Source organism: Doryrhamphus excisus, chromosome 14, assembly GCF_030265055.1.
Source record: "Doryrhamphus excisus isolate RoL2022-K1 chromosome 14, RoL_Dexc_1.0, whole genome shotgun sequence".
NCBI lineage: Eukaryota > Metazoa > Chordata > Actinopteri > Syngnathiformes > Syngnathidae > Doryrhamphus > Doryrhamphus excisus.
The window spans coordinates 17,336,377-17,624,734 of NC_080479.1; the positions used below are offsets into that span (position 1 = coordinate 17,336,377).

General features: G+C 36.1%; 12 protein-coding genes and 1 long non-coding RNA gene across 33 annotated transcripts in view; 5 read left to right on the plus strand and 8 right to left on the minus strand.

Annotated features, from left to right (window-relative positions):
• Window positions 1–586: 586 nt before the first annotated feature.
• epb41a (erythrocyte membrane protein band 4.1a) lies at window positions 587–54,163 on the minus strand. Of its 8 annotated transcripts, none has more exons than XM_058046437.1 (21): window positions 53,995–54,163; window positions 46,463–46,782; window positions 44,734–45,054; window positions 43,487–43,591; window positions 42,509–42,551; window positions 42,344–42,419; window positions 40,959–41,177; window positions 40,800–40,887; window positions 38,895–39,047; window positions 38,710–38,807; window positions 36,311–36,486; window positions 34,696–34,853; window positions 34,432–34,506; window positions 33,034–33,081; window positions 28,686–28,748; window positions 26,417–26,587; window positions 6,850–6,978; window positions 6,133–6,249; window positions 4,640–4,720; window positions 2,718–2,822; window positions 587–1,626 (listed from the first exon to the last, which is right to left on the minus strand). In XM_058046437.1, exons 1-20 carry the CDS (start codon window positions 54,011–54,013, stop codon window positions 2,724–2,726), a joined length of 2,559 nt encoding a protein of 852 aa, XP_057902420.1. In that variant the 5' UTR covers window positions 54,014–54,163; the 3' UTR covers window positions 587–1,626; window positions 2,718–2,723. The 8 variants fall into 8 exon arrangements, with proteins under 8 accessions (XP_057902420.1, XP_057902416.1, XP_057902417.1 ...); XM_058046433.1 differs by having other exon boundaries at window positions 34,696–34,925; window positions 53,995–54,162; XM_058046434.1 differs by having other exon boundaries at window positions 6,133–6,234; window positions 34,696–34,925; window positions 53,995–54,161.
• Window positions 54,164–66,872: 12,709 nt separating this feature from the next.
• ccn2b (cellular communication network factor 2b) lies at window positions 66,873–76,358 on the minus strand. 4 transcript variants are annotated; one of them, XR_009119395.1, is made up of 6 exons: window positions 75,190–76,358; window positions 73,478–73,694; window positions 71,484–71,735; window positions 70,101–70,357; window positions 69,300–70,027; window positions 66,873–68,974 (listed from the first exon to the last, which is right to left on the minus strand). XR_009119395.1 is itself a non-coding variant. In XM_058047562.1 (5 exons), exons 1-5 carry the CDS (start codon window positions 75,241–75,243, stop codon window positions 69,722–69,724), a joined length of 1,086 nt encoding a protein of 361 aa, XP_057903545.1. In that variant the 5' UTR covers window positions 75,244–76,358; the 3' UTR covers window positions 66,873–69,721. The 4 variants fall into 4 exon arrangements, 1 of the variants encoding a protein (XP_057903545.1); XR_009119394.1 differs by having other exon boundaries at window positions 69,165–70,027; XR_009119396.1 differs by having other exon boundaries at window positions 66,875–68,502; window positions 69,490–70,027.
• Window positions 76,359–83,340: 6,982 nt separating this feature from the next.
• Window positions 83,341–101,325, minus strand: stx12 (syntaxin 12). Of its 5 annotated transcripts, XM_058046797.1 has the most exons (10): window positions 101,201–101,324; window positions 100,542–100,685; window positions 100,014–100,083; window positions 98,820–98,919; window positions 97,452–97,589; window positions 97,252–97,295; window positions 95,889–95,994; window positions 95,734–95,806; window positions 95,550–95,632; window positions 83,341–93,948 (listed from the first exon to the last, which is right to left on the minus strand). In XM_058046797.1, the coding sequence occupies exons 2-10, from the start codon at window positions 100,639–100,641 to the stop codon at window positions 93,856–93,858; spliced, it is 807 nt and encodes a 268-aa protein (XP_057902780.1). In that variant the 5' UTR covers window positions 100,642–100,685; window positions 101,201–101,324; the 3' UTR covers window positions 83,341–93,855. The 5 variants fall into 5 exon arrangements, with proteins under 5 accessions (XP_057902780.1, XP_057902778.1, XP_057902779.1 ...); XM_058046795.1 differs by lacking the exon at window positions 83,341–93,948 and having other exon boundaries at window positions 95,025–95,632; window positions 100,542–100,647; window positions 101,201–101,300; XM_058046796.1 differs by lacking the exon at window positions 83,341–93,948 and having other exon boundaries at window positions 95,025–95,632; window positions 100,542–100,647; window positions 101,197–101,215.
• Window positions 101,326–102,259: 934 nt separating this feature from the next.
• LOC131101542 (transmembrane protein 106B-like) lies at window positions 102,260–112,825 on the minus strand. The gene is made up of 8 exons (XM_058046798.1): window positions 112,684–112,825; window positions 110,859–111,062; window positions 109,152–109,215; window positions 107,588–107,747; window positions 105,953–106,093; window positions 105,787–105,836; window positions 104,967–105,020; window positions 102,260–104,075 (listed from the first exon to the last, which is right to left on the minus strand). Exons 2-8 carry the CDS (start codon window positions 111,052–111,054, stop codon window positions 103,940–103,942), a joined length of 801 nt encoding a protein of 266 aa, XP_057902781.1. The 5' UTR covers window positions 111,055–111,062; window positions 112,684–112,825; the 3' UTR covers window positions 102,260–103,939.
• Window positions 112,826–114,297: 1,472 nt separating this feature from the next.
• On the minus strand, window positions 114,298–148,897 carry top2b (DNA topoisomerase II beta). 3 transcript variants are annotated; one of them, XM_058047059.1, is made up of 36 exons: window positions 148,340–148,897; window positions 145,230–145,397; window positions 142,923–143,013; window positions 142,548–142,611; window positions 141,242–141,387; window positions 141,055–141,152; window positions 139,139–139,351; window positions 137,747–137,920; window positions 136,688–136,789; window positions 136,450–136,587; window positions 136,241–136,379; window positions 135,932–136,089; window positions 134,822–134,947; window positions 133,573–133,683; window positions 132,457–132,562; window positions 132,251–132,360; window positions 131,053–131,145; window positions 130,574–130,688; window positions 129,531–129,652; window positions 128,139–128,287; window positions 127,817–128,048; window positions 126,478–126,612; window positions 125,079–125,279; window positions 124,810–125,005; window positions 124,639–124,730; window positions 123,736–123,891; window positions 122,397–122,480; window positions 122,056–122,250; window positions 121,850–121,976; window positions 120,645–120,803; window positions 119,417–119,621; window positions 119,235–119,323; window positions 118,109–118,207; window positions 117,507–117,617; window positions 117,345–117,433; window positions 114,298–114,733 (listed from the first exon to the last, which is right to left on the minus strand). In XM_058047059.1, the coding sequence occupies exons 1-36, from the start codon at window positions 148,352–148,354 to the stop codon at window positions 114,587–114,589; spliced, it is 4,755 nt and encodes a 1,584-aa protein (XP_057903042.1). In that variant the 5' UTR covers window positions 148,355–148,897; the 3' UTR covers window positions 114,298–114,586. The 3 variants fall into 3 exon arrangements, with proteins under 3 accessions (XP_057903042.1, XP_057903041.1, XP_057903040.1); XM_058047058.1 differs by having other exon boundaries at window positions 114,299–114,733; window positions 117,507–117,620; window positions 145,230–145,394; XM_058047057.1 differs by having other exon boundaries at window positions 114,299–114,733; window positions 117,507–117,620.
• Window positions 148,898–149,053: 156 nt separating this feature from the next.
• ngly1 (N-glycanase 1) lies at window positions 149,054–161,297 on the minus strand. The gene is made up of 12 exons (XM_058047060.1): window positions 161,126–161,297; window positions 159,375–159,489; window positions 158,929–159,117; window positions 157,412–157,574; window positions 156,737–156,956; window positions 156,530–156,651; window positions 155,657–155,802; window positions 154,539–154,649; window positions 154,263–154,448; window positions 152,794–152,979; window positions 150,951–151,128; window positions 149,054–149,507 (listed from the first exon to the last, which is right to left on the minus strand). Exons 1-12 carry the CDS (start codon window positions 161,227–161,229, stop codon window positions 149,332–149,334), a joined length of 1,896 nt encoding a protein of 631 aa, XP_057903043.1. The 5' UTR covers window positions 161,230–161,297; the 3' UTR covers window positions 149,054–149,331.
• A 247-nt stretch (window positions 161,298–161,544) lies between these two features.
• Window positions 161,545–167,456, plus strand: oxsm (3-oxoacyl-ACP synthase, mitochondrial). 2 transcript variants are annotated; one of them, XM_058047056.1, is made up of 3 exons: window positions 161,545–162,122; window positions 162,234–162,594; window positions 164,090–167,456. In XM_058047056.1, the coding sequence occupies exons 1-3, from the start codon at window positions 161,630–161,632 to the stop codon at window positions 164,490–164,492; spliced, it is 1,257 nt and encodes a 418-aa protein (XP_057903039.1). In that variant the 5' UTR covers window positions 161,545–161,629; the 3' UTR covers window positions 164,493–167,456. The 2 variants fall into 2 exon arrangements, with proteins under 2 accessions (XP_057903039.1, XP_057903038.1); XM_058047055.1 differs by having other exon boundaries at window positions 161,545–162,594; window positions 164,090–167,454.
• A 797-nt stretch (window positions 167,457–168,253) lies between these two features.
• On the plus strand, window positions 168,254–173,336 carry lrrc3b (leucine rich repeat containing 3B). 3 transcript variants are annotated; one of them, XM_058047091.1, is made up of 3 exons: window positions 168,254–168,383; window positions 170,182–170,349; window positions 170,426–173,336. In XM_058047091.1, exon 3 carries the CDS (start codon window positions 170,532–170,534, stop codon window positions 171,315–171,317), a length of 786 nt encoding a protein of 261 aa, XP_057903074.1. In that variant the 5' UTR covers window positions 168,254–168,383; window positions 170,182–170,349; window positions 170,426–170,531; the 3' UTR covers window positions 171,318–173,336. The 3 variants fall into 3 exon arrangements, with proteins under 3 accessions (XP_057903074.1, XP_057903075.1, XP_057903073.1); XM_058047092.1 differs by having other exon boundaries at window positions 170,448–173,336; XM_058047090.1 differs by having other exon boundaries at window positions 170,182–173,336.
• Window positions 173,337–174,517: 1,181 nt separating this feature from the next.
• Window positions 174,518–186,389, plus strand: eepd1 (endonuclease/exonuclease/phosphatase family domain containing 1). Its single transcript, XM_058047005.1, has 8 exons — window positions 174,518–174,674; window positions 176,476–177,358; window positions 182,276–182,327; window positions 183,054–183,164; window positions 184,070–184,195; window positions 185,484–185,613; window positions 185,799–185,993; window positions 186,080–186,389. Exons 2-8 carry the CDS (start codon window positions 176,490–176,492, stop codon window positions 186,265–186,267), a joined length of 1,671 nt encoding a protein of 556 aa, XP_057902988.1. The 5' UTR covers window positions 174,518–174,674; window positions 176,476–176,489; the 3' UTR covers window positions 186,268–186,389.
• Window positions 186,390–188,132: 1,743 nt separating this feature from the next.
• anln (anillin, actin binding protein) lies at window positions 188,133–208,653 on the plus strand. 2 transcript variants are annotated; one of them, XM_058046980.1, is made up of 23 exons: window positions 188,133–188,324; window positions 190,429–190,570; window positions 190,655–191,047; window positions 192,597–192,886; window positions 192,971–193,232; window positions 193,350–193,531; window positions 193,606–193,707; window positions 196,317–196,398; window positions 198,346–198,653; window positions 199,713–199,861; window positions 199,962–200,103; window positions 200,192–200,327; window positions 201,407–201,592; window positions 202,528–202,654; window positions 202,747–202,795; window positions 202,888–202,941; window positions 203,077–203,109; window positions 203,558–203,576; window positions 203,696–203,808; window positions 205,179–205,265; window positions 206,321–206,428; window positions 207,494–207,666; window positions 208,162–208,653. In XM_058046980.1, the coding sequence occupies exons 1-23, from the start codon at window positions 188,307–188,309 to the stop codon at window positions 208,292–208,294; spliced, it is 3,288 nt and encodes a 1,095-aa protein (XP_057902963.1). In that variant the 5' UTR covers window positions 188,133–188,306; the 3' UTR covers window positions 208,295–208,653. The 2 variants fall into 2 exon arrangements, with proteins under 2 accessions (XP_057902963.1, XP_057902962.1); XM_058046979.1 differs by having other exon boundaries at window positions 188,134–188,324; window positions 198,343–198,653.
• Window positions 208,654–209,483: 830 nt separating this feature from the next.
• On the plus strand, window positions 209,484–229,115 carry asns (asparagine synthetase). The gene is made up of 12 exons (XM_058047008.1): window positions 209,484–209,741; window positions 210,456–210,710; window positions 215,534–215,771; window positions 215,842–216,012; window positions 216,077–216,178; window positions 217,494–217,621; window positions 219,820–219,946; window positions 222,874–222,980; window positions 225,311–225,411; window positions 226,614–226,695; window positions 226,777–226,932; window positions 227,069–229,115. Exons 2-12 carry the CDS (start codon window positions 210,462–210,464, stop codon window positions 227,294–227,296), a joined length of 1,689 nt encoding a protein of 562 aa, XP_057902991.1. The 5' UTR covers window positions 209,484–209,741; window positions 210,456–210,461; the 3' UTR covers window positions 227,297–229,115.
• A 2,089-nt stretch (window positions 229,116–231,204) lies between these two features.
• Window positions 231,205–235,383, minus strand: tac1 (tachykinin precursor 1). Its single transcript, XM_058047149.1, has 5 exons — window positions 235,099–235,383; window positions 232,205–232,307; window positions 232,105–232,128; window positions 231,572–231,628; window positions 231,205–231,381 (listed from the first exon to the last, which is right to left on the minus strand). Exons 1-5 carry the CDS (start codon window positions 235,207–235,209, stop codon window positions 231,335–231,337), a joined length of 342 nt encoding a protein of 113 aa, XP_057903132.1. The 5' UTR covers window positions 235,210–235,383; the 3' UTR covers window positions 231,205–231,334.
• Window positions 235,384–268,628: 33,245 nt separating this feature from the next.
• The window catches only part of LOC131101787 (uncharacterized), a 21,092-nt gene continuing 1,362 nt past the window's right edge, over window positions 268,629–288,358 (minus strand). The window contains exons 1-3 of the long non-coding RNA XR_009119307.1: window positions 286,654–288,358; window positions 275,719–275,806; window positions 268,629–269,121 (exon numbers count right to left, since the gene is read on the minus strand). The exon at window positions 286,654–288,358 is cut by the window's right edge and continues 1,362 nt beyond it. This is a non-coding gene — a long non-coding RNA (uncharacterized LOC131101787). The remainder of the gene's footprint in view (window positions 269,122–275,718; window positions 275,807–286,653) is intronic.

Genomic DNA, 288,358 nt, shown 5'->3' on the forward strand with positions numbered 1-288,358 from the left:
TTAAAATGTAAACGCTATTGAGAGATTAATTTTTGTTGTTGTTGCAGTTTTTGTTTTTTTTCTTCTTAAAGTGTTAAAGTCAAAACAGAAGTCAAAATAATTGGAGGTTGCACTTTATTAATAATTGCAGTATAGTGGAACCTTGGTTAGCGTCGTCTCTAACCAAATAAATTCTTTAATATGAAATAATAACAAAAATATTTAGCATTCTAGTTTTACGCACAACTTCCTGTTTTGTTATTTCTTCAATTAAATCGTGTTTCTCATATAAGTAATCCAAAATGGAGCCATTTTTGTCAGTAAGCTAGCTCCTTTGCTAGAAGCTAAGGATGTTTTGTGATTGAAAAAATACATTAAAAACACTGTTTTTTTTAATAACACAATAAAATAGTATGCTAAAAATGCGGAAAATGTACATTCGACATGGGCTAAAAAACACGCTAACTGAGGTTCCACTGTTTTGGCAAGCTAATACGATGCTAATAATAACACGCACTATTGTACGCTAAGTGGAAAATGTATGCCAAAATTTCTACATTTTTAGCCGAATAAGATGCTAATCGGGGGGGGGGGGGGGGGGGGGGGGTATTTTTTTTAAACTTAGTGTATACACAGTATACACAAGGAACTATGCTAACGGGAAAAATGTACGCAAACCAAGGCAAAATTGTAGCATAAATTTCCGTACACTAACCAAGGTTCCACTGTATAGCCTCCAGCAGGGTAAAACCGAATTAGTAATGATGTGGCTTCAATAAATTTTATTGTGTACGTGTACTACCACCGGATACCAAAGTACTGCCACGCTGAGTAGGAATACACGTGTCCAATGCTGCTAAATGAAAATAATAATAATAATGATAATAATAATAATAATAATAATAGGTACAATACATACAATACGTATGCTCTTACAGTGCAGGTGAGAATAAATAATGTTAATATCTCGTTAGTTACAAGCACGACAACAATAAATACCAAACAATGAATTTAACAATTAATTAAATAAGGTAAGAGAAAGGAAAAAAAATTTTTCCCATATTGAAAAAAAAAAATAATTTTTCACATTGAAAGGGAAACTGAAACACGGACTGTACAAATGGGAATTGGACGTGTACCATCCCAAGAAACCCCCCCACATTCCCTGTGCGTTGATGCTGTTTGACCACATTGTTTAAAAACTCCACATTGCTGATAACCAATTGTTGGTAAGAAAAGCTGTAGAAAAATAAAGTACAGTTTATCTTCAAGATTTAAAAGACCAAATGCCCTTTTTTTTTTTTTTTTTTTTTGGAAAAATTTCTAAAAATCTCCAAATTCGGAGAAGTGTTATTTCACAACTGCTCTACTTTTTTTTTTTTTTTAATTCTTTCTTTTAAAAAAAAAGAACATTGTCCATTGGTTGATGTTTTTTTTTTGGCAGTAAGTGGAACAAGACAGGGAACTGAGAAGATTCTTGGGAATTTTCCGTCAGAACGTTAAAGTTCATAGTCCAGCGGTGCAAGTCAGTCCGTCTGATGTGGTCTTGGTGATTTCTATCAAAGGCAGTGAGTGTTGTTGGGGGGTGGCTCAGAGGTCTGAGGTAAAAAAGTGAGTGTGGTAGTGGTAGTGGGGGGGGGGGGGTAGCTGACAGGTTCAAGGTGGCAGTCGTCATAAGAAAATGGAGGAAGAAAAAGAGAGAATCAGTGAATAGAATAACAAGCATTCAATGTTTTTTTTTTTATAATCCCTAACAATTTTAAGCCATAAAAAAATTTTAAGCCATAATTTTAAGCCATAAAAGCCATAAAAACAAACTAAAAATTTGTAAGTACAGTATTTTCTGGACTATGGTATGTTATGGTATGGTTGCACTTTATTAATAATTGCAGTATAGTGGAACCTTGGTTAGCGTCGTCTCTAACCAAATCAATTTTTTAATATGAAGTAATCCAAAATATTTAGCATTCTAGTTTTACACACACCTTCCTGTTTAGTTATTTCTTCAATCGTATTTCATATTTGTATATACAAATTCGTATACATCGTATTCAATCAATGTTTACCGTTAGCGTGATTTTTGATTAATATACACTACAAATGAAAAATTGTGAATGAATTCAAATAAATTGTCCAAAATAGCAATGCTACATTTCCGTAAAAACGCATTAAAATAATGACAATAAAAGCGATTCTGATTCTGAAGACGCGCACTATAATTTACGCCAACTGAAAAAAAGTATGCAAACCAGGGCGTGCGCTAACCAAGGTGCCACTGTATTTTGTTTGACTGCAATTCAACATTTTGTTACTGCATAGGTTATTGTTTTTGATGTACATATATTTACCACTTTTTGAACAGCACCTGCCACTTTTATATTTATATTGTTATTCCTTATTTTATTTTATTTTATTTTATTTTATTTTATTTTATTTTATTTTATTTTATTTTATTTTATTTTATTTTATTTTATTTTATTTTATTTTATTTTTTACTTTCTACAAAATGCACCATTCTATGCAATACAATGACAATAAAGGAAATTCTGATTCTTAAGATGCGCACCATAATTTACGCCAACCGAAAAAAAAGTATGCTAACCAGGGCGTGCGCTAACCGAGGTTCCACTGTATTTTGTACAGATTTGTACATGTGCTGAGGTTTCTTGCACATGGATCATTTTTTATGAAGTTGGATTGACGGAACGTATATAAAAAGACGGAGTGTGGACACTCACCTCGTCTTACTCGGGAGAAATCTCCGTTTCCTGGTGGACAACCACTTTAGTGACCGACATGTCTGGGTGTTGTTCTTTTGCTTCTTTAATAGCCTGAGCCAAAGCCTGAACGACATGGAACACAACAACAATAACAGGTTTGTTCAGCAGAACAACGTGGAGATGACGGTCTACACCAGGGGTGACTCGCGGGCCGCATTGATATGACAAAATTTACGGGGGGGGGGGGGGGCAGACTATATATTTTACACGTAACAGTCCACCTGGTATTATTGTATCTGTAAAATTGTCATGCAATCTGCTATTATTATTTATTATTTTATATTTATATTTAAATATTTTAAAAATAATAAAATATTATAATAATTACAATAAAATTAAAATAATAATTATTATATTATTATTATGTAAAATATGCAAATATAACAATAATATTATATATAATTAATATAATAATTAGCATTAATATAATAATTATAATAATCATAATATTTCTAATAATAATTATAATAATCTAGTAATCTAATAATAATAATAATTATTATTATTATGTGCTTGTGTCTCTTTTTTCAGGAGCACTTTGTAAACAACAGACCATGTCAAACAACGAAATTGATACAACCATCAAAAGGTTGGCTCAGGCCATGATGCCAGGTTGTATGTTGACTTTAAATGAAATACTTTGGAAAGAACGGGCGGGCCGTATTCAAACATTTGGCGGGCCGGATGTGGCCCCCGGGCCGTAGTTTGGCCACCCCTGGTCTACACCAACCTTAACTTAGCTAACTAACGCCAGTCAGGTCAGGGTTCCTGACTTTTCTTGGTGTCACATAGTAAGACCAAACGGTTTTTAACGATAATTTGGTAAATGGATGTTGTATTATGTCCTGTCAATCTATACATCCATACATCTTCTGCTTATCCAAGGTCTGGTCGCAGGCAGATCTTGACGCATCCCCAGGCCAGCTAAGAGACTTAGTATCTGCACCGTGTCCTGGGTCTTTCCGGGCTAGTTTTCTTCACCAGTCGGACGTGCCCTGAACACCTCCATAGACAGGCGTCCGGAAGAATCCGGAATCTACTTCATCTGGCTTCTAAGTTCCTCAGAGAAACTCTTTCGACCGCAATCGGTTCCTACCCAAAGCTCAAGACCATAAATGAGGATAGGAACATAAATCGTCCAATAAATTAAGAGCTTTGGATTTCAGCCCGGCTTTTCAGTCCCCATCACTGCAATCCGCCTGTCAATCTTGCGTTCCGCTTTTCCCTTTCTCTTGTGAACCAGACCGCGAGGTACTTAAAACTCCTCCTCGTGGGACGGGATCTTATCCTTGACCCGGAGATGGCACTCCGTAATCTGAATCTATAAGTCAGCTGGAGATCGAAGACTGAGACTGAGTCCGGTCGTGGGAAAACGCGGATAGGTCAAGTTTTCTTACTCGGATTAGATCCGTGGGGTCACCTGGAAGAGTATGACGAAGTGGCTACTGAAACTGCTGACCCCGGGCCACATCCGGACCCCCCGGATAAACGGAAGAAAATGTAAATATAGAACTTAGAACTTATGCCTACAATGCCCTCGTTCTGCTGTTCTCTACTGCAAACTTTTAGCTACTTTAGCCAGGACCTCTGCCCCCTTGTCTAAATGGTGAGTACTGCGCCCCCATAAGGTGTTTTGGGCGGGTGCCCCCCCCCCACACACCTTCGCTTCCCATTCCCGTGGAGCCACAGATGTCAGGTTACATCAGTAGTAGGGAAAAGGAAAGACCACCTCCAGCTTCCATGACCTCGTCCCTAACACTTGGTCTCCCTCTGCTGGATTGGACCCTACCCAGACTGGTGTGGGCACTTCCGCTCATCAATGAATGCACAATCGGGGACTTGGATCTTAGAGGAAAACCACAGTGGGTTGTGGAATTTACCTTATCGTGGTCAATTTCGGTGTCTCCAGTAATCACGATCCTCTTCTCTATGCGAGTCTCGGAGATTCCTCCTTTAACGGTCTAGTACAGAAACATGGTATGAGAAGTACGGAACGAGGTTTATTATCGATTTATTTCATTACGCCAAGTTTTGTTATTATTAGCTAGTGACATTTTACATAATTAAGCGCCTACAATACGGCTGGAAAACTAAAAATTCTCTAACTGTTGTGGGAAAATACGTTTGTATAGTACCAATAAGTGTTTAAAATAAAAAAAAATAATGAAATAATAATTTTAAAAAAAGATAATAATAAATAATAATAATATATTAATTAATAAATAATTAATTAATTATAACAAAATTATAATTTTTTTCCCCATAATGAATTTCATTGGTGCTGCAGTGATGTCAGCCTCCCTCGCCGCTCCTGTGTCACGTGGACAAAGGCGGCATTACAGAGGCAGCCATCCATCCATTTTCAATCCAATTGTATTGTACGTTTCCTGGCTACCTTTTGAGCGTTAAGTTACTGTGTGATGAATTTAGTGTTCTTTATAAGATGACACCGTAAATCAGACTGTTGTATTGAGTAATAACCAACTGTCATTTCCAATGGGTTGACGATCTCAAGTTTGTTTTTTTTTATAGCTCATGATTGGCTCCTCACAGACTTTTTATGACACGGACATGTGTGTTCGGTGTGTCTCTAAATTTAGTGGGTGCGGCTTAAACACGGAATTTTGCTACGGAAATTACTATATATACACATTTAGAATTATTTTATGCATATAAAAATATTAAAACATGTGTGTTAACACTTTTGAGCCACATGGATGCCATTTTGTAAGCTAGCAAGCTAGCCACAAGGGCGGTTTATGATAAAAATAAATTAATAACAGTGTATTCTTATTGTATGAATAGCACAACAAGCCATTAACCGGAAACTGTACATAAACCGAGGCAAAATTTTCCCGTAAATATTGGATGTTAACTGAAAAACATGCTAACCAAGGCGGCTGCTTATATATAGCAATAGTGGAGCCTGCTCACTGCAACTTTCTGATGCAGTACTCGGTATTTCAATCAATACTATTGTATTCCTTTTTTTTTTTTTTTTTAATTTATGCTCCGTATAGAGTAGTTGTTTATCTTGGGAATTCACATTTTAGAGCACCAGCATTCCAAATGTCACATCCTAATGTCCTGTTTGGGACGTGTTGGGAAGATGGAGATCGCTTTTGTGTTTTTTTGTTTATTTTTACTTGATAAATATTACACCATCAAAATAATTTGACAGCTAAGTCGAGTCCTGCTTGTGATTTAGTATTATGGTATGTACATATGGATTTGAACGAAGATGAAATGACTTATTTATATAACATCTCTCTAACTGGGAAGGGTTGGGTTGATTGACAGCGGTGATCAATCATCAGCATTCAAGCAAATTGCAATATTGATCGGTATCGAGTTGTCGAGTCATGAGGCAGACCTTGGTGATCTGGGTGGTGGTGGTTGTGCTGATGGTCTCCGATGTGATGGTCTGGGCACTCAGCAGAACCCCCGAGTCCCGTTCCGCCAAGGTGTCCACCGGCTGTGGGAGAGAAACCTTTTCAGTGTTAGACTCCAGTTTCCGAGCATAAATGAACTAAAAAAAATATATAAATACAAGGCAGAAGAAGTATTATACAGTAAACCTCGGATATATCGGACTCGGATATATCGGAAATTCGCTCACAACGGACAAAAAAATAAGATAGAAAGAACCGATTTTTCTGTAATGCATTTCCAATAAAAATTCATTGCATATATCGGATTTTTTATAACGGATTTCGCCTATTTCGGACAAAATCTCCAGTCCCGTTCCAATGCATTTCCATTAAATTTCCCTCGCATATATCGGATGGCCGCATCGTGGTGCTCCGATTCGCCGAATCGTGACAGGCCGCTATACGACGTCATTTGCAGCGTTTACAGCGTTGCCTGCGCGTCCAGGTACATTGGAAACATAGTCAAGGAAGTGCCTTTTTATAACGGATAAAATCCGATTTACGCATATACCGGATATAAATCCGATATATGCGTAAAACGGACATTTTCCGGTATACGCATATAACGGATTTCGCTTATATCGGACAAAACCAGTGGGAACAATTGAATCCGATATATCCGAGGTTTACTGTAATTGCGAATGTAGTATTCCACTTACCTGCGCTGACTCGTATGTAATGGTCTTGGTTTCAGTGTGAACTAAAGGGACGTCCTTGTAGGCCACAGTTCCTCTCAGAGAGTTGGTGACATCTGAGATGGTGATTGTCTGGGTCTTCAAAACCGGAGACTGGAAAGACGAACAGAGTCAGAGACAAAACTCTCTAAGACTTGGAAAAACACTAAACACAACATATCCAGGCTACAAAGCCCACTATGCTAACAACAACAACAGTGTGGTCCCGATTTTGGTTAACCTTCCTTCTTGTGTTAGACTTCCGTTTTATATTTTAATACATAAAAATAATCACATAACATTTATTTATTGCATCAAGGCTTTTTGACTTTGTCAGGAAAATCTATATCAACAAAATAAAAATTAAAAAAACCCAAAAATAGATAACATTGTCAAGTGGGAGCATATATAAATTAAAAAGAATGGGGCCTAAAATTGATCCTTGGGGCACACCACATTTTATCTCTAGCACATTGTTAGCACTACTGATGACGCAGCATCTGGAGCAAATGGGGGTTCAGTATCTGGAGGATCGAACCCGCAACCTTCACCACACAACAACAAGGACACAAAAACACCACAGCCGAATGGTGAAGATGCATGGCAAACATGTGTGAGTCATTTAATCATTTCTTGTGTAGGACTGAAAGTGAAACTGAAAATGTACCGCGCCATTAGTCTGGCCCGATAAGTGTAATAATAATATTTAACTGTATCCACACAACAAGGACACAAAAACACCACAGCCGAATGGTGAAGATGCATGGCAAACATGTGTGAGTCATTTAATAATTTCTTGTGTCCGAATAAGTAGAACTGAAAGTGAAACTGAAAATGTACAGAGATATTAGTCTGGCTCTATAGGTGTAATAATAATAATAATATAACTGTATCCACACAACAAGGACACAAAAACACCACAGCCGAATGGTGAAGATGCATGGCAAACCTGTGAGTTATTTAATAATTTCTTGTGTCCGACCAAGTAGAACTGAAAGTGAAACTGAAAATGTACAGAGATATTAGTCCGGCTCTATAGGTGTAATAATAATATTTAACTGTATCCACACAACAAGGACACAAAAACACCACAGCCGAATGGTGAAGATGCATGGCAAACATGTGTGAGTCATTTAATAATTTCTTGTGTAGGACTGAAAGTGAAACTGAAAATGTACTGAGATATTAGCCTGGCTCTATAGGTACAATAATAATATTTAACTGTATCCACACAACAAGGACACAAAAACACCACAGCCGAATGGTGAAGATGCATGGCAAACGTGCGAGTCATTTAATAATTTCTTGTGTCCGACCAAGTAGGACCGACCCGACATGATACTAGAAAGCTAACACAAGAGGAAGGTTAAGGTTTCAATTCCTGTAAGGGGAAGCCGTCAGTCAGTAAAAAAAAAAAAAAAAAAAATCCATTCCATTGAGTTATCTCTTAAAATCTTTCATTTATTTTTATTTCATGAACGTGCACCACACTAAATAAAAACAAATATTCAATTCAGTCTCCAACATGCAAACGTACGTCCTTTCTCTTTTCCATTTTTATACTTTCCACAAAATAATACAAGCAGAGGACTTTTTCTTCCAGACATAATATACACTGCCTTGCCATAAAAAGGTTCAACACTCTTGATATTTACGCTCACTGGACCAGTTTTGGCTTAGTTTATGGCACGCATTTACTGTAGCACAATGGCAATTTGTTTTTCTCCAACCAATTTTATCCTTTATACCGCTCCTTTCTGTAATATTTATTTTCTTTGCTTATTTCAACCCCAAAAAACAAAATTTACCTTACCGCTGTGGTAAAAGCTATTAGAATTTTTTTTATTATTATTATTTTTTTTTTTACAGTTTAAAACCTTTTAGTGAGTGTGATCATTGACTACTTCTCCGATAGCAACACAGTACCAAGAATCAGTAAGAAAAGCTAAGGAATATAATAATAATAGCTAATAAAATAATAAAAATGTAAAATAATTTAATAAAAATTAAAAAATAAAATAATAAAAATGTAAAATAATTTAATACAATTTTAAAAATAAAATTATATATATATATATATATACATATAATTATATTTTTAAAATTTTATTAAAACATTTGTTAAATCTTATTAAAATAATAATAATAAAATAATTAAAAAAATTTAAATTTTATCCAATAGCAACACAGTACCAAGAATCAATAAGAAAAGCTAAGGAATATAATAATATTAGCTAATTATAATTTAATAAACATTTTTTAATAAAATTATATATATACACACATATATATATATATATATATATATATAATTTTATTTAAAAAAATTATTTATAAATTTATTAAATCTTATTAAAATAATAATAATAAAATCATTAAAAAAATTAAAATTTGATCCGATAGCAACACAGTACCAAGAATCAGTAAGAAAAGCTAAGGAATATAATAATATCTAATTATATAATAATAATAATAATAATATTTAACTGTATCCACACAACAAGGACACAAAAACACCACAGCCGAATGGTGAATTTGCATGGCAAACATGTGTGAGTCATTTAATCATTTCTTGTGTCCGACCAAGTAGGACTGAAAGTGAAACTAAAAAGTACTGAGCTATTAGTCTGGCCCTATAAGTGTAATAATAATAATATTTAACTGTATCCACACAACAAGGACACAAAAACACCACAGCCGAATGGCCGAATTGAACTGTATTCACAACTCAAATTGTGTACTTTATGTATTTATAAAGCAAATTTCTGTGACGTCTTTGTCTCCATGCTATCTTGTGCTCATTTGTTATTCAATAGCGGCATAATGACTATGAGTTGAAGCAAATATATTTTGACTTTTGGTGAGCTACTCAAAAACCAGCCCCCGAGCTACTGGTTGCGACCTGTCAATGATGAAACTACTAACGGCGTCATTTGTTTCCTGCTGAAAAATAATCACCCATGCAGTAATTATCCAATTAGAGGCTGGATTCAAACCTTTTTTTTTTTTTTTGGCTCAGGCAGTGTACTTTAAGACATTATAAAGGTAATGCAAACAATTTAATAACACTTCCTGAACTCCGATGTAGTTTCAGTCACTCGGAGTCTTGCAATTGTCTGTGTTATTGTCTTTTGAGAGGATGGTGGAATATTCCATATCAGTATAATTTTTTCCCAAAATATTTCCTTGCTGGTAAAAAGGAGAAATCCAACCGCAAGAAGTGCTTTTTCTTGTTTTTGGCTAAGCTTGATATTAAAACAGCACAATAAGTCTTTACCTTTAAGTCCGCATGCCAGCAGCATCTTTCACAGCAATGTTCATTGAATTATTATCATTTTATACATCTGTTATTATAAATTATAAACACAGCCTTGGAATGTTAATACTCTTTTGTAGCAACTGGCCAATTGTAGTTATTCACTGTCAGAAGCACAATAGAACACCCTAAAGTGGTCAGTAAAATCAGGGAGGCAGTGTACAATGTAGCATTAAAAAAAACATTAAAAAAAAATTGTAAGATGGCAGTTTTATCCAAAAGCAAATTATGCATACAATCTATGTACAGTAGTCCCTCGCCACTTTGCGCTTAAAATTTTCACATTTTTTTTCAAAATAAATATTCATTAATAAATCATGCTGTTTCGTGGTTGATTATTAGTCAAAATATATGCGTATTTAAGCACATTTTATATATTTTTTTTGTCCAAAGTAAGCATTCTCAAGCAGAAAAATGGCTAAAATAACTAAAATACATATGTAAGGAATTCAAAAAACATATTAAAAATGTTACCATGATATGTAGTATTCTACACTAGCCACCACAGGAAGTAAAAAGGAACAAACAGGAAGTCTCCCAATGCTAATCGGTGAGTCAATATTCTCCTAATTAGGTCTGATTTTCTCTTAGTATGTCTATTATTGGGTAATACTAACGTAGAGGTGACTATAGGGGTGCTATTTCATGTCTAGAGGGCTCTAACAATGTTAAAAAGGATGCTGTAAACTAACTACCAAAATATTCAAGGAATCCTACTTCGCGGAAATTTGTCACAATTGCGTCCGGAACCGATTAACCACGATAAACGAGGGATTACTGTAATTGTGAAGGACTTGATTTCATGTGAACTACTACTCCAATGACACTATCTAGTACTAAGTACAACAAGTAAGCAGGAATACAGCAAAGTACATTAAAAAAAACAAAAAAAACATGCATTTACAAATGGCAGAGATGATGTGCAAGCGTGTCGGTCATTACTATATATGTACGTGTGAGTTTATTTATAGTCTATTATATCTACTATATTGGGTAATATGAGTGTAAAGGTGACCATAGGGGTGTTATTTCATGTCTACAGAGCTCTAATAACGGGAAAAATGTTTTTAAAAGTTTAATTAAAATGTTTTGTATGCTCTAAATTTAGAAATATTTTATTTATTACTAATGAATACCACTCATCCCGGCCTGGTCTGATAAACAAGGAAAACCAATGAGTTATATACGGCACAGTCACAGGACATGGGTCTTATGAAAACCGAAAGTGTACAGTCATGTGACAAAGTGCAGTTTTTAAATGAATGTTTTTTATTATTAAGAGAGAAAAAAAATCCAAAGCTACATGGTCCTGTGTGAAAAAGTGATCGGCAAAACAGCCCCAGACCATCACACTACCACCACCATATTTTACTGTTGCTATGATGTTGTGGGATATTTTTGGTAGACAGCAGATTTCATGGTTCCATTTATCACAGCAAGTCCTCCAAGTCCTGAATCAGCAAAACAGCCCCAGACCATCACACTACCACCACCATATTTTACCGTTGCTTGTGGGATATTTTTGGTAGACAGCAGAATTCATGGTTCCATTTCTCACAGGAAGCTTTCCAGGTCCTGAATCAGCAAAACAGCCCCAGATCATCACACTACCACCACCATATTTTACTGTTGCTATGATGTAGTGGGATATTTTTGGTAGACAGCAGAATTCATGGTTCCATTTATTACAGCAAGTCTTCCAGGTCCTGAATCAGCAAAACAGCCCCAGACCATCAAACTACCACCGCCATATTTTACTGTTGCTTGTGGGATATTTTTGGTAGACAGCGGAATTCATGGTTCCATTTATCACAGCAAGTCTTCAGGTCCTGAATCAGCAAAACAGCCCCAGACCATCACACTACCACCACCATATTTTACTGTTGCTTGTGGGATATTTTTGGTAGACAGCAGAATTCATGGTTCCATTTCTCACAGGAAGCTTTCCAGGTCCTGAATCAGCAAAACAGCCCCAGACCATCACACTACCACCACCATATTTTACTGTTGCTATGATGTAGTGGGATATTTTTGGTAGACAGCAGAATTCATGGTTCCATTTATTACAGCAAGTCTTCCAGGTCCTGAATCAGCAAAACAGCCCCAGACCATCAAACTACCACCGCCATATTTTACTGTTGCTTGTGGGATATTATTGGTAGACAGCGGAATTCATGGTTCCATTTTTCACAGCAAGTCTTCAGGTCCTGAATCAGCAAAACAGCCCCAGACCATCACACTACCACCACCATATTTTACTGTTGCTTGTGGGATATTTTTGGTAGACAGCAGAATTCATGTTTCTATTTATCACAGCAAGTCTTCCAGGTCCTGAATCAGCAAAACAGCCCCAGACCATCACACTACCGCCACCATATTTTACTGTTGCTATGATGTTCTTTTTCTGAAATACGGTGTGACTTTTACAACAGTTGCCTTCCAAAAAGTTGAACTTTGGTGTCGTCAGACCAAAGGTCTTGTGGATTTTGTGTGTGATTTTCTCATAGTGGAGTCATGAACACTGACCTAACAGGTGAGGCCTGCAGTTCTTTGGATGTTGTGGGGTCTTTTGTGACTTCTTGGATGAGTCGTCGCTGGTCTTTTGGGGTCATTTTGGTTGGCCGGCAACTCCTGGGAAGGTTCACCACTGTTCCATGTTTTTGCCATTTGTGTATCATGGCTCTCGCTGTGGTTGGCTGGAGTCCCAAAGCTTTATAAATGGCTTTATAACCTTTTCCAGACTGATAGATCTCAATTAATCTGTGTTATATTTAATGGGTGGGAGGGCAATCACTTTTCCACACACGGCCATGTAGGTTGCTCCCTTAATAATAAACCAGTTATTAAAAACTACCTTTTGTGTTCAGGTGTGTTGTCATTGACCGATATTTGAATTAGTTTGATGATGTTACAAACAAAATAAACACTTTTTCACACCACTCAAGGTCCGGAAGCAATATACCGCTCTAAACAACGGACGGCTGAATATGGAAGACGCGGAGGTCCACTCCACTTAATCACTGAAATGGGATTGTATTGTGGAATAAAAATCATTCTTTGCAAACATTTTGTGCAAAAATGGGTTTTTTATCCGAAGAGCACAACACTACAACAGAATGACACTGAACAAATTAGTTTAGTGTCCTTTAGAACGATGACTCACACTTCTCGACTTGGCAGTCTGATGAATGAGTCTGGCTTTTTTAGTAAACGCTCAGAGAAAATGAAACTGTGTCTCCTGTAAAGTTTGGCGAGGCCGACCCATAAAATGATGGGCTTCGTTTCAGTTTAGGTAAGTGATACTTTCCAATTCATCAAGTCATGTCGTACGGTATGTATAAAGCTCGGTACCATAACGGCATGGCTAGTTTGGAGACCTTGGTGGTGTGGAATTACTGGCTCTTTTATTTTTTAATATCGGTGTTACGCCCGCAAACGTAATAACTGCCCACAAACGTAATACAAATCTGCAGTTTTTAATGTAATAATGCCGCAAATGTAATAAAATGTGCCTACTGCAAAAGTAATACTGAATGTAATAGTTATTACATTTGCAGGAAATTATTACATATGTGGGAAAGTGAAAAACTGTAAAGGTAATAACTTCCCACAAATGTAATATGAGACAAAATAATGATCTTTGTGGTTGTTGTTGTTTTTGTTTTTTGTCCTTTCTTCTTTTAACGAGGGAGAAGGTGTAGATGTCATTTTGAGGATTTTAACATAACATATTATTTATTAATTATTAATTATTAATAATAATTATTTATAATAATTTTTATTAATTTTAACATAATAAAAGGATAATTCTTTTTTTGTGGAAACAATTATTCAAAGAGTATTGTTTGACTACATTAAAGGAATCTTTAATTATTAAATTATAATGTATTTTAAATTTAAAAAATTAAAAAATTAAAATTAAAAAATTAAAATTAAAAAATTAAAATTAAAAAATTAAAATTAAAAAATTAAAATAAAAAATATTAAAATCTTTAATTATTAAATTATAATTTATTTTAAATTTTAAAAAATTAAACAAATTTAAATTAAAAAGATAACATAATTGTGATAATTGCAATTAATTAATTAAATTAATTAATTAAAATTATTATTCTTATTATTATTATTATATTTTATTATTTCTTTGGATTATTTCTTCCCCATATACACACAAAATCACACATACAATAATATACTGTAACTAAAACGCACATGTACGCCCAACAAACAAAATGTAATAATTCAGTATTACGTTTGCAGCAGGCAAATTTTTATTACGTTTGTGGAAAATTTATTACATTTGCGGGATTATTACATTCAAAGCTGCAGATTTGTATTACGTTTGTGGTTTGTTACATTTGTGGGCAGTTATTACGTTTACGGATGTAACAATCGGTGACCAATATGATGAATGGACAATGAATGGACAAATAATGCAAATGATAGCATGCCTTCATTGATATACAGTATTGTGTATTCCTGCGGTGCTGCACCATTGCCACAAACAACAAAGGCAATACATTTGTAAACTTCACCTTGAGCAAGAAGATAACGATAAGTGTCATGCAGCCAACAGTGAATGCATCACGTACAATGTCAAATACAAAAGTGTCCTTCAAAAGTGCTAAACTCATCACGCAGCAACTTCATTTCATAGATAAGTTGACATTATACAATTCTATTCCCGATAATTCCACAGTCCTGGCATCACATTTTGATAGTTACTTTCGGAGTGAATCACTCCATGTCTCTTACTGAGAGTAGTCCAAGAATTCCAATAATTATTCCCAAGGCAGAATCTGATCAACTATTTTCATTCCATACTGACTGATGATGGAACCAATGCTGGAACGATCCGTCAAGTATTGTCCTGAGAAATTTTTGGCGTGATTGTCTGCTTAAACTTGGCCCATCGTGCACGTCATTTTCAACAGTTTTGTTTCCAAACTCAATAAAAACAAAAGACAAAAATAGGTGCTGAAACCAAAAAGCTGTAGGCTGACATTGATGTGTCGGCAATTCACGTCATACCGCCAAGGAGAAAAGGAGCCGAGCTTTACAAGAACAAGTTTCCCGCTTAAAATTATCATCTTACAAAGAACGCTATACTCATCACACAGCAACTTAACATTCATATAATTAGACAAGGAAAGAAATCACAACTTTCTCTCGCAATTTTAGCACAACACAATTCACATCACGTCATACCGCCAAGGAAAAAAGGAGCCGAGCTTTACAAGAACAAGTTTTCCACTTATAATTATCATCCTACAAAGAACGCTAAACTCATCACACAGCAACTTAACGTTCAAATGATTACACACAAGGAAAAAAAACACAACTTTCTCTCGCAATTTTAGCACAACAAAATTCACATCACGTCATACCGCCAAGGAAAAAATGAGCCGAGTTAACGCTAAACTCATCACACAGCAACTTAACGTTTAAATAATTACACACAAGGAAAAAAAATCACAACTTTCTCTCGCAATTTTAGCACAACAAAATTCACATCACGTCATACCGCCAAGGAAAAAAGGAGCCGAGCTTACGAATTCCAACGAATTGGTTTGTCTTGATTCGTTCTTATCTTAACATGGGCTTTAACGACGCTAATCAAGGTTCCACCTTGTTTCCCGCCTATAATTATTATCTTACAAAGAACGCTAAACTCATCACACAGCAACTTAACGTTCAAATAATTACACACAAGGAAAATCACAACTTTCTCTCGCAATTTTTGCACAACAAAATTCACTTCACGTCATACCGCCAAGGAAAAAAAAGGAGCCGAGCTTACAAATTCCGACTAGTTTGTCTTGATTGCTTAACGGGCGCTACTCGTTCTTCAACAAGTTTCCCGCCTATAATTATCATCTTAAAAAAAAACGCTAAACTCATCACACAGCAACTTAACGTTCAAATAATTACACACACACACACAAAAATCACAACTTTCTCTCGCAATTTTAGCACAACAAAATTCCCATCACGTCATACCGCCAAGGAAAAAAGGAGCCGAGCTTATGAATTCCGACAAATTGGTTTGTCTTGATTTGTTCTCATCTTAACGACGCTACTCGTTCTTCAACAAGTTTCCCGCCTATAATTATCATCTTACAAAAAACGCTTAACTCATCACACAGCAACTTAAGGTTCAAACAATTACACACAAGGAAAAAAAATCACAACTTTCTCTCGCAATTTTAGCACAACAAAATTCACATCACGTCATACCGCCAAGGAAAAAAGGAGCCGAGCTTACGAATTCCAACGAATTGGTTTGTCTTGATTCGTTCTTATCTTAACATGGGCTTTAACGACGCTAATCAAGGTTCCACCTTGTTTCCCGCCTATAATTATTATCTTACAAAGAACGCTAAACTCATCACACAGCAACTTAACGTTCAAATAATTACACACAAGGAAAATCACAACTTTCTCTCGCAATTTTTGCACAACAAAATTCACTTCACGTCATACCGCCAAGGAAAAAAAAGGAGCCGAGCTTACAAATTCCGACTAGTTTGTCTTGATTGCTTAACGGGCGCTACTCGTTCTTCAACAAGTTTCCCGCCTATAATTATCATCTTAAAAAAAAACGCTAAACTCATCACACAGCAACTTAACGTTCAAATAATTACACACACACACACAAAAATCACAACTTTCTCTCGCAATTTTAGCACAACAAAATTCCCATCACGTCATACCGCCAAGGAAAAAAGGAGCCGAGCTTATGAATTCCGACAAATTGGTTTGTCTTGATTTGTTCTCATCTTAACGACGCTACTCGTTCTTCAACAAGTTTCCCGCCTATAATTATCATCTTACAAAAAACGCTTAACTCATCACACAGCAACTTAAGGTTCAAACAATTACACACAAGGAAAAAAAATCACAACTTTCTCTCGCAATTTTAGCACAACAAAATTCACATCACGTCATACCGCCAAGGAAAAAAGGAGCCGAGCTTACGAATTCCAACGAATTGGTTTGTCTTGATTCGTTCTTATCTTAACATGGGCTTTAACGACGCTAATCAAGGTTCCACCTTGTTTCCCGCCTATAATTATTATCTTACAAAGAACGCTAAACTCATCACACAGCAACTTAACGTTCAAATAATTACACACAAGGAAAATCACAACTTTCTCTCGCAATTTTTGCACAACAAAATTCACTTCACGTCATACCGCCAAGGAAAAAAAAGGAGCCGAGCTTACAAATTCCGACTAGTTTGTCTTGATTGCTTAATGGGCGCTACTCGTTCTTCAACAAGTTTCCCGCCTATAATTATCATCTTACAAAAAAACGCTAAACTCATCACACAGCAACTTAACGTTCAAATAATTACACACACACACAAAAATCACAACTTTCTCTCGCAATTTTAGCACAACAAAATTCACATCACGTCATACCGCCAAGGAAAAAAGGAGCCGAGCTTATGAATTCCGACAAATTGGTTTGTCTTGATTTGTTCTCATCTTAACGACGCTACTCGTTTTTCAACAAGTTTCCCGCCTATAATTATCATCTTACAAAAAACGCTTAACTCACCACACAGCAACTTAACGTTCAAATAATTACACACAAGGAAAAAAATCACAACTTTCGCAATTTTTTTTAAAACAAAATTCACATCACGTCATACCGCCAAGGAAAAAAGGAGCCGAGCTTATGAATTCCGACAAATTGGTTTGTCTTGATTTCTTCTCATCTTAACGACGCTACTCGTTCTTCAACAAGTTTCCCGCCTATAATTATCATCTTACAAAAAACTGCTAAACTCATCACACAGCAACTTAACGTTCCTATAATTAGACAAGGAAAAAAATGGCAATTTTAGCACAACAAACACTGCAACTCCCATCACTATGGAAGGGTTTAAATATGCAAATAAAGGATGTTAGATTTGTTGAAATCCTGTGCTGTTTGGGGTTAAACGTACAACGATTATATATTCAAATATTGATAACCAATTCATAAAATCACAAGCGGATGCCACGTTATTGAATAAAATAAGCAACTTTGTGAAAAAGCTGCCATGAAATCAGGCATTTTAGGCCGCTAAAATGACCCTAAAAGATGTTCAACCATGACAATGACGCCAGCTGAAATAAAACCCATGACATTGAATCTGTTAGGAACTTTGAGGTAGAGGGATGGAAACCGGTATTTGAGCGAGGACGTTTTGTCGCATTGATTTGTATTTCAAATCAGAAGCAACCACAGCATGGTCAGGGCCATCGCCAGCAGCCCTGACAGGAAGAAGGACATCCGAGAGCGCCTGTGGTGTCCGTGGAGCCTGGACGGGCTTAGCTCGCCGGGGCTGCCCAAGCTCCTCACCTCATCTGGCACTCTGAGAGTCACCTCTAACGTGTGACCCCGGGCTTGTTCCTGTTCCTGTTCCTCCTCCTCTTCCTCCTCATCATCGTCATCATCATCCTCCCCTTCATCAACCCAATGTAACTCACTGTCCTCATCGTCCAGCGGAAAGCCACGTCTGAGCGGCGGAGATCCCCCTGGTGTCGGGGACAGGCTATACGCTCTTACCTTGTGTCCGAACAGAGACGGCCTCCCTCGCTGTGCACAGCAGTGGAAGACCAGGAGAGACAAATAACAATGAACAGACAAGTGGAATATGGTCATCTCACTACAGGAGGAAGATGGTAGTGAATGGATGAGACATTTAAAGGGAAAGTACGGCGGTATTGGGTCTGCAAGGAATATGTCGGGTTTTTAAACGTTAATGTTATATCTCTATATTCATTGTTATATTCTAGATACCTTATGCAATTAGTATATTGAGTATTATGTGCACACATCTCCTTAACAACTACCTCTTCTAATTATCGGGTCGCTAAGACTCGATGGAGTAGTTATCAGCTGAAAGGCACCATTGTGAATGTCAAACATTGCATACTTTGTTTATTTTTGTAAATAATGGTAATGGTTTTTTTTTGTTTTCATTTGAACATGCATCAGATTACAATTGAATGCATCCCATAATCAGTTCACAGTTCCACATGTCCAAAAAGGAGTAGGAAGAAGCAAAGCTTATTAAATCCTACCCCTCCATCTGGTACTTTTACAATCAGTAACTGTTACATTTGTTCACTTCCTGCTTTCCTAATATCGTTTAAGTTGTTTTGTTTGTTTGTTTTTTTGTTGTTTTTTGTTTTATTTTTAAATTTTTAAATTTTTTAATTTTTAAATTTTTAAATTTTTAAATTTTTAAATTTTTAAATTTTTAAATTTTTAAATTTTTAAATTTTTAAATTTTTAAATTTTTATTTTACTACTACTTTTATATTTTATCCTACCCCTCCACCTGGTACTTACAATCAATAACTGTTACATTTGTTCACTTCCTGCTTTCCTAATATAGTTTAAGTTGTTTTTTTTTATTTTTTTATTCATTCATTCATTCATTCCTTTTCTACCGGTTTTCCTCACGGGGGTCGCGGGGGGTGCTGGAGCCTATCCCAGCTGTCTTCGGGCGAGAGGTGGGCTACACCCTGGACTGGTGGCCAGCCAATCACAGGGCACATATAGACAAACAACCATTCACACTCACATTCATACCTATGGACAATTTGGGAGTCGCTAATTAACCTAGCATGTTTTTTGGAATGTGGGAGGAAAACCGGAGTACCGGGAGAAAACCCATGCATGCACGGAGAGAACATGCAAACTCCACACAGAGATGGCCGAGGGTGGAATTGAACCCTGGTCTCCTAGCTGTTCCGCCCCCTTGCGAAATTTGTATTTTAGTGTTAGTATTTTAGTATCAGTATAAATTAGTATTAGTATTGTTTATACACCTTTTGAGTATTAAGTTGCAGTGTGATGAATCGAGTGCTGTTAGCAAAATGTTTGTTGTCAGTAAGACATTCACACTCACATTCATACCTATGGACAATTTGGAAGTCGCTAATTAACCTAGCATGTTTTTGGAATGTGGGAGGAAACCGGAGTACCCGGAGAAAACCCACGCATGCACGGAGAGAACATGCAAACTCCACACAGAGATGGCCGAGGGTGGAATTGACCCGCGGTCTCCTAGCTGTGAGGTCTGCGCGCTAACCACACTACCGGTTTTATTAACTAAATTAACCCCAATTAAATAATTAAATAACTGGTTACAATCACATAGCAAAGGGTGTACTGACCACCTCTGGGAACATTTGCAATGAAAATAATCCGATTCTCTCTTTAACTACCGTTGTTCACTCGTGGCGAAGAAAGCTAACAAGCTACAGTAAACCCTTGCCACTTCGACAATACATAAATTAATAAATCGTTGCCGTTTTGTGGTTGGATACAACGTACTTTTGGAATTTGTAAAAAACAAAACAGATTTCCAAAAGGTCCCTAATCTACTTGGTGCCGTGTCTTCATTTACACAAACATGTAAGCCGTCTCACTGGAGATTATTGTATTGCTTATCTTGTCGCCGGTTAATCTGATTGGGACATTTAGCTGAGTAACCCAATTTGCGGAAAAAAAAACACACACACCAGCCTCGATGCTGCAGAGCAACGGCTAATTCAGAGCAGCGTCGTAAGAAAATGAAAATTGGGAGCTCAGGGGAAGGCGGTGACAATAAATCAACATTGGCTTGATGAAGTCACGTCGCCACGCGCTCAGCGAAAATAATGGCCCATAAGACAGAATTTATAGGGTGTCACCATCAGAAGCACTGACCTCATCATGGAGGGGCGCATGGAGAGGTGACAGGAGGGTCACGCACTAAAACTGTAATACCAAATGTGACCACTAGATGGCGTTATAGCTTCACATTCATTCATTTTCTACCGCTTTTCCTCACAATGGTCGCAGGGGATGCTGGAGCCTATCCCAGCTGTCTTCGGGGGCGAGAGGCGGGGTACACCCTGCACTGGTGGCCAGCCAATCACAGGGCACATATAGACAAACAACCATTCACACTCACATTCATACCTATGGCGTATGAATGCCGCATAATAGTGTCTGCCTATGAAAATGGCAAAAATGCTACAATGCTAACATGCTAATGTTAACATGTTGACACCTACCATGATAGTTCTAAGTGTTCATATCAAGTGTCTACCCATGAAAACGGGTAAAAACACTATTATGATAATATTAGCATGATAAGAATGCTAACATGCTAACTTTCGCATGCTAACACCTAACATGATAATGGTGTTATAAAAATGTTTATACCGACAGTATGTTTTTTATCCCATGGAAATTGCAAAAAAAATGCTAGTATGCTAACATTAGCATGCTATTGTTAGCATGCTAACACCTACCATGAAGGCTAAATGTCCCAAACAAGTGATCTGATCCTGATCCTCATGAGGGTCGCGAGGGGTGCTGGAGCCTATCCCAGCTGTCTTCGGGCGAGAGGCGGGGTACACCCTGGACTGGTGGCCAGCCAATCACAGGGCACATATAGACAAACAACCATTCACACTCACATTCATACCTATGGACAATTTGGAGTGGCCAGTTAACCTAGCATGTTATTGGAATGTAATGCTATGTCAGATCACTTGACATTTAGCCTTCATGATAGGTGTTAGCATGCTATTGCTAGCATGCTAATGTTAGCATACTAGCATTTTTTTGCAATTTCTATGGGATAAAACATACTTTAGGTATAAACATTTTTACAACACCATTATCATGTTAGGTGTTAGCATGCTAAAGTTAGCATGTTAGCATTCTTATCATGCTAATATTATCATAATAGCATTTTTATCCGTTTTCATGGGTAGACACTTGATATGAACACTTAGCACTATCATGGTAGGTATTAACATGTTAACATTAGCATGTTAGCATTGTAGCATTTTTGCCATTTTCATAGGCAGTCACTATTATGCGGCTGCACGGCGACCTAGTGGTTAGCGCACAGACCTCACAGCTAGGAGTTTGATTCCACCCTCTGGCATCTCCAAATTGTCCATAGGTATGAATGCGAGTGTGAATGGTTGTTTGTCTATATGTGCCCTGCGATTGGCTGGCCACCAGTCCAGGGTGTACCCCGCCTCTTGCCCGAAGACGGCTGGGATAGGCTCCAGCACCCCCCGCGACCCTCATGAGGAAAAGCGGTAGAAAATGAATGAATGAATATCATCACAAATCTTCTGATGTCTTATATTTGCAAACGTTAAGACAAAATGCATACAATTTGCTTAAATGAGCATATTTTGAATAATAGTAGGCCATATTCAACCACAAAATGACATGATTGATGAGGTACTATATTTTTGGAAGTGGTAAGGGATAACTGTACAGAGTACACGGCATACTCTGCACATATTCTCATAGAGGATAGCATAAAACTGATAACATAAAACTAAAGACTGATTTAACCGGTGATGCAGCGGAGACTGTTTTTCATCTTTATCCTGTGTCATCATCGTCCCTAGTGTTCGGAAATCATTTTCAAATGACCAAGGAGTGACTCAGGTAGCACCCAAAAAAGCGTCACTGTGTTAGTTATTTTGTAACAAAGGGATATTATAGGGATATTATATTATTATTATATTATTATATTATATATATTTATATATATTATAATATATATATAATATATTATATTATATATATTTGAGATTCCACAGACAGGGATTTTTTTGGGTTACAGTAGGGGTGTTGAAATTATGGCCTGGGGGACAATTTCAGTCCGCAGCTGGTTTTTTGTAAAAATAATACAAAAAAATAATAATAATAATAAATAATAATATATAAATAATATATAAATAAATAAATAAATATATATATATATATATATGAATTAAATTATATATATATATATATATGAATTAAATTATATATATATATATAATTTAATTCATATAGTAGTTAGTTAGTATTTAGTAGGGGTGTTGAAATTATGGCCTGGGGACAATTTCAGTCCGCAGCTGTTGTTTTTTGTAAAAAATATATATATGAATAAAATAAAATAGAAAATAAATATATATTCTAAAGATAAAATTTAACAAGACGTCTGAAATAAACATGGGAAAATCAGAAAGTAAAGTCAAAATATTTAGAGAAAAAAAGACAATAATAAAAAGTTGTCATTTTACAAATATAACATTATAATATTTAAAGAAAAAATAATTTTTGTTAATTTTAGTAGCATAGAGTTGAAATAATTTTTTGTATAATTAGGGTTGTTTTTCTATCATTATCAATATCTCCTGTTTTTTTATTTATTTATTTTTTTGGTCAGGGGTATATTCCAAACATAAAATTTAACAAGACGTCTGAAATAAACATGGCAAAATCAGAAAGTAAAGACAAAATATTTAGCTAAAATCATACAATAATAAAAAATATTTTTTTTTATTATTTTGCATTATTTCATTTTTCACTAAGGTGGGCCTCACTGGAAAAAGTTTGGACACTCCTGGTTTGTATAAATGTTACTATTTATGGAGTTTTAAAGGGGTCTATACCCTGTAATACATTGAGACGTAGCATTTGAGGAATTATGATAATAGCAACGCCATATGATCTACTGTACATCGTCTGGAAGTGAAATGTATTTTGCGTTTAAGAAATGAGAACTGCCGAAACTTATTTGGGGAAAGATGATGGGACAGCAATATCTGGAGACAAACAGGAAGTGTCGGATGACAGATGTCTTATTTCCCATTGTTCTTTTGCTCTTGGAACTTCCACTGATCCAACCAGGCTCAAGGAACATGCGAAGAAACCATCGGGCGGGGGGGGGGGGGGGGGGGGGGGGGGGGGGGGGGGGGGGTTTGCGCCCAGCCATGCCACTCAGCAGCAGCCATTTTTAAGAGCAAAGCCACAGCAAAGTTATTCCAGATCTGGGATCCAGGACTGTTTGGTGATCTCATTCCTGCAAGTAAGCGCCTCTGGGAGTCTCCTTCTGGACCGGGATGGATTAAGTAAGACCTCTGCAGCCTCGGCCAGACAACCAAATGCAATGCACCTTTTTTTTCTCCCCCCCCCTCACATGCGGCACACAGCTAGTTTTTATGTAGCTGGTGTCGTAACACTGCGCACAGGCACGCCAAAAAAAAAAAAAAAAAAAGGTCTTACAGTAAGCCATATAGCCCCCCCCCCCAGCCCCGCCCCGCCCGCCTCATTGCTATTGCTCTTACTATCATGCAGAAGCATTGCAATGACAAAAGCCAACAGCGCCATCAAGTGGAACATCAGTGTAGAGTCCAACAAGAAAAAGAACAAGAAAATCATCACTGTTTAAAAACAATTCCCATATTTTGTCACGGGGCGGTAATGTAGGGTTTGATTACTAATTAATTACATTGGGTATTGCAGAAGGAAGAAAAAAAAAAAAAAACAAAGTCCTGAAGAAAACTGATGTAATATTATGTAATTAACTTATACTGTAATTGCTTGGACTTTGACCGTGGGCATTTAAAGCAAGTGGGGAAAAAAAAAACAGCAATGTCCCAACTAAACTGACATTACAATGGAACCTTGGTTAGCTGTTAGCATTGAAAATGTAAATACAAGCTACATATATATGTATCTTCATTTTTGTGTTGGTAATGTCATTCATTTATTTATTTACAAACAAAAGGTCCTTGCTAGCGGCGCATGGTGGTCGAGTGGTTAGCATGTAGGCCACACAGTCAGGAGATCGGGAAGACCTGGGTTCGATTCTACACTTGGGCATCTCTGTGTGGATTTTGCATGCCCCCCCCCCCAAAAAAAGCCCTTTAAGGTTACTTTTATTATAAGTATAATTTTAATCCGAATATAATAATAATAATAATAATAATAATAATAATAATAATAATGAGAAGAAGAAGAAGAAGAAGAAGAAGAAGAAGAAGAAGAAGAGGAAGAAGAAGAAGAAGAAGAAGAAGAGGAAGAGGAAGAGGAAGAGGAAGAGGAAGAGGAAGAGGAAGAGGAAGAGGAAGAGGAAGAGGAAGAGGAAGAGGAAGAGGAAGAGGAAGAGGAAGAGGAAGAGGAAGAGGAAGAAGAAGAAGAAGAAGAAGAAGAAGAAGAAGAAGAAGAAGAAGAAGAAGAAGAAGAAGAAGAAGAAGAAGAAGAAGAAGAAGAAGAAAATTGATAATTGGCGGCACGGCGGTCGAGTGGTTAGCATGTAGGCCACACAGTCAGGAGATCAGGAACCCCTGGGTTCGATTATCCGCTTGGGCATCTCTGTGTGGATTTTGCATGCCCCCCCAAAAAAGCCCTTTAAGCTTACTTTTATTATAAGTATAATTTTAATCCTAATATAATAATATATAATGTAATAATAATTGTAATACATTAATAATTCATAATTAATAATAATAATAATTTAAAATAAATATGTTTTTTATTAAATTTAAACACCTGATGTTAATAAAAAAAAGTGAAAATTAGCTTTTTTAATTTTAATCCTAATAATAATAATAATAATAATAATAATAATAATAATAATAATAATAATAATAATAATAATAATAATAATAATAATAATAATAATAATAATAATAATAAATTGAGAATTGGGGGCACAGTGTTCGAGTGGTTAGCATGTAGGCCACACAGTCAGGAGATCGGGAAGACCTGGGTTCGATTCTCTGCTTAGGCATCTCTTTAAGGTTACTTTTATTATAAGTATAATTTTAATCCTAATGTAATAATAATAATAATATATAATATAATAATAATGATAATAAATTAATAATTAATAATAGTAATAATTTAAAATAAATATGTTTTTTTTTATTAATTTAAACACCTGATGTTAATTTTAAAAAAAGTGAAAATTAGCTTTTACTGCAGAGAAGCAAATTCAAGCAGAACGGCGACTGACGTCCATATTTGTAGTTTTAGTGACACCTCAAACAATAAAATTAACTCAATTTATTCGCCGATTTAGACTATAAACAAGCATACGAGAACGCCACCCCCATCCTTTGTGATTGCGGCGTATCCACACGTATGTCGGTTTTTACACGGACCTTCTGGAACGGATTAATAACGCTAACCAAGGTTCCATTGCAGTCTTTATGTGGCCTATATTGTTTATTTCTACATATGATTACTACAATATAAAATGTGCTACAGTGAACATTACTGGCCAAAATCCCGCCTTTGTCTTTGATGACGGATGGCATGGCTGTGGAATTGTCTCACAATTAATATTGTATTAATGCGTCATGCATGCCAACACTTTTTTTTTCCCCACATAGAACCAAGAAGCAATCAGACTGGAGTTCCCCAGTGTGACGGACTCACCGCTGGTTGTAGCTGGCCGTTGACGTTTGCCGTGCGAAAAGGCGAGTTGGTGGAAAGGCGCTTGTCCCACTCGCTGGGTCGGGGTTCAGGTACCGACTCCATGAAACTCCTCTTCAGCTCACTGATGCTCGTGTGGTGACGCATGATCTCCGTTTGGGTTTTATCCACGTCCTTAAAAAGAGACAGGATGTTAGCGTCGGGTAGGGAAAAGTCCCATTTAAGGGAAAGATGCATTTAGTAAGATATTTGGACAATGATAGGTTTAGGGTTTTGGTAATGGTAATGGTTTGATTTCATTTGAACATGCATCAGATTACAATTGAATGCATCCCATAATCAGTTCACAGTTCCACATGTCCAAAAGGAGTAGGAAGAAGCAAAGCTTATTAAATCCTACCCCTCCATCTGGTACTTTTACAATCAGTAACTGTTACATTTGTTCACTTCCTGCTTTCCTAATATAGTTGAAGTTATTTTTTTTGTGTTTGTTTTTTGTTTTATTTTTTAACTTAATTAATTATTATTAAAAAATATTAAAAAATATTATTATAATTAATTATTTTTTAAATTAAGAAAATTTAAAATTTTATTTTTACTACTATTTTTATTTTTTTTATTTTTTTTATTTGTACTCCGGTTTCCTCCCACATTCTAAAAACATGCTATGTTAATTGGTAATGGTAATGGTTTAATTTCATTTGAACATGCATCAGATTACAATTGAATGCATCCCATAATCAGTCCATCCCATAATCATGTCCAAAAGGAGTAGGAAGAAGCAAAGCTGATTAAGTCCTACCCCTCCATCTGGTACTTTTACAATCAGTAAATGTTACATTTGTTCACTTCCTGCTTTCCCAATATAATTTAAGTTGGGGTTTTTTGTTTGTTTTTTGTTTTATTTTTTATTTCATTTTTTTTAATTAAAAACGTTTTAATTGTATTTTTACTACTATTTTTTATTTATTTATTTGTATTTTTATTTGTACTCCGGTTTCCTCCCACATTCTAAAAACATGCTATGTTAATTGGTAATGGTAATGGTTTAATTTCATTTGAACATGCATCAGATTACAATTGAATGCATCCCATAATCAGTTCACAGTTCCACATGTCCAAAAGGAGTAGGAAGAAGCAAAGCTTATTAAATCCTACCCCTCCATCTGGCACTTTTACAATCAGTAACTGTTACATTTGTTCACTTCCTGCTTTCCTAATATAGTTTAAGTTGTTTTTTGTTTAATTTTTTTAATTTTTTAAAATAAAAAAAATTTAAATTGTATTTTTACTACTATTTTTATTTTTATTTATTTTTATTAGTACTCCGGTTTCCTCCCACATTCTAAAAACATGCTATTTTAATTGGTAATGGTATAATTTCATTTCAGTTCCACATGTCCAAAAGGAGTAGGAAGAAGCAAAGCTTATTAAATCCTACCCCTCCATCTGGTACTTTTACAATCAGTAACTGTTGCATTTGTTCACTTCCTGCTTTCCTAATATATCTTTGAAAGCTTTAAGACCCAAGTTGATACTAATGATTGGACAGTTGGGACACCCCGGCTAAATTGGGCTGTGATCTGGCTGCAACATTCAATTTATTTCATCATCAAATCCCTAAAAGATCATCAAAATCCTAAAAACCACTTTGTCCAAATACTTGAAAATGATTTCAGAGTATGTGAGTACTAAATGGAACAATGTGGGGTGTACACAATGGAAAAACAAGGAGTATCAATTAAAGTGACTGGACCATGAAAACAACAGCATGCAAGGTTGTTTATGTACACATAATATATATGACAGGAAGGACAATTTGGTACTTTTAAGCAGAAGTTGATCCTGAAATGCCCATTTCCTATAAAAGATAATCATATAAGCATGGACTAATTGGATTTACAGTACGTTTCGGTTTGAGTCCAACTTCCTCAAACCGATGAATGACACTCGCCAATGTCTTATTCGTTTCAGCACTAATGCTGCAGACCCAGTTTAACCTTACAAAGGATAACTTCTCCCAGTCATATAGATTATGTAGTATAAATATAAATACATGACAGATGACAATGTGAAAGAAAAAGTGAAGCTACTACTTGCATCAGAGTCAGAGAGGAAAATGGTGCATTGCAAGCCTTTGGGGTTAAGCTGAAAACAATACAGTGAATAAAGAGAAACAGAAGAGTCAAAGTAAAAAATAAAAAAAAAATTAAAAAAAGGAATGACGCAAGCAGTGAAACAGAAGCAAACATCCAAAAAAGTCCATACAAACCTCCAACATCAAATTGCTATGTCTGATATAAATAGTTTCACCCTCAAGTTTCTTAGCTCGTTTCTGCAGAAAATTGGAAAAAAAAAGAGATATTTTGTAATCAAACCTAATAAACAAATTCTACGTTGGATTTGCAATGGAACACAATGAACAGCACCCACCTGGGTAAAAACATGAATCATGAAAATAAATAAAAAGGTTACAGGACCAGCAAAGCGGTGGGGAGCATTCCCGTTTGCAAGCAAAGGGGAACACACATGCTAAACATGCAAATCAAATCAACTTTATTTGTAGAGCACTTTTCCTGCAAAGAAATGCAACACAAAGTGCTTTACAGAATTAAAAAAAATACCACAATTAAAAAGAAAAACAATTACAAAGAAAGCCCCTCCCCTCCTCCTCAGCAGACCCGACACAGCCCCCAGTGTGGAGGACCCCCCCTTGAGGAAACACTGGAGTTAAAAGCTAAAGACTAAAAGCATAAAATAGGACTAAAAAGATAAAAACGTAAGAAAAGTTTAAAAATATTAGTTAAAAGCCTAATAAAAAAAAGGTGTGTCTTTAACCTTCCTCTTGTGTTAGCTTACCGGGTCGGTTTTGACCCATGTATTAAATCAGCTATAAAATACAATAAAAATAATAACCATCAAATTTGCTTCTCATGTCTTGGTTACCTTCTTAGGCTTCCTCATGCATGAAAATATTGGTTTTAATACTTTTGGTGTGGGCATGTAGGCCTTTTTTTGGTCACTATACCCCTCCATTTCAATTTCCAAAAATGGTAAAATGAACCTCAAAAGAATATTATATATATAAATATATATAATTTTTATATATAATTTAAATTTTATAAATATATATATAAATATAAATAAAAAAATATATAATTTTATTTATATTTATATATATATATATATATATATATATATATATATATATATATATATATATATATATATATATATATATATAAATAATATTATATGTATATAAAAAGAATATTATATATAAATATATATATCATATTAATAAATTGAAGGTTCTTTTGTTAGCTGGCTATTACTGAGGGCTATAGAACATATCTCTTAAATCAATTAGTTTTATTTATTTTCTCATTTTAGTATTAATCACTAAAGAAACATTTATGGTGTTCGGGTGAATTATGACCCATATATATATATTAATGTCAAGAAAAGGTAAGAAAAAGTAATTGTTTTCAGCAACAGAACTTTAGTATAAACTGAAATTTTAAAAAAATCAGAACAGGTCCATATCTTGGTTCACTGTACTTGTTGCCATTCTTTCCATGATCCAAATTGTAAATGTGAAATCAGCCAATCAAATGAGTGAATTCACGTCACATGTATAGTGGAAAAAAACGGTCAAAATGAGAATCCCCTGAAGCTTACATGATGAGAAGAGGAGCTGGTTGTCATTGTGTTGGCTAATTGTACACTTATGATTTCGGTTGTGGCTCAAAATATTGCTTCATAGTCATATTATTATAGCCGGGTCGAAACCAACCCTAACAAAATTTTTTTTTTGTTATTATTATTTTTATTTTGTTAAAATTATATTTTTTTGTAAATTATTTTTTTTTGTAATTTTTTTTTTGTAAAAATTAACAAATGTTATGTGATTCTTTTTATGCATTAAAATGTAAAACGGGTCGGTGCCGACCCTAACACAAGAGGAGTGTTAATTAACATGTGATACAATCTTGAAAAACAATTAAGCAAAATGAAAACAATACTTGTGTAAATTTTTGGGGATTTTTTTTTTTTGTAGTTTTTTTTGAAAAAATTATTTTTGTGGTTTTATTTTTGTCGAAATAGATTTTCCTGACAAAGTCAAAAAGCCTTGATGCAATAAACAAATGTTATGTGATTCTTTTTATGCATTAAAATGTAAAACGGGTCGGTGCCGACCCTAACACAAGAGGAGTGTTAATTAACATGTGATACAATCTTGAAAAACAATTAAGCAAAATGAAAACAATACTTGTGTAAATTTTTGGGGATTTTTTTTTTTTGTAGTTTTTTTTGAAAAAATTATTTTTGTGGTTTTATTTTTGTCGAAATAGATTTTCCTGACAAAGTCAAAAAGCCTTGATGCAATAAACAAATGTTATGTGATTCTTTTTATGCATTAAAATGTAAAACGGGTCGGTGCCGACCCTAACACAAGAGGAGTGTTAATTAACATGTGATACAATCTTGAAAAACAATTAAGCAAAATGAAAACAATACTTGTGTAAATTTTTGGGGATTTTTTTTTTTTGTAGTTTTTTTTGAAAAAATTATTTTTGTGGTTTTATTTTTGTCGAAATAGATTTTCCTGACAAAGTCAAAAAGCCTTGATGCAATAAACAAATGTTATGTGATTCTTTTTATGCATTAAAATGTAAAACGGGTCGGTGCCGACCCTAACACAAGAGGAGGGTAAATTAACATGTGATACAATCTTGAAAAACAATTAAGGAAAATGAAAACAATACTACTGTCAATTTTTTGTAATTTTTTTTTTTTGTAAAAATTATTTTTTTTGTTTTTTTTTGTTATATTTTTTATGTGATTCTTTTTATGCATTAAAATGTAAAACGGGTCGGTGCCGACCCTAACACAAGAGGAGTGTTAATTAACATGTGATACAATCTTGAAAAACAATTAAGCAAAATGAAAACAATACTTGTGTAAATTTTTGGGGATTTTTTTTTTTTGTAGTTTTTTTTTGAAAAAATTATTTTTGTGGTTTTATTTTTGTCGAAATAGATTTTCCTGACAAAGTCAAAAAGCCTTGATGCAATAAACAAATGTTATGTGATTCTTTTTATGCATTAAAATGTAAAACGGGTCGGTGCCGACCCTAACACAAGAGGAGGGTAAATTAACATGTGATACAATCTTGAAAAACAATTAAGGAAAATGAAAACAATACTACTGTCAATTTTTTGTAATTTTTTTTTTTTGTAAAAATTATTTTTTTTGTTTTTTTTTGTTATATTTTTTATGTGATTCTTTTTATGCATTAAAATGTAAAACGGGTCGGTGCCGACCCTAACACAAGAGGAGTGTTAATTAACATGTGATACAATCTTGAAAAACAATTAAGCAAAATGAAAACAATACTTGTGTAAATTTTTGGGGATTTTTTTTTTTTGTAGTTTTTTTTGAAAAAATTATTTTTGTGGTTTTATTTTTGTCGAAATAGATTTTCCTGACAAAGTCAAAAAGCCTTGATGCAATAAACAAATGTTATGTGATTCTTTTTATGCATTAAAATGTAAAACGGGTCGGTGCCGACCCTAACACAAGAGGAGGGTAAATTAACATGTGATACAATCTTGAAAAACAATTAAGGAAAATGAAAACAATACTACTGTCAATTTTTTGTAATTTTTTTTTTTTGTAAAAATTATTTTTTTTGTTTTTTTTTGTTATATTTTTTATGTGATTCTTTTTATGCATTAAAATGTAAAACGGGTCGGTGCCGACCCTAACACAAGAGGAGGGTTAATTAACATGTGATACAATCTTGAAAAACAATTAAGCAAAATGAAAACAATACTTGTGTAAATTTTTTTGGATTTTTTTTTTTTTTAGTTTTTTTTGTAAAAATTATTTTTGTGGTTTTATTTTTGTCGAAATAGATTTTCTTGACAAAGTCAAAAAGCCTTGATGCAATAAACAAATGTTATGTGATTCTTTTTATGCATTAAAATGTAAAACGGGTCGGTGTCGACCCTAACACAAGAGGAGGGTAAATTAACATGTGATACAATCTTGAAAAACAATTAAGGAAAATGAAAACAATACTACTGTCAATTTTTTGTAATTTTTTTTTTTGTAAAGAAAATTTTTTTTGTAAAAATTATTTTTTTTGTTTTTTTTTGTTATATTTTTTATGTGATTCTTTTTATGCATTAAAATGTAAAACGGGTCGGTGACGACCCTAACACAAGAGGAGAGTTAATAGTTTTTTTAAAAATATCAACAGTGATGCAACTGTTGATGCAAAAACTGCTGCAGTGCAGTGCAACTCTTTTTTTTAATACACACCATCAATGAATGGTGTCTACTGAGTTAATGAATCTGTTGCTACGTTTAACATTATTAGAGCCCTCTACACTATTTTAGCCATGTTTATATTTGAGGGGACAGTAAATTGTATCAAAGTATCAGTTCTTTAGTGTCGTCCCATGAAAAGAAATCCAAAAATAAACACAACACAGTTGGAAATGAATTAGTTGCTGAACATGTACAAAAGCGTCAGTGCGTAAAATTAAAAAAAAAAAGTGGAAAAACTAAAGCAGGCAATGACAACACCGTGTTAGCAGACGCACGCTAACCTTCCTCACTCGCATCATCTCCATCTTTGTTTTGTCCTGAGGAGAGTGCTGCACCCCCATCGAAGAAAAGAGACACAATTATGTCGGACTGTTTTGCCTCAAATTTACTCAGATTTGACAATATTTAAAAATATATATATAATGAATGATAATAATATGCATGCAGAAAGTGTGTAAAATATGTTCTCCCGTGTAAAGTCAATGCAATGTTGGAAATTAGGAGTGTGAATGTCAGCACTGAGGACGATTCGATACGCATCTCGATGCACTGTAGAGATACGATATTTTAACGATACATGGAATTTTCTGGCAATACGATGCAATACCTTAACGATACGATAATCATTTAGTTCAAATCAATTCAATCCGATATTATATGGTGCAATTTTTTGCAATATGATGTAATTCAACATGATGCAAATAAGCAAAGGGAAAAATTGAATTTAGTTTTTTCTTTTATTTTAATTGGTTTTATTTTTTTTTACTTTTATTGCTTTGTTTCTTGTTTTTAATATTTTAATATCTATTTTACTTTTTATTTATTTATTTATTTTATTTCTTATTTCTTATTTATTTCTTATCTTTTAGTTTTAGATTAAATTCAATTTGTACCTTTATTTAGTATATTTTATTTTTACTTTTTATTTTACAAGTTGTACTAATTGTGCTATATAAATAAAGTGGATACTGGATATTGTAAATAATAATAATAATAATAATAATAATAATAATAATAATTCATCACAAAAGCGTTAGAATCCAACTGAATATCACAATATCACAAGCTAATTTTAAGCTAAAATTAATTTTTTTCATAATTAGAGCATAGAAAAACCTGTTCAGGACAGTTTTTTTAACATTATTAGAGACCTCTAGACATGAAATAACACCCCTATAGTCACATTTACACTCCTATTACCCAATATCGTGCACATAACAAGAGATGATATGACATATAAGATACAAGTAAGATATGTGCACGTGCAGGACAGGACAGGAAGTGACGTCATGGGGTTCAGAGTTGAGTTTTAGCTTGTGTAGCTAGTGTTTTTATTAGCGATGCATAGAATTATGATAAGCCGATACCAATATATATATTGAATCTGATTCATTTTCTATTTTTTTATGAAATTTTGCGGAATTCTGTCATGAAATCACAGATCAAATATTCAGCACTTATCAAACAACACCGATAGGAACAAGCCCCCGGGCCCTGGGCATCATAGCGTTGCTGGCATTTCAGGTTTGAAGTTCAATGTTTTTGGTGAAACTAGCACATGGAATGTTTTTAAGTTTGTTTACAAGCGGAGATTCAAACCCAGGTCTTCCTGATTTCCCGACTGTGTAGCTAACATGCTAATCGCTCTTTTGCTCGGATCGTGCAATCTGTAAACAAACCTGGCTCTTTTTCTCTCGTTCCCCGTTGGTCTTGGTCACAGAGGGGGAATGCCTCCGTTCTCTTCTGGCCAATGTCTGGTAGTACGGACACAGCTCACACACATCATGTTCAATTCCAAGCCAAACCACCGTTAATATATTTTTCATTGCGAGTCACTGTTGGTTGACGTGACCAATGCCGGACCGATATAAGATCACATGTCGCGCTCCACAATAACAATAACAATAACAATAACAAAACAGCATGAATCCAAAAATCAATACCTTGATTTCTGGAGTGGACTCAGGTTTGGGGCTCTGATTTTTAGCGGATCCCTTGATGTCCGACTTCCTGTCGACAGAGCGGTGGAACTTGGGTGTGGAGCTGTTGCTGCGCGTGGCGAGGTGAAGGTTGTGTAGCAGCGGGGACGGCGTGTTCTCCCCTGGAGACACGGGCGACATGATGGGCGCGCTCACTGGGCGGCTTGATTTGTTGTCTGGAGTGGACGCCATGGCTTGGAGTGAACACAGAAAGGGTCAACCTAGCAAAGGCAATGCTAAGCAATGCTAATACGAAACAACTTCCGCTAAGCTAAACTGTAAACAAAAGTTATTTTTATTGTTGTCTTTTTTAGTTAGCAAGTTAGCTCCTGGTTGGAAGCTGCATCGAACCAGCACCAATCAGGTTGGAAAACAACCACTCCATTTCCTGGGATGTGTCACCATGTAGAACAGTAGAATGATTAATATGATTTCCCACCATTAGAGGGCGCCAAATTGCCATTCATTTCCAATGGCACAATTGTATATTGCAGGGGTCTCAAATTCAATTTACTTGGGGGCCACTGGAGCTCGGGCCGCATCAGGTTTTCCAAAAAAAAAAAAAACACATTTATTAAAAACAAAAAAAATAAAAAAAAACTTCGCTTTGGTTCCAATTTTCTACAATAAAAGCTCTGATAAAACATTCCACTGTTCTCAAATATCTTAATTTTTATTTTTCTACACAAAATAAGATGAAAAATAAATAAACAAACCAAGAAAATATATTTATTTTAAATTATTATTCTTAATTATTAATTTATTATAATTAATTATAATTATTTTTAAATATTAAATTATATTAGGATTAAAATTAAAATTAAAAAAAAACAACCTTAAATTATATTAGGAAAGCAGGAAGTGAACAAATGTAACAGTTACTGATTGTAAAAGTACCAGATGGAGGGGTAGGATTTAATAAGCTTTGCTTCTTCCTACTCCTTTTGGACATGTGGAACTGTGAACTTATTATGGGATGCATTCAATTGTAATCTGATGCATGTTCAAATGAAATTAAACCATTACCAATTAACATAGCATGTTTTTGGAATGTGGGAGGAAACCGGAGTACAAATTAAAATTAATAAAAATAAAAATAGTAGTAAAAAAAATAATTATTATTATAAATTAATTATAAATTAATTATAAATTAAATTAAACAAAAAAATAAAAAAATAAAATGAAAAAAATAAAAAATAAAAAAAATAAAAAACAACTTAAATTATATTAGGAAAGCAGGAAGTGAACAAATGTAACAGTTACTGATTGTAAAAGTACCATATGGAGGGGTAGGATTTAATAAGCTTTGCTTCTTCCTACTCCTTTTGGACATGTGGAACTGTGAACTGATTATGGGATGCATTCAATTGTAATCTGATGCATGTTCAAATGAAATAAAACCATTACCATTACTCCAGCTTCTGCTTGGACTACTTTCTTGTAAAAGTGATTGCAAGGTTTATAGTGTATCTGTGTGTCTAGACAAATGCAGCCTATACAGTATATTTAGTGGGTGTGGCTCAATAGTCCGGAATTGACGGTATACATAAATACCAACTATATACCAGGAATGCTCTACCTCCATCCATGCTGCGAGAATTCCTCTTGCTGGAAGATCGCTGGAAAAGTGGAGCCGGTCTGTCGATGAGAGAGCTAGCTTGTTTGGTCTGAGCCTGAGTTCGACCACTGTAGCGAAATTTGGAGCCCAACGCCAAGAACTTCCTGGGAGTGGTGACCATCTCAGTGGACGTGAGCCTGCATAGACAGGTTTTTATCAGCAGCAGTGATCTCAAACACGCAGGAATCTACAGTCATGGCTAAACATTTTGTGAATGAAGTATTGCTTTCATTTTTGCTTAATTGTTTTTCGAGATTGTTATCACATGTTAATTAACCCTCCTAATGTGTTAGGGTCGGCACCGATCCGTTTTACATTTTAATGCATATAAAAAAATCAACTGGTGCTGTTGTGGCAGGGATGAAATGCAGTGGAAATGTTAAGGTTTCAGTTTATTTCCATGACAAACAGGGACTTAGTCATTATTAGTCATTATAATATTCTGGAGTGTATGCAAATTGCCATTATAAAAACTGAGACGTCGTGTGGTTAGCGCGCAGACCTCACAGCGAGGAGACCAGGGTTCAATTCCCCCCTCGGCCTTTTCTGTGTGGAGTTTGCATGTTCGCCCAAAGACAGCTGGGATAGGCTCCAGCACCCCTCGCGACCCTCATGAGGATCAGGATCAGATCACTTGTTTGGAACATTTAGCCTTCATGGTAGGTGTTAGCATGCTATTGTTAGCATACTAGCATTTTTTTTTGCAATTTCCATGCGATAAAACATACTGTCGGTATAAACATTTTTATAACGCTATTATCATGTTAGGTGTTAGCATGCTAAAGTTCGCATGTTAGCATTTTTATCATGCTAATATTATCATAATAGCATTTTTATCCGTTTTCATGGGTAGACACTTGATATGAACACTTAGCGCTATCATGGTAGGTGTTAACATGAGCATGTTAGCATTGTAGCATTTTTGCCATATATAAATAATAGCACGCAGACCTCACAGCTAGGAGTTTGATTCCACCCTCTGGCATCTCCAAATTATCCATAGGTATGAATGTGAGTGTGAATGGTTGTTTGTCTATATGTGCCCTGTGATTGGCTGGCCACCAGTCCAGGGTGTACCCCGCCTCTCGCCCCCGAAGACAGCTGGGATAGGCTTCAGCACCACTCGCGACCCTCATGAGGATCAGGATCAGATCACTTGTTTGGAACATTTAGCCTTCATGGTAGGTGTTAGCATGCTAACAATAGCATGCTAATGTTAGCATACTAGCATTTTTTTTTGCAATTTCCATGGGATAAAACATACTGTAGGTATAAACATTTTTATAACACTATTATCATGTTAGGTGTTAGCATGCTAAAGTTAGCATATTAGCATTCTTATCATGCTAATATCATCATAATAGCATTTTTATCCGTTTTCATGGGTAGACACTTGATATGAACACTTAGCACTATCATGGTAGGTGTTAACATGTTAACATTAGCATGTTAGCATTGTAGCATTTTTGCCATTTATAAATAATAGCACGCAGACCTCACAGCTAGGAGAACTGAGTTTGATTCCACCCTCTGGCATCTCCAAATTATCCATAGGTATGAATGTGAGTGTGAATGGTTGTTTGTCTATATGTGCCCTGTGATTGGCTGGCCACCAGTCCAGGGTGTACCCCGCCTCTCGCCCCCGAAGACAGCTGGGATAGGCTCCAGCACCCCTCGCGACCCTCATGAGGATCAGGATCAGGATCAGATCACTTGTTTGGGACATTTAGCCTTCATGGTAGGTGTTATCATGCTAACAATAGCATGCTAATGTTAGCATACTAGCATTTTTTTGCAATTTCCATGGGATAAAACATACTGTAGGTATAAACATTTTTATAACACTATTATCATGTTAGGTGTTAGCATGCTAAAGTTAGCATGTTAGCATTCTTATCATGCTAATATTATCATAATAGCATTTTTATCCGTTTTCATGGGTAGACACTTGATATGAACACTTAGCACTATCACGGTAGGTGTTAACATGTTAACATTAGCATGTTAGCATTGTAGCATTTTTGCCATTTATAAATAATAGCACACAGACCTCACAGCTAGGAGAACTGAGTTTGATTCCACCCTCCGGGTTATCCATAGGTATGAATGTGAGTGTGAATGGTTGTTTGTCTATATGTGCCCTGTGATTGGCTGGCCACCAGTCCAGGGTGTACCCCGCCTCTAGGAAAAGCGGTAGAAAATGAATGAATGAAAACTAAGACAGCAGACCTTAATATTAATTAAGTCATATATAATATAATTAATTAATATATATTAATAATATAATATTAATAATATAATATTAATATTTGTATCATTCTCCGGCCATGACTGTAGGCTCAAATCTCCAAAGATGTTACCTGAAGAAGGTGTGATGTTCCACGCAGACTTTCCACAGTTTCTTTGCCGCTTTGTAATTGGGAAGTTTAAATCCGATAGCGCTCTCGTACTGTTCAACCTATTGAAACCGAGGAAAGTACGTGACGGTTAAAACACTCCCAAAGAGGAGTGTCTCAAGGGGGGTGAGTGTTTTATGACTGTGTACCTCCGATGGCCGTATTTTGATGAAGAAGCTGCTGCGCTTGTATGACACCTTCAGGACTTTGGGCCACGGAAAACGGTTGATCCTCAGTTTGTCCTTGTAAACCATGAGTCCATTGGAACAAACTCCCAGCGTGATGTCAACGCCATCGAGATCCTGACATAGGCAAGCAAAAGAATAGCAGATTCCATAAGACGCAATTATGTATTTTATTCACTGTATAATGTAATGGTAATGGTAATGGTTTAATTTCATTTGAACATGCATCAGATTACAATTGAATGCATCCCATAATCAGTTCACAGATCCACATGTCCAAAAGGAGTAGGAAGAAGCAGAGCTTATTAAATCCTACCCCTCCATCTGGTACTTTTACAATCAGTAACTGTTACATTTGTTCATTTCCTGCTTTCCTAATATAGTTTAAGTTATTATTTTTTTTATTTTGTTTTTTGGTTTTTTTTTTGGTTTTTTTTGGTTTTTGTTTTATTTTTTAAAAATGTGTAATTTAAAAATTTTAAATGTTTTAATTTCATTTTTATTTTTACTACTATTACTTTTACTACTACTATGTTCACTTCCTGCTTTCCTAATATAGTTTAAATTGTTATTTTTGTTTTTTTTGGGGGGGGGTTTCTTTTAATTTTTAAAATTTTGTAATTTTAAAATGTTTAAATGTTTTAATTTAATTTTTATTTATTTTTATTTGTACTCCGGTTTCCTCAAACATTCCAAAAACATGCTATGTTAATTGGTAATGGTAATGGTTTAATTTCATTTGAACATGCATCAGATTACAATTGAATGCATCCCATAATCAGTTCACAGTTCCACATGTCCAAAAGGAGTAGGAAGAAGCAAAGCTTATTAAATCCTACCCCTCCATCTGGTACTTTTACAATCAGTAACTGTTACATTTGTTCACTTCCTGCTTTCCTAATATAGTTTAAGTGTTTTTTTTCGTTTCTTTTTGGTTGTTTTTTTGTTTTATTTTTTTAATTTTTTTAATTTTTAAAAATATTTAATTTAATTTTGATTTTTACTACTATTTTTATTTTGATTTATTTTTATTTGTACTACGCTCACTCACTCCTCACTTCCTGCTTTCCTAATATAGTTTATTTATTATTTTTTAAATCCTAATATAGGTTGTTTTTTATTATTTTTTATTATTTAATTATTTATTATTAGGTCATATCATATTTATATTATTTTTTTATTTTATTTTATTTTTGTCACGTACCGAAGTACGAGGTGATATGAGTATCCAATGCCATAATGGGTACCATAGTAAGTGTCAATATAGTGATATATATAGCACATCATGACTGGTTCAATGTTGTATTACTGAATGTAACTGCATGTATTACAGTAATTATTACTGAACTTGAATGTTAAGATGAATCACTGTTATCTGGACTGTACCATGTATTATTTTTAGACACTTTCCAATATTTTCATATATTCTTTTTTTATTTGACCCAAACGCTCTTTATTATAAGGCTTTATTATTCATATGAAATTGTTATTTTTTCCATTTAAGTTGACTTAAAATGCTGTTCTGTTTTTGCGGCCGTGCTTTGAATTATTGTCTTGTATTGTTTCTAAAAAACCACAAGGGGGAAGCAAAGACTTCTAAAGTTTGGTGTGGCTTAAATCCCCAGCCTGATGCAAACAGATTGACCTGATTTCGCCTATAAAATCTGACAAGTCACATGCTTGCCTGTTGTTAGGCAGACTTGTTATGTAAAGTACTTACATGTTTTTTTTTCTATGTATGGAATGTTGATCTATAGTACTGAAATTGCTGGGATATATTCCTATACTATGGGGATGAAGTCATGTTGATGTATGACGAATGTATGTGCATTTTTATGACTTGTAGCTATGACAAACGGCTGCGCTAACCTTGGCCTGATGGAGGTCAACTCCATACATGGACAGCTTCTTGGCGTTCTCAAGGAACATCATGTCGGCCTGAGCTGGGCTCATTGACCTGCAAAAACGGAAGTACTGTAATTAATATGATATTTTTCATAATATCATATTTTTTATCGGTGTTCTGACTTGTAAGTGCGGTGAAGCTCCATCATCTTGTCCTCGAGCTCCTTTGTCTGCCCGTTAGCCATCTTCATCTCCTTGGTGTAGTCGCTGCCATGCACCTCGGGGTCGTACTCGCCCAGTTCTGACTGCAGGGCGTAGGAACCCAGCAGGGCCAAGGTGACGAAGGAGCAGGGCAGACGCCCTTGCAGGATGTCTTTGCGTAGCTGCAGACACAAGTAGTACCTGCAAAGGATAAACATTAGATGACGTCTTTTAATTCCCCAAAAACTAAGATATGGTGATATTCCCTGGGGAAAATAAATGTCCACCTATTTTGCAAGCTAGCAAGCTAACCAGCGAGCATTGAATATATTTCTTTTTAACTTAAAAAGCCCCCAAAAAATACCACTTCCACACAAAACGGGAGAACTTTTCTTCACTTTATGGTGAAATTATTGAAGATTTTAATTTAAATGTATTTAAATAGATACTATTTGTATCTATTTCCTGGCCCGCGCACTTAAAAGACCTCCCCTGCCTGGTGCGGGGGGGCGCCAAGTCACAAAAAAGAGGGGCCAGACACACAGGGGTTAATTTAACCCCAAAAATTTGGGGTTTAATTTAAATTTAAACGTGTTTCCCAGAAGCAGACATGCCATGGCTGACTTCATGACTTCAGGCATTGTTAAGGTCATTTAATGTAAGGTAATATCTCATTGTTTTGACTAAAAATAGACCATAGTCTACCACGAAATGGCAATCAATTATTCATTAATTAATTCCCCAAAAAGATATGGTGATATTCCATGGGGAAAAGAAATGTCCAGCTATTTCGCAAGCTAGCAAGCTAACCAGTGAGCATTGAATGTATTTCTTTTTAACTTAAAAAGCCCCCCAAAAATACCACTTCCACACAAAATGGGAGAACTTTTCTTCACTTTATCTTTAGCAGACATGCCATGGCTGACTTCATGACTTCAGGCATTGTTAAGGTAATGTAAGGTAAGGTAATATCTCATTATTTTGACTAAAAATAGACCATAGTCTACCACGAAACAACAATCATTTATTCATTAATTAATTTCCCCAAAACTAAGATATGGTGATATTCCAGCTATTTCACAAGCTGGCAAGCTAGCAAGCTATCCAGCGAGCATTGAATCTATTTCTTTTTAACTTAAGAAGCCCTCAAAAAATACCACTTCCACACAAAACGGGAGAACTTTTCTTCACTTTATCTTTTTGCGGACATGCCATGGCTGCCTTCATGACTTCAGGCATTGTTAAGGTAATATAATGTAAGGTAAACGGCATCCAGGATAACCACAGAAGTGTCACTGTGCTCTTTTCTTCATTTAGCAAATGAAAATATGGATTTAGGCCAAATCCCTGCAACGCATATTCAGTACCTTGTGATGTCTTCAGACAGTTGGGCTGGATCCGGTGGATAAAATTTCACATTGAATGTGAAATTATAGTTGGCACCTTGAGTAAATAAGTAAATATTAGTTAATATGTCATACCTTAGAAAACAGATGAGTACAGGTGTCTTTGTGGACAGCGTCGGTGCTTACCTTGCACCTGCCTGCGGATCTCCTTGGTCAGGTCCATCCAAGTCTGAAAAAAAGATAAGGCATGTGGGCTACTTTGTAGTGTATGAGGACCGGAAACCCGTGTGGGCGACGAGTTCATTACATTTGACAATGTCCCTCGCCACTTTGCGTTTTTCAAAACTATATTAATTAATGAATCATTGCTGCCTTATGGTTAAAATACAGCCCCAAAATTTGCACATTTAACCAAATTGTTTGTATTTTTCTGCCAAAATTAAAAAATATTTATGCATACAAATGGAAAAAATTAACAATGTGTCATTAGGTGTCAGTAATGTTACACTAATGAGACAACAACCACTGCAAGAAGTAAAAAAGACACAAGGAACTGTCCAAATGCTGACATGCGTGAGTGTATATTATGTCTTATTTATGTATATTAATTTATTTTCACTTATTATGTCTGCTATATTGGGAAATATGAGTGCAAAGGTGACTATAGGGGTGTTATATCATATCTAGAGGCTTCTAATAATGTTAAAAAATCACACTTAGAAGGCCGTAAACAGGTTTTCTATGCTGTAGTCAGAAATGAAAATTTACAAGAAGAATGTTGAAATAGTTGAAAAAAAAAACCCCAGCAGAAATGGAAAAAATAGCTGTTTTTGTACAATAAAATAATAAATAAAAAATAATATAAAAAAATATATAAAAAATAATAAAATCGGATTCTTACCCAAAAAAATTATGAGAATACATTTGTAATAAAAAAAAGTGTGTAATTTTAGTATCAAAGACATTTTTTTTAAAGTCAGAAAACAGTGGAACCTTGGTTAGCATCATTAAGTCATTCCAGAATATTATCTTGGGGGAAAACGTTGTAATGTTATGAGAAAAAAACAAAATATTATGGGGGGAAAAGTCCTAAGTCAGAAATGAAAATTTACAAGAAGAATGTCACTTGTGCTCGAAATGAGTGACAGTTCGCCCCCAGCTCACCTTCACGTTGGGCATCTCCCAGATAACCAGACCATAATAGTCTCTCTCCAGCAGATTGAGGTGGTCGGATACTTTCGTGAACAGCTCCTGGCCTTTAGCGTGTTTCTGCCACAAAGACAAGGAGAACAAGGAACAATTTTAGTTGGAGATTTCCTGCTAATGTAACAGGCGGTGACATGATGCAGATGGCCAAGGGTGGAGAATATGCAAATTCCATACAGAGATGGCCGAGGGTGGAATTGAACACGGGTCTCCTAGCTGTGAGGTCTGCGCGCTAACCACTAAACTAAACTACTGCATTTCATCCCAGCAAAGCATTTCATTGGTTGTGGCTGCCAGGGCGCTGCGATTATATCAGCCTCCCTCTGGGCTCTGGCTCCCTTTGGTGGAGAGAGGCACCTTTGCATGATGCACATGGCCAAGGGTGGAAAACCCGGAGAAAACCCACGCATGCACAGGTAGAATTGAACTCGGGTCTCCTAGCTGTGAGGTCTGCGCGCTAACCACTAAACTACTGCATTTCATCCCAGCAAAGCATTTCATTGATTGTGGCTGCCAGGGCGCTGCGATGATATCAGCCTCCCTCTGGGTTATGGCTCCCTTTGGTGGAAAGAGGCACCTTTGCATGATGCACATGGCCAAGGGTGGAAAACCCGGAGAAATCCCACGCATGCACGGGTGGAATTGAACTCGGGTCTCCTAGCTGTGAGGTCTGCGCACTAACCACTAAACTAAACTACTGCATTTCATCCCAGCAAAGCATTTCATTGGTTGTGGCTGCCAGGGCGCTGCAATGATATCAGCCTCCCCATGGGCTCTGGCTCCCTTTGGTGGAGAGAGGCACCTTTGCCTGATGCAGATGGCCAAGGGTGGAATTGAACCCTGGTCTCCTAGCTGTGAGGTCTATGCGCTAACCGCTATACCGCCGTGCTAATGACTTAGCAGAAAACAAAACATTTAGTTGTCGTTCACGGCTTTACTTTGGTGGTTTTTTTCATCGAATAACGCCGAGAGGAGCATAGCCTAGCGCAGCGTAGCGGCGGAATTCCATGAATTCTCGCACGGGCGAGCTATTATCTGCTCAGCCATAACACTTTAGTTGTTATGAAATATTCATAACATTTCTGCAATGACATAATGAAGGCGCGATTGCAAACAAAGTGAGGCAGCCTCATTTCTGCTCGGCAACAGCATCATTCACTTTAAAAGTGGAATATTAAAGTGTAATAATAAGAGATGTATCTTACATCCAGCTCACACTCATACAGAGTGTCGTCCAGCAGGGTGACTTTAATCTGCATGGTTTTGGGGCGACGTGGAGTTTTGGGAATTTTCGGCTCCTCCTCCTCTGTGGCCTTCTCTTCTTTGTCTTTGTTACTGCCGCCCTCAGAGCCACCCTCCTTCCCTTTCTCCGTCTCCTCCTCCTTGTTGTTGTCCTCCTCTTTCTCCAGCGTGGAGACCTCTGCTTTCTCCTTGTCGATCTCTTTGTCTTTCCCGGCCTCCTCCTTCCCCTCCTCCTCCACCACCTCCTCCTCCTTCTGAGCTTCTTTCTTCTCTACCTGGGCGGCCTGAGAAAGATTAAAAATAGGGTTAACATTATTAGAGCTCTCTAGACATGAAATAACACCCCTATAGTACACCCCGACACTCCTATTACCAAGTAAAATAGACAAAATAGACAGTAGAGTACACATAATGCCTAGATGGTTAATTTTAGAAGAAATAAATTTGAAGCTAACTGATTAGCTTGTTAGCTGGCTAGCTTGTTAGCTCGCTAGTTGCACTGTGGCATAAACGGAGTGGACTACAGGCGTGTTATTTCATGTCTATGGAACTCTTAATAATGTTAAACCCCTTATTTAAAAAAATATATATATTAATTAATTTAATTATATTTTATTTATGAACATTTAATCCTATATCGTGGAAATGCATTTATTACGGTCAGATAAATGAGATATGAGTATATATTTTATATTTGTATTCTAGCCATTTTCATGCTAAAAAATGCTTAATTTCAGGAAAATAAAAATAAAATATATACAAACTATGCCTACCTCTATATTTTACGAATATTACGAAAATGCCCATAGTGCCAATATGAGTCAAAACGCAGTTTTTGGGGGGGGGGGGTTTTGGTTGGTCGGCCACTCCTGGGAAGGTTCCTCACTGTTCCATGTTTTTGCCCTTTGTGGATAATAGCTCTCACTGTGGTTGGCTGGAGTCCACAAGCTTTAGAAATGGCTTTATATATCGTTCTCAATTCTCAATTAATCTGTTTTAAATTGTGGGGGTCACTTTTTCCATGTACACATGTTCAATATTTATATATAGTCATTAATAATTAATTAATGTAATTTTTTAGAATTATTTATTTATTTTAATAGCATAGAGTCACCATATCAAAGACAAAAAATATGTATATATTTTGTCTTTGATATGGTGACTCTATGCTATTAAAATTAATTAATTAACTAATTAATTAATTTATTCTTATTCTTTTTTTATTAATTAATTAATTAATTTTAACAATTTTTAAAGCACAATTTTATTTATATGGTGCCTCTATGCTGTTAAAATTAATTAATTAACTAATTAATTGATTTATTCTTATTCTTTTTTTATTAATTAATTAATTTTAACAGCATAGAGTCACCATATCAAAGACAATATATATATATATTTTTTGTCTTTGATAAGGTGACTCTATGCTATTAAAATTAATAAATAAATCCTTTTTTTAAATTAATTAATTAATTAATTAATTTTAACAGCATAGAGTCACCATATCAAAGACAAAATATATATATATTTTTAGTCTTTGATATGGTGACTCTATGCTATTAAAATTAATACATTAATTAATTTTAAAAAAGAATAAGAATAAGAAAAAGAAGAAGAAGAAAAATCATAATAATAATCATACTAATAATCATACTAATAATCATAATCATAATAATAATACAGCCACTCAACCTGGGCCTCGGCGCTGCTGACCGAGTGCTGGTCGTGAGCCACCTCTCCGTCTATCTTGAGCTCAGGCTCGGGGTCAGCAATGGGAGCTTTGGCTTCTTCTTTGTCCTTTTCCCCCTTGTCCCCGCCCTCGCTCTCACACTGAGAATGTCTCTTCAGGAAGGACGAGAAGAGGCGGGAGAGGCCACGGCCAGCAGAGGTGCGGACGCCAGGCCGGAGGTTCTCCTCCTCTGGAGAGGATGGCTTGGCTTCCTGGCCAGCCTCCTCCTGCTGCCTTGGCTTCTTCTGGTGACTCTCTGCTTCGTCTGTTGTCATGGTGACCACTGTGAGGAGAGGGATACAAAAGATAAAATTAAAGATCCTGGATGGTGATTCAGATAACCCAGATACAGATTAAATGTCACTACTGCATATCTGATTATTATTATTTTATTGCATAAAAAAACAAACAAGCTAACAAGCTAGCCAGCTAACAACCATACGATCTAATTTATAATGAATTACTGTACATTGATTTAATACAGGAACATTCAGGCCATTTGCATCCATTTATTGGTGTTCCTAAACTGTAACCTAACCAAACAAAAAAAGCAAAAATTAAAAAATTCATTTTGTAAAAATAAAGTCTAAATATTGAGAGGAAGAAGTCGCAAACTAATGATAAAAAGATGTATTTTTACATTTTTGTATATTATATAACTTTTATTATATAATTATAAATTATTTTATAATCATGTTGAAGTAAACAAAGAAAAAAACTAAACAAAAAGGTTACATTTTTGAGAATATTAGGTTGTAATGTTATGAGAAAAAGACAAAATATGATGGGGAAAAAGTCATAAATCAGAAATGAGAATTTACAAAAAGAATGTTTAAATGGTTGGGGGGAAAAAAACAGCAGAAATGGAAAAAAGTGCTGTAATTTTACAATAATAAAATCAGATTCTTACAAGAAAATAAATTATGAGAATAAATTTGTAATATTGTGAGGAAAAATAATGTAATTTTACATACAGTATGTCTACCCACAAAAATAGCACAACACTACCACTACCATAACACTACCATGCTAGCAATGCTCATTTTAACATGCTAACACCTCGCAGAATAGTGTCTAGCTATGAACATGGCTCAAAATCGTACTATGCTAATGTTAGTATGCTAACAATGCTAATGTGCCAATGTTAGCATACCGATACCTACAGTCGCATGATAGTGGTGTTTACATACAGTATGTCTACCCACAAAAATAGCGCAACACTACCACTACCATAACACTACCATGCTAGCAATGCTAATTTTAACATGCTAACACCAAACAGAATAGTGTCTAGCTATGAAAATGGCTCAAAATCATACTATGCTAATGTTAGCGTGCTAGCAATGCTAATGTCCCAATGTTAGCATCCCAACACGTAAACTAGCATGATAGTGGTGTTTACATACAGTATGTCTACCTACAAACATAGCACAACACTACCACTACCATAACACTACCATGCTAGCAATGCTAATTTTAACATGCTAACACCTAGCAGAATAGTGTCTAGCTATGAAAATGGCTCAAAATCGTACTATGCTAATGTTAACATGCTAACAATGCTAATGTGCCAATGTTAGCATGCCAACACGTACAGTAGCATGATAGTGGTGTTTACATACAGTATGTCTACCCACAAAAATAGCACAACACTACCACTACCATAACACTACCATGCTAGCAATGCTAATTTTAACATGCTAACACCTAGCAGAATAGTGTCGAGCTATGAAAATGGCTCAAAATCGTACTATGCTAATGTTAACATGCTAACAATGCTAATGTGCCAATGCTAGCATACCGATACCTACAGTCGCATGATAGTGGTGTTTACATACAGTATGTCTACCCACAAAAATAGCACAACACTACCACTACCATAACACTACCATGCTAGCAATGCTAATTTTAACATGCTAACACCTCGCAGAATAGTGTCGAGCTATGAAAATGGCTCAAAATCGTACTATGCTAATGTTAACATGCTAACAATGCTAATGTGCCAATGTTAGCATACCGATACCTACAGTCGCATGATAGTGGTGTTTACATACAGTATGTCTACCCACAAAAATAGCACAACACTACCACTACCATAACACTACCATGCTAGCAATGCTAATTTTAACATGCTAACACCTAGCAGAATAGTGTCGAGCTATGAAAATGGCTCAAAATCGTACTATGCTAATGTTAACATGCTAACAATGCTAATGTGCCAATGTTAGCATACCGATACCTACAGTCGCATGATAGTGGTGTTTACATACAGTATGTCTGCCCACAAAAATAGCACAACACTATCACTACCATCCAGTTCTGCTGCCAGTCTGCTGTGAGGCTGCAGAAGCTGCTCTGCCTGCAGTGCTGGAGTGTGTGTTGCCACACAAACGCTGACGGGGCACAGACAGCGAGTGTAGGCTCCAAAGCACCAGGCGTACGCAGGAGGGGGGGGGCAACTAAACACCGCTTTTCATAAAAACAAACTGTTCGTGTTCTCATGGCTGAATGTTCAGTCAGCATGTGCTGGAGCTCAGCAGCGTGAGGCTGCTGACGCTGACGCTGTCTGCCCTTTTTACTTCAGGGTTGCACCTTTTTGCCCCCCCCGTATGGTTAGAAAACATCTTGTATACGAATCGGCAGGACAGGAGTGCGGTCTGCATTTAAAATATATACATATCGGTCATATTTTCATTCATTTTACCTCATTAAAATCAATGCAATGTATTAAACGGAAAGCTTATATGTCAGCTTTGTTTGAAGTAATGACGTAAAATACAAATATAAGGCATTCAAAGACATTGCAATGATAAATGGTACTACGCTAGTCACTAATGCTACTGTAATGTCGGGTGAGATACACAAGCACCAGACCCGATTGGCTTTTATTGCAGGTTTGAATGATCTCACAACAGGCACAATAATCACTAGCAACAAAAAAACACAAGGTACTTCTGTGACCTTTATTCACGCAAAAACTGAAACTTAACTCTGAACCCCCAACATCACTTCCTGTCTCCTTCTCTTTAAGGGTCTTGTCAGAGTACAAGCCCCATTTATGTCTTATATCTTATTATGTTTACTATATTCGGAAATGGGAGTGTAAATGTGACTATAGGGGTGTTATTCCATGTCTAGAGGGCTCTAATAATGTTAAAACCATATTTAGAAGGTCGTAAACAGGTTTTATATGGTCTAACTAGATTTTATTTATAAATAAGAAATTCTACTTTGTTGGTGTGTCACAAGAGCTCGTATTAAAGGATCTTGAGAAACGCAGGAAATGGTAATGGTAATGGTTTTATTTCATTTGAACATGCATCAGATTACAATTGAATGCATCCCATAATCAGTTCACAGTTCCACATGTCCAAAAGGAGTAGGAAGAACCAAAGCTTATTAAATCCTACCCCTCCATCTGGTACTTTTACAATCAGTAACTGTTTCATTTGTTCACTTCCTGCTTTCCATAATACAGTTTAAGGTTTCTTTGTTTGTTTGTTTTTAAATAAATAAATAATTAAAAATATATATAGATATTTAATAATAATATTTAATAATTATTTAATAATACAAATGAAAAAAATATTTAATATTTTTTATAATAAAATAATTAATTATTAACAATTAAATAATAACAATTAATAAACAATGTTTTTAATAAACAATAGGACTAGGATGATAATATTATTAGAGCCCTTTAGACATAAAATAACACCCCTATAGTCAACTTTACGATCCTATTACCCAATTTGATAGACATAATATGAAAGAAGAAGACAAAAATAATACATGTAGCATCAGGAGTTCCTTGTTGTTTTTTTGTACTTCCTATTCTGACTGTCTTCTTGGTCAGGTCAGCCTTGAAAATGAGATGGTGATCTGAACGGGTTTTTATCTGGTCAAACGAAGAATTAACGACTACCTTCAGTGGTTATTGTCTCATTAATTACATGTAATGACCCTTAAGGGCATTATTATTGTGCTCATGTTATGCTGTAAATGCGTTCTGGTACTAGGAGTGCTGAGTGGGGTCGGACAGGAAGTGACCTCAGCGGTTCAGAGTTGAGTTTTAGCTTGTCATGGGTTATGGCTACAACAGTATGCCTGCTGTGAGATCATTCAGACTTGCAATAAAAGGTGATTAGGTCTGGTGCTTGTGTGTCTCACCCAACATTACGGACACCGAGTGACCAGTTTAGAATTCTACATGTCATCATAAAGTCTTTGAATGCGTCTTCTGAATGCCTTACATTTGTATTTTAGTTAATTGGGCTACTTTTGTGCTTAATTTATGCAAACTATATGTAATATTTTGTTACTTTTTTTTTTTTTACTAATAATATGCCATGAAGAAGCATGCTTGTTTTAAATCAAAGGTCAGCAATTTTTTCATATGCTTAAGACGTTATGGCTAGAAACACAAGTTTAACACTATTCAAAGCACCATTATTGCAGAACAAAATAAACAAGGCTTAACAACATTAAACATTTTCTTTTACTATATGGTATTATATTGTGTATTCTCAACCTAATACACATCAAAATACCTAATACAGAATCAAAATGAAGCAATATATTTTCTATGTTCAAGACTTCAAAATGAGTCTTGAACTCAGCACTGAAAGATTTCTGAGAAATACATTATGATTAAGTACAGTGGGAGTATTGATGCCTGCATGCTAGAAAGTGAGCTTAAGGACAGAAATCGGCTTTAAAATTAATCGGGCCCTGTGTGGGATTAAAGGACACTATGCGCCGCACCCATCCAACCTCCTGCACAAACACACACACACATGCTTGTTTAGCACAGGATCCAGAGAAAATCCAGAAACTGGCCTGACCCAGATGAAATCAGAGGCAGCGAATATTTGACCAGAAGAGACATAAGACCAAAACACACAAGTACACACACACATACATATATATAGTAAACAATACTAACACTAATATTTAACTATTCTGTATTATAGCAATGCTAACATGCTAATTTTAGCATGATAACACTTATCAACATTGTGTCAACCTATGACAATGGCTAAAAATTATACTATGCTAATGTTAACATGCTAACAATGCTAATGTGCCAATGTTAGCATAGATAGTGGTGTTTATATACAGTATGTCTACCCACAAAAATAGCACATTACCACTACCATAACACTACCATGCTAGCAATGCTAATTTTAACATGCTAACTAGCAGAATAGTGTCTAGCTATAAAATGGCCCAAAATCATACTATGCTAATGTTAGCATGCTAACAATGCTAATGTCCCAATGTTAGCATCCCAACACCTACAGTAGCATGATAGTGGGGTTTATATACAGTATGTCTACACACAAAAATAGCACACTACCATTACCATAACACTACCATGCTAGCAATGCTAATTTTAACATGCTAACACCTAGCAGAATAGTGTCTAGCAATGAAAATGGCTAAAAAAATTGTACTATGCTAATGTTAGCATGCTAGCAATGCTAATGTCCCCATGCTAGCATCCCAACACCTACAGTAGCATGATAGTGGTGTTTATATACAGTATGTCTACCCACAAAAATAGCACAACACTACCACTACCATGCTAGGAATGCTAATTTTAACATGCTAACACCTAGCAGAATAGTGTCTAGCTATGAAAATGGCTCAAAATCGTACTATGCTAATGTTAGCATGCTAGCAATGCTAATGTCCCCGTGCTAACATCCCAACACCTACAGTGTCATGATAGTGGTGTTTATATACAGTATGTCTACCCACAAAAATAGCACAACACTACCATTACCATAACACTACCATGCTAGCAATGCTAATTTTAACATGCTAACACCTAGCAGAATAGTGTCTAGCAATGAAAATGGCTAAAAAAATTGTACTATGCTAATGTTAGCATGCTAGCAATGCTAATGTCCCCATGCTAGCACCCCAACACCTACAGTAGCATGATAGTGGTGTTTATATACAGTATGTCTACCCACAAAAATAGCACAACACTACCACTACCATGCTAGGAATGCTAATTTTAACATGCTAACACCTAGCAGAATAGTGTCTAGCTATGAAAATGGCTCAAAATCGTACTATGCTAATGTTAGCATGCTAGCAATGCTAATGTCCCCGTGCTAGCATCCCAACACCTACAGTGTCATGATAGTGGTGTTTATATACAGTATGTCTACCCACAAAAATAGCACAACACTACCATTACCATAACACTACCATGCTAGCAATGCTAATTTTAACATGCTAACACCTAGCAGAATAGTGTCTAGCAATGAAAATGGCTAAAAAATTGTACTATGCTAATGTTAGCATGCTAGCAATGCTAATGTCCCCGTGCTAGCATCCCAACACCTACAGTAGCATGATAGTGGTGTTTATATACAGTATGTCTGCCCACAAATATATATATTGTGATACATCCTAAAAATATTGTGATAATAATCCTAATGGCGCCACCATCTTGTGACAAATATTCCATATTTAACCACAAAACAGCTTGATTTATGAATAAATACCGTACATATATGTTTAAAAAAAAAAACACAATGACAAGACGAAACACAACCTCCGGGACCAACATGGTACACAATTCTTCATATTTTTCATCATACACCATCTATGTACAATAACTTGTATTTATCTGCCTCCACTACAAAAGGATGCAATTCTTGGATGCTTGGTTACTATTGACAACCATGACAATATCTGCGGATGTGTCATTGTACAGTTGGTCTACTGACACATACCACCAACACCGTGATGACTAATCCATTTTCATCATCCTTCATTAAAAATAACACTTCCAGTCAACCAAACTACCCATCATGTTTACATTTGTGGTTGCAGGAATGGGCTGCATTACATTATATTAAGGATAATATTTAATATTAAGCTTACTTTATTAAATCAATGTATATTTGAAAAGTGATATGAAGTCAAATTAAAATATAATAATAATAAAACAGTATTTTATTGAATTAGTATTGGTTCGGCTTGTAACTTTGTGAACTTTTGACAGGCAATGAATATGATGTCTCACTCTGATGGGGAAAAAAAGGGCATCTTTATTTGAGGTGGTTTTTTTACGTTTCCTACAAATTTAATGATAAAATCGGTAAAATCCAGGTATTAAAACAACCATGTTGGAGTACGATTCCCCGATATGTCGATAGTGACTATACGTCTTCATTTCGAACAAAAATGTAGCGTCCGAAATCCGAACGTCGAAAGCGAACACAACGATTTCAAACGAGCCAAACCTGAGTCACATCTACACTTCTCCGCACCGTTAAATGTTCAAAAAATCATTCTTACAGTCAGATATTTTTCACCGTAAGTCGTTTTCTTCACATGGTAAATCGCTGTATTCGTTTTTTTTTTTAAAACGAGGCAACAATAAAAGGGGCGGTGGGTGTACCTGTCTGCAAATGGCGCTGAATGTGAATAAAATATGTCAGCGGCATCGTAGAGATGTTAAAAAAACACTCACCCGGGTCGGCTGTGACCATCCAGCAGCAAATATAAACGACGATGTGTGGAAAATAGGTGCTCAAAGGTAATGGATTCCCTTCAAGTAATATTATCCGAGTGGTAATTCATAAGCGTTTATCAAGCCGCTTCCAACAATGTGTTTGGGGGAAACGAGGCGTACGCCCTCTTTGTTGTCTTACAGGCACGGGAGATGTGGACGTGCATGGTTAGTTTGACGCTACTGTGGTAGTAGACATATTTTAGTTTAGATATATAATGTATAATACTAATATTAATATTAATATCTTATAATATTTCATTCTAGAGTGCAGCAGTTGGGAATATGAATCTCAGCACAAATATTTCCTCAACCTTAAAAAAACGTATTTTTCCTATATTTCAACTCTATGGTACTTCAATTTGTTTTGTCTGTTTCGCATAATAATGTGACTTTATATGATATTTTCCTCATAATTTGACATTATTCTTATAAAATTTGAAATTGTTATGACTTTTTATCCTTTTTCTTTTCATATTTTAACTTAATTCTCGTAAAAGTTTCTTCTCATAATTACAGCTTTATTCCCATAATATTTTCACTTTATTCTCATAATTTTTTTGTCTGTTTCGCATAATAATGTGACTTTATATGATATTTTCCTCATAATTTGACATTATTCTTATAAAATTTGAAATTGTTATGACTTTTTATCCTTTTTCTTTTCATATTTTAACTTAATTCTTGTAAAAGTTAATTCTCATAATTAGAACTTTATTCCCATAATATTTTCACTTTATTCTCAATTTTTTTTCTCTGTTTCTCATAATAATGTGACTTTATATTATATTTTCCTCATAATTTGACATTATTCTTAAACAATATGAATTTTTATCCTTTTTCTTTTCATATTTTAACTTAATTCTCAAAAAAGGTAATTCTCATAATTAGAACTTTATTCCCATAATATTTTCACTTTATTCTCATAAAAAATGTGTTTCTCATAATAATGTGACTTTATATGATATTTTCCTCATAATTTGACATTATTCTTATTAAAATTATGACTTTTATCCTTTTTCTTTTCATATTTTAATTTAATTCTCGTAAAAGTTAATTCTCATAATTAGAACTTTATTCCCATAATATTTTCACTTTATTCTCATAAATTTGTTTGGTCTGTTTCTCATAATAATGTGACTTTATATGATATTTTCCTCATAATTTGACATTATTCTTGTTGAGTTACTGCTGGTTTTTAAAATTTTTGTTGTTTTTTATATTAAATATTATTATATTAAATATATAATATATTAATATTATATATTAATATATTAAATATTAAATTATATTTTTAGAATGTGCCATTGACCAATAAAAAGAAGTGCTTCACGTATTGCACGCGAGGTATACACAAACCGAGGAAACGTTTCGGTGTGAATTTTTTTTTTTTTTACCTTAACTGAAAAATATGCAAACCGAGGCGTATATTAATTTCTCAAAAAATAATATAAAAAGACACACATTCAGGAAGTCATCAGACACCAGCATCCACTGTGTTTACAGCTTCCAACCTGTTGTGTAACGTGATTAATAAACCCTGTAAGACACAACCCAGGGCTAACGAATAATGATCCCACACTGGGGGAGACTGCTATGCAATGAGACAAATGTGTTTGTGGAGCCAGCCAATGAAAAGACAGCAGTGGAAAACCTGCACCAATCATAGCCTGGATGTGTTCCCGTCCATTGCAGGGCTTCACCATCACCACCAGTAACCAAGGATACTGATGATCCCACAGCCATATAAAAATCAATGCATCCATTTTCACTCAGTGATTGGGACTACGTGAAGGAAGCGAGGGGGCTCAAATCGTTTCAATGAATTCAAAAGGAACGTAAATTGGATTAGGGAGTTGATCTATGTGGTATTTAATAGACCGCGTGAGACTGAGAGGATGGTTATGGTTGTATTTGGACTGTATTTGTTGCATAATGTAATATGCTAGCGCTTCATTGCGACTCCTTATAAGATGGAAGTAATGACTACGGCAATCACAAGGGTCGCAGGGGTGCTGGAGCCTATCCCAGCTGTCTTCGGGCGAGAGAGGCGGGGTACTGGTGGCCAGCCAATCACAGGGCACATATAGACAAACAACCATTCACACTCACATTCATACCTATGGACAATTTGGAGTCGCTAATTAACCTAGCATGTTTTTGGAATGTGGGAGGAAACCGGAGTACCCGGAGAAAACCCACGCATGCACGGGGAGAACATGCTAACTCCACACAGAGATGCCCGAGGGTGGACTTGAACTCGGGTTTCCTAGCTGTGAGGCCTGCGCACTAACCACTTTCCATGCCGCATGTCCTCCAATGAACTGCTTTGCTCAAACACAATGCAGAATGGGAAACTTCAAAACTCATATTGGTACTTCTTTGTATATTTTTAGGTACACCTTTGGAGTGTTAAGTTACTGTGTGATGAGTTTAGTGTTTTTTTTTGCAAGCATAAACATGGCTAAATAAACTAATAGATATAGACATGTTTTTGGAATGTGGGAGGAAACCCATGCATGCACAGGGAGAACATGCAAACTCCACACAGAGATGGCCGAGGGTGGAATTGAACTTGGGTTTCCTAGCTGTGAGGTCTGTGTGCTAACCACTAAACCACCGTGTTGCTCAATTTGTATTTTCATTCATTCATTTTCTACTGCTTATCCTCACCAGGGTCACAGGGGGTGCTGGAGCCTATCCCAGCTGTCTTCGGGCGAGAGGCGGGGTACACCCTGGACTGGTGGCCAGCCAATCACAGGGCACATATAGACAAACAACCATTCACACTCACATTCATACCTATGGACAATTTGGAGTCGCCAGTTAACCTAGCATGTTTTTGGAATGTGGGAGGAAGGGTGGAATCGAACTCTGTGTGGCCTCCACTCTTCCATGGTTTTTCAAATATATATTCATGAATAAACCATAGCTGTTTCATGGTTGATTATGGCCTATTATTAGACACTGGTCACTTGGTGTCAGTAATGTAATGACACACAAGCACCAGACTTCACCGCCGGGACAACAGGCTTTGATGGCGGGTTTGAGTTATCTCACCGCAGGCACAATAAACCCAAAAACGGGTTAAGGTCACTTCCTGTCCCTGATCTTTTGATCATTTGATTTGCCAATAAAAAAAACCTGCATTACATTGATGTAAAATTTACTATAGGGGTGTTATATCATGTCTAGAGGTCTCTAATAATTGTATGCACTAATGCCCTAATTCCACTGTATGTGTATGTTACTGACCCTGCCAAAACTTTGAAACTTGGATACACGCTACTAGTTGAAACTAAATTACCCGGTAACTTAGCGTGCACGTTTTGGGGCTGGGGCAGGAAGTTGGAAGAAAACCGACAGGAAGCTAGGGGAGGATGTGCATGTCCCACACATGTTCTAATGAGTATTAGAACCTGGATCGCTTGACAGTGAAGCAGAGATGCTAAGAATAGCCTTCCTTTCAAATCATAACAACAACAACACGGACAGATCTTTAAAGTTTTTTTTTTTTAAAGTTTTTCTTTCATTTTGAGCTTGTCAAATAAACAAACAACTTCAGATGCTAAACTAATCCGAAAAATGACACCCTCCCTTATTAGTACTATTTTTTTCAGTTGTGCAGTATAAAAGGGTTTTCTAATAATAGCTGGAGCCTTGTTAGCATTGTCAAAAAAAAACCTATTCAAGACTTGGGGGTTGGGGGGGGCATGGAGTCCTGGATGTGGGCTACAAATTCCTGGTGTCAAGCCCCTTCTGAACAAGACACACTATTCTTGTATTCTCAGGGAATTGGATCAATTGCAAGAATGTTTGCTTATCATCAAACCAGTCCGATTAAATTAGACAGGTATAGATTGAGAACTCGGTGCAAGATTCAATCTATTTATTTTCTAAAGAAGGAGACCTGGCCTCTGCCTGCCAATGATATTATGTTTGTTAGCATTCCATTCAGATAAAATGACCATGGTCCGCCATCATGGACCCACCATCATGGACCCACCCTTTTAGGGCGGGGTGAAAGGACAGCATTTTGTCCGAGGAAGAGTACGTCCACAACAAAAGTGCCAAGTATCATCTGTATGTAAGTCAGCTCACCATAAACATACACTCCTTCCCCCATCACAACACAAAAGGGCCACCCTTTGCCCCTCGTGTACCCCTCCCCCCCCACCCCCCTTATCCACTATCATAGCGGCTTCTCTCATCCCAGTGTGAAGAGCAGGTGCTGAGCCAGACGGTCACCAAGCGAGCACCGCAACTCCCTGGGGAGGAGCCGGGAGGACGCTACTCTTCAGGATTCAAATCCCAGCACACAATCGAGACCTTGTTCACTAGGGAATGCTTCATTTTTTGTATACATTATAAATACAACATGAATATTTTAATGGAAGTTGGACTGTGGTATTGCATGTTTACTTAGAGTACAAGTTATGGTAATGGTAATGGTTTAATTTCATTTGAACATGCATCAGATTACAATTGAATGCATCCCATAATCAGTTCACAGTTCCACATGTCCAAAAGGAGTAGGAAGAAGCAAAGCTTATTAAATCCTACCCCTCCATCTGGTACTTTTACAATCAGTAACTGTTACATTTGTTCACTTCCTGCTTTCCTAATATCATTTAATTTTTTTTATTTATTTTTATCCCAATATAATTTAATTTAAATTTATTATTTAATTATTTATTATTAGGTTATATCACCTTGTACAAATATTTAAATTAAAATTAAGTGTTTTTTAATTTATTTTTTTATTTAAATTAATTTTTTTATCCAATTTTTAAATGTATTATTTAATTATTTATTATTAGGTCATATCACCTTGTACAAAATTTTTATTAAAATTAAGTGTTTATTTATTTATTTTTTTATTTTAAATTAAAATTGTATAAAAAATTTAAAATTTTAATTTTAATTTTAATTGATTTGGTTAAAATTTTGCCTTGGTTTGCATTCATTTTCTGGTTAGCATACATCCTGTTGTGTTATTAACTCGTACCGAAGACGTAGTTATAATTGTTTTAATTATACACACTTGTTTGTGCTAATTTTAATTTTAATTTTAATTTTAATTTTAATTTTAATTTTAATTTTAATTTTAATTTTAATTTTAATTTTAATTTTAATTTTAATTTTAATTTTAATTTTAATTTTAGCGGTATATGAAGGTATAGCATACCAGGGGTGTCCAAATCTGTCCAGTGGGGGCCTCAGAGTGAAAAAAGAAAGTATGCACAGGCCACTTCTGATATTTTCAGAAGTTATACTGCATATACTGAAGGACTTAAAAATTAAAAAAAAATTGTTCCCATATGTACATCACTAGCCAAACTACTGCGCTGAAAAAAACTGCATAGAAAATCACAGCAAAGTGTTACTGTAATACACTCACACAGCACAACATAATACAATCGTCATAGGAAGTACTGGATAACAATAAAAAAAACACCCAGACAGGGGTCGGAAACTAGACTATAAATAGACGTACTCTCAGGGGGGGGGTCTTAAAATGACACATATGTAAATGCTACCCTCTAGTGGTGAGCTATATCATTAACATGGCAAGTATCCCTGTTTGGGAACCAAGTCAAATCATGTGTTATATACTGGTGATGAAAATCACCATAAGCTGTTTATTAGAGCCCTCTTCATATTAAATAACACCCCTATAGTTACCCTTATCCATTATAGTGGACATAATAAGACATATAAGACAGAAAATAAGACTTGTGAATGCTAATGATCGCTAACCTTGATGTCGGTCAAGGTATTTTGTCATGATTGTAACCATGGCGATGAAAGGTACTTAACCTTAAACCGGATTAATTGACATAACCTCATTCCCAATGTTTCAATTACTGTTATGGGGTTTTATCTCCACATAGCCAAATATTAATCATTGCTTGACGCCGCTAAAATTAGATTGAATATTTGACTCGCCGAGTATGGCTGGCTGGTACACACAAAGGAAACAAAGTCATGGTACTTGAAGTATACAGTAAATACTATATGCTCAATGTACACATAGTTGTTAGTTTTGGTTGTTAAAGCAAGCCGTATTTCCACAAAGTAGGATTCCATATTTATAAATACAGTTTATGACATTATTAGAGCACTCTAGACTTGAAATAACACCCCTATAGTCACCTTTAGATTTCTATTACTGAATATTGTAGAAGTAAATTAATTTTCTATGCCACTTATAATCACTAGGGTTGTGGAAGTATCGCAGTATAGTACACATAATGAAAAAAAAATCCATATTGTTTATACTTCCTGTTCTGGACAGTACTTCCTGCGGTGGAATTGTTTCATGAATGTAACATTACTGACACCTAGTGGCCATTGGAGTGTATCATTATAACCTCTTTGAATACATTTTTAAATGCACTAAATTGCCCGGAGCACTGATTGGCCAAGCAATGTCACGTGATCATCGGCAGCCAATAATGGCCAAGCGGGGCGTGTCATCAGGAATAAAATAAAAATAAAAATAAAAATAAAAATAAAAATAAAAATAAAAATAAAAATAAAAATAAAAATAAAAATAAAAATAAAAATAAAAATAAAAATAAAAATAAAAATAAAAATAAAAATAAAAATAAAAATAAAAATAAAAATAAAAATAAAAATAAAAATAAAAATAAAAATTAAAATTAAAATTAAAATTAAAATTAAAATTAAAATTAAAATTAAAATTTATTAGGATACAAATTAAAATAAAATAAAAAAACAAACTTAAATTATATTCGGAAAGCAGGAAGTGAGCAAATGTAACAGTTACTGATTGTAAAAAGTACCAGATGGAGGGGTAGGATTTAATAAGCTTTGCTTCTTCCTACTCCTTTTGGACATGTGGAACTGTGAACTGATTATGGGATGCATTCAATTGTAATCTGATGCATGTTCAAATGAAATTAAACCATTACCAGAAGCACTAATCTATGCATAATTGACTAATAATGGTTCATAGATTAGTTCAATGATTATTAATTAGTTAATCCAATTTTACATGAAACTTCTGTGACCATTGGCTGAAGTGTGACAGAGGAGTAAAATGTTTGAATGAAATTAAGTAACACAATCAATGTCATGACGCTTTACTCACCAGATGGAGAAATTTCGGACATCATCACCGGCAGTCACGTATCCCACGGTGACGCAAATTGGAAGCAGAAACAAAGAAAAAAGAAAGTTCATCAGCAACACATTTGGTTGGTTTCTTAGCAAAACTGAAATTGTTGTAATTACAGAAACCTGAATATGGTAATGGTTTAATTTCATTTGAACATGCATCAGATTACAATTGAATGCATCCCATAATCAGTTCACAGTTCCACATGTCCAAAAGGAGTAGGAAGAAGCAAAGCTTATTAAATCCTACCCCTCCATCTGGTACTTTTACAATCAGTAACTGTTACATTTGTTCACTTCCTGCTTTCCTAATATAATTTAAGTTTGTTTTTTTTTTTATCCTAATATAATGTAAGTTTTTTTTTATTTAAACCTGCACACTGTAAACTGTGAACACGCACAGTCCAGCTCCAAATGTGAAAAATAAAGTAAATATAATTATTTAATAATTATATATATACATGTTATATATATATATATATATATTTGTAAATCAAAAATTAATTATAAAAATATTAATTATAACAAAATTAAAATTAAAATTAAAATTAAAATTAAAATTAAAATTAAAATTAAAATTAAAATTAAAATTAAAATTAAAATTAAAATTAAAATTAAAATTAAAATTGCTGTGGTACCCATTATGTAAATAATTATGTAAATAATAATGTAAATTATCTAAATAATTAATTTTAATTTTAATTTACAAAGATATATATATATATATATATATATATATATATATATATAATTATTGAATTATCAAATAAATTATTAAAAAAGGTAGAACCAAACTTTTGGTACTGACTGTACCTTGATTCTGTTGTTGACAAAGTGCTGACCAAGTCCAAGAACTGAGTCCAGTGTCAATGCTGTCTCAGCTGGGTCAAATCGTCAGCATCTTTTTTTTCCGTGTCACGTCTGGACTTTTGTCTCCATTTGGGACTCATGAATCCTGGAATTGTCGTCTTAGCATCTTAGTATCTGAGCATCTTAGCATAAGATGCTGTCAAAAAAGTTCAGATTGTTTATTTATTACATCCAAAAAATTTGGTTTGGGAAAAAAAATACTGGAAGGAAAAAATGTTGTATATTTCTAAGTTGTAAAATCATGGAAAAAATATTGGAAATATTGGAAGAAAAAATATTATATATTTTTAAGGTGGAAAATTATGGAAAATAAACAAATCAAAACATAAAATTTGGTTGGGGAAAAGTCAAAATATGGCGAGAAGAAAATTTTTCTTTAAGTAGAAATATTTGTTAATGAAAAAAATCTTGGCCTGAAAAAATATTGGAAATATTGGAAGAAAAATATTATTTATTTTTAAGTTGTAAAATAATGGAAAATAAACAAACCAAAACAAAAAAAATGGTTGGGGAATTTTTTGGGGGGAAATATTGGAAGAAAAACTATGATATATTTTTAAGTTGTAAAATTATGGAAAATAAACAAATAAAAAAATAGGTTGGGGAAAAGTCAAAACATGGCAAGAAGAAAATTTTTCTTTAAGTAGAAATATTTGTTAATGAAAAAATCTTGGGCTGAAAAAAATATTGGAAATATTGGAAGAAAAATATTATTTATTTTTAAGTTGTAAAATGATGGAAAATAAACAAATCAAAACAAAAAAATTGGTTTGGGAAAAAAATATTGTATATTTTTAAGTTGTAAAATTATGGAAAAAATATTGGAAATATTGGAAGAAAAAATATGATATATTTTTAAGTTGTAAAATTATGGAAAATAAACAAATCAAAACAAAAAAATAGTTTGGGAAAAAGTCAAAATATGGCCAGAAGAAAATTTTTAAGTTTAAGTAAAAATATTTGCTAATGAAAAAAATCTTGGGCTGAAAAAATATTGGAAGTATTGGAAGAAAAATATGATCTATTTTTAAGTTGTAAAATGATGGAAAATAAACAAATCAAAACAAAACAAATTGGTTGGGGAAAAGTCAAAATATGGTGAGAAGAAAATTTTTCTTTAAGAAGAAATATTTGTTCATGAAAAAAATCTTGGGCTGCACGACGGTCGAGTGGTTGGCGCACAGACCTCACAGCTAGGAAACCTGAGTTCAATTCCACCCTCGGCCATCTCTGTGTGGAGTTTGCATGTTCTCCCCGTGCATGCGTGGGTTTCTCCGGTTTCCTCCCACATTCCAAAAACATGCTAGGTTAATTAGCGACTCCAAATCGTCCATAGGTATGAATGTGAGTGTGAATGAACTATGTCGATGCTGCATATTGTGACACAGCATTCACAGCGATTTATATTTTACGACGTCTGCAGTTCCTTGGCTCAGGTTGTGTGCAGAGATTTGTCAGGGACACGCTGTGGGAGTGAGGACTGGTGAGTTCTGCAGGGTGAAGTGTGTGGGCCACAGACGGCACCCACTCTGCCGGCTCCGAACAGAAAATAATTTTAGAAACGTATCAGCTGATCTCATACGCTACATACCGACCTAGTCGTGCTGGATTTATAATCCGTGGGATTGAACTCGGGTCTCCTAGCTGTGTGGCCTGCACACTAACCACTTTTGTATGCCGCATGTCCTCCAATGAACTGCTTTGCTCAGACACAATGCAGAATGGGAAACTTCAAAACTCATATTGGTACTTCTTTGTATATTTTTAGGTACACCTTTGGAGTGTTAAGTTACTGTGTGATGAGTTTAGTGTTTTTTTGCAAGCATAAACATGGATAAATAAACTAATAGACATATTACGTGATTTTGGAATGTGGGAGGAAACCCGGAAAAAAAACCCACGCATGCACGGGGAGAACATGCAAACTCCACACAGAGATGGCCGAGGGTGGAATTGAACTCCGGTCTCCTAGCTGTGAGGTCTGCATTTTTCTGTGAGGACATTTTTTTTCATTAACAAATATTAAGAAAAATTCTCTTCTTGCCATATTTTGACTTTTCCCCAACCTAATTTTTTGTACATGGAAATGAGCGCCGTCGCACGCCTATGATGTCATCAGCCTGTGTAGTTCTTTGCTAAATAACACAGTTATCCCACAAAATCTCAAAAATGTTAAAACATTATATTTACATAAAATTTCCATCAATAATTTTTACATTATTTTTCCTCACAATATTACAAATTTATTCTCATAATTTTTTTACTAGGAAGAATCCAATTTTATTATTGTAAAATTACAGCTCTTTTTCCCATTTCTGCTGTTTTTTTTAAAAACTATTTCAACATTCTTCTTGTAAATTTTCATCTCTGATTTAAGACCATAATATTTTGTTTTTTTCCTCATAACATTACCACATCCCACAAATCTATATTTACATTAAATTTCCATCAATGATTTTTAAATTTTTACTTTCTCTTTGTCAATTTTTTCTTGTATTATGGTTACTTTATTATCATAATATTATTACTTTTCCCAAACTAATTCTCCAAAAATATTTTTCCTTTAATATTTCAACTTTATGGTATTTTTTTTATATCAATATTATGACTTTACACTTGGAATATTTTGTCTTTAAACTTGAAAAATCGCTGGTCTTTTTTGCCATTTAAATTTTTTAGTATTTTGTTTTTTTTGTATTTTTTTGGATAATGTATTTTTCTAATTAAATTAATTCATTTGAAATTTTATTTAAAAAATAATTTCAAATAATTAAATTAATTAATTAAATTAATTATTTTGAAATTTTATTTAAAAAAAATAATTTCAATTAAATTTCAAATTATTTTTTTGTCAAACTATAATTGCAAAACTATAATGTTTTAGCATATTTTTTTTGTATGATTTCTTATGGGAAAAAAATGGGTTCCAGTACGTTAAGCAAAAATTCCAGTCTATAAATAACTTCACACAGAATCTCAATACAATGAGAACGAATCGTGAAAATGAGGTGTCAAAACAAACTCCTGCAGCGAATCCAAATAACCAACTTTAAGGTTTACTGTACCTTTGATACCGCTCCTTTCTGCCGGTGATATTCTTTTTCCATCCGCACTGTGGCTTTAAATATCTGCCCGCATTCGAATCATCTTTTCCGCACTTCTCCAGGACTCCCGCACCGGGGAAGACTCGTAGGAGTGGCTGCCTCAAACACTGCTACGTCAAGCTAGCACTCACACCGGAAACACATACAACTTACAATATACAAACTAGAATATTATTTGTATTTCAAGTCAATATCTTATCAATGTATTATTTCCCATACAGATAATTTATGTAGGTGTATTTATCATAACATTATCAAGATATTAAACCGTAGCCGTATTAGCATTATACAGCACTGCAGCAAAGCTAGCATACAGCAGCAACATCCGCCCTAGCCTCTCTATGCAGTATGCACCAGCCCCCCCCGGATACACTTAACCGGCTCTTCGGTGATGACTGATCGGGTATGACTTAGCTTAAAAATGATTATACTTTCAATAAAATTACAATACAAACCCGGTTTGAATTTGAGAACCGTCACTTACTGTAAAACATAACCGTAAAGGGTGTATAGTGTAGCTTAGATTATAGTTTTACCTTTAAAAAAAAAACGCTGTCATGCGCAGAACAGCGCCCTCATCTGGCTGTGAAGAGACACGCGAGATAATGCACAGCAATTCAGGCGCAGTGCAGGGTCTATACTATTATCCTATGAGGTGCATCATGTAAAAATTTAATCACATATTTTTTGTGATATATTTAGGAATATATTTGAATATTTAGACGTAGACATAAAAAAATGTTTGGTTACAGTAGCTCAATTGCAGTAGAAAAATTAAAAAAACACTTAAGTAAAATTCATTGCAATTGTGTAAAATGTGACAAAATAAAAAATAATATGGATTTGCATATTTACCAAAAGGGTGTAGAAATGGATGTATTGATGTCCTGGAGCCTTCACTGTGGGAACGGAACTGGAGGAGTCTGTTGGATTTTTAGATGGAAATTAAATGGTGAGTCTAAATGGTAAAGTAGTGCTAATGGTTTTAATATAAATATAAATATAAATATAAATATAAATATAAATATAAATATAAATATAAATATAAATATAAATATAAATATAAATATAAATATAAATATAAATATAAATATAAATAATTTTAATATTCATATTTATAAATATTAAATAAAAATACAAAATAAAAATAAATATTAATATTGATATTAATATGTAATTATAAATATTATATAATATATAGATATTATTCATTAATATTATATATAACATATTAATATTAATATTTATGAATATTAAATAAAAATAAAAATATACAATTAATATAAATATTTAAAAATAAAATAACTAAAAAAATAAAATAACAAAAAAATAACTAAAAAAATAAAATAACTAAAATATAAAAATAAAATAACAAAAAAATAATAATAAAATAACTAAAAAAAAATAAAAATAACTACAAAAATAAAAATAACTACAAAAATAAAAATAAAAATAACTACAAAAATAAAAAATAAAAATAATAAAAATAAAAATAAAATGTATATGTTTATATATGTATATATTAAGTAGTTAAGTAATATAAATTAATTACAATTACAATTACTATTAATACCACAATGAATATTAATATTAATATTAATATAATGCACTTACACAACCTTCCACTCTGGCTTCTTCACCAAAACTTCACAGCACCTGTTTTTGGAGCAGGAAAATTGACGTAGTACAAGACGTTCTATTTTTAGGCACAGGAACAACTAAGACCAACATTGTGCGTACGTATAAAAATATACTTTCTTTATTGGAGAAGAGGCAAGAGTGCAATAGACAGGAAGTCAGTATCTTTGTCAGGTAGTTACAGTGAAGAACAAACAATACCATACAGAGTAAAACATAAATTACAGTACAAAATCTGTACAGTCTTCAAATATTCACATATAGTATGTTTACCCAACTGATTACCCCATTTTCTCTTTGTTTGTTTTTAAATACGCCGTAAACAATCAACTTGCATAACATTTATGGCATAACAACGTCAACAAAAAATAAGTAATGTCAGCATCTCCACACGCTTGTGGCTATTTTGTCAATTTCATAAGTATTTTTCTGCCTTTTCTTGTCTGGATGTAGCCAAAATGTGGCCATGTTGTCAAATTATTAGTCAAGGTACATCAAAATTCCAAAGTGGAAAAGACAGCATACATGCTGTATCACTCACCATTAATATTATTATTATTATTATTTTAAACAAATAAGTGCAATCATCTCTTTGACTAAACAAAAAAACGTAAACAAGAGCGTAGAGTCTGAAATGGAGCTAAATATGAGTTAATAAACATAATTATCGGACTCTATGGCAAGATGGTGTCAAGGCAATTTGGAAGGTAGCGCCACAGCTACATTTTTTTTCATTGGCTTTTATAATTTCTGTGGAAAGGCCTAGTCCAAGTCCTGACCTGAATCCTATTGAGATGCTGTGGCCAAAATTCCGCCACGTTGCTGTAAGAGACTCATTGCAAGTTATTACAAACGCTTGATTGCAGTTGTTCCATATAGCTTGTAGCCATGTAGCATAATTATCGGACTCTATGGTAAGATGTTGTCAAGGAAATTTGGAAGGTAGCGCCACAGCTACATTTTTTTCATTGGCTTTTATCCGCCAAAATTCCGCCACGTTGCTGTAAGAGACTCATTGCAAGTTATTACAAACGCTTGATTACAGTTGTTCCATGTAGCTCGTAGCCATGTAGCATAATTATCGGACTCTATGGCAAGATGGTGTCAAGGCAATTTGGAAGGTAGCTCCACAGCTACATTTTTTTTTCATTGGCTTTTATAATTTCTGTGGAAAGGCCTAGTCCAAGTCCTGACCTGAACCCTATTCAGATGCTGTGGCCAAAATTCGTCCACGTTGCTGTAAGAGACTCATTGCAAGTTATTACAAACGCTTGATTGCAGTTGTTGCTACACAGAGCCATGTAACTTTGGATTATTTTTCTTTCTTAACCCTTAGATGCACGAGTGACTGGACCCTACACTCTTCCATAAGTAGGTCAAAAATGACCCATACTGGAATCAGTGCGTTTTTATGCTAATTTTGCCATTTTGGTTAGGAATAATCACTTGTATGATATTTAGTATTATATTTAGGAGTTAATAAGTTGATAAGAATCAAAGGTTCCTATTGGATTCCACTGAAAATGCATGTGGGTCATTTTTGACCCACTTATGGAAGGTTGGGGTAGTAACACAAAAACTAAAATTTCTTAAAATGTATAAAATTTAAGTTAAAAATGTGAATGGCATGATATCAAAAACATGTTTTTTGAGGAATACCTGGAATATGAAATGATAAAAAAATTTCATTATGAAGATATTTCAAGAAAACAACCTGACCGGGTCATTTTTGACCCACTTATGGAAGGTTGGGGTAGTAACACAAAAACTAAAATTTCTTAAAATGTATAAAAGGGAAGTTAAAAATGTGAATGGCATGAAATGATAAAAAACGTTCATTACGAAGATATTTCAAGAAAACAACCTGACCGGGTCATTTTTGACCCACTTATGGAAGGTTGGGGTAGTAACACAAAAACAAAAAATTCTTAAAATGTATAAAATTTGAGTTAAAAATGTGAATGCATGATATCAAAAACATGATTTTTGAGGAATACCTGGAATATGAAATTATGAAAAATTTTAATTCCAAAGATATTCCACGAAAACAACCTGACCGGGTCATTTTTGACTCACTTATGGAAGGTTGGAGTAGTAACACAAAAACTAAAATTTCTTAAAATGTATAAAATTTAAGTTAAAAATGTGAATGGCATGATATCAAAAACATATTTTTTGAGGAATACCTGGAATATGAAATGATAAAAAATGTTCATTATGAAGATATTTCAAGAAAACAACCTGACCGGGTCATTTTTGACTCACTTATGGAAGGTTGGAGTAGTAACACAAAAACTAAAAATTCTTAAAATGTATAAAATTTAAGTTAAAAATGTGAATGGCATGATATCAAAAAAATATTTTTTTGAGGAATACCTGGAAAAAACATTTTTGACCCACTTATGGAAGGTTGGGGTAGTAACACAAAAATTAAAAATTCTTAAAATGTATAAAATTTAAGTTAAAAATGTGAATGGCATGATATCAAAAAAATATTTTTTTGAGGAATACCTGGAAAAAACATTTTTGACCCACTTATGGAAGGTTGGGGTAGTAACACAAAAACTAAAATTTCTTAAAATTTATAAAAGGTAAGTTAAAAATATGAATGGTATCATAGCAAAAACATGTTTTTTGAGGAATACCTGGAATATGAAATGCTAAAAAAATTTTCATTCCAAAGATATTTCAAGAAAACAACCTGACCGGGTCATTTTTGACCCACTTATGCATCTAAGGGTTAATAATATAATTTTAATGATCTGAGTGATAAATATGCAAAAAAAATGTTAAAATTTACAGTAACAAATCGTATCCTTGATACCACTTTAAAATTCACTTTTTTAGTGAGTAGTGGTCAAGTCGGGGGGGGCGGAAAAAAAAAAAAAAAAGTAAGAACGTCAGTGCAAAAAAAGCCTTTCAAAGGACCAATATCAAATATGGCGGTCGTAATCGCCGATCATTTTCCGCGTGTTGGACGCCAGAAAGATGTCGTTGTCTCGTGGACAGTCGTAATGACAGGAGCACGTTTTTATAAACATCATCTGTTTCCTAAAGACGTCTCCTTCCGGACAACGGAACTCTACCTCGGCGGTGATGGTGACGTGAGGCGTGCAGCATCGGTTGTCGGTGCAAACGCCGCAGAACTTCGGTTTGTACGTCCTGGTGGTGGAGCAGCCTGATAATTCGAAACGCATTCCTTGTTGGGTTTTCGGTGTCCGAACACATTTTTTTCCCCTCTGTGGAAAAAAAAAAATTATTCCCGATATTTCAACTTTTATTGTAATATTATGAGTATAAAATATTCCGAACCTTAATTTCTTTCTCCTGGTGGATGTTGCAAGGTCTGATCATGCAGATCCTGGTCTGTCTTCCCAGTTGGCATCCATGGTTGTCGTTGGTGATGCGGGATGAGACCCCCATTCCGCATGTGGCCGAGCATTCACTCCACTCGGTTGTCTGGACGATGCAGTTATCTCTGGGACTCTCCGCTTCCGATGCATGGAAGGACATTTCGGTGAATCCCGGGATGGGTTGTGAGGACGGCACAGGTTGAATCTGAGAAGGCTCTGCAATGACAGGAGGGGGGGTGGAGTGTTTGACTTACTTATATTTACTGTAGTCCTGGATTACATAATAATTATCGGTACCGAAAGATTGTGTCAAAGTGAAAGTTTTTTTTTTTTTGTTGGGAGCTGATATTTTCCTGAAACTTGCCTATGTTCTACTGCTGGTTACTAAAGAACAGAAAAAGGAAGAAACAAACTTTGATTTTCTGGTGAATAAATAAAAATAAAAATAAAAATAAAAATAAAAATAAAAATAAAAATAAAAATAAAAATAAAAATAAAAATAAAAATAAAAATAAAAATAAAAATAAAAATAAAAATAAAAATAAAAATAAAAATAAAAATAAAAATAAAAATAAAAATAAAAATAAAAATAAAAATAAAAATAAAAATAAAAATAAAAATAAAAATAAAAATAAAAATAAAAATAAAAAAACCCTTGTGAGGAAAAGTGGTAGAAAATAAATAAATAAATATAAATATAAATATAAATATAAATATAAATATAAATATAAATATAAATATAAATATAAATATAAATATAAATATAAATATAAATATAAATATAAATATAAATATAAATATAAATAACCCATATTAATATGAATATTAGAATAAATATAAATATTATATTAGTTATATTTGTATTGTATTAAATATTTATAAATATTAATATAAATATAAATATTAATATTGATGCTTATATTAATATTAGTTACAGTTACTGTTGACATTAACATTATTATATTATAATAATTTTAAATTTTATTATTATGAAAATTATTTATAATCATGTTACAATTATAAAAATTATAATATTATGCAAAAACACAAAAACAATAACTTCTCCTAAACAGAGAAGCAAAGCTTGGGGAAGGGCGGGGGAAGCAGCGCTTGAGCCACAGCCACGCCCATAAGGAAGCCTCTGTGACATCACAAAAGAACAGTGTTACCACGCCCTCTGAAACCGAGTGTTTTGAGCCATCCTAAACTCCTTTGAACCTGAAACTTTGTCATGGTTTAACACGAGAATACAGTCCCCTTTAAGAAGTTTAAATACCTCAAAAATACAAAGTATATATAAAGTATATAAGTATATGTATATAAGCGACGAGTCGGTACTGACCGCCCATCACTGACTGGTAGTGGTGGTCTAGCGGCGTCTGGTCACACACCCACTCTTCACAGCACTTTCCTGGGATTCGGATGGAGCGAGGGTACGGACAATCGGGGGAGGGCAACCGGACATTACTGGGACATGTCGGCACGCAACCGATCTCGCCGTTCATACACACGCATTGGTGTTTACAGCTGGGCTGGAAGGACTCTCCGCTGTGGTAGATGATGCCCCCCAAGTCACATGGCTGACCCTCCTGAGCTGCGGGGAAACAGACGTATGGACACCGTCACCTACTGCCATTCATCATTCATAATGTTTTACCAGTTATTATTATTATTATTATTATTATTTCTTTCTGGTTACTGGGTCCGATATTGGCTTTTTTTTTGCCGATAACCGATATCCCAGAGGCTAACGTGAGGAGCTAACCGACTTCATTACAGGAGGTGGGCTTGCTCTGTATGTAAACAAACTGTGGTGTCACCCTGGTCAATATTATTCATTATTATTATTATTATTATTATTATTATTATTATTCATCCTTATGAGTGTGGCGGGGGGGGGGGGTGCTGGAGCCTATCCCAGGTGTCTTTGGGCAAAGTGGGGTACACCCTGGACTGTTGGCCAGCCAATCACAGGGCACATATGTAACCGATGTGTTGGTTTATTCAATTTTATTTCGTTAATAATTTGATTCTTGTATGTATTTGTCGCATTATGCATTTTTTTGTGTGTGAACTTTGACACTGTGTGATGTCACTTCCTGCCTTTCTGGCGCGCTCCTCTTCAGTTGCCTTTTGGACTGCTGAGGACAAGGTATGCTAGTTTTTAAAAAAAATTAAAATTAAAATTAAAATTAAAATTAAAATTAAAATTAAAATTAAAATTAAAATTAAAATTAAAATCTAAATCTAAATCTAAATCTAAATCTAAATCTAAATCTAAATCTAAATTTAAATTTAAATTTAAATTTAAATTTAAATTTAAATTTAAATTAAAAAAACATAAATTATATTAGGATAAAAATTTAAATTAAAAAATTAAAAAAACAAAAACAAACTTAAATTATATTAGGAAAGCAGGAAGTGAACAAATTAAAATTAAAATTAAAATTAAAATTAAAATTAAAATTAAAATTAAAATTAAAATTAAAATTAAAATTAAAATTAAAATTAAAATTAAAATTAAAATTAAAATTAAAATTAAAATTAAAAAAACGTCAGTTATATTATGATAAAAATTAAAATTAAAAAATGTAAAAAACAAAAACAAACTTAAATTATATTAGGAAAGCAGGAAGTGAACAAATTAAAATTAAAATTAAAATTAAAATTAAAATTAAAATTAAAATTAAAATTAAAATTAAAATTAAAATTAAAATTTAAAAAAAACAACTTAAACTATATTAGGAAAGCAGGAAGTGAACAAATGTAAACAGTTACTGATTGTAAAAGTACCAGATGGAGGGGTAGGATTTAATAAGCTTTGCTTCTTCCTACTCCTTTTGGACATGTGGAACTGTGAACTGATTATGGGATGCATTCAATTGTAATCTGATGCATGTTCAAATGAAATTAAACCATTACCATTACCATAAATGAATTTTCATATTGTTAGAAAGCCCATAATTTACATGGTTTGTGTCAATGATAATCTTCAGATTTGGGCGTTGTTTTGTCCGACTGTGTTCGGCGGTCAGTAAACGCACCACAGTGCGTGGCCGTTTTGTGTGTTGAGCTATTTAATAATGAGCTAATATTAGCATTCAAGCTAACTGTATGACCAACTGTTGTTCTAATAAGCGTCATATTTAGTTAATTTCCTTGTAGATTTCTGTATGTAATGTGCCTTTGACTCATTATTATGTTTATGTAATATGAGTTACGTTACTTGTTACAGTTATGTTACAGTACCAAAGCATAAAGCCTTATTAAATCCACCAAACAGAGGACATGTAAACGTGTGAGTGCATCATGGAGGACCAACAGAGGTTGTGTTACCCATGCAGATGCCGGTGTCGGTGTCACTCAGCAAGGCGTAGTCACAGTAGAGCTCCTTGTGGTGGTCGCAGGGCTCCAGCAGGGTACAGGGCTCGCCCAGCTGCCTGGCACACACTTTACAGCAACCGCATCCATCCAGCACCAAGCTGGTCCCGAGCGGGCAGGGAGGGGGGTCTCCGGGGCAGGCACAGGGTCTGGAGCAATCCTGGGCCACTGTCTGCACACACGTAACACATATAATAATGTTAGAGGGGGGTGGGGGGGGGCAAAGGTATGAATAATAAACCAGTTTAGACTTGCTTCTAATGCACTTTTATGGTCAATAAATAAGGGAAACCTCACACACGCTCAACAGGGGCCCCAAAAATGGCATAAAATGCCAGAGTTTGAATTTCGTGATTTTTGACAAAAAATGTAAGGTAATGTCGTTTTGAATGAGATAACACAACAAAATTGTAACATTATAATAAAACATCTTACAAGCGATAAGAAAAAAAAAATTCATATAAGATTTTAATAAAAATAAAAATAAAAATAAAAATAAAAATAAAAATAAAAATAAAAATAAAAATAAAAATAAAAATAAAAATAAAAATAAAAATAAAAATAAAAATAAAAATAAAAACTTGAATAATGTTGGCAATATTAGTAATAAAAGGGTTTGAATGAGATAACACAACAAAATTGTAACATTATAATAAAACATCTTACAAGCGATAAGAAATTTTTTTTTCACTATAGTTAATAATTGGAATAACTGGATAATAAAAATAAAAATAAAAATAAAATAAAAATAAAAATAAAAATAACTTGAATAATGTTGGCAATATTAGTAATTAAAAGGTTTGAATGAGTTAACACAACAAAATTGTGACATTATAATAAAACATCTTACAAGTTATAAGAAAAAAAATATTTTCACAATAGTTAATAATTGGAATAACTGAATAATAATAACTTGAATAATTTTGGCAATATTAGTAATAAAAGGGTTTGAATGAATTAACACAACAAAATTGTAACATTATAATAAAACATCTTACAAGCTATAAGAAAAAATAATTTTCACAATAGTTAATAATTGGAATAACTGGATAATAATAACAATAATAATAACTTGAATAATTTTGGCAATATTAGTAATAAAAGGGTTTGAATGAATTAACACAACAAAATATAACATTATAATAAAACATCTTACAAGCTATAAGAAAAAATAATTTTCACAATAGTTAATCATTGGAATAACTGGATAATAATAATAATAATAATAACAAAAACAACAACAACAATAATAATAATAGATATTACTAACTTGAATAATTTTGGCAATATTAGTAATAAAAATAATATTTTTTGGAAAATTAGATTGGGAAAAAATTGTGATATCACAATAAGACAAAATATGATGGTAAGAAATTTCATAGTCAGTAGAAAAAAGAAAATAATACACTTAATTTTTTTTTTATTTGTGAGCAAAATGTCCAATGTTTTATATCAACACTTGCAAAAAATAGCCGCTAGAGGGCGACACCGGACTACAGCATGCTATCCCATGTATTCCTGCTTGTAGCTACACAGGTGGTAAACAATCAGGAAAATATTGTTATTACTAACATTTAGCTGTCATTCATATTCATAAATTCATATAAGTTATTACCTAGTAGTTTCTTAACTCCCAAATTATGATAATTTATGACGAGGAAACTTACCAGTGAGATTATGAGCAGAAGAAAGGAGAATGTGGCGAAAGTTTCCACGGACATAGTTAGTTCTTCACAAGATGGTGTCCACTCCAGTTGTACGGATTTGGGTCTACTGGCTCCTGTGGGAAGGAGGCTGCGTCTGGTTGAGCTGCTCGGAGAGGACTGGGTGTAAAGGATGGAGGGGGTGGGTGGGGGGGGGGGTTGAGTTTAAATACCAGGGCAGTGGGTGTAGCCCCGGGAAACTACAGCCCATTGCCACTGTGTGATGTGAGAGATGAAAACATTGGGATTCAAAAGTTTCACATGCTGACAAGCTGACCCGTCATTGGCTCGTGGGTGCGGTGGGTAAAAAAGCCAGGTGCTGTCATGGCGATTCGAATGACGGCACACCTTGGTTTTCATCGTTGGAATAATATTTTGCAGGTTTTTGATCCACAGCATCTGAATAGGATTCAGGTCAGGACTTGGACTAGGCCATTTCAAGGTCTTCATATTCTGGGTTTTGGATCTTTGTCCTGCTGTAGAACCCAAGTTGGTTTCAGCTTGAGGTCACCAACAGATGGATGGATTTTTCCATTTATCACAGGAAGTCTTCCAGGTCCTGAATCAGCAAAACAGCCCCAGACCATCACACTACCACCGCCATATTTTACTGTTGCTTGTGGGATATTTTTGGTAAACAGGAGAATTCATGGTTCAATTTATCACTAGCAAGTCTTCCAGATCCTGAATCAGCAAAACAGCCCCAGACCATCACACTACCACCACCATATTTTACTGTTGCTATGATGTTCTATGATTATTTTTGGTAAAGAGCAGAATTCATGGTTCCATTTATCACAACAAGTCTTCCAGGTCCTGAATCAGCAAAAAAAATAAATCCCCAGACCGTCACACTACCACCACCATATTTTACTGTTGCTATGATGTTGTGGGATATTTTTGGTAGACAGCAGAATTCATGGTTCCATTTATCACTAGCAAGTCTTCCAGATCCTGAAGCAGCAAAACAGCCCGAAACCATCACACTACCACCGACATATTTTACTGTTGCTATGATGTTCTATAATTTTTTTTTGGTAAATAGCAGAATTCATGGTTCCATTTATCACAGCAAGTCTTCCGGGTCCTGAAGCAGCAAAACAGCCCCAGACCATCACACTACCACCACCATATTTTATTGTTGCTATGATGTTGTGGGATAATTTTGGTAGACAGCAGAATTCATGGTTCCATTCATCACAGCAAGTCTTCCAGGTCCTGAATCAGCAAAAAAAAAATCCCCAGACCATCACACTACCACCACCATTTTTACTGTTACTATGATGTTGTGAGATATTTTGGTAGACAGCAGAATTCATGGTTCCATTTATCACTAGCAAGTCTTCCAGATCCTGAAGCAGCAAAACAGCCCGAAACCATCACACTACCACCGCCATATTTTACTGTTGCTTGTGAGATATTTTTGGTAGACAGCAGAATTCATGGTTCCATTTATCACAGCAAGTCTTCCAGGTCCTGAAGCAGCAAACCAGCCCCAGACCATCACACTACCACCACCATATTTTACTGTTGCTATGATGTTCTTTTACAAAAATAAAAATAAAAATAAAAATAAAAATAAAAATAAAAATAAAAATAAAAATAAAAATAAAAATAAAAATAAAAATAAAAATAAAAATAAAAATAAAAATAAAAATAAAAATAAAAATAAAAATAAAAATAAAAATAAAAATCTGATGATGTGAAACATTGAAATCTGACAAACATGCAAATCCAGAAGAAGCCAACCACTTTTCCACACCTTGTGTAGATGTTCGACTTCACAAACCTTTGACCAAGTTACCACTCGAGAAGGAACTGTTTAGCTCAAACTTTCCGAGTAAGCACTGCAGATGGTTTGGATTAAGGTCACATGATGTTCTCAGCACAAACAATTTGAAAAAGACAAAAGGTCACTTCAGGGTCGCAGTGGGGGTAAAAGAAAATTTTCTTTGTGCCCAAGTTCAGTGGCAGCGTTCACATGTGCACGAACGAACGAATCACACAGCAGGGAAAAAAACCCAACAGATTCAAAAAAAAAAAAAAATGTTGCTTGGAAAATATCGGGTTTGCTGACCTGTCCTCCACCTGGGGATTAAGATGGGCAAACCCAGAAGGAATTAGCGCATGTGTGTGTGCACGCCAATGCTTCAAACGAATGAGACAGATGCCTGATGGGAAAAGTCCTCTTTGATCCATGAACGCCTCATTGACTTTTTTTTTTTTTTTACCAAGAAGATACTTTTTGTTCCGGTTGTTGACTGATTCCGGATTTTGTTGTACCCTTTAACCTAAAGCTGCCACCTGTGATTATTAGGAGTCTGAACTGAAGCGATACGGTTTGATTCGACAAAAAAAAAATAATAATAATAAAGGATGCAGGATTTATATAAGTCTAAGAACACAGCGTCTTTTGTTATGTGTCGCTTGGAGAGACTGCTGCTGCTCCGCGCTAACCACATTATTATATGTTATTTGTCTCTTTTCTCCTGCCGCAAACATTACATAACCCTTCTTGTACGGACTACAGACTAATAACTGCCATGCCAGACAGCTGACATGATGCCTGATGGATGACGTACATGCAGCAGCTACAACATTGTGTGTGTTTTTGACCGGGTCGTAAATCAACTCTGTTCTTTCTCACAAAGGTTCCAGGTTCTCCTGCACAAATAGACTGATTGTGTGGTTGTGGTTGTGGTTGTAGAAATACTAGCGTCTCGTCTCAACTCAACAGGTGTGTTGTTTGAGTGGCAGTGATGGACTGACAGATCTATGCGGAGATTCGCTGAATTTATGGTAATGGTAAATGGTTTTATTTCATTTGAACATGCATCAGATTACAATTGAATGCATCCCATAATCAGTTCACAGTTCCACATGTCCAAAAGGAATTTTTAAAATTTTTAAAATTTTTAAAATTTTTAAAATTTTTAAAATTTTTAAAATTTTTAAAATTTTTACAATTTTTACAATTTTTAAAACATTTTAAATCTTTAAAATGTTTAAAATTATTTAATTATTTAATTTTCTATTATTTAATTTAAAAAATAATATTTTAGTTTTTTTATTTGTACTCTGGTTTCCTCCCACATTCCAAAAACATGCTTGGTTAATTGGTAATGGTAATGGTTTAATTTCATTTGAACATGCATCAGATTACAATTGAATGCATCCCATAATCAGTTCACAGTTCCACATGTCCAAAAGGAGTAGGAAGAAGCAAAGCTTATTAAATCCTACCCCTCCATCTGGTACTTTTACAATCAGTAACTGTTACATTTCTTCACTTCCTGCTTTCCTAATATAGTTTAAGTTGGGGGTGGGGGGGGGGGTTGTTTAATTTAAAATTTTTAAAAAATTTTAAATTTTTAAATGTTTTTAAATTTTAAAATTTTAAAATATATAAAAAAATGTTAAAAATTTAAAAAAATTTAAAATTTAAATTTTTTTTAAATTTTAAATTAAACAACCCCCCCAACTTTTTTAATTTTTAAATTTTTTTTAATTTGTACAATTTATTTAATTTTAACATTTTTTTTTACATTTTTTACAATTATTTAATTTTTTATTATTTAATTTTAAAAAATTATTTTATTTTTTTTTTATTTGTACTCCGGTTTCCTCCCACATTCCAAAAACATGCTAGGTTAATTGGTAATGGTAATGGTAATGGTTTTATTTCATTAGAACATGCATCAGATTACAATTGAATGCATCCCATAATCACTTCCTGTCCGCCCGCGACTCAGCTCCCTCTAAGACACATTTACAGCAACACACACAAGCACAAGCCTTATTTTTGTCTTAAATTGTGGCGTCACTTCCTGTCTGCCCGCCACTCACCTCCCCCGGGAAACACATTGTCTTAAATTGCGGCGTCACTTCCTGTCTGCCCGCCACTCAGCTCCCCCAGGAAACACATTAACAGCAACACACACAAGCACAAGCCTTATTTTTGTCTTAAATTGCTGCGTCACTTCCTGTCCGCCCGCCACTCAGCTCCTCTTAAGAAACATTTACAGCAACACACACAAGCACAAGCCTTATTTTTGTCTTAAATTGCGACGTCACTTCCTGTCCGCCCGCCACTCAGCCCCCCCCAGGAAACACATTTACAGCAACACACACAAGCCTTATTTTTGTTTTAAATTGCTGCGTCACTTCCTGTCCGCCCGCCACTCAACTCCCCCTAAGACACATTTACAGCAACACACACAAGCAAAATACTTATTTTTGTCTTAAATTGCTGCATCACTTCCTGTCCGCCCGCCACTCAGCTCCCCCAGGAAACACATAGTCTTAAATTGCGGCATCACTTCCTGTGCGTCCGCCACTCAGGTCCCCCAGGAAACACATTTACTGCAACACACACAAGCAAAATACTTATTTTTGTCTTAAATTGTGGCATCACTTCCTGTCCGCCCACCACTCAGCTCCCCTAGGAAACACATTTACAGCAACACATACAAGCACAATACTTATTTTTGTCTTAAATTGCGACGTCACTTCCTGTCCGCCCGGCACTCAGCTCCCCCAGGAAACACATTGTCTTAAATTGCGGCATCACTTCCTGTGCGCCCGCCACTCAGCTCCCCCAGGAAACACATTTACAGCAACACACACAAGCACAAGCCTTATTTTTGTCCTAAATTGCGACGCCACTTCCCGCCCGCCCGCCCAACATGTAAGAACACAGGAAATACACCATTAAATATTATTTTCGTGGTTCTGATATTTTTTGGGGGGTTAAAAAAAACCCAGCCACCTGACTCCAAAGACTGCAGGATATGCGGAGTTAATTGCTTCCTGTGTTCCAGTACAACAACGAGAGCGAGTGAAGGTGTTTGACTGGAAGCGGAGCTCAGCTTGGTGCTTTTGGCTGCCGTCTGTCCAACCAAAGCACTTTTTAATACGCTCCTACTCACACAAACATCCGATGCACGAGTGCAGGTGTAAGTGAGTCAGTCATGTTGTATTAAAGTACTGTCAATACGCCTGTTTAGAGCAGTTATTGCAGTACTTTATTCATCAGGGGTTCGGCGCTTTGAACTTCCTTTGCTAATTTATGTCAATATTATTCTTAATATTAGCATCCAAAAAAAAGGCTGTAAAAGTGGATTGGCAGGAAGAAAAAGGGGAAAAAAAACATGCAAGAGTTGGCACACGGGGATTTGGGTTTTTTGCTGAGGTGATATAAGCATGGAGTTCTTTCTCCCAGACGTGAGTTCACCTTTAATCTTTGCTTTTATTCTGTTGTTTGTTATCATATCTGCTTTCATTGGCTCCATTAAGCCTCCAGCGCTTTAGTCCTCCATGGTTATGTTTGCTTTAGATATCACCAAACATCAAAGTTCTGGTGCTGGGACAAAGCCTTGGCAGTTTTTTTCCTGGTAGAATACTTACGAGAAATATTACATTAAAAAATATATTTTAAAATATTTTAAAAAAGATATTTATATTATTATATTATATTAAAAAAAATAATAAAATAAAAATAAAATTGAACATGGGATTCACGGCAACCGAGTGGATAGCACACAGGCCTCACAGCTCGTAGAGCCGAGTTCAATTCCATCTATTCCATATATTTACGAGAATAAAGCTGTAGATTTACCACAATAAATTCATAAATTAAAGACTAAAATAGTCATAAATTTATGAGAATAAAGTCGTGCATCTACGAGAAAATAAAATCCATGATATTATGAGAATAAATCTGTAAATTTACCACAATAAAGTCGTTAAGTGAGGACAAAAAAAGTCAGAAATTTGCAAGAATAAAGTCGTACATCTATGAAAAAAAAGTCTTAAATTTACAAGAATAAAGGTATAAATTCACCACAATAAAGTAATAAATTAAACACTAAAATAGTCAGAAATTTACAAGAATAAAGTCGTACATCTACGAGAAAAAAAGTCTTAAATTTACAAGAATAAAAGTCATGATATTACAAGAATAAAGCTGTAAATTTACCACAATAACGTCGTAAAATGAGGACAAAAAAGTCAGAAATTTACAAGAATAAAGTCGTACATCTGCGAAAAAAGTCTTAAATTTATGAGAATAAAGGTATAAATTCACCACAATAAAGCCATAAATTAAAAACTGGAGTCAGAAATTTACGAGAATAAAGTCGTACATCTATGAGAAAAAAGTCTTAAATTTACAAGAATAAAGGTATAAATTCACCACAATAAAGTAATAAATTAAAAACTAAAAGAGTCAGAAATTTACGAGAATAAAGTCGTACATCTATGAGAAAAAAGTATTATTAACGAGAATAAAAGCCATGATATTACAAGAATAAAGCTGTAAATTTACCACAATAAAGTCATAAAAATTAAAGACTAAAATAGTCATAAATTTACGAGAATAAAGCTGTAAATTTACCACAATAAATTCATAAATTAAAGATTAAAATAGTCAGAAATTTACGAGAATAAAGTCGTACATCTACGAGAAAAAAAGTCTTAAATTTACGAGAATAAAGCTGTAAATTTACCACAATAAAGTCATAAAAATTAAAGACTAAAATAGTCAAAAATTTACTAGAATAAAGCTGTAAATTTACCACAATAAATTCATAAATTAAAGACTAAAATAGTCAGAAATTTATGAGAATAAAGTCATACATCTACAAGAGAAAAGTCTTAATTTTACGAGAATAAAGCTGTAAATTCACCACAATAAATTCATAAATTAAAGACTAAAATAGTCAGAAATTACGAGAAAAAAGTTGTGCATCTACGAGAAAAAAAGTCTTAAATTTACGAGAATAAAGGTATAAATTCACCACAATAAAGTCATAAAAATTAAAGACTAAAATAGTCCAAAATTTACGAGAATAAAGCTGTAAATTCACCACAATAAATTCATAAATTAAAGACTAAAATAGTCAGAAATTTACGAAAATAAAGTCGTACATCTACGAGAAAAAAGTCTTAAATTTACGAGAATAAAAGCCATGATATCACGAGAATAAAACTGTAAATTTACCACAATAAAGTCGTAAATTCACAAAGATTAGCTTCAGATTAGCATGTCTAGCCCCTCTCACTTCCTTATCCTTCCTTATAACATTAAATTATGACTTTATTCTGAAAATCTCAGATGATATATATTCTTGTTTGTAGTCTATTAGCATTCCACCCGTCAATCTCAGAGCCGTGTGCCGCACGTTGCATACTCGTGCAAACATTTGTCCTGCAGGAGACCCACTAGGGTTTACAAAAACACCTTGTCTTTAAGGAGGTGAGGTAAAGGGCTAAAAATAGCACCGGTGGATGGAAGCACAGCGGTCGCCTCCTCCTCCGTTCTCTCAGGATGTTGTTTAAGTCTGGTACATTCCTGCTTAGCCAGCCAGCAAATCTGTCTCTTCCCGTTCCCTGTTTTTTTTTTTTTGTTTTTTTTTTTCCTGCATGCACACTCCAATGATGTCAGAACACTTTGTACCGGCTGCGGTTAGATTCCTGTTTGCATGCAGTCTACCTGTGTGACGCTGTCCTTCTCCGCTTGACACTCGTGCATTTTGGATGGAATGTCTGACATCCTGTTCAGAAGTACGGTCATTAATGAATCATGGAGGTCTTGTGGTTCGAGGTACAGCGTAGTCAAATATTTTACTACAGGAAAAACTAGACAGAACACACATTTTTTTAAAAAAAAATTCTGTAAATTTACTATTTTATTCTTGTTAATTTACGACTTTATTCTCGTAATATCATGGCTTTTATTCTCGTTAATTTACGACTTTTTTCTTGTAATATCATGGCTTTTATTCTCGTTAATTTACAACTTTTTTCTCGTAATATCATGGCTTTTATTCTCGTTAATTTAAGACTTTTTTCTCGTAATATCATGGCTTTTATTCTCGTTAATTTAAGACTTTTTTTCTCATAATATCATGGCTTTTATTCTCGTTAATTTACGACTTTTTTTGAGTAATATTATGGCTTTTATTCTCGTTAATTTACGACTTTTTTCGAGTAATATCATGGCTTTTATTCTTGTTAATTTAAGACTTTTTTTCGCATAAATCCTGGCTTTTATTCTCGTTAATTTATGACTTTTTTTCTCGTAATATCGTGGCTTTTATTCTCGTTAATTTAAGACTTTTTTCGCGTAAATCCTGGCTTTTATTCTCGTTAATTTATGACTTTTTTTCTCGTAATATCATGGCTTTTATTCTCGTTAATTTAAGACTTTTTTCTCGTAATATCATGGCTTTTATTCTCGTTAATTTAAGACTTTTTTCTCGTAATATCATGGCTTTTATTCTTGTTAATTTACGACTTTTTCGCGTAATATCATGGCTTTTATTCTCGTTAATTTAAGACTTTTTTCTCGTAATATCATGGCTTTTATTCTTGTTAATTTAAGACTTTTTTCTTGTAATATCATGGCTTTTATTCTTGTTAATTTATGACTTTTTTCTCGTAATATTATGGCTTTTATTCTCGTTAATTTATGACTTTTTTCTCATAATATCATGGCTTTTATTCTCGTTTTCTCATAATATCATGGCTTTTATTCTCGTTAATTTAAGACTTTTTTCTCGTAATATCATGGCTTTTATTCTCGTTAATTTAAGACTTTTTTCTCATAATATCATGGCTTTTATTCTCGTTAATTTACGACTTTTTTCGAGTAATACTATGGCTTTTATTCTTGTTAATTTACGACTTTTTTCAAGTAATATCATGGCTTTTATTCTTGTTAATTTAAGACTTTTTTTCGCGTAAATCCTGGCTTTTATTCTCGTTAATTTATGACTTTTTTTCTCGTAATATCATGGCTTTTATTCTCGTTAATTTAAGACTTTTTTCGCGTAATATCATGGCTTTTATTCTCGTTAATTTAAGACTTTTTTCTCGTAGTATTATGGCTTTTATTCTCGTTAATTTAAGACATTTTTCTTGTAATATCATGGCTTTTATTCTTGTTAATTTAAGACTTTTTTCTCGTAATATCATGGCTTTTATTCTCGTTAATTTAAGACTTTTTTTGAGTAATATCATGGCTTTTATACTCATTAATTTAAGACTTTTTTCTCGTAATATCATGGCTTTTATTCTCGTTAATTTAAGACTTTTTTCTCGTAATATTATGGCTTTTATTCTTGTTAATTTATGACTTTTTTCTCATAATATCATGGCTTTTATTCTCGTTAATTTACGACTTTTTTCTCGTAATATTATGGCTTTTATTCTCGTTAATTTATGACTTTTTTCTCGTAATATCATGGCTTTTATTCTCGTTAATTTATGACTTTTTTTCTCATAATATCATGGCTTTTATTCTCGTTAATTTACGACTTTTTTCGAGTAATATTATGGCTTTTATTCTCGTTAATTTAAGACTTTTTTCTCATAATATCATGGCTTTTATTCTCGTTAATTTACGACTTTTTTCGCGTAATATCATGGCTTTTATTCTCGTTAATTTAATACTTTTTTCTCGTAATATCATGGCTTTTATTCTCGTTAATTTACGACTTTTTTCGAGTAATATCATGGCTTTTATTCTCGTTAATTTATGACTTTTTTTCTCGTAATATCATGGCTTTTATTCTCGTTATTTTAAGACTTTTTTCTCGTAATATTATGGCTTTTATTCTTGTTAATTTACGACTTTTTTCGAGTAATATCATGACTTTTATTCTCGTTAATTTAAGACTTTTTTCTTGTAAATTTCTAATTTTTTTGGTTCTTACTTTACGACTTTATTGTGGTAAATTTACAGCTTTAGTCTCGTAAATATATTACTTTTTTTCTTGTCAATTTATGACTGCATTACAACTTTTTTTTAATATTATGGCTTTTATTCTCGTCAACTTCAGACTTTTTTCCTTGTAAATTCATTATTTTTTTCCTGTAAATGTACTATTTTATTTTTGTTAATTTACGACTTTTTTCTTGTAACATTACGGCTTTTATTCTTGTAAATTTCTGACTTTTTTGGTTCTTATTTTACGACTTTATTGTGGTAAATTTACAGCTTTAGTCTCGTAAATATATTACTTTTTTTCTTGTCAATTTATGACTTCAGTATTGTGCATTTATGGCTTTTTTCTCGTATTATTATGGCTTTTATTCTCGTCAAGTTAAAACTTTTTCCCTCGTAATTGATTACTTTTTTCCTGTAAATTTACAATTTTATTTTTGTAAATGTATGACTTTTTTCCTCATAATATCATGACTTTTATTCTTGTAAATTTAAGACTTTTTTCTCGTAATTGTACGACTTTATTCTTGTAAATTTCTGAGTTTTTTGGTCCTTACTTTACGACTTTATTGTGGTAAATTTACAGCTTTAGTCTTGTAAATATATTACTTTTTTCTTATCAATTTATGACTTCAGTATTGTGCATTTATGGCTTTTTTCTTGTAATATTATGGCTTTTATTCTCGTCAACTTAAGACTTTTTTCCTCGTAAATTCTTTACTTTTTTCCTGTAAATTTACTATTTTATTTTTGTAAATTTATGACTTTTTCCTCATAATATTATGGCTTTTATTCCTGTCAACTTGAGACTTTTTTCTCTTAAATGCATTACTTTTTCCCTATGACTTTTTTCATAAATATTATGGCTTTTATTCTTGTAAATTTAACACTTTTTTTCTCGTAGATTATTCTCGTGAATTTGCCGTTTTATTTTAGTAAAATTATGACTTTTTTCTCGTAATATTATTGCTTTTATTCTCGTAAATTTTAAACTTTTTTTTTCTCTTTACAGTCGTACATTTTTGACTTTTTGGGCTTCCATGCTTAGGCCGGTGCTCCCTCGATCCGACCTCGGATAAGCGGAAAATGGACGGACGGATGGATATCCCATGATGCCGTGCACATTTATGTAAGAAACGAGTGGTTGTTGTAGGCCGACCCATAACCCAAAAGCTACACCTCTTAACAATACTTCATAATTAGGATTTTTCCATAGGTTTTTTTTTTTTGTTACATCCCAACCACAAATGTGACGGTAGAAAAACAGTTTTGACAAATCTACAAGGGTCTACAAGGAATGTCTACAAGCGTGCTTCTCGCTCATAGCAGGAAGTGCCAGTCAAACCGCAGGAATGCAAAGCACTAAAGCAGACACGGTTTTTCCACAAGAAAGAGAAACCAAGCGGAGGACAGGCATCTGAAAAGACAAAACAGGGGTCCTGACGCTCGTCAGAGATGATGGCGGGAGCGACAGAGAAGGTGTCTGTGTTTTTTTTTTTGGCTGCAAAACATAGACGGCTGACTTTCGCTCGTCCAACAAGTACGCCATCTTACATCGTGATGCAGGAGACTAACCTGAGGGAAACGTTGGACTTGTTCACCGAATGTCAACGTCAAGCTGGCAGGAGGGTCTGCTAGGCGAGAAGGTGTGAGTCAAAACATGCAATATCTTCTACTCCTCACGGATTTTCTCCATTTGGGGTCCAAACCAACATGGCCCTGTGTGGAAAAACTGAGATTAATTGAGGTCCATCGATCTGGAAAAGGTCCTAAATCCATTGGGACTCCTGCAAACCACAGCGAGAGCCGTTGTCCACAAATGGCGAAAACATGGAACAGTGGTGAGCACGGCGACGACTCATCCAAGAGGTCACAAAAGACCCCACAACAACATCCAAAGAACTGAAGACCTCACTTGCCTCCATTGAGGTCAGTGTTCATGACTCCAACATAAGAAAGACGGTGGGCAAAAATGGCCTGCATGGCAGAGTTCCAAGACCAAAACCACTGATGACGAAAAATAACATTAAGGCTTGTCAAATTTTTCCACAAAACATCTTGATGATCTCCAAGACCTTTGGGAAAATACTACCATTACATGTGTAATGGTGTAAAAGAACATCATAGCAATAGTAAAATATGGTGGTGGTAGTGTGATGGTCTGAGGCTATTTTGCTGCTTCAGGACCTTGAAGACTTCCTGTGATAAATGGAACCATGAATTCTGCTGTCTACCAAAAATGTCCCACAAACAACAGTAAAATATGGTGGTGGTAGTGTGATGGTCGGGGGCTGTTTTCCTGATTCAGGACCTGGAAGACTTGCTGTGATAAATGGAACCATGAATTCTGCTGTCTACCAAAAATATCCCACAAAATCATAGCAACAGTAAAATATGGTGGTGGTAGTGTGATGGTCTGGGGCTGTTTTGCTGATTCAGGACCTGGAAGACTTGCTAGTGATAAATGGAACCATGAATTCTGCTGCCTAATAAAAATATCCCACATCATAGTAAAATATGGCGGTGGTAGTGTGATGGTCTGGGTTTTTTTTGCTGCTTCAGGACCTCTTGACTCCAAGACTTACTGTGATAAATGGAACCGTGGTTTCTAATCAAGTCTCTAAGGCATGATTGTCCCATGCAGGACGGACTGAACATCATAGCAACAGTAAAATATGGTGGTAGTAGTGTGATGGTCTGGGTTTTTTTTTTTTTTTGCTTCTTCAGGACCTGGAAGACTTGCTGTGATAAATGGAACCATGATTTCTGCTGTCTACCAAAAATATCCAATATCATAGCAACAGTAAAATATGGTGGTGGTAGTGTAATGGTCTGGTTTTTTTTTTTGCTGCTTCAGGACTTGGAAGACTTGCTGTGATAAATGGAATCTAATCTAGTCTCTAAGGCAGGATTGTCCCATGCAGGACGGACTGAACAGTACACGTTTTTTTTGTACTAGGTACATAGAGTACCAAGGTACATACAGTACCCCAGTAGAGATGTACGTAAATTTCCTTATTTTCTCTTCATCCTGTTCCACGTCACCGGGTTTCACACTGGTTTTTGAAATTTCACACAGAAGTGCAAAAAACGACATCCCATAGCAGTAGTTGGCAGCCATACATTGGGATCCTTAGAGTCTGAAGACCATGAAAAGGTCCAGTATCAGGGATTCGGGTAGAATTAGCAACACCAGCAATGACCTATGTCGATTTAGTATACTTTACCAAAGTTATCCTGGTCTAGACTGGATAAAGCTGAGTCCTGTATGACTTGGCAGAACTGGATATATGCCCAGGGACTACAGCTGGACCAGGTCTTGGAGGAAATACCGATGGGCAGTCTGTATAAAACACACCGGGTTTGGGAGCACAATTGAGTTTGAGAGGCGTTCAAGGCCTCCCAAAAAAGCATTGCCGTAACACATAAGAGTTCTTTATTGAGGTTTTTTTTTTTGGGGGGGGGGGGGCATTTTGGCATTTTTTGACATCACCGCCCCCTTTTTTTTTTTTTGCCCACCCTGCTTCCCTGTTCATTCACACACACACCCATACGGGAGAAACCCCTTGAAGTCCTTTCCAGCTTCAACATTCAACCAATCTGGAAATAATTACAGTGGAATAGGTGTATGAGTTGGCCCAGACCCATTTTCAAAGAGTCAGTGAGACCCCGCCCTGAGTGTGTGTGTAACGTGGGTACTCTTAGCTCGCTCCCCGCAATCCCCCCGTGACACCACTCCTGCTATTCGGGATTATACAATCACTCGCTGTATATAGAACGCAACCCCTCGGCTCTGTAATTGACTGTAGAATATCCTTAGCCCGCGTACTATTTACATTTGTTTATCCTGATTGGAGGGGGGGGGGATTCTGGTTGACTTTCCAGAAACAGACCCACTGTGGATCAGGTACAGCTGTGAGTGAAACTGACCTGTGTACTTCCTTACCTCCGTAAGAACTATTTAAAAAAACGCTCCCGATGTATATTTTTGGTTGGTTCCAGACCCGACTAGTTTCATAGTGGCAGCATAGAAAATCTTCTAAATACAGTTATTAACATTATTAGAGCCCTCGAGACATGAAATAACACCCCCATAGTCACCTTTACACTACTTTTACCCTATATAGTAGACATGCTGAGATTAAATAAGCCATTTAAATCAAAAATAAAGTTTGTGCTTGTGTGTGTTGCTGTAAATGTGTTTCCTGGGGGGGCTGAGTGGTGGGCGGACAGGAAGTGAGGCCGCAGATTAAGACAAAAATAAGGCTTGTGTGTGTTGCTGTAAATGTGTTTCATAGGGGGAGCTGAGCGGTGGACGGACAAAAATAAGGCTTGTGCTTGTGTGTGTGTTGCTGTAAATGTGTCTTAGGGGGAGCTGAGTGGCGGGCGGACAGGAAGTGAGGCCGCAGATTAAGACAAAAATAAGGCTTGTGTGTGTTGCTGTAAATGTGTTTCCTAGGGGGAGCTGAGCGGTGGACGGACAAAAATAAGGCTTGTGCTTGTGTGTGTGTTGCTGTAAATGTGTCTTAGGGGGAGCTGAGTGGCGGGCGGACAGGAAGTGACGCCGCAATTTAAGACAAAAATAAGTATTGTGCTTGTATGTGTTGCTGTAAATGTGTTTCCTGGGGGGGCTGAGTGGTGGGCGGACAGGAAGTGACGTCGCAACAATAGCTGATGTTTTTATTGAGGATTTGTATTCAAAGGTAAAAGAATGCAACTCTAAATCATTAAAGTGGAATTTTGGGAAAATAAAACAGATTTCATAGAGCCCAATGATTTAGGAAAACACTGGAAAAAGTGTTGGTGGTTCAAGTCAAGTCCCAGTTTCAAACCAAAACAGGCTCTCCCCACACTAAATATAAAACAGTGTGCGTCACTATTCCATGATATTTGGTATTTGGGTGGGAATGATGCAAATCCCAACGTCAAGCTAGTGTCAGACTTGAAACCACTGCCAACAATTCTGAAAGTCGATGGTGGAGCACCCAAACTGTGCCCGAGGGGCTCCGAGTGTTGACGGTGTACATGAACAAAACGTGCATCCATCATCAAAGCGTGACTGACATCTGCTACCCATTCCTCATGTTAATTATCCTGGGGTGAACCGTATGGGGAATGTGATGTAAGCTAATGGAATGTAAACATAAGACAAACTACGTGTTGTGTTGGTTCCTGTCAATCATGTGTGTTATTGCTAACAATGGATGGAAGTACCACTCCATTTTTATCGCCAATTAACCTAGCATGTTTTTGGAATGTGGGAGGAAACCGGAGTACCCGGAGAAAACCCACGCATGCACAGGGAGAACATGCAATCACCACACAGAGATGCCCGAGGGTGGAATTGAACTCGGGTCTCCTAGCTGTAAGGCCTGCGCACTAACCGCTTTCTATGCCACATGTCCTCCAATGAACTGCTTTGCTCAGACGCAATGCAGAATGGGAAACTTCAAAACTCATATTGGTACTTCTTTGTATATTTTTAGGTACACCTTTGGAGTGGTAAGTTACTGTGTGATGAGTTTAGTGTTTTTTTTGCAAGCATAAACATGGCTAAATAAACTAATAGACATGTTTTTGGAACGTGGGAGGAATCCGGAGTACCCGGAGAAAACCCACGCATGCACGGGGAGAACATGCAAACTCTACACAGAGATGCCCAAGGGTGGAATTGAACTCGGGTCTCCTAGCTGTGAGGCCTGCGCACTACCCACTTTCTATGCCGCATTAATTGCTTTGCTCAGACACAATGCAGAATGGGAAATTTCATATTCTCATAACTCATATTGGTACTTCTTTGTATATTTCTTTGGAGTGTTAAGTTACTGTGTGATGAGTTTAGTGTTTTTTGCAAGCATAAACATGGCTAAATAAACTAATAGACATAGACATGTTTTCTATAATAGATATGTTTTTGGAATGTGGGAGGAAACCCACGCATGCACGGAGACGCCCGAGGGTGGAATCGAACTAGCTGTGAGGTCTGCGCGCTAACCACTCGATTACCGTGCAGCCCACTTTTCTATAATGTGGGAGGAAACTGGAGTACCCGGAGTAAAAACCCACGCATGCACGGAGATGCTCGCGGGTGGAATCGAACTCGGGTCTCCTAGCTGTGAGGTCTGCACACTAACCACTCGTCCACCATGCAGCCCACTATGAAAATATTCCATTGATAAATAAGGAATCCTAATCCTAATCTAATAATCCCTCGTTTATCACTGTCTCAGTTGACAGTGATAAACGAGGGACTATTGCTGCGAGTGGGGTTTATTACCTGGGCGTAGCTAATTCCTGGAACGAACGTCCAATGCCGGCTTTCATCTTTAGCGCAACGTATGTAACATGCTACTAAAATCTTACCTGATGGCTGCTTTGGGTTTTCCCATGAATGTTACTTTTATGTCTCAGCTGGAATTGATTCCGGCTGGGCCATTAGGAGAACGTATGGTGGAGGTCTGGAGCTCTTGAGTCAAACATCCAACATTGGCAAGTCAAGCAGAAAGCTTGAAAACCAGTTCGTCTGTCCGACACGCTCCACTCCCCCCCCCCGGGGTCGTAAAAGCTGCGCTACACCACGTCGTCGTTCCTTCTCACGCACCTTCATGCCACTTATGATGACTGACTGTGGGAGCAGTAAACACAGCAGATCAACACACTAATATAATAAAGGTGATGTCACTTTACAGTGGCCATGACACAGACTTCAATTATCTACCAAAATAAGAGCGCAGGGAGAATGTTACATTGCACGTAGGTTCAAAAGCAGGACTGCTTTTATGAACGTGAACACCCTACGGCAGGGGTCTCAAACACGCGGCCCGCGGTCCAATGTGGTTTTCGTCCTGGTCAAGGAACCAAGGAACACAGGAAGACTACAACCAGTCTATGTGTTTTGATGCTAACCCGGTTCGCATTGCTAGCAAGTCGAGCCTTTTGTCACTGGTTCTGTTCAGAACTTTGATGAACAGAATTTGATGAGACCTTAGGATCTCGTCTGTTATTCACAGACGATGGAGTACTGATGGCCTCATCGGCTTCTTCATGGTCTGGTCCGGAGCAGGAACCCGGTTCGCAGGAACCCGGTTCGCAGGAACCCGGTTCGCATTACTAGCAAGTCAAGCCTTTTTTCACTGGTTCTGTTCAGAACTTTTGATGAGGCCTTAGGATCTCGTCTGTTATTCACAGACGATGGAGTCCTGATGGCCTCATCGGCTTCTCCATGGTCTGGTCCGGAGTAGGAACCCGGTTCGCAGGAACCCAGTTCGCATTGCTAGCAAGTCGAGCCTTTTGTCACTGGTTCTGTTCAGAACTTTGATGAACAGAATTTGATGAGGCCTTAGGATCTCGTCTTGTTATTCACAGACGATGGAGTCCTGATGGCCTCATCGGCTTCTCCATGGTCTGGTCTGGTCTGGAGCAGGAACCCGGTTCGCATTGATAGCAAGTCGAGCCTTTTGTCACTGGTTCTGTTCAGAACTTTGATGAACAGAATTTGATGAGGCCTTAAGATCTCGTCTGCAATCCTGATGGCCTCATCAGCTTCTCCATGGTCTGGTCCGGAGCAGGAACCCGGTTCGCATTGCTAGCAAGTCGAGCCTTTTGTCACTGGTTCTGTTCAGAACTTTGATGAGACCTTAGGATCTCGTCTGTTATTCACAGACGATGGAGTCCTGATGGCCTCATCAGTTTCTCCACGGTCCGGTCCGGAGCAGGAACCCGGTTCCCATTGCTAGCAAGTCGAGCCTTTTGTCACTGGTTCTGTTCAGAACTTTGATGAACAGAATTTGATGAGACCTTAGGATCTCGTCTGTAGTCCTGATGGCCTCATCAGCTTCTCTATGGTTGTCAGTTAAAGGAAACGGGTGGCTTGCACATTTTTGGGTTTGGAGTCTTGCCCCAGGTGGAGGATTTCAAAGTATCTTGGGTTCTTGTTAAATACTGGAACGTGAGACCAACGACATCAGCAGTAAGCGGTCGCTGTATCGAACCGTTTTGTGGTGAAGTTCAAAGTTCAAAACCTAGTGACCGAATCAGAATACCACATATTTGATATTTTGACACGGGCCAGCACTACTGATTCTGAAGGCCCCGGGGGGGGGAAGACACACAGAAGCTTTAACAAATGAAAAGTAACATCAAACATGGTGAATTTCTGCACCTGAGCATTTCCTCTACGGTCACAAAGACACTATCGCCCCCTTGTGGCTAAATGTAGCTGGGCGTCAAGCTGCCAATGATGACACTTTTAAAAGTATTCAAGACATTTATTACACGCACTGAAATGAGTCATATAGAAATCAATTCATGTTGTGTGGTTTTTTTTTGCAGCTATATCGTATATATAATGTGGTGTAATATTTACAAATATGGATTTGGGGCCTATATCTGTTAAGACATTCGGTATCGAACAGTTATACTTACAATCACCGCTGTTACTCATCCTGCTTTTATGTGTCATCAGTTCCTGACTTTTCCCCACTTCAACCACTTCAACTGTGCAATATCAACACTTTACAGCAGAAGAAATGATAACAAAATAATACACAACACCTAAAAAAAAATCATTTCTGTCATGAATCATAGTTAGGTCGGAATAATGAATGTGAAATACAGTGAGTGTTAGTGCTTTGAACAAAATATGGAATAAATCAGAGACGTGAATCACTCCCCCAACGCCACCATAGTTCCCAGTTACGGCCATTCCTGTTGCTTTTACGTTGCTATTTACAAAGAACAGCGCAGCCGAGATTTGGGATATTAGCAACTCTGCGATCCGGATGTGAGCAGCGTCTACTTGCCTCTTCTTGTGATACCAAGCAGGTATATAATAATCATAATAATAATAATAATAATAATAATAATAATAATAATATTAAAGATGGCTTTCCTGTGGAGTCAGGTCACTTGGACACTTGCCAGATGATGACGCCAAGTATGACCAGCGCAATGGAGCAAACCAAAGCCAGGATGCACATCTTCTTTCTGGATTTTTGCTGGAATAAGACAAGAGTGGTTACCCGGGCAACCAATCAGCTCACACTTCCATTCACTCAAGGGAACGTTTTGACTTTCTAATGCAGTGGGTTTTTTTTTTTTTTTTACCTTTTTTGAGATATGGTATGTTTTGGGGTTTTTTTACATTGGAAAAATTTAGCGGCACACCACTAACGACATCACGTGCATCATTAACTCTATTGGAGGAACGGAGCAAGCAAATGATAACTAATAACTAACTAACAGGGTGTCCAAACTTTGGGCCACTTTAAAAAATCTTTGTACATTTGCTTCTCATAATATTTTGACTTTATTCTCTCTCTTTTTTTTTTTTTTTTTTTTAGACTTTATTCTCACAATATTGTCCGATATTGGCTTTTAAAAAAAAATGTTTTAGACTTTATTCTCACAATATTGGCTTTTTTTTTAGACTTTATTCTCACAATATTGTCCGATATTGTTTTTTTTTTTTTTTTTACTTTATTCTCACAATATTGTCCGATATTGGCTTTTTTTTTTTTTTTTACTTTATTCTCAGAATTGCCTTTTTTAGACTTTATTCTCACAATATTGTCAGATATTGGCTTTTTTTGTTTTTAGACTTTATTCTCACAATATTGTCCGATATTGGCTTTTTTTTTTTTTAAACTTTATTGTCACAATATTGTCCGATATTGGCGTTTTTTTTTTTAGACTTTATTCTCACAATATTGTCCGATATTGGCTTTTTTTTTTTTTTACTTTATTCTCAGAATTGCCTTTTTTAGACTTTATTCTCACAATATTGTCAGATATTGGCTTTTTTTTTTTTATACTTTATTCTCACAATATTGTCCAATATTGGCTTTTTTTTAACTTTATTCTCAGAATTGCCTTTTTTAGACTTTATTCTCACAATATTGTCAGATATTGGCTTTTTTTGTTTTTAGACTTTATTCTCACAATATTGTCCTATATTGGCTTTTTTTAGACTTTATTCTCACAATATTGTCCGATATTGGCTTTTTTTTTTTTTTTAAACTTTATTGTCACAATATTGTCCGATATTGGCGTGTTTTTTTTTTTAGACTTTATTCTCACAATATTGTCCGATATTGGCTTTTTTTTTTACTTTATTCTCACAATATTGTCCGATATTGGCTTTTTTTTTTTAAAAAAAAACTTTATTGTCACAATATTGTCCGATATTGGCGTTTTTGTTTTTTTTAGACTTTATTCTCACAATATTGTCCGATATTGGCTTTTTTTTTAGACTTTATTCTCACAATATTGTCCGATATTGGCTTTTTTTTTAGCCTTTATTCTTACAATATTGTCTGATATTGGCTTTTTTTTACAGTAATCAATGTAACATTACTGACACCTAGTGAGCAGTGTAGAATACTACAGGTTGGCATGTCTTTGAATGCGCCTTCTTAATAATGTCTTATACTATGTTTGGTTTCTCCTCCTTTAATTATGTGTGTTCTGATCATCTGCGTACCGGTTTTATCCAGGCCATCCTCGTTGCTATCAAGCATTGTACTACATGAACTATATGTACTATACTGAGTGGCGTGTTTATATATTGATAAGAGTGCTTTACAAAAGAGGAACTCACTTGGTAGTAAGCAGCTCTCTGAAGCTGCTCAGCTCCTCGTTCCACATGAACTTCGGCATTCTCCACGTTTGCCTCGATGCTATCTGTGCAACAGCACAAGCACGGCGCCGGGTTTACAAATACCATTCCTACATTTATGTATTGTATTCATGAACCTCCTATAAATAAAACATCTTTTCCTCACCAATCATCTCTCCCTGGTCGTGGATCATGACGGCAAGGTCCTTGAAGATCTGATTGACATCCATGATGTCAGACTGTAAGAAAGAAAGACCCGAGATTCATATGTGATGCTGATGATTGACGGCAAACGTTGACGGGTCGACGAGGAGAACGTACCTCCAGTTGTCTGATGTTGGTTTCTCTCTCCTTGATGAGCTCCAAGTCCTCCTCTGTGATGCCCACCTCCTCCGTCTGAACGGCCATCTGACCCCAGTCGTCCTGGCTGTTGGTCACATGACATACCACAATTCGTTATTCACAATTGTTTTTGTTGTAGTTGCATTTCATTGGTAAACATCTTGTGTCGGAAATTCATAATGAAGGTGATAAAAAGTTCATATCGTGGAACAATTCTTGGAGAAGTTTCATCCTGGTTGGCGCCTTCATTTCAACCACGCAAACTTTTATGACCCCGCCTTTAAAGGCATCGCGATCAAGAATAGTGAGAAACCTGAATCAAAACGAGGCGATCACCATCTGAACCCAAACCCTAGTAATATGAGTCTAACTGTGACTATAGGGGTGCTATTTCATGTCTAGAGGTCTCTAATACAATTAAAAACAGTCTTTTAGAAGGTTGTATACGTTTCGTTTTCTAACGCTTATCCTCACGAGGGTCGCGGGGGTGCTGGAGCCTATCCCAGCTGTCTTCAGGGCGAGAGGCGGGGTACACCCTGGACTGGTGGCCAGCCAATCACAGGGCACATATAGACAAACAACCATTCACACTCACATTCATACCTATGGACAATTTGGAGTGGCCAATTAACCTAGCATGTTTTTGGAATGTGGGAGGAAACCGGAGTACCCGGAGAAAACCCACGCATGCACGGGGAGAACATGCAAACTCCACACCAAGGGTGGAATTGAACTCAGGTTTCCTAGCTGTGTGGCCTGGGCACTAACCACTTTCTATTCCGCATGTCCTCCAATGAACTGCTTTGCTCAGACACAATGCAGAATGGGAAACTTCAAAACTCATATTGGTACTTCTTTGTATATTTTTAGGTGCACCTTTGGAGTGTTAAGTTACTGTGTGATGAGTTTAGTGTTTTTTTGCAAGCATAAACATGGCTAAATAAACTAATAGATATAGACATGTTTTTGGAATGTGGGAGGAAACCGGAGTACCCGGAGAAAACCCACGCATGCACGGGGAGAACATGCAAACTCCACACAGAGATGGCCGAGGGTGGAATTGAACCCGGGTCTCCTAGCTGTGTGGCCTGCGCACTAACCACTTTCTATGCCGCATGTCCTCCAATGAACTGCTTTGCTCAGACACAATGCAGAATGGGAAACTTCAAAACTCATATTGGTACTTCTTTGTATATTTTTAGGTACACCTTTGGAGTGATAAGTTACTGTGTGATGAGTTTAGTGGGGTTTTTTTTGCAAGCATAAACATGGCTAAATGAAGAACGCTCCACAAATCTCATAATAGTCGATTTTAAAACATGATTGACTGCCATTCACTCACTTGTCAAAAGAAACCAGCCTTTCATCTCGCACGCCATCGTCAGCCTGGAAAAGGAGTAAAAAAAACCACTCAGCTGTGTGACAACTTTTGAATCCATGCACTGTTACTGTTACTGCTATGCAACAAAGGAAGCTACGCTCAGCTAATCCACACCCATCCATTACGGCAGCTTGGCAAATTATTCATGACTCCTTACGTACCGATAGACGAGATCCAGCTCTTGCTCTGGCTACCGACTCCTTCTCCTTCTCCGCCGCACGCCGCTGGACGGCTTGGAAGTTGTTGAGCGCAGCAGAGAAATCGTTCATCAACCGTTCCCTCTGGATCTTCTGCTGCCTCTGGATGAAGAAGAAGGCCACACAACATGCTAGGTTAATTGGCGACTCCAAAGTGTCCATAGGTATGAATGTGAGTGTGAATGGTTGTTTGTCTATATGTGCCCTGTGATTGGCTTGGACACCAGTCCAGGGTGAACCCCGCCTCTCGCCCGAAGACAGCTGGGATAGGCTCCAGCACCCCCCGTGAGGATAAGCAGTAGAAAATGAATGAATTAGTATAGAAATCCTATTTACAACCCTGTAAATACAACCCTTAACATTATTAGAGCCCACTAGACATGGAATAACACCCCTATAGTCACTTTTACGCTCACATTACCCAATATAGTAGCCATAACAAGTGAGAATAAGACATATAAGGCATAATACACACAGAGTTTTTTTTAATATTTCAAACTGGAATCAAAAAAATTTAATTAATTAAATTAATTATATTAGGATAAAATAAAAATTCAAAAAATAAAAATAAAAAAAACCAAATTATATTAGGAAAGCAGGAAGTGAACAAATGTAACAGTTACTGATTGTAAAAGTACCAGATGGAGGGGTAGGATTTAATCAGCTTTGCTTCTTCCTCCTCCTTTTGGACATGTGGAACGGTGAACTGAATTTAAAATTAAAATTAAAATTAAAATTAAAATTAAAATTAAAATTAAAATTAAAATTAAAATTAAAATTAAAATTAAAATTAAAATTAAAATTAAAATTAAAATTAAAATTAAAATTAAAATTAAAATTAAAATTAAAATTAAAATTAAAATTAAAATTAACTTAATTTTTTAGGATAAAAATGAAAAAATACTTAAACTATATTAGGAAAGCAGGAAGTGAACAAATGTAACAGTTACTGATTGTAAAAGTACCAGATGGAGGGGTAGGATTTAATAAGCTTTGCTTCTTCCTACTCCTTTTGGACATGTGGAACTGTGAACTGATTATGGGATGCATTCAATTGTAATCTGATGCATGTTCAAGTGAAATAAAACCATTACCATTACCATATTTTTCTTACTTCCTGCAGTGGCTATTGTCTCATCCATGTAACATTACTGACACCTAGTGACTAGTACATAATACTAAATAATCACAACATCTTCTGAATGACTTATATATGTAATGTTGAGTGTATTTTATTGATTTCATGTTTTTACTTAATTTATGGATATGATCTGCAGTCACGCTTTAACACAATGGATTCAAGAAGTCTCTGGTGACGTCTTTCTTACTTACTTGCTCCGAGGGGAATGTTGGCAAAGGAATTGAACCCAACTCCTTCAGGTGCTTGTTGGTTTCTTTTGCGAGTTGGTTGGTGTAGTGTTGTATTTGCTGCCTGTGGAAACAGCGATAGTTCAGTCACAATTACAGTGTAAATTTAACTGTACTTCACTGGCTTTCTCTGGCGACACAATGCAGGGGAAGCGTTCTACAGTGGAACCTTTGGAAACTACCAGCATCACACGAGACCTCAGGACAAAATGAATGACTCTCTATTATTGGAGGAACAAACATGGAACTGTCTTGATGTTAGCTCTCTGGTGTTATGTCTTAGCTTCTCTTAATATGTCTACTATATTTGGTCATGGTAATGGTCTTATTTAATTTGAACATGCATCAGATTACAATTGAATGCATCCCATAATCAGTTCACAGTTCCACATGTCCAAAAGGAGTAGGAAGAAGCAAAGCTTATTAAATCCTACCCCTCCATCTGGTACTTTTACAATCAGTAACTGTTACATTTGTTCACTTGCTGCTTTCCTAATGTAATTTAGGTTTTTGTTTTTTTTATTTGAATTTTTATTTTTAATTTTTACATTTACAGCAACACACACAAGCAAAATACTTATTTTAGTCTTAAATTGCGTCGTCACTTCCTGTCCGCCCGCCCCTCAGCTCCCCCAGGAAACACATTTACAACAACACACACAAGCAAAATACTTATTTTTGTCTTAAATTGCGGCGTCACTTCCTGTACGTTCGCCACTCAGCCCCCCCAGGAAAGTTTTTTTAACTTTTTATTATTATTTTTAACTTTATTTTATATTTTATTAATTTTTATTTTTATTATTTTTTTATTTTTTTAATTTTATTTAATATTTTTTAATTTTGTAAAAAAAAAACATTTTTTGTCACGTACCGAAATATGAGGTGATATGACCATGCAATGACATAAGTGATATATATAGCACATCATGACTGGTTCAAGACTCTTCATCCTTGTATTTAGCAAACATCAACTGCTTGTGAAGATTAACATTTGGTAATGAAGGTATAAAAGGTGACTATAGGGGTGTTATTTTATAACTAGAGAGCTCTAATAATGTTTAGAAAAATGCATTTGGAAGGTCACAAACAGGTTTTTGTTCGGCGGTTCCACTGTAAATGTCAAAATGTGAGGGTACCGGACGTGAGTTGTGTACATACAGTCGATCCTGAAGCTCGCTGGTGTCCTGTATGGTCCCCAACTGGTTCACCATGCTCTTAATCTGAGCAGCTGTTAGAGGAAAGCAATGAATGAATTGATGAGTTGTGTCATTATCACGTGGCGGCAAAAGGCATTCCATTAGCAGCTTAATGTGAGGAATTTGAACTATTGTTCTAAGTCGTAGGCGTGCAAATGCAAAAATACATAACATCAGCTCTAAAGCACAAAGGCAGTCATGAATAAATATTTGGAACTAAGGTCCAGACATCAGGAGACAAATAATTAGAGCGAACCAGCCAGTGTGCCTTATCCCTTTTGCAGCATGCAATGGTCACATGACATGGCCTGGTTTCTGTTCATACCAGGAGACAAAGGCCGTTTGTCTTTGTTTTAACACTGAACATTTGCTCAGCGGCCAAATCATTAGGCACACCATTTACTGACAAAAAAAATTGTAAAAAATAAAATAAAAAAATGACATGTATTGACAGAGAAGTATACATTATAAGAAAGCATAGAACACTTACTGTTTTGTGTGATCTTCTGAATGTTGGAACTACATGTCTGGATCAGGCTGCTGAAGTCCCGAGGGACCGGACGATAACTCTCTCCTTGGCCGTACGACATGCTTGTCTGTCGGATAGGGTTGTGGCGTAAGATGTGACGTCAGCCTGGACATGTCAACAATGTTGTCAACAATGATTACCGTAAAACTCGATATAAGGAAACAAGAGTCTAATGCTGAGACAAACATAATAAACTAACAGTGCGATATTTGGCGTGTTTACGATTAGAATTTTATATCACAACCGGTCTTGGATTTAGGTCAGATAGCTTGGTGTGAGCGGGGCTAGCTTGCCTAGCTAGCCAGGTTGCTAACGTCTATGGTATTTCTTATACAGTGGCTTGTGCTAATACATTATATATACCAATACTTTATATATATATCAATACTTAACATCCTCACAATTGTGAATTAACGAAAAGTTACATAAAACGTTACTCATTTCAGATGCTAGCTTTCAGTCTTGTGATGGTAATTTAGCACCACCTCAGTTTACGTTTAAACACGATTGACGTTTTAGTTTATCTTTACACGTACCACAGTTTTATTCCACAATAATGATAATTCCAAACAATTACATATATAACGGAATTACAAGGAATATAAAATGATAGTACTTGCTTATTTTGCTGTCTGAGAACACATAGGCGGTTGTGGCAACCAAAAAAAATGCTAGCGGAACTCCACCACTGACAGCCAACGACTCATACTACGCATGCGTCATTGGGCCGCCATCTTGGAAAAAATGTTTACGGTATGCGGTCAGGGACAAAACAAGTAATAACTTCGCGTATGCGCTTACTTTGTCTTTTACGTTATACGGTGTGCTTGTGGTTGGTGAATGTATGTTGCGCGTTATCGCCATTTATATAATGGTTAATCAACTTAACTAATTCTATTTGTGGCGTTGAAATTAAGCGACTTCCGCTGGAGCATTATTGTCTAAGTGGGCTTTCCGTAGCATTTTACTTACTTCCTGCCCTTCCCGGACAGTCAGCTGACTGCAGTGGAGGGGTGTGTTTAAGATCAATTACACATTACGATATCCTTCGATTTTGCACACTACATTATCAAGGTCATAGTATGATTTTTTGTTTACTTCAGAGTTGTTCATTAGTCATACAAACTGACATTATAAATATCGAGTCATTTTCTGTGAAAGGTCAGGAATAACGTTGCTTTAATGAATCACTTGTGTGGCAGTCGAAGCGCTCTTGGAATGGACAGCGGGGACGGCCAATCACATGCTAGCAAAATAAATTCCGAGCCAATCGCTGAGCTTGTAGGCGGGTTGATGAAAAGAATAGCGTTTGAGGTCGTTTTCCGCTTGGTCCTAGTGCTTGACCTGTTTCTTATTCGTTCAGAGGGCTTCATGCACGGCGTATGTTCATTATTTTCTTAGAAGTATTAGTTATTAAAACTGACATTATAAATATCGAGTAATTTTCTGTTAAAGGTCAGGAATAACGTTGCTTGAATCACTTTTATGAATCACTTTTATGGCAGTCGAAGCGCTCATGGAATGGACAGCGGGGACGGCCAATCACATGCTAGCAAAATAAATTCCGAGCCAATCAATGAGCTTGTAGGCGTTTTGTTTAGTTGTTGTTATGTTTAGTCAGGTTTAATTTTTTGTTAAATTTTTTGGTAAATATCCATGTTAAAAATAACGACCAGGTCTCCTCAAATTGTAGTTTATTGAGTAAATAATGCACAGGATGGGGTTTAAAAAAAACACAATTGACAACAATAAATAAGAAAATATCAAGTGTGACAGAATTTCAGATTTAATTTTGTCTAAAAATAGTGAGTGGAAATGTATTTAAAATAGTTTAAAGACTATGATTCCTTCATTTTAGAATTGTGGTAAAAAAAATGTGCATGCAATATTTTTTCTCCTTTGTTTGGGAAAACGAAATCCCACTGCAAAAAATAACACATTAATGAATCACAAAGAGTGCACTGAAAGAAACATCGTTTATCCCGGTTTTCATGCTATAACGTTATACAATACTGTGCTGAAGGAATTAGCTTTAGAGAGAACAAAAATATTAATAGTGCAAATTATTGTTAATTATAAAGTGCATTATTGGTAGGTATGTATTATCGTCATTGGATTTATACACCACCAGAACCTTCATAATTACTACAGCAAGCAAAACATATGCACTAAATTAAGTCTTCTAGTCACATTAACTCAAATTGTACACAATATTAGAACTCCAATTTTAACCAATTTGAAGTAAATCTGTCTTTTTTTTTTAAACATTATTGGAGCCCTCTAGACATGACATAACACCCCTATAGTCTCATTTACATTCACATAATATTAGAACTCCAATTTTAACCAATTTGAAGTAAATCTGTCTTTTTTTTTAACATTATTGGAGCCCTCTAGACATGACATAACACCCCTATAGTCTCATTTACATTCACATAATATTAGAACTCCAATTTTAACCAATTTGAAGTAAATCTGTCTTTTTTTTTTAAACATTATTGGAGCCCTCCAGACATGACATAACACCCCTATAGTCTCATTTACATTCACATAATATTAGAACTCCAATTTTAACCAATTTGAAGTAAATCTGTCTTTTTTTTAAACATTATTGGAGCCCTCTAGACATGACATAACACCCCTATAGTCTCATTTACATTCACATAATATTAGAACTCCAATTTTAACCAATTTGAAGTAAATCTGTCTTTTTTTTAACATTATTGGAGCCCTCTAGACATGACATAACACCCCTATAGTCTCATTTACATTCACATAATATTAGAACTCCAATTTTAACCAATTTGAAGTAAATCTGTCTTTTTTTTTTAAACATTATTGGAGCCCTCTAGACATGACATAACACCCCTATAGTCTCATTTACATTCACATAATATTAGAACTCCAATTTTAACCAATTTGAAGTAAATCTGTCTTTTTTTTTAACATTATTGGAGCCCTCTAGACATGACATAACACCCCTATAGTCTCATTTACATTCACATAATACAGGAGACATAATGAAAGAAAATAAAGACATAAATAAAACATAATAAAGCCCAACACGTTAGCAATGGGAGTGTACCTTGTCGATGTTCTTCCTGTTCTGTGCCGTACTTCCTGCGGTGGCTACCGTCTAATCACAGTAACATTACTGACACCTAGTGACCAGTGTAGAATACTACATATCTCTTTGAATGCGCCTTCTGAATGACTTATATTTTAATTTATTTAGCTAGTTTACGCTTCACATGTTAGGTACAAAATATGTACAAGTTGCTTAAATAAGCAGATTTTTGACGCAAATAAGGTTACCGTTATACTTGATGATGATGATGATGATGATGAATGAGGCGGTGTTATTCCGGATGAGGAATGCTGAATGGTTTGGTCATCCCACCGTTGGAAGTGGTGTTCCCACCACAGTCGACATACTGGTACATCTCCTGCGAGACTTGCTCGGCATGGCTGAAGTACGTGGTGGTGACCGTCACTCTAAATAAAAGGACAAGCATAAAGTGAGGCCCCGCCCCCCTTTCCGACAAACAAACACAATGATTAAGTCCGGGATATGCCGTGCTAGGAAGCTGGTTCACTTTTTAGGAAGAGGAGTCGCTGACGTCGGAATATTATTACTTTATTCTCTTAACGTTATAAAAATATCGTAACGTTACAACCTTATTATTGTAATATTATGACTTTCTTCTCATAAATATGATTTTTTTATGATCAAAATATCAGATTGTTTAAGATTTTTTTTCAACATGGCCCTAATACTCCGTTGTACCGGATGTGTGAAATAAAATACTGTACTTGTAAAAAGGATATTACAAGAATAAGGTTGGAATATTACGATCAAAAATATATAATGTTACGAGAATACAGTTGTAAAATTACGAGAAAAAAGTTGTAATATTCAGAGAATAAAGTCGTAATATTATGAGGATAAAGTTGTACATTTATGAGAATGAGGTCGTAGTTTTAAGAAAAAAGTCGTAATGTTACAAAAATAAATTGTAAATTTAAGGGAAAAAAATCATAATATTATGAGAATAAAGTCATAACAGTATGACAATAAAGTGGTAACATTACGAGAACAAAGTCATAGTCAAGTTGTAAGTTTCTGAGAAAAAAAAGTCATAATATTAAGAGAATAAAGTCATAACAGTACAAGAAAAAAAAGTCATAATATTACGAGAATAAAGTTGTAATATTACAAGAGTAAAGTCATAGAAAAAAGTGGTACACAGTAGTACATTTACGAGAAACAAGTCGTAACATTACAAAAATAAAGTCATAACGGTATGAGGAAAAAAAATTGGGAGTGACCAGGATGGATAGGATGCATCCGTCTCTCTCACACTGGACATACAACAGACAACTTACTGCATCATCAAGACGATGTTGTGTACTTTGATCCTTAGTAGAGTGCAGTAGTCACTGTGAAACGAAACGAACATCAGTCAGTTTGGGATGATTTGATGAAATATGCATATTTGACCAATAACTGTGTATGGCAGCGGTCTCAAACACGCGGCCCGCGGGCCAAATGTGGCCCGCTGGACACTAGTTTGAGGCCCCCGTCTTGATATGAAAGTTTAATGTTAAAGTTTGATATGGATGCAGTATGGTATCCTCCCTATCCGTGTGGAAGTGGTAAGTTTTTGGCTATTTAAGTTGAAAGGAAATAACTTGGAGGCTACCGTTTAGGTCGCTAGCTCTCTAGTTTGCGAGTTAGCATGTGTCTCAAGACCCTGCAGTTGCGCAATATGTTGTAAATAAAGAGTATAAATGTGACTATAGTTGTGTTTTGTCATGTCTACAGGGCTCTAATAATGCTTTATTAATTTTAATCTGGAAAAAAATATTTGTCTACCCACCAAGTTTTTCTTATTTGCCGTTTTAATTATTATTATTATTATATTTATTTATTTATTACTGATTGATTGATTTTCTTTATTCTTGATTTGTTTATTTATTTTTCATCTTATTTTGTGTAGAAAAATAAAAAGTAAGATATTTTTTTTTGTTTTTAATAAATGCATTTTTTTTATTTTTTTTGGAAAACCTGATGCGGCCCAGTCTCACCCAGACCCGAGCTCCAGTGGCCCCCCAAGTAAATTGAGTTTGAGACCCCTGGTGTATGGTATAGGTGTTTTTAATAAATATAACAATATACAGAAATATACTGGTGAAGTATACTTACTACATATAGCTCATCTCATCCGCTATGACAGTAGGGACCATATAGTCAATCTGGGAATGGAAAGAAAGAGGAGTCACCCCTGCACATTCATTCATTCTTTATGGCCCATATGTATATATGTAATATGTATATATGTAATATTTATGTATGTAATATGTAGCGCTACCTGTTTCATGTCCAGAGGTCCGATGGCGGTGATGTTACTGATACGGGATTTTCCAATCACGGTATTGACGAACTCCACCTGAGCCGTGATGTTGGCCACCGCCACTGAGTAGTAGTTGTTGTTGGTGATGTTGAGCGTGTTCTGAGGGAGGGGGGGGTGGATAAATGGATCAGTCCAAAACCACATAAACCACCTTGTGGTGTCAGGTTCTACTGTGTATGGGGGGTCCTCGTGATGGGTATCAAACATGTGACAAACATCGCTTTTCCTCACGAGGGTCGCAGGGGCGTGCTGGAGCCTATCCCAGCTGTCTTCGGGGCGAGAGGCGGGGTACACCCTGGATTGGTGGCCAGCCAATCACAGGGCACATATAGACAAACAACCATTCACACTCACATTCATACCTATGGACAATTTGGAGTCGCCAATTAAGTCAGAGCACTTCACTGGCAGCGCCTAAATTCCTCACACAGCAGCTTAATACTCCAAAGGTGTATATACAAATATATACGAACATGTCCCGATATGACTCCAAAATAAAAAAAATTTCATTAATTCATTCATTTTCTACCGCATATCCTCACGAGGGTCGCAAGGGGTGCTGGAGCCTATCCCAGCTGTCTTCAGGGCGAGAGGCGGGGTACACCCTGGACTGGTGGCCAGCCAATCACAGGGCACATATAGACAAACAACCATTCACACTCACATTCATACCTATGGACAATTTGGAGTCGCTAATTAACCTAGCATGTTTTTGGAATGTGGGAGGAAACCGGAGTACCCGGAGAAAACCCACGCATGCACGGGGAGAACATGCAAACTCCACACAGAGATGGCCGAGGGTGGAATTGAACCCTGGTCTCCTCGCTGTGAGGTCCAAACGTGCAGTTATTAAAGATAATAAGTTGATAAACAAGGGTGTCCAAAGCGATTAATAGAAGTAGCCGGCCAGCGTCAGCAGCTAGATATGTCACAGATTGATTGGCTTTTCATTTACATTTGCTTTGGTTAGAGTCCGTTTTGGTTAGAGTCAGACCTTCTGGAATAGATTGATGCCGTTAACCAAGACACCACAGTATTATTATGATTTTTATCATTATATTCGGGATGGGGGCTGCACGGCGGTCGTGTGGTTAGCGCGCAGAACTCACAGCTAGGAGACCTGAGTTCGATTCCATCCTCGGGTATCTCTGTGTGGAGTTCGCATGTTAAGCAGTAGAAAATGAATGAATGAATGAATGAAAGAAAAAAAAATGCTTCTCAGTTCTGATATGTGAACAAACATATTATTAATATAAACTTACTCTTTTTTCCTTCCCATTTTTGCATTTTTTTTTAAATTATCCAAATATTTCCAACTTAATCTTCATTAATTTCCTTTGCATAAAATTACAACCTTATTCATATATTATTATGACTTTATTCCCATAACATTATAACCTTTTTCCCCAAGCCAATTTTCCAACAATTACCATTTTATTTTCTTATTTTATGTCTTAATAAATAAAAAAATAACATATACTTTTTTTCATATTTCTACTTTTTTCTCTTAATAATCTGATTTTATTCTCATAAAATTACTGCTTTTTTTCACCAACTTCCTTGGTTTGGCTGATGCTAGTCGAAGAGACCCACCGTGATGTTCAGGTAGACGCTGTGCTTGTCTTGGTCGTAGCTGACGTAAACAGACTTCACCCCGACGTAGGTCACGTCGATGGATCGAGGGAAGAGGAAGAAGACGGCCAAGCTGGACAACAGCAGGCAGACCGCAACCGACGCCGTTACGTACAACTTCCTGTGGAGGACACGGAAGGACTGCTAAGCCTTTGGATGGTACCTTACTATTCGTAAACAAAATATACACATTTAAGCAGTTTGTACATATTCTTGATCTAAATAAAGCATTTTCAAGCATAAAAAAGGCAAAATGTACTTCTTCAATCTACCATATTGGGTAATAAGTTGACTATAGGGGTGTTATTTCATATCTAGAGGGCTCTAAAACCATATTAAGGTGGTCATAAACATGTTTTTTATTTGACTGAGGCTTACTATTCATAAAAAAATGCACATTTAAGCAGTTTGTTCATATTCTTGGCCTAAATAAAGCATTTTCAAGCATAAAAAAAGCAAAATAGACTTCTTCAATCTAACATATTGGGTAATAAGAGTGTAAAGTTGACTATAGGGGTGTGATTTCACATCTAGAGGGCTCTAAAACCATATAAAGTTGGTCATAAACATGTTTTTATTTGACTGAGGCTTACTATTCGTAAACAAAATATGCACATTTAATCAGTTTGTTCATATTCTTGGCCTAAATAAAGCATTTTCAAGCATAAAACGGGCAAAATGGACTTCTTCAATGTAATATATTGGGTAATAAGTTGACTATAGGGGTGTTATTTCATATCTAGAGGGCTCTAAAACCATATTAAAGTTGGTCATAAACATGTTTTTTATTTGACTGAGGCTTACCATTCGTAACCAAAATATGCATATTTAAGCAGTTTGTTCATATTCTTGGACTAAATAAAGCATTTTCAAGCATAAAAAAGGCAAAATTGATTTCTTCAAACTACCGTATTTGGTAATAAGAGTGTAAAGTTGACTATAGGGGTGTGATTTCACATCTAGAGGGCTCTAAAACCATATTAAGGTGGTCATAAACATGTTTTTTATTTGACTATTTGTGTATTTTTTTTATTATTCGTAAACAACATATGACCATTTAAGCAGTTTGTACATATTCTTGGCCTAAATAAAGCATTTTCAAGCATAAAACGGGCAAAATGGACTTCTTCAATGTAATATATTGGGTAATAAGTTGACTATAGGGGTGTTATTTCATATCAAGAGGGCTCTAAACCATATTAAGTTGGTCATAAACATGTTTTTTTATGTACTGACTACTAAAATATTCAATTTATAAATAAGTAATCCTACTTTGCCGAAATTCACTTATCACAGTCGGGTGTAGAACCAATTAACAACCAATTAGCTACCAATTATCCCCGATAAAATCATAATAAAACAATAAATACTGTATGTATTGGCAAAGCAAAGTACAGGAAAATGTATTGGTATTACCGTGCTAGTGTCTTAGATATCACAGTACAGGAAGTAGATATGACATCATGCATGATATTTCTACATATTGTATACACAAATATAGTAAATGTACTATAAGTGTACATACGTTCTCCTGGGGCGAAGCCTTTGGTCGCTGTACGGAATCAATGCCACAAGTTGATTTTCCTGTCCTGAAGCAAAGACAAAGTAAGTGAATGCAAGGTAAGCATACCACTAGTTATGGAATATCTAAGAACGAGCTGTGAGTATCGCTGTTTTATGTGGACCTGCCTTCCAAACGTGCTACATTTTAGGTGCAAAAACACTTGAATAGATAAGTCCCTATGTTTTTATATTTAATGCAGTTAAAAGTCATCCCTCATCATCTATGTTGTGCTTTTTTCGACCAAATTAAGCATTTTCTAGCATTAAAAAAATTGCTAAATGAAGTAAAATGCAAAGATAAAGCATGGGTGTGACACACAAGCACCAGACTTCATCGCCGGGACAGGTTTTTGGTTTAAATGACCTCACAACAAGCACAATAATCCCAAATTGTTGCTCAACTCAACTCTGAAACCCTCATAATCACTTCCTGTCCAGCCCCCCACTCAGCTCCCCTCGCATCGGAACACATTTAACAGCAACACACACAAGCACGAGTCTTATTTATGTCTTATTTTATCTTATTATGTCTACTATGTTGGGTAATAGGAGTGAAATGTTGACTATAGGGGTGTTATTTCATATCTAGAGGGCTCTAATCATGTTAAAAGTGTATTTAGAAGGTCCTACTTTGACATTCACTTATCGTGGTTGGGTCCGGAACCAATTAGCGGGGATAAACAAGTGATTACTGCACTACGGAGCGCCACAAACAGTAAATAGGAGTGAAATGTTGACTATAGGGGTGTTATTTCATATCTAGAGGGCTCTAATCATGTTAAAAGTGTATTTAGAAGGTCCTACTTTGGCATTCACTTATCGTGGTTGGGTGCGGAACCAATTAGCACTACGGAGCGCCATAAACAGTAAATAGGAGTGAAATGTTGACTATAGGGGTGTTATTTCATATCTAGAGGGCTCTAATCATGTTAAAAGTGTATTTAGAAGGTCCTACTTTGGCATTCACTTATCGTGGTTGGGTCCGGAACCAATTAGCACTACGGAGCGCCATAAACAGTAAATAGGAGTGAAATGTTGACTATAGGGGTGTTATTTCATATCTAGAGGGCTCTAATCATGTTAAAAGTGTATTTAGAAGGTCCTACTTTGACATTCACTTATTGTGGTTGGGTCCGTAACCAATTAGCACTACAGAGCGCCATAAACAGTAAATAGGAGTGATATGTTGACTATAGGGGTGTTATTTCATATCTAGAGGGCTCTAATCATGTTAAAAGTGTATTTAGAAGGTCATACTTTGACATTCACTTATCGTGGTTGGATCCGGAAACCAATTAGCGGGGATAAAGAAGTAATTGCTGCACTACAGAGCGCCACAAACAGTAAATAGGAGTGAAATGTTGACTATAGGGGTGTTATTTCATATCTAGAGGGCTCTGATCATGTTAAAAGTGTATTTAGAAGGTCCTACTTTGAGCAGAACCAATTAGCGGGGATAAAGAAGTGGTTACTGCACTACAGAGCGCCATAAACAGTAAATAGGAGTGAAATGTTGACTATAGGGGTGTTATTTCATATCTAGAGGGCTCTAATCATGTTAAAAGTGTATTTAGAAGGTCCTACTTTGACATTCACTTATCGTGGTTGGGTCCGGAACCAATTAGCGGGGATAAACAAGTGATTACTGCACTACGGAACGTTTCAGTACCTCTGGGGATTCTTCCGGTGCCCTGACATGTAGGACACGTCACACTGTCCCTTCCCGTGAACTCCACATACGGAAACTGGGAAACGTCCCCGTCTTTCCCATCTTCAGTGGGCGTGTCCTCCATGTGTGTGGTAAGACCATCCTGACCCACAGTGTAGCCGGTCTGTTTGAGAAAATGGGAGAATGACTTCCCCATTGTCACGCCTGGAAATGTAAAGCAGAACAGGGCTGTGTTATTTGGTGGTAAATATTGCTAAAATTGCTATTAAAATGTTAGTAAACCTATTAAAGTATATTGAGCTAGTGAGGTGATTTACAATATAGCCAAAAAGCGACGTCAAAATCATTTTACAATATATATGAAAATAGCACTTTAAAAATTGTACATATTCTTGGCCTAAATAAAACATTTTCAAGCATAAAAAGGACAAAATTTAGTTCTTCAATCTACCATATTGGGTAATAAGAGTGTAGAGTTGACTATAGGGGTGTTATTTCATACCTAGAGGGCTCTTAAACCATATTAAGTTGGTCATAAACATGTTTTTTATTTGACTGAGGCTTACTATTCATGAACAAAATATGCACATTTAATCAGTTTGTACATATTCCTGACCTAAAAAAAGCATTTTTCAAGCATAAAAAGGACAAAATTGACTTCATAAATCTAACATATTTGGTAATATTAGTGTAAAGTTGGCTAAAGGGGTGTTATTTCACATCTAGAAGGCTCTAAAACCATGTTAAGTTGGTCATAAACATGTTTTTTATTTGACTGAGGCTTACTATTTGTAAACGAAGTATGCACATTTAAGCAGTTTGCACATATTCTTGGCCTAAATAAAGCATTTTGAAACATAAAAAGGGCAAAATGGACTTCCTCAATCTACCATATTGGGTAATAAGAGTGTAAAGTTGACTATAGGGGTGTTATTTCATATCTAGAAGGCTCTAAAACCATGTTAAGATGGTCATAAACATGTTTTTTATGCCCTGACTACTAAAATATTCTATTTATAAATAAGGAATCCTACTTCACTTATCACAGTCGGGTGTAGAACCAATTAGCAACCAATTAACAACCAATTATCCCTGATAAAAGCATAATAAAACAATAAATACTGTATGTATTGGCAAAGCAAAGTACAGGAAAATGTATTGGTATTACCGTGCTAGTGTGTTAGCTAGCACAGTACAGGAAGTAAATATCACGTCATGCATGCATTTAAAAAAAAATAATAATAAAACTATTAAGTCATTAAAAATAAATGATTGGTTATTATATGAATTAAAACTTTATTGACAATTCACACGTGAATCACGTACGCATTACGCATTTACGGAAGAAAAAGTAGTTCCCTTCATTTAACACACACGACCTCAAATGTCTGAAATATTATCAAAAGTATCAATATTTTAATTAGAGAACCGACTTTCGCGCATGAAGACCTAATTATCGGGAGTGTCGATATTTCACTATTGACGCGCACTTGGCTACGAAAGAAGCTAATGCTAACGTCACTTGTTAGCCGGAGGCCGGCTAGCTGTAAGAACACAGCTAGCCGTACAGTTTAGGCCAAAGCACGTTTAAATGTGAACGTGTAAAACCAATACGCTATCCTAAACATATATATAAGCTTTAGAACTTATATATATATACATATATAAGCTGAGAGAACAATGAAGCTGTTGTGTGAAAACAAGCGACTTGCTCCGAAGCACTACGGAGCTAGCCACGATACCGATTGTGTTCATTAACGCAAAGGTACATAAATATAACCAATCCTAGCCGATAACGGAACAAGTGAGAAATGGCTCCACTTACCTTATGTAACAGCTTCAGAATTAGCGGAATGCGACGAGTGGGTCATGCAGTGTTTTGTTTACCAAACAAGACTGAAACAGACATGCGCGTTGCGCGAGTGGGACTCGCAGTGACGTATGGCAGGGGTGTCCAAAGTGTGCCCTGCGGGCCATTTGTCATGAGGCACATTCCATAAAGTATAATTATATTATTCATTCATTTTCTACCGCTTTTCCTCATGAGGGTCACAGGGGGTGCCGGAGCCTATCCCAGCTGTCTTAGGGCGAGAGGCGGGGTACACCCTGGACTGGTGGCCAGCCAATCACAGGGCACATATAGACAAACAACCATTCACACTCACATTCATACCTATGGACAATTTGGAGTGGCCGAGGGTGGAATTGAACTCGGGTCTCCTAGCTGTGAGGCCTGCACACTAACCACTTTCCATGCCGCATGTCCTCCAATGAACTGCTTTGCTCAGACACAATACACAATGGGAAACTTCAAAACTCATATTGGTACTTCTTTGTATATTTTTAGGTACACCTTTGGAGTGTTAAGTTACTGTGTGATGAGTTTAGTGTTTTTTTTTTTTTGCAAGCATAAACATGGCGAAATAACTAATAGATGTCGACTTGCTATTGGAATGTGGGAGGAAACTCCCAACAGAGATGGCCGTGGGTGGAATTGAACCCTGGTCTCCTAGCTGTGAGGCCTGCGCACTAACCACTTTCTATGCCGCATGTCCTCCAATGAACTGCCTTGCTCAGACACAATGCAGAATGGGAAACTTCAAAACTCATATTGGTACTTCTTTGTATATTTTTAGGTACACCTTTGGAGTGTTAAGTTACTGTGTGATGAGTTTAGTGTTTTTTTTTTGCAAGCATAAACATGGCTAAATAAACTAATAGATATCGACATGTTTTTGGAATGTGGGAGGAAACTCCACACAGAGATGGCCGTGGGTGGAATTGAACTCGGGTCTCCTAGCCGTGAGGTCTGTGCGCTAACCACTTGACCACCGAATTATATTATAATTTTTTTTTTTTTTGCAATTTTACAACAATGATGTCTTAATATAGTGAGGACAAAAAGACATACATTTAGTAGCATAAAGTTGAAATCTTCAATAAAAATATGATTTTTTGGAGGAGGTGGTTAGGGATCGGGATGTGTGGGCTTCCCTGCTGAGATCGCTGCCCCTGCGAAAAAAAAGCATAAAAAATAAATGCATAATGGGTTATAATATTATGGGGACAAAGGTATGAATATAATAAGAGAATATACAAAAAGAAAGCTGTCATTTTACAATGAAACATGTTGTGCAGGGGCGTCAAACGGCAGTAGGCTATACGGAGATGTTGCAGGGGGCATCCCTCCTCACTGAAGCCCCTCGTCTGTGTGGTAACGACTGGGTTAACATTATGTAAACATAACATATTTTTTTTATAAATTATATTATAAATAAAATAAAATAAATAAAATAAATAAAATAAATAAAATAAATAAAATAAATAAAATAAATAAATAAAATAATAAATAAATTAAATAAATTAAATAAATTAAATAAAAATTATAATTTTTTATATCATTTTAAGGCCTAAAAATAATCGCAAACAAGCAATGGTGACACATTTCATAGTTTACTCTTAACTTGCTCAAAGAGTTACAGTTTCTTTTAACAATTTCAAGAGCTAAAAACTAAAAGTCGCCTCAGAGTAGTACACAACATTTTCGTCGGCATTAAAAAAAAAAAAAAAAAAAAGCAACTGTAAACATTGTTAAAACGACTACACATCAAAAAAAAAATATTCAACATTACTATTAATAAAAAGAAATGAAAAAAGGAGATGTAGAAAAAGTCTGTGGGAACGTGAAATCATTTCATACAAGCAGGGTGAACACGGTTAAAATGGATCTAGTCGAACATGTCGTCGTGGTCGTTGTCCTCTTCGTTGTCCGTCTCCGCAAAGTACTTCACTTCCTTCTTTGCACGGCCGGCCCGGAATGTCGTGTTGACGCCGCTCTTTTCGTCCTCATCGTCGGACGGAGGCTTCTGAGGCTTCTGATTGAATACACAAACATTCAAGTCTCATTACTGCTGCGTTCAGGGTCCCGGACAACAAAATTGTAGACCTGCACAAGATGCCAATGGACTATAAACCACCAACAAGACTGTAGACCTGCACAAGAATGGAACGGACTACAAGATTGTAGACCTGCACAAGACTGGAATAAACTGGAATGTACCACTAGACCATGAACAACCTTGTAGACCTGATCTACGCAACACTGGAATGGAACACAAGATTGTAGACCTGCACAAGACCGGAATTAGACCTGCACATGACTGTAATGGACAGAAATCCCATCAAAAAGACTGTAGACCTGCACAAGACTGGAATGGACTACAAGATCATCAACAAGAAAATAGACCTGCACAATACTGAAATGGACTACAAGATTGAAGACCTGCACAAGACCGGAATTGACCATCAACAAACTCTAGACCTGTACATGACTGGAATGGACTACAAGATCATGAACAAGAACATAGACCTACACAATACTGAAACGGACTACAAGATTGTAGACCTGCACAAGACCGGAATTAGACCTGCACATGACTGTAATGGACAGAAATCCCATCAAAAAGACTGTAGACCTGCACAAGACTGGAATGGACTACAACATTGTAGACCTGCACAAGACTGGAATAAACTGGAATGTACCACTAGACCATGAACAACCTTGTAGACCTGATCTACGCAACACTGGAATGGAACACAAGATTGTAGACCTGCACAAGACCGGAATTAGACCTGCACATGACTGTAATGGACAGAAATCCCATCAAAAGGATTTTAGACCTGCACAAGACTGGAATGGACCATTAACAAACTCTAGACCTGCACATGACTGTAATGGACTACAAGATCATCAACAAAAAATAGACCTACAGAATACCGAAATGGACTACAAGATTGTAGACCTGCACAAGATCGGAATTAGACCTGCACAAGACCGGAATTAGGACTGTAATGGACAGAAATCCCATCAAAAAGACTGTAGACCTGCACAAGACTGGAATGGACTACAAGATCATCAACAAGAAAATAGACCTGCACAATACTGAAATGGACTACAAGATTGTAGACCTGCACAAGACCCGAATTGACCATCAATAAACTCTAGACCTGCACATGACTGTAATGGACAGAAATCCCATCAAAAAGACTGTAGACCTGCACAAGACTGGAATGGACTACAAGATCATCAACAAAAAAATAGACCTACAGAATACCGAAATGGACTACAAGATTGGAGACCTGCACAAGACCGGAATTGACCATCAACAAACTCTAGACCTGCACATGACTGTAATGGACAGAAATCCCATCAAAAAGACTGTAGACCTGCACAAGACTGGAATGGACTACATGATCATCAACAAGAAAATAGACCTGCACAATACTGAAATGGACTACAAGATTGTAGACCTGCACAAGACCCGAATTGACCATCAACAAACTCTAGATCTGGACATGACTGGAATGGACAGAAATCCCATCAAAAACACTGTAGACCTGCACGAGACTGAAATGGACTGCATGATTGTAGACCTGCACAAGACCGGAATTAGACCTGCACATGACTGTAATGGACAGAAATCCCATCAAAAAGACTGTAGACCTGCACAAGACCAGAATGGACTACAAGATCATCAACAAGAAAATAGACCTACAGAATACCGAAATGGACTACAAGATTGTAGACCTGCACAAGACTGGAATAAACTGGAATGTACCACAATACCATGAACAACCTTATAGACCTGATCTACACTAGACTGGAATGAAACACAAGGTTAACAGATTGTAGACCCGCACAAGACCGGAATTGACCATCAACAAACTCTAGACCTGCACATGACTGTAATGGACAGAAATCCCATCAAAAAGACTGTAGTCCTGCACATGACTGAAATGGACTACATGATTGTAGACCTGCACAAGACCAGAATTAGACCTGCACAAGACCGGAATTAGACCTGCACATGACAGAAATGGACTACATGATTGTAGACCTGCACAAGACCAGAATTAGACCTGCACAAGACCGGAATTAGACCTGCACATGACTGTAATGGACAGAAATCCCATCAAAAAGACTGTAGACCTGCACAAGACTGGAATGGACTACATGATCGTAGACCTGCACTAGACCAGAATTAGACCTGCACAAGACCGGAATTAGACGTGCACAAGAACGGAATTAGACCTGCACATGACTGTAATGGACAGAAATCCCATCAAAATGACTGTAGACCTGCACAAGACCAGAATCAGACCTGCACAAGACTGGAATGAACTAGAATGTACCACAAAGCTATTAACAACATTGTAGACCTGATCCACACAAGACTGGAACGGACCGCCACGTCCCACAAAGCCATCAACAAGATTGCCGACCTGCACAAAAATGAAATGGACTACAAGACCACCAAGATTATAGAGTTGCACAAGACCGGCATGGACTACAAGACCATCAGAAAGACCGCAGACCTGCACAAGACTGGAGTGGGAGTGGACAACATGCCCATAAACAAGACTATGGATTCCAAGATGGCCAACAAACATGCCAATATGTGGTTACGTTCAATAACAGATACTCACCCTTCCTCCTACTTTAGGAGTTTTCTTCACGGGATTATACTCGTCATCCTCGGAGCCGGAAGCCATTCTCTTTCTTCCCCGACCTTTGCCTGTGTTATGAATTATTAATTCCAGTCAGGCAAATGCGATGGATAAATAAGTTGAGAAATGGTGTGTGTGTACCTTTAAGAGCTGTCTTGGATCCTGTGTCAGAATCAGAGTCCCAGATGGATTTCTTTGCTTTTGGTGTCGGCGTCTTCCTCGCCTTCGGAGTTGCACTGGATGGCTTCTTAGCTGCTAAATATGATAATAATCATTTCATTCATTCATTCATTTTCTACTGTTACATTTGTTCACTTCCTGCTTTCCTAATATAATTTAAGTGTTTTTTTGTGTTTTTGTTAACTTTATTTTATTAATTTTTATTCTTTTATTTTTTTTTAATTATTATTTTTTTTAATTTATTTAATATTTATATTTTTATAAAAAATATATATTTTATTCATTCATTCATTCATTTTCTACCGCTTATCCTCACGAGGGTCTCGGGGGTTGCTGGAGCCTATCCCAGCTTTCTTGGGGCGAGAGGCGGGGTTACACCCTAGACTGGTGGCCAGCCAATCACAGGGCACATATAGACAAACAACCATTCACACTCACATTCATACCTATGGACAGCGGGAAGACAGCTGGGATAGGCTCCAGCACCCCCGCGACCCTCATGAGGAAAAGCGGTAGCAGTAATAGAGCGCTCCCTAGTGGACGTGGACATGGACACGCGTTACCTTTCTTTGCGGGTGATGATGAACTGTCAAAGGCAGGATTGCTTGAAAACGTGGAGGTAAGTCGATGGTTGTCGTCGTCGCTGTCAGATTTGGACGCGTCTAAAAAGATAACACAAGATGCTGTTATGACCTCCATACTTTTATTAGACATACTGTGTGTCACACTCTATAATAAAAAGGCTAAAAAAACTGTACAATAACAATGCAATAACTGTGCAATAAAATTTGTAAGTTTAGCTGATCAATGCTATTTCATTCATTCATTCATTTTCTACTGGTTATCCCCACAAGGGTCGCGGGGGTGTGCTGGAGCCTATCCCAGCTGTCTTCAGGGCGAGAGGCGGGGTACACCCTGGACTGGTGGCCAGCCAATCACAGGGCACATATAGACAACCACTCGACCGCCGTGCAGCCGATATATTAGTATATGTTTGTATATTTTTTAGTTATAACTTGGGAGTGTTAAGTTGCTGTGTGATGAGTTTAGTGATCACACCCACCCTATGGCATAACGTTTGTGCAGGGTCGCGCGGGGGGTGCAGGAGCCTATCACAAACATGCAAACTCCACACAGAGATGGCCGAGGGTGGGATTGAACCTGGGTCTGCTAGCTGTGGAGTTTGCATGTTCTCCCCGTGCATGCGTGAGTTTTTTTCTCCGGGTACTCCGGTTTCCTCCCACATTCCAAAAACATGCTAGGTTAATTAGCCACTCCAAATTGTCCATAGGTATGAATGTGAGTGTGAATGGTTGTTTGTCTATATGTGCCCTGTGATTGGCTGGCCACCAGTCCAGGGTGTACCCCGCCTCTCGCCTGAAGACAGCTGGGATAGGCTCCAGCACCCCTGTGACCCTTGTGAGGATAAGCGGTATAAAATGAATGAATGAATTAATATAACAGACCGTTTTGGCAGGAAGCAGAAATCAAAGGAAATACAGCTGGAATAGGTGCAGATTCTGGAAAATCTAAAAGGTTTTCTGTGCGGGTTATTGTGTGTAGCTGCTCTATAGGGGTCCACAAGTCAATACCCCTTTCATACATTGCTGAAACAGAGGGATTACTGTAATAAAAAGCATAAAGAATAAAAAAAATCAGCGTAAAAAGTTACATGAAGTCTGAACTCACCACTGTCATTGCTGTCTTCCGAGAGGATGGATTTGGAGGAGAAGATGCTGCTTGTCTCCTTTTTTGTCAAAGACTCCGAAGACTCCGATCTGGAAAAGAAAGAATCGTCCACAAATGAGTGCTGTCTCATAAAAAAAAAAAAACTAACATAGAAGTTAATGACGTGAAGCAGATGTCTTTACTTGGTCTTTTGTTTGGGGGCAGCGTAAAGGTCTTCATCGTCATCATTCTGGTCGCTGTAGCTTCCTTTCATTTCACACGCGTCTGTTGACGCCCTTACTGGAGAAGAGGTGGCGTCGTCGTTATCGTCATCATCTCCATTTTCTTCTTTATCGGCCTCATCTTCCTCCTCCTCCGAGAAGTCAAAGGTGTATTTTGGCTTGGACGCTGAAGGACAGCAGAGCAGGGATCAAACTCTGTGAACGCCTTACACATGACGGCAACGGTCTGAGTGTCCATGTGACACTCCCTGCGGGGACTTATGGTCTACATCCTAGCTGAAGTGGGCTACGTTAATAAAAATGGTAATGGTTTAATTTCATTTGAACATGCATCAGATTACAATTGAATGCATCCCATAATCAGTTCACAGTTCCACATGTCCAAAAGGAGTAGGAAGAAGCAAAGCTTATTCAACCCTACCCCTCCATTTGGTACTTTTACAATCACTGTTACATTTGTTCACTTCCTGCTTTCGTAATATAATAGAAGGTTTTTTTGTGTTTTTAATTTTAATTTTAATTTTAATTTTAATTTTAATTTTAATTTTAATTTTAATTTTAATTTTAATTTTAATTTTAATTTTAATTTTAATTTTAATTTTAATTTTTAATTTTTGTCACATACTGAAGTACGAGGTGATATGACCATACAATGACATAATGGTCATAATGGTCAAATTTAAAATTAAAAATTTTTGTTTTTAATTTTTTAATTTTTAATTAATTTTAATTTTGACCATTATGTCATTGTATGGTCATATCACCTCGTACTTCAGTACTTGGCAAAAATTAAAATTACAACTTAAATTATATTAGGATACATATTAAAAAACAACAAATTTTAATTTTTAAATTTTAAATTTGACCATTATGACCATTATGTCATTGTATGGTCATATCACCTCATACGTCAGTACTTGACTATTAAAATTAAAATTAAAATTAAAATTAAAATTAAAATTAAAATTAAAATTAAAATTAAAATTAAAATTAAAATTAAAATTAAAATTAAAATTAAAATTTTTGGCACGTACTGAAGTACGAGGTGATCTGACCATCCAATGACATAATGGGTACCATAGTAAGTGTCAATATAGTGATATATATAGCACATCATGACTGGTTCAAGACTCCTCATCCTTGTATGAAAATAAAACAGTTATACAGTGCGATTGGTGGTCAACCATACCTGATGCCCTCTGAGACTTGGTCTCGCGAGGGATGACAAGTTGACTGCTCTCCAGATCACTGTCTGATTTGGACTCGTCATCAGACCACGGGTTTCGTTTTTTCACCTTCTTTACAGGAGTGCCTTTGGGCCCTGGGGGTTTTCTTACTCTGGGGGGTCCTGCATTACAACAAACACAATTAAATATACAATAACTAGCTGTGTCCATAGGTATGAATGTGAGTGTGAATGGTTGTTTGTCTATATGTGCCCTGTGATTGGCTGGCCACCAGTCCAGGGTGTACCCCGCCTCTCGCCCCAAAGACAAACAAAATTGGTTCTCGACTCAGTTATAATAAATTAATTTAGTTAGACCATAACAAAACCTGTTTACAACTTTCTAAACATCGTTAACATTATTAGAGCTCTGTTGACATGAAATAACACCCCTATAGTCACATTTACACTCATATTACCCAGTGTAGTACACATACAGTACAGTAATACCAGAAAATTAGCCACTGAAAACATAAGGATCGCGCTTGTGTTAGTTTGGAGCAGGTTGTGGCCGTTTCTAGGAGACCCGAGTTCAATTCCACCCTCGGCCATCTCTGTGTGGAGTTTGCATGTTCTCCCATGTGCATGTGTGGGTTTTCTTTTCCGGGTACTCCGGTTTCCTCCCACATTCCAAAAACATGCTAAGGCTAATTAGCGACTCCAAATTGTCCATAGGTATGAATGTGAGTGTGAATGGTTGTTTGTCTATATGTGCCCTGTGATTGGCTGGCCACCAGTCCAGGGTGTACCCCGCCTCTCGCCCCCGAAGACGGCTGGGATAGGCTCCAGCACCCCCCCGCCCGCGACCCTCGTGAGGAAAAGCGGTAGAAAATGAATGAATGAATACTATATATACTATACTATACTATACTATACTATACAATACGATATACTATACTATACTATACTATACGATACTATACGATATGATACTATACTATACTATACGATATGATACTATACTATACTATACGATATGATACTATACTATACTATACTATACAATACTCCGGCAACACAAAGCTGCCCGGCAGATGCCTGTCTGTAAATCATGCGGCGGAAAAATACATCGCCGAACCCACGCGCGTATCGGCCGATACCGATTCAAGTAAAGAACGCAAATATCGGCCGACCGATGTATCGGTCGATCCTTAGTTTGCAGTACTGACCTGGTTCTTTCTTCTCCTTCTTGACACGTGGCGTCTTTGGTTTGACTGCAGGGCTTTCACCCGTCGCTGCATCTCCGCCCAAACCATCATCATCACCCTCCAACTTCAGAGCTGGGTCTGAGTCCACCTGAGAGGAAAGGTTACACTTTTGATGGGATTTTGTTTTCCGAATCTCTTGGTAAGATCGTGTGATATCGATTCCTTACCTTTTTCTTTTTAGCCACTTTCTTGGCAGCGTCGGACTTCAGCGGCTGAGATGGGGGATCAACCCTGCGGCCAAACGGTGACGGCATTGTCTCCTCCAGATTCAACTTCTTCGCTTTGGGTTTTCCCACTTTGCCTTTGACAAGTTTGATAACTTTCCCTAAATTCTGCTCTTCCCGCTCAATGGACTCATAATTCTAATGAAAAACAAACATTGCAAAGGCCTGATATGAATATAAGACACCCACTGATGTACTGCGTATTGTGTATACTAGTGTATACTACACTGAAAAAAAATAATAATAATAATAATGAGGAGGTTTCTGTAAAAAAAAAAACTTACATCTAACTCTTCAATGAACACTGCCAAATCCTCCTTCCACAGATCTTCTGGAGATTTCTTTTGGAGATTTTGCAGCTCCCCTGTCTGCACAACAATACAGTATTAACAATACATAGTAACAACATGGAGTCCATGATATTTGACATTGAAAATTTTTTGTATAGTTAATTAAGCACGGACATAATTGGGGCAAAGCATCAATGATGCGATGCTAGAAATGCTAATATGGTCACCGTGAATGTGAACACAGCCCTGAAATGAAGACTACATAATGTGACAAACAAGATATCATAATTTGCGGACAAAAAGTCACACTTTTTTTTCATAGGTTGGCTGTTCCTGCAACTTATACTCCAGATCGACTTATAAATGAAAAAAAGTGTTTATGTTACATAAACACTGGACACCTTTTGTGTTCATGTTTATTTTTTGTGTAGCTGAGTAAGCATTGTGTGACTTATGTATGTTTTTTTTAACCTAATTATGCATTTTTGGCCTTGTGCCACTTATACTCCAGTGTGACTTATGTATGTTTGTTTTTTTTACCTAATTATGCATTTTTGGCCTTGTGCGACTTATGTATGTTTTCTTTACCTAATTATGCATTTTTGGCCTTGTGCTACTTATACTCCAGTGTGACTTATGTATGTTTTTTTTTTACCTAATTATGCATTTTTTTGTCTTGTGCGACTTATATTCCAGTGTGACTTATGTATGGTTTTTTTTACCTAATTATGCATTTTTGGCCTTGTGCTACTTATACTCCAGTGTGACTTATGTATGTTTTTTTATTTTTTTACCTAATTATGCATTTTTGGCCTTGTGCTACTTATACTCCAGTGTGACTTATGTATGTCTTTTTTTTTTACCTAATTATGCATTTTTGGCCTTGTGCTACTTATATTTCAGTGTGACTTATGTATGTTTTTTTTTACCTAATTATGCAATTTTGGCCTTGTGCGACTTATGTATGTTTTTTTTCTACCTAATTATGCATTTTTGGCCTTGTGCTACTTATACTCCAGTGTGACTTATGTATGTTTTTTTTTTTACCTAATTATGCATTTTTGGCCTTGTGCTACTTATATTTCAGTGTGACTTATGTATGTTTTTTTTACCTAATTATGCAATTTTGGCCTTGTGCGACTTATGTATGTTTTTTTTTTACCTAATTATGCATTTTTGGCCTTGTGCTACTTATATTTCAGTGTGACTTATGTATGTTTTTTTTACCTAATTATGCAATTTTGGCCTTGTGCGACTTATGTATGTTTTTTTTCTACCTAATTATGCATTTTTCAGAGCGAAAATTACGGTAAATAAATATAATTCATCAAACCTTTTGGTCCCTTTGTTTAAGGAGCTCCTCAACCTTCTCTTTTGTCAAGCACCACAGAGACATGTTGAGGATGTAGTTAAAATTCGGGCCTGACGAGGAACCGGAGCCCACTGAGCTGTCACTCTCATTTCCATCGTTTTCATCGTCTTCTAGTACCTGTCGGGACAAAAGAAAACATCGTACCACAAAATTACATTCCCTGCTGTCGCCAAGAGTCTATGTACTGAGCAGGATTAAAAAATAAAATAAAAAATAAAAAAGTATTAAATAAAAAAAAATAAAATAAAATTAATTTAAAAAATTTGAAAAATAAAAATTAATAAAATAAAGTTTAAAAAAACACACAAAAAACTTAAATTATATTAGGAAAGCAGGAAGTGAACAAATGTAACAGTTACTGATTGTAAAAGTACCAGATGGAGGGGTAGGATTTAATAAGCTTTGCTTCTTCCTACTCCTTTTGGACATGTGGAACTGTGAACTGATTATGGGATGCATTCAATTGTAATCTGATGCATGTTCAAATGAAATTAAACCATTACCATTACCAATTAACATAGCATGTTTTTGGAATGTGGGAGGAAACCGGAGTAAAAATAACAATAAATAAAAACAAAAATAGTAGTAAAAATAAAATTAAAAAAATTACAAAAAAACAAAAAAAACAAGAACAAAAATAAAAAAAAACAACTTAAACTAAAGCAGGAAGTGAAAAAAATATGTAATAGGGGTTCATAAAGGGCAATTAAGTTTAAAACAAATAAGCAAACACAGGTAACACAACATCATACAGAAATGTTCCATAGACAATTACAATGTCAAGTAGTTTATGTATTGAGAGAAATACAGTATAATAAGTGGAAATGACACTATGGATATACTAGCCCATTTCAATGTGAATACCTTTTCTTGAGCTCTGCTCCAGGCAGCTACAGGATCAGACTCAAAGCCCTTCTGGACCAACATGCGTATCAGTTCACGCTTGGACTTGTTCTCTGTTCGGATAAAAAATCATGAAAACTCACCATACCCTGAGAAATACAGCTGAGGTGTCGAAATCAGGGCGCTACCCACCAATGGTGATTTTCCCTTCGATTTTCTCTAGCACAAAACGAGCCTGGTTGGACAGTTTGGCGGCTTCGGCGCCGAGGCTACCGACTAACCAGTCTTTCCGAAGTTTGTAGTAGTGCAGGCGAAGTTCGAAGAATTCTCTCAGAATGTCTTGGACGGAATCGTATCTCTTCAGACAACCCATGTGGTCAAAGAGAACCTGAGAAAAAGAAGTATGCGGCTTGTGTAACTGATTCCAGGACAGCAGATCGCAGTGTTTATTATTATTCTACCATTGAGTTGCATGTGAGGCTGGACTGAAGCTTGAAGACTTTGTGGAGGCCCGCCGCTTCCGCCTGGGCCAGTTTCTCCTCAGACATGCGCACCACAAACTTGACAGTCGAATCCGTGTGGTACTCCTTGTAGTCGTTGATGAGTGCCGGTGTTTTATCCGTGCCCTGCAGCATGGGCTCCAGCACGGACTCCTTGTAAGCCTGCACGTGACAATGGACAACCAGGGTTATTATGTATGAGTATCCATCAATGTATTTCTGATGGAAATGAACTATTTTAATGGTAATGGTTTAATTTCATTTGAACATGCATCAGATTACAATTGAATGCATCCCATAATCAGTTCCCAGTTCCACATGTCCAAAAGGAGTAGGAAGAAGCAAAGCTTATTAAATCCTACCCTTCCATCTGGTACTTTTACAATCAGTAATCATATACATTTGTTACATTTGTTCACTTCCTGCTTTCCTAATATAGTTTTTTCTTGTTTTTTTTGTTTTATTTTTTAATTAAAATTTTTATCCTAATATTTTTAATTTTAATTTTAATTTTAATTTTAATTTTAATTTTAATTTTAATTTTAATTTTAATTTTAATTTTAATTTTAATTTTAATTTTAATTTTAATTTTAATTTTAATTTTAATTTTAATTTTTTCATTCATTCAGTCATTTTCTACCGCTTTTCCTCACGAGGGTCGCGGGAGGTGCTGGAGCCTATCCCAGCTGTCTTCGGGCGAGAGGCGGGGTACACCCTGGACTGGTGGCCAGCCAATCACAGGGCACATATAGACAAACAACCATTCACACTCACATTCATACCTATGGACAATTTGGAGTTAACTAATTAACAATTAATTAAGTTAATTAATAAAACTAACAAAAATATTAGTTAATATCGTAAATCAGATATGCAAGTGATCTCATTCCCCTGTAAGAGACAGCGACACTGAAGTGCAGACTCACATACCCAGACAACCCGGGCTATTTGAATTAACTTAATTAATTAAGTTAATTAACAAAATTAACCTAGCATGTTTTTGGAATGTGGGAAGAAACCGGAGCACCCGGAGAAAACCCACGCATGCATGGGGAGAACATGCAAACTCCACACAGAGATGGCCGAGAGTGGAATTGATCCCTGGTCTCCTAGCTGTGAGCTCTGCGCGCTAACCACTCGACCGTCGTGCAGCCCGACTTGATTATTCAATGCTAAAATATTAGTTAATATAGTAAATCAGATATGCAAGTGATCTCATTCCACTGTAAGAGACAGCAACAGTGAAGGGCAGACTCACATGCCCAGACAACCAACTCATTAGTTTTTGAAAGTAGTACCTTGAAGAACCTTGAAGAAGTACCCTGAAATGTATGATGAGAGCCAGTGGAATGCACCATACCTGTGTCCATGTTCGTATGGGGAGTTCTGTGATCTCGATGGAGTTTTTGTCCAGGACCGACACCTCGCCGCTAACCAGGTACTGGTTCGGACCAAGTTCATGGATCGTCCCTTTAAAGTTCTTGTATCTGGGCAGCTGTCAGGAGACGATTCGTTCATGATGAGTATCAACACTTCAGCAAGTTACATTGCGCTTAATATATATATATATATATTATTAATATATTATTATTATTCACATGCAGGGTGTTAAAAAGTGTTCAATTGTCTGGAATGTCTTGAATGTTCGAAAGGGACGTGTAGAATTTTATAATAATAATAATAATAATTATCATTATTATTATTATAAAATAAAATAACATATATATAAATTTTATTTTTTATATAAAAAGAATAAATAATAAAAATAACAACAACAATAATAATAATAATTGTTATTAATATTATTATTGTTGTTATTTTTATTTATTAATATTAATATATTATTATTATTCACATGCAGGGTGTTAAAAGTGTTCAATTGTCTGGAATGTCTTGAATGTTTGAAAGGGACGTGTAGAATTTTATAATAATAAGAATTATTATTATTATTATTATGTTTGTATTATTATAATTATTATAAAATAAAATAATATATATAGAAATGTTATTTATTTATATATAAAGAGAATAAATAATAAAAATAACAACAATAATAATTGTTATTATTATTAATATTAATATTGTTGTTATTTTTATTTATTATTAATAATATATTATTATTCACATGCAGGGTGTTAAAAGTGTTACATTTTCTGGAATGTCTTGAATGTTCGAAAGGGACGTGTAGAATTTCATAAATATTATTATTATATTATTATTATTTTTATTATAAAATAAAATAATATATATACATTTTATTTATTTATATATAAATAATAAAAATTAAAATAATAATAATTATTATTAATATTATTATTTTTGTTATTTTTATTATGTAAAAAATAACAATAATAATAATAATAATAATAAGTATTATTATTATTATAAAATAAAATATATATACTTTTTATTTATTTATATATACATAATAAAAATAAAAATTATTATTATTAATATTATTAATTTTGTTATTTTTATTATGTATATATAAATGAATAAAATGTATAGATATTATTTTATATAATAAAAATAATAATAATAATAATTAATATTATTATTGTTGTTATTTTTATTTCTTATTATTATTATTTGCTCATATAAAATTCTACACGTCCCTTTTGACGTGACATTCCAGACAATTTAACACTTTTTAACACCCTGCATGTGAATTTGGGACCATAAAAATGACCACACGTTACCATGGGATGGGGGTCTTGATGGTTGAGCATCCGGCTGATGTTGTTGACGATCTCTCTGGGATCGTAGTTCGGGATCTTGCACGCCCAGCCTGTTCCTATGCCTTCTGCACCATTGACAAGCACCATTGGAATAATGGGAATGTACCATTCAGGCTCCACCTTCTGGTTGTCGTCATACAGGAACTTAAGCAGGTTGGAGTCCACGATGGGAAATAACAGTTTGGCAAGTGGACTGGAAGAACCCAGACCAAAATATGAGTTATTATTATTATTATTCATAGTACTCATTTCAAAAGAGGGACACTGATGAGCTATGGGTTACCTGAGCATAGTGAAGATATATCGAGGGCTGGCAGCATCTTTGCCTCCGTTGATGCGGGTACCGAACTGGCCGAGTGGCTGCAGGATGTTCACGTTGTTGCTGCCCACAAAGTTCTGAGCCAAATTGACGATGGTCATCATTAGCGCTTGCTAAAAGGATGAATAGGAAAAGGAATAATTGGTCACTGATAATCAATATGTGGACTAGAAAAACATCTTATTTGTTCTGATGAGCATATTCTGGTTACATAATAAGAGAAAAGGCCCAATCACCACCAAACTAAAAGATAAAATCTACAGTACAATAATCCCTCCTTAATTAATATTATGCTGTTTCATGGTTGAATACAACAAAACAGCCCCAGGCCATCACACTACCACCATCATATTTTACTGTTGCTATGATGTTCTTTTTGGGTAATGATTTAATTTCATTTGAACATGCATCAGATTACAATATTTATCACAGCAAGTCTTCCAGGTCCTGAATCAGCAAAACAGCCCCAGACCATCACACTACCACCACCATATTTTACTGTTGCTATGATGTTCTTTTTGGGTAATGATAATGGTAATGGTTTTATTTCATTTGAACATGCATCAGATTACAATATTTATCACAGCAAGGTTTCCAGGTCCTGAATCAGCAAAACATCCTCAGACCGTCACACTACCACCACCATATTTTACTGTTGCTATGATGTTGTGAGATATTTTTGGTAGACAGCAGAATTCATGGTTCCATTTATCACAGCAAGGTTTCCAGGTCCCGAATCAGCAAAACAGCCCCAGACCATCACACTACCACCACCATATTTTACTGTTGCTATGATGTTCTTTTTGGGTAATGATAATGGTTTAATTTCATTTGAACATGCATCAGATTACAATATTTATCACAGCAAGGTTTCCAGGTCCAGAATCAGCAAAACAGCCCCAGACCATCACACTACCACCACCATATTTTACTGTTGCTATGATGTTCTTTTTTTGGTAATGGTAATGGTTTCATTTCATTTGAACATGCATCAGATTACAATATTTATCACAGCAAGTCTTCCAGGTCCTGAATCAGCAAAACAGCCCCAGACCATCACACTACCACCACCATATTTTACTGTTGCTATGATGTTCTTTTTTTGGTAATGGTAATGGTTTCATTTCATTTGAACATGCATCAGATTACAATTGAGTGCATCCCATAATCAGTTCACAGTTCCACATGTCCAAAAGGAGTAGGAAGAAGCAAAGCTTGTTAAATCCTACCCCTCCATCTGGTACTTTTACAATCAGTAACTGTTATATTTGTTCACTTCCTGCTTTCCATAATACAGTTAATAGAGTAGAGTCTCAGTAACGAATCCCTAAGTGGCTCATGGTTTGTGTGTCTTACCTCTCCATGATGGTAAGCAGACATCTCTGCTACGGAACCAGCCAGCTGTGCAACTTTCACCTCCTTCTTGTCATTCCTCTTTAAGCAGGTGAAAAGCACTTTTCTCTGGCCGGGCTTTAAGCCTAAACGCAGCCGATATCGGAAGAGGACATAGTCACAACATCAGCAACATTAGCCACATTTACATGAGGAGTTTTTGTCTTTCCGAATGACCTTTCTGAAAAGCAATGGTATACATGGAAAGGAATATTGCAATTGCGTGTCTTCATGCGCCGCTATAATCAACCAGAATAGTCAAAGGGGCATGCCCAGTAAAACATCAACATCACGTGACACCGACTTCCTCCCGTTTTTCTTTCACTTGTTGGAATAACTCCATATTCATAATATTAATTCTCTCATTCATTTTCTAACGCTTATCCTCACAAGGGAATAAACTCATAATATTATGAGTAGCATATTTAAAAAAATAAAAATAAAAGAAATAATATATATATATATATATATATATATATATATAGTGTGACTAAAATAAATAATAGAAAATAAATAAGAAAATAAAAAATATATATAAAAAATATTTGAAAAAATACTGCACACGAAAGCTGCGTGCCAATAAACAATAAATAATAATCAAAATAAAATAATAATAATAATAATAAATAAAATAATAAAAATAATAAATAAAAATAAATAAAATAAATAAAATAATAAAAAAAATAATAATACAAACAATAAACCACCAATAAACAACAGAAGAAGAAAAACACCACGAAGAAGAATGCAGTCTGACAACTTTCCGTTTGAGCGGGTACAAGATACCTCAATCGGATTGGGGAAAGGAATATTCCACCCCTGGGAATCCCATTATATATTCATTCGGATTGGCACTTTTCTTTCGGAGAGGTTAGATTCTTTCCGTTTGAGCAAATAACCCGAATGGAATTGGAATATTTGGGTCCATGTAAACGTGGCTATTGTTGGACAGCTAACCAAAATTAGCTAAATAATCACAGAATAGATACACAGTAGATCATACGAACCATCGACCAACGACGGAATGGATCTCTCATTGTCAGAGTTGGAGAAAAGAATCAGTTCCTTGTTGATGAAGTCATTGTAGGACAGATGTTTGGTCTGCGTTCCGTAGAGGTATTGCTGAAATCGAGACAATCGGTACAATTTATCATGACTATATGCATTTACAATCATTTTTTTTGCATTAGAACTACAATAGCAAAACTATAAAAACGTGTCATATGTTAATGTTTTTGCTTTCTAGAACAAATTAATTGGATTTATTGAATTTATTTCTTACTGGGAAAAATTGTTTCGGTTTGATTAGGACCTTCTGGAACAGATTAATGATGCTAAGCGAGGTTCTACTTTACTACATCCCAGTCTAGGAACAGAACTCATTCACACTTGTTTTTAACGAGTGGACGTGTGACACATCGTAAACACTTTTAACGTATTTGACTGAAGTCGACACCCAGCAGATTTGAATGATCAGGTGACCTACCTCGGGCAGACCGTGCATTCTTCTTTGTCGTCTATCTTCCATAAAATTGGTCAGCCACTCCTTCCTGTCGTCCGTTTTTTTCTTACTGAAAGCCTGAAGATAAGAAAAAACACATTAATGCTTGATTGGCAAAAAATTTGCATTTAAAATTTGCCTACAAAAAAATACAAATAAATCAGTTACCTTACCATTATGTTAAAAATACTATATATATTATATATATATATGTTTAGAAATATTATATATATAAATATGATATTATATTATCCCAATTTAGCTTTCTTTTTTTTAATACAGTAATCCCTAATTTATAGTTTTAATTGGTTCCAGCCAATCACAGGGCACATATAGACAAACAACAATTCACACTCACATTCATACCTATGGGCAATTTGGAGTGGCCAATTAACCTAGCATGTTTTTGGAATGTGGGAGGAAACCAGAGTACCCGGAGAAAACCCACGCATGCACGGGGAGAACATGCAAACTCCACACAGAGATGGCCGAGGGTGGGGAAAGACAAAATAAGAAGCCAAAAAGTTACCACTTCCACACAAAATAGGAGGAGAACTAATTCATTCATTTTCTACCGCTTATCCTCATGAGGGTCGCGGGGTGCTGGAGCCTATCCCAGCTGTCTTCGGGCAAAGGCGGGGTACACCCTGGACTGGTGGCCAGCCAATCACAGGGCACATAAAGACAAACAACCATTCACACTCACATTCATACCTATGGACAATTTGGAGTCGCTAATTAACCTAGCATGTTTTTGGAATGTGGGAGGAAACCCACGTATGCACGGTTAGAACATGCAAACTCCGCACAGAGACACCCGAGAGTGGAATCGAACTCGGGTCTCCTAGCTGTGAGGTCTAACCACTCGACCGCCGTGCAGCCCTTCCTTATTCATAAATGCAATATTTTCATAGAGCACAGAAAAACCCTTAACAAACATCTATATACAGTTAACATTATTAGAGCTCTCTAGACATGCAATAACACCCCTATAACCCGTATTATCATTGTGTTTTAGCTAAAATAAGATATTCACACATATTAGCTTTGACTTTGGAAAACAGTAATGGGGCATTTTAGCCTCTTTTTTGATACGTTGTGGACCCAACCACTGATTGTCGGTATATGCTTCATATTCATCCATGGCCTAGCCCATTACTCCATTCATTGAAACAGTACTCACCAAAGTGATGGCGGCATCATCCTCAGCACCGTTGTATCTAAACGTGATGCGGTGCTTCTCCATTTCGGCAAAGTATTCTTTTGCCTCTTTGCTTGTACTTGTACCCAAACCTAGAACAATACATTTTCAATGTTTATCGGGATGTATTCATCAAATGTCAGTATCGTGATTTTGAACATGAACTACACTGTAAAATTTTCGCAAACCTTTGTAGTACTTGATGTGCCAGGTTTTATGGTTTTCTGTCTGTTTCTTCCACTCGTCAAACTCCGGAATGCTGTAAAAGGCCAGCTCTTGTTTGTTCTTGGTGGCCTATGGGAAATACAATCACTGCATATTCTTTATCCATCACGGGAGCAAGTAATCACTTTTCATGAAATGGTAATGGTAATGGTTTAATTTCATTTGAACATGCATCAGATTACAATTGAATGCATCCCATAATCAGTTCACAGTTCCACATGTCCAAAAGGAGTAGGAAGAAGCAAAGCTTATTAAATTCTACCCCTCCATCTGGTACTTTTACAATCAGTAACTGTTACATTTGTTCACTTCCTGCTTTCCTAATATCATTTAAGTTGTTTTTTTTGTTTTTTGTTTTACTTTTTAAATTTTTTTAAATAAAAAAAAATTGAATTTTATTTTTATGACTATTTTTATTTTTTATTTGTTTTTATTTGTACTCCGGTTTCCTCCCACATTCCAAAAACATGCTATGTTAATTGGTAATGGTAATGGTTTTATTTCATTTGAACATGCATCAGATTACAATTGAATGCATGCCATAATCAGTTCACAGTTCCACATGTCCAAAAGGAGTAGGAAGAAGCAAAGCTTATTAAATCCTACCCCTCCATCTGGTACTTTTACAATCAGTAACTGTTACATTTGTTCACTTCCTGCTTTCCTAATATAATTTAAGTGTTTTTTTTAACTTTATTTTATTAATTTTTATTCTTTAAATTTTTTTAAATTAATTTTTATTTGTTTTATTTTATTTAATATTTTTTAATTTAGTAAAAAAATATATATATATTTTTTATTTTTTTATCACGTATCAAAGTACAAGGTGAGTACAAGGTGGGTACCATAGTAAGTGTCAATATAGTGATATATATAGCACATCATGACTGGTTCAAGACTCTTCATCCTTGTATTTAGCAAACATCAACTGCTTGTATTGTTTCTTGAATTGGCTCATCGTTGTGCATTGTTTGAGGTCCTTACTCAATCCATCCCATAGTTTGATTCCACATACTGAAATGCTATGGCTTTTTAACGTAGTCCTAGCATAGAAGTGTTTCAAATGTCCTTAGCCTTACTTTGACAATGGGAGTGATAAATTCCTCCAGGAACGTGTGCTTCAGCAGGGACGGCCAGTTGTGATGAAAGAAGTTGATGAGTAGACCTTTAATATGAGAGCCGTCTTGATCCTAGGGTGCGAGGACAAATAGGACAAATCAATATAACAGAAAATAAAAACAAAAGAACTAGCAACACGGTGAAACCTCGTTTTCGTATACGCTGCTTTTCTATGATAATCACTACCATGGAAATGTCTCAGTTTTGACCAAACATAGAACAAACCAAACAATGAACAACACTGTATCTGTCTCATTTCTTCCCCCCTGTGCACCTGTTCTCCACCCGGGAACAGGAAAAGATAAAGTTCAATCTTGCTACTATTTTATAATTAAGCTCGGCACATGTTTTATATAGATATGTATATATTTTATGATAGATATGATATATATTTTCTTTTTGAATAAAACTGGACAGAATGCATTAATGCCCACGAAAGCTGCGTGCCAATAAACAATAATAAAAATAAAATAATTAAAATAATAAATAAAAATAAATAAAATAATAATAAAAATATTAAAAAAAATAATAAAATATTAAAAATAATAAAAATAAATAAAATAATAAAAACAATAATAAAAAATAAATAAAATAATAAAAACAAATAAATAAAATAATTTAAAAAAAATAATAAAAAAATAAAAAAATAATAAAAACAATAAACCACCAATAAACAACAGAAGAAGAAAAACAGCACAAATAAGAACGCACCCTGACAACTTTCCGTTTGAGCAGGTACAAGATACCTCAATCGGATTGGGGAAAGGAATATTCCACCCCTGGGAATCCCATTGTATATTAATTTCAGATTGGCACTTTTCTTTCGGAATGAGGTGTATACAAAGGTTACATTCCATTCTTTCCGTTTGAGCAAATAACCCGAATGCAATTGGAATATTTGGGTCCATGTAAACGTGGCTTTTGACTAGACTTGAATGAAGCAACATTGCATGGCTTTTCTGACCCCCTTCCACTCCTCAGCGTGTTCACCAACAAGTCATTAATACAGACAAGTCGTCTTAAATGTTCATTGATCCCCTTCATGCCTCCTTTATATGTATTCACATTGTTTTATGTATGTAAAACTACAATTACTATTGAGTGTTTGGAATGGATTCATTGGATTCCCAACACATTAACAGGAAAACGAGGTGATGAAACACAACGAATCACAGTGCAGAAACTGCATCCATGAGGTACGTAGGTCACCTGATCGGTCATGATCATGATCTTGCCGTAGCGAAGGGTCCTCAGGGATTCTGGATCGTCATAACTCTTTTTGTACTGGAGGCCAACAATTTTGATGATGTTATTGATTTCCGCATTTTCCATGATCTGTGGGAACAACATGAGATGTTAAGAGTGTGAATATATTATTCCTATGAATTTATTCAGTTGCAGACATTTTTTTAAAAGACATCTGGACATTCTAGATGAATTTGACTAATTGTCAGATTGACAATCAACAGCAGTAGAACATCAGTAGATATCAGGTTTTGTGTATCCTTAGTCCAGTGATTCCGAAAGTGTGGGCCGTGGTGGTACTGCAGGTGGGCCATGAGAGGTCATTAAAAATATGATTCATTTTTACAAATATTATTTTTTTAAATATTTTTATTTGAAAGTATTTATTGCACGATAAAAAAAAATATTTATAGGCCTAAGTAATAACCTATAAAGTGTTATTGACATGTCACAATATTTTAGGAACCTTATACATTTTATGATTGGAACGTAGATCTCTGGTCATCATGCCGGTTTTGGATGCAGTTATGAAAAATATGAGAATTAATTATGTCTTGTGTGTACACCACAGATTAAAAGTTTGGGCTTCCTTTATCCCCCTGCTTTCATTTCAATCCTGAATCTTAATATTAATTATATTAATATTAATATTAATATTAATATTAATATTAATATTAATATTAATATTAATATTAATATTAATATTAATATTAATATTAATATTAATATTAATCATAACTCCGGTTTCCTCCCACATTCCAAAAACAAGCTAAGTTAATTGCACTAAACTCATCACACAGCAACTTAACACTCCCAAGTTATAACTAATAAATATACAAACATATACCAATATATCTGATTGGTCGATCTAATTGGCGACTCCAAATTGTCCATAGGTATGAATGTGAGTGTGAATGGTTGTTTGTCTCTATGTGCCCTGTGATTGGCACATATAGCGTAATAATTGGCGTAATAATAATAATAATAATAATAATTTCAAGTGGGCCCTGAGTTGGTAAAGTTTGGGAACCCCTTGCCTTAGTCAATATAAAACATTAGAGTACTTTTACATACCTGTTTATGCGTTGCTTCCCGCACATTGAGGATCTTTCCTCTCAGTGGGAATACTCCGTAGCGATCACGCCCAATCACTCCAAGTCCAGACACCGCTAGAGACTTTGCCGAATCCCCCTCCGTGAGGATGAGAGTGCACTCAGAGGAGTGTTTGCCACCTTTGACATTGACGGGAAAAATATGTTGTGATAAAATAAATGTCCGGTCGAGAACAAATTCATTAAAATTGTGACTCAAGTCTGGAGTCCACGCCTCTAGTGGACATGGCCTAAGAGCCACTCACACATGGTTAAAATAATGAAAACACACCAGCATCGTTAGCGTCATCTAGCTTGGGGATGCCTTTGATTTTGCTGTGCTTCACTGACGAACACTTCTTATTCAGCTGTGTCTGAGCTTTGAACTTCACCCAGTTGAGGATGCTCTCAACAATGCCGCAATTGGTTGCCTGTGGATGAGAGAAAAATGACACATTTTTCATGACACTGCGGTAAGCATATGAAAAAAAGAGTCCTTACAGCTTTGACGAATTTGTCAGAAAGAAGGCATTTGGAACCGAAGCTCTTTGTCTGTAGAGTCATGTTCTCTTTCGTCTGGGAGTCGAAGCTTGGATTCTCAATCAGTGCGTTGACGAAAACCCAAATATGGTTCTTAACCTGCAGCGTTTGTGACAGTAAGACACAAGGGTGAGCGATATTGACATACTGTAAGCCATATACGCAAATTTCACATCGGCAGAACTCTATTCTTCCCTACCTGGAAAGGTTTGACCGACACTCCTGCCTTGTTTTTCTTCTTCACCACTTCAATAAGTTTGGACACGATTTGATCCACCACGTAGTCCGTGTGCCTGCCACCCTGAAACATAACGGTTGGGTTAGCGACCGTAGTAAAGGTCCATAAAAAATGGATGGACGGATGAAACCTTTTCGACTTAAATTAAATTTCTTTGGTAATTTTTTACATTTGTGTAGTTCTTTTTCTTGTAATGCAATGTTATGACTTTATTGCTAGAATATTTTTCACTTTATGCTTATAATATTATAATATATAATAAAATAAAATAAATAAAGAAAATAAAATATTTATTTAAAAAAATAAAATAATATTATTATATTATAATATTATATTATTATATTATAATATTATTTTAAAATAATATTATTAAAAAATAAAATAATATTATAATATAATATTATTATATTATAATATTATATTATTTTATTTTTATTTATTTATTATTTTATTTTTATATTATATTATAATATTATTTTATTTTTTAAATAAATATTATTTATTTATTTATTATAATATTATAAGCATAAAGTGAAAAATAAAATAATAATATTATTATTATAATATTGTAATATAATATTATTTTATTTTTTAAATAAATATTTTTATTTTATTTCTTAGTATTTATTATTATGTATTTATTTTATTATAATATTATAAGCATAAAGTGAAAAATAAAATAAATTATTAATTATAATACTTTATATAATAATAAATTATTAATTAATTAATAATAAATTATTATAATTTTATATTATAATATAATATTATTTTATTTTTTAAATAAATATTTTATTGTATTTCTTAGTAATAAATAATAATCTGGAATAATATGGAAGCATATATTATAATATTATAATATTATAATATTATAATATTATTTAGCAATCCATTTCCCCAAATTATTTCCGTTGTTTCTCATAACATTACAACATTCAAAGACAAGATCTTTTTTTTCACCATTTCAACGGATTGTGATTAATCATGATTAATTACAGAGTAGACACGTGATTAACTAACCTTGGTAGTGGCGATGCTGTTGACAAAGCTGATTTGTTGGAATCCTTTCTCGCTCATTGTGAGACAAACCTCCCATCGTTCGTTGACATTTTCGTGCACCACCTTCAGGGCGACACCCGTCTCGTCCAGTTTGTCTTTCACGTACAGGTCCACGTAGCTGCGGAAGCCGTTCACCTTGAGTGAAAACAGGTAAGTGTCAGACATGTCATACAATCACGTCTTCAATAGCGGTAAAAAGTAACCTTAAATGTTCATTTATCCCTTTCATTCATTCAAACTATAATTGGAAAACTATTAAAAGGTGTTGTATCGCCGTTTATTTTTGTAACGCCCACTTTTATTTGTGCCTTTATTTTGAAGTGCACTTTACAGGAAAGAGCCAGACGGCCATTTTCGAATCAGTCTCTTGGTCACGTTTGTGTTCAAAGCTGCACATTTCCAGCTGTTAAAAGCTTTGTGTTGTTTGCGCCTTTAAAGGCATCGTTTGGAAGCATTTTTATTGATTTTTATTTTATTTTATTCTCCCGCTCCATCGCGGTTCACGTTTTCCGTATTCACTCTTTCGTGGATTTTCAAGTGAAATTTTAGTGCTTTTTAAAAAAAAAAAAATTACAGTATGTTAACACTGTTACAGGCCACGCTTGGCCCTTTAAGAAGAACTGCATTGTGGGAAGTTCAATGTTATAATCTCCTGTGTCCTGATTGGCTGTACACCATCTCCTGTTGTGGCAGAAGAAATCAGCCACCGCACAACAAGTCGGGACAAAGGAAGACAGAAACACCACAACCAAAGAATCCTGAACTCATGGAGGACGACGACAAGGACATAAAAACACCACACCTGAACGGCGAAGAATCACACCCAGAGGAACGAAAATTAGTAAGTTGGTTACATTGCAATTCAAATGAACTTTGAACTATTGAGAGAATGAACGTGAACATGAGTGAACGGACTGACTCAACACACTCACCGAGTTTATGTACAAGGGGAACGACCAATTGATCGAAATGAACGGATCTTTTAACTGAATCAAGCGGAACGATCCTGTTCACTGAAATGAACGGTTTTGCCCAGCACTAATTCTACTAAGTGAAGGCGCATCGACATGCAGTTCTTGTGTCGACGTATTTTTTGTGTCGATGTCATCGATGACGTCGACACGTCGTCCCAGCCTATCAGGGAACACTAAATCCTGAGTGGTTTATATTCCCGTCGCTCCTCCCCTGAATAGAACACTATAATAGAACGTCCTGTCCATGACTTGACACACTTTAAAGCATCACTACTCTTCTGCATAAAAACCTCCAATACTGGAAACCAATGCTGATATGGGTTTATACATCCATTCCATCCATACTGAGGTGAATAAAACAAACAATAATAATACTTACAGGTAATTTTTTCCCATTCAAAGTGACCTTGACGCCTTTACAGGATCCAGCCACGTCGTACGCTCTGCGGGTAAGAAGCGCCACGGTGTCCTTATCCAATTTCTCCATCTTAAACTTGGACAAGTCTGGCTGGAAGGTGACGCAGGTGAAATCGTCTCCGTCAAAGAACTTGATCTTGGGTTCTGAGGTCTTGCTCATGTTGTTCTGCCACGTCTTTGGTACAACACACGGAAACAAAATATCATCATTTATAAGAGCTTCGGGTGCTGATGCTACGCCGCATCCTGTCGACTAAGGATCGACCGATACATCGGTAGATATTTGCGTTCTTTACTTGAATCGATCGGTATCGCCCGATACGAGTGTGTGGGTTCGCCGATGTATTTTTCTGACGCATGATTTACAGACAGGCATCCGCCGGGCCGGAAGACCAGGTATTCCTCAAAAAACACGTTTTTGATATCATGCCGTTCACATTTTTAACTTATCTTTTATACATTTTAAGAAATTTTAGTTTTTGTGTTACTACCCTAACCTTCCATAAGTGGGTCAAAAATGACCCGGTCAGGTTGTTTTCTTGAAATATCTTCATAATGAAATTTTTTTTATCATTTCATATTCCAGGTATTCCTCAAAAAACATGTTTTTGATATCATGCCGTTCACATTTTTAACTTATCTTTTATACATTTTAAGAAATTTTAAGTGAAATATCTTCATAATGAAATTTTTTAAAATCATTTCATATTCCAGTTATTCCTCAAAAAACATGTTTTTGATATCATGCCATTCACATTTTTAACTTATCTTTTATACATTTTAAGAAATTTTTGTTTTTGTGTTACTACCCCAACCTTCCATAAGTGGGTCAAAAATTACTCAGTCAGGTTGTTTTCTTGAAATGACATTTTTTTATCATTTCATATTCTAGGTATTCCTCAAAAATCATATTTTTGATATCATGCTATTCACATTTTTAACTTACCTTTTATACATTTTAAGAAATTTTTGTTTTTGTGTTATCAAAAATGACCCAGTCAGGTTGTTTTCTTGAAATATCTTCGTAATGAAAAATTGTTATCATTTCATATTCCAGGTATTCCTCAAAAAACATGTTTTTGATATCATGCCGTTCACATTTTTAACTTATCTTTTATACATTTTAAGAAATTTTAAGTGAAATATCTTCATAATGAAATTTTTTTAATCATTTCATATTCCAGGTATTCCTCAAAAATCATGTTTTTGATATCATGCCATTCACATTTTTAACTTACCTTTTATACATTTTAAGAAATTTTAGTTTTTGTGTTACTACCCCAACCTTCCATAAGTGGGTCAAAAATGACCCGGTCTGGTTGTTTTCTTGAAATATCTTTGTAATGAATTTTTTTTATCACTTCATATTCCAGGTATTCCTCAAAAATCATATTTTTGATATCATGCCAGTCACATTTTTAACTTACCTTTATGCAACACACAATGGATCCTCACATTTTCTATTGTTGTACAGGGTTATTTTCTTTTTCAAAGATGTTAAAAAGTGAAAATGAAGATGTTTCTAAGATGAAATCATTCTTGTGTGGTCCTAAATATAATACTAAATATCATACAAGTGATTATTCCTAACCAAAATGGCAAAATTGGCATAAAAACGCATTGATTCTAGTATGGGTCATTTTTGACCTACTTATGGAAGAGTGTGGGGTCCAGTCACTTGTTCATCTTAAGGGTTAAACTTGAGACCTATAATATTTGTTATCATTTTTTTCATGTAAATTGAGGGATCAAAAGCAGTATCGGCCACAAAAATCGGTATCGGCATCGGTCTGAAAAAAAACAATATTGGTCTATCCTTACTGTCGACCATAAATAGCACGTTCACAATCAGCAAGGGATCAAATACTTGTTTCTCACCTGTTTGAAACTGTGCCTGTACTCCTTGCAGGCCGTTTCCACGGTGAACTTGGTGCTGAAGATGTTGCAAAGCTTGGCACCGTATCCGTTCCTCCCACCTGGTTAAAAAAAAAAGCAGCATACATTCATCAGCTTTGCTAAAAGACAAGCATCCTGCATGATGATAACGCCCATTATCTCTTCTCACCTGTCACCTTCTTCTCATCGTCGTCGTAGTTGCTGGAGGTGAGCAAGTGGCCGAAAATAAGAGCCGGAACGTACATTTTCTCATCCTTGTGCTCCACCACTGGGATTCCTTTACCGTTGTTCCACACAGTGATGGTGTTGGACTCGCTGATGGGAGGTGGATTACAGCATTGAATTAGCCGATAAAACAAGTACCAGGAGAACATGCAAACTCCACACAGAGATGTCACAAAGATTCAAACCCACATCGCTAACCACTACTCCACCATGCAGCCCCAGAATTCAGTTTTGAATGGCTTATTTTCTCTTATTATGTCTACTATATTGGATAAAAGGAATGTAAAGATAACTATAGGGGTGTTATTTCATGTATAGAGGTCTCTATTAATGTTAAAAACTGCAGGTTTTCTATACTGTAAAAATATTAATTCATTTTCTACCGCTTGTCCTCACGAGGCGGGCGTGCTGGAGCCTATCCCAGCTGTCTTGGGGCGAGAGGCGGGGTACACCCTGGACTGGTGGCCAGCCAATCACAGGGCACATATAGACAAACAACCATTCACACTCACATTCATACCTATGGACAATTTGGAGTCGCTAATTAACCTAGCATGTTTTTGGAATGTGGGAGGAAACCGGAGTACCCGGAAAAGAAAACCCACGCATGCACGGGGAGAACATGCAAAACACACACAGAGGGTGGAATCGAACTCGGGTCTCCTAGCTGTGTGGCCTGCGCGCTGACAGCAAAAATATTCCATTATAATATTATATATATTATATATAATATTATATATATAATATTGTATTTTATCATAAATATATTATATTATAAATATTTATAATAATTATTATTAATACATTATTAATTATTGTTATCAATTATTAATAAAATAATAATATTTTATCATTAATAATATATATTGAATACTATATATTATAAATATAAATATATTATAAACATAATAATATTATAAATAATATTATATATTATATATATTATTTATATTATATATATAAAGAAATGTACTTTACGGGAATTCCCTTATCAAGTTCTTGTATATGACTACTGTAGAGTTTTGGGGTTAGGTACCCCGCCTCTCGCCTGAAGACAGCTGGGATAGGCTCCCGCACCCCCCGCCACACTCGTGAGGATAAGCGGTAGAAAATGAATGAATGACTGAATATAATTTTGTCCCGTTAATGTGAGACTGGCTGTAGAAGCAGTGAAAATGAACTATGAATGAAGTAATGAAGTGTGAAGATGCAGAAATCAGTGCAGTACTGAGTATGCGGTGTGTACTTACGGGTCGATGGTGATCTTAATTGCGTTCATGTTTTTGTCTCTCTGTTTGTTATCAGCTGCATTAACTGCAAAGAAAGTGTCAGAATTGAAATAGGCTCCGCACAGATGCATCGGAAATTAGGAGTAGGGTGTATGGCGCTCTTATGAGTAGCTTACAATGACATGAATGACATGAATGACATTATACAATACATTTCAGCATGACAGCATTGGCTAATGGCTACCGTACGCAAGACACTGCGAAGAAAACATCAAGAACAAATCCCATCGTGTGATCAATAAAGTTGAGTAGAATAGTTGAGTTGAATAGTAGATCAATAGATCAAAAGTTGAATAATCATGATTTTTATTTAAAAAAAAAAAAGAGTTGACTCACCAAGAATTTCATCAAATATTTTATAAAGTCCAGGAACATAGGTGATTTCCCTTTGGTTCATTCCAACCTCTTCATCAAAAACCCACATAAGCTGGAGAGAAAGATACAATTATTATGAACTTATAGAACATACAAGGGCAGTATATCGATAAAAATGTGACATTTCCAATCCGATACCAATATTGCACAAGATTAGACACATCCAAAAAATGATATATAAATGTTACACTTAGGGGGAAAAAGCGGGCTAATAAATTGACAATAAAAGCACAAATACTGCGGATTTCAGAAAACAACACATGGAATGATACAGCACTCTACAAGAAGCAACAAAGTCTGTAAAATTAATTAAAATTTTAAAAATTAAATTAAAAAACGAAAAAAAATCAAAAAATTGTTACAACTATAATGATGAAAATGGTAATATTAATGATGGTTATAATAATGGTAATAATGATTAAGATTATAACAATAATGATAATGATAATAACAATAATAATATTGCAATGATGATAATAACAGGGGAAAACACATAACTGTGGCATGAACATGATTATATCTTGCAAAAAGGGGTAGGCATTAATAAGCTTTTGCTTCAGCCTACTACTTTTGGGCTTGTGATCAGATAGTTGAATACAAATGTAAATCATGTAAAGTTATATTTTGATGGATGTAAGAAATGCACTGTAATTTTTCATATATTTGCCCAAACAAAAAAAATAAAATAAATAAATAAATATTGCTGATATCAGCATACATACTTTTATGACTTATTTTGTAGTGTGGAATGTTAGAAAAAAGGCTTAATCAAGTGATTATTACTCCAACACAAAACAATAATCAGTAACAGTAGGCATGGAAAAACTGACTCATTTACTTCTTTAAGCATTTAGGGTATCTAAATGGGTATTTATCCACATTGTAGTGGTGGCTGGCTATTACATAGGTAATGGTTTAATTTCATTTGAACATGCATCAGATTACAATTGAATGCATCCCATAATCAGTTCACAGTTCCACATGTCCAAAAGGAGTAGGAAGAAGCAAAGCTTATTAAATCCTACCCCTCCATCTGGTACTTTTACAATATTATACTTATAAAGCAATATTAAACTTATAAAATATTAAAATATTAAAATATTTCAATTTTTTATTTTTACTACTATTTTTATTTTTATTAATTTTTATTTGTACCCCGGTTTCCTCCCACATTCTAAAAACATGCTATGTTAATTGGTAATGGTAATGGTTTTATTTCATTTGAACATGCATCAGATTACAATTGAATGCATCCCATAATCAGTTCCCAGTTCCACATGTCCAAAAGGAGTAGGAAGAAGCAAAGCTTATTAAATCCTACCCCTCCATCTGGTACTTTTACAATCAGGAACTGTTACATTTGTTCACTTCCTGCTTTCCTAATATAGTTTAAGTTGGGTTTTTTTTGTTTAGTTTTTTTTTTTGTTTAATTTAAAAAAAAATTTAAATTGTATTTTTACTACTATTTTTATTTTTATTAATTTTTATTTGTACCCTGGTTTCCTCCCACATTCTAAAAACATGCTATGTTAATTGGTAATGGTAATGGTTTAATTTCATTTGAACATGCATCAGATTACAATTGAATGCATCCCATAATCAGTTCACAGTTCCACGTGTCCAAAAGGAGTAGGAAGAAGCAAAGCTTATTAAATCCTACCCCTCCATCTGGTACTTTTACAACCAGTAACTGTTACATTTGTTCACTTCCTGCTTTCCTAATATAGTTTAAGTTGAGTTTTATTTTGTTTTTTGGTTTAATTTTTCAATCTTTACATTTTTTTTTTTTTGTAATTTTTATACTTTTATATTTTATTTTTACTATTATTTTTATTTTCATTTGTACTCCGGTTTCCTCCCAAATTCCAAAAACATGCTAGGTTAATTGGTAATGGTTTTATTTCATTTGAACATGCATCAGATTACAATTGAATGCATCCCATAATCACTAACAGTTTAAGTTTACCTAATATAGTTTAAGTTGTTTTTAGTTTTAGTTATGTTTTTTTTTGGTCACATACCAAAGTACTCAAGTTCACCTGTCAATTAAAAATAATTGATTAATATTGATTATTTTACACACCCTTACTCAATAAGCATTGACTGTCGGGTCGAATCTGCCGCTGAATGAGATGCTATCATGTAGCTATGCTGACTTCTTTTGTATATTACTACCAAACAGGCTAAGTACATACTATGTGTGAGTGAACGCCCCTTTTATAGCATCACCGATTGCTCACGTGGCGTCAAATAATCACGTTGTCGTACCTGCGTGAGGGGCTCCACGGAGCCAATGTACGTGTCAGGACGCAGCAGAATGTGTTCCAGCTGGGTCTTCTTCTGGTACACTCGCTCCACGGACAACTTGGAGCTCACCTTGTCTTTCTTGAGACCTTCCAATTTACCGGCATCACCCCTGCCGTTTGCTGCCTCCTGCTGGGCAACAAGTGTATGACTTACAAGTGGTTGGTACACGTTTAGTACACGGCGGTAGGAGTCTGGTGCTTGTGTGTCTCACAGAACGTTGCAGTAACTACCAACCAGTGTAATGCGTCTTTTGAATGCCTTATATTTATATTTTACTTCATCTCACCATTTTCATGCTTGATTTAAGTAAAAAACTATTTTAAATTTGTTTAAATATGCCTGTTGTGTGATTAATAATAGACCATATTCAACCCTAAAAAAACCAGTATAATTTATTTTTTTTTTGAAAAAAAACTGGAAGTGGCAAGGGACTACAGTAGTAATTTTTTTACACTTTTACAAACACATTTTAGTAGATATGTAACATGTATAACCACAATATTACTTAGTCGGTTTAGTAGTAGTTATTACACATTTACCTCTATGTGTAATAATTATATCTGACCATTTTCATGCTTGATTTAAGTAAAAAAAACTATTTAAAATTTGTTTAAATATGCCTGTTTTGTGATTAATAATATACCATATTCAACCCAAAAAATTATGTAATTTATTAATCTTTTTGAAAAACAAACTCAAGTGGCAAGGAACTACTGTAGTATTTTTTTACACATTTACAAACAAATTTTAGTAGATATGTAACATGTATAACTACAATATTACTTAGTCGGTTTAGTAGTAGTTATTACACATTTACCTTGCACCTTCGGAGTAGTAATTATCATTGTGTGATAATTATATCTCACTATTTTCATGCTTGATTTAAGTAAAAAAAATATATTTTAAATTTGTTTAAATATGCCTGTTTTGTGATTAATAATAGACCATATTCAACCCAAAAAAAATGTATAATTTATTAATCTTTTTGAAAAACAAACTACAAGTGGCAAGGGACTACTGTAGTAATTTTTTTACACATTTACAAACAAATTTTAGTAGATATGTAACATGTATAACTACAATATTACTTAGTCGGTTTAGTAGTAGTTATTACATATTTACCTTTGTGTAATAATTATATCTGACCATTTTCATGCTTGATTTAAGTAAAAAAAATATTTTAAATTTGTCTAAATTTGCCTGTTTTGTGATTAATAATAGACCATATTCAACACAAAAAACAGTATAATTTATTAATTTTTTTGAAAAAAAACTGCAGGAGGCGAGGGACTACTGTAGTAATTTTTTACACATTTACAAACAAATTTTAGTAGATATGTAACATGTATAACCACAATATTACTTAGTCGGTTTAGTAGTAGTTATTACACATTTAGCTTGCACCTTCGGAGTAGTAATTATTATTATGTGTGATAATTATATCTCACTATTTTCATGCTTGATTTAAGTAAAAAAAACTATTTAAATTTTGTTTAAATATGCCTGTTTTGTGATTAATAATAGACAATATTCAACCCTAAAAAACAGTATAATTTATTATTTTTTTTGAAAAAAAACTGCAGGAGGCGAGGGACTACTGTAGTAATTTTTTACACATTTACAAACAAATTTTAGTAGATATGTAACATGTATAACCACAATATTACTTAGTCGGTTTAGTAGTAGTTATTACACATTTACCTTGCACCTTCGGAGTAGTAATTATTATTGTGTGTAATAATTATATCTCACCATTTTCATGCTTGATTTAAGAAAAAAAAACTATTTTAAATTTGTTTAAATATGCCTGTTTTGTGATTAATAATAGACCACATTCAACACAAAAAAACTGTATAATTTATTATTATTTTTTTGAAAAACAAACTCAAGTGGCGAGGAACTACTGTAGTATTTTTTTACACATTTACAAACAAATTTTAGTAGATATGTAACATGTATAACCACAATATTACTTTGTCGGTTTAGTAATAGTTATTACACATTTATCTTTATGTTGAATAATTATATCTCACCATTTTCATGCTTGATTTAAGTAAAAAAAATATTTTAAATTTGTCTAAATTTGCCTGTTTTGTGATTAATAATAGACCATATTCAACACAAAAAAACAGTATAATTTATTAATTTTTTTGAAAAAAAACTGCAGGAGGCGAGGGACTACTGTAGTAATTTTTTACACATTTACAAACAAATTTTAGTAGATATGTAACATGTATAACCACAATATTACTTAGTCGGTTTAGTAGTAGTTATTACACATTTAGCTTGCACCTTCGGAGTAGTAATTATTATTATGTGTGATAATTATATCTCACCATTTTCATGCTTGATTTAAGTAAAAAAAATATATTTTAAATTTGTTTAAATATGCCTGTTTTGTGATTAATAATAGACCATATTCAACCCCAAAAAACAGTATAATTTATTAATTTTTACACATTTACAAACAAATTTTAGTAGATATGTAACATGTATAACCACAATATTACTTCGTCGGTTTAGTAGTAGTTATTACACATTTAGCTTGCACCTTCGGAGTAGTAATTATTATTATGTGTGATAATTATATCTCACCATTTTCATGCTTGATTTAAGTAAAAAAAAAAACTTTTAAATTTGCCTGTTTTGTGATTAATAATAAACCATATTCAACTCTAAAAAACAGTATAATTTATTAATTTTTTTGAAAAAGCAAACTGGAAGTGGCAAGGGACTACTGTAGTAATTTTTTACACATTTACAAACACATTTTAGTACATATTTAACATGTATAACCACAATATTACAGGTTATTACACATTTACCTAGTAATTATTATTATCTGTAACAATTATTACACATTTGGAACCATATATACGATAATAATAATTCGATTTATGGCATATCCACTGCATATGAAGGTGTAATACATTGAAACGCGAAAATTAAAATCATACAAGAGCAGATTAATAGACTGGATGGGAATAAAACTCGATGTACACAGCATAATATGTATTATAAACCATGAATAGCCGATAAGAGTAAAGCTTATATTGTCAACATTGACTTACCATCCAAGCAGCCATCTTCCTTTTGTCAGCTCAATTCTTCCTATTCTTCAATTAATGCTGTATTAAAACAGCCGTCTCAGTGGGAGCAAACGTAATAAAGTCCCATTTTGTTGTTCCTACTGGTGGTGTTTGAAAAAGAAAAACAAAGTTGGCTGGTGTAAAAGTAGTAAAATAGTGTCCCCGGCTATTGTTAAAACAATAAGGCCTAACTTGTAACAAAGATGCTAACCGGGATACCCTTTGCTACATTATACACAAGACGAAAATCTTAAATATGACTACGCTTACAAACTCAACACAAATAACAGAATAAAACAATGATTATAGTGAAATACTCTTAAAAATATAAATTAAGAAAGTGAATCCAGAAGAGAAAAGGGATTTTTTTTTTTGGCTAAATACGGCATCGGTCCTCCACCTCCGCCATCTGCAAAGCAAAGAACCAATCAGCTGTCAGGGAGCTGAACCAATCAGATTCATTCTTTTTCAGACAGCTCCACATTTCACCCAATAAGATTACATTTTATAATAACGTTGTTTTAATGTAAAATGGCGATGCGGGTTAGCGTCGAGTTGTGTGGAATATTAATATTTTCAAGTGTGCGGTGATGTTTGACTGAACTGCGGCGCAAATTTTGACTTAGTTGTCTAGTCTGCGTTGCGCCAAAAGTTGGTGCTGCAAATTCCGGTTTGTTCGTGAACGCACCTTAGATGTGTGGGGAAGCGAGGAAGACACTTTTTATTAACACAATCAAATATGAATATTTACAACATTCAAGACAATTGGAGCGAAATAGGAATTAAATCATTAAATATTATTGCACGATTCACATTAATAAGATGTAGTGTGAAAAAAGTGTACTGTATTTAACAGCCTTTTTAGTGAATATTTACTCCTGTACCATGATTGAGTACCTTATACTAGTCATCCAGATATTTTGGAACCGAAAGACAATAACCAGAAATATACTAATAATTTCCAGTATTCATCTTCACATGTTCTGGAGGTAGATGAGAACCTCGAACGAGGGTTCTCCAGTCTCCTTCAAACTCTGCCTGAAGACCTGAGAGTGCTGCCATGACGCGTCTCCATCGCCGCCGCTGAGCTGCGCTGTGACCATCAACTCGGAGGAAGAGTTTAGACTCTGGAACGACTGCACGCTTCCATCTGAGGGTTTGAAACGCATCATCAGCAAGTCTTCTCACAGTAGGCGTGTAACGCAACGTGTATTCACATGTAGTACTCATGTAGTATTCTATTCTGTGGGAATGCAACAACATGTCTTCTGCATCTTATTTTCTCTTATTATACTAATATATTGGGTAAAAGAAGTGTAAAGTTGACTATAGGGGTGTTATATCATGTCTAGAGGGCTCTAGTAATGTTAAAAACGCATATTTAAACAGGTTTTCTATGCTCTAACTACCTAAATATTCCATTTATAAATAAGGAATCAAATTGACTGCACTCTAAAAAGTAATTCAGAGTATCTGTTGACACCACTTGATTTAATACATAAATGCAATTCATTGATTTAGATCAGGGGTCTCAAACATGCGGCTCGCGGGCCAAATGTGGCCCGCAGGACACTAGTTTGAGGCCCCCCGCCTTGATATGAAAGTTTAATGTTAAAGTTTGATATGGATGCTGTATTATTACGTTTGATTAATGTTCATGTTATCCTCCCTATACGTGTGGAAGTGGTAAGTTTTTGGCTATTTAAGTTTAAAGGAAATAACTTGAAGGCTACCGTTTAGGTCGCTAGCTCTCTAGTTTGCGAGTTAGCATGTGTCTCAAGACCCTGCAGTTGCGCAATATGTTGTAAATAAAAAGTATAAATGTGACTATAGTCGTGTTTTGTCATGTCTACAGGGCTCTAATAATGCTTTGTTCATTTTAATCTGAAAAAAATAATTAGTCTACCCACCAACTATATGTGGTTTCTTAAGTTTTTATTATTTGCCGTTTTATTATTATTATTATAGCACATTATGTCATCACTTTTTCACGCTAAAATTGCATTGTAAATGTTTACAGTATTTTGCAGTACGTTTCCACTAAGCCAGCGGTCTCAAACACGCGGCTCGCAGGACACTAGTTTGAGGCCCCCCCCGCCTTGATATGAAAGTTTAATATTAAGTTTGATATGGATGCTGTATGCTATCATGTACCCAGAAAAAAATGATTACGTTTGATTAATGTTCATGTTAAAGGTTAAATAACTGTTAATAGTTATCCTCCCTATCCATGTGGAAGTGGTAAGTTTTTGGCTATTTAAGTTTAAAGGATATAACTTGAAGGCTTACCGTTTAGGTCGCTAGCTCTCTAGTTTGCGAGTTAGCATGTGTCTCAAGACCCTGCAGTTGCGCAATATGTTGGAAATAAAAAGAGTATAAATGTGACTATAGTCGTGTTTTGTCATGTCTACAGGGCTCTAATAATGCTTTGTTAAATTTAAACCAACTATATGTGGTTTCTAATGGAAACTGTTGCGTTGATTTTTTTTTTGTTGTTGAGGCTAAACATTTATTTTTTTTGAGTGTGCTCTTAAATGGTCATTTACCGAAGCACCACGGTGGAATATTCGATAAGAATATTTAATATACGTACCTCCAAAAAACTCTGCAGTAGTGGAGCCAGATTGAAGACGCCAGTAGACTTTACCAGAATGGAATGTCTGGCTACTTGCTCTGATTGACACGGACTTTATTGTCAGTTTTGTTTGCGCAAAGTCAAATTTCCAGCTGATTTGTCCTGTAGAGGAGCCTTCGGTTCTTGCAATATATACCTGAAGAAAGACATCAAATCAACACAAAGAAAAGTATCACTTATTACATTGTATCATTCTGGTACAACCAGTCTGTCACCTCTTAAGTCTCCTTCTAATGCTAAACCCAGTGGTGTCCAAAGTGTGCCACATTCAAGACCCAACAACAGGCTGCACGACGGTCGAGTGGTTAGCGCGCAGATCTCACAGCTAGGAGACCGGCGTTCAATTCCACCATCGGCCATCTCTGTGTGGATTTTGCATGTTCTCCCCGTGCATGCGTGGGTTTTTTTTTTCCCGGGTACTCCGGTTTCCTCCCACATTCCAAAAACATGCTAGGTTAATTTAGCGACTCCAAATTGTCCATAGGTATGAATGTGAGTGTGAATGTCTTACTGAGAACAAACACTTTGCTAACAGCACTCGATTCATCGCACTGCAACTTAAAACTCAAAAGGTGTATAAACAAATACACAAACATGCCGAATGGTTAGCATGTAGGCCACACAGTTAGGAGATCAGGAAGATGCGGGTTCGATTCTCATTGTGGAGTTTGCATGTTCTCCCCCAAAACATGCATGCTAGGTTAATTGGCCACTCCAAATTGTCCATAGGTATGAATGTGAGTGTGAATGTCTTACTGAGAACAAACACTTTGCTGACAGCACTCGATTCATCGCACTGCAACTTAATACTCAAAAGGTGTATAAAGAAATACACAAACGTGCCCCAAACATGCAGAATGGTTAGCATGTAGGCCACACAGTTAGGAGATAAGGAAGACGTGGGTTCGATTCTCATTGTGGAGTTTGCATGTTCTCCCCAAAAACATGCTAGGTTAATTTAGCGACTCCAAATTGTCCATAGGTATGAATGTGAATGTCTTACTGAGAACAAGCACTTTGCTAACAGCACTCGATTCATCACACTGCAACTTAAAACTCAAAAGGTGTATAAACAAATACACAAACATGATGGTTAGCATGGTTAGTCAAAATATTATGAAAATTAGGGATGTTCGATAATCGGTACAGAAAATTATTGGCCCAATATCTGCATAAAATTGCAATATCGGTTGATATGAGTATCAGATTTTTTTCCAGATCATGGAAACCGATATTTAAAAATATACCGTATGTGTTCGAAAGGCGAGCGACATGGCCAAGGGTGGAATTGAACTTGGGTCTCCTAGCTGTGAGGTCTGCGCGCTAACCACTCGTCCGCCGTGCAACCAGAGTTGGACAATATCAGCATATTTTTTTTTCCGCAAAAAAAAAAAGCCAATATTGGACATTCATTCATTAGTTTTCTACCGCTTATCCTCATGAGGGTTGCGGGGGTGCTGGAGCCTATCCCAGCTGTCTTTGGGTGAGACTGGTGGCCAGCCAATCACAGGGCACATATAGACAAACAACCATTCACACTCACATTCATACCTATGGACAATTTGGAGTGGCTAATTAACCTAGCATGTTTTTGGAATGTGGGAGGAAACCGGAGTACCCGGAGAAAACCCACGCATGCACAGAGAGAACATGCAAACTCCACACAGAGATGTCCGAGGGCGGAATCGAACTCGGGTCTCCTAGTTGTGTGGCCTGCACGCCAACCACAAAATTGAATAATTTAATAATCCTGGTCCCTAACAATGTAAAAACATGGTTTATAACGGTTGTTTCAACCTACCATCTGCCAGTCATGTTCCACCTTCCTGAACACGGACTCCTTGTTCCACACACAACCATCCCAGCCGTGGATGACCTCAGACTCATTGGACACTCGACAGTATTGATCTTTGGTGGCATTGTAGAACACGTGAAGTAGCTTGTCGTCCCTCTCTTTCTCGGTCGGCGTGAACACAAAACCTGCAACCTGACACAAATATACATTCTTTTCATTCAAACAAGCTACATATTTAATATTTGAGCTATTCAATAATAATAATAATAATAATAAGCAGTTGAAAGTGCAGACAATTAATTCATTTTTTTACCACTTATCCTCACGAGGGTCGTGGCAGGTGCTGGAGCCTATCCCAGCTGTCTTCGGGCGAGAGGCGGGATACACCCTGGACTGGTGGCCAGCCAATCACAGGGCACATATAGACAAACAACCATTCACACTCACATTCATACCTATGGACAATTTGGAGTCGCTAATTAACCTAGCATGTTTTTGGAATGTGGGAGGAAACCGGAGTACCCGGAGAAAACCCACACATGCACGGGGAGAACATGCAAACTCCACACAGAGATGGCCGAGGGTGGGATTGAACCCTGGTCTCCTAACTGTGAGGTCTAACCACTCGACTGCAGTGCAGTCGATATATTGGTATATGTTTGTATATTTATTAGTTATAACTTGGGAGTGTTAAGTTGCTGTGTGATGAGTTTATTGATCACCCATGCATGCACGGGAACCCTGGTCTCCTCGCTGTGAGGTCTAACCACTCGACCGCCGTGCAGCCGATATATTGGTATATGTTTGTATATTTATTAGTTATAACGTGGCAGTGTTAAGTTGCTGTGTGATCAATTTAGTGATCACCCATGCATGCACAGGGAGAACATGCAAACTCCACACAGAGATGGCCGAGGGTGGAATTGAACCCTGGTCTCCTAGCTGTGAGGTCTAACCACTCGACCGTCGTGCAGCCGATATATTGGTATATGTTTGTATATTTATTAGTTATAATGTGGCAGTGTTAAGTTGCTGTGTGATGAGTTTAGTGATCACCCATGCATGCACGGGGAGAACATGCAAACTCCACACAGAGATGGCCGAGGGTGGAATCGAACTACTAGCTGTGAGGCCTGCATGCTAACCACTCAACCACCGTGCAGCCTGCTTAAGTATATATTCATGCAAATTGAAAAAAAATGCTAGTATTTGCTAATGCTAGTATATTTTTGAGGAAGAAAAAAATCACTTTTTTTTCAATTGGGATATATTTTCTCCGGGTACTCCGGGTTCCTCCCATATTCCCAAAAAGATCCATGTTAGGTTAATCGGTGACTCCAAATTGTCCATAGGTATGAATGTGAGTGTGAATGGTTGTTTGTCTATATGGCTGGGATAGGCTCCAGCTTATCCAAGTGAGGACAAAGGGGTATAGAAAATGAATGAATGGGTTTCCCGCTCCACTGGCTTGGTACCTGTTTGGTAGTCTGTGTATCAGCATTTCCCGCCTCTCCCCTCGCCATCCTCCATCCCAGAGACCCAGAGATCCGTCCTCCCAACTCGCCCGGTTTTGGCGTTTTGGGGGAAATGAACTCGACAAGTTCGACAATCAAGCGTTCTGACAGTTCCCTCTTCCTGTCTGCACTGAGAGATTGTTGTCTCTGCGGATTCAAAAGAGATTAAAAGGTTTTTGCATCACTGGCGACACGGCTTTCAAGCTTCCGTGTAGGGCTAAAAATGCTAACACCTACCGTGGCATTCAGCCCAATAATGGTGTGTAGCAGCAAGGCCTCTGGAACGCTGGTTCTTCTCGACAAAACCTCCGAATGCTTGCAGGAATACCTCCACGTCACATCAATCACCTGTGACATATCATCAACATTATTGCTTAGATTTCATTTTGTTTTGAGAAAGCAAAATTTGTTCTCAATGAAAAATCACTCCACACTTTTTATTGCTCTCTGGTTCTACCATATCTTACTTATTGTGTGGAAATATGGGCTAATAACTATAAAAGCAATCTTCACTCGCTAAATGTACTGCAAAAAAGGTCAGTAAGGATAATTCAGAGAACATACTAACTCCTTATTTGTAAAATCACAAATATTTAAACTCGCTGATATAGTCCATCTTCAAACAGCTAAAATAATGCATAAGGCTAAAAATAACCAATTAGCGAAAAATGTCATCCAAATACTTGAAAAAAACATGTTTGCTAAATACAAGGATGAAGAGTCTTGAACCAGTCATGATGTGCTATATATATCACTATATTGACACTTACTATGGTACCCATTATGGCATTGGATGATGAATCCATGGATCACCTCGTACTTCGGTACATGACAAAAAACAAATTAAAATAAATATATATATATTTTTAATTCTTATTAATTTATTATAATTAATTATAATTTTTAAATTATATTAAAACACATTTATTTTAAATTATTATTACTTTATTATCATTGATTATTATTATTTTTAATTATTAAATTATAGTAGGATTAAAATTAAAATAAAAAACACATTATTTTAAATGATTATTAATTTATTATAATTAATTATTGTTAATTTTATTGTTTATTGTTTTAATTCTTAAATTATATTTGGATTAAAATAAAAAAAAAAAAAAAATTAAATTGTATCAGGAAAGCAGGAAGTGAACAAACTGAACAAACAGTTACTGATTGTAAAAGTACCAGATGGAAGGGTAGGATTTAATAAGCTTTGCTTCTTCCTACTCCTTTTGGACATGTGGAACTGTGAACTGATTATGGGATGCATTCAATTGTAATCTGATGCATGTTCAAATGAAATTAAACCATTACCATTACCATTATCATTACCAAATTCAGGTGTAACTCACCTGGTCCTTGGAGAAAGCCAGGATATAGGAGAGTTTCTTCCCCCAGCCAACTTCATACAGTAGAGGTTTATCACAGATGTTCTCACACGAGTCGCAGTGCAGCCAGCGGCGTTGGGATACGGAGTAAATCTCGGTCCACACGTGGTCTGAGAAATACACAGAAACACGCTCTGAGGATTCTGCTTCCGGGTCTGCTGCATGGCGCAGCATGTTAAAGGTTAAATATGTTCATGTTAAAGGTTAAATAACTGTTAATAGTTATCCTCCCTATCCGTGTGGAAGTGGTAAGTTTTTGGCTATTTAAGTTGAAAGGAAATAACTTGAAGGCTACCGTTTAGGTCGCTAGCTCTCTAGTTTGCGAGTTAGCATGTGTCTCAAGACCCTGCAGTTGCGCAATATGTTGTAAATAAAAAAAGTATAAATGTGACTATAGTCGTGTTTTGTCATGTCTACAGGGCTCTAATAATGCTTTGTTCATTTTAATCTGAAAAAAATAATTTGTCTACCCACCAACTTAAGTTTTTATTATTTGCCGTTTTATTGTTATTATTATATTTATTTATTTATTACTGGTTGATTGATTTTCTTTATTCTTGATTTGTTTATTTATTTTTCATCTTATTTTGTGTAGAAAAAATCGAAACCAAAGCAAAGTTTATTCATTTTTCTGTTTTTAATAAATGCGTTTTTTTTGTTTTTGGAAAACCTGATGCGGCCCAGTCCCGCCCAGACCGTAGCTCCAGTGTCCCCCAAGTAAATTCAGTTTGAGACCCCTGAATTAAACCTTGGTCTCCTAGCTGTGAGGTCTGCGCGCTAACCACTCGACCGCCGTGCAGCCCTCTACACGTGTTGCTTTACAAAAAATTAACGTACCTGTGCTGTCCCAGACGTAGCGGGCCTCCAGGCCAAGCGCTCTGCAGCAAAGGGTGAAGCAGTTGGCCCACTCGCCACAACGCCCCCTTCTGGTTTCCAGCAGCTTCTCTGGGTTGTTATAGCTAGTGTGTTGTATAACAAATACTGTATTGTCGGTCATATACAGTATGTATTCGGAAAAGAAGCAGCCACAGTGTCATCACCAACCGTGGGAATCTGGTGGATAGCTGGCAGCTCTGACATTGGTGATCTTCCACTCGATTGGCTCCCCAGTTTAGATCATCAGCGGTGGGAGTGAGCGAACCAGAATTCAGGGTCTTGCCCCCACAGTGGCCGCAGGGCAAAGAGTCCACCCAGGAGAAGAAGTCATTCTTGAACCAACTCAACAACTCCAGCACGAGGAAGTCCTCTTTTCCCAGTTTACATTCTTAAAAAAGGAAAGAAAAAAATGCAAGCTTAGCTTTCATTGCTAAAAAAAAAAATGGTGTGAATGTGGGCGGCACGGTGGTCGAGTGGTTCACACACAGACCTCACAGCTAGGAGACCAGGGTTCAATTCCACCCTCGGCCATCTCTGTGTGGAGTTTGCATGTTCTCCCCGTGCATGCGTGGGTTTTCTTTTCCGGGTACTCCGGTTTCCTCCCACATTCCAAAAACATGCTAGGTTAATTAGCCACTCCAAATTGTCCATAGGTATGAATGTGAGTGTGAATGGTTGTTTGTCTATATGTGCACTGTGATTGGCTGGCGACCAGTCCAGGGTGTACGCCGCCTCTCTTGCCCAAAGACAGCTGGGATAGGCTCCAGCACCCCCCGCAACCCTCGTGAGGAAAAAGCGGTAGAAAACGAATGAATGAATGAATGGTGTGAATGTGTCTTGTACCTGAGTCAACCTCTTTAGCCATCTTAAGCTTCTGCTCAGCAGCAGAGGACAGCCGACCGCAAGGGATGGAGCTTCTGGCTTTTTCCTGTAGTCCGGGATTCTCGTACAGCAGCGCGTGTCGGAAGTTAGACTGAAGCGTCACCAAGAAGTCTTTGCTGCTCGTCTGCGTGACAAAATAAATTAAGAGGTCTCATACAATGTAATGCTTTTTAGTTATTATGGTATATAAACAACATCCAACATCCATCAACTTAGCAGCATAAAATGAAGTTAAGAGACTGGAGTTTTCATAGAGAAGGTTTTAAGACAAACAGGCGCATTAGCACTCAATAACATTAGGAAATATTATATTTATACATTCCCGCACACTACTGTACTGTTTGTAAAAAAGCTTTTTTGTGTATTAAACCTGAAGGTTTTCTATGACCCAGTTTGGTCACTGAACTAGCAGACATTTACTCAACTGCAGAAAGTATAAGTTTTTGTTAGGTGTGCAAAATAATTAACATTTTGCATACTGTTTGCACCATATTTTCTACAAACATTATGCCATGGGGGTGTGTGATCACTACACTCATCACACAGCAACTTAACACTCCCAAATTCATTCATTCATTTTCTACCGCTTTTTCTCACGAGGGTCACGGGGGTGCTGGAGCCTATCCCAGCCGTCTTCAGGCGAGAGGCGGGGTACACCCTGGACTGGTGGCCAGCCAATCACAGGGCACATATAGACAAACAACCATCACTCCCAAGTTATAACTAAAAAATATACAAACATATAGCAATATATCGGCTGCACGCCGGTCGAGTGGCAGACCTCGCAGCTAGGAGACCAAGGTTCAATTCCACCCTCAGCCATCTCTGTGTGGAGTTTGCATGTTCTCCCCGTGCATGCGTGGGTTTTCTCCTGGTACTCCGGTTTCCTCCCACATTCCAAAACCATGTCTATTATAGAAAACAACATGTCTAGGTCTATTAGTTTATTTAGCCATGTTTATGCTTGCAAGAAACACTAAACTCATCACACAGTAACTTAACACTCTAAAGGCGTACCTAAAAATATACAAAGAAGTACCAATATGAGTTTTGAAATTTCCCATTCTGCATTGTGTCTGAGCAAAGCAGTTCATTGGAGGACATGCGACATAGAAAGTGGTTAGTGCGCAGGCCACACAGCTTGGAGACCCGAGTTCAATTCCACTCTCTGCCATCTCTGTGTGTGGAGTTTGCATGTTCTCCCTGTGCATGCATGGGTTTTCTTTTCCGGGTACTCCGGTTTCCTCCCACATTCCAAAAACATGCTAGGTTAATTAGCGACTCCAAATTGTCCATAGGTATGAACGTGAGTGTGAATGGTTGTTTGTCTATATGTGCCCTGTGATTGGCTGGCCACCAGTCCAGGGTGTACCCCGCCTCTCGCCTGAAGACAGCTCGGATAGGCTCCAGCATATCCCCGCGACCCTCGTGAGGATAAGCGGTAGTGAATGAATGAATGAATACCAATATATCATTACCAAAGATGATGGTTGTGCTGGAGGTAATGAACTTGGCTGAATAGATGAAGTCCGGTTTTCTGCAGAAGTCGTAAGGTGAACAGACTGTCCTCCATGTAGTCTCTGATCTCTTTCAGCTGCAATGGACTCCCTGATGGCCTTTAAATGCTCCACTGATGCAGATTTGGGAAACACAAGGTGAGTGTCAGCCTGTAAAAGGAAGAAAAAAAAAAAAACACCAGGCACGAATATGACACTGATCTCCAAAGCAGTGGTAGCTAGGAGGCATATTTTTGAGACATGTGGTGGGTCTGAATATGGTCATCTGTGGCTACATACTGAATGATAGATATGATAAATAACACATTTTTATGTAAATGTATCAATTCAAACAAATGTTGGATCAGGCATTTAAAATAAATGTTATGCCAGGAATCGGCAACGGTTGGATCGCTGCAACACATTACCTCCTCAAAGCCCATCTCGAAGAGACATTCCACCGCACCGTTGACTGGCAGCAGTTTGGTAGAAAAAGTAGGACTGTCAATGCGGATTGATCTGTATTTTTCCAAGTCGGGATTCCTGGTGAGAAAGATCATTATATTGAATGGACATCATACTTTAATATTAGAATATAGTTGGGAACAACATAGTTCATAATGAATGCCATAGTGTTTATCCACCAATGCAATATTATCAACTAATGTCAATTCTACCATTATGAATAGGGACTTTATTATATTAACTACTGATGAAAAAATTTAAAAAAAAAGGTTTTTTGTTTGTTTCTCATATTATGACATTTATACAATTTCTATGCACCTAAAATGATTTTTCCGCATAATATTGTGGGTTTATTTTCTTAATATCTGAACTTTATATTTGTAAAATTACAACCGTTTTTCCCCATTTTTACTGGTCCCAAATCTAATGACAGCTATATTGCGTTTTTTTTTTTTATTTCTCGTAATATTCCGACTCTTTAATCTCTACACTACTTAAATTCTCATTAGAATATGACTTTATTATCATAAGTTTACAGCAGTTTTTAATTTAATACATTTTTTCCTCATAATTATGACTTTATACTTGTAAAATTACAACCGTTTTTCCCCATTTTTACTCGTCCCAAATCTAATGACAGCTATATTGCGTTTTTTTTTTTATTTCTCGTAATATTCCGACTCTTTAATCTCTACACTACTTAAATTCTCATTAGAATATGACTTTATTATCATAAAATTACAGCAGTTTTTAATTTAATTCTATTTTCTTTACATAATTATGACTTTATACTTGTAAAATTACAACTGTTTTTTCCCCATTTTTATTGGTCCCAAATCTAATGACAGCTTTATTGTGTTTTTTTCATAATATTCCTACTCTTTAATCTCTGTACGACTTAAATTCTCATTAGAATATTACTTAATTCTCATAAAATTATAGCCAGTTTTAATTTAATTCCATTTTCTTCTCATACATTTTTTTCCTCGTAATTATGACTTTATACTTGTAAAATTACAACCATTTTTCCCCATTTTTACTGGTCCCAAATCTAATGTCAGCGTTTATTGCGTTTTTCTCTCTCGTAATATTCCCACTCTTTAATCTCTATACTACTTAAAATCTCATTAGAATATGACTTTATTCTCATAAAATTATAGCAGTTTTTAATTTAATTCTATTTTCTATTTTTTGTCGTAATTATGACTTTATTCCCGTAATATATTCTTGTAAGGTAACATTTTCTGGAACTTAATTTTGCAAAAATTACGACTTTATTTGTTGTTTTGTTTCTCTTATTAGTGTGTCTTTTTTTTATTTAAACTTTTGTTAGCAATATTTTATCTCATAATATCATGACGTTGTTCTCGTTAAATTAAGAATGTTTCTCATTAGGTTCTCTCGGGAACTTCGCCATCTTCGAATTAATTAAACAGTGGAATTTTCATAGGCCATTTTAAGCCTGGACATAAACTGATCCCGACCAAACTATAAGCTTAGCTTAAGTTACCATGGCGATACAGCTAGTTTAGGACCATCTTTACATTCAACACAGCTCGCTAATCGTGACTAAACACTCGCAATACCGAAATAACCACAATGCTAACTACAACTCTTAATCATTTATAAACATACACCGGCATGGCGGCGTATCATTTATCACAAATACGTAAACAGTAAAACGCCTCGTTCAAAATTGTGCTAAAAACCTTACCTTAAAATATTGTCGGCGTATGTAAGTAATAACTTGCAAACGTCGAGGAATATTTCCTTTGAATTGTCGCATAATGCAGCAACTGCTGGCGTACAGGCCGACATTTTCCCTGATTTAGTCCTTTTCTTCGCCAAAAGTCGTCTGCACCATTGTAAGCTAGTTGTTTACAATCTCTTTTCGGTCCTGAATTTAGCTGTTCTGTCTGCGCCTGATTATTAGTAGTACCTATTTTAATTTTTTGTATATATTATACATAGTAAATATTTAGTGATATATATATATGTTATTAATTAATTGTTATATTTCTGTTGTATGTGACGTTAGATTAATTACGTGTTCAATTACGTGTAGAATGAGTCCGGCATTTACAAAGTGTGCCTGAATACGACGACAATTCAAATTCCAATGCTTTATTTGTACGAACACAATGCATGGCTGCTGTGTACAGTAAATGGCAAACTTTTTATTCGTCTGTTTTGAATAAAACAAGTAGAGAGCACCAGAATGGTGTCTTTTTGGGGTAGTTTCCAACTCAGACAGAGTAGAAAGCTTCTCTTTGGGAATAAGATATTGTTTTTTCCAAGATGGCGCAGCACTGAAACGCGTAGAAGAAGGGTTGTAATCACGGGAATTGGTTTGGTGTGTCCTCTGGGCACAGGGACTATTCTACCCTGGAGGCGTCTAATTCTTGGAAACTGCGGGATTGTTGGTCTTAATTCGGAGGAGTACAAATCTATCCCATGTAAAGTAGCAGCCTTGGTACCCAAAGGACATGAAGAAGGTGACTTTGATGAGGGAATGTTTGCCTCCCCTGGAGAGATGAAGAGCATGTCACCAGCTACTGTCATGGCGCTTGGAGCTGCTCACTTTGCCCTGCAGGACTCCGGGTGGTACCCAAACAGCACAGATGAGCAACTCAGCAGCGGTGTAGCTGTCGGCATGGGTATGGTGTCGCTGGATGAAATCGCTTCCACGTCTGTAGCCTTCCAGGAAAAAGGTTACAAGAAAGTTAGCCCTTTTTTTGTGCCCCGTATTCTTGTAAATATGGCCGCCGGGCATATAAGTATCAGATACAAATTGAAGGGTCCTAATCATGCTGTGTCCACAGCCTGCACCACTGGTGCACACGCAATCGGCGATGCTGCAAGGTTTATCGCTCATGGTGATGCAGTTGCTATGGTTACAGGCGGGACCGAGGCCTGCGTTGGACCTTTGGCAATAGCCGGGTTTGCAAGGGCGCGTGCCCTTGCCACAAAATGGAACACAGAGCCCAAACTAGCGTCGAGACCCTTTCATCCGGAGAGAGACGGTTTTGTGATGGGTGAGGGATCAGCTGTGGTCCTGCTGGAGGAACTGGACCATGCAGTGAAGAGAGGAGCCAGAATCTATGCCGAGGTGTTGGGATATGGACTCTCGGGGGACGCAAGCCACATTACGACCCCCAGCGCAGATGGAGATGGGGCATTTAGGTAAGAATTGATCAAAGGGTCCTTACAAGGAAATCCGAATCGCATTGACGTCAGTAGAACTCACAACATCCAAGCCATCCAAAATGTCTTCCAAAAACCCCATTGAACACGAGAAAACAACATTCTTACTACATTTATAGTCAGAAAAGCACAATAGGTTCCCTTGAGGAAGCGAACACATTCATAACAACACACACAAGTAGTCTTATTTATATCTTAAGTGGCTTATTATATCTACTATATTGGGTAATATGAGTAAAAATGTAATGGTAATGGTTTAATTTCATTTGAACATGCATCAGATTACAATTGAATGCATCCCATAATCAGTTCACAGTTCCACATGTCCAAAAGGAGTAGGAAGAAGCAAAGCTTATTAAATCCTACCCCTCCATGTGGTACTTTTACAATCAGTAACGGTTGCATTTGTTCACTTCCTGCTTTCCTAATTTAAATTTGTTTTTTTGTTTTTTATTTTTATTTTTCTCCTAATATAATTTAGTATTTTTCAAATTTAAAATTTTAATTTAAAATTTTAATTTTAATAAAAAACTAATTATATTAGTTTAAAATTAAAATTAAATAAACCTAATATAGTTAGTTTTTTTAATTAAAATTAAAATTTTAAATTAAAATTTTAAATTAAAATTTTAAATTTGAAAAAAACTAAATTAAAAAATACAAAATTAAAAATTTAAATTTGAATTTAAATTTTAAATTTGAAAAAAACTAAATTATATTAGGTTTATTTAATTTTAATTTTAAACTAATATAATTAGTTTTTTATTAAAATTAAAATTTTAAATTGAAATTTTAAATTAAAATTTTAAATTTGAAAAAAAACTAAATTATATTAGGGGACAAATAAAAATAAAAAACTTAAAAAAAAATTTAATTTTAATTTTAATTTTAATTTTAATTTTAATTTTAATTTTAATTTTAATTTTAATTTTAATTTTAATTTTAATTTTAATTTTAATTTTAATTTTAATTTTAAAATTTAAATTAAAAACTAAATTATATTACATTATTTTAATTTTAAAATTAAAATTAAAAAACTAAATTATATTAGGATAAAAATAATAACAAAAAAAGACTTAAATTATATTAGGAAAGCAGGAAGTGAACAAATTAACTGTTACTGATCTTAATTAATTTAAATTTTTGTAATTGGTTATTTTTTAGCCTTATGCATTATTTTAGCTGTATGAAGATGAAAATGTGATTTTGGAAAGTTATTTTCCTTCACCCTTTCAATGTCGACACTGTCTATTTGTATTTGTATGCGACTATAGGGGTGTTATCATATGTCTAGAGGGCTCTAATAATGCTTTTTCCTGATTACGGAGGCGCTATACTTAGAAAACCTGACTTTTTTTTTTACATCAATGTTATTTACATTAAGAATATTGTATTGGAAGAAAAATGATATTGCCATATCAATATTTTTTACCCAGATTTAATATTTATTTTACTTTCCTATTCTATACAACAGGTGTATGTCAGCAGCCATCAACGATGCTGGCATTTCACCCGAAGACATAACTTACGTGAACGCCCACGCCACCTCAACGCCTTTGGGCGATGCGGCTGAAAATGCTGCCATCAAGAGGCTCTTTGGCCGACATGCGGGACGCCTGGCCGTGTCCTCCACCAAGGGGGCCACCGGACATCTGCTGGGCGCCGCGGGAGCTCTGGAGGCGGCGTTCACCGCTCTAGCTTGCTATCACCGCGTCCTGCCCCCCACCCTCAACTTGGACCGCACGGAACCGGAGTTCAACTTGAATTACGTTCCCTGCGTAGCACAGCCGTGGCAGACTTCGGGTAGACGTGTTGCTCTGACTAATTCTTTTGGGTTTGGAGGAACCAACGCCACACTGTGTCTTGGCAGTGTGTAGAAATGTGCTATGTGTGTGTGTGTGTGTGTGTGTGTGTGATGGATACATGCTGATGTAAGCTTTTGTTTGTTTGAAGAATATCCAGGGGTGTCCAAAGTACTTGCCTGTTTTTTTTTTTAGTGGCCCATTTAGTGGCATATTAAAGAAAAAATACTTTGTTTTTTTAAGTTGTGATATGAGAAACAACAAAATAAGGTTGATTGTGGGGGGGTCTGTCTGATAATTATTGGTATCGATAATTATCGGCCCAATATCAGCATTAAAATGTGATATCGGTATAATTTTTTTTCCCCCAATCATCCCTAATTATGGAATAAAGTCTTAATATTACCTCTTTTTTTTAAGTCGTGATATGAGAAACAACAAAATAAGGTTGATTGTGGGGGGGTCTGTCTGATCATTATTGGTATCGATAATTATCGGCCCAATATCAGCATTAAAATGTGATATCGGTATAATTTTTTTCCCCCCAATCATCCCTAATTATGGAATAAAGTCTTAATATTACCTCTTTTTTAAGTCGTGATATGAGAAACAACAAAATAAGGTTTGTTGGGGGGGTCTGATTATTATTGGTATCGATAATTATAATTATCGGCCCAATATCAGCATAAAAATGTGATATGACTAATTATGGAATAAAGTCATAATATTACCTATATTACCTCTTTTTTTTAAGCCGTGATATGAGAAACAACAAAATAAGGTTGATTGTGGGGGGGGTCTGTCTTATAATTATTGGTATCGATAATTATCGGCCCAATATCAGCATTAAAATGTGATATTGGTCGATATCGGTATAATTCCCCCCCCCCCCAATCATCCCTAATTATGGAATAAAGTCTTAATATTACCTCTTTTTTTTAAGTCGTGATATGAGAAACAACAAAATAAGGTTGATTGTGGGGGGGTCTGTCTTATAATTATTGGTATCGATAATTATCGGCCCAATATCAGCATTAAAATGTGATATCGGTATAATTTTTTTCCCCCCAATCATCCCTAATTATGGAATAAAGTCTTAATATTACCTCTTTTTTTTAAGTCGTGATATGAGAAACAACAAAATAAGGTTTATTGGGGGGGGTCTGATAATTATTGGTATCGATAATTATAATTATCGGCCCGATATCAGCATAAAAATGTGATATGACTAATTATGGAATAAAGTCATAATATTACCTATATTACCTCTTTTTTTTAAGCCGTGATATGAGAAACAACAAAATAAGGTTGATTGTGGGGGGGGTCTGTCTTATAATTATTGGTATCGATAATTATCGGCCCAATATCAGCATTAAAATGTGATATTGGTCGATATCGGTATAATTTTTCCCCCCCCAATCATCCCTAATTATGGAATAAAGTCTTAATATTACCTCTTTTTTTAAGTCGTGATATGAGAAACAACAAAATAAGGTTGATTGTGGGGGGGTCTGTCTTATAATTATTGGTATCGATAATTATCGGCCCAATATCAGCATTAAAATGTGATATCGGTATAATTTTTTCCCCCCAATCATCCCTAATTATGGAATAAAGTCTTAATATTACCTCTTTTTTTTAAGTTGTGATATGAGAAACAACAAAATAAGTTTTATTGGGGGGGTCTGATCATTATTGGTATCGATAATTATAATTATCGGCCCAATATCAGCATTAAAATGTGATATCGGTATAATTTTTTTCCCCCCAATCATCCCTAATTATGGAATAAAGTCTTAATATTACCTCTTTTTTTTAAGTCGTGATATGAGAAACAACAAAATAAGGTTTGTTGGGGGGGTCTGATTATTATTGGTATCGATAATTATAATTATCGGCCCGATATCAGCATAAAAATGTGATATGACTAATTATGGAATAAAGTCATAATATTACCTATATTACCTCTTTTTTTTAAGTCGTGATATGAGAAACAACAAAATAAGGTTGATTGTGGGGGGGGTCTGTCTTATAATTATTGGTATCGATAATTATCGGCCCAATATCAGCATTAAAATGTGATATTGGTCGATATCGGTATAATTTTTCCCCCCCCAATCATCCCTAATTATGGAATAAAGTCTTAATATTACCTCTTTTTTTTAAGTTGTGATATGAGAAACAACAAAATAAGGTTGATTGTGGGGGGGTCTGTCTGATAATTATTGGTATCGATAATTATCGGCCCAATATAAGCATAAAAATGTGATATTGGTTGATATCGGTATCAGTTTTTTTCCCCAATCATCACTAATTATGGAATAAAGTCATAATATTACCTCTTTTTTAAGTCGTGATATGAGAAACAACAAAATAAAACCTTATTTTGTTGTTGGGGGGGGGGGGTGTCTGATAATTATTGGTATTGATAATTATCGGCCCAATATCAGCATAAAAATGTGATATTGGTCTATATCGGTATGATTTTTTTCCCCCAATTATCCCTAATTATGGAATAAAGTCATAATATTACCTATATTACCTTTTTAAGTCGTGATATGAGAAACAACAAAATAAGGTTGATTGTGTGTGGGGAGGGGGGTCTGTCTGATAATTATCGGCCCAATATCAGCATAAAAATGTGATATTGGTCGATATCGGTATCAATTTTTTCCCCCAATCATCCCTAATTATAGAATAAAGAAAAAAATTGTCAGTTTCTTTGTGTGTGCATTGTTACATATTACATAAACCATTACTCACTTCGGGGTGTAAATAAATTGGTACAGAATTGCTGAGGTGGCCCCCGCTCCGCCACTGAGTGCAGGGGTGCCCAGATTTTTTCTAATGAAGGCCACTTTTAATTTATATATATTTAAAAAGAAAACTTAAAAAATATATATATATTTTTACTATCTTTGTTTTTAATTTCTAAATATGTCTTCATAAATAATCCATGGAAATGTTCTTGTTGTTCTCTTATTATGACTTTTTAAAGAACATTTTGTTTTAATATTTCAACTCATTTTTTCCCCAATAATATTCTGACTTTTTTTTTTTTATTCTTGCAATTTTTTGGTTAAAATTTTGACTTTATTCTTGTAATTTTTTTCAATTTTGTTATGTTTTTTTTATATAATATATTTATTATTTCTTCTTGGTCAATTTTCTTCACATAATATTTTGACTTCATTCCCATAACCCCCTCCCCCACCTAATTTTCCAAAATGTACAGCATTATTTGTTGTTGTTTTTCTTTAATATTTCAACTTTATGCTACAACTTTATTATACAATATTACGGCAATATTTTTTGTCATATACTATTAATTTTTTTCATAATATTTTCACTTCATTCATTTACCCTGCTATAGGTAAAATGGGATTTACACAACAACCCTTCACACAAATAATTCATAAAAAAATAATTATAAATGAAATATTTTTTTCTTATTTATTTACAGGGACACTTCATATTAATAAATATATTTTTAAAAATATTTGTCATCAATTATTCCCTAGTCCTAATCCCATGTGCTAAAAATACATATACTACACTTCATAGGAGTGAAGATTGTGTTTATTTTCGGTGTAGACATTTGTAGACGGTCCCTGCACATGAATATAGATATTAATATATATTAATGTACGGTATATTGTATAGAAGTTTAAAAAAATAAACAAAAAATATATATATTGGATTAAGATCGTTGATAGAGAGCGGTATAGTTTTCTGTCTACGACTGATCCCGGAAGTTGGAATATGTGAATACATTTTTAACTTTACCGCAGCGAAAGACCGTGACTAAACCGGAAACGGAGATTTTTTTCCGGGTGTGTTGCCGTGCGCTGACTTGACCAAAGCCTTGTATAGTCCCATTGAGTGTTGTTGTAAACGTGTTGTATGAATATCTCCATGAAGAACATGGAGGACAGTGCACGTGCCTTCTTCATGTCATGTTTGCAGGTGAGATGCCGCCTGTTGCTGCACACATACGTGATGCATGTTTGGTTTTTTTTGCGCCACTTTTAACATACAAGCTGCGCTTGCTCTTATTCGTGTGTGGTTTCATTGAGGGAATGATATAAATCGGATGCTGCTGCGTTTAATGTCTACGTTAGATTGCTGGATGTCGCAAAGGCTTTTATTGGGTTGAGGGAGGGGCGACTAGTGTGCTTTTTTTTTTTAACAGCGCACGTCTGACCAAACCCCGTTCAGAAATCCGGGATATTAATGTTTGCATCGGTTTTCAATGAAGTCACGTTTACATGACAGTGCACCGCTGGTGCCGATTCATTGTGAAGGGAAAGGGAAAGGATTCGGCGTATGAAGAATGTACCGACATCAAGTAATTCTGGCATTGCTTGTGTCTCTTCGCCTCCAATTGCAGCTTTCATTCAAGGCTTGTTGAAGGAAATGATGGCATTAATTATGCACTTATATTTAATGGAGTCTGGCAGTAGTTCTGGTAACATTCTGTAATTGAAGTGATATGCTGCGTCTCATTTCAACCAATCATGAGTACTATATGTACTTTTGCAACAAAACAGTTTAAAACATTAAATTAAGTTTGTAATTAATTTGTGTTGAGTGAAATAACTCCCACAGAGCGGTTAGCGATTAATCTATGAAACACACAAATAAGTCCTTCCAATTTCAAATGATGTGGATAAAAGATACCCGTCACACAAAAACTCTTCCATTCAAACCTCTCAACCACCATGGGCAAGACCAAAGACCCGACCTCAGGGACAAGATTCTAGACCTGCACAAGACAAGAATGAGCTACAAGAGAATATATAAGATTATAGACCCGCACAAGACTAGAATAGACTACAAAACTATCAAGAAAACTTTAGACCTGGACAGGATTAGGAAGGACTACAACACAATTGTAGACCTGCAGACCTGTAGACCTGAAGCTCGAGACTAGAAGACTAGTAGTAGTCCATTCTACACGAACACCATCGACACAATTGTAGACCTGTATTTTGAAGCTCGACTTTGAACCTCTTGAACTAAAATTAAAATTAAAATTAAAATTAAAATTAAAATTAAAATTAAAATTAAAATTAAAATTAAAATTAAAATTAAAATTAAAATTAAAATTAAAATTAAAATTAAAATTAAAATTAAAAAAATTTAAAATTTAAAATTTAAAATTTAAAATTTAAAATTTAAAATTTAAATTTAAAATTTAAAATTTAAAATTTAAAATTTAAAATTTAAAATTTAAATGTAATTAAAATTTAAATTAAAATTAAAATTTGAAACTTTAATTAAAATTTGAAACTTTAATTAAAATTTAAATTAAAATTAAAATTTGAAACTTTAATTAAAATTTGAAACTTTAATTAAAATTTGAAACTTTAATTAAAATTTAAAAATTAAAATTAAAATTAAAATTAAAATTAAAATTAAAATTAAAATTAAAATTAAAATTAAAATTAAAATTAAAATTAAAATTAAAATTAAAATTAAAATTAAAATTAAAATTAAAAAACATATTTAAATTATATTAGGATAAAAATATAAATTAAAATTTATAAATGTAAAAAAACCAACTTAAATTATTTTAGGAAAGCAGGAAGTGAACAAATGTAACAGTTAGTGATTGTAAAAGTACCAGATGGAGGGGTAGGATTTAATAAGCTTTGCTTCTTCCTACTCCTTTTGGACATGTGGAACTGTGAACTGATTATGGGATGCATTCAATTGTAATCTGATGCATGTTCAAATGAAATTAAACCATTACCATTACCAGGTAAGCTGTGGGACATAGTCCTACGTCTATCCGGGCGGGGGCCTCCTCCCAGCTGGGCACGCCTGGACCACCTCACCAATGGGGCATTAGAACAAGATTCCCGGGCCATCTCAACTGGACTGTTCTCTGAGTCCCTCCCGGACCAATCTCTTGGGTCTATTTCTAAGGGTGAGTCCAGTCACCCTTAGACCAGAAGAAACTACTACTACTTAAACAGGAAGTGACCGGTGACCCCTTTCATTAGTATTTGTGGTATCCTGTTTCAGGTTTTGCGATACGCCAGTATGACTTGTCTTTAAGGAAACCGGTGGCGCTGGTCCCAGACGGGATGCCGCAGACCGCCAGTCAGTATGACTGCATTCGAGTTGTGGCTGTCACGCTCAATCCCCGCATGCCTGCTTCTTCAGAACCTGGTCCTCATAATGGTCCTGATCTTGCCTTCGTCCGGGATGTGTCCACGTGGCTGCAACTGCCAGCGCGACCTTCACCTTCACGGGCTCAATGTCAGCTGCAGTCAATCCCGACTCAAAGAAATCCCCCCGAGTCTCCCAGTCGATACGGTTTTATTAAGACTGGACCACAACCAGATCGGCAGTGTACCCGATCAGGCTTTCCACGGACTCTGGCTTTTACGAGAACTCAACCTTTCTTACAATACCGTGGAGACGTTAGGGGATGGTGCATTCACTGGCATCGAGGCAACGCTCCAAGTGCTGGATCTGTCGCACAACCGCATCACCAGCGTACATAAGGATGCCTTTTCCCGCCTCAAAGCCCGCGTGATTATGGATGATAATCCCTGGCACTGCGACTGTTCTTTACAGCAGGCGCTGGGTGGGATGGCACACAACCATGAGACCACCACTCGGGTTCTGTGCAGGAGCTCCGAGCTTCGAGACCAGGAGGGACGACCCTTCCTGGCGGTGGCTACCGATCTCTGTAACATCACCAAAAGGACAACAGACTACGCTATGCTAGTGACCATGTTCTGTTGGTTCGCCATGGTCATTGCGTATGTGGTTTATTATGTTCGTCAGAACCAGGAAGATGCCAGACGGCATCTGGAGTACCTCAAATCTCTGCCCAGCAAGCCCAAGAAACCGGATGAAGCTGACGATATCAGTACTGTTGTCTGAGACCGACGTCAAAAATTTCCGAAAAGCTCAACTTCCATCTCCATAAAGTCGAAAAACTTTGCATTTTGACCATATTTTGTCTTACAAGGTTTTGCTCATGAGGGTCTACTCGGGTCCACAATGACCCGTTCAGTTTTTTAATCCACCCCCACCAACGTTTCCAAGCGATTTAATTCAAACCGTAACATATATATTAATAACATTGTCCTTAAGATAATCCAAATAGACAACAAGGCTTGGATACAAAGCAGAGTGGGGGTTCGGAGGGTTCCGTGTTGGAGAAAGATTCTTACTCCATCCAACCGGTGTTCTTTGTTTTTGTGTTGTATCATGTTGCCGTAGCATTTTTGTTTCATTGAAAACGTACAAGGGCTGCACGGCGGTCGAGTGGTTAGCGCGCAGACCTCACAGCTAGGAGACCCGGGGTTCCCGTGCATGCGTTGGTGATCGCTAAACTCATCACACAGCGACTTAACACTCCCAAGTTATAACTAATCAATATACAAAACATATACCGATACATCGGCTGCACGGCGGACGAGTGGTTAGCGCGCAGACCTCACAGCTAGGAGACCTGGGGTTCCCGTGCATGCGTTGGTGATCGCTAAACTCATCACACAGCGACTTAACACTCCCAAGTTATAACTAATAAATATACAAAACATATACCGATATATTGGCTGCACGGCGGTCGAGTGGTTAGCGCGCAGACCTCACAGCTAGGAGACCCGGGGTTCCCGCGCATGCGTTGGTGATCGCTAAACTCATCACACAGCGACTTAACACTCCCAAGTTATAACTAATAAATATACAAAACATATACCGATATATATCGGCTGCACGGCGGACGAGTGGTTAGCGCGCAGACCTCACAGATAGGAGACGAGGGTTCAATTCCACACTCGGGCCATCTCTGTGTGGAGTTTGCAGGTTCTCCCCGTGCATGCGTGGGTTTTTTTTTTCCGGGTACTCCGGTTTCCTCCCACATTCCAAAAACATGCTAGGTTAATTGGCCACTCCAAATTGTCCATAGGTATGAATGTGAGTGTGAATGGTTGTTTGTCTATATGTGCCCTGTGATTGGCTGGCTACCAGTCCCCGCCTCTCAACCTTCTAGACTCCAGCACCCCCCGCGACCCTCGTGAGGATAAGCGGTAGAAAATGAATGAATGAAGTGACTATAGGGGTGTTATTTCATATCTAGAGGGCTCTAATGATGTTGAAAACCATATATAGGAGGTCGTAAACAGATTAAAGGTATAAATAAGGAATCCTACTCGGATAAACAAGGGCCGTAGTTCCTTCATGTCTTTCTCCTCATCGCTTCCCCCACATGGTGGCAATGTTTACTTACCCTCTGCCTTTTCCTTAGCAACCAAAAGGCCTGTACTGGTTTGATTGGTTGATAGGAAAGCACAAAGATAAGATTACAGCACATAATATTGATCACAATACTTGACCAATTGACCCCCGTTAAAAAAGTGGCACATTCACATGAATTTTATGCAGCAGTCAATATTCTGTGCAGTGGTACAGAAACATGAAATCTGATAAATATGAAATGTTTTATGGTTAGTTGTTGCACAATTACATGTGTATGCAATGTGATCACATTGTCTGTGTGTTTTATAAAGTTATAAAGGGGTTAATCCAAAAAACTGGATAGTCACTACAACACAAAATGATTTTACAACAGATTTTCTTTTTTCATACATGTTTTTGATCGCCCTTGCTGTTGTACTATTTTTAATTTTTTTGATGTTATCTTAAAGTGTTGAATATGTTTGGGTCTTAATTGTAGAAAAATGTCTGGTATGCATGTTTAAATCAATGCCTGCGTTGACTCTTCTTCTGATTGTTAGTGATGATGAACATGTCATGCAGCAGGGAGTGTCAACTCTAATTCAAATTGTTTTCGGTTAGCGAAAATTTACTTCATAATATATGACAGTTGTGGTCCAAATTTTGGTTATGATTTGTTATTAAATCTGTGATATATGTGATCAGCAAATGACTGTCCAGTCGAATAAATTGTGAAATCTGTACATTTCTTTTTTTCTCCTGTAAAACCTAATTAGAAATTAGAAAATTATTTATTTATTAAAATTATTATTACCAAATTAAAATTATACAATTATTATTTTTATATTTATTATTATTATTAAAATTATTATTATTAAAAAATTATTACAAATTATTAAAAAAATATTTTTTACTTTACTGTCGCGATTGAAGGCAGATATTCTGTCAGGGTAAACACAAGACCACGTGACACAACCAGGAAGTGTGAGGAATGCTAGACCGTCTGAATTCACAAGGCTAATTCGCGGCTGGAGCAGGAGCCTCCGAATGTCTGGCCTTCGTAGACCGGGTAGGCTACTAGCCTGGTAAGATGCAGACCCCGAATTCAAACACAGACATCTTTCCTACAGATTTTTTTTATTATCTTTCCTGCAGTCGTCAACACTTCCTTGTTCTCTCCCTCTACGGAGTCATTTCATTAAAGCGTACTCTCAGCCAGCATATAGAACATTACTGCCATCTACCGTCCATATCCTGAACAGCAGTTCAGGTTGACGAGCAGTATTCTGTTAATTTGGTATTTTTAATTCACCTAATTTCAGTGACGACAAAACACCTTCAAGTTATAGGATATGTAACACACACACATATGTATATATATGATAATGTCAATACTAAATTAAAATACTAAATAAATACTAAATAAAAGAATCGAATGTCTACTAATACGTTCGAATATCCCATCTTTTATGTATCACTGACCCTTACTTTGAAGCCAAATGACAAATAAAATACCTGCACAGGTATTGCATACTTGTTCAAAATGGGGTTGTGAAAGAGTACTTTTTAAACAAGAATGTAAAGGGATTAAACACAGATTATTGAGTACACTCAGTAATCATTCACTCCGCTGTTTACATACCACCGTCAAACAAAACGGAAACAGTTGCAAAAGCACATAGGAGAACAGCATGATTTCAAAATAAGAGATCACGGCTCGCTTTTATAATGTGTTTTCAGCCATGTCGGTACGGTTTACACACGACAGCTGTACTTCTATTTAAAGTAGTGCTGATTCTGCACTTAATGGGATAACGATACAGTTAACCTTTTACACTTTGTGTACCTACTTTGTCTTATTTTGATAAGCAAGTAGTGCTGTTTTCCGGTAGTGCCAAGGAGCAAAGGTAGCAGTGTGACATGAAGCTAACATGTGGACACATGAAGTCTGACAGGATCAAAGTTTACTGAGATTTTTAAATATTCCCCGAAACGCCACACGATGACACGGACCACCCTGGTTGACAACAGCGTCTGACCATCCGCCGCTGCTCGGTATGATATCATACGGAATCCGAGCAACAGGGCAAAGTCAATGTATATTTCTGTGTGCATATTATGTATTATGTATGGCGTACTGTATGGTATCGATATTGTTGTAGACACTGGTATTGATATTGGAATGTGGTACTGCATAGATATTGATATCATTTTTGTTGGTGGTATAGATACGGATTCATATTGATATTGGTATTTATATTGATATTGGCATGGATATTTATATTAATGTTGACATTGGTATAGTTATTGGTATTGGATATTAGCTATTAGCTATTAATATTTACATAGCTCTTGGTATTTGTATAGACATAATAGATCTTGGTATTGATATTGTATTGGTATTGGTATTGATATTGATAGGTATCGATGGTAATATTGGTATTGATGTAAATAATGTTATTGATATTGGTATACATATTGATATGGGTATATGTATTAGTATATATATTGATATTTAGCCTGGTATTGGTATAGGTATTGATATGTGTATTGGTATACATATTGATATTGGTATGGATATTGATATTGGTAGGTATCGATGGTAATATTGGTATTGGTGTAGATATTGATTTTGGTATTGATATTGATGCAAATATTGTTATTGATATTGGTATACATATTGATATGGGTATATATATTGATATTTAGACTGGTATTCGTATAAGTATTGATATTTGTATTGGTATAAATATTGATATTGGTTATGGATATTGATATTGGTATACATTTTGATATCATACATATTGTATTGATATTGGTATAGTCAAACATATTGATATGGGTATATGTATTGGTATATATATATTGATATTTAGCCTGGTATTGCTATTTGTATTGGTATACATATTGATATTGGTATTGATATTGGTATACATTTTGATATTATACATATTGTATTGATATTGGTTTAGTAATACATATTGATATGGGTATATGTATTGGTATCTATATTGATATTTAGACTGGTATTGGTATAGGTATTGATATTTGTATTGGTATACATATTGATATTGGTATGGCTATTGATATTGGTATGGCTATTGATATTGGTATACATTTTGATATTATACATATTGTATCGATATTGGTATAGTCAAATATATTGATATGGGTATATGTATTGGTATATATATATTGATATTTAGCCTGGTATTGATATTTGTATTGGTATACATATTGATATTGGTATACATATTGATATTGGTATACATTTTGATATTATACATATTGTATTGATATTGGTTTAGTAATACATATTGATATGGGTATATGTATTGGTATATATATTGATATTTAGACTGGTATTGGTATAGGTATTGATATTTGTATTGGTATACATATTGATATTGGTATGGCTATTGATATTGGTATACATTTTGATATTATACATATTGTATCGATATTGGTATAGTCAAATATATTGATATGGGTATATGTATTGGTATATATATATTGATATTTAGCCTGGTATTGATATTTGTATCGGTATACATATTGATATTGGTATTGATATTGGTATACATTTTGATATTATACATATTGTATTGATATTGGTATAGTAATACATATTGATATGGGTATATGTATTGGTATATATATTGATATTTAGACTGGTATTGGTATAGGTATTGATATTTGTATTGGTATACATATTGATATTGGTATGGCTATTGATATTGGTATACATTTTGATATTATACATATTGTATCGATATTGGTATAGTCAATTACTATATTGATATTGGTATATATATTTATATGTGTTGTTTACTAACAGCCTGTTCTCCTTTCTCAGGACCCGCCGGAGCCATGGGTGGCAGCCTGGGTTGCCATCGCTCCATCCCCAAAGATCCCAGCGATGTCGGCGTCGGACGACGCAAATTCAGCGCCGCTTGTAACTTCGGAAGCATCCTGGTGAAGCAGGAGCGTCTCAACATCAACGCGGCCACCGAGGAGGAACTCATGACTCTTCCTGGAGTCAACCGCACTGTCGCCCAGAGCATAGTGGAGTACCGAGACTGCATCGGAGGGTTTAAGAAGGTGGAGGATCTGGCGCTGGTGAGCGGAATCGGGGCCACCAAACTGGAGGCCATTAAGCTCGAAATCTGCGTCTCCAGCAGAACAAGTTCATCCCAGCATTCGCCGTCTTCCCTGCGAAGGGACTTGGACCAGCAGCCGTGTTGCGGGATGAACATCAACACGGCCACCCCTGCTCAGCTCATGAGCATCCGAGGTATCACCGAGAAAGTCGCCCAGAATATCATCGCTTATCGAACTGAACGCGGCCCGTTTAAAAGCATCGAGGACCTGGTGAGAGTCAAGCACATCAACGGATCTCTTTTGGATAAAATCCGTTTCCAGGTGTTTGTGGAGCGACCCAGGGCGCCCTCCACTACCACCACCACTATTACTACTACTAATGGAGGACTAAACTACACGGTGAAAACCCACCCCAGTCCCACTTCCCTCAGCCTGAAAAGCGATACTCTGGACCTCCCGCCCGGCGGACCGAGTCAGCTGATCTCCGTGCGGCCGAGCGTGGGGATGCCTCCTGCTGTGTTGCGGGACGGGAAGCCCGTGGTGCGCGTGGCCACGTGGAACCTGCAGAACTGCTCCTGCGACAAGGCCAACAACCCCGGCGTGAAGGAGGTCGTTTGCATGACCCTACTGGAGAACGAGTGAGTATTCATGTCATCATACCATTGTACACACCAAAAATTGAGTATTATTGTTATTATTATTATTATGGCACAAACAACCATTCACACTCACATTCATACCTATGGACAATTTGGAGTCGCCAATTATGATGGCCGAGGGTGGAATTGAACTCAGGTCTCCTAGCTGTGAGGCCTGCGCGCAAACCACTCGCCAAGTCACTAATTCGGTAGCAGTAATTGACTTTGGCTTCAGAGTTTCTTGGACATTACAATGCAGATCATTATAAGCAGCTGGTGGAAAACCTCAGGAAGTCCTGGGGCGAGAGGCGGGGTACACCCTGGACTGGTGGGCAGCCAATCACAGGGCACATATAGACAAACAACCATTCACGCTCACATTCATACCTATGGACAATTTGGAGTGGCTAATTAACCTAGCATGTTTTTGGAATGTGGGAGGAAACCGGAGTACCCGGTGAGAACGGACCGGGAGAACATGCAAACTCCACACAGAGATGCCCGAGGGTGGAATTGAACCCTGCTCTCCTAGCTGTGAGGTCTGCGCGCTAACCACTCGACCGCCGTGCCGCCCTGATTGAAATTAATTGAGATCTATCGATCCAGAAAAATGTTATAAATACATTTTTAAAGCTTTGGGACTCCAGCAAACCACAGTGAGAGCCATTAGCCACAAATGGCGAAAACATGTAACAGTGGTGAACCTTCCTAGGAGTGGCCTACCAACCCAAAGGACCCTGAGTGCACAGCAACGACTCATGCAAGAGGTCACAAAAGACCCCACAACAAAGACCTTTGGGAAAATACTTAAGAGAGACAAAAACTTTTTGGAACGTGTGTCGAGTGTAAAAGAACATCATAGTCAAAGTAAAATATGGCGGTGGTAGTGTGATGGTCTGGGGCTGTTTTGCTGTTTCAGGACCCGGAAGACTTGCTGTGATAAATGGAACCATGAATTCTGCTGTCTACCAAAAATATCCCACAACATCATAACAATAGTAAAATATGGCGGTGGTAGTGTGATGGTCTGGGGCCGTTTTGCTGCTTCAGGACCTGGAAGACTTGCTAGTGATAAATGGAACCATGAATTCTGCTGTCTACCAAAAATATCCCACAACATCATAACAACAGTAAAATATGGTGGTGGTAGTGTGATGGTCTGGGGCTGTTTTGCTGCTTGGCTGTAATAAATGGAACCGTGAATTCTGCTAAAACCAACTTGGGTTCTGTAGCAGGACACCAGTGGCGTTATTTTTGTAAAATCAAGACTTTTTCTTGTTAGCTTAAAACAGTTTTTTTTCTTAATATTTTGACTTTATTTTTATAGAAATGACTGCTTATATCCCCTGGTCCACACTTTGGACACCCTCTGTATAAAATAAGATGCCCTCATATACAGATTTAGTTTTACAAGTATGTTATTATTACTGTTATATACAATTATATTCAATTTTAAAGCACTGTGAGTGAGCCGGATTCCAATAATGGGATGCGGTCAGTCATGTGACCCAGTCGGCATTGAGCTGACTCGGTGTTGGGTGCTCATGTGGAAAGTTCCATTGGCACAGCGTTTTATGACAGGGTGACTGTGATTTAGGGCATTGCATGCATTCCCATTTGGGATTCACTCTCACTGACGCAGTACCGACCTTGGTTCCTTTCCCATACAAAGTCATCAAATATGACTCTGATTAACAACTGCAATCAAGCGTTTGTATTAACTTGCAATGAGTCTCTTACATCTTTGTCCTGCTGCAGAACCCAAGTTGGTTTCAGCTTGAGGTCATCAACAGATGGATGTATGGACTTCAGGATTTTTTGGTAGACAGCAGAATCCATGCTTCCAGGTCCTGAATCAGCAAAACACCCCTAGACCATCACACTACTACCACCATATTTTACTGTTTACTATTGTTATGATGTTGTTGGATATTTTTGGTAGACAGCAGAATTCATGGTTCCGTTTATCACAGCAAGTCTTCCAGGTCCTGAATCAGCAAAACATTCCCAGACCATCACACTACCACCACCATATTTTACTGTTGCTATGATGTTGTGGGATATTTTTGGTAGACAGCAGAATTCATGGTTCCATTTATCACAGCAAGTCTTCCAGGTCCTGAAGCAGCAAAACAGCCCCAGACCATCACACTACCACCACCATATTTTACTGTTGCTATGATGTTCTTTTTTGGTAATGGTAATGGTTATTTCATTTGAACATGCATTAGATTACAATATTTATCACAGCAAGTCATCCAGGTCCCGAATCAACAAAACAGCCCCAGACCATCACACTACCACCACCATATTTTACTGTTGCTATGATGTTCTTTTTTTAGTAATGGTAATGGTTTTATTTCATTTGAACATGCATCAGATTACAATATTTATCACAGCAAGGTTTCCAGGTCCTGAAGCAACAAAACAGCCCCAGACTGTCACACTGCCACCGCCATATTTTACTGTTGCTATGATGTTGTGAGATATTTTTGGTAGACAGAAGAATTCTTGGTTCCATTTATTACAGCAAGTCTTCCAGGTCCTGAAGCAGCAAAACAGCCCCAGTCCATCACACTACCACCACCATATTTTACTGTTGCTATGATGTTCTTTTTTGGTAACGATAATGGTAATGGTTTTATTTGATTTGAACATACATCAGATTACAATATTTATCACAGCAAGTCATCCAGGTCCCGAATCAGCAAAACAGCCCCAGAGCATCACACTACCACCACCATATTTTACCGTTGCTGTGATGTTCTTTTTTTTGTAATGGTAATGGTAATATTTCATTTGAACATGCATCAGATTACAATATTTATCACAGCAAGGTTTCCAGGTCCTGAATCAGCAAAACAGCCCCAGACCATCACACTACCACCACCATATTTTACTGTTGCTATGATGTTCTTTTTTTGTAATGGTAATGGTCATGGTTTTATTTCATTTGAACATACATCAGATTAAAATTGAAATATCTTCAAATATGTACATGTTTTGCTTTCCAAAATATCAAAGTGGTTCTTGTACCCTTTCATTTTTCTCTATGTGGCCCTCACTGGACAAAGTTCCGATACCCCTGGTGTACATGCATGTTAATATAAGTGCCACTTATCCACAGTGCACTACTGTACTCTATGCTGAGTCATTATGAGTCTGTAACAGAGACCCACAGTTATGTCATGTGGCAGGATTTGGATCCGTTGGTTGGAGGTTAACCTCTCCCGGCTAGGCCTTGAGAGGCTTTTCTCGAAAACTAAATGATATTCCCGTCTACATAATGATGATGATCTGCTCACATTCCTGCTTCTAGTCGCCACTCGAGCTGCAGCGTTTAGAGAAGCTCGTCTAAAAAGCTGCTGATGTTATTGATTTAATTGGGGCTGTTAAAGTTCAGGTCTAAGTCCATTATAAAGCCGAGATGTCCGGCCTGATGATTAGCTTTCGGGGGGAGATAACACGTTCTCTTTGACTGCCCTCACAGCAGGTTTGCTCGTCCAGGATTTGGCAGCTCCCCCGAGGGATGATTACATGAGATTTTAGTAGATTAGATTAGATCAGGTAATGTTACAACAGCATTGTCAACAATTCATCCACCCAAACCTTTTCCAGTAAAGGCCCTGTAGTGACAAATGAAAGGATGCACATGGCCTCTTTGATATATATTAAATATAAATATCAAATAATATCAACACATGTAAACAGTGTTTCCCCATTTTCGCTGTTCTTATTATTTTCTATATATTTCTACTTTCTTCATAAATTTTCTTCATAAACATATCTTAATATTATGACTTTATTCCCATAGTATTTTGACTTTTACTTTTCAACTTTTTCCTCAACCTTTTTTTAATTATATAAAAAATAATTTAAAAATATTTTGATAAAATACATGTCATAAAATTATGACAACATAATAATAATAATAATATGTGATAATAATATAATATAATATATACAAATATAGATATATAAACGTAGATATATAAAGATATAGATAATAAATAATATAATAATAGTAATAATAATATTTGGAATTTTCTAAAATTACAGCGTTTTTTTTTGCATTTTATTTTTAAATGTCCAACAATTGCAAATTGATTTTTATCATAATATTACGACGACATAACAAAAAAAATAATTTAAACTTGATGCTACTAAAATGACAATTTTCCTCATAATATTATGAGTTTATTGTAAAATTTTGCCTTTTTTCTTGTTGGAATATGATAAAATAAAATTTGCTAAAATATAAAAATATGATAAAAATGATAAAATAATTTTTTTTCTCTCCTGATATTTTGACTTTTTCTAAAATTACAGCGTTTTTTTATTTTTGCATTTTAGTTTTAAATGTCCAACAATTGCAAATTGATTTTTATTATTATATTTTGATTACATAACAAAAAATTAATTTAAACTTGATGCTACTAAAATGACAATTCATAATATGATGAGTTTATTGTAAAATTGTGCCTTTTTTCTTGTTGGAATATGACTTTTTCTCTCCTACATATTTGACTTTCCTAAAATTACCGCTGGTTTTTTTTTTTTTTTTTTACATTTTTGCATTTTATTTTGTCCAACAATTGCAAAATTTTTAGAAATATTCTTCACATAATATTATGACTTTATTCCCATAATATTTTAACTTTATTCTCATAATATTAACTTTATTCTTTATTTATTAACTTATTCACATAATATATTTGCTTTATTATTACATTTCCAGGATTATTATAGAATTGACACAGTAAATATGAAATTAGATTAATAGTAGGAATTCCTGCTAGAATATTTTGACGTTGGATTGGTTTGAATGGGTTGGGTTTCCAGCCTGGACCACATTTTGAGAATAGCACATGGGTATGTTACGCTATACTTGATGTGCGTGTTCATATGTCTTCCCAGCATCAAGTTACTGGCAGTGCAGGACCTTGTGGAGAAGGACGTCCTCACCAAGGTAACGTAACGTTAGCAGACACCAACAGTCACCAACATTGACAATTTCAAGCATAAAATTGGCTAAATCAGGGGTGGGCAAACTACGGCCCGGGGGCCACATGCGGCCCACCAAACGTTTGAATCCGGCCCGCCAGTTGCTTTTAAGTATTTCAACTTTTAACATACCAGCTGGCAACATGACTTTCAAGTCGGATGTCTTATTCAGTAAAAAAAAAAAAAAAAAAATCGTAGTTTGATGTGGTCTGATGTTTAAAGTGCTCCTGAAAAAAGGAAACAAGAACATATAGCTGATAGTATGACAATTAAAATTAGACAAATAATTCAAGGCGTAAAATTATAAAAAAATATTTAAAAATTATTACAAAAATTATTAAAAATTATTTAAAAATTATTAAAAAATTATTAAAAAAATATTAAAAAATTATTAAAAAATTATTAAAAATATTTAAAAATTATTAAAAATTATTAAAAATTATTAACAAGTATTTAGAAGTATTTAAAAAATATAAAAATCATTAAAATTATTAAAATTATTAAAATTATAAGCGTAAAATCATGTGTGTTAAATATATGTTCTGGCCCCCCGCACAATTTTGTTAACTCAATGCGGCCCATGAGTCAAAAAGTTTGCCCACCCCTGGGCTAAATGAAGCAAAATACTATTATACACTTAACACTTAACAAATGTGCTTAAATATGCATTTTTATTTGTCTCGTTTTCCAGTTCTGTGCAGAGCTAAACCAAGGGACTCTGGCCAGCGTTCGCAAATGGAAATGGCCACGAGGCAACTGGAAATGTGTTGTGTCTGAGGAACCCACCGGACCTTCCTGCAAGGTATGCAACCCGTGTGTTTCTGAAGGAGAATATTTGTGATATATAAGTATATAAGTATATACGAGGGCAGCTAATGCATTTTGAAAAAAGTTGCTCAATTGGGATTGTGAATACAGTGGAACCTTGGTTAGCGTCATTCATTCCTTCCAGAAGGTCTGACTTTAACCAAAACGTACTGTAACCGAATCCATTTTTTCCTGTAAGAAATAGTGTAAATCCAATTAATACGTTCAAGAAATTGTGTATAATTTTAATTTTAATTTTAATTTTAATTTTAATTTTAATTTTAATTTTAATTTTAATTTTAATTTTAATTTTTAATTTTAATTTTAATTTTAATTTTAATTTTAATTTTAATTTTAATTTTAATTTTAATTTTAATTTTAATTTTAATTTTAATTTTAATTTTAATTTTAGCCTCCTCCCTCCTCCTTTCCACAGCACTGGGTGAACAGCGTTACATTATTTTAATTTCATCCCTTCCAGAAGGTCTGACTTTAACCAAAACGTACTGTAACCGAATCAATTTTTTCCTGTAAGAAATAGTGTAAATCCAATTAATACGTTCAAGAAATTGTGTATTATTTTAATTTTAATTTTAATTTTAATTTTAGCCTCCTCCCTCCTTTCCACAGCACTGGGTGAACAGCGTTACATAATTTTAATTTTAATTTTAATTTTAATTTTAATTTTAATTTTAATTTTAATTTTAATTTTAATTTTAATTTTAATTTTAATTTTAATTTTAATTTTAATTTTAATTTTAATTTTAATTTTAATTTTAATTTTAATGTGCCCTGTGATTGGCTGGCCACCAGTCCAGGGTGTAACCCCGCCTCTCGCTTGAAGACAGCTGGGATAGGCTCCAGCTTATGATGTTCTATTATATCTTGTTATGTTGATAGGAGGTGAGCTATTCCGGCTTCCTGTGGGACTCCACGGGTGTGGAACTACACGATGCTTCAATGTTGCAGTCACCCCCTGCTAAACGCCACGACGCCTGCTCCAGGCTCTTCCTGGCTCACTTCTCCGTAAGTATACGCTGCTGCGGGAACATCAGGGGTACTGAGCATCATGAGGTACATGGAAAACACGCAAAGACTGAACAGTACTGGATCCCTGTGGGACGCCATGGCCAACACAAACAGATTTAATGGTGTTAGATGCAGGTGGGAAAGTGTAATGCAGCTAACAATCCAGCAGAGGGCGCCATCTCACACGTTGATTCACGCAATATTTTCACTCAATATTTATTTTGTTTTTTTGCAAGTACAATACTACACATTCATCCCTCACTACTTTGTGGCGCTCTCTATCATGGTATTTTATACTGTACATATTCTTGGCCTAAATTAAGCATTTTCAAGTATAAAAATGACGAAATACGAATATAAGGTATCCAGAAGATGCATTAAATGTGATATGTAGTATTCTACAACTGGTCACTAGGTGTCAATACATTAGAAGTACGATAAAGTACACCAAGGAACTTTGCTAACTACATTGCGTATGTCTTATTTATGTCTGATATTTCTTATTTTGAATAATAGGACTGCAAATGTGACTATAGGGCTGCTACTTCATGTCTAGAGGGCTCTAATAATGTTAAAAAGCTTATTTAAAAGTTCGTCATGATAAAAAATATTCCAGAATTTTTTTTCTGGAACCAATTAACCGTGATAAATGAGTGATTACTGCATAATTTATACATGTACTTGATTCTTAATGTATAAAAATATTACATATTACATAATTTAGATTATCAAAAATTGGCATTTTATGGCTTGTGTGACATCTCTGATGTGATGCGATACACATATGATACAATAACGATAAACAACGTGTTCCTAAATTTGTTCTCAATATGAAAATTGGTATATAATATTATTGTAATAATTGTAATAATGCTAATAATAACACAATAATCCCATATTTGGTTCTAGACTTAATTGCAGTAAGTGATTTTTTAATCTATAAATAGCATATGTTGATAGTTACAGCATAGAAAACATGTTTATGACCTTTTAAATATAATCTTAAACATTATTAGAGCCCTCCATGCATAATATAGCACCCCTATAGTCACATTTATACTATTATTAGTCAATATAGTCGACATAATAAGAGAAAATAGGACATAATATTAATGTTAGCATTGGGAGAGTTTCCTGTTTTACTTCCTGTTGGGTACAGCACTTCCTGTGTCATCATAATATATTTGAATTATGTATGTATTTGACTTCAAATGGTTAATTCAAGAGGTGGCGAAATTTCAAGCGCAAAGTGGCGAGGGACGACTGGTCTTTTCCCCCCCTCCAGATTGGTTCGTACAAGGTGGCTGTGGTGAACGTCCACATGCAGACGACGGGTGGAGAGTCCAACGGCAAGAAGCACGCTACGGACGTCAAATGTGGCCCGCTGTCCTCCATCATCCTGGAAACACTGAAAGGTTTGTCTTTTTGTGTGATTGTTAGACCTCCGTCACGTTATTACACGGACTCACGGTGCATTCACAGACACTCGGAACTTCAGAATGTCTTTTAGTATGCATGTATGTGTGGTCTACCAGTCAAAAGTTCAAGTCTAGAGTAAGAATAATACAAAGAAATTGGGTGTAATGTGAATATCATCCAGGTGAGAAGGACTTGGTGGTGCTGGGAGACTTTAGTTGTCCCCCTCAAAGTACGGACCTGGACGTCCTGAGGAAGGAGAAGCTGTGTGCTCTGCTCGCATCCAACCACTTCACCAACATCAGCACCCGATCCCCGCAGGGCACCCTCTGCCTGGACAACATCTGGGTGAGCCGCTCCATTAAGAAGATCTACTCAGGTACGTGTTCTGGGTTTCATCACCGTGCAGAAGATGTGGAAAATATTTTTATTAATATTTTTAAGTTTTTTTTTTTTGACTGACAGGACACTGCACAGTCGTTCGGGAGGGCTTGACCAACCCGTGGATTCCCGATAAGTGGTCATGGGGGGGAGTGGTGTCAGATCACTGCCCCGTGGTGGCTGATTTCTACGCCGACGTGTTGGGGAAAGATCTACGTGGGCCTGGAGTGAGCGTGCTGGAGAGGGACGACAAACCCAAACATGAGCGATGACATCGCTTCAACAATGGCGGATTGCTGACCTAGCATAACGTTTGATCAATGTGCCAATTTGACGTCATGTCTGTATGTAAACAATGTGCAATAAACTAACATTTGTGTCTTGACTTCTTATAGTTGCATCACTACTATCACTATCACTATAAGATATATAGAGCAGGAGGAGACACCTGGTGTGGCCCAGCAAGGTGCACTGTATTCAGGCACACGTTCCGAGCGACCAGTGTGACGCCATGGAAGTTTCTGGCAAACCTTTTGCACTTTTCATACAACTAGCATGCAAAATGTGAATATTTATTTATGTATTGTACTATTATTATTATTATTACATTATAATATGGAATTTATATATACTAAATGTATATATATATATATATTTATATATACATAAATTTAGTATAGTTAGTATATTTATATATATATATTTAGTATATATACATTTAGTATATTTAGTATATATAAATTCAGTATAAATAAAGATATACATTTAGTATTAATAAATATATAAATTTAGTATAAATAAATATATAAATTATTTAATATATATTAATTATATTATAATATATTATTATATTAATAATAATTAATATAATAATTTCGAGTCGAGTGGTTAGCACGCAGACCTCACAGCTAGGAGGACTAGGGTTCGATTCCACCCTCGGCCATCTCTGTGTGGAGTTTGCATGCCATGTTTATGCTTGCAAAAAAACACTAAACTCATCACACAGTAACTTAACACTCCAAAGATGTACCTAAAAATATACAAAGAAGTACCAATATGAGTTTTGAAGTTTCCCATTCTGCATTGTGTCTGAGCAAAGCAGTTCATTGGAGGACATGCGGCATAGAAAGTGGTTAGTGTGCAGGCCACACAGCTAGGAGACCCGGGTTCAATTCCACCCTCGGCCATGTCTGTGTAGAGTTTGCATGTTCTCCCCGTGCATGAGTGGGTTTTCTCCGGGTACTCCGGTTTCCTCCCACATTCCAAAAACATGCTAGGTTAATTAGCCACTCCAAATTGTCCATAGGTATGAATGTGAGTGTGAAAAAGCGGTAGAAAATTAATGAATGAATAAATATTCATATTTTGCATGACGTTAGATTATTTTTAGGTTATTATTATTTTTATTATTATTAGATTATTGGCTATTTGTCCTTCTTTCTAACTTTGTTTGAAACACTGTCTTCAGTTTAGAATAGGTACATTGAAGAGGCTAACTAGTTAGCATGCTAGCTTACTATAATGGAGGCGTTGATAAATGAGGGATGACTGTATGGTGTGTGTCTTGTGTTATTAATACTCGGTGTGAGTACAAGTATGTTTTAATGTATTTTTATCACAAAACTACTTGTTAGCAGCCTATTAGCTCTCAAATACAGCAGAGCCTCGGTTAACATACGCCCTGGTTAGTGTGTTTTTTGGTTAATGTCGCAATTATATGCCATATACTTTTTACCAATGATTGTACAATATGGTACGTGTGTTATCATGTTATTAATATGCTGAGTGAGTGCAACTGTGTTATTAATGTAGCGGTAGTTTTACAACAAAACATACTTTTTAGCAGCCTTTTAGCTTGCTAATATGTGGAACTGATTATAATTTATACGCATTTAGAATTGTTTTCTGCATTTAAAATGTTGATTTACTAGTACTAAACAGTATACCAAATATATCAGAGCTCTTGCTTTAAGTACTGCGCTGACGAAAGTATTCCATTTGAGACACATGGGGTGGGGCGCCATGATGGATGTGTACGACGTGGAGGAAAAGACGCTTGATTCCAATAGGCTGATTTTATGACGCTGCAGTATCATTCATCGTGATTGGTCGAATTGCACACGTAGCGCGTGCGCAGTAGGTCCAGCGCGGAAATTCAAATTTGAAGAGAGGTTGTTTTTCTTTTCCGTTTCCAGAAGCGAAACGACCGAGAAGGAGAAGACACGTTGACACTTCGTCGTGTTCTCTTTGTACACATTTCGGTGTACTAGCTGTTACAGATACAGTACACTTTTTAATATCTGTACACAGAATGGATCCTTTTACGGAGGTGAGTACATGCATTTATATCATTTATACGTGGCTGCGACGTTGATATTTCTTTATGAATATATCTGTTTTTAGCTAGCATTAATACTTAGAAACATCACGGAATATAATCAGGCACTTAATTAACCATTTCTAATTGTTTTGTTTGTATAATGTATGGAAAAATACAATAAAATAGTCCTACGTTGATGCGTATATTTATTGACAGGTGACTAAATACTACAAACTACAGACTACTGTAATACTACTAAAGTACTACTGTATGTACTTTATAGTAATTATCTCTCGGGGTGTCTAAACTTCGAGAAAAATCATGAAAAATGGTTGCAAGTTCCACTTTGTAAAGTTAAAAACCCTGCATTTCAGCTTTGACTATCATTAGTATGTAAGCCCTAACTTTTCTCTTTTTTTTTTTTACATTGTCAAAATATTTAAACTTTATTCGTCGATAATCTTTGGACATTTTTTCTGGGATTTTATGACTTCATCTCAATGGAATGTTACAGTGGATTTTTGCAGATGTTGTCATGGCAACATGTCTGGCAGACTAAATTTACACCGCAGTAAAACTTCTTTCTGTAGTGAGTGCAGAATATCATGTTATATATATTTTTATTATTTATTAGATTGTGAATCTGTTTTTTTATTGGACTGCGGCCCATTCAGAAAATATAATCCAACAAGAAAACTAAAAAAAATCAACAAAAGCACACTAATAGTAAAAGAATAACGTCATAATATTATGATGAAAAATAATATAATTTTAGTTGCTTAACGATATAATATTATGAGAAACAAACAAAAAAAGGTTGTAATTTGTGGAAAATAACAATGGGGAAAATGTTTAATGTGAATAAGATCATAATAACCAAAATAGATGGGGGGGGAAAAAACAGCAAAAATTTAAAAATGCTGTAATTTTACGAGAATAAAGTGAAAATATGGAAAAAAAAATAAAAAATTTCTCAGACTAAAATTTTATTTTACTAGCATAGAGTTTAAATATATTTGTATTTAATATTGTAATATTGTCAAAGAGTTTTTAAATTAAATGAATGAAACAACATACAGTACATTTTTTAAAAATATGGGAATTTTGCCCATAATTCACAATCCTGATGTGAAACATGAGCACGTATTTCTTTCCTTAAAATGCAGTGAATGACACCGTCTGTGAGCGCGCATCATTTTGTGCTAATTTTATTATTTTTATTTTTTTTGCCGACCAAATCCCTCACTAATCGTTGACTGTGTCACTATTACTCCTTCGTTGACAATTTGGCGACTCCAAATTATGATATGAATGTGAGTGTGAATGTCTTACTGAGAACAAACACTTTGCAAACAGCACTCGATTCATCACACTGCAACTTAATACTCAAAAGGTGTATAAACAATACTAATACAAATTTATACTGATACTAAAATACTAATACTGAAATACTAATTTCGCAAGGGGGCGGCACAGCTCGGAGACCAGGGTTCAATTCCACCCTTGGCCATCTCTGTGTGGAGTTTGCATGTTCTCCCCGTGCATGCGTGGGTTTTCTTCCGGGTACTCCGGTTTCCTCCCACATTCCAAAAACATGCTAGGTTAATTAGCCACTCCAAATTGTCCATAGGTATGAATGTGAATGTGAATGTCTTACTGAGAACAAACACTTTGCTAACAGCACTCGATTCATCACACTGCAACTTAATACTCAAAAGGTGTATAAACAATACTAATACTAATTTATACTGATACTAAAATACTAATAATAAAATACTAATTTTGCAAGGGGGCGGCACGGCTCGGAGACCAGGGTTCAATTCCACCCTCGGCCATCTCTGTGTGGAGTTTGCATGCGTGGGTTTTCTCCGGGTACTCCGGTTTCCTCCCACATTCCAAAAACATGCTAGGTTAATTAGCCACTCCAAATTGTCCATAGGTATGAATGTGAGTGTGAATGGTTGTTTGTCTATATGTGCCCTGTGATTGGCTGGCCACCAGTCCAGGGTGTACCCCGCCTCTCGCCTAAAGACAGCTGGGATAGGCTTTTGTGTTGTATTATCAATTTGCTGGTGTTATTTTCATGACGTTATGAGTGTTTGAATCCAACCAGAAACTACTGGAGCGGACTCGGGCTCGCAGAGAGAACCTCCAGAAAAAAATGGCAGAAAGACCAAATGCAGCGAAAAGAGCCCGAGAGCCTCTGGTTGACACCAACAGTGGGATGGGTGACCCATCCCCAGTCCTTGCGAAAGGTCAGTACAGTACAGCATCCCGAACCTGGATCGCTACACGACACATCATCACACTCGACTTATGTTTGATTCCCTTCATCACAGCTCCACAGACGTCCACCAAACCTTCTCCATCCAAGCGCAGGTGTTCATCGGAAAATGTTCAGCCCGTCGAGGGAGACAGGAATCCGCCTGTGGCTTCTCTGATCCAAGATCCCCCATCAGACAAGAAACCGCCGCTCTGCCCCACAAGCGTTCGAAACACGTCCTCTACTGGAAGGAGCGATGGCCGCCCAGTTGAGGCAAAAACTGTTGAGTCAGAGAAGATGGCTGTGAGCGCTCCGCCCAAGACGCAGGCTAGCACTGTTGTCGCTAAGGTTCCTGAAACACCAAAAAGCCAGGAGGACCCGGAGGAAGATTCCGCTCATCCTGCTACTGGAATGAGGTCTCGTCTGCGGAAGCTCGCTGAACAGAGAAAATTCTGGGATGGCGATCATGGTAAGGGTTTTTTTTTTTCCAGCCTTCAGTCCTTCACAGTTTTACATTTAACATTCAACACGTGTATTAGTGTGACTTATACTCCAGTGTGACTTATGTATGTTTTTTTCCTACCTAATTATGCATTTTTGGCCTTGTGCGACTTATACTCCAGTGTGACTTATGTATGTTTTTTTTTTACCTAATTATGCATTTTTGGCCTTGTGCGACTTATACTCTAGTTTGACTTATGTATGTTTTTTTTTACCTAATTATGCATTTTTGGCCTTTTGCTACTTATACTCCAGTGTGACTTATGTATGTTTTTTTTCTACCTAATTATGCATTTTTGGCCTTGTGCGACTTATACTCCAGTCTGACTTATGTATGTTTTTTTTAACCGAATTATGCATTTTTGGCCTTGTGCTACTTATACTCCAGTGTGACTTATGTATGTTTTTTTTTTAACCTAATTATGCATTTTTGGCCTTGTGCGACTTATACTCCAGTGTGACTTATGTATGTTTTTTTTCTACCTAATTATGCATTTTTGGCCTTGTGCGACTTATACTCCAGTGTGACTTATGTATGTTTTTTCTACCTAATTATGCATTTTTGGCCTTGTGCTACTTATACTCCAGTGTGACTTATGTATGTTTTTTTTCTTCCTAATTATGCATTTTTGGCCTTGTGCTACTTATACTCCAGTGTGACTTATGTATGTTTTTTTTTTTAACCTAATTATGCATTTTTGGCCTTGTGCGACTTATACTCCAGTGTGACTTATGTTTTTTTTTTTTTTTTTTTACCTAATTATGCATTTTTGGCCTTGTGCTACTTATACTCCAGTGAGACTTATGTATGTTTTATTTACCTAATTATGCATTTTTGGCCTTGTGCGACTTATACTCTAGTTTGACTTATGTATGTTTTTTTTTTTTACCTAATTATGCATTTTTGGCCTTGTGCTACTTATACTCCAGTGTGACTTATGTATGTTTGTTTTGTTCTACCTAATTATGCATTTTTGGCCTTGTGCTACTTATACTCCAGTGTGACTTGTGTATTTTTTTTTTACCTAATTATGCATTTTCGGCCTTGTGCTACTTATACTCCAGTGAGACTTATGTATGTTTTTTTCCACCTAATTATGCATTTTTGGCCTTGTGCTACTTATACTCCAGTGTGACTTATGTATGTTTTTTTTAACCGAATTATGCATTTTTGGCCTTGTGCTACTTATACTCCAGTGTGACTTATGAATGTTTTTTTTTAACCTAATTATGCATTTTTGGCCTTGTGTTACTTATACTCCGGAGCGACTTATAGTCCAGAAGATACAGTATGTCTTTTGCGTTTATTATGTCTACTATATTGGCTAATAGTAGTGTAAAGGTGACTATAGGGATGTTAATTCATGTCTAGAAGGCTCTAATAATGTTTGAAAGCATATTTAGAAGGTTGTAAACACATTTTTTTAATGAACCTGCTGTGAAAATGTATTATTAATGACTCCTGCTTATTTATTTACCATTAAATTCATGTTTTTCCCTTTCCGGTTGTTTGACAGACGTGTCAGATGCAGACTCGACACCTCTGCCCCCGCTGAGACAAAATGATGACGTCCCGACATCCTCCCCTTGTCCCACCGCGTCCTCAGAAACTCCAGTAGGAAGGAGAGGCAGACTGGCTAACCTTGCTGCCACCATCGGGTCCTGGGAAGATGACCTAAGCCATGCCGTCGTTCCCAAAGAGAAAGGACCAGGAAAGGCCGCTTCCCAGATAGGCTTGAGGGATTTAAGTACGGCCGCGGGCGCTCAACAAAAGTCGGCAGTGTCCTCTTCACTCGTCTCAAATCAGGTCGAGTCAAGTTTCACGGCCTCATCGCCGCGGTAACAATGACTTCCTGTAACATTGACACTGTATGTATCGTTCTACCAACAGCTTCCACGGCCCTTAGCCAAACCAGGCCCGGTGGTTCCTCCAAGCCCCCAGAAGGCTGACATCCCCGCATTTCAGCCCGTGACGAGCCCCCGGAAGACAACACCTGCGCCACCAGGATCCCCGTCTTCCATATCAGCGTCTTGGAAAAATAAAGACCATTCCGCTGCTCCCAGTTTAGCCTGCAGCCCCCAGAAAGCCCAACTCAGTGCTAAAGCTTCGACCCCCAACGCTGGCGTCCCGCAAGGAAAATCCAGCGCTCCTGGTAGGTCGTAAAATCCAAACGAAACAAAACGGTGCGCGCTCACAGACGGTGTCGCCGGCTTCATTGTACATAAAACGCAACCGGCGTTATCGTAACACGCCTATTTGTGACCCTCAGGTGTCAAGTCTTTCCTGGAACGATTTGGAGAGAGATGCCAGGAGCGTACCAACCACTCCTCCTCCTCATCAGGTGCTGGCTCGCGGACGACGACGACGACGACACCCAACGCCAAACTTGCGCCCAGGACCCTGCAAACAGCCCAAACCACCACAGCCGATCTCATCCAGAAACAAAAACTGGTCTGAAAGCCCTGTTGCTTATCCTCCTTTATATCATGGAAAGAAAATATTCACCGTAATTCTCCGCTTTTCAGGAGCGGGAGTCCGAACTGGCTCAGATTCAGAGTCGATTCCGGGGGAATAATATGTGGAAAAACCGACAGGAAGGGGAAACCAAGAAAACCGGAGACGGGAAGGTGGGTTCATACCAAATGTCCATACTCATCTAGCATCTCTGTTAGTCAGGACTGATTGTAATCGGAATGTTTATTATGATTATTATTATTTTTCTCCTGAAATATCGCGATTTTGAGGGCCTGAACATGCCCGAAAATTCGCAAAATTTTATGGGTCCCAAATATAATGTTCCAAAATTGACTCTCTAGCGCCACTTATTAGGGCTCGAGCACTGACCAGTGCGAAAGCCCTATTGTAATCGTAATGTTTATTATGATTATTATTATTTTTCTCCCGAAATGATTGCCATTTTGAGGGCCTTAACATGCCCGAAAATTCTCAAAATTTTGCAGGCGCGTCAGGTCTGGCGAAAAATTTCAATATTTTATGGGTCCCAAATATAATGTTCCAAAATAACTCTTTTGCGCCACTTATTAGGGCTCGAGCACTGACCAGTGCGAAAGCCCTATTGTAATCGTAATGTTTATTATGATTATTATTATTTTTCTCCTGAAATATCGCGATTTTGAGGGCCTTAACATGCCTGAAAATTCGCAAAATTTTATGGGTCCCAAATATAATGTTCCAAAATTGACTCTCTAGCGCCACTTATTAGGGCTCGAGCACTGACCAGTGCGAAAGCCCTATTGTAATTGTAATGTTTATTATGATTATTATTATTTTTCTCCCGAAATGATTGCCATTTTGAGGGCCTTAACATGCCCGAAAATTCGCAAAATTTTATGGGTCCCAAATATAATGTTCCAAAATTGACTCTCTAGCGCCACTTATTAGGGCTCGAGCACCGACCAGTGCGAAAGCCCTATTGTAATCGTAATGTTTATTATGATTCTTATTATTTTTCTCCTGAAATATCGCGATTTTGAGGGCCTTAACATGCCCGAAAATTCGCAAAATCTTATGGGTCCCAAATATAATGTTCCAAAATTGACTCTCTAGCGCCACTTATTAGGGCTCGAGCACTGACCAGTGTGAAAGCCCTATTGTAATCGGAATGTTTATTATGATTATTATTATTTTTCTCCTGAAATGATCGCGATTTTGAGGGCCTTAACATGCCCGAAAATTCTCAAAATTTTGCAGGTGCGTCAGGTCTGGCGAAAAATTTCAATATTTTATGGGTCCCAAATATAATGTTCCAAAATTGACTCTCTAGCGCCACTTATTAGGGCTCGAGCACTGACCAGTGCGAAAGCCCTATTGTAATCGTAATGTTTATTATGATTATTATTATTTTTCTCCCGAAATGATTGCCATTTTGAGGGCCTTAACATGCCCGAAAATGCGCAAAATTTTGCAGGCGCGTCAGGTCTGGCGAAAAATTTCAATATTTTATGGGTCCCAAATATAATGTTCCAAAATTAACTCTTTTGCGCCACTTATTAGGGCTCGAGCACCGACCAGTGCGAAAGCCCTATTGTAATTGTAATGTTTATTATGATTATTATTATTTTCCTCCCGAAATGATCGCGATTTTGAGGGCCTTAACATGCCCGAAAATTCTCAAAATTTTGCAGGCGCGTCAGGTCTGGCGAAAAATTTTAATATTTTATGGGTCCCAAATATAATGTTCCAAAATTGACTCTCTAGCGCCACTTATTAGGGCTCGAGCACTGACCAGTGCGAAAGCCCTATTGTGATCGGAATGTTTATTATGATTATTATTATTTTTCTCCTGAAATATTGCGATTTTGAGGGCCTGAACATGCCCGAAAATTCGCAAAATTTTATGGGTCCCAAATATAATGTTCCAAAATTGACTCTCTAGCGCCACTTATTAGGGCTCGAGCACCGACCATTGCGAAAGCCCTATTGTAATCGTAATGTTTATTATGATTATTATTATTTTTCTCCTGAAATGATCGCGATTTTGAGGGCCTTAACATGCCCGAAAATTCTCAAAATTTTGCAGGTGCGTCAGGTCTGGCGAAAAATTTTAATATTTTATGGGTCCGAAATATAATGTTCCAAAATTGACTCTCTAGCGCCACTTATTAGGGCTCGAGCACCGACCAGTGCGAAAGCCCTATTGTAATCCTAATGTTTATTATGATTATTATTATTTTTCTCCCGAAATGATCGCGATTTTGAGGGCCTTAACATGCCCGAAAATTGGCAAAATTTTGCAGGCGCGTCAGGTCTGGTGGAAAAATTTGATATTTTATGGGTCCCAAATATAATGTTTCAAAATTGACTCTCACTGACCAGTGCGAAAGCCCTATTGTAATCGTAATGTTTATTATGATTATTATTATTTTTCTCCTGAAATATCGCGATTTTGAGGGCCTTAACATGCCCGAAAACTCGCAAAATTTTAGGGGTCCCAAATATAATGTTCCAAAATTAACTCTCTAGCGCCACTTATTAGGGCTCGAGCACCGACCAGTGCGAAAGCCCTATTGTAATCGTAATGTTTATTATGATTATTATTATTTTTCTCCCGAAATGATCGCGATTTTGAGGGCCTTAACATGCCCGAAAATTCTCAAAATTTTGCAGGCGCGTCAGGCCTGGCGAAAATTTTTTATATTTTATGGGTCCCAAATATAATGTTCCAAAATTGACTCTCTAATAGACAATTGACTCTCATAATTAATTCTTTTCTTAGGGCAAAGCCGTGGACAGCAAAGATCATCCTGAATCCGATTTCATTGAGACACCAGCCACGCCTGAAAGGAGCATCCCTACAGGTATTTTTCACACTATACTTTGTACTTGTGTCATTAATGGGTCAAATTATACTTGATACTATTGCTGTCAATAGGATTACATCTATGCATATTATTGTTTCACCTGCCTTTGTACAGTACAGCTAAACCATGATAAGAATCCTTTCCAAAAGGTCTGACAAAAACCGAAGCAAGTAGTTCCAGGAAATCATGTAAATCACAGGTGTCCAAAGTGCGGCACAGGGGTCATTTGTGACCTGTGGCTGGTTTTCATTGTCCCCGGGCACAAAGTTGGGGGAAAAAAAAAAAAAAACAGCTGTAATTTTATGAGAATAAAGGCAAACTATTAAGAGAAAAAAGTTGTTTTATAACTAGGAAAAAGGAGGAAATTATGAAGAAATATGGTGTGTTAGGAGCAGGAAGTGGAATTGTTTAAGAAAAAAAAGACTATTTAAAAGATATTTAATATAAGGAATAAAGTTGTAATTTCTGGAAAAAGTCAAAATATTATGAAAATTAAGTAAGAAGGAAATTTACAAGAAGAAACGTAATTGGGGAAAACACAAAAGCAGAAATGAAAAAAAACAAGTGTCATTTTATGAAAAGGCACAATTTTACTAGAATAACTATAATAAACTATAATATTATTAGGAAAAATAATGTAATTTTAGGGGTATAGAGTTGAAATAATAAAGAAAAAAACACAACAAAATGAAGTTGTAATTTTTGGAAAATTAGGTTGGGGTAAAGTTAGTATATTATGTGAATAAAGTCATAGTATTATTTTCTGAAAATATTTGGAAAATAAAAAAATGGGAGGGAAATAACGCAGGCACATAGTTGGGGAAAAAAACAGCTGTAATTTTATGAGAATAACAGCAAAATATCAAGAGAAAAAAGTTGTTTTATAACTAAGAAAAATTTGCAATTTTCACGAAAATAAACTTCAGATATTATGAGGAAATATGGTGTTTTAGGAGCAGGTAGTGGAATTATTAAAGAAAAAGAAAGATATGTAATATAAGTTGTAATTTCTGGAAAAAGTCAAAATATCATGAAAATGAAGTCAGAAGAAAATTTACAAGAAGAAACGTAATTGGGGAAAAAACAGCAGCAGAAATTAAAAAACAAAACAAGTGTCATAAGAAAAGGCACAATTTTAGATAGATAGACTTACTTTATTGGCATTGCACAATAATAATAATAATTATTATTATTATTACTAGAATAAACTACTTATTATTATTATTATTATAATTATATTATTATTATATATTATACTACTGTTACCATTTATTATTAAACTATTTACTAGAATAAACTATAATATTATGAGGGAAAAATAATGTCATTTTAGGAGTATGGAGTTGAAATAATAAAGAAAAAAACACAACAAAATGAAGTTGTAATTTTTGGAAAATTAGGTTGGGGGAAAATTAGTATATTATGTGAATAAAGTCATAATATTATTTCCGAAAAAATTTGGAAAATAAAAAAATGGGAGTGAAATAACAGCGAGTGATGTTAATACTAATAATACGCATTTTCACATATCACTAAGCTGAGATGTAGTATTTCCTGGAAAAAGGTGCATATTTACATGTGTTACTTCAAAAAATAAAAAAATCAAAAATCAAAGTATCAGCCTTTCATTTTTCACTATTTTGCCCTCGTTGCAAAAAAAAAAAAAAAACGACTGATTTTTTTTACTTATTTTCCCAACCAAAAACAACACTGAGCAATATGCAGTGAGCTTTAACGCCTCATCTGCACACATTAGCCGGAATCTGTCTATAATGTCCCAACTGTAAAAGAACCACCAACGCTTGGATGCTTTGTTTGACCCAACAATAACAGCAATTCCTTTAGTCAACGTTTTCCGAGGAAAAGCACGGTTCTACTGTCCAAAAGCGGACAGGAAACGATAAAGTAGACATCTGATCAACCATGGTTGTTTTCCAAAAGCAGGTTATGAGTTGCTCCATCCTCCCCCGTCCTCCACATCCAGTCCACTGAGAGAGCTTCCCCGTACGGACAAGGAAGCAGCGGATGAAAGCACAAAAGAGGAAGAAGCGGATGAGGTCAAGGAGATCGAGATGAACGTGGACCAGTCCATCAACTCGGCGGTCATCAATGATCTGTTCGAGGGAGTCCTTGAGCAGAGCGACGAGGAGGATGAGGAAGAAGATGCCTTGAATATCTCTTCCATGTCCCTTCTCACGCCGCTGGCAGAGACCGTGGCTGCCGTGGTGAAGAGTCCAGAGAGGAGGATGATGGTTTGTATCAATTCTCAAAAACAGCAGTGTCCAAAGTCTAAATGACTTATTTACGTATAATTGAATAGTTTCTTAGTCGGAGCATAGAAAAAAAAAACCTGGTTACAACCTTCTAAATACATTATTAGAGCCCTCTGGACATGAATAGCACCCCTATGGTCACCTTTACACTGCTATTACTCACTATAGTAGATAGAATAACAGACTCACAACTGATAGATAGCATTGAGAACGTTACTTGTCCCTTTTTTTTTTAAAACTTTCTTTTCTCTACTCTACTTCTCTCTCCAAATCGTTTCAGGGAAGACTACACCTGCGGGTCACAAATAGGCCTGTCACGATAACGCTGGTCATGAATTGTGGTTGCGCTTCATTTACAATGTAGCCGGCAGCACCGTCTGTCAGCGCGCACCATTTTGTTTCGTTTAGATTTACATGGCCGACCGAAGCAGTTAATTTTTTTATTTTTTTTTTTACAAAATTAAAAAATCTTAAATAAAATTAAAAATAAAAATTAATTAATAAAATTAAAAAAAAATAAAAATTAATTAATAAAATTAAAAAAAATAAAATTTATTTAAAAACAATGAAAAAAATAAAAATTAATTAAAAAAATTAAAAACATGGCGGCACGGCGGTCTGGTGGTTAGTGCGCAGACCTCACAGCTAGGAGACCAGGGTTCGGTCCCCGCCCTCGGCCATCTCTGTGTGGAGTTTGCATGTTCTCCCCGTGCATGCGTGGGTTTTCTCCGGGTACTCCGGTTTCCTCCCACATTCCAAAAACATGCTAGGTTAATTGGCCACTCCAAATTATCCATAGGTATGAATGTGAGTGTGAATGGTTGTTTGTCTATATGTGCCCTGTGATTGGCTGGCCACCAGTCCAGGGTGTACCCCGCCTCTCGCCCGAAGACAGCTGGGATAGGCTCCAGCACCCCCCACGACCCTCGTGAGGAAAAGCGGTAGAAAATGAATGAATGAAATTAAAAACATAAAAATTTATAAAATAAAGTAAAAAAAAAACAACAACTCTGCGTCTTTTTTTTCCTTTTTTTGCAGACATCAACTCCGGCCAATTCGTTCTTGGTGAAGAACAACACCCCCGACCAGGCTTGCCAAACGGGTCAATTCCAGAGAGCCAACATAAGAAAGAGCGGCTCGTCTGACGGAATAGACGCCTCCGAGGACGATCAAAAACTACCCTACAGGTACTCCATTAATGTAGCATTCAAATACACATGTGTAACATATTGGGTTAGCATCCATCAGGGATCAAATACTTGTTTTCCCACTGTGTGTGTGTGTTAGCGTTGATGCGTATAGATCCATTCGAGTGAAAGAGACTGGCAGAGCCAACATGAAAGACGCGATGGCGAGAAAAGAGGACGTTCCCGGCAGAGCCGAGGAAGCGCGAGGTTCCGGCCTGTTTAGCATCAAACAGAAAATGAAGGTCGGGAATCAACTCGGGTGGTTCAAGTCCTGCTTACCAGCAATCGGGGCGTCTGTGGGGATGACGCGGTTTTTGGTCGTCTGCGCAGATTCTCGCTAACGAGGTGAACCTGCAGCAGACCATCATCCACCAGGCCAGCCAGGCCCTCAACTGCTGCACGGATGAAGAACACGGGAAGGGATCCCAGGTGGAGGCGGAGGCGGAGCGACTCTTGCTAGTAGCAAGTGAGTTCTTTAGCGTTATGGGCAGAATTTTGAACGTCAACACTTAGCGGTGTATTACACCCGCAAACGTAATAAACGTAATAAACCACAAACGTAATACAAATCTGCAGCTTTGAATGTAATAATCCCGCAAAAGTAATAAATTCCCCAAAAACGTAATAAAATTTGCCTACTGCAAAAGTAATACTAAATGTAATAGTAATGTATCATTTGTAGGAAATTATTACATATGTAAAAGTGAAAAACTTAAAATGTAATAACTTCCCACAAATGTAATATATATTTTTATGTTTATTTCATTTTTATTTTTTTGGTAAATTTAAAGCTGGATGAAAAATCTAATTATATTCTCCCAGCAATGCTCCCTCCAGACCCGAGATGATGTTGTGGTGTTTTGGATCATAATCATACCCAACCATTCAGTTTCTGTAATATTGGATGTTAAAAAAAAAAACAAAACGCATTTATTAAAAACAAAAAAATGTAAAAAACTTCGCTTTGGTTCCAATTTTCTACAATTTTTCTACAAGAAAAGCTCAAATATCCTACTTTTTATTTTTCTACACAAAATAAGATGAAAAATAAATAAACAAATCAAGAATAAATAAAATCAATCAATCAGTAATAAATAAATAAATATAATAATAATAATAATAAAACGGCAAATAATAAAAACTTAAGAAACCACATATAGTTGGTGTGTAGAAAAATTATTTCTTTTCAGATAAAAATGAACAAAGCATTATTAGAGCCCTGTAGACATGACAAAACACGACTATAGTCACATTTATACTCTTTTTTTATTTACAACATATTGCGCAACTGCAGGCTCTTGAGACACATGCTAACTCGCAAACTAGAGAGCTAGCGACCTAAACGGTAGCCTTCAAGTTATTTCCTTTAAACTTAAATAGCCCAAAACTTACCACTTCCACACGGATAGGGAGGATAACTATTAACAGTTATTTAACCTTTAACATGAACATTAATCAAACGTAATAATTGTTTCTGGGTACATGATACCATACAGCATCCATATCAAACTCCCATAATATTTATTTATTTATTTTTTACTTCAGCCGAGAAGAGGGAGGTGCTCAAGACAGAGTTGCAGCGTCTGAAGGGTGAGGGCCCAGGAGGCCAGAAGAAATCCCCCGCCCTGCCCCAGCCTGCTAGCATCTCAGCCTCCAAAGGTTCCATCAGCCTGCGGGAGTTCCGCTTGCCTCTCAAGGCAGACTTTGTTTGCTCTACCGCCAATAAGCCAGGTAAAGTGGAAACCGCGTAAGACCAGGGTTGTCCAAAGTGCAGCCTGCGGATTATTATTATTATTATTATTATTATTGATATTATTATTATTGGTATTATTGACATTATTATTAATATTATAATATTATTGTAAGATTATTGTAATATAATATTGTCATAAAATATAATAATAAACATAAAATCCCAGCAGTCATAATATAATAATAATAATATAATAATGTTGTAATATAATATTGTAATATAATAATTATTACTATTACAATAAACATAAAATCGCAGCAGTAATAATATTATAATAATAATATTGTAATATAATAATAATAAAAACATAAAATCCCAGCAGTAATAATATAATAATAATAATATTATAATAGAATATTATAATATTGTAATATAATAATAAAAACATAAAATCGCAGCAGTAATAATATAATGATAATAATATTGTAATAGAATATTGTAATATAATAATAATAATAATAAACATCAAATCCCAGCAGTAATATAATAATAATATAATAATAATATTGTAATATTGTAATATGATATTATAATATTGTAATGTAATAATAATAATAATAAACATCAAATCCCAGCAGTAATAATATTAGTATAATAATAATATTGTAATATTATAATATAATATTGTAATGTAATAATAATAATAATAAACATCAAATCCCAGCAGTAATAATATTAGTATAATAATAATATTGTAATATTATAATATAATATTGTAATGTAATAATAATAATAATAAACATCAAATCCCAGCAGTAATAATAATAATATAATAATAATATTGTAATATGATATTGTAATGTAATAATAATAAACATAAAATCCCAGCAGTAATCTTTGAATAATGGTGTATTAACGCCACAGAATAGAGTCATTCTTCTCGCATCCACGTTTTTTTTTTTTTTTTTTTTAGAATCTGTCAAGTATTCCTTCTTCATCATGATCCGGTCCGGAGCGGAAAACATGGTGGCCACGCCCCTCGCAAGTACACACCGCGGCCTCAGCGGAGACACCCTCACTTTCCCCACAACGTTCAGCATGTAAGCCCCCGTCGCTGATAGTCATATAGTAGTAGTAGCTGATAGTTATCATCTCCTTTAGCAACGTCACTCTTTTCCTTCTCATATGCCAGAGCTGACGTCTGCAGTGATTTTTCCATCGATATCGACGTCTTTTACCTGGTAAGTACCTTTTTATTTTTTTATTTTTTATTTTTTTTACCCCTCCATGTTAGATGAGCCACATGCTAAGGTGTTGGCTGTTACACCTTCAGGTTCAAAAACGTGAGCTGGGTGGGGACAAGAAGAAGAAAGCCAGCAAGTCAAAGGTTTGTGTTGATATCCTTGTTATATGCAACAGATTTGTGTCATTGTTATATCAACTCCTCCATAGTAACCACAACCCATTCTACTTCTCTTTTACCGTTGGAAGCAAATTGATCGATTATTATCTCCATTTTCAGGCAATCACCCCAAAGAGATTTCTGGCTATCACAGTAAGTTCTGATACTACACCATTTCCTTCCTTTGTTTTGCTGAAAATGTTCTTTCTGAAAAAAAAATGCATTCGGTGCCAACTACCATGAGAAGATTAACCTTAAACTGTATTATGGAAAGCAGGAAGTGAACAAATGTAACAGTTACTGATTGTAAAAGTACCAGATGGAGGGGTAGGATTTAATAAGCTTTGCTTCTTCCTACTCCTTTTGGACATGTGGAACTGTGAACTGATTATGGGATGCATTCAATTGTAATCTGATGCATGTTCAAATGAAATTAAACCATTAACATAAACTTGACCAAATCGCCATCATTAGCTGACAACAACATCAATCTCGACTTGCGTGCTTAAAAGACGATCCACCGATTGTCCAAGTCGGTGTAATGTGTTGCATTCACTGGCCACTTGACAAATCCCTGTGTCTTCTTTTTTTTGTTTTTCAGAAAGGCAGCCAAACACCAGGTATGTCCAAATCCCATTCATACGTTTAATCATGTCAATGTTGTCATGTGATGCTACTTTGTGATAGGTATGTTATACCTAGTAGTACTAACATATTACCTGGATATATTCCTGCATAGTTGTTGCCAGTCCTGGGGGCCCCAACGCTGTTCGGACCAGCAACTTTGTCCTGGTCGGATCTCACAAGCTGACTCTTTCCTCCTTGGGGAAAAACAAATTTGCTTTAGAGAAGGTATGGAAAGTTTTTCCTTTCATTTGAAATCTATTTCACATTTGAGTTGTGTCTGGTTTTATTATGTCTACTATATTGGGTCATAGGAGTGTAAAGGGAACTATAGGGGTGCTATTTCATGTCTAGAGGGCTCTAATCATGTTAAAAACTGCATTTAGAAGGTGTTAAGCAAGTTACTGTGAAAATATTGTATTTATAGATATAAGATATTCTACTTTGCACGGTCGGGTATGGAGTTAATTAAGTAACTGCAGTAAAAGTATACGAAAAAGTGTGTCGAGGTAACACGATTGATGCCGAGCGCTTTAAGAATGATGTTCTCCGCACCGTCTCATCAAAATCCGGTTTTTGTCGCATCCTTCTTATATGGGTCTTCAATTTATTCATTCATTCATTTTCTACCGCTTATCCTCACGAGGATCGCTGGGGTGCTGGAGCCTATCCCAGCTGTCTTCTGCCAAGAGGCGGGGTACACCCTGGACTGGTGGCCAGCCAATCACAGGGCACATATAGACAAACAACCATTCACACTCACATTCATACCTATGGACAATTTGGAGTCGCTAATTAACCTAGCATGTTTTTGGGGAGAACATGCAAACTCCACAATGAGAATCGAACCCACGTCTTCCGGATCTCCTAACTGTGTGGCCTACATGCTAACCATTCGGCATGTTTGTGTATTTGTTTATACACCTTTTGAGTTTTAAGTTGCAGTGTGATGAATCGAGTGCTGTTAGCAAAGTGTTTGTTCTCAGTAAGACATTCACACTCACATTCATACCTATGGACAATTTGGAGTGGCTAATTAGCCTAGCATGTTTTTGGGGGAGAACATGCAAACTCCACAATGAGAATCGAACCCACGTCTTCCGGATCTCCTAACTGTGTGGCCTACATGCTAACCATTCGGCATGTTTGTGTATTTGTTTATACACCTTTTGAGTTTTAAGTTGCAGTGTGATGAATCGAGTGCTGTTAGCAAAGTGTTTGTTCTCAGTAAGACATTCATACCTATGGACAATTTGGAGTGGCTAATTAACCTAGCATGTTTTTGGAATGTGGAAACCGGAGTACCCGGAGAAAACCCACGCATGCACGGGGAGAACATGCAAACTCCACTCAGAGATGGCCGAAGGTGGAATTGAACCCTGGTCTCCTGGCTGTGAGGTCTGCGCGCTAACCACTCGACCGCCGTGCAGCCCCCGGTTTTGAATTTATGAGGTCCGAAATAGCAAAAATCAGATGTGATTGGGACAAGATGGAGGTCACCAAATCCCACGTTTGAGACGAGATACAGATGATTTGACTCGACTTGACTTGACTTGACTTGACTTGACCTGACACGTCCATCTGCTTTTTGCTTGAAGGTGCCGTTCCTATGTCCTCTGGAGGGTCACGTCTACCTGAAGATGCAGTGTGAAGTTGGCTGCAGGGTGGAGGGAAAGGGCTTCCTGGTGAGTGTAATCCCGTCACATCAACACAGTAGATCAGGGTAGTCAATAACTACCCATGCCCCGCCCAATTTTAAAAGTACAGTACATCCTGTATGAGTGGAGACCCGCATGTTGTGGTACAGTGCGGCATCATACCGCCGCAACAGAGCGTGAATGGAAGCTAGCGAGGGTTGACTTAGTTTAGCACGCCAAGCTGTTACGTTTGCTGAATTTGATATCATCGTATCGTGATACGTCCCCCTAATTTATTCGAAGGTCGTATCGCACAACCCTAGTATATAGTTGAAGAAAAAAATTGCAAACACATTTCTCTTTTAAAACGCATCACATAGAAATCAATAATTATATTAGAAATTATTATATATAATATATATTATATAATATTAGAATTAATATTAAACATTATTTTATTACAATACTGTAACTATTAAATAGAAATACCACAATTTTTAATTTTAGTTGCGATTTTTCCTACTTTTTTGACGGTCATTGAATGCACCATAATATTAAAAAAAAAATTTCCCCCTCCAACCTCATTTTCTAAAAATCATTTTTGTTTGTTTTTCATATTAAAAGTTTTTTTAAGCATATTTTTTCCTGCTACTAAAATTATTACTGATTATTATTATTATTCAGTTTATTCTTCTAAAATGGCAACTTTTTCTTTTTTTCCCACTGAATATTTTGACTTTATTATTGCAATATTCAAAATTTTTCTGCAAATTTCAATTTTCCAAAAATTACAACTGTCGCTTCATATTACAACTTAATTTTTTTTCTTTAATATTAAAAAAAAGTATGCTACTAAAATGCTTTCTTCATAATATTACAACATTATTCTTCTAAAATCAGACCTTTTTTTCCTGATTGCTGTTAAATTATAGTTTTAAAATGTGCCGTGGGCCACATAAAATAAAGTAAAATACTAATAATGATATGTAATATTAGCCAGTGATCACTAGGTGTCAGTCATGTTCCATTGATGAAACAACAGCCACCTTTCCTGGTTTTCTTACGATATTCAGACTTTAATGATACAATGCTGTTTTTTCCAGACAATGTTTGAAGACGTTAGCGGATTCGGGGCGTGGCACAGGAGATGGTGCGTCTTATCAGGGTACTGCATCTCCTACTGGACGTACCCAGATGATGAGAAACGAAAGGTAAACATCTATGCAACCCCAAGAGTCTTGTTGAGTCATTCCAGCCTCACGAAACGCTTAGCAGGGATAGAGATTATTGTCTGAAAGCATACACATTTTGTCTATTTTGTATGGAATTTTGTCATAAATTCACCAATTAATAATAATAATAATAATAAAATAATAATAATAATGAATTCATTCATTTTCTACCAACTGCTGTCTATGGGCAAGAGGCGGGGTACTAATAATAATACTATTTTATAATAATAATAAAATAATAGTAAAATATTGTTATGATTATTATTGACTTGATAGAAGAAAATAATAATAATAATGAAATAATATTTTACTATTATTTTACAATTATTTAATAATAATAAAAATATTTAAAAAATTAATAATAATAATAATATAACAATAATATAATAATAATGCTAAATGATAAATAATGATAAAATAATTATAATAATATTTTATTATTCTAAAATATTATTTTATTATTATCGACTTGATAGAAGAAAACAATAATAATAATATGTTATAATAATAAAGTATTAACTTATTATTGTTATCATTATTATTATATTAATATAATAATAATGATAAAATAATTATAATAATATTGTATTATTTTATTATTCTAAAATATTATTTTATTATTATCAACTTGATAGAAGAAAACAATAATAATAAAATAATAATAATATTTTACAATAATAAAATATTAACTTATTATTATCATTATTATTATATTATTTATATTATTATTAGTAGTAATTTTACCAATACTATTTTATTATTTAATAAATTATTATTTATAATAATAAAATAATAATTACAATAGTAAAATAATATTTTTATAATAATAAAAAATAATAAAATATTATGATTATAAAATATTATTATTTTATTATTGTAATAAATAATATAAAATATAAAATCTATAATATAATAAAATATAAAATAATATTTTATAATAATAATAATAATAATAATAATAATAATAATAAATAATAATAATAATAATAATAATTATAATTATTATTTTTATTTTCTATCAAGTTTGTTTGTGCATTTTTCCAGAATCCCATTGGTCGCATCAACCTGGCCAACTGCACCAGTAGAGCGGTGGAACCGGCCAACCGCGAGTTCTGCGCCAGACCGAACACGTTTGAGCTCATCACGGCCCGACCGCAACGCGAAGACGACAAAGAGACTCTCGTCAGCCAATGCAAGAACACCATGTGTGTCACCACGTGAGTACATTATTAGAGCCCTCTACACATGAAATAACACCCCTATAGTCACCTTTACATTCTTATTACCCAATATCGACGTACCGACTTAATGACAGGAACTGAGACCTATTATTATGCTCACTTGTGGACTGACTCCTATAGAGCAGCTACACACAATAACCCGCACAGAATGCTTTCTAGTACTTCCGGATTCTGCGCCTCTTTCTGCAGTGGTTCCACGGACTTCCTGCTTCTGTTTTAATTTAGTCCACCCCCGAAGCTCTTCTAAGTACGGTCACTACGCCGTGATTGGTCACACTCCCAAGCGCTCCCGAGGACTTTGGGATATGTACTAGGTCCGCGTTTACTGACATCAGTAGAACTCGCAGTCATTTAATACACTTGAATGATTACTAGCTTGTTATTATGATTGCTATCACAGCTAATAAGTATTACTGTGGTAATAATACTCATGCAGTACTGATACCCGCTTCGTGTTGTCGTCTTGTGCAGAAACTGGCTGAGCGCCGACACCAAAGACGAGAGGAATTTGTGGATGAAGAAGCTCAACCAAATTTTAACCGACGTGCGCATGTGGCAGCCAGATGCTTGTTACGCAAGTAAAACGCCCTACAGCTTTTGCTAGCATTGCTAGCATATGCAAGGCATATACATCCCCAGTGCGTTATTGTTCCTTAGCCATCTTATACACTGCTACTGTACACTATTTATATATACGACTGCTGTTTACTATACACATATACTATATATATATACTGCTTTCACTTGCCAGGTATTTTATGTGACTAGTAACTGTAACATAATACGAGAAAATAAGACGATGTGTTGCTATAAATGTGATCCCGACAGGAAATGAGCGGCGGGTGAACCAGGAAGTGAAGTTATGGGGATTCGGAATTATGAGTTTTTAACTTGTTTAACGTGTTTTTATTTGAGATTTTTTTTCATGAGGGATTATTGTGCCTGCAATAAAAGCCTGTTCCTCCGGCAGTCAAGTCTGGTGCTTGTGTATCTCAATGAATGATCATTGAGTAACATTACTGACACCCAGTGTCACCCGGTGTAGAGTACTACATAGATATATATATAGATATAGATATACTGAATATGCTAGACTGTGTTCTGTTTCATTAATTTTAATTAATTCTTAATTAATCTACTTTAATAGTGCTGCTTTTACTATGTCTACCTCTGGTGGACAAATCATAGAATACACATTTTTTTAAACATTGTTGTTAAACTAATTTTGGCCTCTAGGAGGAGGTGTTTTACCAGGTCACGCGACAAGCCTCACGAGACATTAACTTCACTGCATAAATGCGAATTTTGATTCATTTTTTAAAATACTTTTATGTGAATTACGTGTATTTTTTCCATCTCCAGGAAAAGTCTGACCATCTGGTGGCTTTTTTTTTAGGTATATAATCTTCCGTTTTGGCAAATCAATTAAAAGCATAAAAATATATTGAATGTATTTGATTGTCTGCTAGCTAAAAGCACTCAGGGTATGCACGTGCCTTCCGTATTGACGTTTTTATGTATTTTGTTTATTTTATTTGGTCTAATTAGCAAGAACAATGATGCCACGCTTACATTAAATACATTATACGGATTATATAAAGTCATGGTGTGTTATAAATACTGTAACACAATTATTGGCGACGTGCTCGCAGGTGCCATTAATCAATTCAGACGGTAGGCGGGGCTTAGGCACTAAACCAGGAAGCCACGCGCACGTTAGTTAAGTAGTTATTTATGACGCACGTCATTGCTATAGTAGTAATAGTACTATAGTATACAGTACTGATATAGTAATAGTGGTGCTGTACACAGTAAATTCTGTACTGTATTTGTATTCGGCTCTTAAATGCGACAACGTAGCTTTTCTTTTCAGTTTGCAAAGTGAACGGATGTAGAAATTCGCTCTTATTTTGAAGTAAAGAGTCAGCTTCCGGCTTTTGAACGGGTACTTGACAAAAGTACCATCATCAAACTCTTGAGGGAACGACTTGTACTTGTGCATCTCGTACTGCCCTATTTCTCCACGCAAGCTTTGAAAAGAAGTAATAAAGGTAAGTTTTTATATTATATTTTATATTTGTCATTAATGTTACTTTTTCTTTGTCGACTTTCAACCGTGAATTTCACCACGGAGGCATTTGTTAGAAAATGAGACGTCATTAACGCGTTAATCTCGTTATGAAAAAAAAGACTCGCGTTGATGTACGGTATCACATTATTGCATTCATCACTCTCTTATTTCATTGTGTGTTGTGTTTATTGTTTTGTTTTTTTTAATTTTTTATATTATTTTTTATTTATATATTTTTATATTTTATTTTATTTTTATTTTTAAATTTATTTTTATATTTATATATTTTTATTTTTTATTTTTATTTATTTTATATATTTTTATATTTTATTACAAAACAGTATAAGCAGAATTACAAAACAGTTGTGTTCATTGTGCTAAGTCCAAATTTTCAGCTTTATTTTGAAAGATCACTGACGTTATTAAATGACTGGAATGCTTAGTTCAGGGCCCCATGGAACTTTGGGTAGCCATCGCCTGCCAATGTGATTTAAAAATGACTTTTGTTGTTGTTATTTTATGTCTACAGTGCATATTTAAAAAGTCACAAACAGGTTTTTTATACTATATAAATTATTCTGTTTATTTAGATTGAATCCTACTTCACTGAAATTCACTTATCACTGTCGGATCTGGAACCGATTAACCGTGATAATTGAGGGACAACTTATGTCATATTCAATGTGTGTCACAGGTGGTCATGTGTGGCATCTGGGCTGTTTTCGGCACGGACGGCTGCTTGTCGGCTCAATTCGTCAACGCCATGAAGATCGCACACCGAGGTCCCGACGCCTTCCGTTTTGAGAACGTGGACGGGTTCACCAACTGCTGCTTTGGGTTCCACCGTCTGGCCATCCTGGACCGGCTGCACGGCATGCAACCTCTACGGGTCAAGAACTTCCCGTCCTTGTGGCTGTGCTACAACGGCGAGATTTACAACCATCTTGTGGTAACGACGTTTCGTTTCACAAGCCGCAAACCACACTCGCTTATAACCCACGGGTGTCCAACCTGCGGCCCGTGGGCCATTTTTAATACATGAAGTTATCAGCTATAACACAGTGCTAAGACATGGATGTTTTGTTCAGGTAGTTCAGCACATACAGTGGAACCTCAGTTAGCGTATGCCCCCCTGTTAGCATGTTATTTGGTTAACATTGAAAATCTACACACCTTGGTTTTAGTATTTTTTTTTGGTTAGTGTACAATACATTTTAGATTGTTTTGCACTTAAAAAAATCCAAGTAATTTGTTCCAGTCATGCGCAGGTCTACTATCTTGTTGATGGTCTTGTAGTACATTCCGGTTTATTCCAGGTCTACAATCTCGTTGACGGTCTTGCATAAAGTCTAGTCTTGTGCAGGTCTAGAATCTTACAGATAGTTTTGTACTACATTCCAGTCTTGTGCAGGTCTGTTTTTTGATTGATGGTCTTGTGGTTCATTCCGGTTTTGTCCAGGTCTACAATCTCGTTGACGGTCTTGCATAAAGTCTAGTCTTGTGCAGGTCTAGAATCTTACTGATAGTTTTGTAATACATTCCAGTCTTGTGCAGGTCTGTTTTTTGATTGATGGTCTTGTGGTTCATTCTAGTTTTGTCTAGGTCTACAATCTCATTGAGAGTCTTGCCATAAAGTCTTGTGCGGGTCTAGAATCTGACTGATGGTCTTGAACTACATTCCAGTCTTGTGCAGGTCTGTTATCTGATTGATAGTCTTGTGGTTCTCTCCAGTTTTGTCTAGGTCTACAATCTCATTGATAGTCTTGCAATAAAGTCTTGTGCGGGTCTAGAATCTGACTGATGGTCTTGTACTCCATTACAGTCTTGTGCCGGTCTGTTATTTGATCGATGGTCTTGTGGTTCTTTCCAGTTTTGTCTAGGTCTACAATCTCATTGATAGTCTTGTGCGGGTCTACATTCTGACTGATGGTCTTGTACTACATTCCAGTCTTGTGCGGGTCTATAATTTGATTGATGGTCTTGTAGTTCATTCCAGTATTTTACAGGTCTATAATCTTTTTGATGGTCTTGTGCTACATTCCGGTCTTGTGCGGGTCTGTTTTTTGATTGATGGTCTTGTACTACATTCCAGTCTTGTGCGGGTCTATAATTTGATTGATGGTCTTGTACTACATTCCAGTCTTGTGCGGGTCTATAATTTGATTGATGGTCTTGTACTACATTCCAGTCTTGTGCGGGTCTATAATTTGATTGATGGTCTTGTACTACATTCCAGTCTTGTGCGGGTCTATAATTTGATTGATGGTCTTGTACTACATTCCAGTCTTGTGCGGGTCTATAATTTGATTGATGGTCTTGTGGTTCATTCCAGTATTTTACAGGTCTATAATCTTTTTGATGGTCTTGTACTACATTCCAGTCTTGTGCGGGTCTATAATTTGATTGATGGTCTTGTACTACATTCCAGTCTTGTGCGGGTCTATAATTTGATTGATGGTCTTGTACTACATTCCAGTCTTGTGCGGGTCTATAATTTGATTGATGGTCTTGTACTACATTCCAGTCTTGTGCGGGTCTATAATTTGATTGATGGTCTTGTACTACATTCCAGTCTTGTGCGGGTCTATAATTTGATTGATGGTTTTGTACTACATTCCAGTCTTGTGCGGGTCTATAATTTGATTGATGGTCTTGTACTACATTCCAGTCTTGTGCGGGTCTATAATTTGATTGATGGTCTTGTACTACATTCCAGTCTTGTGCGGGTCTATAATTTGATTGATGGTCTTGTACTACATTCATATCTTATGTACTGCGGGTCTACAGTCTTATTGATGGTCTTGTACTTCATTCCGGTCTTGCACATGGTCTTTTATCCACATAATGAGTTGAGATTAGGAGTACTTTCTAAAAAGGGACCGGACTCATTCGTGGGAGTCGCAGTACTTTTTGGTTGGGTTGGGTACGCGATCAAAAACTTATTTAACTCAATTTAATGCTAATTAATTCATAATTAGGGTTTGTCTAAATGTAAATCCACCGTCTCCCCAAATCTCTGACCCGGAGTCAGCTGGGATAGGCTCCAGATCGCGTGTCTATCAGCAGTAGAGTAGAGTACTATTCAAGTTTTTGGTGGTATTTTTTTTTGGACACAGTAATATTATATAAGTCCAGTAGATCATTGTTGGCACGCTGCCTCCATGAAATGCAATGTGGAACATGTTTTTGTACGTATACAGCCCCCGAGTCACATACTGCCAACATCTGCTATCGCTTTTCCCAATTTGGACAGCTTCATAAAAACCTTGGGATTTGTGTCCGGAAAGCCGGTACCTATAGCAACGGTCTCGTCTCCGTAGTAGAGTATTTAAAATACGCTCATAAAGTCAAGTTATGGAAAAACATCATCATCTTGGGGGGATTTCTAGCAGCCTGTTACAAATGTTTGTTTAGTATTTGTTACAGTCAAGGCTTCATAACATTTTGGACCAGAGATATATTCTAATACATATTAATTTTTATTATTATTATTAGGGTTTTATGCTGCCGATTCCGATACCGAAAAAAAGGTCTGATTTTAGAAGAATTACAATAACATTGCAAGGCTGCACAGTGGTCGAGTGGTTAGCACGCAGACCTCACAGCTACATAAATCAGGGTTCAATTCCACCCTCAGCCATCTCTGTGTGGAGTTCTTCCCGTGCATGCGTGGGTTTTCTGTGGGAGGAAACCGGAATACCCGGAAAAGAAAACCCACGCATGCACGAGGAGAACATGCAAACTCCACACAGAGATGGCAGAGGGTGGAATTGAACCCTGGTCTCCTAGCTGTGAGGGAGATGAGGACCAAATGCAAGTAAAAACTTTTCTTTTATTTGTATATTTTTATTTTTATTTTTATTTTTATTTTTATTTTTATTTTTATTTTTATTTTTATTTTTATTTTTATTTTTATTTTTATTTTTATTTTTATTTTTATTTTTATTTTTATTTTTATTTTTATTTTTATTTTTATTTTTCACTCATATTTTATATTCATTCATTCATTTTCTACCGCTTTTTCCTCACGAGGGTCGCTGGGATTGCTGGAGCCTATCCCAGCTGTCTTCTTTGGGCGAGAGGTGGGGTACACCCTGGACTGATGGCCAGCCAATCACAGGGCACATATAGACAAACAACCATTCACACTCACATTCATACCTATGGACAATTTGGAGTCGCCAATTAACCTAGCATGTTTTTTGGAATGTGGGAGGAAACCGGAGTACCCGGAAAAGAAAACCCACGCATGCACGGGGAGAACATGCAAACTCCACACAGAGATGGCCGAGGGTGGAATTGAACCCTGGTCTCCTGGTACTCCGGTTTCCTCCCACATTCCAAAAACATGCTAGGTTAATTAGCCACTCCAAATTATCCATAGGTATGAATGTGAGTGTGAATGGTTGTTTGTCTATATGTGCCCTGTGATTGGCTGGCCACCAGTGTCACCCAAAGACAGCTGGGATAGGCTCCAGCACCCCTCGCGACCCTCGTGAGGAAAAAGCGGTAGAAAATGAATGAACATTTATTTCTAGTCTTCTCAGAATATGAACTGAAAACCTGATTGAAAAGCAGGTTTGCCCGCCTCTGCCGTACCCTTCCAGCTGCATCCGCTGTCTTGGAATGCAATACCTGATGAAGTGATTCGATCCTACAAGGCATACGTGCCTTATCTACTAGAGTCTTCGTTTCTTCATCCCCCCCCATCAGTGCTTTCAGGGACTGTATGTATATGCTGGATTTCAGTCATCCTGTTCAGCAGGTCTTCTTTTGTTTGCTAATCTTGTCATCATCTGTCAAGTTTAAGGTTCAGGCCGTTATTGTCAGCTAGCTATCCTGTTCTCGTGATGAAGAACCAGAAGCATTTTTTTCTCTATTGTTGCAGTTGTTTTTACATTTTTCAAATATAGATAATCGTCGTTTTTTTTCCATTCATTCATTTTCTACTGCTTATCCTCACGAGGGTTGCGGAGGGGGGGGGGGGGGGGGGGGGGGTGCTGGTTTCAAGTAGCCTTTTCCCATCACATTTTGTGGCTTTACCCACAGTTTTTAATCCAATCCAATGGTTATTGTGTGTAGCTGCTCTATAGGAGTCCACAACTCAATACAAAGGGCTGAAAAATAAGCATTATAGGTCCTCTTTAATGTGTTGACTTTATTCTTGTAAAATTACTGCTGATTTTCACTGGAAGTAAAAAAAATCCAAAGAAATAGAGCTGAATAGGTGTAGATTCTGGAAGAACTAGAAAGCTGGTTATTGTGTGTAGCTGCTCTATCGGAGTCCACAACTCAATACAAAGGGCTGAAAAATGAGCATTATAGGTCCCCTTTAATGTGTTGACTTTATTCTTGTAAAATCTAAAGAAATAGAGCTGAATAGGTGTAGATTCTGGAAGAACTAGAAAACTTTTTTGCTGGTTATTGTGTGTAGCTGCTCTATAGAAGCCCACAACTCAATACAAAGGGCTGAAAATGAGCATTACTCTTTAATGTGTTGACTTTATTCTTGTAAAATCCAAAGAAATAGAGCTGAATAGGTGTAGATTCTGGAAGAACTAGAAAGCTTTTTTGCTGGTTATTGTGTGTAGCTGCTCTATAGGAGCCCACAACTCAATACAAAGGGCTGAAAAATGAGGATTATATGTCCTCTTTAATATGATGACTTTATTATTGTAAAATTTATGTTTTTTGTGTATTTTCTCGTGAAATTACCTTTTGTGTATTTGATACTTACGTACATTTACTGTATTATCTCGTACTTCCTTTCAGCTGAAGAAACATTTTGACTTCGAGTTCCAGACTGAAGTGGACGGCGAGGTTTTGCTTCATCTTTACAACCGCTTTGGTATTCAGAAGATGGTTTCTCTCCTGGACGGAACCTTTGCCTTCGTACTGCTGGACACGGCCAACAGGAAAGTGTTCCTGGGGAGGGACACATATGGGGTCCGGCCTTTGTTCAGACTCCTGACCGATGCCGGATTGCTTGCCGTTAGCTCTGAAGCAAAAGGTAAACGTCTTAAGTGGAGATTTTATTCACTTCCGAATATGATATGTCTTCTTTTTGACTCGTCCTCCAGGACTCACGGGTGTCACCCCTGCTAAAATCGTCCCCTTTCTGCCGGGACACTTTGAGGTCTTTGACTTGAAACCCGACGGTAAAGTGACGTCGCTTCAGATGGAGAGGTTTCACGAGTGCACAAAGGAACCCGCTCATGCTCTCTACGACAGCGTGGGGACAATGCCAACAAGTAGGACTTTTCTCGATGGAGCACTTTATGGAATAATTGGAATAATTACCATCACATTCCATAGGTTTTGATGAGGAAACCGTGAAGGCCAACATCAGAACCTTGTTTGAGAATGCAGTGAGGAAACGTCTCATGGCCAAAAGGAGGATCGGTTGCCTCCTCTCAGGTCGTTTTCATCCCTTTTTCATGTGCTATCCTCATGCTTCCATCTTAAAGTGTTGTCTTTGTTTACGATAGAAACTCTGACTTCTATTGCTGGTTCCTAAAAGCAACCACCCTCAATTGACTGGCTAGAAAATTCATAATCTACTAATCATATCACCTTGTACTTTGGTACGTGACAAAATAAATAAATAAGTCAATAAGTAAATAAGTACATACGTAAATAAGTAAATACGTAAATAAGTAAATAAGTAAATAAATGAATAAATAAATACATAAATAAATAAGATTAGAAAAGCAGGAAGTGAACAAATGTAACAGTTACTGATTGTAAAAGTACCAGATGGAAGGGTATATGAATGGAGAGTGGGAGGAAACCGGAGTACTAATAAAAATAACTAAAAATAAAAATAGTAGTAAAAATAAAAATACTCCTTTTGGACATGTGGAACTGTGAACTGATTATGGGATGCATTCAATTGTAATCTGATGCATGTTCAAATGAAATAAAACCATTACCATTACCAATTAACATAGCATGTTTTTGGAATGTGGGAGGAAACCGGAGTACAAATAAAAATAAATAAAAATAATAGTAAAAATAAAAATAAAAAAATTACAAAATAAAATAATTACAAAATTACAAAATTAAAACATAAAAAAATTAAAAAATTAAAACAAAAAACAAAAACTATATTAGGAAAGCAGGAAGTGAACAAATGTAACAGTTACTGATTGTAAAAGTACCAGATGGAGGGGTAGGATTTAATAAGCTTTGCTTCTTCCTACTCCTTTTGGACATGTGGAACTGTGAACTGATTATGGGATGCATTCAATTGTAATCTGATGCATGTTCAAATTGAATTAAACCATTACCATTACCAATTAACAAAGCATGTTTTTGGAATGTGGGAGGAAACCGGAGTACAAATAAAAATAGTAGTAAAAATAAAAATAAAATTTAATAAAATTAAAAAAGTAAAAAATAAAACCAAATAAAACAAAAAACAAAATTAAAACAAAAAACCCCAACTTAAATTATATTAGGAAAGCAGGAAGTGAACAAATCTAACAGTTATAAAAAATAAAAATAAAATTAAAACATAAAAAAAAAAATAAAATAAAAAAAACAAAAAAAAAACTACTTAAACTATATTAGGAAAGCAGGAAGTGAACAAATGTAACAGTTACTGATTGTAAAAGTACCAGATGGAGGGGTAGGATTTAATTCAGTAAGAATCGATGAGTACAATCTTACTTGGATGGATAAAGATGATCTCTAGGATTTCCATGACCCTAATACTTTTTCAACTGAACAGGGGGTCTGGATTCCAGTCTGGTCGCTGCTACGATGGTGAAGCTGGCCAAAGAAGCTGGTCTGCAATACCCCATCCAGACATTTTCAATCGGGTCAGCGGACAGCCCAGACATCTTAGCTGCACGTAAGGTAGGTGTTTCCTATTGAATGGATTTTAATCAAATTAATCCATCATTAATTTTTATTGGGGTTAACCCAACTAACCACGGAATATCAACAGAAGTAACACAAAAGGATGTTGGTCCACTCTTTAGAGGCACTTTCCAAATCCTTAAGGTCTCCAAGCTGTTGCTTAGCAACTCTTAAGTTTCAGATCCCGCCACAGATTTTCAATGAGATTAAGATCCAAAGTCTGACTAGACCACTCCAGGATCTTAATGTGCTTCTTTTGGCCCACTACTTTGTTACCGTGGCTTTTATATTTTGGGTCATTGACTGTTAGAATAAAATGTAGATAGAATTATTATAACATTAGTTATCACCCTTATATCCATTTGCTTAGACCAGGGGTGGGCAAACTACGGCCCGGGGGCCACATGCGGCCCACCAAACGTTTGAATCCGGCCCGCCAGTTGCTTTTAAGTATTTCAACTTTCAAACATACCAGCTGGCAACATGACTTTCAAGTCGGATGTCTTATTCAGTAAAAAAAAAATAAAAAAATAAATCCTAGTTTGATGTGGTCTGATGTTTAAAGTGCTCCTGAAAAAAAGGAAACAAGAACATATAGCTGATAGTATGGCAATTAAAATTAGACAAATAATTCAAGGCGTAAAATTATTAAAAATTATTACAAATTATTTAAAAATTATTACAAATTATTACAAATTATTACAAATTATTTAAAAAATATTAAAAATTATTAAAAAATTATTTAAAAAATATTAAAAATTATTTAAAAAATATTAAAAAATCATTAATAAATATTTAAATATATTAAAAATCATTAAAATTATTAAAATTATTAAAATTATAAGCGTAAAATCATGTGTGTTAAATATATGTTCTGGCCCCCCGCACAATTTTGTTAACTCAATGCGGCCCATGAGTCAAAAAGTTTGACCACCCCTGGCTTAGACAATAGAAAGTGTTTGGAGAGGGAATGTTCCCGTGACCCTGATCAGAGACCCCCAGGTCCTGGAAGGTCCCTGGATGCGCCAACAACAACCCTGCAGATGTTCATGTTAATCCTGCAAGAATGTGTCAAGATAAGAACTCGTAAAACAATAAAAGTAATTACTCTCACATATACACACACAAATAGACAAATACAGCTCGTGCAACTGCCCCCCCCCCCAAAAAAAAGAGAATAAAAAGAGGATCGTGAACTGCATAACTGGGTATGTGGTTTCACTCTCCTCACTGCGAGTAACTTTGAATATTATTCTCTTTCTCTTCTGTATTTAAGTGTTTTTAAAAGTGTCACAGGAGTTTGAACCTGACAAAGACCCACCCGAGACCCATCTTCATCCCAGATTCAAAGGAACACTATTATGCTACATGTTGTTATGCTAACATTAGCATTGATGTATTGCCAGCATGCTAATATAAGCAATCTGAATCTGGAAGTAAAGAAAATGTCGGAGCTAGCAACACAAACCACACAGTTCTTCAAAGCACTCGGGAGTGTAACCAATCACAGCGGAGTAGGCGTGCCTGGAGGCGGGTCCTATGTGGAATACATTTAAAAACAGAACAGTTTTTACACTGGAAGCACAAAATCCAAAGAAATACAGCTGAATAGGTGTAGATTCTGGAAGAACTAGAAAGCTTTCTGTGCTGGTTATTGTGTGTAGCTGCTCTATAGGAGCATCACACATAGGTCCTCTTTAATGTGTTGACTTTATTCTTGTAAAATTACTGCTGATTTTCACTGGAAACACAAAATCCAAAGAAATGGAGCTGAATAGGTGTAGATTCTGGAAGAACTAGAAAGCTTTCTGTGCTGGTTATTGTGTGTAGCTGCTCTATAGGAGTCCACAACTCAATACAAAGGGCTGAAAAATGAGCATCATATATAGGTCCTCTTTAATGTGTTGACTTTATTCTTGTAAAATTACTGCTGATTTTCACTGGAAGCACAGAATCCAAAGAAATAGAGCTGAATAGGTGTAGATTCTGGAAGAACTAGAAAGCTTTCTGTGCTGGTTATTGTGTGTAGCTGCTCTATAGGAGCCCACAACTCAATACAAAAGGGCTGAAAAATGATAGAATCATAGGTCCTTGTAAAATTACTGCAGTTTGTTCCATTTTTGCTGCTATTATTGTTGTTTTTGTTTGTTTTCTCGTTATTTGTGAACACAAGCTATGATGTTTTTGTGTCCAAGGTTGCAGCTTACATTGGAAGTGAACACCACGAGGTGAACTTTACTACAGACGATGGCATCCAAGCAGTGGAGAACGTCATCGTAAGCATCGAGACCTATGACATCACCACCATACGGGCAGCAGTTGGTAAGTGCAATGTGAAAGTGTGTTGCCCATTTAATTTGGCTCATATAAAAACTCATTTTTAAAGGTACTGTTCCTTTAAGGCTACAAACAAAGTAGGAAGTAGGATTCCTTATTTATTCATGGAATATTTTTTTGCATTTAGAGCATAGGAAATCTGTGTAAAATCTTCTATTTACACTTTGTAACATTATTAGAGCCCTCTCGACATGAAATAACACCCCTACAGTCACCTTTATGCTACTATTAATCAAATACATATACTCACGTATTAGCATTGTCAGGGTGCCGTTGTTTCCTTGCTGTAATATGCATATTATTTGACCAAAAATAGATGTGTTCTATTAGCATCTTGAATGCACAAAATGCATCATGACCCCCCCCCCCCCCCCCCCAAAAAAAAATCCCCCGCTTCCCAAAATGGGGTATGCGCACCCCCAGGGGTACAACATTTGTGATGGGGGTACGTGAATAAAAATTAAAAACACTGAGTTAGTTGCACTCTCACCATGTTAGCATTGCTAGCATGCTAACATTAACATCATTTTTAGCTACCTAGACACACATAAATACTTTTATTATGCTATGTGTTGGTATGCTATCATAAACGTTTTCGTATTGGTAGCATGCTAACATTAGCATAGTAGCATTTTTTGCCACTTTCAGGATAGGATCAGGAAGCAGTACATCAGAGAGACATTACATGTTCGAGGCCCTTTATCTCCAAGGCCTCTAACAAGGCCACGGAGGAAAAGACAGGAAGCAGAACTGGAGGCAGCAGAGATGAGGATGCTGAGGTTCTCATTGGGAGTGACCAGGATGGATAGGATCAGGAACGAATCCATCCTGGCGACATTCCATGTTAGAGGCCCTTTATCTCCAAGGCCTCTAACAAGGCCACTGAGGAAAAGACGGGAAGCAGAACTGGAGGTAGCAGAGATGAGGATGCTGAGTTTCTCATTGGGAGTGACCAGGATGGATAGGATCAGGAACGAGTACATCCTAGGGACATTCCATGTTAGAGGCCCTTTATCTCCAAGGCCTCTAACAAGGCCACTGAGGAAAAGACGGGAAGCAGAACTGGAGGTAGCAGAGATGAGGATGCTGAGGTTCTCATTGGGAGTGACTAGGATGGATAGGATCAGGAACGGGACATGACATGTTAGAGGCCTTGGAGATAAAGTCACAGAGGTCAGACTGAGATGGTTGGGACATGTCAGAGATGAGGATGCTGAGGTTCTCATTGGGAGTGACCAGGATGGATAGGATCAGGAACGGGACATGACATGTTAGAGGCCTTGGAGATAAAGTCAGAGAGGCCAGACTGAGATGGTTGGGACATGTCAGAGATGAGGATGCTGAGGTTCTCATTGGGAGTGACCAGGATGGATAGGATCAGGAACGAGTTCATCCTAGGGATATTCCATGTTAGAGGCCCTTTATCTCCAAGGCCTCTAACAAGGCCACTGAGGAAAAGACGGGAAGCAGAACTGGAGGTAGCAGAGATGAGAATGCTGAGTTTCTCATTGGGAGTGACCAGGATGGATAGGATCAGGAACGGGACGTTACATGTTAGAGGCCTTGGAGATAAAGTCAGAGAGGCCAGACTGAGATGGTTGGGACATGTCAGAGATGAGGATGCTGAGGTTCTCATTGGGAGTGACTAGGATGGATAGGATCAGGAACGGGACATGACATGTTAGAGGCCTTGGAGATAAAGTCAGAGAAGTCAGACTGAGATGGTTGGGACATGTCAGAGATGAGGATGCTGAGGTTCTCATTGGGAGTGACCAGGATGGATAGGATCAGGAACGGGACATTACATGTTAGAGGCCTTGGAGATAAAGTCAGAGAGGCCAGACTGAGATGGTTGGGACATGTCAGAGATGAGGATGCTGAGGTTCTCATTGGGAGTGACCAGGATGGATAGGATCAGGAACGAGTACATCCTAGGGACATTCCATGTTAGAGGCCCTTTATCTCCAAGGCCTCTAACAAGGCCACTGAGGAAAAGACGGGAAGCAGAACTGGAGGTAGCAGAGATGAGGATGCTGAGGTTCTCATTGGGAGTGACTAGGATGGATAGGATCAGGAACGGGATATTACACGTTAGAGGCCTTGGAGATAAAGTCAGAGAGGCCAGACTGAGATGGCTGGGACATGTCAGAGATGAGAATGCTGAGGTTCTCATTGGGAGTGACCAGGATGGATAGGATCAGGAACGGGACATGACATGTTAGAGGCCTTGGAGATAAAGTCAGAGAGGCCAAACTGAGATGGTTGGGACATGTCAGAGATTAGGATGCTGAGGTTCTCATTGGGAGTGACCAGGATGGATAGGATCAGGAACGGGACATTACATGTTAGAGGCCTTGGAGATAAAGTCAGAGAGGCCAGACTGAGATGGTTGGGACATGCCAGAGATGAGGATGCTGAGGTTCTCATTGGGAGTGACCAGGATGGATGGGATCAGGAACGAGTACATCCTAGGGACATTCCATGTTAGAGGCCCTTTATATCCAAGGCCTCTAACAAGGCCACTGAGGAAAAGACGGGAAGCAGAACTGGAGGTAGCAGAGATGAGGATGCTGAGTTTCTCATTGGGAGTGACTAGGATGGATAGGATCAGGAACGGGACATTACATGTTAGAGGCCTTGGAGATAAAGTCAGAGAGGCCAGACTGAGATGGTTGGGACATGTCAGAGATGAGGATGCTGAGGTTCTCATTGGGAGTGACCAGGATGGATAGGATCAGGAAGGAGTACATCAGAAGGACATTACATATTAGAGTCCCTTTATCTCCAAGGCCTCTCACAAGGGCTCAAGAGCTCTAACTAGGAAAATATTAAATTTTCCTTGGGTTCGAACCTCCGCTTGGGCCTTTGTGTGGATTACAATGTACTCTACCTTCTTTCCTTTCTTCACGTAGGAATGTACTTGGTTTCTAAGTACATCCGTGAGAAGACTGACAGTGTGGTGATCTTCTCCGGAGAAGGATCCGATGAACTCACTCAAGGTTACCTTTACTTCCACAAGGTAAGCAGTCCAGGTTTTGGAAATGGATTAATATTTATCATGGATATTATTTATTTTGGCATCGTTTGGTGGTTTGTTTGCACATTAAACAATTTGTTCTCCCGTTCCAATCCTTGAGGGCAAATTCACATTTCACTTCAGCTTGGTGTGTATTTTTAATAGACGCATAGAACACATAATGTGGTCAGAAGATGCTCAACAACTTTATTATAACTTTATTTATGTAATTTTTTTGAAAACAACAAACCGAAATAGGCTGTTTATCAGATGATCAAAAGTTGAAGACCATCACCAAGATTTTTTTTTTAAGCTTGACATTTTTTGTTGACAACTGATTTTCCCGTAAATGACGTATGTTCTACTGCCGGTTACCAAACTTAGAATGTAGAAGCAATCTTTTTTTCTGATGAAAGATTAGAGTGTAATATTTCTCACAAAATAATCTGTGTGCCTTGATAAATCAGTCAAAAAAAAAATGGCGGCTACAGAGAGGGACGTTTTTTTGAAAAATTTTGTTGGTATTTTGACTTTATTTTCAGAAAATTACAGAAAATTATATGAGTTCTGCTATTGCCATTGTCTTAATAACACAAAAAGACACGCCATGTTGTATGCTAACCAAAGCAACATTTTGGTGTAAGTATTTGACCGAAAAAGGTCCACAGCTGCCGCTCTTCGTTGGGGAAAGAATTCGTTTTTTTAACATCTTAGAGCAATCACTACTGGAAACACGCTAACCAGGGCGGCGCTAATCGAGTTTGTTTGGATTACAGCAAATCCAAAATAAAGTCAAAACACTCCACCTTGGATAAAGAACAGCTTTCGAAAAATGTCTGTTTATATTTTGACTTTATTTTTGGAAAATTACAGAAAATTACATTTCTGCTGTTTATATGAGTTCTACTGTTGCTATTGTCTTAATAACACAAAAAGACACGCCATGTTGTATGCTAACCAAAGCAACATTTTGGTGTAAGTATTTGACCCAAAAAGGTTCCCAGCTGCCGCTCTTCGTTGGGGAAAGAATTCGTTTTTTTAACATCTTAGAGCAATCACTACTGGAAACACGCTAACCAAGGCGGCGCTAACCGAGTTTGTTTGGATTACAGCAAATCCAAAATAAAGTCAAAACACTCCACCTTGGATAAAGAACAGCTTTCGAAAAATGTCTGTTTATATTTTGACTTTATTTTCGGAAAATTACAGAAAATTACGTTTTGGCTGTTTATATGAGTTCTGCTATTGCTATTGTCTTAATAACACAAAAAGACACGCCATGTTGTATGCTAACCAAAGCAACATTTTGGTGTAAGTATTTGACCCAAAAAGGTTCCCAGCTGCCGCTCTTCGTTGGGGAAAGAATTGGTTTTTTTAACATCTTAGAACAATCACTACTGGAAATACGCTAACCAGGGCGGCGCTAACCGAGTTTGTTTGGATTACAGCAAATCCAAAATAAAGTCAAAACACTCCACCTTCGATAAAGAACAGCTTTCGAAAAATGTCTGTTGATATTTTGACTTTATTTTTGGAAAATTACATTTCTGCTGTTTATATGAGTTCTGCTATTGCTATTGTCTTAATAACACAAAAAGACACGCCATGTTGTATGCTAACCAAAACAACATTTTGGTGTAAGTATTTGACCAAAAAAAGGTCCCCAGCTGCCGCTCTTCGTTGGGGAAAGAATTCGTTTTTTTAACATCTTAGAGCAATCACTACTGGAAACACGCTAACCAAGGCGGCGCTAACCGAGTTTGTTTGGATTACAGCAAATCCAAAATAAAGTCAAAACACTCCACCTTGGATAAAGAACAGCTTTCGAAAAATGTCTGTTTATATTTTGACTTTATTTTTGGAAAATTACAGAAAATTATAATACAGTGAATCCTGCTATTTATAGGTCTCCTTAAAAATGTTGCACAGTTGGACTCAAGCTGTGTCGTAATAACACAACAATGTTGTACGCTAACCAAAGCAACATTTTGGTGTAAGTATTTGACCGAAAAAATGTCCACAGCTGCCACTCTTTGTTGGGGAAAGAAATCGCACAGTGGCAGAAGAAAGCCGCCAAACACAACGCTTGTCGTTTTTTAACATCTTAGAGCAATCACGACTGGAAATATGCTAACCAGGGCGGCTCTAACCAAGTACGTTTGGATTATAACAAAACCAAAATAAAGTCAAAATACTCCACCTTGGATAAATAAAGAACAGTTGAAATTAATTAATTCCCATAGATGTACACTTCTTACCACTACTGTGATTGGAACACTGAATGCAGTAATTGTATTAATATATGTATTAATATTTGTGTACTTCTTCTTTAGGCTCCCAGTGCTGAAGCAGGAGCGGAAGAAAGTATTCGACTGCTGAAAGAACTCTACCTGTTCGATGCTCTCCGAGCAGATCGGACCACTTCTGCACATGGGTAAACTTATTTCTATGGGCGATTAAATGCGATTCATTCTGAGTTAACTGTCGACAAAATGTGATTAATCATGATCAAATATTTTTCAACTTTCAATTCAAGTTTGTACTTCAAAAAAAAAAAAATTCGACTTTTTTTCTCAACTTTATTATCCTAAAATCACAACATTTTCCAACATAATTTTCCAAAATTTAATTATTTTTGTTTATCATATCACAGCTGAAGAAAATAGCATTTTTTAAAATTTAACATTTCAACTTTATGCTTTATAATTCAGACTTTTTTTTCCATAAACTTTGGTATGTGACAAAAAATAAAATAATAAAAAAATTAAATTAAATTAAAAAAAAACTTAAACTATATTAGGAAAGCAGGAAGTGAACAAATGTAACAGTCACAGATTGTAAAAGTACCAGATGGAGGGGTAGGAAAATTTGCAGAAACTTTGTTTTTGATCGGAACTCAATTTCAAGACTGGACGAAGGAAAAACTAGCAATACTAGCAAAAAAATGTATTATCCTAAAATCACAACATTTTCCAACATAATTTTCCAAAATTAAATTATTTTTGTTTATCATATCACAACTGAAGAAAATAGCATTTTTTTTATTTAACATTTCAACTTTATGCTTTATAATTCAGACTTTGTTTTCCATAAACTTTGGTATGTGACAAAAAATAAAATAAAAATAATAATAATAAAAAATTAAAAAATTAAAAAATTAAAAAATTAAAAAATTAAAAAATTAAAAAATTACAAAATTACAAAATTACAAAATTACAAAATTACAAAATTACAAAAATTAAATTAATTAGAAAATTAAAAAAAATTTAAACTTTAAACTGTATTAGGAAAGCAGGAAGTGAACAAATGTAACAGTTACTGTACCAGATGGAGCGGTAGGAAAGTTTGCAGAAAGTTTATTTTTGATCCAAACTCAATTTCAAGACCGGACTAGCAATACGGAGTTATTCCAACAAGTTAAAGAAAAACTCCGGGAAGTCGGTATCACGTGATGTTGATGTTTACGTTTTACTGGGCATGCCCTGTTGACTATTCTGGTTGATTATAAGCTCTGCATGTAGACAAGAGATTGGAATATTCCTTTCCGTGTATACCATTGTTTTCGGAAAAGTCATTCGGAAAGAGGAAAAAACTCCTCATGTAAACGTGGCTGATGTTGATCCGTTCTGGTTCCAGGTTGGAGCTTAGGGTGCCTTTCCTGGATCACAGACTGACCTCATACTTCCTGTCCTTGCCTCCGGAGATGAGAACTCCAAGAGTTTGTTCATTTTTTTGTTTGAATTTGATTTGAATCCCAAGTGTCATTTTCCTAAAAATATTTCTTCTTCTTTGTGAGCAGCATGGAGTGGAGAAGTATCTTCTGAGGGACGCCTTCAAAGGTGCGGAATTGATCCCTGAGGAGATTCTGTGGCGCCGTAAAGAAGCTTTCAGTGATGGTTTGATGTCTATGAAGAAATCCTGGTACATGGTTCTGGAGGAGTACCTCGAGTCTATGGTAGGTGATACATACAACATGATACCAGGTACAAAGATCAGATGTCAAGGGAGCTGGGAGCTTTTTTTGGGAATGACTAAAACCTCATCAGAGGATCTGGAAGTCAAACCAAATACGTCTTGTTTTCTTGTGTCAGGTGACCGATGCCGATCTGGCAAACGCACCCAAGCTCTTCCCTCACAACACCCCCCCCACCAAAGAGGCCTACTTCTTCAGACGGGTGTTTGAGAAACACTTCCCCGGCGGCCATGCTGGGTGGCTTCCTCATTTCTGGATGCCGTCCTGGATCGACGCCGCCGACCCATCGGCTCGCACTCTACCCTTCTACAAACTAAATATAAACAAAAATAGTAACAGCGCGTGATAACGCGCGGATATCGGGATAATTCCTGTTCTATTTACCGTGGAATCTCCAAAGTGATCACTTTGATATCGCATCTTATCACACTTATATTACCATCCAATATTATAACACTTGGTATGATATCACTGCCAGTGATATCACCTCCTATAATATCAATTCCTAAAATTGTATCACATTGTATCGCATCAGTGATGCCAACCTCTGCGATACTACCTCTTATGATGCAGCGCCTAATGATATCACCTCCTATAAAACCACTCTTCCTATGATACCACCCCATGTGATAATACTCTGTGATACTATCTCTGATGATACCACCTCCAGTGATATCACCTCCGATAATATCAATTCCTAAAATGCCATCCAAAAGTAGAACCCTTCCACTCCAGTGATACCACTACCAGTGATACCACAACCAGTGATACCACAACCAGTGATACCACTACCAGTGATACCACTACCAATGATACTACTACCAGTGATACCACAACCAATAATGCCACCAAGTCCACTTCCTTAATTGTATAACTGTTATCCCATATGGTATCGCATCAGTGATGGCAACCTTTGTGATACCACTTCTTATGATGCCGTCCCTAATGATATCAACTCCTATAATATCAATTCCTAAAATGCCATCCAAAAGTAGAACCCTTCCACTCCCAGTGATACCACTCCCAGTGATACCACTGCCAATGATACCACTCCCAGTGATACCACCAGCAGTGATACAACTCCCAGTGATACCACTCCCAGTGATACCACTCCCAGTGATACCACTACCGATAATGCCACCCAGTACACTTAACTGTCATCCCATATGGTATTGCATCAGTGATGCCAACCTCTGCGATACTACCTCTTATGATGCCGCCCCAAGGATATCAACCCCATGTGATAATACGTGCTGTGATACTATCGCCTATGATACCACCTCCAGTGATATCACATTTTATGATACCGCCCCCAGTGATACCACCTCCTTTAATATCGCCCCCACTGATTCCAATACCGATAATGCCACCTAGTACACTTAACTGTCATCGCATTGGTGATGCCAACCTCTGTGATACGACCTCTTATGGTGCCGCCCCTAATGATATCACCTCATATAAAACCACTTTTCCTATGATACCACCCCATGTGATAATACCCTGCCCTCTGTGATACCACTCCTAATGATATCACCTCCTATAATACCACTCTTCCTATGATATCCTATGATACCACCCGATGTGACTATACCTTGTGATGCCACGGCCTGTGATACTATTACCTATGATACCACCTCCAGGGATATCACCTTTTATGATACCGCCTCTTGTAATACCACCCAACATTATACCACATCCTATCCCATATGATATCACATCCTGTTATGCCGACCTCTGCGATATTGTCAATGATGTCACTTACTCTGATTCCACTCCATATGATAACATGTCTTTTATAAAAACAGGGGGGTACTGTTGCAACTCATCACTTCCTGTCTGCCTACTACTCAGATTCATGAGAAATATTGGATAGTATGAATGTATAAGTGGCTATAGGGGTGTTATGTCATGTCTAGAGCGCTCTAATAATATTAAAACTTTATTTAGAAGGTGGTCAACTATCAATTGACTTTATTTTTATTTTATTATTTTATTATTCCTGTAAAATGACATTTTCTAATTAGATTCCAACCAACGTCGGTGTGCTTCTGGAGGTTCCACTGTTAATAGTTATGGAATTATTCTCTTACATGATGAGGTGGGAAGGTTTATTGTGTATTATGTATTTGCATACCCAATCCAGTGCTTTCCACAAATAAAACGAGTGATGGAAATATTCAAATGATGTGGAAGCTTATTAAAAGAAAAAGAAAAAGTGAAGACATATTGGCTAGCATGTTGGATGTATTTAAATGTAATAACTATTTGCATGTTTTCATATTTGTTTTGTTGCATTGATGTTTGCACACAGCATGTGTTTATGGTGTAGTACCTCTGTGGAACACCAGAGGGCAGCCTATTATAACTCATCTATGTCATTCTCTTTTATTGCTGGAAAACATAGTTGACAATGACACTTCCTATGATGCTAGCTAATATGATACCGCCCCCAGTGATAACACCCTTTATGTTACTGCATCTTATGATACCGCCCCTTAAGACGCGACACCCTTTTTGATACCACCCCAAGTGATATGATACAGTTTCTTATGGAAACACCCTTTATGATACCACCTCCTATACTACCCACTGTTATAGCACCTTCTATGATGCCAGTCACTATGATACCATCCCCATTGTTTCCACATCCCATGATGCTAGCCCCTGTTGATACCACTTTCTATGATACCGCCCCCTTATGACCCTTTAGGATACCAACCCAAGTGATAACACCGTTCATGATACCACTTCCTATGATACTACCCACTAGTATGATATCACCCCTTACAACACGACCCCCATTGATGACACCCTTTATGATAACGCCCCTTATGACATGATCCCCATTGATAACACCCATTATGATACCGCTCCTTATGAGACAACCCCCATTGATAACAACCTTTATGATACCACCACATATGATATCAGCCCTTATGACACGATTCCCATTGATACCTTCATGATACCACCTGATATGATATATCACCCCTTATAACATGACCCCCATTGATGACACCCTTTATGATACCACCACATATGATATCACCCCTATAACTCGACCCCCATTGAAAACACGCTTTATGATACCGCCACCTATGATACTGTACCTTATGACACGACCCCCGTTGATGACACCCTTTATGATACCACCACTTTTGATATCACCCCTTATAACACGACCCCCATTGAAGACACCCTTTATAATTTTGCCACCTATGATACTGCCCCTTATGACACGATCCCCATTGATAACAGCCTTTATGATACCGCTTCTTATGAGACAATCCCAGTTGATAACACCCTTTATGATACCACCACATATGATACCACCCCTCATAACACGACCCACATTGAAGACACGCTTTGATACCGCCACTTTTGATACTGCCCCTTATGACACGATCCCCATTGAAGACACCCTTTATGATACCACTCATTATGAAACAACCCCCACTGATAACACCCTTTATGATACCAACACATATGATATCACTTCTTATAACACAACCCCCATTAAAGACATCCTTTATGATACAGCCACCTATGATACCACCCCTTATGACACGATCTCCATTGATACCTTTATGATACCAGCTGATATGATATCACCCCTTATAACATGACCCCCATTGATGACACCCTTTATGATGCTGCTCCTTATGAGACAACCGCCATTGATAACACCCTTTATGATACCACCACATATGATATCACATCCTGTTATGCTGACCTCTGCAATACTGCCAGCGATGTCACTATGATACCACTCCATATGATAACATGTCTTTTATAAAAACAGGGGGGTACTGTTGCAACTCATCACTTCCTGTCTGCCTACCACTCAGATACATGAGAAATATTGGATAGTATGAGTGTATCGGTGGCTATAGGGGTGTTATGTCATGTCTAGAGCGCTCTAATATTACCTGATATGATATCACCCCTTATGACATGACCCCATTGATGACACCCTTTATGATATCGCTCCTTATGAGACAACCGCCATTGATAACACCCTTTATGATACCACCACATATGATATCACCCCTTATGATATCACCCTATATGACACGACCCCTATTGAAGACACCATCTATGATACTATGATCAGTCACTATGATACCATCCTCATTGTTACCACCCTCTATGATACTGCCCCCTATGACTCCATCTCCAGTGATATCACCTCCTATGATACAGTTCCCAGTTTGTACAAATGAGACAGAGACAGGTACAACTCAGTGTCTAAAAGGTGTAAACACAATCAATCATTTAATTGGACTAACAACAATGAACAGCTTTCACAGATGAGGAATGTCAAGGTGACAAGCAGGCAGGTGAGGACTCGGCGGCGTTAGCGGCATTAGCGGCGTTAGCGGCGTTAGCGGCGGGCGTCGTCCATCTGTACTGTGCTCCAATCAAAGGAATCTGCGGGTAAACAGGAAGCAAGTCAACTCATGTGTGTGTGATACATCAACCATTTTTTAGATTTTAGATGAGCTCTTAAACCCTGGGCTGTTACCATAGCAACACAAATATAACCACGTCGCCCCCCCCCCCCCCCCCCCCTGTATTGGGGGTCCGTAGGGTTGAGTACGTTCCACAGTGAATTCATTACCTGGCTCCTCTTGGCTTCTTTTCCCCATCAAACCAACAAAAGAGTTGACTTTATGCCCTGGAAAAAGAAAAATACGCACATTTAAGCACTCCCGAGGACTTCTGGACTACTGCCGAAACTCTTTAAAAAAGATTTTTTTTTTGTATAGGAGTATAGAAGTTGGAAAGGCATCCGATACCAACAGTCGGTCAGTCGGCATTTTTACTTGCAAATGAATTTGAAATTCTGCCGTATTTAGTACGCTAAAAATGAAAAATGAAGGAATATAATTTTAAATACATAATTTTACATTCCACTTATGTGATGTGGCTCAGGTGGTAAACCCCCCCCCCCCCCCCCCCCCCCGCTAAAACACAAGTGAAATTAATTTAGATTTGTCAGTCTGGAAAGGGTATAAAGCCATTTTTGAAACTTTGGGACTCCAGCCAACCACAGCGAGAGCCATGCTCCTTATCCTCCTTCGGTTGTGTTGTCATTGACTTAATATTTTCATTTGTTTGATGATGTGAAATATTTATTTGTGCGGTACTCACTTTTGCGGGGAATCTGTGAATTGGCTGTGCGAGGAAAGAGGAAGGAATTAGCATGACGCAGCAAACGGCACTGAAAAAATGCGTGGTGGTGAAGTGTTACCCATTGAGCGCTTGCCCATCAGGCCGACAAACTGATGCGGCCTTGGCTTTCTTGTCATCCTCAGAAGGATTTCTCTGAATGGGTCCCTGGAAGGCCAGCCAAGCTGTGGAGAGAAGCAAAAAAAAAAAAGATAACGACATTGATTGTAAAAAAAAAAAAAAAAAATCCCGCACCCCCCCGCTCCCCCACATCCAGGGAGTCATAATCCATACGCATTGGATTTTTTATTTAATTTCACTGAACCTTTTAAAATGTCTGGACCCTTTTGTGTTGCTATGGTAACTGGTAGTTATGAGTGTGTCAATGAATCCCTGCCTAGTCACTATTTTTTTGCGGTAATTTAACTAAAATGTGGTTGATGGCGCTATCTGCAGTTTTTAACCCTACAGATTCACTTCCCTCAACATTTTCCCGTGGGGAAATGCTTTGATAAGTTGCTAATTTTCTGCTGTATCTTAAATAAAATGTGATTGGATGGCACTATCCGCAGCTTTGACTCCTACAGATTCCCTTCCCTCAACATTTTCCAATATGGATGTTTTGACAAGTCGCTAATTTTTTGCAGTAACCTAAATAAAATATGGTTGGATGGCGCTATCCGCAGCGTTGAATCCTCCAGATTCACTTCCCTCAACATTTTCCAGCAGTGAAATGCTTTGATAAGTTGCTCATTTTTTGCGGTAACTTAAATAAAATGTGGTTGGATGGCGCTATCCGCAGTTTTGAATCCTGCAGATTCCCTTCCCTCAACATTTTTCAACAAGGACGTTTTGACAAATCGCAATTTTTTTTGCAGTAACCTAAATAAAATATGGTTGGATGGCGCTATCCGCAGCTTTGAATCCTACAAATTCACTTCCTTCGACATTTTCCAGCAGGGAAATGATTTGATAAGTTGCAAATTTTTTTGCAGTAACCTAAATAAAATATGGTTGGATGGCGCTATCCGCAGCTTTGAATCCTACAGATTCACCTCCCTCAACATTTTCCTGTGGGGAAATACTTTGATAAGTCGCTAATTTATGGCAGTAACTGAAATAAAATGTTTTTGGATGGCACTATCCGCAGCTTTGAATCCTGCAGATTACTTCCCTCAACATTTTCCAGAAGGGAGACGCTTTGACAGGTCACTAATTTTTTGCATTAACTTAAAAAAAATGTGGTTGGATGGCGCTATCCGCAGCTTTAAATCCTGCAGATTGAGAAAAAGTGCGTTTTAGGGACTCACCTTCCTCAACATTTTCCCACGGGGAAATGCTTTGATTAGTCGCAACTTTTTTGCGGTAACTTAAATAAAATGTGGTTGATGGCGCTATCCGCAGCTTTAAATCCTGCAGATTGAGAAAATGTGCATTTTAGGGACTACCCGTGTGAGTTTGGACACGGTCAAAGTGTGTCCATTTCAATCTCTTCCCAGTATGCATTAGTCTGAGAGTCTGAGATATGGAACTGGGGGGCACGGGGAGGGGAGGGGGGGGGGGGTCTAATGTCTTGTAATGATTTATTGTTGGCTAATTCATTTGCAGAATGGGTCGAGCCCACTGTTTCGGCTTCCGATTGGCATCCCTCCAGTTCACAATGTCAAAGAGCAGACGTGCCGTTCATATCAATGAAGCCTCATACTGCAATACCCCCCCACCCCCCCACCCCCACACCCCCCCGTTGGAAAAAGATATCCCCATCAAGTCATGGAAAGATCTACTTTAGCCACACTTTCCTTCTATTTATGTTGGCGCCATGCTCATTTGGAAAACGAGCGTCATTTAGTTTCTATTAAGTCAAGTCCTGCTGCAGTACAGCTTAGCATTTTGGGTGGAGTTAGCTTGTTTACAATCAATATTATGTCGTCATAATTCACAAAAAAAAATCATTTGGCACTGTGAAAAAAAAAACGTCTGGACATAAAATATACATACATGACACCAAAAAACTGTTTTATTTGTCTAAAATCTGACATAACTAATTATTAATAACTCAAGAAAATAATAATACAAATTAAAAAAATATATATTAAAAATGAAATATTATAAAAAAAAATATTATATTGTAATAAATACACAATAATATTTCTGAACATATATTCAGAATTCATTTATTTTAAATCTGACATAACTAATTATTAATAACTCAAGAAAATAATAATAAAATTTTTAAATATATATATTAAAAAAGAAACATTATAAAAAACATAATTATATTGAAATAAATACTCAATAATATTTCTGAACATATATTCAAAATTCTACTACAGAAAATATTCATTTATATGATATATAAATACTAGGAAAGGTAAATTAATATATTAATCATTAATATTTACAATCAAACATTTTATTTACAGTTTATTAAATATTACAAATAATATGTAAAAACGTGTTGCAGTTAAAAAATAAATTTGTATACTTTTGTAAAAATATTCTAAGTAAATAAATATACTATAATATGAGTAAACATATTGCAGTTAAAAATAATTTAAGAAACATATTTATTTTTATTAAAGATATATTAAAAAGGTAAGTAAAATAGTTCTTTAAAAAGATTACATTAAAAAGGTAAGTGAAATAGTCATTTAAAAAATATTTTAAAATATTTTACAAATAAAATTGATGAATATAAAATTTAAAAATATCAAAAATTCCTACAAGACTAAAATTAAAAAGCTAAATAAATAAATAAATATAAAAACATAACAATATTGGTACATAGAGTATACATGACTAATTTTACATTTATTTATTTATTTTTATTTATTTTATAATAATACGTCATACATAATCCATCTCCATTGATATTTATTATGATATACTGTTCTATCTATCCCAAGTAAGTCTTAGTTAACGTTTCATTACTGAAATAGAAAGTGAAAATAAGTATGATGCATTCGGTGGTCGTACCTGAATGTTGTCGCTTGTCCAAAAGTCCTCGTCTTCTCTCAGGTTGTCCTCACAAAACATTTGAGCCACGGCGAGGAAAAGCATGAAAAGTGTCAAAAGGCGCAAGTGCATGATGCCAAAGTTGTTGTTGGCCGACTTGGATTTTGTTGGAAAGGATTGGGATGAAGAATTGGAATAATAAGTAGAAAGGAGGTGCGAAGTAATGTGGAACTGGAATATTGGGATGAAAGTAAGAAGTAAAGCCGCCGTGTTACTGCGTCCTCTTCCTCACTGAGCCATGGCGCGTCTCCATTCACTCATGCTGCTCCCTTGCTCGGAGGTGCTTATGTGTGTGTGTGTCGCACACACACACACACACACACACACACACACACACACTCCGACACAGCCTCAGCCTTCCCAAGTAATCACATTACATTGTACACTTTAGCTGTCATTGATCATCTCACTTCCATTGGCAGGATTTTCATTCCATGGTCTATATCAGGGGTGAGCAAACTACGGCCAGGGGGCCACATCCGGCCACATCCAAGGCGTTTGAGGGCGGTGATTTTTGACAAAAAAGCGTAAGGGGTTAGTGTGTCGTTTTTTTTCATTTTTTCAACTTGCTTGAAATGCTCTTTTCTGTTCAAAAATAAAGGGGAAACCTCACACACGCTCAACAGGGGACCCAGAAGCATCCAAAAATGGCATAAAATGCCAGAGTTTGAATTTTGTCATTTTTGACAAAAAACGTAAGGGGTTAGTATGTCGTTTTTTTTCATTTTTTCAACTTGATTGAAATGCACTTTTTTGTTCAAAAATAAAGATGAAACCTCGCACGCGCTCAATAGAGGCAACAGAAGCACCCAAAAATGGCATAAAATGCCAGAGTTTGATGGAGTTGATTTTTGACAAAAAACGTAAGGGGTTAGTATGTCGTTTTTTTTCATTTTTTCAACTTGTTTGAAAATGCACTTTTCTGTTAAAAATAAAGATGAAACCTCACACATGCTCAACAGGGGCAACAGAAGCACCCAAAAATGGCATAAAATGCCAGAGTTTGAATTTTGTCATTTTTGACAAAAAACCTAAGGGGTTAGTATGTCGTTTTTTTCATTTTTTCAACTTGATTGAAATGCACTTTTCTGTTCAAAAATAAAGATGAAACCTCGCACGCGCTCAATAGAGGCAACAGAAGCACCCAAAAATGGCATAAAATGCCAGAGTTTGATGGAGTTGATTTTTGACAAAAAACGTAAGGGGTTAGTATGTCGTTTTTTTTCATTTTTTCAACTTGCTTGAAATGCACTTTTCTGTTCAAAAATAAAGATGAAACCTCACACACGCTCAATAGGGGCAACAGAAGCACCCAAAAATGGCATAAAATGCCAGAGTTTGAATTTTGTCATTTTTGACAAAAAACGTAAGGGGTTAGTATGTCGTTTTTTTTCATTTTTTCAACTTACTTGAAATGCTTTTTTCTGTTCAAAAATAAAGATGAAACTTCACACACGCTCAATAGGGGCAACAGAAGCACCTAAAAATGGCATAAAATGCCAGAGTTTGATTTAGTTGATTTTTGACAAAAAAACGTAAGGGGTTAGTATGTCGTTTTTTTTTCATTTTTTCAACTTGCTTGAAATGCTCTTTTCTGTTCAAAAATAAAGGGGAAACCTCACACACGCTCAACAGGGGGCCCAGAAGCACCCAAAAATGGCATAAAATGCCAGAGTTTGAATTTTGTCATTTTTGACAAAAAACGTAAGGGGTTAGTATGTCGTTTTTTTTTCATTTTTTCAACTTGCTTGAAATGCACTTTTCTGTTCAAAAATAAAGAGGAAACCTCACACACGCTCAACAGGGGGCCCAGAAGCACCCAAAAATGGCATAAAATGCCAGAGTTTGAATTTTGTCATTTTTGACAAAAAACGTAAGGGGTTAGTATGTCGTTTTTTTTCATTTTTTCAACTTGCTTGAAATGCTTTTTTCTGTTCAAAAATAAAGATGAAACCTCACACACGCTCAACAGGGGCCCCAGAAGCACCCAAAAATGGCATGAAATGCCAGAGTTTGATGGAGTTGATTTTTGACAAAAAACGTAAGGGGTTAGTATGTCGTTTTTTTTCATTCTTTCAACTTGCTTGAAATGCACTTTTCTGTTCAAAAATAAAGATGAAACCTCGCACGCGCTCAATAGGGGCAACAGAAGCACCCAAAAATGGCATAAAATGCCAGAGTTTGATGGAGTTGATTTTTGACAAAAAACGTAAGGGGTTAGTATGTCGTTTTTTTTCATTTTTTCAACTTGCTTGAAATGCACTTTTCTGTTCACAAATAAAGGGGAAATCTCACACACGCTCAACAGGGGCACCAGAAGCACCCAAAAATGGCATAATATGCCAGAGTTTGAATTTGGTGATTTTTGACAAAAAACGTAAGGGGTTAGTATGTCGTTTTTTTTTCATTTTTTCAACTTGCTTGAAATGCTCTTTTCTGTTCAAAAATAAAGGGGAAACCTCACACACGCTCAACAGGGGGCCCAGAAGCACCCAAAAATGGCATAAAATGCCAGAGTTTGAATTTTGTCATTTTTGACAAAATACGTAAGGGGTTAGTATGTCGTTTTTTTCATTTTTTTTCAACTTGCTTCTAATGCACTTTTCTGTCAAAAATAAAGATGAAACCTCACACACGCTCAACTGGGGACCCAGATGCACCCAAAAATGGCATAAAATGCCAGAGTTTGAATTTTGTCATTTTTGACAAAAAACACAAGGGGTTAGTATGTCGTTTTTTTTTCATTTTTTCAACTTGCTTGAAATGCACTTTTCTGTTGAAAAATAAAGGGGAAACCTCACACACACTCAACAGGGGCCCCGGAAGCACCCAAAAATGGCATAAAATGCCAGAGTTTGATTTAGTTGATTTTTGACGAAAAAACGTAAGGGGTTAGTATTTCGTTTTTTTTTCATTTTTTCAACTTGCTTGATATGCACTTTTCTGTTCAAAAATAAATATGAAACCTCACACACGCTCAATAGGGGCAACAGAAGCACCCAAAAATGGCATAAAATGCCAGAGTTTGAATTTTGTCATTTTTGACAAAAAACGTAAGGGGTTAGTATGTCGTTTTTTTTCATTTTTTCCAACTTGCTTCTAATGCACTTTTCTGTTCAAAAATAAAGGGGAAACCTCACACACGCTCAACAGGGGACCCAGAAGCATCCAAAAATGGCATAAAATGCCAGAGTTTGAATTTTGTCATTTTTGACAAAAAACGTAAGGGGTTAGTATGTCGTTTTTTTCATTTTTTTTCAACTTGCTTCTAATGCACTTTTCTGTCAAAAATAAAGATGAAACCTCACACACGCTCAACTGGGGACCCAGATGCACCCAAAAATGGCATAAAATGCCAGAGTTTGATTTAGTTGATTTTTGACAAAAAAACGTATGTCGTTTTTTTTCATTTTTTCAACTTGCTTGAAATGCACTTTTCTGTTGAAAAATAAAGATGAAACCTCACACACGCTCCACAGGGGGCCCAGAAGCACCCAAAAATGGCATAAAATGCCAGAGTTTGAATTTTGTCATTTTTGACAAAAAACGTAAGGGGTTAGTATGTCGTTTTTTTTCATTTTTTCAACTTACTTGAAATGCACTTTTCTGTTCAAAAATAAATGGGAAACCTCACACACGCTCAACAGGGGGCCCAGAAGCACCCAGAAATGGCATAAAATGCCAGAGTTTGAATTTTGTCATTTTTGACAAAAAACGTAAGGGGTTAGTATGTCGTTTTTTTTCATTTTTTCAACTTGCTTGAAATGCACTTTTCTGTTCAAAAATAAATGGGAAACCTCACACACACTCAAGAGGGGCCCCGGAAGCACCCAAAAATGGCATAAAATGCCAGAGTTTGATTTAGTTGATTTTTGACGAAAAAAAGTAAGGGGTTAGTATTTCGTTTTTTTTTCAACTTGCTTGAAATGCACTTTTCTGTTCAAAAATAAAGATGAAACCTCACACACGCTCAATAGGGGCAACAGAAGCACCCAAAAATGGCATAAGATGCCAGAGTTTGATTTAGTTGATTTTTGACAAAAAAACGTAAGGGGTTAGTATGTCGTTTTTTTTTTATTTTTCAACTTGCTTGAAATGCTCTTTTCTGTTCAAAAATAAAGGGGAAACCTCACACACGCTCAACAGGGGCCCCGGAAGCACCCAAAAATGGCATAAAATGCCAGAGTTTGAATTTTGTCATTTTTGACAAAAAACACAAGGGGTTAGTATGTCGTTTTTTTTTTTATTTTTTCAACTTGCTTGAAATGCACTTTTCTGTTCAAAAATGAAGGAGAAACCTCACACACGCTCAACAGGGGACCCAGAAGCATCCAAAAATGGCATAAAATGCCAGAGTTTGAAGGAGTTGATTTTTGACAAAAAACGTAAGGGGTTAGTATGTCGTTTTTTTTCATTTTTTCAACTTGCTTGAAATGCACTTTTCTGTTCAAAAATAAAGATGAAACCTCACACACGCTCAATAGGGGCAACAGAAGCACCCAAAAATGGCATAAAATGCCAGAGTTTGATTTAGTTGATTTTTGACAAAAAAACGTAAGGGGTTAGTATGTCGTTTTTTTTTTAATTTTTCAACTTGCTTGAAATGCTCTTTTCTGTTCAAAAATAAAGGGGAAACCTCACACACGCTCAACAGGGGCCCCGGAAGCACCCAAAAATGGCATAAAATGCCAGAGTTTGAATTTTGTCATTTTTGACAAAAAATGTAAGGGGTTAGTATGTCGTTTTTTTTTCATTTTTTCAACTTGTTTGAAATGCACTTTTCTGTTGAAAAATAAAGATGAAACCTCACACACGCTCAGCAGGGGCCCCAGAAGCACCCAAAAATGGCATAAAATGCCAGAATTTGACGGCGTTGATTTTTGGAAAAAAACGTAAGGGGTTAGTATGTCGTTTTTTTTTCTTCATTTTTTCAACTTGCTTGAAATGCACTTTTCTGTTCGAAAATAAAGATGAAACGTCACACACGCTCAATAGGGGCACCAGAAGCACCCAAAAATGGCATAAAATGCCAGAGTTTAATGGAGTTGATTTTTTGACAAAAAACGTAAGGTGATTTTTGTCAAAAATGACAAAATTCAAACTCTGGCATTTTCTGCCATTTTTGGATGCTTCTGGGTCCCCTGTTGAGCGTGTGTGAGGTTTCCACTTTTATTTTTGACAGAAAAGTGCTATAAAAGCAAGTTGAAAAAAATGAAAAAAACGACATACTAACCCCTTACGTTTTTTGTCAAAAAGGACAAAATTCAAACTCTGGCATTTTATGCCATTTTTGGATGCTTCTGGGTCCCCTGTTGAGCGTGTGTGAGGTTTCCACTTTCATTTTTGACAGAAAAGTGCTTTAAAAGCAAGATGAAAAAAGTGAAAAAAAAACGACATACTAACCCCTTACGTTTTTTGTCAAAAATGACAAAATTCAAAATCTGGCATTTTATGCCATTTTTGGATGCTTCTGGGTCCCCTGTTGAGCGTGTGTGAGGTTTCCACTTTTATTTTTGACAGAAAAGTGCTTTAAAAGCAAGATGAAAAAAGTGAAAAAAAACGACATACTAACCCCTTACGTTTTTTGTCAAAAATGACAAAATTCAAAATCTGGCATTTTATGCCATTTTTGGATGCTTCTGGGTCCCCTGTTGAGCGTGTGTGAGGTTTCATCTTTATTTTTCAACAGAAAAGTGCATTTCAAGCAAGTTGAAAAAATGAAAAAAAAAACCGACATACTAACCCCTTACGTTTTTTTCAAAAATTGCCAAATTCAAACTTTGGCATTTTATGCCATTTTTGGATGCTTCTGGGTCCCCTGTTGAGCGTGTGTGAGGTTTCATCTTTATTTTTCAACAGAAAAGTACATTTCAAGCAAGTTGAAAAAATGAAAAAAAATGACATACTAACCCCTTACGTTTTTTGTCAAAAATCAACGCCGTCAAACTCTGGCATTTTATGCCATTTTTGGATGCTTCTGGGTCCCCTGTTGAGCGTGTGTGAGGTTTCATCTTTATTTTTCAACAGAAAAGTGCATTTCAAGCAAGTTAAAAAAAATGAAAAAAAAGACATACTAACCCCTTACGTTTTTTGTCAAAAATGACAAAATTCAAACTCTGGCATTTTATGCCATTTTTGGATGCTTCTGGGTCCCCTGTTGAGCGTGTGTGAGGTTTCCACTTTTATTTTTGACAGAAAAGTGCTTTAAAAGCAAGTTGAAAAAAATGAAAAAAACGACATACTAACCCCTTACGTTTTTTGTCAAAAATCAACGCCGTCAAACTCTGGCATTTTATGCCATTTTTGGATGCTTCTGGGGCCCCTGTTGAGCGTGTGCGAGGTTTCATCCTTATTTTTCAACAGAAAAGTGCATTTCAAGCAAGTTGAAAAAATGAAAAAAAAAACGACAAACTAACCCCTTACGTTTTTTTCAAAAATCGCCAAATTCAAACTTTGGCATTTTATGCCATTTTTGGATGCTTCTGGGTCCAGTGTTGAGCGTGTGTGAGGTTTCATCTTTATTTTTCAACAGAAAAGTGCATTTCAAGCAAGTTGAAAAAATGAAAAAAAAAAAAAAAACGACATACTAACCCCTTACGTTTTTTGTCAAAAATCAACACCGTCAAACTCTGGCATTTTATGCCATTTTTGGATGCTTCTGGGGCCCCTATTGAGCGTGTGTGAGGTTTCATCTTTATTTTTCAACAGAAAAGTGCATTTCAAGCAAGTTGAAAAAATGAAAAAAAAACGACATACTAACCCCTTACGTTTTTTTCAAAAATCGCCAAATTCAAACTTTGGCATTTTATGCCATTTTTGGATGCTTCTGGGGCCCCTGTTGAGCGTGTGTGAGGTTTCATCTTTATTTTTCAACAGAAAAGTGCATTTCAAGCAAGTTGAAAAAATGAAAAAAAACGACATACTAACCCCTTACGTTTTTTTCAAAAATCGCCAAATTCAAACTCTCGCATTTTATGCCATTTTTGGATGCTTCTGGGTCCCCTGTTGAGCGTGTGTGAGGTTTCCACTTTTATTTTGGACAGAAAAGTGCTTTAAAAGCAAGTTGAAAAAAATGAAAAAAAAAACGACATACTAACCCCTTACGTTTTTTTCAAAAAGCACCAAATTCAAACTCTGGCATTTTATGCCATTTTTGGCTGCTTCTGGGTCCCCTGTTGAGCGTGTGTGAGGTTTCATCTTTATTTTTCAACAGAAAAGTGCATTTAAAGCAAGTTGAAAAAATGAAAAAAAACGACATACTAACCCCTTACGTTTTTTTCAAAAATCGCCAAATTCAAACTTTGGCATTTATGCCATTTTTGGATGCTTCTGGGTCCAGTGTTGAGCGTGTGTGAGGTTTCATCTTTATTTTTCAACAGAAAAGTGCATTTCAAGCAAGTTGAAAAAATGAAAAAAAAACGACATACTAACCCCTTACGTTTTTTTCAAAAATCGCCAAATTCAAACTTTGGCATTTTATGCCATTTTTGGATGCTTCTGGGTCCAGTGTTGAGCGTGTGTGAGGTTTCATCTTTATTTTTCAACAGAAAAGTGCATTTCAAGCAAGTTGAAAAAATGAAAAAAAACGACATACTAACCCCTTACGTTTTTTGTCAAAAATCAACACCGTCAAACTCTGGCATTTTATGCCATTTCTGGATGCTTCTGGGGCCCCTGTTGAGCGTGTGTGAGGTTTCATCTTTATTTTTCAACAGAAAAGTGCATTTCAAGCAAGTTGAAAAAATGAAAAAAAACGACATACTAACCCCTTACGTTTTTTTCAAAAATCGCCAAATTCAAACTTTGGCATTTTATGCCATTTTTGGATGCTTCTGGGTCCCCTGATGAGCGTGTGTGAGGTTTCATCTTTATTTTTCAACAGAAAAGTGCATTTCAAGCAAGTTGAAAAAATGAAAAAAAACGACATACTAACCCCTTACGTTTTTTTCAAAAATCGCCAAATTCAAACTCTGGCATTTTATGCCATTTTTAGATGCTTCTGGGGCCCCTGTTGAGCGTGTGTGAGGTTTCATCTTTATTTTTCAACAGAAAAGTGCATTTCAAGCAAGTTGAAAAAATGAAAAAAAACGACATACTAACCCCTTACGTTTTTTTCAAAAATGGCCAAATTCAAACTTTGGCATTTTATGCCATTTTTGGATGTTTCTGGGTCCCCTGTTGAGCGTGTGTGAGGTTTCATCTTTATTTTTCAACAGAAAAGTGCATTTCAAGCAAGTTGAAAAAATGAAAAAAAAACGACATACTAACCCCTTACGTTTTTTGTCAAAAATCAACGCCGTCAAACTCTGGCAATTTATGCCATTTTTGGATGCTTCTGGGGCCCCTGTTGAGCGTGTGTGAGGTTTCCACTTTTATTTTTGACAGAAAAGTGCTTTAAAAGCAAGTTGAAAAAATGAAAAAAACGACATACTAACCCCTTACGTTTTTTTCAAAAATTGCCAAATTCAAACTTTGGCATTTTATGCCGTTTTTGGATGCTTCTGGGTCCCCTGTTGAGCGTGTGTGAGGTTTCCACTTTTATTTTTGACAGAAAAGTGCTTTAAAAGCAAGTTGAAAAAAATGAAAAAAAAAACGACATACTAACCCCTTACGTTTTTTTCAAAAATCACCAAATTCAAACTCTGGCATTTTATGCCATTTTATGGATGCTTCTGGGTCTCCTGTTGAGCGTGTGTGAGGTTTCATCTTTATTTTTCAACAGAAAAGTGCATTTCAAGCAAGTTGAAAAAATGAAAAAAAACGACATACTAACCCCTTACGTTTTTTGTCAAAAAGGACAAAATTCAAACTCTGGCATTTTATGCCATTTTTGGATGCTTCTGGGGCCCCTGTTGAGCGTGTGTGAGGTTTCATCTTTATTTTTCAACAGAAAAGTGCATTTCAAGCAAGTTGAAAAAATGAAGGAGAAAAAAACGACATACTAACCCCTTACGTTTTTTGTCAAAAATCAACGCCGTCAAACTCTGGCATTTTATGCCATTTTTGGATGCTTCTGGGTCCCCTGTTGAGCGTGTGTGAGGTTTCATCTTTATTTTTCAACAGAAAAGTGCATTTCAAGCAAGTTGAAAAAATGAAAAAAAAAAACCCGACATACTAACCCCTTACGTTTTTTGTCAAAAATCGCCAAATTCAAACTTTGGCATTTTATGCCATTTTTGGATGCTTCTGGGTCCAGTGTTGAGCGTGTGTGAGGTTTCATCTTTATTTTTCAACAGAAAAGTGCATTTCAAGCATGTTGAAAAAATGAAAAAAAAAAAATGACATACTAACCCCTTACGTTTTTTGTCAAAAATCAACACCGTCAAACTCTGGCATTTTATGCCATTTTTGGATGCTTCTGGGGCCCCTGTTGAGCATGTGTGAGGTTTCATCTTTATTTTTCAACAGAAAAGTGCATTTCAAGCAAGTTGAAAAAATGAAAAAAAACGACATACTAACCCCTTACGTTTTTTGTCAAAAATCAACGCCGTCAAACTCTGGCAATTTATGCCATTTTTGGATGCTTCTGGGGCCCCTGTTGAGCGTGTGTGAGGTTTCATCTTTATTTTTCAACAGAAAAGTGCATTTCAAGCAAGTTGAAAAAATGAAAAAAAACGACATACTAACCCCTTACGTTTTTTGTCAAAAATCAACGCCGTCAAACTCTGGCATTTTATGCCATTTTTGGATGCTTCTGGGGCCCCTGTTGAGCGTGTGTGAGGTTTCCACTTTTATTTTTGACAAAAAAGTGCTTTAAAAGCAAGTTGAAAAAATGAAAAAAAAAAACCGACATACTAACCCCTTACGTTTTTTGTCAAAATTGACAAAATTCAAACGCTGGCATTTTATGCCATTTTTGGATGCTTCTGGGTCCCCTGTTGAGCGTGTGTGAGGTTTCCACTTTTATTTTTAACAGAAAAGTGCTTTAAAAGCAAGTTGAAAAAACTGAAAAAAACGACATACTAACCCCTTACGTTTTTTTTCAAAAATGGCCAAATTCAAACTTTGGCATTTTATGCCATTTTTGGATGCTTCTGGGTCCCCTGTTGAGCGTGTGTGAGGTTTCATCTTTATTTTTCAACAGAAAAGTGCATTTCAAGCAAGTTGAAAAAATGAAGAAAAAAAAACGACATACTAACCCCTTACGTTTTTTTCCAAAAATCAACGCCGTCAAATTCTGGCATTTTATGCCATTTTTGGATGCTTCTGGGGCCCCTGTTGAGTGTGTGTGAGGTTTCATCTTTATTTTTCAACAGAAAAGTGCATTTCAAGCAAGTTGAAAAAATGAAAAAAAAACGACATACTAACCCCTTACGTTTTTTTCAAAAATGGCCAAATTCAAACTTTGGCATTTTATGCCATTTTTGGATGCTTCTGGGTCCCCTGTTGAGCGTGTGTGAGGTTTCATCTTTATTTTTCAACAGAAAAGTGCATTTCAAGCAAGTTGAAAAAATGAAAAAAAAAAACGACATACTAACCCCTTACGTTTTTTTCAAAAATCGCCAAATTCAAACTTTGGCATTTTATGCCATTTTTGGATGCTTCTGGGTCCAGTGTTGAGCGTGTGTGAGGTTTCATCTTTATTTTTCAACAGAAAAGTGCATTTCAAGCAAGTTGAAAAAATGAAAAAAAACGACATACTAACCCCTTATGTTTTTTGTCAAAAATCAACACCGTCAAACTCTGGCATTTTATGCCATTTCTGGATGCTTCTGGGGCCCCTGTTGAGCGTGTGTGAGGTTTCATCTTTATTTTTCAACAGAAAAGTGCATTTCAAGCAAGTTGAAAAAATGAAAAAAAACGACATACTAACCCCTTACGTTTTTTTCAAAAATCGCCAAATTCAAACTTTGGCATTTTATGCCATTTTTGGATGCTTCTGGGTCCCCTGATGAGCGTGTGTGAGGTTTCATCTTTATTTTTCAACAGAAAAGTGCATTTCAAGCAAGTTGAAAAAATGAAAAAAAAACGACATACTAACCCCTTACGTTTTTTTCAAAAATCAACGCCGTCAAACTCTGGCATTTTATGCCATTTTTGGATGCTTCTGGGTCTCCTGTTGAGCGTGTGTGAGGTTTCATCTTTATTTTTCAACAGAAAAGTGCATTTCAAGCAAGTTGAAAAAATGAAGAAAAAAAAACGACATACTAACCCCTTACGTTTTTTGTCAAAAATGACTAAATTCAAACTCTGGCATTTTATGCCATTTTTGGATGCTTCTGGGGCCCCTGTTGAGCGTGTGTGAGGTTTCCACTTTTATTTTTGACAAAAAAGTGCTTTAAAAGCAAGTTGAAAAAATGAAAAAAACGACATACTAACCCCTTACGTTTTTTTTTCAAAAATGGCCAAATTCAAACTTTGGCATTTTATGCCATTTTTGGATGCTTTTGGGTCCCCTGTTGAGCGTGTGTGAGGTTTCATCTTTATTTTTCAACAGAAAAGTGCATTTCAAGCAAGTTGAAAAAATGAAGAAAAAAAAACGACATACTAACCCCTTACGTTTTTTGTCAAAATTGACAAAATTCAAACGCTGGCATTTTATGCCATTTTTGGATGCTTCTGGGTCCCCTGTTGAGCGTGTGTGAGGTTTCCACTTTTATTTTTAACAGAAAAGTGCTTTAAAAGCAAGTTGAAAAAACTGAAAAAAACGACATACTAACCCCTTACGTTTTTTGTCAAAAATCAACGCCATCAAACTCTGGCATTTTATGCCATTTTTGGATGCTTCTGGGTCCCCTGTTGAGCGTGTGTGAGGTTTTCACCTTTATTTTTGAAAGAAAAGTGCTTTAAAAGCAAGTTGAAAAAAATGAAAAAAACGACATACTAACCCCTTACGTTTTTTTCAAAAATCGCCAAATTCAAACTTTGGCATTTTATGCCATTTTTGGATGCTTCTGGGTCCCCTGTTGAGCGTGTGTGAGGTTTCATCTTTATTTTTCAACAGAAAAGTGCATTTCAAGCAAGTTGAAAAAATGAAGGAGAAAAAAACGACATACTAACCCCTTACGTTTTTTGTCAAAAATCAACGCCGTCAAACTCTGGCATTTTATGCCATTTTTGGATGCTTCTGGGTCCCCTGTTGAGCGTGTGTGAGGTTTCCACTTTTATTTTTGACAGAAAAGTGCTTTAAAAGCAAGTTGAAAAAATGAAAAAAAAACGACATACTAACCCCTTACGTTTTTTTCAAAAATCGCCAAATTCAAACTCTGGGATTTTATGCCATTTTTAGATGCTTCTGGGGCCCCTGTTGAGCGTGTGTGAGGTTTCCACTTTTATTTTTGACTGAAAAGTGCTTTAAAAGCAAGTTGAAAAAATGAAAAAAATGACATACTAACCCCTTATGTTTTTTTTCAAAAATGGCCAAATTCAAACTTTGGCATTTTATGCCATTTTTGGATGCTTCTGGGTCCCCTGTTGAGCGTGTGTGAGGTTTCATCTTTATTTTTCAACAGAAAAGTGCATTTCAAGCAAGTTGAAAAAATGAAGAAAAAAAAACGACATACTAACCCCTTACGTTTTTTTCCAAAAATCAACGCCGTCAAATTCTGGCATTTTATGCCATTTTTGGATGCTTCTGGGGCCCCTGTTGAGTGTGTGTGAGGTTTCATCTTTATTTTTCAACAGAAAAGTGCATTTCAAGCAAGTTGAAAAAATGAAAAAAAAACGACATACTAACCCCTTACGTTTTTTTCAAAAATGGCCAAATTCAAACTTTGGCATTTTATGCCATTTTTGGATGCTTCTGGGTCCCCTGTTGAGCGTGTGTGAGGTTTCATCTTTATTTTTCAACAGAAAAGTGCATTTCAAGCAAGTTGAAAAAATGGAAAAAAAAAACGACATACTAACCCCTTACGTTTTTTTCAAAAATCACCAAATTCAAACTTTGGCATTTTATGCCATTTTTGGATGCTTCTGGGTCCCCTGTTGAGCGTGTGTGAGGTTTCATCTTTATTTTTCAACAGAAAAGTGCATTTCAAGCAAGTTGAAAAAATGAAGGAGAAAAAAACGACATACTAACCCCTTACGTTTTTTTCAAAAATCGTCAAATTCAAACTTTGGCATTTTATGCCATTTTTGGATGCTTCTGGGTCCAGTGTTGAGCGTGTGTGAGGTTTCATCTTTATTTTTCAACAGAAAAGTGCATTTCAAGCAAGTTGAAAAAATGAAAAAAAACGACATACTAACCCCTTACGTTTTTTGTCAAAAATCAACACCGTCAAACTCTGGCATTTTATGCCATTTTTGGATGCTTCTGGGTCCCCTGTTGAGCGTGTGTGAGGTTTCCACTTTTATTTTGGACAGAAAAGTGCTTTAAAAGCAAGTTGAAAAAAATGAAAAAAAAAAACGACATACTAACCCCTTACGTTTTTTTCAAAAATCACCAAATTCAAACTCTGGCATTTTATGCCATTTTTGGCTGCTTCTGGGTCCCCTGTTGAGCGTGTGTGAGGTTTCATCTTTATTTTTCAACAGAAAAGTGCATTTCAAGCAAGTTGAAAAAATGAAAAAAAACGACATACTAACCCCTTACGTTTTTTTCAAAAATCGCCAAATTCAAACTTTGGCATTTTATGCCATTTTTGGATGCTTCTGGGTCCAGTGTTGAGCGTGTGTGAGGTTTCATCTTTATTTTTCAACAGAAAAGTGCATTTCAAGCAAGTTGAAAAAATGAAAAAAAACGACATACTAACCCCTTATGTTTTTTGTCAAAAATCAACACCGTCAAACTCTGGCATTTTATGCCATTTCTGGATGCTTCTGGGGCCCCTGTTGAGCGTGTGTGAGGTTTCATCTTTATTTTTCAACAGAAAAGTGCATTTCAAGCAAGTTGAAAAAATGAAAAAAAACGACATACTAACCCCTTACGTTTTTTTCAAAAATCGCCAAATTCAAACTTTGGCATTTTATGCCATTTTTGGATGCTTCTGGGTCCCCTGATGAGCGTGTGTGAGGTTTCATCTTTATTTTTCAACAGAAAAGTGCATTTCAAGCAAGTTGAAAAAATGAAAAAAAAACGACATACTAACCCCTTACGTTTTTTTCAAAAATCAACGCCGTCAAACTCTGGCATTTTATGCCATTTTTGGATGCTTCTGGGTCTCCTGTTGAGCGTGTGTGAGGTTTCATCTTTATTTTTCAACAGAAAAGTGCATTTCAAGCAAGTTGAAAAAATGAAGAAAAAAAAACGACATACTAACCCCTTACGTTTTTTGTCAAAAATGACTAAATTCAAACTCTGGCATTTTATGCCATTTTTGGATGCTTCTGGGGCCCCTGTTGAGTGTGTGTGAGGTTTCATCTTTATTTTTCAACAGAAAAGTGCATTTCAAGCAAGTTGAAAAAATGAAAAAAAACGACATACTAACCCCTTACGTTTTTTTTCAAAAATGGCCAAATTCAAACTTTGGCATTTTATGCCATTTTTGGATGCTTCTGGGTCCCCTGTTGAGCGTGTGTGAGGTTTCATCTTTATTTTTCAACAGAAAAGTGCATTTCAAGCAAGTTGAAAAAATGAAAAAAAAAAACGACATACTAACCCCTTACGTTTTTTTCAAAAATCACCAAATTCAAACTTTGGCATTTTATGCCATTTTTGGATGCTTCTGGGTCCCCTGTTGAGCGTGTGTGAGGTTTCATCTTTATTTTTCAACAGAAAAGTGCATTTCAAGCAAGTTGAAAAAATGAAGGAGAAAAAAACGACATACTAACCCCTTACGTTTTTTTCAAAAATCGTCAAATTCAAACTTTGGCATTTTATGCCATTTTTGGATGCTTCTGGGTCCAGTGTTGAGCGTGTGTGAGGTTTCATCTTTATTTTTCAACAGAAAAGTGCATTTCAAGCAAGTTGAAAAAATGAAAAAAAACGACATACTAACCCCTTACGTTTTTTGTCAAAAATCAACACCGTCAAACTCTGGCATTTTATGCCATTTTTGGCTGCTTCTGGGTCCCCTGTTGAGCGTGTGTGAGGTTTCATCTTTATTTTTCAACAGAAAAGTGCATTTCAAGCAAGTTGAAAAAATGAAAAAAAACGACATACTAACCCCTTACGTTTTTTTCAAAAATCGCCAAATTCAAACTTTGGCATTTTATGCCATTTTTGGATGCTTCTGGGTCCAGTGTTGAGCGTGTGTGAGGTTTCATCTTTATTTTTCAACAGAAAAGTGCATTTCAAGCAAGTTGAAAAAATGAAAAAAAACGACATACTAACCCCTTATGTTTTTTGTCAAAAATCAACACCGTCCAACTCTGGCATTTTATGCCATTTCTGGATGCTTCTGGGGCCCCTGTTGAGCGTGTGTGAGGTTTCATCTTTATTTTTCAACAGAAAAGTGCATTTCAAGCAAGTTGAAAAAATGAAAAAAAACGACATACTAACCCCTTACGTTTTTTTCAAAAATCGCCAAATTCAAACTTTGGCATTTTATGCCATTTTTGGATGCTTCTGGGTCCCCTGATGAGCGTGTGTGAGGTTTCATCTTTATTTTTCAACAGAAAAGTGCATTTCAAGCAAGTTGAAAAAATGAAAAAAAAACGACATACTAACCCCTTACGTTTTTTTCAAAAATCAACGCCGTCAAACTCTGGCATTTTATGCCAGTTTTGGATGCTTCTGGGTCTCCTGTTGAGCGTGTGTGAGGTTTCATCTTTATTTTTCAACAGAAAAGTGCATTTCAAGCAAGTTGAAAAAATGAAGAAAAAAAAACGACATACTAACCCCTTACGTTTTTTGTCAAAAATGACTAAATTCAAACTCTGGCATTTTATGCCATTTTTGAATGCTTCTGGGTCCCCTGTTGAGGGTGTGTGAGGTTTCCACTTTTATTTTTAACAGAAAAGTGCTTTAAAAGCAAGTTGAAAAAATGAAAAAAAACGACATACTAACCCCTTACGTTTTTTTCAAAAATCGTCAAATTCAAACTCTGGCATTTTATGCCATTTTTAGATGCTTCTGGGGCCCCTGTTGAGCGTGTGTGAGGTTTCATCTTTATTTTTCAACAGAAAAGTGCATTTCAAGCAAGTTGAAAAAATGAAAAAAAACGACATACTAACCCCTTACGTTTTTTTCAAAAATCGCCAAATTCAAACTCTGGCATTTTATGCCATTTTTGGATGCTTCTGGGTCCCCTGTTGAGCGTGTGTGAGGTTTCATCTTTATTTTTCAACAGAAAAGTGCATTTCAAGCAAGTTGAAAAAATGAAAAAAAAAACGACATACTAACCCCTTACGTTTTTTGTCAAAAATCAACGCCGTCAAACTCTGGCATTTTATGCCATTTTTGGATGCTTCTGGGGCCCCTGTTGAGTGTGTGTGAGGTTTCATCTTTATTTTTCAACAGAAAAGTGCATTTCAAGCAAGTTGAAAAAATGAAAAAAAACGACATACTAACCCCTTACGTTTTTTTCAAAAATCGTCAAATTCAAACTTTGGCATTTTATGCCATTTTTGGATGCTTCTGGGTCCAGTGTTGAGCGTGTGTGAGGTTTCATCTTTATTTTTCAACAGAAAAGTGCATTTCAAGCAAGTTGAAAAAATGAAAAAAAAAAAACGACATACTAACCCCTTACGTTTTTTGTCAAAAATCAACGCCGTCAAACTCTGGCAATTTATACCATTTTTGGATGCTTCTGGGGCCCCTGTTGAGCGTGTGTGAGGTTTCCACTTTTATTTTTGACAGAAAAGTGCTTTAAAAGCAAGTTGAAAAAATGAAAAAAAGGACATACTAACCCCTTATGTTTTTTGTCAAAAATCACCAAATTCAAACTCTGGCATTTTATGCCATTTTTGGATGCTTCTGGGTCCCCTGTTGAGCGTGTGTGAGGTTTCATCTTTATTTTTCAACAGAAAAGTGCATTTCAAGCAACTTGAAAAAATGAAAAAAAAACGACATACTAACCCCTTACGTTTTTTGTCAAAAATCAACACCGTCAAACTCTGGCATTTTATGCCATTTTTGGATGCTTCTGGGGCCCCTATTGAGCGTGTGTGAGGTTTCATCTTTATTTTTCAACAGAAAAGTGCATTTCAAGCAAGTTGAAAAAATGAAAAAAACGACATACTAACCCCTTACGTTTTTTTCAAAAATCGCCAAATTCAAACTCTGGCAATTTATGCCATTTTTGGATGCTTCTGGGGCCCCTGTTGAGCGTGTGTGAGGTTTCCACTTTCATTTTTGACAGAAAAGTGCTTTTAAAGCAAGTTGAAAAAAATGAAAAAAACGACATACTAACCCCTTACGTTTTTTTCAAAAATCGCCAAATTCAAACTTTGGCATTTTATGCCATTTTTGGATGCTTCTGGGTCCCTGATGAGCGTGTGTGAGGTTTCATCTTTATTTTTCAACAGAATAGTGCATTTCAAGCAAGTTGAAAAAATGAAAAAAAACGACATACTAACCCCTTACATTTTTTGTCAAAAATCAACGCCTGGCATTTTATGCCATTTTTGGATGCTTCTGGGTCCCCTGTTGAGCGTGTGTGAGGTTTCATCTTTATTTTTCAACAGAAAAGTGCATTTCAAGCAAGTTGAAAAAATGAAAAAAAAACGACATACTAACCCCTTACGTTTTTTGTCAAAAATCAACACCGTCAAACTCTGGCATTTTATGCCATTTTTGGATGCTTCTGGGGCCCCTATTGAGCGTGTGTGAGGTTTCATCTTTATTTTTCAACAGAAAAGTGCATTTCAAGCAAGTTGAAAAAATGAAAAAAACGACATACTAACCCCTTACGTTTTTTTCAAAAATCGCCAAATTCAAACTCTGGCAATTTATGCCATTTTTGGATGCTTCTGGGGCCCCTGTTGAGCGTGTGTGAGGTTTCCACTTTCATTTTTGACAGAAAAGTGCTTTTAAAGCAAGTTGAAAAAAATGAAAAAAAACGACATACTAACCCCTTACGTTTTTTTCAAAAATCGTCAAATTCAAACTCTGGCATTTTATGCCATTTTTAGATGCTTCTGGGGCCCCTGTTGAGCGTGTGTGAGGTTTCATCTTTATTTTTCAACAGAAAAGTGCATTTCAAGCAAGTTGAAAAAATGAAAAAAAACGACATACTAACCCCTTACGTTTTTTTCCAAAAATCAACGCCGTCAAATTCTGGCATTTTATGCCATTTTTGGGTGCTTCTGGGGCCCCTGCTGAGCGTGTGTGAGGTTTCATCTTTATTTTTCAACAGAAAAGTGCATTTCAAACAAGTTGAAAAAATGAAAAAAAAACGACATACTAACCCCTTACGTTTTTTGTCAAAAATCAACACCGTCAAACTCTGGCATTTTATGCCATTTTTGGATGCTTCTGGGGCCCCTATTGAGCGTGTGTGAGGTTTCATCTTTATTTTTCAACAGAAAAGTGCATTTCAAGCAAGTTGAAAAAATGAAAAAAACGACATACTAACCCCTTACGTTTTTTTCAAAAATCGCCAATTTCAAACTCTGGCAATTTATGCCATTTTTGGATGCTTCTGGGTCCCCTGTTGAGCGTGTGTGAGGCTTCCACTTTTATTTTGGACAGAAAAGTGCTTTAAAAGCAAGTTGAAAAAAATGAAAAAAAAAACGACATACTAACCCCTTACGTTTTTTTCAAAAATCACCAAATTCAAACTCTGGCATTTTATGCCATTTTTGGCTGCTTCTGGGTCCCCTGTTGAGCGTGTGTGAGGTTTCATCTTTATTTTTCAACAGAAAAGTGCATTTCAAGCAAGTTGAAAAAATGAAAAAAAAACGACATACTAACCCCTTACGTTTTTTTCAAAAATCGCCAAATTCAAACTTTGGTATTTTATGCCATTTTTGGATGCTTCTGGGTCCCCTGATGAGCGTGTGTGAGGTTTCATCTTTATTTTTCAACAGAAAAGTGCATTTCAAGCAAGTTGAAAAAATGAAGAAAAAAAAACGACATACTAACCCCTTACGTTTTTTGTCAAAAATGACTAAATTCAAACTCTGGCATTTTATGCCTTTTTTGAATGCTTCTGGGTCCCCTGTTGATGGTGTGTGAGGTTTCCACTTTTATTTTTAACAGAAAAGTGCTTTAAAAGCAAGTTGAAAAAATGAAAAAAAACGACATACTAACCCCTTACGTTTTTTTCAAAAATCGCCAAATTCAAACTCTGGCATTTTATGCCATTTTATGGATGCTTCTGGGTCTCCTGTTGAGCGTGTGTGAGGTTTCATCTTTATTTTTCAACAGAAAAGTGCATTTCAAGCAAGTTGAAAAAATGAAAAAAAACGACATACTAACCCCTTACGTTTTTTGTCAAAAATCAACGCCGTCAAACTCTGGCATTTTATGCCATTTTTGGATGCTTCTGGGGCCCCTGTTGAGTGTGTGTGAGGTTTCATCTTTATTTTTCAACAGAAAAGTGCATTTCAAGCAAGTTGAAAAAATGAAAAAAAACGACATACTAACCCCTTACGTTTTTTTCAAAAATGGCCAAATTCAAACTTTGGCATTTTATGCCATTTTTGGATGCTTCTGGGTCCCCTGTTGAGCGTGTGTGAGGTTGCATCTTTATTTTTCAACAGAAAAGTGCATTTCAAGCAAGTTGAAAAAATGAAGAAAAACGACATACTAACCCCTTACGTTTTTTGTCAAAAATCAACACCGTCAAACGCTGGCATTTTATGCCATTTTTGGATGCTTCTGGGTCCCCTGTTGAGCGTGTGTGAGGTTTCCACTTTTATTTTTGACAGAAAAGTGCTTTAAAAGCAAGTTGAAAAAAATGGAAAAAAAAACGACATACTAACCCCTTACGTTTTTTTCAAAAATCACCAAATTCAAACTCTGGCATTTTATGCCATTTTATGGATGCTTCTGGGTCTCCTGTTGAGCGTGTGTGAGGTTTCATCTTTATTTTTCAACAGAAAAGTGCATTTCAAGCAAGTTGAAAAAATGAAAAAAAACGACATACTAACCCCTTACGTTTTTTTCAAAAATCGCCAAATTCAAACTTTGGCATTTTATGCCATTTTTGGATGCTTCTGGGTCCAGTGTTGAGCGTGTGTGAGGTTTCATCTTTATTTTTCAACAGAAAAGTGCATTTCAAACAAGTTGAAAAAATGAAAAAAAAACGACATACTAACCCCTTACGTTTTTTGTCAAAAATCAACACCGTCAAACTCTGGCATTTTATGCCATTTTTGGATGCTTCTGGGGCCCCTATTGAGCGTGTGTGAGGTTTCATCTTTATTTTTCAACAGAAAAGTGCATTTCAAGCAAGTTGAAAAAATGAAAAAAACGACATACTAACCCCTTACGTTTTTTTCAAAAATCGCCAATTTCAAACTCTGGCAATTTATGCCATTTTTGGATGCTTCTGGGGCCCCTGTTGAGCGTGTGTGAGGTTTCCACTTTCATTTTTGACAGAAAAGTGCTTTTAAAGCAAGTTGAAAAAAATGAAAAAAACGACATACTAACCCCTTACGTTTTTTTCAAAAATCGCCAAATTCAAACTTTGGCATTTTATGCCATTTTTGGATGCTTCTGGGTCCCTGATGAGCGTGTGTGAGGTTTCATCTTTATTTTTCAACAGAAAAGTGCATTTCAAGCAAGTTGAAAAAATGAAAAAAACGACATACTAACCCCTTACGTTTTTTTCAAAAATCGCCAAATTCAAACTTTGGCATTTTATGCCATTTTTGGATGCTTCTGGGTCCAGTGTTGAGCGTGTGTGAGGTTTCATCTTTATTTTTCAACAGAAAAGTGCATTTCAAGCAAGTTGAAAAAATGAAAAAAAAACAAAACGACATACTAACCCCTTACGTTTTTTGTCAAAAATCAACACCGTCAAACTCTGGCATTTTATGCCATTTTTGGATGCTTCTGGGTCCCCTGTTGAGCGTGTGTGAGGCTTCCACTTTTATTTTGGACAGAAAAGTGCTTTAAAAGCAAGTTGAAAAAAATGAAAAAAAAAACGACATACTAACCCCTTACGTTTTTTTCAAAAATCACCAAATTCAAACTCTGGCATTTTATGCCATTTTTGGCTGCTTCTGGGTCCCCTGTTGAGCGTGTGTGAGGTTTCATCTTTATTTTTCAACAGAAAAGTGCATTTCAAGCAAGTTGAAAAAATGAAAAAAAAACGACATACTAACCCCTTACGTTTTTTTCAAAAATCGCCAAATTCAAACTTTGGTATTTTATGCCATTTTTGGATGCTTCTGGGTCCCCTGATGAGCGTGTGTGAGGTTTCATCTTTATTTTTCAACAGAAAAGTGCATTTCAAGCAAGTTGAAAAAATGAAGAAAAAAAAACGACATACTAACCCCTTACGTTTTTTGTCAAAAATGACTAAATTCAAACTCTGGCATTTTATGCCTTTTTTGAATGCTTCTGGGTCCCCTGTTGAGGGTGTGTGAGGTTTCCACTTTTATTTTTAACAGAAAAGTGCTTTAAAAGCAAGTTGAAAAAATGAAAAAAAACGACATACTAACCCCTTACGTTTTTTTCAAAAATCGCCAAATTCAAACTCTGGCATTTTATGCCATTTTTAGATGCTTCTGGGGCCCCTGTTGAGCGTGTGTGAGGTTTCATCTTTATTTTTCAACAGAAAAGTGCATTTCAAGCAAGTTGAAAAAATGAAAAAAAACGACATACTAACCCCTTACGTTTTTTGTCAAAAATCAACGCCGTCAAACTCTGGCATTTTATGCCATTTTTGGATGCTTCTGGGGCCCCTGTTGAGTGTGTGTGAGGTTTCATCTTTATTTTTCAACAGAAAAGTGCATTTCAAGCAAGTTGAAAAAATGAAAAAAAACGACATACTAACCCCTTACGTTTTTTTCAAAAATGGCCAAATTCAAACTTTGGCATTTTATGCCATTTTTGGATGCTTCTGGGTCCCCTGTTGAGGGTGTGTGAGGTTTCCACTTTTATTTTTAACAGAAAAGTGCTTTAAAAGCAAGTTGAAAAAATGAAAAAAAACGACATACTAACCCCTTACGTTTTTTTCAAAAATCGCCAAATTCAAACTCTGGCATTTTATGCCATTTTTAGATGCTTCTGGGGCCCCTGTTGAGCGTGTGTGAGGTTTCATCTTTATTTTTCAACAGAAAAGTGCATTTCAAGCAAGTTGAAAAAATGAAAAAAAACGACATACTAACCCCTTACGTTTTTTGTCAAAAATCAACGCCGTCAAACTCTGGCATTTTATGCCATTTTTGGATGCTTCTGGGGCCCCTGTTGAGTGTGTGTGAGGTTTCATCTTTATTTTTCAACAGAAAAGTGCATTTCAAGCAAGTTGAAAAAATGAAAAAAAACGACATACTAACCCCTTACGTTTTTTTCAAAAATGGCCAAATTCAAACTTTGGCATTTTATGCCATTTTTGGATGCTTCTGGGTCCCCTGTTGAGCGTGTGTGAGGTTTCATCTTTATTTTTCAACAGAAAAGTGCATTTCAAGCAAGTTGAAAAAATGAAGAAAAAAAAACGACATACTAACCCCTTACGTTTTTTGTCAAAAATCAACGCCGTCAAACTCTGGCATTTTATGCCATTTTTGGATGCTTCTGGGGCCCCTGTTGAGCGTGTGTGAGGTTTCCACTTTTATTTTTGACAGAAAAGTGCTTTAAAAGCAAGTTGAAAAAAATGAAAAAAACCACATACTAACCCCTTACGTTTTTTTCAAAAATCACCAAATTCAAACTCTGGCATTTTATGCCATTTTTGGATGCTTCTGGGTCCCCTGTTGAGCGTGTGTGAGGTTTCCACTTTTATTTTTGACAGAAAAGTGCTTTAAAAGCAAGTTGAAAAAATGAAAAAAACGACATACTAACCCCTTACGTTTTTTTCAAAAATTGCCAAATTCAAACTTTGGCATTTTATGCCATTTTTGGATGCTTCTGGGTCCCCTGTTGAGCGTGTGTGAGGTTTCATCTTTATTTTTCAACAGAAAAGTGCATTTCAAGCAAGTTGAAAAAATGAAAAAAAACGACATACTAACCCCTTACGTTTTTTTCAAAAATCGCCAAATTCAAACTCTGGCATTTTATGCCATTTTTAGATGCTTCTGGGGCCCCTGTTGAGCGTGTGTGAGGTTTCATCTTTATTTTTCAACAGAAAAGTGCATTTCAAGCAAGTTGAAAAAATGAAAAAAAACGACATACTAACCCCTTACGTTTTTTGTCAAAAATCAACGCCGTCAAACTCTGGCATTTTATGCCATTTTTGGATGCTTCTGGGGCCCCTGTTGAGTGTGTGTGAGGTTTCATCTTTATTTTTCAACAGAAAAGTGCATTTCAAGCAAGTTGAAAAAATGAAAAAAAACGACATACTAACCCCTTACGTTTTTTTAAAAAATGGCCAAATTCAAACTTTGGCATTTTATGCCATTTTTGGATGCTTCTGGGGCCCCTGTTGAGCGTGTGTGAGGTTTCATCTTTATTTTTCAACAGAAAAGTGCATTTCAAGCAAGTTGAAAAAATGAAAAAAAACGACATACTAACCCCTTACGTTTTTTGTCAAAAATCAACGCCGTCAAACTCTGGCAATTTATGCCATTTTTGGATGCTTCTGGGGCCCCTGTTGAGCGTGTGTGAGGTTTCATCTTTATTTTTCAACAGAAAAGTGCATTTCAAGCAAGTTGAAAAAATGAAAAAAAACGACATACTAACCCCTTACGTTTTTTTCAAAAATCGCCAAATTCAAACTCTGGCATTTTATGCCATTTTTAGATGCTTCTGGGGGCCCCTGTTGAGCGTATGTGAGGTTTCCACTTTTATTTTTGACAAAAAAGTGCTTTAAAAGCAAGTTGAAAAAATGAAAAAAACGACATACTAACCCCTTACGTTTTTTTTCAAAAATGGCCAAATTCAAACTTTGGCATTTTATGCCATTTTTGGATGCTTTTGGGTCCCCTGTTGAGCGTGTGTGAGGTTTCATCTTTATTTTTCAACAGAAAAGTGCATTTCAAGCAAGTTGAAAAAATGAAGAAAAAAACCCGACATACTAACCCCTTACGTTTTTTGTCAAAATTGACAAAATTCAAACGCTGGCATTTTATGCCATTTTTGGATGCTTCTGGGTCCCCTGTTGAGCGTGTGTGAGGTTTCCACTTTTATTTTTAACAGAAAAGTGCTTTAAAAGCAAGTTGAAAAAACTGAAAAAAACGACATACTAACCCCTTACGTTTTTTGTCAAAAATCAACACCGTCAAACTCTGGCATTTTATGCCATTTTTGGATGCTTCTGGGTCCCCTGTTGAGCGTGTGTGAGGTTTCCACTTTTATTTTTAACAGAAAAGTGCTTTAAAAGCAAGTTGAAAAAAATGAAAAAAACGACATACTAACCCCTTACGTTTTTTTCAAAAATTGCCAAATTCAAACTTTGGCATTTTATGCCATTTTTGGATGCTTCTGGGGCCCCTGTTGAGCGTGTGTGAGGTTTCATCTTTATTTTTCAACAGAAAAGTGCATTTCAAGCAAGTTGAAAAAATGAAAAAAAAACCGACATACTAACCCCTTACGTTTTTTTCAAAAATCGCCAAATTCAAACTCTCGCATTTTATGCCATTTTTGGATGCTTCTGGGTCCCCTGTTGAGCGTGTGTGAGGTTTCATCTATATTTTTCAACAGAAAAGTGCATTTCAAGCAAGTTGAAAAAATGAAAAAAAACGACATACTAACCCCTTACGTTTTTTGTCAAAAATCAACGCCGTCAAACTCTGGCATTTTATGCCATTTTTGGATGCTTCTGGGGCCCCTGTTGAGCGTGTGTGAGGTTTCCACTTTTATTTTTGACAGAAAAGTGCTTTAAAAGCAAGTTGAAAAAAATGAAAAAAACGACATACTAACCCCTTACGTTTTTTTCAAAAATCACCAAATTCAAACTCTGGCATTTTATGCCATTTTTGGATGCTTCTGGGTCCCCTGTTGAGCGTGTGTGAGGTTTCCACTTTTATTTTTGACAGAAAAGTGCTTTAAAAGCAAGTTGAAAAAATGAAAAAAACGACATACTAACCCCTTACGTTTTTTTCAAAAATTGCCAAATTCAAACTTTGGCATTTTATGCCATTTTTGGATGCTTCTGGGTCCCCTGTTGAGCGTGTGTGAGGTTTCATCTTTATTTTTCAACAGAAAAGTGCATTTCAAGCAAGTTGAAAAAATGAAAAAAAACGACATACTAACCCCTTACGTTTTTTGTCAAAAATCAACACCGTCAAACGCTGGCATTTTATGCCATTTTTGGATGCTTCTGGGTCCCCTGTTGAGCGTGTGTGAGGTTTCCACTTTTATTTTTGACAGAAAAGTGCTTTAAAAGCAAGTTGAAAAAAATGGAAAAAAAAACGACATACTAACCCCTTACGTTTTTTTCAAAAATCACCAAATTCAAACTCTGGCATTTTATGCCATTTTATGGATGCTTCTGGGTCTCCTGTTGAGCGTGTGTGAGGTTTCATCTTTATTTTTCAACAGAAAAGTGCATTTCAAGCAAGTTGAAAAAATGAAAAAAAACGACATACTAACCCCTTACGTTTTTTGTCAAAAATCAACACCGTCAAACTCTGGCATTTTATGCCATTTTTGGATGCTTCTGGGGCCCCTGTTGAGCGTGTGTGAGGTTTCATCTTTATTTTTCAACAGAAAAGTGCATTTCAAGCAAGTTGAAAAAATGAAAAAAAACGACATACTAACCCCTTACGTTTTTTGTCAAAAATCAACGCCGTCAAACTCTGGCAATTTATGCCATTTTTGGATGCTTCTGGGGCCCCTGTTGAGCGTGTGTGAGGTTTCATCTTTATTTTTCAACAGAAAAGTGCATTTCAAGCAAGTTGAAAAAATGAAAAAAAACGACATACTAACCCCTTACGTTTTTTTCAAAAATCGCCAAATTCAAACTCTGGCATTTTATGCCATTTTTAGATGCTTCTGGGGGCCCCTGTTGAGCGTATGTGAGGTTTCCACTTTTATTTTTGACAAAAAAGTGCTTTAAAAGCAAGTTGAAAAAATGAAAAAAACGACATACTAACACCTTACGTTTTTTTTCAAAAATGGCCAAATTCAAACTTTGGCATTTTATGCCATTTTTGGATGCTTTTGGGTCCCCTGTTGAGCGTGTGTGAGGTTTCATCTTTATTTTTCAACAGAAAAGTGCATTTCAAGCAAGTTGAAAAAATGAAGAAAAAAAACCGACATACTAACCCCTTACGTTTTTTTCAAAAATCGCCAAATTCAAACTCTCGCATTTTATGCCATTTTTGGATGCTTCTGGGTCCCCTGTTGAGCGTGTGTGAGGTTTCATCTATATTTTTCAACAGAAAAGTGCATTTCAAGCAAGTTGAAAAAATGAAAAAAAAAAACGACATACTAACCCCTTACGTTTTTTGTCAAAAATCAACGCCGTCAAACTCTGGCAATTTATGCCATTTTTGGATGCTTCTGGGTCCCCTGTTGAGCGTGTGTGAGGTTTCCGCTTTTATTTTTGACAGAAAAGTGCTTTAAAAGCAAGTTGAAAAAAATGAAAAAAACGACATACTAACCCCTTACGTTTTTTGTCAAAAATCAACACCATCAAACTCTGGCATTTTATGCCATTTTTGGATGCTTCTGGGGCCCCTGTTGAGCGTGTGTGAGGTTTCATCTTTATTTTTCAACAGAAAAGTGCATTTCAAGCAAGTTGAAAAAATGAAAAAAAACGACATACTAACCCCTTACGTTTTTTTCAAAAATCGCCAAATTCAAACTTTGGCATTTTATGCCATTTTTGGATGCTTCTGGGTCCAGTGTTGAGCGTGTGTGAGGTTTCATCTTTATTTTTCAACAGAAAAGTGCATTTCAAGCAAGTTGAAAAAATGAAAAAAAAAAAACCGACATACTAACCCCTTACGTTTTTTTCAAAAATTGCCAAATTCAAACTTTGGCATTTTATGCCATTTTTGGATGCTTCTGGGGCCCCTGTTGAGCGTGTGTGAGGTTTCATCTTTATTTTTCAACAGAAAAGTGCATTTCAAGCAAGTTGAAAAAATGAAAAAAAAACGACATACTAACCCCTTACGTTTTTTTCAAAAATCGCCAAATTCAAACTCTCGCATTTTATGCCATTTTTGGATGCTTCTGGGTCCCCTGTTGAGCGTGTGTGAGGTTTCCACTTTTATTTTTGACAGAAAAGTGCTTTAAAAGCAAGTTGAAAAAATGAAAAAAACGACATACTAACCCCTTACGTTTTTTTCAAAAATTGCCAAATTCAAACTTTGGCATTTTATGCCATTTTTGGATGCTTCTGGGTCCCCTGTTGAGCGTGTGTGAGTTTCATCTTTATTTTTCAACAGAAAAGTGCATTTCAAGCAAGTTGAAAAAATGAAAAAAAATCGACATACTAACCCCTTACGTTTTTTTCAAAAATCGCCAAATTCAAACTTTGGCATTTTATGCCATTTTTGGATGCTTCTGGGTCCAGTGTTGAGCGTGTGTGAGGTTTCATCTTTATTTTTCAACAGAAAAGTGCATTTCAAGCAAGTTGAAAAAATGAAAAAAAAAAAAAACGACATACTAACCCCTTACGTTTTTTGTCAAAAATCAACGCCGTCAAACTCTGGCAATTTATGCCATTTTTGGATGCTTCTGGGGCCCCTGTTGAGCGTGTGTGAGGTTTCCACTTTTATTTTTGACAGAAAAGTGCTTTAAAAGCAAGTTGAAAAAATGAAAAAAACGACATACTAACCCCTTATGTTTTTTGTCAAAAATCACCAAATTCAAACTCTGGCATTTTATGCCATTTTTGGATGCTTCTGGGTCCCCTGTTGAGCGTGTGTGAGGTTTCATCTTTATTTTTCAACAGAAAAGTGCATTTCAAGCAAGTTGAAAAAATGAAGAATTCAAACTCTGGCATTTTATGCCATTTTTGGATGCTTCTGGGGCCCCTATTGAGCGTGTGTGAGGTTTCATCTTTATTTTTCAACAGAAAAGTGCATTTCAAGCAAGTTGAAAAAATGAAAAAAACGACATACTAACCCCTTACGTTTTTTTCAAAAATCGCCAAATTCAAACTCTGGCAATTTATGCCATTTTTGGATGCTTCTGGGGCCCCTGTTGAGCGTGTGTGAGGTTTCATCTTTATTTTTCAACAGAAAAGTGCATTTCAAGCAAGTTGAAAAAATGAAAAAAAAACGACATACTAACCCCTTACGTTTTTTTCAAAAATCGCCAAATTCAAACTCTCGCATTTTATGCCATTTTTGGATGCTTCTGGGTCCCCTGTTGAGCGTGTGTGAGGTTTCCACTTTTATTTTTGACAGAAAAGTGCTTTAAAAGCAAGTTGAAAAAATGAAAAAAACGACATACTAACCCCTTACGTTTTTTTCAAAAATTGCCAAATTCAAACTTTGGCATTTTATGCCATTTTTGGATGCTTCTGGGTCCCCTGTTGAGCGTGTGTGAGTTTCATCTTTATTTTTCAACAGAAAAGTGCATTTCAAGCAAGTTGAAAAAATGAAAAAAAATCGACATACTAACCCCTTACGTTTTTTTCAAAAATCGCCAAATTCAAACTTTGGCATTTTATGCCATTTTTGGATGCTTCTGGGTCCAGTGTTGAGCGTGTGTGAGGTTTCATCTTTATTTTTCAACAGAAAAGTGCATTTCAAGCAAGTTGAAAAAATGAAAAAAAAAAAAAACGACATACTAACCCCTTACGTTTTTTGTCAAAAATCAACGCCGTCAAACTCTGGCAATTTATGCCATTTTTGGATGCTTCTGGGGCCCCTGTTGAGCGTGTGTGAGGTTTCCACTTTTATTTTTGACAGAAAAGTGCTTTAAAAGCAAGTTGAAAAAATGAAAAAAACGACATACTAACCCCTTATGTTTTTTGTCAAAAATCACCAAATTCAAACTCTGGCATTTTATGCCATTTTTGGATGCTTCTGGGTCCCCTGTTGAGCGTGTGTGAGGTTTCATCTTTATTTTTCAACAGAAAAGTGCATTTCAAGCAAGTTGAAAAAATGAAGAATTCAAACTCTGGCATTTTATGCCATTTTTGGATGCTTCTGGGGCCCCTATTGAGCGTGTGTGAGGTTTCATCTTTATTTTTCAACAGAAAAGTGCATTTCAAGCAAGTTGAAAAAATGAAAAAAACGACATACTAACCCCTTACGTTTTTTTCAAAAATCGCCAAATTCAAACTCTGGCAATTTATGCCATTTTTGGATGCTTCTGGGGCCCCTGTTGAGCGTGTGTGAGGTTTCCACTTTCATTTTTGACAGAAAAGTGCTTTTAAAGCAAGTTGAAAAAAATGAAAAAAACGACATACTAACCCCTTACGTTTTTTTCAAAAATCGCCAAATTCAAACTTTGGCATTTTATGCCATTTTTGGATGCTTCTGGGTCCCTGATGAGCGTGTGTGAGGTTTCATCTTTATTTTTCAACAGAAAAGTGCATTTCAAGCAAGTTGAAAAAATGAAAAAAAACGTCATACTAACCCCTTACGTTTTTTTCAAAAATCGCCAAATTCAAACTTTGGCATTTTATGCCATTTTTGGATACTTCTGGGTCCAGTGTTGAGCGTGTGTGAGGTTTCATCTTTATTTTTCAACAGAAAAGTGCATTTCAAGCAAGTTGAAAAAATGAAAAAAAAAAAAAACGACATACTAACCCCTTACGTTTTTTGTCAAAAAGGACAAAATTCAAACTCTGGCATTTTATGCCATTTTTGGATGCTTCTGGGTCCCCTGTTGAGCGTGTGTGAGGTTTCCACTTTCATTTTTGACAGAAAAGTGCTTTTAAAGCAAGTTGAAAAAAATTGAAAAAAACGACATACTAACCCCTTACGTTTTTTTCAAAAATCGCCGAATTCAAACTTTGGCATTTTATGCCATTTGTGGATGCTTCTGGGTCCCCTGTTGAGCGTGTGTGAGGTTTCATCCTTATTTTTCAACAGAAAAGTGCATTTCAAGCAAGTTGAAAAAATGAAAAAAAACGACATACTAACCCCTTACGTTTTTTTCAAAAATCGCCAAATTCAAACTTTGGCATTTTATGCCATTTTTGGATGCTTCTCGGTCCAGTGTTGAGCGTGTGTGAGGTTTCATCTTTATTTTTCAACAGAAAAGTGCATTTCAAGCAAGTTGAAAAAATGAAAAAAAAACGACATACTAACCCCTTACGTTTTTTGTCAAAAATCAACACCGTCAAACTCTGGCATTTTATGCCATTTCTGGATGCTTCTGGGGCCCCTGTTGAGCGTGTGTGAGGTTTCATCTTTATTTTTCAACAGAAAAGTGCATTTCAAGCAAGTTGAAAAAATGAAAAAAAACGACATACTAACCCCTTACGTTTTTTTCAAAAATCGCCAAATTCAAACTTTGGCATTTTATGCCATTTTTGGATGCTTCTGGGTCCCCTGATGAGCGTGTGTGAGGTTTCATCTTTATTTTTCAACAGAAAAGTGCATTTCAAGCAAGTTGAAAAAATGAAAAAAAACGACATACTAACCCCTTACGTTTTTTTCAAAAATCGCCAAATTCAAACTTTGGCATTTTATGCCATTTTTGGATGCTTCTGGGTCTCCTGTTGAGCGTGTGTGAGGTTTCATCTTTATTTTTCAACAGAAAAGTGCATTTCAAGCAAGTTGAAAAAATGAAAAAAAACGACATACTAACCCCTTACGTTTTTTGTCAAAAATCAACGCCGTCAAACTCTGGCATTTTATGCCATTTTTGGATGCTTCTGGGGCCCCTGTTGAGCGTGTGTGAGGTTTCATCTTTATTTTTCAACAGAAAAGTGCATTTCAAGCAAGTTGAAAAAATGAAAAAAAACGACATACTAACCCCTTACGTTTTTTTCAAAAATCGCCAAATTCAAACTCTGGCATTTTATGCCATTTTTAGATGCTTCTGGGGCCCCTGTTGAGCGTGTGTGAGGTTTCCACTTTTATTTTTGACAGAAAAGTGCTTTAAAAGCAAGTTGAAAAAATGAAAAAAAACGACATACTAACCCCTTACGTTTTTTGTCAAAAATCAACGCCGTCAAACTCTGGCATTTTATGCCATTTTTGGATGCTTCTGGGGCCCCTGTTGAGCGTGTGTGAGGTTTCCACTTTTATTTTTGACAAAAAAGTGCTTTAAAAGCAAGTTGAAAAAATGAAAAAAACGACATACTAACCCCTAACGTTTTTTGTCAAAAATCAACGCCATCAAACTCTGGCATTTTATGCCATTTTTGGATGCTTCTGGGTCCCCTGTTGAGCGTGTGTGAGGTTTTCACCTTTATTTTTGACAGAAAAGTGCTTTAAAAGCAAGTTGAAAAAAATGAAAAAAACGACATACTAACCCCTTACGTTTTTTTCAAAAATCGCCAAATTCAAACTTTGGCATTTTATGCCATTTTTGGATGCTTCTGGGGCCCCTGTTGAGCGTGTGTGAGGTTTCATCTTTATTTTTCAACAGAAAAGTGCATTAGAAGCAAGTTGAAAAAATGAAAAAAACGACATACTAACCCCTTACGTTTTTTGTCAAAATGACAAAATTCAAACTCTGGCATTTTATGCCATTTTTGGGTGCTTCCGGGGCCGTTTATGTCGGGTTTTTTTTTCATTTTTTCAACTTGCTTGTAATGCACTTTTCTGTTGAAAAATAAAGATGAAACCTCACACACGCTCAACAGGGGCCCCAGAATCACCCAAAAATGGCATAAAATGCCAGAGTTTGACGGTGTAGATTTTTGCCAAAAAACGTATGTCATCCATACTAGTCCTGCTGTAATTGGAGTTGTACATTGAATTCAATAACGGCCATGTTGGGACATTGTGCTGATGTAATCATGTGACATTCTTCAATGTTGAAAACAAATAATCATTGGACGAGGAGATGCTCCAGTGACCTCGCTGTTCCACTGATTAGCATTTCTTCAAGGCGAAATCAACGTCAGGTTTCACGAGTTCAAGTTCCTTTATTCCATCAAGCACTTTACTTTATTTATCCATGTGTTTATGACAAATACAAATGATTCCTGAGTGCCACTCAAAGATCGGATTATTAATCAAAGTAGCAATTTGCATTTCACTCTTTCACTGTTTCATTTCTATGGCTTGGTTTCAATGGTTTGTTTGCCCAACACAAACAAACGCCCTCGCTAACATTCAACAACAAACCAACGTCTACTTGGGGGCCTCATGGCACATGGGATCAGAATAGGATGCTTTTTCACAACATTTCATTCACTACAGAGGCGTACAGTTCACAACATGGTACAAACCATTATTATTATTATTATTATTAATAATAACAATAATAATAACAACAACAATAATTATAATAATAATTATTATTATTATTAGTTATTATTATTATCAAACCACAAGTTCATGCTCAAAGACTAGGCCCATCCCATTATTATTATTATCATTAATAATAATAACAGCAATAACAACAACAACAACAATAATAATAATAATATTTATTATTATTATTATTATTATTATTATTATTATCAAACCACAAATTCATGCTCAGACTAGGTCCATCCCATTATTATTATTATCATTAATAATAATAATAATAATAATAATAATAACAGCAATAATAACAACAACAACAACAATATAATAATAATAATAATAATAATAATAATTATTATTATTATTATTATTATTATTATCAAACCACAAATTCATGCTCAGACTAGGTCCATCCCATTATTATTATTATCATTAATAATAATAATAATAATAATAACAGCAATAATAACAACAACAACAATAATAACAATAATAATAATAATAATAATAATAATAATAATAATTATTATTATTATTATTATTATTATCAAACCACATGTTCATGCTCAATGACTAGGTCCATCCCATTATTATTGTTAATAATAATAATAATTATTATTATTATTAATTATTATTATTATTATTATTATTATTATAACGTGTGGTTTGATAATATTAATAATAATGATAATAATAATAATTATTATTATCAAACCACACGTTCATGCTCAAAGACATCATCTAGTTTGAACTGTCATGAATGAGTCAGACTAGATAGGACAGCCCTGTTTTAGTTCATGCTTAAAGATTAGAAGGGACACACCCCAGTTGGGAAACACCAGTCAGACTAGATAGGACAGCTCTAGTCTAGTTCATGCTCTAGACTAGAGCTGTCCTATCTAGTCTGACTGGTGTTTCCCTATATTTGGTCCTATCAGTTAATGCTCAAAAAGTAGGGACACAAACCAGGCAGACCAGATAGGACAGTCTGGTTCATACTCTTTACTCTACTTCATGCTGTAGATTATAGCTAGCTCTAGTCTAGTTCATGCTCTAGACTAGAGCTGTCCTATCTAGTCTGACTGGTGTTTCCCAACTAGTCTTTGACCATGAAGTGTCATGACCGAGTCAGACTAGATAGGACAGCTATAATCTACAGCATGAAGTAGAGTAAAGAGTATGAACCAGACTGTCCTATCTGGTCTGCCTGGTTTGTGTCCCTAGTTTTTGATCATTAACTGATAACACCAAATAGGGCAGTGAAGTCTAGACTAGAGTTATCCTATCTAGTCCGACTGGTCTTGGGGATCTGGTGCGGTCTTGGTCCCCCTTCCAGACCAATCAATGTCAACAAGGACCAGACCACAAACCATTGAAAACTTAGAAAAGTCATATTCCAAATGGCCACTGACTCATTCCATGACGATGCAGGAGACGAGAAGCGCTGAGTCATAGAATCGCTTCATTCATTTTCAATAAACGCGTATATTCATGACATGAGTCAGCAAAGTCCCGGTCAATGCTCCTGGGTTCCAACCAAAGTACCAGAAGAAACGATGCCTGGCGTTCACCTGGCCGCCATGTTTGTACACGAACGCTAGAAAGAAGCGGTGAGCGAGGAGGAGGTGAACTCTTTGTTACCACAGGAGACGCAGGCTTGAAGAGAAAGATGTGGGAGGTTCAAATGGAGATCCAGAGAGACGCGTGTGCCATCGCTGCGTGAGAGGTGATGGCGGGTGTCGTCGGGCCACTGTGGACTCTGTGGGCTCTGCAACGCTGCTGTGGGACATGCATATATTAGTGGGGAGAGACACTTGCAGCATGTAATGAATTTAAAAGCAGCTCGTTTGCCGGAGGAGATGAGTCTAACCACCACATGTTGGAGATTAATGACTTGTAATTATGTAATTATTCATTATTCAGTTGATTTTTTTACTTGTTCATCTGCAAAACTTATATTTAATTATTTCATCAATTATCGTAAATTGCAATGTTGTTTTCTCTCATGAGAGAACACCTTATTTTTCTCTTTAAATTTAAAATCTTTTAAAATCTTAAAATCTCTTAAAATTTTCAAACGACAGTCCCCCCCCCCCCGATTGCTTTAAAAAAAAATTTTTTTTCTCAAAATGATGACTTTAATACCATAATATTTTGACTTTATTTTCTTAAAATTACAGCTTTTCCCCCCCATTAAAAAAAATTCTCAAAAGGATGACTTTATTACCATAATATTTGGACTTTATTCTGCTAAAATGACAGCTTTTCCCAACATTTCTTTAAAAAAAATCTCAAAAGGATGACTTTATTATCACAATATTTTGACTTTATTTTCTTAAAATGACAGCTATTTCCCCCATTCAAAAAAAATTCTCAAAAGGATGACTTTATTATCATAATATTTTGACTTTATACTCCTAAAATGACTGTTTTTCCCCCCATTTCTTAAAAAAAAATTTTTTTCTCAAAAGGATGACTTTATTATCATAATATTTTGACGTTATTCTCCTAAAATGACAGCTTTCCCCCCATTTCTTAAAAAAAAAATCTCAAAAGGATGACTTTATTATCATAATATTTTGACTTTATTCTCCTAAAATGACTGTTTTCCCCCCATTTCTTTAAAAAAATATATTTTTTTCTCAAAAGGATTACTTTATTATCATAATATTTTGACTTTATTCTCCTAAAATGACAGCTTTTCCCCCATTTCTTTAAAAAAATATTTTTTTTCTCAAAAGGATTACTTTATTACCATAATGTTTTACTTTATTTTTTTAAAATGACAGCTATTTCCCCCCATTAAAAAAAAATTCTCAAAAGGATGACTTTATTATCATAATATTTTGACGTTATTCTCCTAAAATGACAGCTTTCCCCCCCATTTCTGAAAAAAAATTCTCAAAAGGATGACTTTATTATCATAATATTTTGACTTTATTCTCCTAAAATGACACCCCCCCCATTTCTTTTAAAAAAATATTTTTTTCCTCAAAATGATTACTTTATTAACATAATATTTTGACTTTATTCTCTTAAAATGACAGCTTTTCCCCCCATTTCTTTTGAAAAATATACATTTTTTCTCAAAAGGATTACTTTATTATCATAATATTTTGACTTTATTCTCCTGAAATGACACCTTTACCCCCATTTCTCAAAAAAAAAAATCGGATTTTTTTCTCAAAAGGATGACTTTATTACAATAATATTTTGACTTTATTCTCCTAAATGACCCCCCCCCCCCATTTCTTTAAAAAATTCTTAAAAAGATGATTTTATTACCATAATATTTTGACTTTATTCGCTTAAAATGATAGCTTTTCCCCCATTTCTTTAAAAAAATATTTTTTCCTCAAAAGGATGACTTTATTACCATAATATTTTGACTTTATTATTTTAAAATAACAGCTTTTCCCCCCAATTTCTTTAAAAAATATATTTTTTTTCTCAAAAGGATAACTTTATTATCATAATATTTTAACTTTATTCTCCTACAATGACTGTTCCCCCCCCCCCCCCATTTCTTAAAAAATATTTTTTTTCTCTCAAAAGGATGACTTTATTATCATAATATTTTGACTTTATTCTCCTAAAATGACAGCTTTTCTCCCCCATTTCTCTAAAAAAAAAAAAAAAGGATGACATTATTACCATAATATTTTGACTTTATTTTCATAACTTTTTCCAATGTTTTTGGCTCATAATATTACAATTCTTTTTAAAAAAGCTATTTTTTCTTGAATATTTCAACATTATGCTATTAAAACGGCATCAATTTCCCTCATAACATTGGTTCCAGTTGGATGTAAACCAGCATGGGATGAGAAGAAGACCTTGTTATATTAAAAAATTCCCACCACGCTCCCAGACAAGTGTTGACATTGACGTTTTTTCCAGACTAATCAAAGGGTTGGTTAATAATATTAATTTCCTTACAACACGATTTGTTCGATATCCCTCCATAGTTTGTTAGATGGTCTTGGATTAAGCCATTTTACCCATTTGTACTAATGGAGGAAGTTGGGTAGTTCTAGTCTTTAAACCGATATGCCAGGGGTGTGAAGCACATCCTGAAAATATAAATTAATATAAAATATAAAAAACAGGAGAATATGGGGAAAATATTAAGAAAAAAAGTATTAAAAAATAGAAAAATTTGTAATTTTAAGAAAATTATGTTTTAATATTATAAGGAATAATAACAACATTTTAATTGTGAAAACTGGGAATATAAAAAAAAATGTTTAAAATGTTAAAAAAATGTTTAAGTCATAAAATTCTGAAAAACAAAAAGTTGTAATTTATGGAAAAATACATTGCGAAAAAATTATAATGTTAGGAAAACAAAGTGAAAATATATAAATATAGTCGTGATTATAACAAGAAAAATGTACAAGAATTTTGAAATAGTTTGAAAATAAAAAATAAAAAAAAAGAACACAAATGGAAAATCATATCATTCCGGTCATTTCCAACCCGGAAGCTTTTCTTGGCTGATTTCAAGCTAAACGATTCCCCAAATGAAAATGAATTTCGACATTTTGAAAGGCTTCAGTGAGTATTCGCTCTTTGTATATGATACACGATGTGTTTTACCACATACGATCAATAACGAGGCGTTCGTGTGTTTCACACAATGACGTCAAGACCCATTGGGGACCAATAGAATCCCTCACGGCACAACCTAATTAAATGGACCACGACTGGAGTCCCTGGATGTATGATTATATTACATCCCAAGGTTCCCCAACACAACGTGAGTGATTCAATTGGCACCCTGCCTCCAAACCAGGGGTGTCCAAACTTTTTCCAGCGAGGACCACAGAGTAATAAAAAAAAAAAAAAAAAAAAAAAAAAAAGGACACAGCTTTGTCACGTTGATGTAGAAGCACAGTGGAACCTTGGTTAGCATCCTTAATTTGTGCCAGAAAGTCCGACTCTAACTGAAGCGGATGCTAACCAAATCAATTCTTCCCATTCATTAATTTTCTACCGCTTATCCTCACGAGGGTCGCGGTGTATGCTGGAGCCTATCCCAGCTGTTTTCTTTGGGGCGAGAGGCGGGGTACACCCTTGGACCGGTTCGCCAGCCAATCACAGGGCACATATAGACAAACAACCATTCACACTCATATTCATACCTATGGACAATTTGGAGTCACTAATTAAGTCAGAGCACTTCACCGGCAGCGCTAAATTCCTCACACAGCAGCTTAATACTCAAAAGGTGTATATACAAATACACAAACATGTCCAGATATGACTCCAAAATAAAAAATATTAATTCATTTTCTACCGCTTATCCTCACAAGGGTTGCGGGAGTGCTGGAGCCTATCCCAGCTGTCTTCTTTGGGGCGAGAGGCGGGGTACACCCTTGGACTGGTTCGCCAGCCAATCACAGAGCACATATAGACAAACAACCATTCACACTCACATTCATACCTATGGACAATTTGGAGTCGCTAATTAACCTAGCATGTTTTTGGAATGTGGGAGGAAACCGGAGTACCCGGAGAAAACCCACGCATGCACGGGGAGAACATGCAAACTCCACACAGAGATGGCCGAGGGTGGAATTGAACTCGGGTCTCCTAGCTGTGTGGCCTGCACACCAACCACTTTGTGTGCCGCATGTCCTCCAATGAACTGCTTTGCTCAGACACAATGCAGAATGGGAAACTTCAAAACTCATATTGGTACTTCTTTGTATATTTTTTAGGTACACCTTTGGAGTGTTAAGTTACTGTGTGATGAGTTTAGTGTTTTTTTGTAAGCATAAACATGGCTAAATAAGATAGACATAGACATGTTTTTGGAATGTGGGTGTACCCGGAGAAAACCCACGCATGCACACAGAGATGGCCGAGGGTGGAATTGAACTCGGGTTTCCTAGCTGTGAGGCCTGCCTGCTAACCACTCAGTCGCCGTGCAGCCAGATTTGGCATATATTCTTGTAAAAAATTCAAAAATTTTTACATACCTTTTTTGTGACTTAAGAAAAAATTCTGCTAAAATTTTCCTCAAAATATTACAACATTATTTTTGAAAAATTCCAACATTTTCCTATAAATATTTTGACTTTATACAGTTTTTTTCTTTTGTGGGCCAATAAAAAAATTGCAATGGGCCGCAAATAACCCCCATGCCACACTTTCGACATCTCCGCTCTGAACAAAAAAATTCCTGCAATTTGTTCAAAGTGATATCTCTTCACAACACAATCAATAGTTGATCTTTGTCCTGCACAAACTATTCTAGTCCATCCCAAAAGCCTTGACCTTTTACGGTATGAAGCGGTGGAGTGACAACGCCATGTGATGTAGCCGTTGCTCTAAATCGTCCGTTCGAGTTAGTTATTGCTGTTTGCCAAATGTCAAGTACACTTCAAGGAATGCCGGAACATGCCGGTGACGTTCAGGTGCCGAACGTAGATCAAGGGCCTTTTTGTGGAGGAACCGCCTGAATAGATGAAGATCAAGTCTACAAGGTAAAATGTAGAATGACTAAAAGTTGTTTACCTGAGTGTTTTGATGGCCGAGGAAATGACATCCATGTCAACGGGTTGCGGAAAGTAGACTAAATGTTTTCAGTGTTTAACAAATGTGGAAGAACAGTGGAACCTTGGTTAGCATCCTTAATTCGTGCCAGACGTTCCGAATCTAACTGAAGCGGATGCTAACCAAATCAATTCTTCCCATAAGAAATAATGCCAATTCATTCATTCATTTTCTATACCGCTTATCCTCACAAGGGTCGTGGGGGGGGGGGGGTGTTGCTGGAGCCTATCCCAGCTGTCTTCGGGCGAGAGGCGGGGTTACACCCTGGACTGGTGGCCAGCCAATCACAGGGCACATCAGGAGCCATCAGTGCACTAAGACTACTCTTGTCAACCCATTGGAAGTCAGAGCACTTCAGTGGCAGTGCTAAATTCATCATGCAGCAGCTTAATATTCCAAAGGTGTATATACAAATATACAAACATGTCCCGATATGACTCCAAATTAAAAATATTCATTCATTCATTTTCTACCGCATATCCTCATGAGGCTCGCAGCCATCTTCAGGGTACACCCTGGACTGGTGACCAGCCAATCACAGGGCACATATAGACAAACAACCATTCACACTCACATTCATACCTATGGACAATTTGGAGTCGCCAATTAACCTGGCATGTTTTTGGAATGTGGGAGGAAACCGGAGTACCCGGAGAAAACCCACATGGTCAAGGGTGGAATTGAACCCGGGTTTCCTAGCTGTGAGGCCTGTGTGCTAACCACTCGACCATCGTGCAGCCTAGATTTGGCATATATGTATTTTTGTAAAAAAAAAAATCCAAAATTTATACATAACTTTTTTGCGACTTAATAAAATTATGCTGCTAAAAAATTTTCTCAAAATATTACAACATTATTTTTGAAAAATTCCAATGTTTCCTCGTAATATTTTGACTTATACCATTTTTTTTCTTGTCGGCCAATAAAAAAAATGCAATAAGCTGAGGGCTAACCACTCTTAATGCCAATTCAGAAACCCCAAAATATTAACACAAAACACGTTTTTATAGTTTTACAATTATACTTTTATGTGCATAAATCAATTCTAAAAGCATAAAAATGATGAATAAAGGAGATAAATGAACATTTCAGGTCACTTTAAGGACGTTTATGATCCCATTCATTGAAGATTTACCCCCAAAAAAATTAAATAAAAAGTACATTGACTTCAAAGATTGTTATGACTGAATGTGACAACACAATGTGGGAATGTGATAAGTGACTAATGAATAATAACGAAATGAAAGTAAAAAAAAAAAAAGTTATCATTAGTAATATCCTCTGACAAGGTTTTCTTTCAAGGTTGCGGGACAAACGTGACGAGTTTTGGAGCACGAGGATGACTCACACAATGCGACATCTGCAGACACACACACACACACACACACATAAATAAGAGTGTGTGAGAAACTGTAAGGGGGGGTGTTGCTTCTCTGTCGTGCAACGAAGACGGTCCAGATGGGACACGTAAGCTTCCTGGATGAACCATTTCTCACCTCTTGCCTTTCTGCACTTGTACTTATCTTCAAGCGAGCAAGAAGTATTTTTAAAAAAAAAAAGCATGTTTTGAAATGAGTATTATTATCATGATTATTAAATTCATCATTGTCATATTGAGTAACATAACTTTAGTGACATTAATTGAGATCTATCAGTTTAAAAAAGGTTATAAAGCCATTTCTAAAGCGTTGGGACTCCAGCAAAGCACAGTGAGAGCCGTTATCCACAAATGGTGAAAACAAGGAACAGTGGTGAACCTCCCAAGAATGCAAAAGACCCCACAACAACATGCAAAGAACCGAAGACCTCACTTACCTCAGTTAAGGTCGGTGTTCATGACTCCACGATAAGCAAGACACTGGATAAAAACGGCCTGCATGGCAAAGTTCCAAGACCAAGACCACTGCTGAACAAAAACATGAAGGCTTGTCAGAAAACATCTTTGGGAAAATACCCTGGGGTCTGTTTACATCATTATATCAACGGCAAAATATAGTGGTAGTAGTGTAATGGTCTGGGGTTGTTTTGCTGATTCAGGACCTGGATGATTTGCATGATAAATGGAACCATGAATTCTGCTGTCTAACAAAAATATTCCACAACATCATAGCAACAGTAAAATATGGTGGTGGTAGTGTGATGGTCTGGGGCTGTTTTGCTGATTCAGGACCTGGAAGACTTGCTAGTGATAAATGGAACCATTAATTCTGCTGTCTAACAAAAATATCCCACAACATCATAGTAACAGTAAAATATGGTGGTGGTATTGTGATGGTCTGGGGCTGTTTTGCTTATTCAGGACCGGGAAGACTTGCTGTGATAAATGGAACCATGAATTTTGCTGTCAACCAAAAACATCCCACAACATCATAGCAACAGTAAAATATGGTGGTGGTAGTGTGATGGTCTGGGGCTGTTTTGCTGGTTCAGGACCTGGAAGACTTGCTGTAATGACTGGAACCATGAATTCTGCTGTCTACCAAAAATATCCAACAACATCATAGCAACAGTAAAATATGGTGGTGGTAGTGTGATGGTCTGGGGCTATTTTGCTGATTCAGGACCTGGAAGACTTGCTGTGATAAATGGAACCATGAATTCTGCTGTCAACCAAAAACATCCCACAACATCATAGCAACAGTAAAATATGGCGGTGGTAGTGTGATGGTCTGGGGCTGTTTTGCTGGTTCAGGACCTGGAAGACTTGCTGTAATGACTGGAACCATGAATTCTGCTGTCTACCAAAAATATCCAACAACATCATAGCAACAGTAAAATATGGTGGTGGTAGTGTAATGGTCTGGGGCTGTTTTGCTGATTCAGGACCTGGAAGACTTGCTGTGATAAATGGAACCATGAATTCTGCTGTCTACCAAAAATATCCCACAACATCATAGCAACAGTAAAATATGGTGGTGGTAGTGTAATGGTCTGGGGTTGTTTTGCTGATTCAGGACCTGGAAGACTTGCTAGTGATACATGGAACCATGAATTTTGCTGTCTACCAAAAATATCCCACAACATCATCGCAACAGTAAAATATGGTGGTGGTAGTGTGATGGTCTGGGGCTGTTTTGCTGCTTCAGGACCTGGAAGACTTGCTGTGATAAATGGAACCATGAATTCTGCTGTCTACCAAAAATATCCCACAACATCATAACAACAGTAAAATATGGTGGTGGTAGTGTGATGGTCTGGGGCTGTTTTGCTGATTCAGCACCTGGAAGACTTGCTGTGATAAATTGAACCATGAATTCTGCTGTCTACCAAAAATATCCCACAAGCAACAGTAAAATATGGTGGTGGTAGTGTGATGGTCTGGGGCTGTTTTGCTGATCCAGGACCTGGAAGACTTGCTGTGATAAATGGAACCATGAATTCTGCTGTCTACCAAAAATATCCCACAAGCAACAGTAAAATATGGCGGTGGTAGTGTGATGGTCTGGGGCTGTTTTGCTGATTCAGGACCTGGAAGACTTGCTAGTGATAAATGGAACCATTAATTCTGCCGTCTAACAAAAATATCCCACAACATCATAGTAACAGTAAAATATGGCGGTGGTATTGTGATGGTCTGGGGCTGTTTTGCTTATTCAGGACCGGGAAGACTTGCTAGTGATAAACGGAACCATGAATTCTGCAGTCAACCAAAAACATCCCACAACATCATAGCAACAGTAAAATATGGTGGTGGTAGTGTGATGGTCTGGGGCTTTTGCTGATTCTGAACCTGGAAGACTTCCTGTGATAAATGGAACCATGAATTCTGCAGTCAACCAAAAATATCCCACAACATCATAGCAACAGTAAAATATGGCGGTGGTAGTGTGATGGTCTGCGGCTGTTTTTGCTGATTCAGGACCTGGATGATTTCATGATTTCCGGAAATGGACTTCGGAATGGCTGAAGAAAAACAAAATAAAGTCCAAGTCCCGACCTGAATCCTATTAAGATGCTGTGAGACAAAATTGGCCAAAAATAGCACCTTTGTGTTTCCTTGTCACAGTAATTACATCGTGGGGAGCAAGTAGTACTTTTAACAGCTCTTTTACTGTCAGTACACAAAACAACGTTGCAGTTGTAATACATGGAAATAGGCGCAAATCCTAGCCATTTTAAATCTTAATCTCATAGAAGGAAAATGATACCATGTTTGTTTATGTGATAGCCATTGTATCTTTAGCAATAATTAACATTATTTTGTAACAGTAGAATAAAAGCATTTGAAGAATTTGAGTGACACAAAAAAAATGATTGACATGTAGTGAGACATGAGACGTTCTTGACTTTCACTTCCCGGCCAGATCATTTTTGTAGGTTGAAAAATGCTTATAAAGTGGAACCTCAGTTAGCGTACGCCTCGGTTAGAGTGTTTTTTTGGTTAACATCGAAAATATATGCCAGATTTGGCATATATTCTTGCAAAAAAAAATTGTGACTTAAAAAAAATATGCTGCTAAAATTTTTCTCAAAATATTCTAACATTATTTTTCAAAAATTCCAATGTTTCCTCTTAATATTTTGACTTATACAATTTTTTTTTCTTGTCGGCCAATAAAAAAATGCAATGGGCTGCACGCTAACCACTCGACCGCCGTGTAGCCCTTAATGCCAATTCAGAAACCCCAAAAATATTAACCCAAAACATGGTTTAATAGTTTTACAATTATACTTTTATGTGCATAAATCAATTCTAAAAGCATACAGAAATGGCCGAGGGTGGAATTGAACCCGGGTTTCCTAGCTGTGAGACCTGCAAGCCAACCACTCGGTCACCGTGCAGCCAGATTTGGCATATATTCTTGTAAAAAAATTCCAAGATTTATACATAGCTTTTTTTGTGACTTAAAAAAATACGCTGCTAAAATTTTCCTCAAAAATATTCCAACATTATTTTTGAAAAATTCCAATGTTTCCTCTTTATATTTTCACTTATACATTTTTTTTTTTGGCCAATAAAAATACAATTTCCGGTTAGCAGATCACTAGACATTTCCAACCACTTACAAACAAAACAAACAAGGCAAGATAGGATAGATAAGAAAAATAATAATAAAATAAAAATAATAACTAAATAAAATAAATAAAAATTTTAAAAAATAATAAAAAATGCAATGGGCTGCACACTAACCACTCGACCTCCGTGCAGCCCTTAATGCCAATTCAAAAACCTCAAAAACATTAACACAAAACATGGTTTTATAGTTTTACAATTATACTTTTATGTGCGTAAATCAATTCTAAAAGCATATGATAAAATAGATAAATGATAAATAAAGATTAATGAACAATTAACATTAATGAGATGAATGAACATTTATTTTCAAATGTAAAAAATAATGAAAGTTTTTGTGTTAGTGTTTGGTTCTCACAGTAGAGTAAATGGAAAAGCCAATCATAAAGACTTTATAATATATGGATGCTATAGCTTCCATTTAACGAGCCAATCCAACAGTTCACCACAGGCCATCTACATAATTAAACAGGGTAGTCATTTCCCTTTTGCTGTTGTGATAAGCTTATATGAGTACATTCAATTCCTTTTCATAAAGCTAGTTTCACCCTCTAGTTCTCCTGGAAACCATTGTGCACGTTACAGACCGCATCATAAACGACGCATGTTGTTATGTTTGCTTAGCCGAGCGGCGACGCCGTGACGCCGTGTTCTGCTTGCCGTCGTGGTCGCGGCAGGATATGAGCTTTTCTTCCAGTCAACAATTCGAGAGCAAAGGTCAAGGAGGCACCAGCGGGACACAAAAAAAACTGTATGTACCACCGACGAGACCGAGGACCTGTTTTCTATGTCAGCTTATATATATATATATATATATATATATATATATATATATATATATTATATATATATAACGATATTCATAAATCCTTGAAAACTTTGAAAAAGAGAATATTGTGTTCTCTCTATCTCTTCCGCAGATGTGAAACTATACGCTGGAACCTCGGTTAGCGTCGTTAATCCGTTCCAGAATAAATAAAAAACAGATTGTTTAGGGAATTCAAGGAAATACAACTGGAATAGGTGTAATTTCTGGAAGATCTAGAAAGATTTCTGTGCTGGTTATTGTGTGTAGCTGCTCTACAGGAGTCCACGACTAAATACATAGCGCCGAAAATTGGTCCCCTTGAAGTTTACAATAATAAAGTGGATGCTAACTCATATCTCAAGTACCTGCAGTGATCCCGTAGTTTGCGCATTAGAGTATTTTTTTTTACAAATATTCAATAATCAAACTACAGAAATTACCGCATTAATACAAAGCCGCATATGCCCGCATCATAAAATCAAATTTATCTGACAAGAGCCAATCATGAGCTATGAATAAACTCAAAATTAGCAAGAGGTCATCATTACTCAATATAACAGTCTGACTCATCACACAGCAACTTAACACTCAAATATTATGCTTCACAAGTTTTGTATGATCCTGAAAAATCCTAAAGGAGAACCATCAAGTATAAAGTATTGATAATGGTGCTGCTATTCTGCTTGTGAACGGGAGTTTTGCACAAAATAAAACAAGGGAAGCTGACGTCATTGCAGCTCCCCAATGAATACGTTGCTCAGATGCAATGCCTTATGGAACAACCTTTTTAAAAATATATTTTTTTAATTTGGGCTACACGACGGTCGAGTGGTTAGGGCACAGACCTCACAGCTAAGAGACCAGGGTTCAATTCCGCCCTCTGTGTGGAGTTTGCATGTTCTCCCTGTGCATGCGTGGGTTTTCTTTTCCGGGTACTCCGGTTTCCTCCCACATTCCAAAAACATGCTAGGTTAATTAGCGACTCCAAATTGTCCATAGGTATGAATGTGAGTTTGAATGGTTGTTTGTCTATATGTGCCCTGTGATTGGCTGGCCACCAGTCCGGGGTGTACCCTGAAGACGGCTGCGACCCTCGTGAGGATATGCGGTAGAAAATTAATGAATATTTGTTTTATTTTGGAGTCATATCGGGACATGTTTGTATATTTGTATATACACATTTGGAGTATTAAGCTGCTGTGTGAGGAATTTAGCGCTGCCAGTGAAGTGCTCTGACTTCCAATGGGTTGACAAGCGTGTTCTAAGAGCACCGATGGCTCGTGTTGCACCGATGTATAAAGGCACAGGGTTCAAGGTTTAAGAAAAAAGTAGTGACTTATACATCGGAAATTACGGTAAAGTGCATTCTCTACCAGTCCAGGGTGTACCCCGCCTCTCGCCCGAAGACAGCTGGGATAGGCTCCAGCACCCCCGCAACTCTTGTGAGGATATGCGGTAGAAAATTAATGAATATTTTTCAGTATGGAGTCATATCGGGACATGTTTGTATATTTGTATATACACCTTTGGAGTATTAAGCTGCTGTGTGAGGAATTTAGCGCTGCCAGTGAAGTGCTCTGACTTCCAATGGGTTGACAAGCGTGTTCTAAGAGCACCGATGGCTTGTGTTGCACCGATGTATAAAGGCACAGGGTTCAAGGTTTAAGAAAAAAGTAGTGACTTATACATCGGAAATTACGGTAAAGTGCATTCTCTACCAGTCCAGGGTGTACCCCGCCTCTCGCCCTAAGACAGCTGGGATAGGCTCCAGCACCCCCGCAACCCTTGTGAGGATATGCGGTAGAAAATTAATGAATATTTTTCATTATGGCGTCATATCGGGACATGTTTGTATATTTGTATATACACCTTTGGAGTATTAAGCTGCTGTGTGAGGAATTTAGCGCTGCCAGTGAAGTGCTCTGACTTCCAATGGGTTGACAAGCGTGTTCTAAGAGCACCGATGGCTCGTGTTGCACCGATGTATAAAGGCACAGGGTTCAAGGTTTAAGAAAAAAGTAGTGACTTATACATCGGAAATTACGGTAAAGTGCATTCTCTACCAGTCCAGGGTGTACCCCGCCTCTCGCCCTAAGACAGCTGGGATAGGCTCCAGCACCCCCGCAACCCTTGTGAGGATATGCGGTAGAAAATTAATGAATATTTTTCATTATGGCGTCATATCGGGACATGTTTGTATATTTGTATATACACCTTTGGAGTATTAAGCTGCTGTGTGAGGAATTTAGCGCTGCCAGTGAAGTGCTCTGACTTCCAATGGGTTGACAAGCGTGTTGCACCGATGTATAAAGGCACAGGGTTCAAGGTTTAAGAAAAAAGTAGTGACTTATACACCGGAATTTACGGTAAAGTGCATTCTCTACCAGTCCAGGGTGTACCCCGCCTCTCGCCCGAAGACAGCTGGGATAGGCTCCAGCACCCCCTGTGAGGATATGCGGTAGAAAATGAATGAATTAATATTTTCATATCGGGACATGTTTGTATATTTGTATATACACATTTAGACTATTAAGCTGCTGTGTGAGGAATTTAGCGCTGCCAGTGAAGTGCTCTGACTTCCAATGGGTTGACAAGCGTGTTCTAAGAGCACCGATGGCTCGTGTTGCACCGATGTATAAAGGCACAGGGTTCAAGGTTTAAGAAAAAAGTAGTGACTTATACACCAGAATTTACGCTAAAGTGCATTTTCTACTTGTTGAGCTTGTGGCGTAGTACAGCTTTTAGAATATGTTTTCTTTTCAGGCATTTCTACTGACCACCGTTTCTTTCTGTACGGACCTCCAACACATTTGAATGAAAAGTGTAAAAAAAAAAAAAAAAAAAGTGCGCCGACCTTTTCATTTAGCGAAGGCAGAGCTCAAGGTTTGATGGCGAACAAGACAGGAGGAGACGCGTGGGGTTGACATTGGAAGTGTGGAAATGGAACATGCAAGATTAATAATAATGATAAAAAAAAAATAAGGTACACAACCTTGACTTGCTTCAAAACCCAAAACATTTCAATGGAGAAGCGTGGGAGGATTATCTATAATATGCATATAATAAATACATATACAAATAGAAAATTAACACTTCTTATAAGTGACAACACAGAGATGCCCGAGAGTGGAATTGAACCCCTGTGAGGCCTGTGTGCTAACCACTCGGTCACCTTGCAGCCATATTTGGCATATATTCTTGTAAAAAAAAAAATTCAAAAATTTTTGTGACTTAAAAAAATATGCTGCTAAAATTTTCCTCAAAAATATTCCAACATTATTTTTAAAAAAATCCACAGTTTCCTCTTAATATTTTGACTTATACAATTTTTTTTTTCTTGTCGGTCAATAAAAAAATGCAATGGGCTGCACGCTAACCACTCGACCGCCGTGCAGCCCTTAACGCCAATTCAGAAACCCCCCAAAATATTAACCCAAAACATGGTTTTATAGTTTTACAATTATACTTGTATGTGCATAAATCAATTCTAAAAGCATACGAGGGTGGAATTGAACCCGGGTTTCCTAGCTGTGAGGCCTCCATGCTAACCACTCGGTCGCCGTGCAGCCAGATTTGGCATATATTCTTGTAAAAAAAATCCAAAATTTATACATAACATTTTTGTGACTTAAAAAAATACGCTGCTAAAATTTTCCTCAAAAATATTCCAACATTATTTTTGAAAAATTCCAACGTTTTCTCTTAATATTTTGACTTTTTTTTCTTCTTTTTTTTGGCCAATAAAAATACATTTTCCGGTTAGCAGACCGCTAGACATTTCCAACCACTTACAAACAAAACAAACAAGGCAAGATAGGATAGATAAGAAAAATAATAATAACTAAATAAAATAAATAAAATAAAAATAAATAAAAATAATTAAAAAATGCAATGGGCTGCGCGCTAACCACTCGACCGCCGTGCAGCCCTTAACGCCAATTCAGAAACCCCAAAAATATTAACACAAAACATGGTTTTATAGTTTTACAATTATACTTTTATGTGCATAAATCAATTCTAAAAGCATACAGAAATGGAAAATATTCCAACATTATTTTTGAAAAATGCCAACGTTTCCTCTTAATATTTTGACTTATACAATTTTTTTTTCTTGTCGCTCAATAAAAATACATTTTCTGAGTTAGCAGATCTCTAGACATTTCCAACCACTTACAAACAAAACAAACAAGGCAAGATAGGATAGATAAGAAAAATAATAATAAAATAAAAATAATGATAACTAAATAAAATAAATGAAAAAATAAATAAAATAAAAATGAATAAATATAAAAAATAAAACTAAAAAAATGCAATGGGCTGCGCGCTAACCACTCGACCACCGTGCAGCCCTTTATGCCAATTCAGAAACCCCCAAAAATATTAACACAAAACATGGTTTTATAGTTTTACAATTATACTTTTATGTGCATAAATCAATTCTAAAAGCATACAGAAATGGCCGAGGGTGGAATTGAACCCGGGTTTCCTAGCTGTGAGGCCTGCTAGATATTTCCAACCACTTACAAACAAAACAAAGCAGGCAAGATAGGATAGATAAGAATAATAATAATAAAATAAAAATAATAACTAAATAAAATAAATAAAAAAATTAAATAAAAATAAATAAAAATAAATAAAAAATGCAATGGGCTGCACGCTAACCACTCGACCACCATGCAGCCTTTAATGCCAATTCAGAAACCCCAAAAATATTAACCCAAAACATGGTTTTATAGTTTTACAATTATACTTTTATGTGCATAAATCAATTCTAAAAAGCATACAAATGATGAATAAATGTGATTAATGAACATTTATTTTCAAATGAAAAAATAACGTGTTAGTGTTTGGTTCTCACAATAGAGTCAATAGAAAAGCAAACCATAAAGACAGGATTGGAAGTGTGGAAATGGAACATGCAAGATTAATAATAATAATAATAATAAAAAAAAGGTACACAACCTTGACCCGACAGTGTATATTCTAGCCGTGTTTCTTTTACCTGCTTTATTTCCCTTTACATGAGTACACAGTTGGGGGGGGGGGGGAGATAAGCCACACGTGTGCTTTGACTCCCAAAGAAAAGCATTCACCCACTCAGGAGGCGTAAAGCTGTAATTACACTGTCACCTTCTGTTGGAGCAGCAAAGACCACATCCTGTGCAGCCACAGGAAAGCCCACGTACCCCCCCCCCCCACCCCCCATACGTATTCTTTACATTTATAACAAGTACATACAGAAATATATATATATATATATACAGTACATCAAGTGGCTTTAAACCATGCTGTGCTGTGACGTGATGGGGGTATTGATTCTATTTAATCAATATATTGATATTGTTTTCCGTCACTTTGAGGGTATTTTTTACTACATTAAGTACTCCAATCGTTTATCATAGTAGGATTCCTTATTCATAAATCAAATATTTTCTTGTCAGAGCATAGAAAACCTGTTTATAACCTTCTAAATACACTTCACCATGTTTAGAGCCCTCTAGACATAACATAACACCCCTATAGCAAGGGTGCCCATGTGCCAAATGTCACGTAGATGTCATATAACGTCATATTTGTACGTTTTTTTAACGTGAAAAACGTCCACAAGGTGGCAGAAGTGCATTTTATAAGAACTCTACATGCATTATTCCGATTGAAATACAACCAGGAAGTGGAATGGCATTTTAACGCATGTGTTGTTTATGTTGCGGCATTGTTGTTTACATATTTTGGCAAAATATAAAAATATATATATGTTAGCCGTTTACTTGTAGTGGCTAGTTATGTCGAAAAAAAGTACAATGTAAATAAATACTTATTGTTCCGTCACTTTGAGGGTATTTTTTTACTACATTAAGTACTCCAATCGTTTATCATAGTAGGATTCCTTATTCATAAATCAAATATTTTCTTGTCAGAGCATAGAAAACCTGTTTATAACCTTCTAAATACACTTTACCATGTGTAGAGCCCTCTAGACATAACATAACACCCCTATAGCAAGGGTGCCCATGTGCCAAAGGTCACGTAGATGTCATATAACGTCATATTTGTACGTTTTTTTAACGTGAAAAACGTCCACAAGGTGGCAGAAGTGCATTTTATAAGAACTCTACATGCATTATTCCGATTGAAATACAACCAGGAAGTGGAATGGCATTTTAACGCATGCGTTGTTTATGTTGCGGCATTGTTGTTTACATATTTTGGCAAAATATAAAAATATATATATGTTAGCCATTTACTTGTAGTGGCTAGTTATGTTGAAAAAAAAAGTACAATGTAAATAAATACTTATATTGTTCCGTCACTTTGAGGGTATTTTTTTACTACATTAAGTACTCCAATCGTTTATCATAATAGGATTCCTTATTCATAAATCAAATATTTTCTTGTCAGAGCATAGAAAACCTGTTTAGAACCTTCTAAATACACTTTACCATGTTTAGAGCCCTCTAGACATAACATAACACCCCTATAGCAGGGGTGCCCATGTGCCAAATGTCACGTAGATGTCATATAACGTCATATTTGTATGTTTTTTTAACGTGAAAAACGTCCACAAGGTGGCAGAAGTGCATTTTATAAGAACTCTACATGCATCATTCCGATTGAAATACAACCAGGAAGTGGAATGGCATTTTAACGCATGTGTTGTTTATGTTGCGGCATTGTTGTTTACATATTTTGGCAAAATATAAAAATAGTAAGAAAAAATAAGTTGATTGTGTGATCGTATAATGTACATACTTAAATAAATAAATAATAATTATTATATTACAAGTAATTATTATTATTATTATTATAATTATTATATAATATTATATATATATATATATATAATTATTATTATTATAAATACTTATGTACTCATTCATAATTTTAGCTAGTTATTGTTGTCTTGTGGATTAAGGGTGTGGACTCTGACCTTTGCGGGAATTTCCTCCTGCTTCTTGCCGACATCAATGGGATGAAAGCACAGCACCTGCGGGAATTGAGCAATCATCACAAAAGTCGGTGCCATCACGGGTGAAGATTTGTTAACTGTGCTAAAAATATGACTCGACCGCAATCAATAGGAAGCTCCTTTCACCGCGATTGACTTTGGACAAACATTACGTCAATTTTGTAGCATTCGGTCACACATACTTACATGCGTGTTCTGTCAACCAAAAATATCCCACAACATCATAGCAACAGTAAAATATGGCGGTGGTAGTGTGATGGTCTGGGGCTGTTTTGCTGCTTCAGGACCTGGAAGACTTGCTGTGATAAATGGAACCATGAATTCTGCAATCAACCAAAAACATCCCACATCATAGCAACAGTAAAATATGGTGGTGGTAGTGTGATGGTCTGAGGCTGTTTTGCTGATTCAGGACCTGGAAGACTTGCTGTGATAAATGGAACCATGAATTCTGCTGTCTACCAAAAATATCCCACAAGCAACAGTAAAATATGGTGGTGGTAGTGTGATAGTCTTGGGCTGTTTTGCTGATTCAGGACCTGGAAGACTTGCTGTGATAAATGGAACCATGAATTCTGCTGTCTACCAAAAACATCCCACAACATCAAAGCAACAGTAAAATATGGCGGTGGTAGTGTGATGGTCTGAGGCTGTTTTGCTGCTTCAGGACCTGGAAGACTTGCTGTGATAAATGGAACCATGAATTCTGCAATCAACCAAAAATATCCCATAACATCATAGCAACAGTAGAAAAATATGGTGGTGGTAGTGTGATGGTCTTGGGCTGTTTTGCTGATTCAGGACCTGGAAGACTTCCTGTGATAAATAGAACCATGAATTCTGCAGTGAACCAAAAACATCCCACAACGTCATAGCAACAGTAAAAAAAATATGGTGGTGGTAGTTTGATGGTCTGGGGTCGTTTTGCTGCTCCAGGACCTGGAAGACTTGCTGTGATAAATGGAACCATGAATTCTGCTGTCTACCAAAAATATCCCACAAGCAACAGTAAAAAAATGGTGGTGGTAGTGTGATGGTCTGAGGCTGTTTTGCTGATTCAGGACCTGGAAGACTTGCTGTGATAAATGGAACCATGAATTCTGCAGTCAACCAAAAACATCCCACAACATCATAGCAACAGTAAAATATGGTGGTGGTAGTGTGATGGTCTGGGGCTGTTTTGCTGTTTCAGGACCTGGAAGACTTGCTGTGATAAATGGAACCATGAATTCTGCTGTCAGTAAAAAACAGTAACAGTAACAGTAAAAAAATATGGCGGTGGTAGTGTGATGGTCTGGGGCTGTTTTGCTGTTTCAGGACCTGGAAGACTTGCTAGTGATAAATAGAACCATGAATTCTGCTGTCAATGAAAAATATCCCACAACATCATAGCAACAGTAAAATATGGTGGTGGTAGTGTGATGGTCTGGGGCTGTTTTGCTGCTTCAGGACCTGGAAGACCTGCTGTGATAAATGGAACCATGAATTCTGCAATCAACCAAAAATATCCCATAACATCATAGCAACAGTAGAAAAATATGGTGGTGGTAGTGTGACAGCCTGGGGCTCTTTTGCTGCTTCAGGACCTGGAAGACCTGCTGTGATAAATGGAAGCATGAATTCTGCTGTCAACCAAAAATATCCCACAACATCATAGCAACAGTAA

Coding starts and splice junctions, on each gene's coding strand:
- eepd1 (XM_058047005.1), top strand. CDS start 176,490: ATGGGTGGCAGCCTGGGTTGCCATCGCTCCATCCCCAAAGATCCCAGC. Junction 182,328..183,053: donor AGAAGGACGTCCTCACCAAG/GTAACGTAACGT, acceptor CTCGTTTTCCAG/TTCTGTGCAGAGCTAAACCA. Junction 185,614..185,798: donor CATCCTGGAAACACTGAAAG/GTTTGTCTTTTT, acceptor AATATCATCCAG/GTGAGAAGGACTTGGTGGTG.
- anln (XM_058046979.1), top strand. Junction 203,809..205,178: donor ACAAATTTGCTTTAGAGAAG/GTATGGAAAGTT, acceptor TTTTGCTTGAAG/GTGCCGTTCCTATGTCCTCT. Junction 206,429..207,493: donor CAGATGATGAGAAACGAAAG/GTAAACATCTAT, acceptor GCATTTTTCCAG/AATCCCATTGGTCGCATCAA.
- ccn2b (XM_058047562.1), bottom strand. CDS start 75,243: ATGTCCGTGGAAACTTTCGCCACATTCTCCTTTCTTCTGCTCATAATC. Junction 71,736..73,477: donor CGACACCGGCATCTGCATGG/GTAACACAACCT, acceptor GTTTCCCCGCAG/CTCAGGAGGGTCAGCCATGT. Junction 70,358..71,483: donor CTACCAGTCAGTGATGGGCG/GTCAGTACCGAC, acceptor CTGTCATTGCAG/AGCCTTCTCAGATTCAACCT.
- ngly1 (XM_058047060.1), bottom strand. CDS start 161,229: ATGTCGGCCTGTACGCCAGCAGTTGCTGCATTATGCGACAATTCAAAG. Junction 154,449..154,538: donor TTATTGGGCTGAATGCCACG/GTAGGTGTTAGC, acceptor TTGAATCCGCAG/AGACAACAATCTCTCAGTGC. Junction 152,980..154,262: donor ATACACAGACTACCAAACAG/GTACCAAGCCAG, acceptor TATTTGTGTCAG/GTTGCAGGTTTTGTGTTCAC.
- tac1 (XM_058047149.1), bottom strand. CDS start 235,209: ATGCACTTGCGCCTTTTGACACTTTTCATGCTTTTCCTCGCCGTGGCT. Junction 231,629..232,104: donor TTCACAGATTCCCCGCAAAA/GTGAGTACCGCA, acceptor TTCTTTTTCCAG/GGCATAAAGTCAACTCTTTT. Junction 231,382..231,571: donor AAGAAGCCAAGAGGAGCCAG/GTAATGAATTCA, acceptor GTTTACCCGCAG/ATTCCTTTGATTGGAGCACA.
- LOC131101542 (XM_058046798.1), bottom strand. CDS start 111,054: ATGGGGAAGTCATTCTCCCATTTTCTCAAACAGACCGGCTACACTGTG. Junction 107,748..109,151: donor AGGCTTCGCCCCAGGAGAAC/GTATGTACACTT, acceptor TGTCCTCCACAG/GAAGTTGTACGTAACGGCGT. Junction 105,021..105,786: donor GATGAGATGAGCTATATGTA/GTAAGTATACTT, acceptor TTCGTTTCACAG/TGACTACTGCACTCTACTAA.
- top2b (XM_058047057.1), bottom strand. Junction 119,324..119,416: donor GCCCCCAAACAAAAGACCAA/GTAAAGACATCT, acceptor TTTCTTTTCCAG/ATCGGAGTCTTCGGAGTCTT. Junction 118,208..119,234: donor GGAAGACAGCAATGACAGTG/GTGAGTTCAGAC, acceptor TTATCTTTTTAG/ACGCGTCCAAATCTGACAGC.
- epb41a (XM_058046433.1), bottom strand. Junction 42,552..43,486: donor GGGAGATGCCCAACGTGAAG/GTGAGCTGGGGG, acceptor TCTTTTTTTCAG/ACTTGGATGGACCTGACCAA. Junction 36,487..38,709: donor GAACATCACACCTTCTTCAG/GTAACATCTTTG, acceptor CTGTCTATGCAG/GCTCACGTCCACTGAGATGG.
- lrrc3b (XM_058047090.1), top strand. CDS start 170,532: ATGACTGCATTCGAGTTGTGGCTGTCACGCTCAATCCCCGCATGCCTG.
- oxsm (XM_058047055.1), top strand. CDS start 161,630: ATGGTGTCTTTTTGGGGTAGTTTCCAACTCAGACAGAGTAGAAAGCTT. Junction 162,595..164,089: donor GATGGAGATGGGGCATTTAG/GTAAGAATTGAT, acceptor TCTATACAACAG/GTGTATGTCAGCAGCCATCA.
- stx12 (XM_058046795.1), bottom strand. CDS start 100,641: ATGTCGTACGGCCAAGGAGAGAGTTATCGTCCGGTCCCTCGGGACTTC. Junction 98,920..100,013: donor AGCGAGCTTCAGGATCGACT/GTATGTACACAA, acceptor CTGTTTCCACAG/GCAGCAAATACAACACTACA. Junction 97,296..97,451: donor GAGCTGGATCTCGTCTATCG/GTACGTAAGGAG, acceptor CTCCTTTTCCAG/GCTGACGATGGCGTGCGAGA.
- asns (XM_058047008.1), top strand. CDS start 210,462: ATGTGTGGCATCTGGGCTGTTTTCGGCACGGACGGCTGCTTGTCGGCT. Junction 219,947..222,873: donor CACCATACGGGCAGCAGTTG/GTAAGTGCAATG, acceptor TTCTTCACGTAG/GAATGTACTTGGTTTCTAAG. Junction 226,933..227,068: donor AGGAGTACCTCGAGTCTATG/GTAGGTGATACA, acceptor TTCTTGTGTCAG/GTGACCGATGCCGATCTGGC.